At 44.2% G+C, this 288,358-nt stretch overlaps 3 protein-coding genes, 2 long non-coding RNA genes and 2 pseudogenes across 12 annotated transcripts; 1 reads left to right on the forward strand and 6 right to left on the reverse strand.

Moving 5' to 3' along the window:
• Positions 1 to 480: 480 nt before the first annotated feature.
• Positions 481 to 90,505, reverse strand: TACC1 (transforming acidic coiled-coil containing protein 1). 7 transcript variants are annotated; one of them, XM_045879872.2, is made up of 13 exons: positions 90,355 to 90,505; positions 57,406 to 57,521; positions 31,308 to 32,406; positions 27,683 to 27,743; positions 25,497 to 25,617; positions 22,705 to 22,757; positions 14,823 to 14,951; positions 13,148 to 13,224; positions 11,728 to 11,771; positions 10,076 to 10,236; positions 9,061 to 9,167; positions 6,325 to 6,445; positions 481 to 5,241 (listed from the first exon to the last, which is right to left on the reverse strand). In XM_045879872.2, the coding sequence occupies exons 1-13, from the start codon at positions 90,429 to 90,431 to the stop codon at positions 5,173 to 5,175; spliced, it is 2,235 nt and encodes a 744-aa protein (XP_045735828.1). In that variant the 5' UTR covers positions 90,432 to 90,505; the 3' UTR covers positions 481 to 5,172. The 7 variants fall into 7 exon arrangements, with proteins under 7 accessions (XP_045735828.1, XP_045735826.1, XP_045735825.1 ...); XM_045879870.2 differs by having other exon boundaries at positions 25,410 to 25,617; XM_045879869.2 differs by lacking the exon at positions 90,355 to 90,505 and adding an exon at positions 58,482 to 59,111 and having other exon boundaries at positions 25,410 to 25,617.
• A 4,501-nt stretch (positions 90,506 to 95,006) lies between these two features.
• Positions 95,007 to 98,074, reverse strand: LOC123847957 (large ribosomal subunit protein eL42-like). The gene has a single exon (XM_054508618.2). It carries the CDS (start codon positions 97,537 to 97,539, stop codon positions 97,219 to 97,221), a length of 321 nt encoding a protein of 106 aa, XP_054364593.1. The 5' UTR covers positions 97,540 to 98,074; the 3' UTR covers positions 95,007 to 97,218.
• A 1,425-nt stretch (positions 98,075 to 99,499) lies between these two features.
• LOC135363693 (uncharacterized) lies at positions 99,500 to 120,728 on the reverse strand. Of its 2 annotated transcripts, XR_010409681.1 has the most exons (3): positions 119,530 to 119,758; positions 102,686 to 113,392; positions 99,500 to 102,347 (listed from the first exon to the last, which is right to left on the reverse strand). It is a non-coding gene; the product is annotated as an uncharacterized LOC135363693 (long non-coding RNA). The 2 variants fall into 2 exon arrangements; XR_010409682.1 differs by having other exon boundaries at positions 99,500 to 102,785; positions 119,530 to 120,728.
• Positions 120,729 to 186,802: 66,074 nt separating this feature from the next.
• LOC123840558 (large ribosomal subunit protein uL30-like) lies at positions 186,803 to 187,744 on the forward strand (annotated as a pseudogene).
• Positions 187,745 to 220,906: 33,162 nt separating this feature from the next.
• LOC135363553 (large ribosomal subunit protein uL11-like) lies at positions 220,907 to 221,407 on the reverse strand (annotated as a pseudogene).
• Positions 221,408 to 222,268: 861 nt separating this feature from the next.
• On the reverse strand, positions 222,269 to 223,515 carry RPS28 (ribosomal protein S28). The gene is given in 4 exon segments (XM_064584045.1): positions 222,269 to 222,305; positions 223,319 to 223,364; positions 223,367 to 223,425; positions 223,427 to 223,515. Coding segments are annotated over 4 exon segments (231 nt in total).
• A 52,536-nt stretch (positions 223,516 to 276,051) lies between these two features.
• On the reverse strand, positions 276,052 to 284,963 carry LOC135363173 (uncharacterized). The gene is made up of 4 exons (XR_010408845.1): positions 284,816 to 284,963; positions 281,754 to 281,899; positions 278,513 to 278,607; positions 276,052 to 277,075 (listed from the first exon to the last, which is right to left on the reverse strand). It is a non-coding gene; the product is annotated as an uncharacterized LOC135363173 (long non-coding RNA).
• Positions 284,964 to 288,358: the final 3,395 nt, after the last annotated feature.

A 288,358-nucleotide genomic window follows, 5' to 3' on the forward strand; every position in this document is an offset into this window, starting at 1 on the left:
GCACAGAGGTGGCCGGGCCAGTACTGAAAAGGCTTTTCCTGGTGTTAACCTAGAAGAAGCACAAACACGTGAACTCTTTGCTGTGGGCTGCTTTGCAGTGTTTGCACAGTCCGGGCTTATCTTGTGTTTGTCAATGAGTCCGAGAGCTTGAGGGGACTTAGGTTCTCAGGGCTTGCAAAATGCCAGAGCGGACATGCAGTCTCTAAGCAAAACCAAGAAGCACGCAATTAAAAACTTTGTTTGCACAGATGCGAATGCATGGAAATTTATATGGCAAGGTCTGAATTCCAAAGTTTGTTTGTTTTAATTACACACCCAACCAAATGCATAAAATTTCACAAAATGAGTGTCGTGAAAATGTCATCTGTTCTATTTTTAGCCTGAAATATGGAGCTCTGAAAAGCAGGGCTGTCATAAATTTTCACACTTGGGGATAAGAAGACTTCTAACCAGGGGGAAAAACACTCCCACGCCCAGATCTAACAGTGGTAAACAGTTTTTATTCAGGCAATGAAACATGGAAAAAATATATTAGTAATCATTATAATAATTTCATTTGTGTGAGTATAACTTTTACAAATATTTACCTGACATATAAAAGGGAAAGTACTGTGCATATAAAATTTATGTAGATGATTATTCCACACAACACAATCCTGATAACAGTAGTCGGCGCGGCGTTCGCTCCTCTGGATGGGAGGCTCCTCACACGCGCCTGGGCGCCCGCGGGGACACAGAGGAAGCAGATGTGCGGCTGATGTCTACTTGCTGGCACGTGAGTACAAATGGGCATCTACTGGCAAACACACACTTGCTAACAGCAACACTGAAAGGTTTACTGCTACCTCTGAGGTTTAAAAGGAATGCCCGGATCCCATCCCCCTGGGTGACAAGGATGGCTCGGAAGCCGCGCGTGTGGCCAGTAGTCCGCAGGCGGCCCCGTATCTGGACTGGCCGCGGTTTCCGAGTTCTAATCCGCACATGTCCATGTGGAAATCATTCACAGAGCATCCGTTAGCAATGTGACTAGGACGTACTTTGTATATATTTCAGATACCACTGAAAGGCAGAGGGGGAACAAAGTGACACCTTCACAGCTCTACGGTGAAGAAGGGACACAGGGAAGGTTCGAGCCACACCTCAGCTCTGGGCCTGGCCTCCTCCAAATGAGTTGGGAGTGTTATTCAGACTGCCACAGGCTGGTGTCACACAACATCTCCATATTAGAACTATAACCAGAATATATATATGTATGTAATAGCTGTAACCATATTATAGTTAATAAAGTCATTCCTTAGGAATCTTGTTTGTCCAAATCTAACTGCATGCTAAGAGGCACAGAAATGGGATCGCATTTGGACAAAGAACTACGAAAAGTGCAATCTTTAGTCTCCAGAATGCTGGCTCTGGGCACGAGGGCGTGGGTCTTCCCTGGAAATGCTGCCGTCGACATCATCTTCCAGAGGAGACCGTTAGAGAGAAGTGTCTCGTGTGTCAGTTCCTTTACCTTTACTATGCGGGAGACTCAAGGTTTGAGTGATACATTGCTTTCCTAAAGCCACCAGAATCTGGAGGCCAGTCAAACCTTTTTGGACAGAGGTCTCCTCAAAATGCTACTTCTTTAAAATCTTTGAAGAAGATGACTTCTTAGACCTTTGGCTTGGCATTCTGGGATTCCCAGACTATATTTTATTCTTTAATAAGCAAATAATAATCTGTTATCTTTTAAATGCTTTAGAATATATACATCTTTACTTTAAAATCCTTTGCCTAAATCATTTAATCTTTCAGCACCTCGTTTCTCTCTCCCCGACAAGAGGATAAAGAAACCCACGTCGTCCGAGAGCAAGCTCGCACAGTCACAGACTACAGAGGGACGACAATCACGTACGACTTGGGAGACGGCTACTGGTTGTAGTGAAGAACCAAAGGAAATAAACAGGGAGCGTTAGAGCTTCTGCCCCACCAAAAAAGGGTGTGCTGAACCATCTCCGACCACAGCACACCAGACTTACCAATGCCCCCTCTTTAAAACTCTATTCTGAGCTGTAGAGCCACCACCGGGCCCTGTTACCTGCCTTGCTTGAAAATCAGTGTTTTGTTCTGGCTGCTTAGTCAGCCCAGGAACGTTCGGGGCACTTGATGTGTATAACAGTGCTAATTCAGGGCTGTCTAACAAACATCTAAGTATTTGTGGGAGGGTTGCACAAAGTGTGGGACAGGAAGGAAGGGTAAAATTCAGCTTGAGCTAGCCTCCAAAATGAAACATAAATCTCCCCTTAGATTCCATATCATTCTGGAAGGCTGCCAGATCGTCAGAGTTCTTCACCATCATGTGCTTCTGCACTTCCTAATTTGGGCTGGGTCTGAAGAAGCTAGAAACCACGTGAGAAAACTGGGCTTCTCAATATTTCCAGAACAGTTTTACAGAACAAAAGGTTTGGGCAGGTCACTGGCTTCCAGGAGCTTCTCCAAATAAAGTAAATCTCAGGAGGTCTGACTATAACTGACCAGCCAACCAAGTGACAAACTCTTCGGTCTGTCTTAGCTAAATCTTCCCATTAAAATACTTTTAGACAGAGACTATCTATTTACACTTTGGTGAAGTCAAAAACTTAAGAAATAGCTCTGGGTTCGGAGTCTCAACAAGACTGATCACCTAATGCCCCCAAACCTGCCTGGGACAACAGCTTCCTTTCTCCTCTCTTCCCACTCTTGTTGACGGGGTTTATTATTGCCGACCTAACAAGTCATGGCCCTCACGTGCTTTGAAGCAAAACTCTAGGCTGTGTTCTCACTCTTAGAATTTGGAAGGTTTTTTTTCCCTTTTGCTTATTTTTAAAGAAAAACAAACATACTTCTTTCTGCCCAGGATATTCTCTTGATTTACCAGCTGAACAAGCTACATTTTTACTCTTGTTGGAGAATATCCATCTATGAAGTGAGGAGGAAGAACATTCCCTTGCAACAGCCATGGCTGAGAAGCCAGCGGCGGACGTTGCATAACCACGGCACTTTCGTGGCCCTTGTTCAGCAACCTCATTCACTGGGGTCTTTTGGGGGGTCTCTTCCACCAGCGTAATAGGGAAGGATTGTCGTCACCTTGGTTTTAACACACAGCTACTTTTTTTTATATACATAAGAAGCCTAAATGGAGGACTACGAATTTAGAATGGAGACCACTATAAGCCTTTCATGCTTAAAACAGATCAATATAAAACAAATAAACATGGATATCTCACCAAAACACAGCGGCAGAAAGGTTTAGCAATGTTTCTTTCTGCAAAATGCAAAGTTAATTTCCCTAGTAGTGGAGGACCGAGAGAAATCCGTTCCGCCAACTGGAGACACTTGTCCATTGCGGACACTCTGACTACAGTATTGTACTCACACTGAACCACAGTGACTGCTCTCAAAGCCCAAATGATTGTCAAGTCACTTCTCCAGCCACAGATCATTTCTGTTGTTCTTTTTTGTACAAAATATTAAGACAGTAGGCTTTAAAATACAGCCTAAGCACCAATTACGATAAATGCATATTGGTAAGACGTGACTTCTAGCTTTAAAGACATTATGGACCTCCCTGGGGCTAAAGATCGCACCCATGTGAATAGAACAGCGCTAAAGAAAAATGCATTTTTAAAGATCTATAGAGGTTCTCCACTAGGCACAATTCATTGCTGAAGTTGGATCATGCAAGGGTTTTTACAAGAAAGGTACGAAAACTTACATGTACTGAACATAGTGCATATCACCATGAAGACTTCCAGGGTGTAAGATTAAGACAAAAGAGCGTTTTCAAACACTGCATGGATTTGGTTCTGCCCACCAAATGGAAGGGAGTTCACTGGCGTTACATGGAAAAATTGCCATCTTGGGGTTAATGGCCCCATCGCTCTGACCCACGTCCAGGAAGAGCTTCAGGAATTTGGTTTTGGGAGTGTTGTTCTGCTCCTTGCACTCACCAAATGCTCTTTGTTTAACAATATTCAAAATGTGCTGATTTTTGGAGTGGCTCACATGATTTTTATAGCCCGTTTTGTTAAACATTCTAAGTTTGAAAGGGTTTTTTGCCTTAAAAAAAAAAAAAAATCCAAAGAACAACGCATTACACTTGTAAAAAACCCAACTGTTTCTTCTCCTTATAATTGCTAGCAGGGTTACAGTTACCTTTTAACTCAATGAGACTGCCTAAGCCTTTTACAAGTAGATTTTCTTTGCATATTTCAAATAGATGATGAAGGGTCAATGCTGATTTTGTAGCAACAAATAGAAGCAGAGGAGACGGACCGGCTCTGGGACAGACGTGCCAAACCTCAGCTTGGAGGGAGTCCAGCTAGCGGCTGCCCTTTGTGCTCTGGGGACTGGGGTCAGTCCCTTTGGGGCCGCACTTCTCAGGGCTGAGGAGTATCCAAATACCAGGGCAACGAAACATTGTGGCAAAAAGTCTTCCCCAGATGTAAAACCTGAGTCTGGGGTCTTTGCACCTTCAATTCCCCAAAGTCTGAGGTTGGCATGCTAGGCCACGACTCTATTTCAAAACAGGGTTTTACATTTATGGAAATATGCTCTTGTGTGGAGAAGCTCTTATTTGACTCTGCTTCAGAGAAAAAAAACCAGCAGCATATATCTATAAGCATATATGTGCGTGTGTATGTGTGTAGAAACAGGTACTCAAAGTCCCTTCTTGTTTACAAACTAGAAGTAACAATAGGCCAAATTATTTCCTCCCTCAAATAAGACTACCAATGTTGAACGCTAAATTTAAAAGACAAACTAAATAGGTCACCAAAAAATTCAGACAGGTGGTGGACAGAAGATGATCCCAAAGAGGAGCCACAAAATCCCATATTTAACGTGCTTGGAAAAGAAAAGATGACTTTTAAAAACGGACTAAAGACAGAGAAATCACGCCCCCAAACTTAGCAGCCTGACCAAACCTATCGGCGGACAGCACTCGGACGCCACTCTTCCCAGGACCGTGCGATGCTCTAGGGTTCCTTCCAGGGGTGTTGTGTCGGCAGCAAAGCGGGACAGGCAGCAGTGGGCATGTGCTTTTTTAAAGGTTTTTTTTTTCTCTGCAAAGGGACAATTATTCCTGGATAAGGCAAGATAACTGTGGTTAAGAGAAAAGCAGCCAAATGCAGATCTGCTGAGCTAATGGGGGGAAACTCAGTCAGTCTTCCCCAGCTTCGCAATCAGCTCATCGCAGATTTTTGTTAGTTCCTCAATTTCTTGGTTCTGAAAGACAAATGACATGGTTATATAGGCCACTTTGCATCCTGAGATCAAGGCAATGACAACTAAATAGTCCCAAGGCTGGCTACGCTCTGCCTTGACATCTTAGCTCAGTGGTTCCTAACTTTTCTACATCAGAGACCCTTTAAAGAAAGGGACGCTTCTCCCCTGAAAAATGTTCATGTGTTCACCAAGTCGTGCTTCAGTTGAGTAGGGGATGAGGGTAACCACTGGCCCTCTGCAGCTTGTCCATGAGCCTTAGTTCTCAAATTTTCTTATTATCACAGGAATTACCTACGATACTTGTTACAAACACAGGTATCTGGGACCTCACTCAGCCCATCAGCACCTCCAGGGACCTGGGATCCTGGAGTCTGAGTATGCCAGGGAACACTGTCTATGGCTTAGCAGACCCCATGATAGAACCCCTTGCTCTAGCTGAAGGGATGCCACAGGCATGAGTACGTAATTGGAGATACAGTGAGAAAAACATAAGAGGCACACACAAAAATGAAGTCCAAGGATCACTGAACAGTGAGAAATGGGGACCTGATAATTTTATCTCCCTACAGCAGAATTTCTCAACCATGGTACCACTGACATTTTGGGCTGGGTCAATCTTTGTTGTAGGGACCGACTTGTGCATTGTTAGATGTTTAGTAGCATTTCTGGCCTCTACCAATGAGATGCCAGTCGTGACAAGTAAATATATCTCCAGACGTTGCCAATGTCCCCAGGAAGGTGAAGTTGCAATGAAGGGGCAAGATGGTGTCACGTATTACATAAAAAAACAAAAAGAAAGAAGAAAAGGTAGCCTCAGAGCTAAGAAGTGTCTGGTCCCCTAAACTTTAGTTAATGCAATTTCCTCTCTGCATCCTGCCCGGGGATATTTCCTACTCATATGCTTGGGAATTAATGGTCTCCCTTGTTTGTGTCCACCTGCATCAGTTCCCAGAGGAGCTGGATCAAAGTGTCTGGGCAAAGAAGACAAGGCTTCTCTTTCATCCAAATCCACCACAAGTTAGCCACTGCCAAGGAGGAAAACCAAGTGTCCCTCCGGTCGTCACACCACACCCCTCTGTGTACCTTCTGCTGAAGGGCTCTTTCCAGGGACTCCACCTTCATCTGTTCCTTCCGGAGTCCGGCATGGAGAGCTGCACTCTCGGCCTTCGCTTTTGTTCGAACCTGAGCGATCTCTTCATTGGCTCTGTTTGTGGTGTTTTGTTTGCAGAATAAAGGGACAAGAAACACCCGGTTAGTCATCAGCCATAGCTAAGGAGTCAAGATACTAACCGCTGACATCTGTGGGACACAGGCTAAAAGCAATGACAGCACAATAAGGGAGACATCAGTGACCTAAAACATTCAATTTAAATTTATAAATATTCAATTGACACCCAACTGCTAAGGAAATTTCCAAGGTGAAAACCAGTGGCAGAATTAATCTCATAGGCCACAGCGAGTTCAAAATTTATATGTCACTAGAAAATGGAATCATGTGACAGTTTCTACAGCAATCTTAGATTTTTTTTTTTTAACCTAGGACAATAGCAGGCAGGGTCTGTGGGATTGTTACAGGACACTAACCACTGACCTCTATGACACTAGAACTTAAAGTGACTTTATTAAAGAGATACAAAAGAAATTTTAAAAACTATAAATGTCAATTGACAAATAGCCAATTAATTGATGAAAGGAAGCTAAGAACTCATTAGTAGTCAGAGGCATGCAAATTTAAACGATAAACTTTTAAAATTTATCAGACTGGCAAATATTAACCAGGATGCTCTTATTCTATGATGGCCGAGATGCAAGGAAACAGGCTCACCAGCTGATGGGGGAAATGAAAACTGGTGCTGTCTTTGTGGAGGGTGATATGGTTGCAACTATTATGATTTAAAATGAATACATCTTCTGACCCAGCGATTCCCTTAAAGTAACGTATTCGCAGCAATACTCCCACTTTGCACAATTGTGTGCACAAGTATGTTCACTGCAGCGCTGTTTACAACAGAAAAAAGCGTGAAACTATCTAAATGCCCGTCGATAAAGGCATGGAATAATCCTACAACCTAATAAAAATAACTAGATGGAACTATATGTTCTGACATGGAAAATGGCCATGATACACTATTAAGTGAAAAAGGAAATTTGTATTTTGTAACTCTGATATTATGAAAAAAAAAAAAAAAAAAAGTCCAAAGCCATTTTGGGTAGTATTTGTAAAGGCACAAAGAAAAAACTGGAAGGACACACAATAAACCTTTGATAGCAGTACCTCTGGGAGTGAAAATGAGAGAGGGGAACTTGAAATGTTTTACAAATATGATGATAGAAAGCACAATGTACAAGTAGGTATCACTTTTTAGTTAAAAGATAAAGTTGGGAGCATTCTTCAGACTGTTCCTCAGGATAAATTCCAAATGTGCTGGATTTAAGGGTTAAAAAAAATAAAGCCATAAAAGTATTAGAAGGAAAACATGGCAGAATATTTTATATTCAGCCCAGAGAAGATCTTTGTCACCACGACAGAAAATCCTGCGTAAAAGAAATGACTGACAAATTTCACTACATAAAAATAAAATTCCTGCATGTCAAAAAACACTAGAAGGCAAAAGACAAATTAGAAAAATCATTAGCAACTCATATCACAAAGGGCTGGCATCCTTAGTGCATAAATATAATAATATATTTATATATATAATATATAAACTGACAATAGAAAACTGGGCAAAGAATAGAATCATTCATGGTAAAGCGAATATGTGTATAGACAGTTGCTAAAATATGTTCAATTTTACTCGTAAGATAAACAAAATCAAAACTACACTGAATAAAATAAATGCTCTATTTGTTTATCAAAAAAAGAAAACCCCAACTAAACTGGAATACCACCTTTATCTATTGGATTTGGAGAAAACCGGAAATTTGGTCTGTTGGTCAAGCCGTGGGGAGAAGAGAAGCTCTCATACTTCATGTAGGGATGAAAGTCGAATGAGGGCAATTTGACAACATTTATCATGGTTACAAATTCACATATTTTTTGGCCCAGCAATTCCTTTTCCAGCATACAGATACCTCACCAAAATGCACGCCAAATGATAATAATCCAAGGTTCCTTATTGCAGCCCTGTTTGTAGTGGGTGGCAAATAACCTGAGTGTCCCACAGGAGGGGGGTTTGGTTAAATAAATGACACATTTCAACGCTGGAACACCATATGGCTGCTAAGGAAAATAGTGGAAGCTCTTCATGGATTGCTATGGAAAGATTTCCAAAATACACCACTAAATGAAAAAAACGAAGTACGCTGTCATCTGTATAACAAAGGGAGAGTCTCACCACAGTGAAAAAAACGGTGATCACATGGTGTGCTGGAGGTGTTAGTTAAGGCCATTGTTGTGTGATATATAACTGGAGCAAATCAACAGGTCATACACCTTAAACTGCACACTGATTTATGGTAATTTTATCTCCATAAAGCTGGGGGAGAGGGAGAAGGGGAAAAAGTAGATCTGCAAGGACTGAAGGAACTAATGACCAAATTACCCGTGGTGATGAGGAGGGCGGGGAGAAGGAAGGGTATTGGGATGGGAGAGAGATACTGTGTATCTTTTTATTCTTTTTAATGTTTGAACCATGTGAAGATTTTACCTATTCAAAAAATTAAATAATAAAATGTATGCGCGCGCACACACACACAGGTACACACACACCCCAGTGCAACATGGAATTGCCAAACAACGTTGAGGGTTTTTTCTGGCCTTTTTCAATCTTCCCACCACACCATGAACCGTGAAACAGATTTATTGCAAGTTCTCACTTGTCTAGTTTTTCTTCTGCGTGGATCTTCAGAGCCTGGTATCGCTGTTCCTCTTGTTTAACTCTGGCTAAGTAATCCTGGGCACATTTTTTCAAGGCTTCTTCATTCTGTTCCAAAGTGACAATTTAAAATAAAAGAAGCTGGTCATTTTATTTTTCTTCTACTAGTGACAAGCCATGTACCAGTTTTTTTGAGAAAACAGGTACAAATAATTCTTACTGAAGAAATTCTACATAATTTCTTCATGTATAAATTTTCAAAACACAGTAAGTTTCAGTTATATCAACACACCCAGTTTAGGGAGGCCGTCATTCAAATGTGAGTGGCAGGGGCACCTGGCTGGTCAGTGAGGACAGCACATGACTCTTGATCTTGGGGTTGTGACTTCAAGCCCCATGCTGGGTGTAGAGATTACTTAAAAAATAAATCTTAAAAAAAAAAAAAGAGTTCAAAAGTGAATGGCAATCTGAGTCTCCTTTTAGGTAAACTGGCCACTCTCATTTTTATTTTACAATAAAAAACAAAAAGAATGTTCACTACTATAAATGTATCTTATTGATGGTATGCAACTAAGGTGAATCAATATGCCCACTTACACGTAAATTTGAAAGATTATTACTTATTTTCTTCTAGAATATGTAGCCTGAATTTTTTAGTGCTAAATTTTCCCTTTACTAATATTAAATTGGTGAATTATCAAAACGATTTCTAGAATTCTCCTAAGGTCTGAGGGTTCCACACTTACTATACTCCATGCCACACTCTGGCTGTAGCCTGACCTAGGAGGGGAATGACCAAGACACGCCACCTGGTGGGCCAGATGCCCGAACCACCACAGAAAGAGAAAACAGAAAAGAAAACCTCTACCTTCACTGGAACAGAAGATACAAGGCCAATGATATATGGGCCCCGAGCCCCTATTTAGAAGGCTATCCACACCTCTGGCATATATGTTTAAAGATCCATTACCAAGAAAATACACTACTAAGGAGACAAAAGGAAAAGGACATGCTACCTTCTTGAACCCTTCCAGAACGCCTTTCAGGTTCTCGTATCTCCTGAAGAGATCAGAAAGGGACCTTTCCACAGAATTAAGGTCAGCCAGGGCCTGCTCCTTCTCCATGGTCAGTTGCTGGAAGCTTTTCTGAGAGGTCATACTTGTCCTCTGTTCATCTTCTGAGAACCACAACAAAAGTAAAGGCAGAGTCATACAACAGATGGTTATCAGCTGCCCTCTGTGAGCTAAGCCGTATTCTTGGTGGGGGGGACCCAGCAGTGGACATAACAAAGTTCCTCTCAAGGACTTACGTTAGTGGGAGATTCAGATGGTGACAAGTGATGGGGGAAAACCAAAGCAGAACAAGAGGCGTGGGGTTCCTTTTTCAAATAGGTGGCCCCTCTCAGAGGGGTGCAAAGTAGGTGATGCAGCTACCCAGGAGGAGAATATTCCAGCAGAGGAACAGCTATGGCAAAGGCCCTATGCTGGGAAGGCATGGGTGATGTGGACCGTAGAAAATATCATTGCAGTGCTTAGGTAGAGAAAGACTTAGGCAGTCAGTCCTGACAATATTGGCTGCAGAGTTATTTCTAAATTCAACGCATGAGCACCAACCACTGTTGGTTTGTAAAAGGTACCAGTGCGTCGGACACAGGGAAAAAGTACAGCTTGCAGCAGAGTAAGGACACTGCACCCAAAGGAAGACCCCACCCAGGGGTACTGATGATGTGAGTAGGCCATCAACCCTCTGGGTGCCAGGTGGAGAGTTTTTCACAGAATTCAAGCATTTGCTAGCCTCTAAAATGAACCTAACTATGGCTGATGCTCATTATTTGTGGACTGTGTACTTGTGAATTTATCTACTTGCTAAAATGTACTTGTAAACTGAAAGTCAGTACTTGGGGTGTATTCCCTGTCACGCACAGAGGGGCAAAAAAATGTCAAGTCACTTGACGTGCACATTCTCAGCTAAGGCTGAACTGGACGACACACTTGTTTCATACTGTAAACAAGTATCCTTTTCAGTCTATTTAGTATCATGATTTTGCATTTTTGTGCTTTCTGGGTGAGCAAGAAGGCTGTGATGTGCCTTATGGAGAAAATACCTTCGTGAGATCATCTTCATTCAGGCACGAACTACAGCACTGAGGGCCATGAGTTCAATGTTAATGAACTGACATTAAACCAGATGTCTTTAAACAGAAATACACATAAGACAACGTTATGTATTGACAAAGATGTTGTGACCAGAGGCCCGCAGGAACCTCCCTCTGTACTTCCCCTAAAGCAATGGCTCAGTATTTGCTAATTCAGTGTTTGTGGCAACGTTGTGGAATGGAACCACTGCAAACAGTGAGAATCAACTGAATCTAAATGAGGGACAAGTGGAAGCTCATATTCTGATTTGAAAATCATCTATGGAACCTATGGCTCACACCACAGAAGAAAAAGGCCAGGGGCGCCTGGGTGACTCAGTCGGCTAAATGTCCGCCTCTTGGTCATGTCCGGCTCAGGTCATGAACTCAGGGTCGTGAGATTGAGCCCCAAGTCCAGCTCCCCGCTCAGTGGGAGTCTGCTTGAGAATCTTTCTCCTCCCTCTGCCCCTCCCCCGCTCTCTCGCTCCCAAATAAACAAGTAAAATCTTAAAAAAAAAAAAAAAAAGTCCTTACCAATCATTTGGGCAATGGTCTTTTCATATTCAGCCACAATTTTCCTTAAAAAAAAATTATCAGAAGAGAATTTTTAATGGAAGTTGGAGAAATGCTGCCCTAAACAAACACATTAACAAATGAACATTTGAACATTGTATATGATGTTCAATGAATATTTAAATGATGTTCAAATGAACAAATTTACATAACCCAGTTATCTGCTTTGGGGCTTTTTTAATATTAAGGTAAGATTTGTTAACGTTCAAAAAAGATTTTTCTGAAGATTTTATGTTTAACAAGCCTTTCATTCTATTTATTTTATCTATAGAAACTGCCTTCACTTTCTCTTTGAACCTCATGTAAATGACCTCAAGGCAATACATTAACTCTGCCTGGACAAATCAATCTTTTACAAAATAAGTGAATGACATTCTTGGGGTTCTTCCTAAGAAGGCTGATCTGAGTTCAGGCTTTCCTGGCCCTCATCCACCCTTTTGGGCAGTCCGTGCCCTCTGATTCAGTCACAAATTTTATTTTACTGTCCTAGTTCCAAAAGCATTTCAGTTATCCAAAGACTTTAAAGATCACCCTGTCATGTTAACCTTTCTTTTTGGTGAAGTGCAGTGAAGTATCCCTGACCCTTTCCAGTAAGATGAGTGCTCTTCCCTGTGACCCCTCAGTGAGGAATTACGGTTCCCCTGCCCCTCGCTGGTGGTGCCCATCACTTGGTCCGAGTTTCTTCCGACGGCTACTGTAAGCTAAGGGCAGGGGCCTCCTGTTCGCACACCCAGCATGGGACCTCACACCCAGGAAATGCTCACGAAGCAAGTAATACAAGAGCTACAAATTCAAGTGGGCATAATTAAAATGTTTCTTCATCATTCAAGCGCTGACTGTATGAGTGTATAAATTATGCGTTTTTCTTCTTCTTTGATGCCATCTTTAGTTATTTCACAGCTTCTAACTCTCCTTTCTAGGGAATGAAGAGCAAAAATAAAAAGATCTCAATTTAAGGTCAATCGATTTTGTTTCCTGTTAACATGCTTTGGTGGTTATGAAATGCCTTCATGTGTAACCAATTTTAGAAAAGTGTTACAAATTATAATGCCTCCATAACTGAGTATGTCAATGAATCTTATTATTCTGGAGTTTAAGTGGATTTTTTTCGCACAAATTGATGTCTCTTCAAAAGGTAAGAACTATGTGGGTTCTGCTTATTTGTAATGTTCTCAAAAACCCACAAGAAGCTACAGTATTTGAATAACTGGTCAGAAACACTCATGAAAAGACACTGTCAATCACAAATTAAGGTGCAAATATCAATGCCGTCTAGTTTTCAGCAGTTGGTTCTGTGGTAAGCAAATACTTTCATTACTACATTTATATTAAATCTAATAATGCATAAAGGTATCCAACCCCTCCCCCAAACCTCTCTAACCTCATCTCCAAGACTTCTTGTCGGGTTTCTTCGTATTTTTTCTTCCATTCATTTGCTTCAATTTCCTTAGTGATTATCTAAATTATAATAGAGATAAAGCTTGGTTTTACCTACTGAAATCTATTACAGTTTGAATTTAAGATTGGAAACTGAAAACACACAACCAGGTGCATCCCAAGACATTCAAGCTACATTGGGAATATAAAGCCTCAACCTCTGTGTATAATGCTCACAAGCATTTGGAAAAATGTACTCTCTGCCACATAGGATGGTGGAAATGTAGCCACCAAAGTAGAGGGGAAGAGAACATCTCCCAGGAAAGTTCCAAGTGATAATCACAATCTCTGTGAATTTTACCCAGGTCCAGGGTCTGGCTCTTAGCTCTGTAGGCCCAGAACCGTGATTGATTGGGACAGGACACCAAAAGAAGAGCCATCAGCCTGGCAGAGACTCACCTTAATCAAAGTACTAATTTTACTCATGATAAGAAACAACTATGACAGCATCAGGGCATTAGCATGACCAGCATATTCTCGTTCTACAGAGATTTCTGATGGCTTGATAAGAACGGAGTCATAACTAGGGGCTCAGAAGTTCAAAACCTCCAGCCAGATGCACCTGTATCTCACTAAAGGCGGGATCTTGCTCCTCAGACCAGCACCCGTATCCCTGTTTGGGATGCCCTTAGAAATCATTACCTCAAACTCCGTGTGCCTGGACAGAGCTTAGAAGGGCATCACTGTTCTCCTTTTATTATACTTCTCTATGCTTCTCTCTTTCTCATTGATAACAACATTCTTTATTTTGGTGCCTTTAATCAGAATCTCAAGAACCTAGCAGCCAGCCCGTCTGCTTCAGGTGACGAGGCACATTCTTGCTCTGCTCCAATAGGCAGTCTTCTCATAGTATCACTCTCGGAAGGAAGATGAGGTCATTTTTCTCACTGACAAGATTTTGGTAGGGCCTCCTCACCACTGCTCCCAAGTTCTGACAACAGGATCAGCTGACATCCCTCATTATCAACCTAATGCTATTTTGTAAAGCTTTAAAAGACCTATATATCAGGTTCTTCACTACTCTCACTGTATTATGAAAATAACATCGCTACAATAAGGGAATTCCCTTCTTTAAAAAAAAGAAAAAGGGTGGGATCATCAAGAAACACACAAGCCAAACACATAAAATACAGCATAGAAATATAATAATAATAATATTAAGAGCACATGACTGCGTCTTTCATATTTTTCTGATCACCCAGGAAAGGCCTAGCAGGAATCTGTTTTGAACAGAGGCTGTTCAAGAGACACAGGAAAGGAATTTAAGAGTTGATCTGTTTAATTAAAGAATGGATCAAAGTGGGAAGCAATTTTATATTACTGCAAGTCTGTTAAACGAAGGCACTGATTTAGTTACATATGTGGGAAGAGTTGGCAGAATTCAATATTCAAAAAACTTCAAGGCTGAAAGATAATGAAGCACTGTCAGCTTTTTCCCCAGGACTCCAGCACCAATGAGAGTTTTACAGGGAGGCCTTTCTATGAACTACACAAGCTGCAGGAAGTAAGAACTTCCAGCCAGGAATAACTCAAGCCAAACAGAGATGGGATCTCCCTGCTGGCGCATGGGCTTCACAAAGTCAGGGAGTGATAAGTGGACAGAACACGAGGGTCTTTACCTCTTCTCTTATGAGAGTAAGCACGGCTGTCTTATCTGATTCACTGAGGCAGATGCCATCCAGGGGGCTCTCCCCTCCACAGGCCACAGACACGGGGGCCTTCTCCACAGAGGACTCCAACAACAGTCCCTGAGGGGGCAAGAAGTTACACTTAATACCTTCAGGCTTCAGCTTCCCAACCCCAAGCATCCTTCAATAACTTCCTTATTACTCAATGGACCACAATGTTTAAAAACATGTTTGAAGACAAAAACACAGCAGGGGAAGCTTTCAAAAAATAAAATCAAATCTAGTTATAGTACAATCTGAAGGAAAAAGTTCTCTAATGAATATGGGGGTGGGGGGGAGCAAGTTAACTTCCATTTAACAGACAGCCTAGTGAAGTTCTCTCCTTATCCAAAAAGGAGAAAGTGTGATTATCACAGTGACCGGTCACCAAAGAATCACATGCTTGAAAAGGAAAAATGTCTCATTTTTCAGGGGATTTCTGGGGATAATGCATTCCATGTAACTTTTCCCAAAAAAAGTATCAACTTTCAAACATATTGATACTTTTGTGTACCTCTTTAGTCACCTTGGATAGAAATGTTTCTAAAATGGACTAGTAACTCTCAGGCTTCAGGAAGCAGAAATGGCACACACATCTGAATGCTGACTCCCCTGCCCCACCCCTGGAACGATTCGGGGCCACCAGGAACTTCAGCTGCTCTGCAGTGACGTCCAGCCCTGACCCAGTGATGCTGTCAGGTGGACACCATGAATGGTCCCTGTACAAAGTGGCCAGATCTATGCCTGCGCTTTCACTTTTCACTTTTTTTATTCTTTTTGATTCTTCCTTGCTGTTAAGTTTTCAGTTCCCTTCTGGTGCGGCAGCTTGCTTTTATAGTAAACTCAGGTTCCAGAAAGCCACAGTAGTGGTTTTTTCACATGAACATGGACTTCATTCTCTGCTCTTTCCTAAAAGGCATTTTTGGGGCTATTTCCTCCCACCTGTGTAAGTAAACTTTTTGTGTAAATAGGAAAAAAGCTGGGGTGCCTGAGTGGCTCAGTTGGTTAAGCGACTGCCTTCGGCTCAGGTCATGATCCCGGAGTCCTGGGATCGAGTCCCGCATCGGGCTCCCTGCTCAGCGGAGAGTCTGCTTCTCCCTCTGACCCTCCCCCCTCTCATGCTCTCTCTATCTCATTCTCTCTTTCAAATAAATAAATAAATAAAATCTTAAAAAAAAAAAAAAAAGGAAAAAAGCTGATCTAATAACATCCAAAATGCCAGCCCAAGGACTGGCAATAATCTTAACACTCTTAAGAATCTGTATAACCAATCTCTCTGGTATCTTGTTTGAACCAAGACTGAACAGAAAGTCCAGAGTCAGCTTAGACCAGTAGTTTTTAAACTTTTCACGGTCATTGCAACTCACTGTTTCTCTAGAAAATGCTCAAAAATTCACGCATAATTTTGCCTTTAGCTTCACGTAGAAGGGCCTGATACAGAAAACCCTGGCTTAGGCCAGGGAAATGGGGAATGCGAAAGCCACAAGCTGGCAGCGCCCGTTTCAAGCAGCATCTGGAGGAAGGCAGCCCACCCTGCTGACAGGAGTCCACGGTCCCCCCAGAAACACTCTCTGTCATGGGGCAGATCTATCACTAGAGCCAGAGGCCACTTGTGGGCAGGCCCCCGATGACCCCCACCGTCCTGGTACTCATCCTCTCATGTAATCTCCTCCCCTTGAGTCTAGGCTGGACCTGGGGACTCACTTCTGAAGAGACTGGTAAAAGCCATGGGATGTCACTTTTGAGATTAGTTTACAAAAAGACTCCAGCTTCCACATTGTGAAGAGCTCCCTATGGAGAGGCCCACGCGGCAAGGAATTGATGTCTCTGCCAACAGCTAGTGAGGACCTGAGACATGGCGACAGCCGCGTGAGTGAGCTTGGAAGTGTCTCTACCCCAAGGGGAGCCTGGAGGTGACCGCAGCTCTGGTCAATACCTTGACTGCAGCCTGTGTAAGGTCAGAGGCACCCAGCAGAACCGCCCCAGGATTCCAGAGCCAGAAAGGAGGACATCAGAAATGTTTCTTGTGGATAATGAATAAACCTCTGGACATTTGAGTCGTCAGCCCATTAACTTCCTGTGCCATGCTTCTCCCTCAAGAAACTTTCTCATACTCTTGTTCCCATGTAACTTGCCTACAGGGAGGTAACACCCTAGGTCAAGTTGACACGTTTGGTTCACTTTGTTAAATTTGTGATTCTAAGTTAATACATTTTAAAATCAGTCTTTTGTGTTTTTATTAGTTGAAGCCAGAATCACCAAGTCAAATCAATTCTAAGAAACAGCCCTTCTGTGCCTCCCATGACCCTCAAGTTAGCAAGATTTTGGGAAATAAGCCAAAAAGAGTTTTTTTAGTAAGGAAAACATCAACGTCTATTCTAGAAGTCGGCATCTCATTCATTTGTTGAGAGGATACATGAGTTGTCTGCCCACTTGCTCAACAACTTAATGTATCTGGAAGAGGCAACATTCCAAGTGGAAGCAGGTGATCAGACCTTAGATGGGGGCAGATTTATCCAGATGAGTGGGCTCTGCGGCCTGCGGCCCTCCCCTGATCACTCCCTTCCACCTGGCCCCGTGCTTCTCCCCTCACGGCTTAAATGCAAAATGCAACAGCTTTTATGAGGAATTTACGGCCAGGGCCTAGTTTAGCCACCTTTTTCAAGAATCCTAGGATTTAGCTTTTCACCTTCTTTAGTCCTTTATATTGCTTATCAACAGCACAGAAAGCCTACGGAATCTACCATCATAAAGAATTGACCTGACAATCTCATCCTGGGCTGGGTAATCTATTATGTTTAATAAAGATGCTAACCTAATCAGTCAGTTCCAGCCTTCCAAAGGATCCTGTTTCACGTCCCCTAATCCTTTCCCCTATTCCCAAAGCATTCACAACTGAGGGCCAAGAAAGACCTGTCTCTAGACAGTGGAACTCAATGCAGTCTGTTGCAGACTGGCAGTGAGCACGGATGCCACCAAGGAAACCTCTCTGCTCATGTCCTTGCAGTGGGAAAATGAGCACCGTTAGTCTCTCACAGCAAGCGGAGTTCATCCCATCTTCTGTCCTTGAACCCACTGGAGTACTAGCACCCCAGCCACTGAGCTCTAATAGCGATATCCTTGGAAAAACCAAATGAACTCAATTTTTAGAAGTTTAAGCCTTCCTAAAAAAATAAATTGACTCCTAACTGAAAAACGCTGCAGATCAATAGATGATAAGCAAGATGAGACTCACTGCCCACCAGTGAGTGCACTCTGGCCTTAGTCACTTCGCCCCGGCTACCACCAACTGCTGCAACAGGAATGCACTTCCAAGAAACACAGAGAGGCTTAAACAAGTCAATGCTAGATGAACCAGATTTCTTTATTCAATGTTTTGAATATTGCAATTTCCTTATGTGACGCCTATTCCACATTCTAGGAAGTAGAAATTCATTGATTTCAGGAAGTTCCACTGGGGTTACTTTTAAAAGATCACAACATAGGGTATGTTCTTCGGCAGCTAGCTCCAAAGACAAGTATTCCCCACTTTTCTTTCTCGCTCACTCTCCCACCCTCTTCCTGGCAGCATCACCCCACCTGACAGTGGCCTACCACTCTGCAGCTCCCATTTTTGACGTTATCACTGCCTTTCATCCTCATGACCACCGGACGAGGCCAATAGGTGCTCTCATTTTATGGATGAAGAAGTTGGGAATCCGGAAGTTGAACCAGTCTGTTCCCAACGCTGGGGAAGCCACCTAAACCTGCAGCTGCGCAGACCAAGGCTTGGTCCACTCGACACAACCTGCCCCGATCATCTGTTTGCTCTTTTTAAAGACTGAAAATACAAGAAAGTGCTCCCTTAGTACTTAGAAAACTTCCAAAGGAACTGGTTTCCCCAAGTGCATGAGCAGGCTCTTTGGGTAGCGGCGTGTGTAATGTCAGCCTATTGTGGGTGGGGGTGGCAGGCATCCCTCCCTCCCACAGATGAGGAGAGACAGGCCCATGAGTGGCTGTCCTGGGATTAGGTGACCTGGCTCCCAAAAAAGGATTTTGTCCAGAAACAAATTCACTAATGTGTGAGGCCCTTGTGGGGGGACAACGCTCCTGAGACCCTATGTGCTTTGTGTATGTCTTCCTTCTGCCCACGTTTCCACAGGCTACTCCTTCACCCATCTACCTTCACGTTTGCTCATTCTGTGTCCTCTAGGGAATCACTGTGTGTCTTGGCCTAACAGTGAGTCCTGAAAACAATTTACTGGGACATGCAATCGGCATTAAAAAATGAAATGGAATTTAAAAAATGAAAGAGAGGAGGTGCCTGGGTGGCTCAGTCAGTTAAGCGTCTGCTTTTGGCTCAGGTCTTGATCCCAGGGTTCTGGGATTGAGCCCTTAATCAAGGTTCCCGGCTCAGTGGGGAGTCTGTTTCTCACTCTGCCCCTTCCTCTTCCCCTGCTCGTGCTCTCTCATGCTTGCTCTCTCTCTCTCAAATAAATAAAATCTTTTAAAAAATGAAATAGAATAGAAAAATATCAGAGCGAATCACATGAAGAAAGGTAGATACTGTTTTGTGCAATTTGTTTTATAAAAATACAAATGCATACGTTGTGATGTGTCATTCATATATACATATATATATTAGTCAAGATGCAAAACATTTTTACTGTGGATTAAGGTAAAGGATGTTTCAATCACAGCTTCATCTAATCCTATAGCTTCAACTATCCTGTGTCCTAAAGACCCTCAGATTTTTTAAAGATTTTATTTATTTTAGAGAGAGAGAGAGAAGGGCAGAGGGAAAGGGAGAGAGAGTCTAAAGCAGACTCTATGCTGAACGCGGAGTCCGATGCAGAGCTTGATCTCACAACCCTGAGATCACCTGAACTGAAACCAAGAGTCAGGGGCTTAACCACTGCGTCACCCAGGCACACCCTGGGTTGGCTTTAATAGATTTAAGGGCTGGGGTGCCTGGGTGGCTTAGTGAGTTAAGCCTTCAACTCTTGGTTTTGGCTCTGGTGGTGACCTTAGGTCTGGGGATTTAGGCCCGCATTGGGTTCTGCATTCAGCGGGGAGTCTGAGGATTCTCTCCCTCTCCCCACCTTGCACACACTCACTCTCTAAAATAAGTAAATAAATTTTGGGGCACCTGGGTGGCTCAGTCGGTTAAGCATCTGACTTTGGCTCAGGGCATGATTTTAGGGTCCTGGGATTGAGCCCTACCTGGGGCTCCCTGCTCAGCAGGGAGTCTGCTTGTCCCTCTGCCCCTCCCTCTGCTTATGCTCTCTCTCAAATAAATAAATAAAATATTTTAAAAAATAAAAATCAGGGCGCCTGGGTGGCTCAGTTGGTTAAGTGACTGCCTTCGGCTCAGGTCATGATCCGGGAGTCCCGGGATCGAGTCCCACATCGGGCTCCCTGCTCGGCAGGGAGTCTGCTTCTCCCTCTGACCCTCTCATGCTCTATCTCATTCTCTCTCTCAAATAAATAAATAAAATCTTAAAAATAAATAAATAAATAAATAAATAAATAAATAAATAAATATCAATCAATCTTTTAAAAAATTGTAAATAAAGCCAACCCAGGCTTTTACTGAACTCATGCTATGTACTTATCAGAACTGCCTCCTGGAAATATGGACTTAGAAACTGGTCCCACAGATGTCTCAAAGCCACAGATCTAAAAATTAACTTCTACAATTCTGCTCCTCTTTCTGTATTCTTACTTTACTGATTCCTGTGTTCAGCAGAATTTATTGTGGTAGGTGCTGAAGTAGCAGCAAACGGACAGTCGTGGTCCCTACCTTCACCAAGCTTAGTGTTGGGAGGAAGGAAGGGAGAACAAGAAGTGACTCCAAGGGGTAGGTTCACAGAACTGAAAGAACTTCCATGTGGTTCAGTCAGATGTGTGAGGGAGAGAGGAGACAGTGGAAGCTGGAGAGAAAGGCAGAGTCCCAGTGCAGAAAGCCACATCCGCCGCCGGAAGAGTCTGAACTTATTCTAAAGACAAGGGAAGCCAACCAAGAGGGGTAAGCAAAGAGTAACAAGATCAGTTTGGTGTTTAAAACATTACCTTGGCTTATGTAAAAGGATGAGAGAACAGCCTAGAAACAGGGAGACTGGTTAGGAAACTACCACCATATTTAAAAAGACTGGTGGTGGCCACGGGCTGGAGAAACATTGGTGGGTTTACAATATATGGTTTCCGGACTTTTAAACAGCAGATTTTGCTTGTGGGAATAAGGGGGAGGGAGAAGCCCCTGGGCACCCCAGATTTGCCGGGCAGGTTATCAGTAACACTGACCACTTGGACATTCAAGGAAGAAACCTTGGGTGGCTTTCACCAACTTTCTCTCACCACCACTCCACCCCAGCCACCATGCACATCTCCCAAGTCACCAAACGGTGATGGTTCTACCTGATAAATCTCTCTCAGCCTCCACCCCATCCTTTGAACTCTTACCCATCACAATGCTCCTTACTTAAAACCCCATGATAGTTCCTTACTGCTTCTACTACAAATTTCAAACCTCCTGGCACCATGTCACTAGCCCCTGATGATCTGGCCCTCAGCTACTATATGTGGGCTACCCTCTCACACGAGATGACTAACACTTCCACTTCCTCATAGAGCCCATGCTTCTCACTCCCAGCCTTTGTGCAGGCCAACTCTGCTGCCCAGAACACCCTTCACTGCTTTATCTTTCAAACTAAGTTCAAATGGCGGAAGCTAAGACAACACCACCTTAACCAAGTGATCAAAGTTAACTCCACCAATAATGGGACAACCTGGGATCCACAAGGTCACTTCTGATGGCTTTGTGCCCAAAATGCATAAACTGAATTTAATTAGCAGAAACACTGGACGAACCCAAAATGAAAGATATTCTACAAAACACTGACCTGTATTCTTCAAAAGTGTCAAGGTCAGGAAAGACAAAGACTGAAAAACTATCATAGATTACAGGAGACTGAGAACCCGAGAACTAAATGCAACATGGAATCCTGAGCTGGATCCTGCACCAGAAAGAGGATGTTACCGGGACAACTGACACAATTCAAATACGGCTTATAGCTTAGTATTATAATAATACTGTACCAGTGTTCACTGATTTTGATAACTGTACTGTGATTATATAAAATGTTAACATTCAAGGAATATGGGTGAAAGATTTATAGGAATTCTTTGTACTATTTTTCTAAGTCTAAAAAGTGTAACATAATTTTGCTTTTAATGAGCTCAAATTCAGCCTCCCCAACACCTGCCGCGCAGGCGGTCAGCCCTGGCTCCCACAGCCCCCGGAACACATTGGATTACAACATTCACACCGTCTCATTAGTTTCCATTTTGTATCCACTACCAGTGCTGTTCAAAAGAATTACAATGCAAGCCACTGGTAATTTAAAATGTTTCGGTAGCCATTTAAAAAGTAAAAAGACACACAAAATTAATTTTAATAATATAGTTCAGTTAACCTAATACATCTAAAATAGGATCATCTCGACATGTAATGAATATAAAAAGTTCGAGACATTTTCTTTTTCTTTTTTTTCTTTTTTGTCCTAAGTCTTTAAAGACTAGTTATATTTTACATTTACAAGACATCTCAATTCAGACTAACTACAGAGCAGGTGCTCAGTGGCCACATGAGGCTGATGGCTACTGGATAGATATCAGGATAGACTACGAGCTCCTCAAGTGAAGAAACTTTTATTTATATTTCAGCCCGTCACCAAACACTGACTACAATTTAGTTAATGAATTAATGTGGGCTTTAAAATAAATACTGAAAAAAAAAAAAAAAAAAACCCTGAGCCCCACACTTCCCCTGCCCCCCACAAGTGTAGGAACTTACAGTCATGGCAGATCCATCTTTTTCCATCTTTTGGCACGTCTCTTTCTCTATACCTACAACACAGAGAGTCATTTTTATAGTTATCCCAAGAAGTCAGTTCCTGTCTTTCCTGATGAAGACTCTGGAGACCCCAGTACAGGCCCAGAGTGACATCTATGAACCCAAGAACAGCATTTCCAGATTTTCAAAGGAGCACCGGCACTTTGTTGATGGATGTGTTGTCTGTGTTAAAAGTCCGAAATACTCAGAAGAAAGGGGAGTGTTGCCCTTAGACAGCCATACACACAATCACCATCTTCAGGTGGAAAGAACAGCAAGGCTGCCCCCTTGTGTCCGTAAAAAGTTTTGTAAATAAGTTGTTACTACAACCATGGGACTATGTCAGAAAGAGGAAACCACAATATGAATGTTATTTTTATTAGCAGGTCTGAGTGAATTTACATTCCAGCCCAGAAGGGTACCCTCAGACTATTTAACGTAGCAGATAAAACAATAAGCTCTAAATTTCAATGCCCGAAAGACTAAATTCATTCTCCTCCCCATACGCTTTCACACTTGTCTACCACCACCAAAGGCAACATTAAAAAAAAAAAAAAAAAAAATTATGCTTTTTCTAATTAAAGGAATATGCACTCATTGAAGAAAATTTTACAATATGAAAAAAACCACAATTCTAAAGCTACAATCCTCCATGTAGCAACAGCGAATTGTTATTTTAGTGTACTGTCAACAGTGAATTATTTAAAACACAAATGTGACCATCACCACTCTGCGTACAAACCTTCAATGGCTCCCCTTTACCAACAGGATCAAGTCCAGATTCCTCAGTACAACCTTGTTTTCCCACTTGTCCTGAATTCACAGAGAACTGCTGAGCATTTACCAACACGGCAGGTTCCTTCCTGCCCCTGGGAGAGATTCTCGTTCCCTGGGGCACATCTGTGTCTATCTATCAAGACCTGGTGCAAAGGTGACTCTCCCCAGAGAGTCTGACTCCCCTGACAGAGCCAGAACTCCTTTCCCACCTCCACAACGCTTACCACCCCTGCATGACCGTAGCCTTTGCTTGCTCCCAGGACACGGCTATCAGTCCTTGGAGCTGGAGCATTAGCTTTTCACTAACTCTGAGGACAGCACCGTGGCTAACAGAACCCCAGCTCTAGAAATTTCCATTGGAGGAATTTCCTCTAGTGAGGAAGAATATAATCCATCAAATATCTACATGCCCCTCAAGAAATTTATCAGAGACACCTGTTATAATAAATACATGGAATAGGAGTAGTAAGAAGAAATGCAGTGGGAACACAGTGTGGAAGCCAAGTCTCACTTTTGACAGAAACCTGAAAGAACAGACAGAATTTTTATAGAAGATGGCAAAGAAAGGCATTTTATTTAATTTTTTTTTTTTTTTAAGATTTTTATTTATTTATTTGACAGAGAGAGACACAGCGAGAGAGGGAACACAAGCAGGGGGAGTGGGAGAGGGAGAAGCAGGCTTCCTGCTGAGCAGGGAGCCCAATGCAGGGCTTGATCCCAGGACCCTGGGATCATGACCTGAGCAGAAGGCAGACGCTTAACGACTGAGCCACCCAGGCACCCCAAGAAAGGCATTTTAAATGTAAGAAATAATGTAGGTACAAGAGTACTCAGGATCATCCCTGGGATGATGTCAGAGCAGAAAGCGGCCTGGGAAGAAATGTGGAATAGTGCCTGGCATCTTTACTCTACAGATGGGAGATGGAGATGTGGGCAGTGGGGAGAGGCTGAGGAGAGAACTCTTGCAAAGTCTGGACTTCCACCTGCTTCCCTGGTTTGATGACATGTTGTGATTTTTAAAATTCTGAGTATAAAAGTCCCCAAATCAACTTACATTGCTGAAAATCTGAGTTTTTAATAATGTTTACGGTAGTCAGGAACATGGTTTCTAAACATCTCACAAGTCAAGTTTAAGGCCACAGATACAACTTGGGACCTGGACAAGGGCCTCAGCTCTAGAATGTTCTTACAAGTTCAACAGTGAGAAGCTTCAGCATAGGTTAGTCTAGTTAGTTCTTTTACTAGAGCATTAAGGATTTTTCAGGATATTAGTCAATTTCAATCTACCACATCAGTGAGCAGGAAAATGTATAATATTCTAGTCATGAAAGCAATCTCTTCCCACATTAGCACTGCGGTTAAAAGACTGTGAAACCAGACTGTTGTTGAATCCTAGCTCTACCATTTGCTAGTCAAGTGACCTTGGCTGACTGACTTAACTTCTATGTCTCACCTTCCTTCTCTGAAAAATGGGGGAAAAAAACAATACCAATCAAGGAGTAATCAATTAATAGATGTCAAGCACTTACAACTGTGCCTGCACACGGTAAGGCACTCTCCGTGTTACTGTTATTTCTCTAAGTTGAACAACAATCACAACATGGCTATAGGCCACTGTATTTTGAGATGTGGTCCCATGTAATAAATTATTCAAAATTCAAGCAGTCTCATACGTCAGCGTCTCCTGTGCATTCTGCCACACTCATCCCTATGTCTCTGGTACTTCAACAAGACACCCTCCTGTGCCTCTTTTCTAGGTAAAGAAGCAAAGCACAGATCTCTCCTCCAAGTGACCCAATTCTCTAATCTCTTTAAAGCGTCTCCTGCATTAGGCTTTCAGGCATTTCTAGGCTTAAGTACATTAGAAAGATGAACATATACTTCCATACCTGCTTCTGAGGATGAAAACGCATGATTTATGGTAGACACGGGAACATTGGAACATTCAAAGTACTCCAGGTCTTCCTCTGGCTCACCTTTCACCTCGGCCCCAGATGATTTCTGACCAGATGAAGTGGACGCCAGTTTCTCCTCATCAGTAGCGTGGCCATCCCTATTAGAAACGTCTGAAATCTGGGCGATCACTGCTCCTTCATCCTGGGAAATGCAACAGATCAGAGGCTACCGTTTAGGAGGACCAACAGTGGGGAAGGCGACATCTCAGACACCATTCCACACGGGTGTCCGAGAACACTTAACCACAGATTTTGGCACCAGTCAAGGAGGAAGCTGGGGTCTCTCAATCATGAATATTATGCTTTCTAGAACCTAAGTTCTGTTATTCACACATGACCTCTGAAAAATTAACCTTTTCTAGCCTAGATTTATAAGCCAGAATTTTAAGTGGTCCACAGTGGTTTTCAAATATTTTGCTCATATACTCCCTGAACTGTTTTGGAATAACAATGTACCCCTTTGTATTTTCAGGTGACTTCCAAAAACTTTTCAGCATAAATATAAAAAAAAATCTGGTATACTTTAAAAACTGGCCTTGCTTACTTCAATCTAGTTACTCTAGTGATTTGATGATGCTCTATCATCTCTTTAAAATCAAACATGAACACACACTCTTTAATAATTTTAAGTCAGAAATTTGCATCATTGCTTTTCCCCTCTGAATTTGTATTTCCCTTCTACTTCCACCAAGAAATTATTCTTAAATAAAGCATTTGTATACTTGAAAGTCTTTTAAAGTTCTCCCTATCATTTTTCTCAGTTAAAAAAGTTAAAATTAAAAAAAATTTCTATGACCGTAAGTCTCTAAGTATTAACAGTTTTTCTTCTGGAGAGTTAATCATTGTACATAACTAATGCACAGTGTATCCTAAAATTATTACAACTTTTGATAAGTACTATAAAATTCAAAAATTGATACTAAAAACAAGTAGCAATTACATTTTGTTGTACCAATTACTTAAAACTTTTGCAGTGTCATATGTGCTATTTTTCTGAATCAAAGGTAAATTTCTCATGGTTCTTGTTGCCTGCTTTAGCAGCATTTGAAAGTGGATACTTTACACATTTGTAATAGATGAAAAAATAAGTGAGAGGGCAAATTTTTTTTTTTTAATCTTCAGCCATATACCAAGTTGTTGGTCCAAACTGTGTAAAATAAGTTAAATTTAAAATGCATTTTATTAACCAATGAATGTATTTCTATAATCAGTTATGCTGAAATAAAGTTTTAAAAAGGGTCTCAATCAAATAGGTCTGGATTTTTGTTTCTTTTATGTTTCCCAATTCATAGTCATGGACAAATATTTATTGCTAGAAGGAAACAAGGGTCCATATGAATTTTAATCCTGTTTTTCATTTTTATAATTATAAATCAATAAGAAGCCTTAGATATTTAAGCTTACTTATACAAATAGATGAAAGAGAAAAAAGTTTTGTAATAGAAATATGTCTCTCGATTCTTGGAACCCCCTTCCAAGTTATGTACCAAAAAATTCTATTATCAAAAATCATTTTGGGGGGGCTCCTGGGTGGCTCAACCAGTTAGGCATCTGACTTTGGCTCAGGTCAAGGTCTCATGGTCCTGGGATAGAGCCCTGCTTTGGGGATTCCTGCTCAGCGGGGAGTCTGTTTGTCCCTCTGTCCCTACCCTGGCTCATGCTCTCTCTCTCAAATACATAGAATCTTTAAAAAAAATAATTTTTTTACTGAGATATAATTGACATTTAACAGCGTGTCAAGGATAATTTTTAATGATCGATCAGGTGGTAACTCAGGTTCTCCTACTTTGCTAAAAGCAATGAATTGGAAAACCATCTGACTTAAAAAAATTGTTATCCAGTTATTAGAATTAATCACTTTCTTAAACATGCATCAGTATTTCAAATCAGCCCTTTGTCTGATGTCCCAGACATTTCATACCCAGTAAAAATGCATCTTAGTAAGATTTAGAATGGGAGGAAACTACCCAACAGAAGTGGAAAAAGGGTTAATGTGAGGGGGCTTCCCTGTTCTCAGGAGCCTTCTCAGGTCACTTTAGGAAATTAAGGGTCTGAAAATTGGTTTCCTCAAAGCTAGATACTCAAGACACCTGTTGGAAACTCTTCATTAATCCCCCCTGGCTCCCCCTTGCCCCCCAGGAGGATACAAACTCCAGTTTGGGGTACCCCTGGTCTAAGAGACATTCTGGTGATGGGCAGAGACTCACCTGAGAACAGCCATCCAAAGCAAGAGACTGTGTTTCATATTTCTTCACCTTACAGCCACTCCTGGAAAGGAAAAAACAAAAAACAAAAAACAAAAACAGGCCATTTTGGAATCACATTGACAATTTCCAAGCTATGAGATGGAGCAGAGAAAGCAATGTGTGCAGAGAAAAGCCAAAGCATACAGCACCACACACGTTCTACATCTACACACTAGAGAGGGGAACACCTTTCACATCTCTGAATCTTCTCCCAGGAGACAGGGCAAGCAAGGAACTAGAGCTCAGCTCATTCTCTGAAAAGACCTCCTCACGTGCTTCTGTGGGACGTTTAACACCAGTACCCTGACCCCTGCGGTTTCTGCTTACACACCACCAAGCCTTTCAGAGGTACCCTTAGCACCTAGAGACATTCAGTTCATCTGATCCTTACTCACTTGGCTGTGACAATTCATTAGAAAAATTACCACACTGGACCAGATTCTTTAAAAAAGTTCTTTATTGCACTAAAAACCACATAAGTCTGATAAGACAGTTCCAGACCTGTGTGCTAACAGAGAAGAACTATGGTCAACGGAAAGTACAAAAATAAAAATATTTGTGTAAATGGTTACCATTTCTATTAAGCAGTAAGATGGAAAACGAATGTCATGTATTTGTGCAAAGATTGGAACTGGCACATAATTTATGACCTGAAGACTAGTTCAGATTCTGTTCTGTTTTAATGAACTTAAAATTCCCAGTAAAAAAGCCACTCTGCCAAAATAAATAAATTTACAACTTTTTCTTCTTCTTCTGGGGGGAGGGGGAAGGAAGGAGCATATAAAGTTACCAGAATGTGCATGCTCACTATCTAGTTTCTGGATTTTTCTTTTACTAATGCTCTTACTAAATGCCACCCCCTGCTACCAAACCACCAAACTGGAGTTGCCTCTAAAATGTATCCCCTGCTCCAAGCCAGCAACCTTATCCTATCAAAAAAGTCAATTATTTCCAACAACAGCAGAGCAGTCCCTCAGACCACTGTCAGGATGATCTCGGGGCCAAGCCAGCGCTCATTATCAAAGTGCCACGTGAGGCATGCCAAGCCAGGGAGCGCAAGCTCTTGCACCTAAGGTGGAAGGCTGATGTCCACTCCTTTAGGTACAAATTGCCAGGCTAAGCTGACTCATGAAGTGGCAAATGAAATGCAAAAAATCATCAGAAGGTCAAACTCAGAAACAAGCCAACATGCTATGGAGAGATGGTCTGGGGAGAGGAACTGCCAACAGTCCCAGGGACAAACAGAAACAGCAGAAGTACTTACAACAGAAAACAGAGAAATTTCACTTGTTCAGTAGTCCTGATGCACCAACAAAATTAGAGACAGAAAAGAGACAGACAGATGGAGAAAAAAATCATGTAAAGCCTGGAATATTTATCTGTAGTCTGGCAGATGTAAAGGCTGCAAAATTCTTTCTATGAGGTGGGATACAAATAAAAATGTCATACTCATGAATGTTATCATTGGTGAGCGAATGATTATCAGGAACCTCTAACAGAGTAAGAGGAGTAGAAACACTCAGAAATGCCTCATATTCAAATTTATAGATGAAAAGTGAACTTCCAAATATTTGTCAATATATAAAACCAACATTTCACTACTGAGAACATTTATTCATAAATGTCTCGTCATCCAGATTAAAGGCAGTGTGTGAATACAACAATAGTTGACAATGGATCAGATTATAACTACTGTATGTGTGTATCACTAAGAAGCTTACCGTGATTTTACATAATTTATCTTATTTGAGCCATAAAATACCAATCATAGATGGTACAATGTTTCCACTTTACAGAAGAATCTGAGATGCCAATTGCATGCATCTTTTAAAAAGCCCCACAAGTAACCTGCTAACAGAACTTCAAACTTTCCACTCGAACCTCCTTCACAGGTACACCTCCAGCCCTTCCTACCGATGAAGGGATTTTCTAAACAAAACCCCAGAGTTACACAAGAGGTGGAGCACCCTCTCTTACAGAAAGAACAAGGAGACAAGAGTTTTGATTGCGTAAGAGTTAGAAAAAAAAATCTGTAAGGCATATTAAATCAAGAAGTTCACTCACCAAGAACAGAACAGGAGGAAAATGCCAGCGGGTGAGAGTGGCAGGATCTGAGAGGGTACTTCTTGCTACTGCAAATTAAGTGTAGGATAAACTCCCCTCCCTTTGGTCCAGAATTTAATCTGATCTAACATGAATTCACTGGCTACATGGCTTCGACATACAACTGTAGGGAGGCCCCCGATGACTCCTTATAAACCTTGCTAGCCAGAAGCACCCCGTATTTTGGACATCCCACATTATAAAGCACCAAGGCAATGACGGGGCCAACACATACCCAAAGTACCATCGTGAGAGGTAACCAGCCTCAGTCACAGAAGAGCACTCTGAGGATGCCCAATCAATATTTTCCAGCAACCATTTAACTGCTCATATATAATCAAAGAACAGATCAAGAACTACTGCTGACATTTCATTCACCTTGGACATTCTGGGGTTGCCGAGGAACTGATTTCTCATGGCTCAAGCTTCTTGGTTCTGATGCTTTCTGCTCTTTAAACTTTTCTAATATAATACATCATGCCATCTAGCATGCTCTGTCGGGTCACAGTACTGCAGACCATTACTTTCCTGACTCATCTATGGTGACAGCTAGAAATAATGGTACTTCTCATCCTCCCTTTTCACGTTTCATCCTCCATGTCATTGGTCCTTCTCTATTATCTCATTTTTAGTAAAATGTCACAGGGTCACAAAGGGATATACTGTCATCAACCCAAGTTCTGGGAAAAGGTAACCCTGTAACAAATTTAAACTGAAACTTTACACGGAATCCAGCTTGATCACTCTGAGAACACCAAGGACCTTGCAGAGGTGGTTATGGAGGTCCCAGAAAGCAGGGGAGGAGGAGGGAGACAACACACAACAAAAGACTAATTCAGTCAGATTTACATGAATGTTCAAAATGTTCTTAATTCTCACTGGACATTTACTGCCTTACTGATGGAGCCAGAAGCTAAACACGGAGACGTAAGAATTCTTACCAACTTTTAGCGGTAGGTTTGTTTCCAACAAAAATCACAGCTTCCTGTTTTAAGTGAAAGACTTCTAGAAGACCTTTTGGGACCATTCTGCACATGTTACCGATACTAGACAGGTAATCTGGAGGCTTGGAATTTTTGTTTTATCCATAGAGAATCTGAAGGTGGTGGCTAGCACTGACACTTGAATTCTGTAGATAAAGTTAATTCCTGACAGCCCAGATAGGATTTCTGAAAACCATCAAATCTCTAACCTATTGTATGCTATTCTTTTTTTTTTTTTTAAATAGGAGAAAAGTACCCAAGGTGTGGAGCTTGAATAAGCTGAGGACTCAGAAACAAGGCAGACGCCCGAAAAGGAAGCCTCTGGTGTTTCCGACCCTACACCAGAGTTAAGCAAGATAGTGAGGACTGCTGCACAAAGCTATGAGCTGTGTGTCTGCCCTGTGGCACCTCAAAGGTAACTTCAGTTGGCCAAAACCAGAGCAGTCAGCTGCCAAACTCAGAGTACAAAGAACACAACACCCGCGCCCCTCGTCACTCACGTTATTAAACGCGACTTTGCCTTCTTGGGTGACGCTAAGATTTCATTAATATGATTACCGGCGGGAGAACAAAAGTCACTGCTTGCTAACGTTGTAGTTGGTTTAAAGGGATCCATGGATTCGTCAAAGTGGTAGGAGCCCTTAGAGGACAGAGGGGGGGAGTTCTGCAGAGTTGAGTGGCCCCCAAAGGGATTGAAGTTGTGGTGATCCCACTGGCTGGGATCCAGCTTGGCAGATGCCTGGGAGGGAGGAGCACTATGTGCAGCGGGGTCTGCAGGCTGGTCCGTACCTTTGGCGCCTACTGGCTTACTAATGCTATCTTTCTGTACCTTGGGAGGCAGTTTGCTACCCAGTTTCCTGCCAACCTTCCTTGGAAGGCCTTTCCTGGGCTCTATATTTTCCAGATCTTCTGTGAAATCAAACTCTAGTTTCAGAGGTGAGTTCCTTGACTCCTCCAGCAGCTCAACTCCTGAGTCGTTGGTGTCACTGCTGGGAGTGCGCGATGTTTCCTTCATATCAGGGGGAGATTTCTGGATCCTGGCACCTCCTAGCAAAGCATTTGTGTTCCCATCCATCTCATCGGGACAGAACTGATAGGATGCCTGGGGGAGAGGTGTGCTCTCCAGGGCAGTATCAGTTTCTAAGAATTCACCAATTGTCTTCTTCCTCAGAGAGACGGGTTTGGGTTTCCTTAGCTTGCTTCTGCTGGGAACAGGCTCTGGACAGGAGCTGCCAGCCTTTAGGTCAGCTTCTGTGGAAGCCTCCAGTGCAACCCCCATGGTGCCTTCGGTCATTGCCTTGTCCAGGATGGCTTCTGGTGTGCTGGAGGGCAAAGCCTCACCCGAGACCACAGTTACACAGCCATAAGCGGCCTTTGTTCCTAGAGCCGCTGGGATATCCGTGGCATTCTTGGTTTCTATTGAAAATGGCCTCACTACTGAAATTTTGCTACTCTCGTGTTCAGGTTCTTTGAAATCCTTGGCCGTGTAAGAATCAACAGCCTGCTGTGCTACCTCATTTTCTGAGGTTCTAGAACAAGTCTCAGATGAACATTTTTCAACCACTTCTGCTACCAGCTGTTCATCAGCTTCTTGTGATTCTAAAACAAAACACAAAAGCCATCTATTAAAGACTTATCTTTTTGGCATGGATAAATAATCTCTACTAGCTGAATCCACAGAGATAAGCACCAAGTTCCTCCCTCCTTGCTTTTATTAAGCATCTCTAAGATTCAGCAAGGCCAGCAGAGCAGACTGAAAGGGAACAGCCGGTGCTACCTCTAAAATCAATTTTCCTAGCCCAAACTGTATACGTGTTTCATCCCAGTTATATAAACAATAATTATACCAAACAGAGCTATTGAAGAAAAAGCTAAATAGATCGAGAGACTGTTCTATAGGCTAAAATAACTGGATTGGAAAGAACATTAGATGATGCCAGCTAAGGGAGAGGGGTCAGATCTGGCCGCTGACAGCTTCAGGGTCTGAATGTTAGGCAGAAAGCAGATTTTCATCTTTGGATGGCAAAAACAAGTATCCCCTCTTCCCCAGAATATTGTTTAAATTACTGAACTGTGTTTAAGTTACTGAACTGTTTCAAAATTAAATGAAAAACCCACCATGGCCTACCCACCATGGCAACTTCTCTGTAGACTTAAAAAACTAAAAGAATCAGGGGTGCTTGGGTGGCTCTGTCAGTTGGGCGTCTGCCTTCAGATCAGGTCGTGATCCCACAGTCCTGAGATCAAGCCCCGCCTGCATCGGGTTCTCTGCTCAGCGGGGAGTCTGCTTCTCCCTCTCCCTCTTTCCCCGCTCATGCTCTCTCTCTCTCAAATAAATAAAAATGTGTGTGTGTTTAAAACAAAAACAAAAAAAACCTTGAAATTAAAAAAAACTAATTTGAAAAATCAGATACAGAAATGGCTTTAAAAACAAATAGTCCTAGGGCACCTAGCTGGCTTAGTCGATAGAGCATGCACGTGACTCTTGATCCCAGGGTTGTGAGTTCAAGCCCCACACTGGGCAGAGGGCTTACTCAAAACAGAAAAATCAACTGGATTTAATAAAACTTAAAAAAATACTGATGTCATTTAAAAACAATAACAAATAATCCTTATTTTACTAAGACACAAATCATACAATAATAAAGTTATTTTTTCTTTCAAAGCTCTGTCACTAAGCGGGGCCAGGTAGTCTCTCAAAGCACCTGTGAAAAATAAAGATCCTCTCTAACTTGGGTTTTATTAGAAGAAATGCTGCAATTAGGAAGGTGTACACGAGGGTATTTCTTTCAAGCACAAACTAAGATCGTGCTTTCCTAACTTCGATACCTGAAATAACAATAGAATAGTAGCAGCAAAAACCAAATAAACTGGTATGATCTTGGTATCTCATGATTTTAAGGGGAACTCCAAAATGACCCTCTAATCCTACTTCCTAACCCTAATCCTAATACAGGATCAAAAAAATTGAGGACCACAGGAAGAGTTTTTTAAAGCACTCAGATCTATTTTCACATGGCTCCTTTATGACTAGAATTAGGTAGGCAGTGGCTTACAAACTGTTCTGCACAGTTGCTTCAGATATTCTACCAATATCCAACGTCAGTTTTGTTTTCAAATATCCATTTAACTATTATTAATACTGTACTTTTTAAGATGCTCTTAACATATTGTATCTGGGATTTGCTTTAACATACTTCAAAAGAATTTCTTTTTTTTAAAGATTTTGTTTATTTGACAGAGAGAGACACAGCGAGAGAGGGAACACAAGCAGGGGGAGTGGGAGAGGGAGAAGCAGGCTCCTGGCTGAGCAGGGAGCCCGATGCGGGGCTTGATCCTAGGACCCTGGGATCATGACCTGAGCTGAAGGCAGACACTAAACGACTGAGCCACCCAGGCGCCCCCAAAAGAATTTCTTTTTAAAAACAGAAAGTAAAGGGGTGCCTGGGTGGCTCAGTCAGTGCCCGACTCTTGATTTTGGCTCAGGTCAAGATCTCAGGGTTGTGAGATCGAGCCCCATGTTGGGCTCTGCGTTGGGCGTGGAAGCCTGCTTAGGATTTTCTCTCTCCCTCTCCCTCTGCCCCTAGGGAGCTTCAGGATGAGGGCTGGTCACCTGAACGGCCAAGCCAGAATGATGGGGTTGGAACTGTCAGCCCCACCTCACCCTCACCCTCACCCTCAGGGGAGAAGAGAAGCAGGAAGCGAAGTCTAATCATCAACAGGCAACGATTTAATCAAACATGCCCAAATAATAAAACCTACATAAAAACCCCTAAACAACAGGGTCTGGGGAGCTTACAGGTTGATGACTTCCTCAAAGTGCTGGAAAGGTGGGGCACTAGAGAGGAGAGGGCATGGACTCTCTGCACCTTCACTTCACTTTGTCTTTTGCACCCTGAGTTCTGTGAGTCATCTAAGCAAATTGCCAAACCTGAGGAGGGGGGCTGTGGGAACCCCCCAATTTAAAGCCAGTTGGTCGGAAGTACTGAAATTGTATTTGCAACTGGCATCTGAATGAAGTGAGGGAGGGGAGGCGCACAGTCTTGTGGGAATGAACACTTGCTTTGTGGGGCCTGCGGAAACTATGGATAGTTAGCGTCAGAAGTCACTGAGCTACCGATGCCAAGTTGGTGTCAGAGAATCTGAGAACATACAAAACAAGAAATTTGTCTTGAAACTGAATATTCAAAGGCACCTGCGAGTTTTTAAAATGATGCTGTTAAACACTGCAATATTATATTTTCCCCCAAAAAAGACTGAAACTCGTGAGGAACCACTTCACATACTTTTTCTAAATTTTACACCTGCAAAATTAAGAAATTAGCCAAATTGTGAGATACTCTCAGTAACTCAACTTTGAAACAATTTCCTTATGCTCCTCTTTCAGGCTTCCAGGACAGTTGAGCTAAAGTATATTTTCAGGTACTAAGTGTTTCGAATCCTCATTGGTCACTACTGACTTGTACAAATCAAGGTTTTCTCAATAACATATAACAAACGCAACTGAAATACGCTGATTTAGACCAATTTAGTTATTTTGTATTTTTCAATTTCATAAATCCTATTGTTTTAAAAACTGGTGTTTTGAACCTTTACAACTATAATATATACCACTTCCCACGATCTATCCAGTCTTTTAATAAATAGCTCTATTTGTATTATCCAAGTGATACACATAATAAGATGATCTCATCCCAGTATAAAGTGGCATAACTGAGCACAGAGCAAATGCAATATGGAGAAGAGCTGCAAGAGTATCAAAATTCTGGTGGCTTCGGCAAGAGTAATGAATAGAAGAGAAATATAGAATATTTGAGAAAGAAAATGAGGTAAAATTGATAAGGCTCCGTCTTTGGCTGGCCTGGCCAATAGGACTGAAGTCGATGGAGGTATCAAAGATGATTCGTAAGTTTTTAACTTATGGAAAGACAAGATGTATTACCATCCAGTGATATTCAGGAAATACTAGCAAAAGAGTTTGGGGGCTGTCGGAGTGGGGCCAGGAGTTTGGCTTGGAGATGCTGAGAGCTGTTTGGGCCTTTGAAGTAGAGATGTTGAGTAGGCAGTAAGCTCAGAGAGATCGGGGATGCAAATAATACTTGACATAACTGAAGCCAAGGAGGTAGATATGATTCCCTTAAAAGTCACATGGAATACTACATAATTATAAGTTATTTCCATTTTACACTTTCATCGTTGAGCCTCAGCATATTTTAAATCTGAATTTTTAATTTTTTAAAATTTATTTTTATTTTTTTAAGATTTTTAATCATTTATTTGAAAGAGAGAGAGGGAGAGACAGAGCATAGGGTGGAAGGCAGAGGGAGAAGCAGGCTCCCAGTTGAGCAGGGAGCTGATGTGGGGCTCAGTCCCAGGACCCTGGAACCATGACCTGAGCCAAAGGCAGATGCTTAACTGACTGAGCCACCCAGGTGCCTCAAATCTGAATTTTTTAATAGTTGGTATCTTTTATTAAAAAAAAAAACAAAACCAAAGCGTATCTAAAAGTGATTAATCCAATTTAAAATAAAACTTCAAGGAAAAAAACCAAGCTCATAGATACAGAGAGCAGATTGGTGGTTGCCAGAGGTGGAAGGTGAGTAAAATGGGTCAAAGGTACAAACTTCCAGGTATAAAATATATGTCATGGTGTTGTAATGTATGGTGTGGTAACTACAGTTAATAACATGGTACTGCATATTTGAAAGTTGCTAAGACAGATCTTAAAAGTTCTCATTATAAGAAAATAAACTTGAGGGGTGCCTGGGTGGCTCAGATGGTTAAGCGTCTGCCTTCAGCTCAGGTCATGATCTCAGGGTCCTGGGATCGAGTCCCACATCGGGCTCCCTGCTCCTTGGGAGCCTGCTTCTCTCTCTCTCTCTCTCTCTGCCTCTCATGAATAAATAAATAAAATCTTTAAAAAAAAAAAAAAGAAACTTGAAGCTATGTATGGTGACAGATGTTAACTGGACTTATTGTGGTGATCACTTTGCAAAATATACAAATATTGAATCATTATGTTATACACCTGAAATTAATGTCAATTATATCTCAATTAAAAAACCTGAATTTTGGGGCACCTGGGTGGCTCAGCTGGTTAAGCGTCTGCCTTCGGCTCAGGTCATGATCCCAGGGTGCTGGGATCGAGCCCCGCATCAGGCTCCCTGCTCAGCGGGGATCCTGCTTCTCCCTCTCCCTCTGCATGCCACTCTGCCTACTTGTGCTCTCTCTCTATCTCTCTGTCAAATAAATAAATAAAATCTTAAAAAAAAAACACCTGAATTTAACCATCTTTGTAAATTAAGAGTAATATTATTAATACTGGCATAATAGTTTTATATAATAAAAGTGCCCAAATATTTTAGGGATGCATATTGAAACATATATGACATGATACCTGGAATTTGCTTTAAAAATATTTAAGCAACAAAACAAAAGACAAAGGAAAAATGCTGGAAGCAAGTCCGAGAAAAATCTTGATAATTGTTTCATCTCGGCGCTGGGAATATGGAAGTTCTACTTTTCTGTGTGATGTTGGGAGCTGATCACAATAAAAATTTGTTTCTTTTCTCTCCCAGTGTCTTCTCCTTGCCATTAACTTGTAAACATTCACCATCAGTCTCCCTCATGGGATCCCTGGGTCCTCACACCCCCAGTCTTCTGTCCCTTCCTACAGGCTTGAGAGAAAGTGAGGGGAGGGTGAGGGTACAGACAGGAGAAGAGTGTGACCCACTTCTTGGAACCTCACCATCAACCCCACGCTTCCCAAAGACCAAGGGGAAACCTCTAAGAGCCACCTCTCACTTCCCTCTTTCCTAGCTTTTGGTTTCGGCCCTAATCTTCTCTATTAGAAAAGGGCAGGGCGTTCCCACCTTCCCTCAGATCTGTGCACTCCTTTTAGATCCTCCCCCCTTGTCCCCATCTCCACCAGCTGCTTTTGCCAAGCTGAGAACCTGAAACTCGAGAGGGAGAGTACGTCACAGCATGAGGGGACAGGGCAGGCAGCCTGAAAGCTGGACAAGGAGGGATGACAAAGGAGCAGGATCTCAGTGTTAAGACAGAAGTTCTAATGCTGCCTGGCCCAGTCCCATCCCTGCAGCTCTAGGGATTAAGGAGCTTTGTGGGCTGCATGATAAAGCTTGCCACCCACCCTTGCCACCCACTGGTGGAACAGGGAAGGAAAGCAAATGCCCCTCATCTGAATTCAGCCTGAGCAGACAGGTGGAGGAGCTCTGCCAAGAAGACACCACCCAGGTACAGGCAGAGTAACCTGCCCAGTCATGCACCCAAGTCACTGAGGACCCCTCCTTGGTCCAGTATCTTCAGTCCCCACTAGAAAGTACTTCCGGTGGGACAGAGCAGGTGGGAGAGGATTGCTCACTGACAAGCCAGTTGGGGGAGTTGTGAGAATGTAAAACAAGAAAAGAGACCACAAAATTCAAAAAGATATGTCTGAGTAAGATTTGAATGTTACTGAATCTGAATCTGCCAAGTATCCCAGTACCAGCAGGGCCTATATACCTAGTGCCGCCCTAAAACAGAACGTAAACTTCAGGTACCACAGAGCAGAGGTACAATGAATGCCTTTCTTAGCAGGCTCCGGTTCTCGGTCTTCCATCCGTCAGAGCTGCGGCCACAGCCGCCAGCGCTTCCTTTTCATCTGGAAAATTATGTAACTGCCCTACCTCTATTCATCCTTCTATTTTTACAAAAATCCTGTATTCCTTAAAAATCTTCCTCCAGGGTGCTTGAAATGCTCTCTCCCTGAAATGAGTTTGATGAGTTTGGACGATTCTGACAAGCACAGCATTGCCTGGCGGCATCCTGAACACAGACGGTTAGAGATTAGATCAGTAGATGAATTCAAAGCAAACACAGAGGAAATCCAAAAATAGACCAACATTTCCACTTCTGCCACATTTGTTGCTGTTAACACAACCCTTCCTTTCAATTATCAGCCTTCTCTAAATCTAAAAGGCTGTGTGAATCATCCAGGGGTGCTTTAAAACATAGATGCTTTTTATGCTTATTCAGGATATAGACTATGCTCATGTGAAAGATTTTCCCTCCATTTTAAAGTATTTTCAAAAGAAAAGGCACAGAATACCAAAATTTTGAAGACGAGGTAACAGTCTTCAGACATTGTGGTTTGCACTCCAGTATGCTGAAGATATACTGAGTTAGAAGACAAGTTTATGAAAAAGCTTGAAAGCCTCAGAAGGGGGGAAATGCTATTAACATGAAGTATTTTTGAAGCTGAGAAGCGTAGTCACTAACATACCCAGGGAACCTACTGGGCTAGCTCCTTTCATATGTACAATTTAAGAGGAGACAGAACAGACCCATCTGGAAAACAATGTTATATTAACACTTCCGGTTTGGCATTATTCTCAAATATGCTTGCCTTTTTCCCCTCAGATTTTAATTTTTTGGTGAAACATTGTCTGGAAGCTCCTTTTAGATCTGTCCATCAGTTCCTCTCCTTTAGCTACAGAAAGTCCCTTTCATGCGTTCCTAAATACCTGACGTGTAAAGTGAGAAAGCTGCCAAAATTTGAACAGGCCTCCTGTATCATACAGACATACATACTGGCCTCTTTTTAACCTCAAAATCCAGCTCCCCCATCTAAGCTGAAGATACAGGTCTGGCTCTAAGGCCTTAAAACAAAATCTGAGAACCAATACATGAAAATGAACGACCTTTATAGAAATTCAGGAAGGGTTTGCAGATAAATTTTCAGAGGGCCCACAAAGGCCCTGAAACTCAAAGACAAATGATGTCAGAGCATTCTCCAGTGGAGAAAATCCAAGTCTTCTTCATTGCGTGGCATTTAGGAATCACTGCTCTTGAACACTGTTATATCTGGACCACTTTTAGGGTCCTCAAAAGGGCTCCTCTCATTACTTTATAGTTATAACTTTAATTCCCCTTCAATCACTACACTGAGGTTTAAAAAGTCTTCAGCTACCGCAGGGAAAAAATCTTAACATCTAAGAATAAAGCTTGTCACCTCTGAGAATGTTCAAAAGGGATGTGTTGCAAGCGCTGTTTTAAGCACTTTTAAGTGTGGACTAAATCTTTGAGAGGGAACATTCACTAAAACATAAATTCAAATAGGTTTCGTTTAAACCCAATTCAGTCCCCTTACTTTGTTCATGTTGACATCAAGACTGGACTGAAGGGACACTAAGCATCAAGTGGGAGTGGGTAGGGGTAAATGGTCTCGCCAGTACCCCGGTGTGGCAGGAACGGAGACTGGACAGACTACCCCGGGGAAGAGAATCAAACCCCAGGAACAAACTGGAGTAAATATTTTCCTTCTCTGGACGGCGGTCAAGGTTTTGTTGTGTAGAGCGCAGGATAAGGTCAAGAGACGCCCAAAATTTGGCCTTAAGTCTGCAGACTTCGGGGGAGCTCTTCTCTAATAACTGCAGGATATTTAGAGAACATCAATTTGAAGAGGGATACACACTGCTGGCCTGCCCCGCGACCCTGGCCACTTGGAGGTCAGGTGTTGTGAAGCCCTGGTAGACAGCAGAGAGGCAGCCACCCATGAGGCCTGGTGTCGAGCGGGAGAACAATGAGAGGGAAGAAAAAGGAGGAAGCTGCACTGATTACAGTGTCAGGCACAGTGACTGAGCATTTTACACACAAGAACTCATACAATCAAAGGGAGGATTAAAGAGAACACACAGACAGAATCTCCTGTCTTAAGGAATCTCAGAATGGGAGGCAGCAAGCAGTTTTAGTGAGCAACCAGACCATAAATCCTCCTCCCCACTTCCCACTTAAAAAAAAAAAAGTACCATCCCTGGTGCTTTCCACTGAACCACTGAAATTAAGAGTAAGTTCTATATGATAAAGGCTACAAGCACGCAAGCAAGCATTTTTTTTTAAGTGGCCAAAACATTTTTGAAAAATATGCTCACTTTCACACAATTAATAAGCAGGATACCATTTTTAACCCATCCGATTTGTAAAAATTAAAATATTGATACCCAGTAACAGCTGCTAGATAAGAGGGCCAGTAGGCACTCTCCATACATTTCGTGGGTAAATCTGTTGGGGGTCTTTCAGAGTATTTAGCAATACCTATCAGAATCCAAAATGAATAGATTCTTTATTTCATCAATGCCACTGCTAGGAATTTATTTTAGTTATGCCCACAAAGAGGGCCCTACACAGATATGTATAAGGATGAAAATGTTCACTGAAGTGTTGGTTCCTACACACTGATTTTGGGCAATTATAAAGTATCACAGAGGACTGAAAGATCACTAAATATGCAACATTACACCAGAATACTATTGGGTGTTAAACCAAAAAGTAGATCTGTATGTGCTAATGGGATAGGATCTCCAAGACATGTTTATATGGAAAAAGAAAGGGGAAGAACAGTGTTTAAAAAAACAGTTATATGGTTATTCAATTAAAACATATAAAGACATAAAACTTATATTCTGAGGCCCAGAATCCTTAGTAAGCACAAAAATCTCTTCTTACCCAAACTTAACCCCCTTTTACCCATTTCTCTTTTGTCTCCATTTCACCATAGGATTCCTATTTCCAACCCCAACCAGCTCCCCATCTCCTTCTCCTCCCAAGACAGAGGGGTAGAATTCATTGTAAAAAGCTATTTTTGAAGTGTCTCCCTCCTGAAAATTTTTTCTTAATTACAATATTGTTGTAACTGCTTGACACTCTAGATATATTACTTTATTCAATTCTCACAACAACCCTGTGACCTGTTTTTTTAATCCCATCTCACAGATGAAGAAATCAGGGCTTAGAACGGTTAACACACACACACACACACACACACCCTCGCACAAAGGGAGGTGGAGGGAGAGGGGAAGGCAGTTGGATTCTAGTTTGAGGCACAGGCAGGCCATGGTTCAACCATGCAGACAGTCCCCCAATTAATTTCAGAGCTATCTTCATTATCTAATTTCTCTTCATTCATGGGAAACCCCAAGTGGGATCACAAGCCAAGAAAGAAAGGGTCCAGAGTGGGGGTTCAACACAATGGCGGGACACAAATATATTGATTATGTTGTCAAATCCACTGAGGGGTGGGCATCTGAGAGTCGGAAAGCAGAGGGACAGTCTCTAGTAACAAAGTACAAGTGCTATACTTCTGAGTGCTCAGAAGTGAGATAAAGAATTAATATGACCATGTTGGAATACACATCTCAAATACATGGGACTACTCCTACCTACTGCTCTAGTCTATCCTCATTGGTGGAGACAATCCCACAGTTGTACAATCTCCCATCTCATAACTGGGAAGCCTCAGTCTATACAACTATAGAGTAGGACCCCTGGTTACAAAGGCCCTGGCCTGGATTTCTGAACTCAAGCCCAAAATGCAGGTCTTTGCTACTCAGGGCTACATAAATGATATGCAGAGAATAACACAAACTTGGAAGGCCCAGCAATGACAGTGAAGTTTTATAAATGCACAACAGCAACTGACTACGAGCCGCAGTACTAAGATATTCTACATAAAGATCCAAACCAGATGTTCAATGCCACCACTCCCTAATTAATTTAAACCATTTGCTTCATCAGGACTTGAAGCCCTAAAATCAAATCACAAAATATTTTCTAAGATAAGCATCTAACCAACTAAGCACAGGCCCTTACGACCTGCAGCATACACTGTACTAGGCGTAAAGAGACCACAAGATAAGTGCATGGGGCTTACAATCCAGTTAAGGAAAACATGATCCACACTCAGAGCCCCTTCAGAGAACAACCACGTGCTGAACAGTGAGGGAAAAACTACCACCTTCTCATACGATGGCCACCCCACATGTTTTACACAGAAAACACCAGTGCTGCTGGACTTCTGATTTTAGAGTGTCAGTTTCTTATATCACCAACTTCTCTTCCCTTTCTAAAGGAGTGATTCCTTCTTTGAATTTGCCTTCATATTCAGAAAAGAGAACTTTCTAGAGCATTATATGAAATAATTCTTTATTTTTAAAAGCTAAGCTGCATTTTAAGAGAACCCTGGCGGGGGGCGCTGTAGAGGGAGAGGGGAGAGAGAGACTCTTAAGCAGGCATGGGCCCAGCACATGAGCCCGACAGAGGGCCCAATCTCACTACCCTGAGATCATGACCTGAGCCAAAATCAAGAGGTGAACACCTAACCGACTGAGCCACCGAGGCGCCCCAAGAGAACCTTCATACTGACTTAGACACAAGCTGGGAGGAGGTGGGATGAACGAATACAGTGCATCTAAGGTATGGATTACAGGAGAGCTTAGGAAATCAGTGACTGGACCAAGCTTCAGCACTTCCTCGGGAAAGTAAACAGCTGTTCTCAGTGCTGGCTGAGAGGAGAATGGGTCAGAGCCCACAACTGATTTCCTAATGGGGCAGTGATGTCCTCTGACCCTGACAGTGTAGGATCTATTTGTTCTACTACTCCTCAGGAAGCAGGCAGAAATAGGCCCCCAAATCACTTCAAGTCCCCCTCGAACCCAAACTTAGTTCATATTCCTTTGGTAACAAGGGCAGCAATCATTCCCCCTGAAATGCAACTGACAAAGGAGGAACACAGTACAAACTCTAAATTGTAAACAGTGGTAAAACATGGTTATGTTTTCCTAGAACTAAGAATTTAGAACAAATAAAATACTTCTCACTTATTTGATCCTCAAAATATTACCTAACTTGATCCTCAAATCTACCCTGTAAAAAAGGCACAGCAGGGCTTATTAATTCCATTTAAAAATGAGACACTGTATGTTAACAAGTTAGATAACTTAGATAAAGTAGACAAATTCCTAGAAAGACACAAACTACTGAATCTGACTCAAGAGGAAATGGAAAATCTGAATAGATCTAAAGCAGGGACAGAGAATGAATCAGTTAATTAAAAACTCCCTCCACACACACACACACACACAGACTTGGATCAGATTGGTAAATTCTACCAAATATTTAAAGAAGAATTAATATCGGGCGCGTGGGTGGCTCAGTCAGTTAAGCGTCTGCCTTCGGCTCAGGTTGTGATCCCAGAGTCCTGGGATTGAGCCCCACATTGGGCTCCCTGCTCAGCAGGGAGTCTGCTTCTCCCTCTGCCCCTCTCCTGGCTCATGCTCTCGCTCTCAAATAAATAAATAAATAAAATCTTTAAAAAAATAAAGAAGAATTAATATCAATTCCTCACAAACTCTTAACGAAAAATATGAGGGGGAAAAACGTCACAATTCATTCTATCAGGCCAGTATTACCCTGATACCAAACCCAAAGCTATCACAAGAGAGATAGAAACTACAGACCAATATCTCCTATTGAAAATAGAAGCAAAAATCCTCAACAAAATACTATCAAACTGATTCCACCAACACATAAGGCTTATGCATCATGAACAGTGGGATTTATCTGACGAATGCAAGGTTGGTTTAACATCTGAAAATCATTTAGGGTAATATATCATAGCAACAGAATGGAAGACAAAACACACATTATCATCTCAACATAGACAGAAAAAGAATTTGACAAAACCCAACATCCTTTCATGACCAAAAACACCCAACAAACTATGCACAGAAGGGAACTTCCTCAACTTGATAAAGAACAACCATGAAAACCTACAACTAATGTCATACTTAATGGTAAAAGATTGATGCTTTCCCCTTAAGATCAAGAACAAGACATGAATATCAGCTTTTGCTATTTCTATTCAAAATTACATGAGAAGGCCTAGCCAGATCAATTAGGCAAGGAAAAGAAATAAAAGGCATCTAGATTGGAAAGGAAAAAGTAAAAACTATCTCTATTTGCAGATGAAATGTGCAACTATTATAACTAATGAATTGAGCAAATTTGCAGAATACAAGATCAATGTGCAAAAATGAATTGTATTTCTACACACATGAAATGAAAAATCCAAAAAAGAAATTAAGAAAACAATTCTATTTATCATAGTATCAAAAAGAATAAAATACTTAAAAATAACAAAAGAAGGGTGAGACTTGTCCTCTAAAAATTATAAAACATCATTTGAAGAAATTAAAAATCTTAATAATGGAAAGACATCCTATATTCAGGATTGGAAAATCTGATATTGTTAACATGACAGTACTCCCCAAATTTATGTACAGATTGAATACAATCTGTATGAAAACCCCAGCTGGCTTCTTTGCAAAAATCAGTAAGATGATCCTAAAATTCAACATGTGAAGAACCCAGAGTAACTAAACAATCAAAAAAATAAAGTTGGAGAACTCATATTTCTTGATTTCAAAACTTACTACAGAGCTACCATAATCAAGACAGTGTAGGATAAACATAAGGAAAGGTATATAGATCAATAAAACAATTAAAAGTTCAGAAACCAACCCTTACATCTATGATCAATTGACTTTTGACAAGGTTTGTACAAGGGTACAAAATTAATTCAAACAGTCTTCAACAAATAGTGCTGGGACAACTAACTGGACATCTACATGCAAAAGAAAGAAGATGCATCATTTCCTCACAACATATATAAAGATTAACTCAAAATCAATCATAGACCTAAATGTAAGAGCTTAAACTGTAAAATTCTTAGAAGAAAACATAGGAGTAAATCTTTGTGACTGTGCGTTAAAAGGCAAAGCCTTCTTGGATATGACACAAGGGACAAAAGAAAAAGTAGAAAACTGAATATCAAAATTAAAAACTTTTACACATCAAATGATGTCATCAAAAAAGTGAAAAGAGGGGCTCCTGGGTGGCTCAGTCAGTTAGGCATCCAATTCTGATTTTGGCTCGGGTCATGAGATCAATCGGCATTGGGCATGGAGCCTGCTTAAGATTCTCTCTCTCCCTCTCCCTCTGCCCCTTTGCCCCCCCCCCAAAAAGAAAGTGAAAAGACAACCCCCAGAATGGGAGGAACTATTTACAATCACATATCAAATAAGGGAGTCATATCTAGAATAAAGTACTCTTACAACTCAATATAAAAAGATAAATAACCCAGTTAAAAAGTAGGCAAAGAATCTGTATAAACATTTTGCTACAGAAGATATACAAACAGCCAACAAGTATATGAAAAGATGCTTAATACTGTTGGATATTAGGGAAATGCAAATCAAAACCAGGAGAGGCCAGGTATCATACCTAGTAAGATGGCTAAAATCAGACAGATAATAAGTATTGGTGAGGATGTGGAGAAATTGAAACCCTCACACACACTTGGTAGGAATGTAAAATGGTGCAGCCACTTTGGAAAAGAGTTTGACAGTTCCTCAAAGTGTTAGAAACAGAGTTACCGTATGACCCAGCAATTCCACTAGCTATATACCCAAGAGAAATGAAAACATATGTCCACACAAAAACCTGAACAGGAAGTGTTCGTAGCAGCATGAATCACAATAGCCCCAAATTGGAAATAACCCTAATGTCCATCAACTGAACAAAATATGGCATATCGATGTAGGAGTTATTAACTGACAATGAAAACGAATGAAGTACTGATACATGCTACAACATGGATGTGAACAGAGGAAGTCACAAAAGACTATAGACTGTATAGTTCTATTTATATAAAATGTCCAGAATAAGCAAATCTATTGAGACACAAAGTAGATTATCAGTTACCTAGGACTAGGGGGTGGAATGGCAAAGGAATGCTAATGGGTTCAGAGTTTCTTTGGGGGTGATAAACTGTTCTAAAAATTGGAGGGAGGCAATAGCTGTACAACTCTGTTAATATATATTTATGTTTAGTATATATTAATATACTAAACATCACTGAATCCTAGACCGTTAAAATGGGTGAACTGTATGGCATGTGAATTAGATCTCAATAAAACTGTTAAAAAAGAAAAAAGGATAGGGCGCCTGGGTGGCTCAGTTGGTTAAGCGACTGCCTTCGGCTCAGGTCATGATCCTGGAGTCCCGGGATCGAGTCCCACATCAGGCTCCCTGCTCGGCAGGGAGTCTGCTTCTCCCTCTGACCCTCCTCCCTCTCATGCTCTCTGTCTCTCATTCTCTCTCTCTCAAATAAATAAATAAAAATCTTTAAAAAAAAAAAAAAGAAAAAGAAAAAAGGATATAGCTCAAAGGCTCAGAGCAGGAGCACTGTCCTGCAATTCCTAATAAAATGTTCTACCATACCACAGACTTACATTTCAGAAAATGCTTTAAACAGTCTCTTATACATATCACTTGTAGGGACACATATTTCAGAGAGGTGGTAGGTCTCACCATCACATCAACTTGGGATTTTAAATTTCTCTTGAGGAAACCTACAATGTGCTAGATAGATTCTATTTACAGAAAAAGGTGAAAAATGACATCACTCCTCTCGCCTACAACAGATACAGCGCATATAGGAACCATCCCAGAGACAGGACAATTAGCAAGCTCAAAAAAAAAAAAAATCGCTTTTGGCTTTGTTCTTGTTTGGGGAAGGGAAGTTGTTTTTTTCAATGCTAATTTTTAACATTTGCCTTCTTCCCAAGACCTCCCTCACATATTCCCTTGTTAAAACTATCTCTTTGCTGCTCAAACTTCTGGAGAAGCCAAGGAGGCCAAGAAGCCTGGGAACCAGAAACCAGCTAGCTTCCTCCAGACTGAGCTCTGTGGGAGCCCTACGCCCTAGTCCCCAGAGCAGAACCCGAGCACCCAAAGCAGAGCTGATATTCAATCAGTGCCCACCCACTGCTGGGCCAATGTCTGACACATAAAGGACTTCTTTCTCAACTGATTATCTGTTATATACAGAAAAAGTACATATAAGTAGTGGTAAAGCTGTGCAGCTCTAAACCAGCAGCTGTAAAAGATTAACATTTGTTCTTCATTCGACCCTTTCCCCTTGAAGAGCTCTCGTCCCTCAAAGGTATGGCTTGGTCTTACCCTCCCACCCCCTACTCTCGTTTTTGAATCAGGGCTTCAGGAGGGAAACAAGTGTGATTGTGGCACTTGGGCCACCCCTTCCTGCTAAAGTGATCTGACCTGAGGAGACTGTTAATAAGGTACATATTAGCATTTAGGCAAGTGTCCAAAATTTGAGGGTTTTTTTTTTTTTTCAGTTTCACGTCTGAATTCCCAGTCCTTCTGATTACCCCGAAGCTGAAATATATTTTATATATGTACATTCTCAGCCACTTAGTCAAGGGCACAAGCCTTAAAAATGGAGTAGAAGTGGACATGATGTATTGCCCAGGGGAGGGACAACAATACAAGCAGGCCTTTTCCAGGAACGCTGGGTAGAACCTCAGGATACTGGCTGCAAAGCTCACATTCTCCTGACAACCACTGGGGCCCCAGGTCACCCAGAAGCATGAGAATAAGGAGGGGATTCCAAGTGGGTGAGTCAAGGCAGGAAAATGCAGAACATCCTCTTAGGTATGCCATAATTTTAAGATGTCACTACTTAAAGCAGAAAAATATCAACACCCAACACCCCCCCACACACACACACCCCTGACCAAACCCAGACAGCAACAAACTGTCCAAACTTCCTCCTCCCTGCCCTCCAAAAAAAAAAAAAAAAAAATTTTTTTTTTTTTTTTTTTTAACCAAATAAAGCACTACTCAGGAGCTGGGAGGGACAGGGAAGGGGGCAGGGGCAAGTTTAGTTGTTTTTGTTAAGAGCCAAGACGCCAGATGCCATTTCTCCTGAGATAAGCTTTTAACTCCTTACAGAGGCTCACTGCAAAATATAAGACTCCATAGGTAAAGAATAATCTGGAAAGCCACTTGATAAGCTGAAAAAGCTTATACTAAGGATGAAGAAAATATTTCAAATCTCCAAACCAGCATGTTATGCTATTTTACTTAAAGAGACCCAAACCCTGTCCTCTGAAGACCAAGACGGTAAGAGGGAGGGCTCCCCCAATCATGAGGGTCTGCCCACCAAGCAGCCAGACCTTCTCCACAGAAACCCATCCAACAATGAATACATCTTCTCTTCTCACTCCTGAGATGCCCCGGAGTTTCAGAACCATCTGGATTTGTTTGAGGTTACATTTCAAATACATCAGAAATCCCCCACCACAGAAATTGTAGAAGCTACCCCCCCACCCCCGCCACCGTAGGACTTTTCCTCCATCCCCAAAGCCTGCAGCAGGAGGAGCAGAGAGAACAAGCACGTGCTCACAGATGGGACTCCTCTGCAGAGATGTGCAATTGTGTAACTTCACCCCATTGCTGCCAAACAACCATAATGTGCATCTCTTCAGAAATAATTACTGGAGAATTCAAAATACCAACTGCCTCTCTCACAAAGTAGCAACCGCCCACACAGGACCTGGGGGCTTGATGCAGGATAAAGGGGAAGAGAGAGGAGCTCCAGACAGGAACAGCAGCCGATTCACCAGGCACAACAGATGCCCCCACAACATGACAGGGACCCTGACTGAAGGCCACATGATTTCTCTTGTCTCTTCTGCTCCTGCACTCTAAGAAAAGGGGCAAAAGGAAGGCAGCGAAGAGGTCCCGGAGGAAGAGAGCAATAAAAAAGTTGGAAGTCTTTGGGCACCTGGGTGGCTCAGTTGGTTAAGCGACTGCCTTCGGCTCAGGTCATGATCCTGGAGTCCCGGGATCGAGTCCCGCATCGGGCTCCCTGCTCAGCGGGGGGTCTGCTTCTCCCTCTCCCGCTCCCCCGTCTTGTGCTCTTTCTCTCTCTCACTCTCTCTCTCTCAAATAAATAAATAAAGTCTTAAAAAAAAAAAAAGTTGGAAGTCTTTGAAATTATACCCTTTGGTATAAGTTTTTAAAAAGTATAAAACAGTCTTATGCTAGTCAGCCTCCAAGATGGCCTCCAATGAGGGTGCCATTTATCAGATGAGATGAATCCCATCTCCTGGCAATAATGCTGTTGGACTGACCCATGTAACCTTTTTGGTATCTTTTTGATACTGTGGAAATAACAGCGTGACTTCTGAGGCTAAGTCATAAAAGACATTACAATTCCCATCTTTCTCTTGGATCACCCACTCTGTGGCCAGTCAGCTGCCATGCTGGAAGAACACTCAAGCAACCTGATAGACAGAGAGGTCCGTCCACCTGGTAAAGAACTTGCCAGGCAGGAGTGAGCTACCTGAGGATAAGTTCTTCCAGCCCCAGTCAAGCTCTCAGATGACTACAGTCCTGGCCAACACTGTGACTCATTCTCCCAAGTAACCCTAAGCCAGACCACCCAGCTAAGCTGCTCCCCAAATTCCAGGCCTCTGAAAACTGTGTGAAATAATATTTATTGTTCTAACTTCTAAGCTGCTAATAAGTTTTGGAGTAATCTGTTATGCAGCAATAGATAACTAATACAGGTCTCTTAGAAACTCCTCTTTCTATCCCAAAATAGGTGCAGAGTCCCAGGAGGCTGCATACATTTCCGTGCACATGCCTCTTCTCACCCACATGTGACTCACAGGTGGAGAGAGAAAGCAAAAGCTACTACTGACTAAGTTCCCTCCCTCTTAATTTCTCCCTGATGAGCTGAAGTTAAGCATTAAGGGTGCAAAATGTTTTTAACAGAGCTGCTTACCTGGTAATGCTTTTTTTCTTTCCTGCTTCTGACTCTGTGTCTAAATTTTGCTGCAAACTTCTGATATTCAAAATTCCTGAAGTACATTTTATACTTTACATATTATACATGCCAAGTTAATAAATGTGGAATATATATCCCCAATTGAACTTTCGTTTTAAATTACTATCACTTAACAGGATACTTTAAAGGAGGTTCTCCCTCCATCATACTCTGTCCCCTTTATTTCCTCTGGTAAGTTTTCTCTTCAATCAGTGAAGAGAGAGAATCACGGATTCCCTGGGGAGAGAAGCTGTATAATATGTCCCATAAAGCTCTGGATGTGCTATCTTAAAAGCTGAATTTAAGACCCCGCTCTACTACTAGCAGTAAAGATGCTGGCCTTGATTTCCCAATCTTTGGAATGGAGATCACATGTGTCCTATCTCATAGCATCACTGTTCTAAAAATCAAGTAAGATGCTGAAAAGGAAAAAAAAAGGCTACTTGAGTCCAATACATTCAATAAACTCAGCTGACACAGAAAGCCAGGCGGTCGGCTAGAGGGGAGTCTTATGGTAGGGAAAGCTGGAGATCAGCAACTATCAGATTATGTTTTTTCATTTGTGAAATAATGAAATATCCATTCATCCATTAGCAATCTAACCCCTGGAGATCCGATCATGTTTGTGGAAACTCATAAAATTAGGTTCTCGCACAAGCAAAGGTGAGGGTGAGATCCTGAACTTAACAAGCAGCAATCCCTTTCTAGGCCCAATGCAAACAGTTTTCAGGCAGTTCAGCAACCCTCATTTATCACATCCCCACCCAAGACGGCTGTTTTGTTTTGGGGAGATATGCCAGGATCTCCCTGTCACTGACCTGAGGTTAGGAGATTGTGACGAAATGGCTTATGCTGCCAGGACTTCCTATGAAGAGTGTTACTGTCCCATGGAAAAAGACACTACAAGTCCTCTTTAACCTAAATGTTTAAGTGGCTTTAGACCACATCTATTTTTTTTAAAATAGAACATTAAATGGCAGCAATATCATTTTGGATGGGTTGCCCCCAGCCCGACACACACACACACATACACACACACACACACACCCCTATGCCTTCAACCACCAGAAATTGTCAAAGTAAGCTAACTCGCTTTGTTTGATGCTCAGGTAAGCCCCAAACTGGGGAGTACAAGCCTGAAATGAGTTTAGTCCTTACAACATTTCTCAAGAAGATCTTGAATTTACTATTCATTTTGAAAGAAAAATACTGCTTTATAGTTATTAAAATGTTTACTTTCAGCAGGCATACTTTTTCCCTGCCCCTAAGTTTTTTATTCAGATAGTGTGGTTCTGCACTTTCTGAAGTGTCTGCTGGAAAAATTACACTTTTTCCCCAAGGAAACATTCTCTTTGGGCAGAACACCATATAGAAGCTCCACATGGCTCATTTACACTGGTATAAACAAAGCAATAAAGAAACATGGCTCTGATCGCACTTACTAACTAGTAGGAATCTCCAAGGTTGAGAGCTAAAAACGTTATGGGGGAGAGGGGGAGAACTGTACCATGCTGCTGAAGTTTTCAAGCCTTAAATATCTTACAATAATATAATATAAAAAATTTTTTTAAAAGATTTTATTTATTTATTTGACAGAGAGAGACACAGCAAGAGAGGGAACACAAGCAGGGGGAGTGGGAAAGGGGGAAGCAGGCCTCCCGCCGAGCAGGGAGCCCAATGCGGGGCTTGATCCCAGGACCCTGGGATCATGACCTGAGCCGAAAGCAGATGCCTAACGACTGAGCCACCCAAGCACCCCTAAAAATTTTAATTCAACTGTGAAAGAGCCAATTACATCAAAAAATAAAAAATAAAAATAAAAAAGAATAGGATGGCTTCAGATTTGTTGAAGGAGCCACAGAGGTTGAACTATCAGACTAGGTAACATTAAGGGTCCTTATTAGTCCCATTATTTCTAGGAAATTTTAATAAAGCAATCCCTGTGGTAGGGGCAAGGAGAGGATGTTAAACTAAATTCTTAGGAGAGCCATACATGGATTCTACTGGAACACTTCAATAAATACTTAATGAAAAATGTCTATATATTATTTTCTTATACACATAACCGAAAGCCTTAGGATCAAAAACCTAAGGCTTACATTTTAACAAGATTTGCATTCTAGGTCTTAACATACGTACAGTCTGAAACAATCCAATAAATATACCATTTCAACCCTACAACATACGCCAACAATATACCACATCAACCGGCAAATAAATTCTGAAACACCCAATTAAAACCATTAAATGAAATTAAAACCATTACATTAAAACCATTAAAAAACAGTTAATAGGCAAAAGTTTAAGGTCTATATATTTGTACTTACATTAAATGATTCCCAAACTCTCTTCATTCTTCCCTAATTTCCTTTTTTCATAACTCCTTGGATCTTTTAGTTAATTGAAAATCAGGTACACTGACAGCCCAATGACATTTGTGTTTTCCAAGGGAGACAAATAGCCAGCCCAAACCAGTCTTATCCCAAAGCTTTACCTGACCATACAGGCCTACACTAATGCTACCTGGCCTCACGCTTCATTGTTAATTAATCATGGCTAGCCTTGCCGCTTTCTTTAAAGTTATCCCAAATTACTTAAGCTTTAGATTTTTATCAAAATTGTCTTAAGTGTATCTACATCAGCAAACATTTTTGTCAAGAGCCAAAGAGTAGGTATTTTAGGCTTTTGCTGGCCAGTCTCCGTTCCAAGTACTCAGCCTTGCTATTTCAGGGGCGTCTGGCTGGCTCAGTAGATAGAGCATATGACTCTGAATCTCAGGGTTGTGAGTTCAAGCCCCACAGGGGGTGTGGAGCCCACTTAAAAACAAACAGAAAAACCTTGCTAATTTAGTGTGAAAGCAGCCATATTAGATATCACCCCTAAGTGAACAAGTGGGGCTGCATTCCCACAACACTTTATTTATGGGCCCTAAAATTTGAATTTCATATAATTTTCACACAGCACAATTTTTTTCAACCATTTAAAAATGTAAAAATAATTCTTAGCTCCCAGGCAGAACAATCGGCCATAGCAGGCAGCACGCCACATCTGGTCTCTGAGCCACAGCCTGATTCCGGATCTAGACTACCAAAAGGGTGTCAACAAACAACTCTGCATTCCCCCCAGGCCTCCAGCAGTAAATATATGCAGATTGATCCTGTTTATCTTTCCTTCTATTCAGAAGGACTATCCTATGTCTTTGAAATACTGAAGCATCTAATTAACACATCAAACAGCGTAGGTTTAACGAGTTGCTCCAAGGGCGTATGAGAGCTTCAGCAAGAATTAAATGAAGATACGTGTGCAGTAAGGAGGCTTCTAGTAGCAGAGGACATTCACTTTTAAAGTCTAAAACAATGCACAGGCCACCAAAAAAGAAAAAAAAAAAAAAAAGATGAACTTGAGATTGAACCTTCTTCAAAAGTCCTCTCATTGGTGATGTCTCCTCATTGATCATCCCCCAGGAAAGAGAAAGAACAGTAACAGCAGGAGCTTAAACACTCTTTGTTGAGGGAGGCAGACAGAAAACACAGAATTACCAGCCCAAATATTACAGCCACTACTCTGGTATTTTCAAGGAACCTCTGTGGCTCAAGTTTTATTTTAGCAGTTAGTCTGAAACCTGTGGCTTAAAAAATCCCCACAACCTCATCTACCGTTTAATTCCTAGAATGGCATATAACTGTCTCAAAGAAGCATTACAGGGTTCAGATACTGTAAGTTCCCCAAAAAAACTTCCAATAAAAAGAAAATTAACTTCAAATAGACATGGAAAATTAACTTCAAATGTTTCCCTGTGTTCTAAGAATTAGATGGAGTTTGGGGTGGGGGCCATGGGTATGGGATATGGGATACAGCCCATACATTGGAGGGCCATTATATACCAGGAAGCCAGGATCTTTTACATATGTTAAATCCAACCCCTGACTAACAACTCATAAATCATCCCTCCAGAAGATATAGTCTTATATAATCTCTACCTGCTGCCCCACCACGTCCTAAAACCACAGAAATATGAAAGACTAACTTTATCAGGAGCCAAATGATCAACAATTCCAGGAGAAAGAGGACCATCCAAGCCCAGAAATTAAGACTTCAACATGAAATGAGTCTCTAGGAATTTTTGTCCACTGATACCTTTCCTGGTCAGACCTGTGCTTTCGTACTAAATACATACTGTGTATGTGTAACAAGGCCATCAACAAGACTCTGGACTAACAGTCTCCTTCTGCATGTTGGGCAGGAGTTCTCAAAGGCAGGATACTACCAGGCTGATATGCAATCATCCTATTATTTAAAGACCCTAAATTGAAAGATTTCTTAATACAGAGTGGTAATTTCCCAGATTGTACACCCACCCCCTCCCCTGCCAAAGACACGGCCTTCAACCATGATCTACTCCACAGAGCTTTCCTGGTCCGCGACCCTAAGAAGAAACCTTTTAGGGAGAGTGAGAAAAAGAGTGTGAGCTAGAAGTTACCAAAACATGTAAAAAAGAGTCAGTGGCACAGGAAGGACCAAACGATTGGGTCTCTATGGCTCTGGGGGTCTGAGCCATACAGGCCTCTATGCAATGAATCAGACTACCAACTGCTGGAATGGTGAGGAAGGGGCTGCCCAAGCTGAGGGCAATTCAAAGAGACTTTCAAGTAGCTACTTAACATGTCTGGTGAGCATTATTTAAATTTGATGGGAAAGCATCAAAATAATTCTTTGCAGGTTTCAAATCTCCTTTCTAATCTGCCAATCTTAGGAGAGGAAAAGGGAAGTTATGAAGAACAAGTGCATCTTCTCTTCTGTGCTGTAAAGCTAAGTGACACACCGAGCGCTCCGATACATAACATGCCTGCTCCCATGCGGGTCTCTTCCAAAAACAATGGTGAAAAGCAATCCAGGGTGGGTTGAGAATATGGCCGAATTCTCAGCAGGGGAAGTGCAGTATGAACCTCCTGATTCAAAGCAAAATCAAATCTCAAAAAGCTGGAATCATTTGAACAATAATTCCAGCTCCTTCATGAAGTCTATCACAGAGCACCTGACTTCCCCAAGCAACCTGTGAGGAAGTTATGAAGCCAAAAAATACGATAACTATTAGTAGAAAAAAGTTATCATCAGGTCAAAAACTAGTTAACAGGATAACTGAAAGCTGGCTCTATCTGCCATCATAGGGTGACAGTGACAGACATTGGAAAAGAAAAAGCACTCAAAAAGGACATCCATGCTAGAGAGTCCCTTCTCCAGACAGCAGCCAGGTAGCCTTTGAGAAAAGATGTCAAAGCATGATGGCTCTGCTCAAAGCCCTCTGTTGTGGGTTAAACTGTGTCCCTCAAAAAGATATGCTGAGGGGCGCCTAGGTGGCTCAGTTGGTTAAGTGTCCAACTCTTGATTTCAGCTCAGGTCATAATCTCAGGGTGGCAAGACAGAGCCCTGTGTGTGGGGCTCTGTGCTGGGCGTGGAGCCTGCTTAAGATTCTCTCTCTCCCTCTCTCTCTGCCCCTTCCCCCCTCTAGCACTCTCTCTCTTAAAAAAAAAAAAAAAAAAAGGTATGTTGAATTCCTAACTTCCCATACCTGTGAATGTGACCTTATTTGGAAATAATACCTTTGCAGATGTAATCAGGTTAAGATGAGGTCATACCGGATTAGAAGGATCCCTATATCCACTGACTGGTGTCCTTAAAAGAATGTCATGTGAAGGCACAAAGACACACAGGGAGCAGCCTGTCATGTAATGAAGGAGGCAGAGACTGAAGTTATGCTGCCACAAGCCAAGGAACACCAAGAATTACTAGCAACCACCAGAAGCTAGAGAAGACAAGAAAGGATTGGTCCCTAGAACCTCTGGCTCTGTGGCTCTGCTGACACCTTGATTTCGGACTTCTAGCCTCCAAATCTGTGAGAGAATACATTTCTGTCATTTTAAACCATTAACAAAATGTTCCAGACTTCCCTTTATCTGGCTAACTTCAGCTCCTACTGTTCCCTCCCTAGTCACTCCACTCAAGTCACACTGGCCTCTTCACTGGTCCTCAAAACCCTCCCACCGCAGGGCCTCACTCCATCCCAGGCTGGTCCTGCTTCAGGCCTTTGCAGATAACCATTCACTCTGCTGAAAGGGTTCCCTCCCCAAGAATCTGCAAGACTGTTCCCTCAATCTTCCTTCAGGGCTCTGCTCAAGTTCCCTTATAGGCAAGGCTCCGCCTAATTACCCTTCAGCATCTCTTATCCCCACCCCACACACCCTATTCCTCCTTCCACGGCTTTATTTTTCTCCATAATACGTAAGACAAGCTGACGTATGTATCCTGCTTAACCTTTAAAAGATCCCTCTCCCTCCATAATGTTAGCTCAGTGAGAGCAAGACTTATTCACTGCTGAATCAGAGCGCACTCTATTGCGTGGATAAACAGATTCTACCAGGACAGGTGAAATTTTACTCAAAACTGGCTGTGTGACAAAAAAGGTTCCTACTAATTAAATGAAACAACAGAAGCTTTTGTAGATGAAGGGCAGGCTCAAGGTTGAGCTCTGAGGGGGGCTAGGAGACAATCTCTGTGCCAGGTTTTCTTAGGTAGACTGTGAAGCTCACCACCATTCCTATGTAGATGAGGGGAGAGGTAAACAATTTTAAAACAGCTTCTTAAGATTCCTTCCTATCTAAATAATCAACTCTTACCTGTAATTTTTGTCTCCAGCTACACACACCCCTGGAGAAAGTGACTTAGCCTGAGAACTATCCAGGGCCAAATTTAAACATTCCTCCCCCACCTCTGCATTACCACATACATTTTTGTTTTTGGGGGGCTGAGGGGAACGGCCCAGCAGGAATGTTTGATAATCTCATCCTGCAAATGTACAAACTACTTAGGAAGAAAGCCTCTGACCACCACATTCCTAAAAAACAAACAAAAACAGTTCAAATAAGCCAGGAGCTTTAAAACAGCTCCTTTCTTGGTAAGTACTCAATCCAAAGCTTTTTAAATGGCCCTAAGTTAACACTCTTCCTTCCCTCATTTACATTTTCAAAACTTTAAAACAAAAGAGGCAGAAAATGAAAGTCTTTCTTTACCTTGGGTTTTGGCCCCCCGTCCTGCCAATCCTAGGGATGAATCACAGGATTCCTTGAGAGGCGATCTGATTGGTGTTTCAGCTTCAGGGGTCTCAAAATTACCTTCAGAATCCGAGCTGCCAAGGGGGAAAAATGAGGAATTACCACTTTCAACGGTACTTCCGACACCTTTTACAGTCTATATATCGACAAGGCTAAAGTCCAGCATTTTTGCCTAACTTTACAACCCACTAGTCCTCAGCAGGACTGGCCTGTGGGAGCTCACCATGGGGTTTTCTCGCTGGGCCCTCCTCGGCCTTCTGCCTGGCATCCTGTCTCCCTGATATTCCTCCATCCTCCAGAGCTTTTCTCCAGCACCATTTATTTTTGAGGTCATCCTTTCTTCTGATATCCCCCCCAAAGCGCTTTTCAACAGACTCCTTTTCTAACAAGAACCCTTTTTCATAGGCTTAAAAATTAAGATTGCCCCCTCCTCCTAAAAATTAAGTCAGCTCTCGCCATGATGCCTTTTTCTTAGGCAGGCCTCTACCTGTTTGGAACTCACTCGGCCCCAAGCTGAGAATACTGTCACCTGCCTTCCTCAATCACTCGGTGACAGCTCAGCAAAGACCACCATTTCTCACCAGCTTGCCAGGGGCCTGTCATCACGCGACCTTCTGTACCAAGGTTGCATTTTCGGTACACAGAGGGACACCAGGAGGGCCTGGGAGCGACTTCTTCCCCCACAGGGAGGGCCCCAAGTTCTACCGGCTGTGATCAATGACACTGTGTGTGTGTAGGGGCGGGGGCTAGGGACTCGAAGCTTAAGGGAAAGTGACTGAAGCAGACCGGGATGCGGAAAGACTGCAGATTCTGGGTTAGGTTCTGAAAGCTCATACTGAAACGGGGGAAAGGTAATACCAGACGTTACATCCTGAACTTTCGAATGCACAGCGGGGACCCGGTTTCGGGTAGGGACGGAGGCATTGCGATGATAATGGTTACGCGGGTGAGCGACCACACACACGCACACAGAATGAGCCGCAGATGGATGGATGGCAGCACGTCTGCATCTCGGCAGGGATGCGTGTACTTGCCTGAAACTCAAGGATTTGGTCTCGGCTTGCGAGTCCTCCTCCTCGGGGTCGCCCTCTGGCCCTCCGGCCTCGTCCTCTCCGGCGCCCCCGCCGCGCACCGCGGACCAGGTCCATTTCGCCCACTGCACTGGGGACAGGATCTGCCAAGGGCTGAACGCCATGAGCGCGGCTCCTCCGGCTCCAGGTCCTAAGAGTAGGGGAAGGGGGAGAGCCTTTTTTCCCTTTCAAAATGGAGGGAACGGGTGACAGGCGCCTGTAAGCGTTTCCAGCGGAGGCACGGATGTGGTTAAACGAGCGCCGTCGGGGGCCCGGGTGGAGCGCTTCCTCTCCGCCGGCAAGCAGCGCAGCTTCCTCTTCGTCCTCCTTTCCGAACGGTGCGGCCGCGGCCACCTCCGCGCCGGCGACTCCCGCCGGGAAGATGCCTCTCCTGGGGCCTCCTCAGGGCCCCGGCCCGCGGCGCCGGGCGGCTCGGGTCTCGGGGGTCTCTGGCTCCCGCCTCCCGGCCGGCGGGGCGCGCATCAGCTGCCGCGGGAGCCGCGCCCCAGGAGCCGCCCCCTTGGACCGTACTATTCGCGCGCGCGCGCGGGGGCGGCGGCAGCGCCGGGCCTTTGAAGTCCTCGGCGCGCCCGCCCGATCCCCCCGCCGCGGCGCCGCTCTGGTCGCGCCCGGACTGCGGGAAGGGGGCTGCCCCGCTGCGACTCCGGCGGGCAGAGCACCCAGGCGCCCCCAACAGCTCCGTCAGCGGCAGGAGCAGGGAAGATCCTTTTTCCGGGTCCGTGCACGCTGGACTTTTCCTCCTTCCCTTCTTATTTTCTCATCTTGCTACTGTGACTTAATGGCGTTGTGACATTGGGCCGCACAGAAGTGAAGCCCCTTATTGAAAAAAAAAAAAACTTTGAGGTCGCTGTTGCCTGGTGTTTCTCCCCCTCCCCGACACTGACAGCGTGGAAGATTTCAGCCTGCTCACCTCCGACCCTGTCGCTCCCAGGATTTGGAAATTCCTCAGCAACGCTACAAGAGTAGCCAAGCACTGGAACTGTAGATGTTTTGTCCCTCCCCAAACCGCACTCGTGGACGCTCTGGGGCCAGGTCTCTGGTCAAGGGTGCCAAATTACCCCGTGAAATTATAGCCTGATCGGTTTCCCATTCTCCTTTTTTGAGGCTTTCTCTTCATAACTTCTAAGTCTCCGCTTTCCGACTTCGTTTGCTGCTTCAGAAGTATGCCAACAGGCCTGGTGAAGGCAGCCTTCACAATAAAAACCCTCTTTATGTTGGAAGGCAGAGGAAAATAGCAGAGCTCTCCTCGGATTTTCTTCATTTTCCATATAGGGATTGCTCGCCTCAGAATTTCCAGTGCACCAAGGAAGCCAGCTGCCACAAACCGCAAACACCAGGCTTCACGATCTCCTGGCCTGGATAGGGCGTTTCTTGTCCTATTGTAATTTCCCAGAGTTGCGGTGAATCTGTGAGGTGACGTCAGGTTCTCACAGAAAGGGCAGCTCCAGAATTTAGGAACAAAGTCATGCTGAAACTGCACCAGGCCGACCATCTGCCTTGATCGGGGGTTGGTACTGTTGAGGAGTCATGACTGTCTCACACATTCCATAACAAAAACAGAAGCAAAAATAAGGCAAGTAGTCTTACCCTAACAGAAGGGCAGAGGTTTGCCTGAAGTCTAGATAAAAGGGTTGGGTGTGTCAGGATGCTTTAGAGCTCATCCAGCTCCTTTCCAGAGATAAACACAACTGTCATGACTGTTCTGGAGATCACAACAATGGGAAGTAAGCAGGAGTCATTTTTTTTTTTAACGTCCACATGAAATACATCACAACGTTATCCAGTTCTTTGTCTTTTTAGGTTTATGGCTCACCATTTAAACCTTCAGGTTGTAAGGTCCCCTAGGTTTCTGGATTTCACACAAGTGTTTTATTGCCTGGAAATCAGTAACCGGCATATCCTAGGTCCTGTTCATTCTTCCTCCCGAGTAGTTCTCTAATCTTTTCATTCCTCTGCATCCCCATTGTAGCTGACATATAGTTCCCACACTGTCCATTTTTCATAGGTCTACTGGAAATGTCTTCCAACTAGTTCTACCTCTGAGGGTTTTCCCACCTGGGGTCCCCCCACCTGACTAATAGGTGACTTGTGCTCTAGTCTTGCTGTTCCTGCTCCTCTTTACTCCCAGCCCTTTGTATTCCTTGCCATAATCAGTAGAGAATTGGTTCTGAACTTTCAGTATGTCCCAGAATTATCTGGGGTGCTTCTTTAAAAATACCAATCCAGATTACCAGCAGGACCTGGCAATCTGTATTTTTACCAAGTATCTTGGGGAATTTTTTTCACAGGATAAATTTGGCAAACAATGACTAGCTTGGACTGACTGCTGCTTCCGGAACAATTTCCCTTTTGCCTGCAGTTTTGCACGTGCCCCTCCCCCTTGCCCACACATTGAGCTCCCTGACCTTGACTGCCCAAACTTCCTTCATCACCCAGCTCAAGAGTCTACTCTGGAAAAACGGCTGATTTCTCCCCCATCTACCATCTCTATACCCCAAACGTTAACAGAAACCTTTACTGTGGCCCTTAGATGGTTTGAAAGGCGGCACTATTAGTAGTTATACCAGACAGCAGGCATACACTAGGATGTCCCCAAGATATAAGGTCACCCTACTCTTAGCACATGATATATAATGTATTTGCTTACATATCTGTCCTACTTCTATACCATAAGCTTCTAAATGGTAGGGACCACATCATATTTGTGATTTATTTTTGTTTCTCCAGACATTAGGACAGGGCCACACACTTAGTAGGTGTTCAGTAAATGAAAAGAAAAGGAATATTCTAGTTTAGTAATAGATCTTATGAGTTTGGCTAGGATAACATAAATTCCTAAAGCCTGACTCCTCCTGGGGAAATCAAGTTTGGGTACCAGCACAGAGTGCAACCTGGAGCAAGTAATGGCCCCAGTAAGATAAAACCCAACCTATGCATCAGTATCTTGAAACTGGAGAAGCAAGTGCCCAGGTTTCTGAACATCACTCCTCGGCAAGCTCCTGGACTTAATGTGAACAACAATAAAGGAAGTAATTACTCAATAGCTTGAATTTATTTTATTGTCTAGAAGTTCAAGTAACGAGGCTGATATATCAATTTTCCTGTAATTCTGGGAAAGAATGGGCAATGTTTGAAAACAGATATCCTAACCAAGGTAAACCATTTTGCTATGTCCTCAGCATCACAGAGCAGAATGTCTGCAAACACATGACCACGTAGCCAAATGAAATGTATTTGTTTTGGAAATGACCGAAAGCACAGAAAGGGCCCCATCTGCTCTCTTCCCTCCTCTGCTTCTTGCCCTTCACAGACGCTTTGGATCAATACGCCATGAAAATCTGAAATGTAACTTCCTTGAAACACCCCATAATTGTGGTGTGGCCAAGCCAGGCACACCCTTGCCTGTAATGGATGCTCCAGAGGGATCTGCAAGATGGGTCTCTTCAGTTAAAAAAAATAACAAAATAAAATAAAATGAAAGGGTAAGCAAACTCAAACAGGCAAACAACTAACCATTTCATAGCAAAGCTATTCTAGAAAAGCCTGTAGGGATGGGGCAGGAGTTGGGGGCAGATGTAGTTGGGGCCTAACTGGTATGGATCCCATATACCTGGTAAAAAGTTGATTTTAACTCAAGTTGAACTTGATGCTGTAATGGGGGGAGCAAACCCCAGAACCTCCCCAGGTAACGTAAGGGAGTGACGAGGCTGTAGCAGGAGGTGTGCCATCTGGAGAAGCCTGCTGTGGCTAAGAGGCAGCCCTGCCCAGTTCCTGGTGCCCAGCATTGCCATCTAACAACCTTCCAAGAGAAACTCAAACTGTGGATTTTATAAGACATCTTCCAATCTTTAATGTTCTTACTAATTTAAATTGTTTTAAACCTTGTGGAGGCCAACATGGTGCTGGGCCAAAACAAAGCCATCAGTGTGTCCAGGGGCCCAGGGAACCTGGATGGGCAGAGGGGAGTCATCAGGCTTTGAGCAAGTAAGTAACATTTCCATTTAGAAAGATCATTCTGGTAGCAACCTGGGGGATGGGAGAGAAGGAGTCAAGATTGGGAGACCCAGAGAACTGCATTTCCCTGCCCCAAACAACCTAGAGAAAGCAGACAGCCTCTGCCCCAGAGGGTAAAGAAGCAGAACTGGAATTTGTGTCCTTAGCTTTCACTCCACTTGTTCGGAAAGCATCAGCGCTGTAAGAAATCCAAGTGTGATGGGAACACTTTTACAGGGGAACGACAGGAAAACCGACTGCTAAGGAAACCAAGTTTCTGACAGCCAGTAAGATGAGAAAGCTTCTGCTCTGAGATGGTGGGAGTGGAGGAGGCAAGGGGTGGGGGCAGGATGGCACGAGGGGATAGGGGCTGAAGCAGCCACAGAGAAAACCGAAAGGTCAGGCGGGCAGGCAGACAAGCCCGTCAATGTATCCGTATTCTCACAATTTAGGAATCTGGTGAGCAAGAGATACATGGAATTCAACTAAGATTACATGCCAGATGGATGATGTCACCGAAGTGGCTGGGCAGCTCTGAAGCGTGTAGGAAAAGCACTGGCCCGGAGAACAGCAACTCGGTTGACGTGCCTCAGTGGAACCTCCGCAGAATGTCTCCCAGTCCCCCAACCCTGCTTTTTTGAGAGCCATCTGTTCACGGGATGAGGTTTCCAAGACACGATGGGGCATTCCCCGCGCTGGGAACTCCATCACCCTGATCCCTGAATGTTCTCTTCTCACTTACCAAGCTAAACGGCCTTGGGAGGTCCCTAAGACATAATGACTTAACAGTACCTTATTATCAATAAAGATTCATCCAATCCTTATAATCATTCTCTTCAGTAGTGGGGCAGGTCTTCTCATTCTCAGTTTGCAGGTGAGGTAGCTGAAGCAGAAAGGGCAACCACCTGTCTGAAGTCATACAGCTATTTGGCGCCGGGACTGAATCTAGAACGCTAGTCTGTTGGTACCTTTGGTGCTATATCAGACTGGAAGAAAGCAGAATGTCCTCGAGGCCACTGGGTAACTTGCCATTCCGTCAGCTAGACACTCCTCTCAACAGAGTGCTGCTGCAGTCCCCACTTCCTGCTTAGCTGGCATGAAAGCCACAGCTAAGAATACCTAGCTCCCCGCCCGCCCCCCGCCCCCCGCCCCCCTCCCCCACCACCCCCTGCCCCGCACCAGCAGAAGGTCTGCTTTCCTGGCCAACCTCAGTCTAACCAGGCAACAACAGGCCGATGTCTGCACAAGACAACATGGCCAATAAGGGCATCTGACCTATTCAAATATGTTAACATTACAGTCTTAACTTTGTGAGATCAGATGTGATTCTTACCTATAGGCTACAATCACCTGTAGAATTACAGTCTTCCCTCCACTACCCAAACACACCCAAATCAGAATTTGTACAATGCATTTGTGCTGAAAATTGTATCATAAAGAGAGCCTCCTTTCTAATTTTTTAAGAGAAGAGCCAGATTTATGTCCATGGTTAATACTCTTTCAGAGCTCCAGAAAGATTAAAAGGGATCTAGATTGCATCCTTTAAAGACTTGGCCAAGCTCCCCACCGAGGGCCTCTCAGAGACCCTTGTCCAGGCTTTGCTCTGGTGAACAATTCTTGTCAAGTCGACCCTCTGATTTATTTTGTTCTATATCACAAAAGTAAAGTTTGACTTACCCAGAAAGTATGCCATTCAGCCTGGGTTAAGATCAGACTTACAGCAGAACTGCCACATAGTGGAGTTATACTGTGTCAGCTTTCAGTGGGAGGTGGGAAAAAAAATAAATCTATTTTATGATGTTTACACTGAACTAGTGTCATTTAAGAGCCAGTTCTGTGAAGTTCTCTCCCGTCCCCATCAGACACCATGACTGTATGTTTATTGACATTATGAGAAAGTTCACTTTAACTCTACCCTGGGATGTAGGAGTATTAGAGAAATAGCTGTTGAGTACGAAGGACAGAAATAGAAATAGGTCAGTCTGTTCATGCTAAGTGAGGAAAATAACCCCAATATTATCCCTAATTCTTCCCACCAACGACCACAAATCCAAAGTTGAAAACAAGCCAAAAATAAACACAAAAGATCCAATTAAAGCAGTGAACTATCTTTAAATTTAGAAATATTTTCCATTCCAGGAGACATAAGTGGTTTTTCCAGCTAAACAGCATTATTGCAATTACAGAGCCTGTTAAGCAGGTAGACGATCTTGTAAAATTATTGTTATTGATTTAGCACATTTTGTGTTCTTCTATTTTTTATTTTAAGATTTTGTTTATTTGAGAGAGAGAGAGAGAACGCACAAGCAGGCAGAGGGGCGGTAGGGAGAAACAGACTCACTGCTGGGCAGGGAGCACGATTCGGGCTCCATCCCAGGACCCTGGGACCATGACCTGAGCTGAAGGCAGACGCTTAACTGACTGAGCCACCCAGGTGCCCTTGTATTTTTCTGTTGAACTTATATTCCTTTTCAGGAGATTAGGCATTAAGAAAAGTGGGCCCTCTGAATCAGGCAGCATTACATGTTAAGCCTCAGACAAGAAAACCATCTGAAACCCTTTCTCAGTTGTTTATGAATTTAAGTTTCTCAGTTGTTTATGAATTTAAGTTTATGAATTACTTAATTTAAGTAATAAGACTATTACTCCAAATCTGAGAGATCGACATTCACCATGGTTAGACAGTGGGTAGAATCTAAGGCTTGAGTTAAAGAGGATGAAAGAATTTAGGAAATTGAAATAGAATAATACTCCTTCTCCTGCAGCCATTTTATTCCCTCTCCTCTATTCTACCTCCAGAATAAATTTCCCTAATAATACACCTGGAACACTAAAGCAACATTGATCACATGACCCAGGTTTTCTGAGATCATCCTGAGAGCAAATATTCTACCCATTCTATTTATAAATACATGACCCCATTTTCAATTTATGAAATATTGTCACTAAGAACTTGGAATATAACAGATTGGGATGGCATTTGGAAAGGACAGCAGAGATGGGGGGAGCAGTTAGGAGGGAGGTTTGGGGGGTGGGGAATGTCCACCCAGAGAAAGAATAAAACCACAAAAAGATTTCCAAAATAACTGGGACACCCACTCTACTTAAATCCTCAGTTGGGGGGGATTTCATGACAGTAATTCTTCGTGACTGTTAAATCTTCCTGTGTTTGGGTTCTGAAACCACATGTGTGTGAAAATTGAAGGAAAATATGTCCTTTTACTGCTCTGTTATAGTACAAAGTGGGGAGAAGGGAAACCTGTCTTTTTAAGTATGTTAACATTGTTTTAAAACTACAAATGTTAAGGGGCGCCTGGGTGGCTCAGTTGGTTAAGCGACTGCCTTCGGCTCAGGTCATGATCCTGGAGTCGCGGGATCGAGTCCCGCATCGAGTCCCGCATCGGGCTCCCTGCTCGGCAGGGAGTCTGCTTCTCCCTCTGACCCTCCTCCCTCTCATGCTGTCTCTCATTCTCTCTCTCTCAAATAAAAAAACAAAACAAAACAAAAACTACAAATGTTAACACATTGCTCATTTTCATCACTAATAAATATCAGCTAACCAACTAGCTGAATAAGCGAAAAGACATCACAATGTTTCAAGTTGGTAAAACTAAATATTTAAAGATGGCAATACTACCCAACTAATTAATAAATCTAATGCAATCTCAATCAAATTCCTAGGATTTTTTTCTTGGGATTTGTCAATATTTTCCAAAAGTTTATTTAGAAAAATAAACAAGTGAGCATATTTTAGATTCTTTAAAAAAGAGAGAGTCGAGAAGGGGATTAGGTCTACAAGATATTAAGACACATTAATGCCAAAATAGGCATATCCTTGTTCTGTGAAACAGAATGGAAAGCCAAGAAAAAGACACTTACAAAACATAGGAATGTATTATATGATAAAGAAGATGTTATAATACAGTGGGGAGGGGAAGGTTATTTAATAAGTGGTTGCGGAATAAGTGGTTGGCAATGGAGAAAAAGATTAAGTTAAACCTCTACCCCAGAGCATATACCAAGATAAATCCAGATGGATTAGAATGCTAAATAATAAGAATCAAGCCAGGGGGAGAAAACAATCCAGAAGCAACAGAATCTGTCAAAGCTCTGTCAGAAGGATGACTGTCCAATCTTTCCAGTAATTAATGAAATCACACACAAAATAAAGATTGCAGATTTGGCTACATAAGAAGAATAAAGCTAATAAATGTTTGCCTTCATATTAAAAGGCAAACGACAGGCTGGGGAAAATAATAGCAACCAAAAGCTAATATTGTTATTACCTAAGAACTCATGAAAATCGTCAAGATCATCAAAACCCCAGGGGCGCCTGGGTGGCTCAGATGGTTGAGCGTCTGCCTTCGGCTCGGGTCATGATTCCAGGGTCCTGGGATCGAGCCACACGTGGGGCTCCTGGCTTAGCGGGGAGCCTGCTTCTCCCTCTCCCTCTGCCTCCCCCCCTGCTCATGCTCGCTCTCTCTCTGTATCTCTGTGTCTCAAATGAATAAATAAAATCTTTAAAAATTAAATAAAAAAAAAAGATCATCAAAACTCCAGCAGAAATGAGCAATTATAACTACATACTATGTGTCAGACACTGTGCTAAGCGCTCTTGACGTGAATTATCTCCTCTAATCCGCACCCTTTGGCCCCACAGTATTGGAGGGTATTATTATGAGGAAGGTATTAGTATGGCCTTTTCTAAACAAAACAGGTCAAGTTGACTACATTTTCAACTTGTAGAGTAGGGGCTTAGCAAGAGGGGTTTCAAAGATTGTGACCACTCTGAAATTATATGCAAAATTATGTGTTGTGTATTTGCACCCATCTCTCCCCACTTTGTCCCCATATACCATCAAGTTCCACCCCAGAAACAATGCTTTAGGCTGATTAAAAATTAATTTCTGAATCTGAAAGTGGAACCAACAGGTTCTCTTCCTCCAACAGTTATAGGGAAGTTCTAACCGAAAGGGCCCTTACACGGAGAACCCAAACCTGCCAGAGATCAACACAAGAAGCGGCAAGCTTGGATGACATGCAGCATGGTGGGGCCATGGGTACTAGTGGGTAGCCTGTGGTCTAATCTAAGTGACACCCTCATTCCAAGGAGGCATTTGCCTGGGGAGCCAAGGTGCCATCAAAAAGATTTTCCCAGGGACTTCCTACTGATACACATGAGCAAGGACATACAAAATTGGGCCAGGATATCAAAGGTGAGCTTTATGTGGAAGGGGCAAAAAAAATCAGTTCTAATGTCTCTTTGGGATGCTCTCCTTTTGGGGTACCTCCCTTTTAGAGTGGTTTCTTCCAAGAAACCATGTTGATGAGGTACCCCGGACTCCAGGAGTCCTCCCTTAGTCGCCATGTCCCTTTTTGTAATTTCAGTTCCCTGCAATCAACCAGGGTCTGGATGCTGATGATTCTCCTCACACACTGTCAGAAGGTCAAGAGCAGCCTAAAGCGGGGGTCCCAATGTGGACCTCATTCACCTTGCTTCTTCTCATCAAGTAGGCATTTTACCATCTCACATCATCACAAGAAGAAGGATGAGTGCAGTACAATAAGACATTTTGAAAGAAAGACCACATTCAATAACTTTCATTACAGTATGGTGTTATAATAGTTCTATTTTATGGTTAATTATTGTTGTTAATCTCTTACTGTACCTAATAGATAAATTAAACCAAATCATAGGTATGTATAGGAAAAAACATAGTGTATATAGGATTTGGTACTATCTGTGGTTTAGGCATCCACTGGGGGTTTATCTCTGGTGGGTAAAGGAGAACTACTATACTAGGTGGGAGCCTCTTCCCATCTGGGAAAAAGTGGGAACAGTGGTGGGGCTCAGTGGTGGATGGAGGCATGGCACACGTTGCCGAGGCCTGGTTCTGTACGGCAGGAAGCTTAAGAATCTGGGGAGCTCTCTAAGAAAACTACAAAAGGATCTTGTGAATACAATGCTAGGGCCCTTCTGGAGACCCTGGAGGGGGCCTATCCAAGTGAGGGGTCCTGAAGTTTAAGCTGCATTTGCTTCATGGTAAATTCAACTCTGCCCAGAGGGCAAAAGAGATCCTTGTGGCTCTGGAGTGTCCAGCAAAGCCTCAACTTGGTGAGTGAAAATATGGATATATTGAAGGAAGGCGTCGCATTGCCCTCCTCTATCTTCCAAAAGGCAATGAAAAATTTTAACTGTTGGAAGCTTGAAAAAATGTCAAAAGTTGGGGCTCCTGGGTGGTTCAGTCGTTAAGTGTCTGCCTTCGGCTCAGGTCATGATCCCAGGGTCCTGGGATTGAGCCCCACGTCTGGTTCCATGCTCCGCGGGGAGCCTGCTTCTCCCTCTCCCACTCCCCCTGCTTGTGTTCCCTCTCTCGCTGTCTCTCTCTCTGTCAAATAAATAAAATCTTAAAAAAAAAATGTCAAAAGTTATCTCCTATACAAAGTGTGAAGCATAACTCATGGTTCTTTTGCTTCTGTACAAGTGTAAACACACACACACATACTATTTTAATGATGATAAATAAAAAAAAACCTGTAACACTTCTCTAGCATCATGTGCCTTCTGCACCCTTATTCTTTGGACTTCCACAACCACCACAGCAGAGTCTAACTTCCTCCCCTGGCCATTATTTCCTTATCTCTTCTGGTAAAAGAGCCCCCTGAGTTTCCACGGGGCACATGGCCACCCAGTAGAGGCCACATTTCCCTGCCCTTTCTGCAGGCAGGCGTGGTCTTGTGACTTAGTTCTGGCCTGGGGGAAGTGAGCCAGGTGGCAGGTATGACTTTGGGGTGACATTTTTTTTCTTGTTTTTGTTTTAAAGATTTTATTTTTATTTATGACAGAGACACAGCGAGAGAGGTGGGAGAGGGATAAGCAGGCTTCCCGCTGAGCGGGGAGCCCGATGTGGGGCTAGATCCCAGGACCCTGGGACCATGACCTGAGCCGAAGGCAGATGCTTAACGACTGAGCCACCCAGGCGCCCCTAGGGGGTGATGTTTTTAAAAAGAAAACTGCTGTGCTTGCCCCATGTTGTGGGCTGGTGCTGGGCCAGCTTCTACGGTGTGGACGAGGACCACACTTGGGAGATGGCAGAACAGATGGATGGAGTCACACCCGGCTGACCTCAGGAGCAGAGCGGCCTGCTGCCCTAGACCAACATACCCGAGGACTGTTACGTAAGAGAGAACTAAAAGTCTACCTTTATGCTGCGGCACCGCCGAGTCCCTTGGTGATAAGCAGCCTCATGCTTCCTTCACAATACAACTTCTTTTGGGGTGTTTTAGCATCTTCAATTCCCCTAGATGGCAATATGGGAAGAGCCTGCCTTAAATGTCATTCCACATCATTGTGAGAAAGACGACATTTTGGTTCTTTCAAAAATGCATCTTAGGGCGCCTGGGTGGCTCAGTCGTTAAGCATCTGCCTTCGGCTCAGGTCATGATCTCAGGGTCCTGGGATCGAGTCCCGCATCGGGCTCCCTGCTCCCTGGGAGCCTGCTTCTCCCTCTGCCTCTCTCTCTCTCTCTCTGTCTCTCATGAATAAATAAATAAAATCTTAAAAAAAAAATGCATCTTATATCACAGTGGTGTCTTTTTCTTAAAGCCAGAAAATTGCCCAGCCGTGAGACTCAAGCCTGCCACGTGGATGACGTGGTCTAACTATCCTGAAAGCAGGACTGAGCCCACCCTTCCCCCAACTGCAATGACCTGAGCTGTAATACCGCCTTTCTGGAAATTAGGCAGTGGTGTCTTTAAAGATGACACGTGTGGACGACAAAGCTGAAGGGAAGAGGGAGTCAATACTCAGTCTTCCAGGCAGAATGGATTTGGATATTGTATGAAGGATATAATCTTTGAGAGAATATTCTCTTCTTGAATTCTTCTCGAATATTTCTTGAAAATAATATGATAAATCCAGAAATACTATATAATAAATATGAGTATTTTGCCAATTCATAGGCTAAAGTCATAATTGACCCACATCCTATAAAGAAATTAATCACTATTGTTCTTTGCCTTTAACACCACCTGGTGTTATTTCCGATTCTCACCCATAAGATATTTTTTTAGAAACTGTTTTCATACGGACTCATAGTCAGTTATTTTGTTGTATTATCTTATAGAAGTGCCATAAGTAAGGTTATCCTTACTGTCCTTCTCAGTACCTCATCATATAAGATGTGGTAATACTATATGGATTTTCCACTTCCTTTTGCCAAGGCATAGACAACTACGGAGTAGCATGTGTTTGCTTCAAATCATTTTCTGAACAAATGATAAGTCAGTGACTCCAAACCTAAGCATCCACCCGAGATCTCACAGAACCACAGGAATTTTTAAATGGAAAGGACCAAAGATCACTGGGCTGAATATCCTTGTTTTCAGATGATCACATGAGTCCCTGAGACATTAGGGATTGCCCAAGGTGCAGTCAGGCACCAAAGTTTGTATGTCTAGGACTTACACCTTTCTGGCAGGAAGTATAAATTCTAGGCTTTCTCCCCAACCCTAATGGATATACACACCTGGTATGTATAATAGAGATAAAACTCCACCCCTCCCCAACATTTGCCTCATTTTATTTTTATTTTTTTCAGTAGGCTCCATGCCCAACCTGGAGCCCACCACCTCATCCTAAAAAGCAACTTGAACTGTTTTATAAAGCAAAGAATTTCTTTACAAAAAAAACATTGTGCTTTGTCTTAAAAGTATTTTAAATACCTTTAAGGGAAAAATAATACACATGTTCATTCTTTCATTCAGTCGTTCCACAGATTTTACAACTGACAAACCAAATCCAGTTCTTGTCCACAGGGAGCTTGCACATTAGTGAGTTTAGGAAGCAAAGAAATAAATATGTAACTTACAAACTGTGGAGTATGCTTTATCAGAAAAGCGCAGGGGCAAGGCAAAGGCCAAGGGAGGCGGTGGTCAGTGGAGATAAATAAGGAAGGGGACAGGCTGAGGCCTGAGGGATGGATGTGGGAAGTGTTGGGGTGACAGGATCCTGGTAGAGAGAACAGGAGCCTCTGCTTCAGAGCAAGTGTAGCTAAAGCGAAGCAAGTCGGGGGCAGAACTGTCCAGGTAATGTTGGTGGAGTAGAAAAGACACAAGTTGTCTGGGGGCCCTGCTGGATCATGATCTTTGAAAAGGTGAGTTTTTTTTTTTTTAAAGATTTTATTCATTTATTTGAGAGAGAATGAGATAGAGAGAGCATGAGAGGGGGGAGGGTCAGAGGGAGAAGCAGACTCCCTGCTGAGCAGGAAGCCCGATGCGGGACTCGATCCTGGGACTCCAGGATCATGACCTGAGCCGAAGGCAGTCGCTTAACCAACTGAGCCACCCAGGTGCCCGAAAAGGTGAGTTTTTGATGACACAGAAAAGAACAAAGACGAAGGGAAGACTCACCCATAGTTGTGCTTTTGATAAACAGCCACTGTTAAAATGTTGGTGAACAATATACCCTGTTTTTATCTTTGTCAAAGCACTTTTTACATCTGGCATCAAATTATTTCTATTTTTTCTAATTATTATCTGTCCTTCCCGACTAGAAGTGGCTCCATGAACACAAAGCACCTTGCCTACCTTGCTCTGTCTGCTGATAGTATTTGATGACTGAATAGACAAAAACTTCCAAATACTCCTCTTAAAAATATACAAGCATGTAATTATGAGCATGGATAGATAGGCAGACAGACAGATAGTTTTTACACAAATGGGATTTAAAGAGCATACCACCCTCTGCTAGAGGTGAGGACTTAATCCCTACTTCTGTTTTCAGCAGGAGCTCTGCTCCCCAGGGGAGGAAGTGGGGACCAGGATATGAAACCAGTGCCCTTCCTGACCCCGTAGAGCCCAAGTGTTCTGCTCTGTCGCTTACTTGCAGTTATAAGCCTTTCGGTGTCTACCAACATTTACATCATTTGTTCTCCATGGAGGGACATTTAGGGGGTTCACTGTTCCTCATTATAAGTGAAACTGTGATGAATAACCCTACGCATGGATCTTTTCACACACAATGATTTCTTAAGGGTCTAGAAATGGGATTGTAGTGTCAAAACAAACACATTTTAGGGGCGCCTGGGTGGTTCAGTCGTTGGGCGTCTGCCTTCGGCTCGGGTCATGGTCCCGGAGTACTGGGATCAAGTCCCACGTCGGGCTCCCTACTCGGTGGGGAGCCTGCTTCTCCCTCTCCCACTCCCCCTGCCTGTGTTCCCACTCTCACTGTGTCTCTCTCTGTCAAATAAATAAATAAAAACTTAAAAAAAAAAAAAGTGTCAATAGTAGCAAGTCATTAAGGAAGTTCTATCAACCACTATGGTTTTCTCTAAAGCAGCTCTCAAAGTGTTGCCCTGGACCAACAGCATCAACATCACCAGGGAACTTACTAGAAAAATAAATTCTGGGGGCACCTGGGTGGCTCAGTCGTTAAGCGTCTGCCTTCGGCTCAGATCATGATCCCAGAGTCCTGGGATCGAGCCCCGCATCGGGCTCCCTGCTCTGCGGGAAGCCTGCTTCTCCCTCTCCCACACCCCTGCTTGTGTTCCCTCTCTCGCTGTGTCTCTCTCAGTCAAATAAATAAATAAAATCTTGAAAACAAAAAACAAAAAAACAAAACAAAACAAAAAACCACATTTTAATATTTGCATACATATAGCAAAACTGCCCTCCAGAAAGGCTGTACTAATTTACCTTTTTAAATGACGGTGTACGAGACAGCTTCTCCCTCAACCTTAATCAACACTGAGTTCAGTGCGTCTAAAACTACGGCAAGTAGGTGGAAATGACACACCATTGTTGGTTTCATTTGAACACATTTGATTGCTAAAGGAAGTCTGAACATCCTTTAATGTATTTATTGAGCCATTGGCTGACTCCCTTCCTTTCCTTCTTTCTTTGGGAAATGGAGCGTTTAAGTCCTTTGCCTTAAAGTGAACCTACGAATTAGAAACTCTGGGGGTGGGGGCAGCCTCTGTGTGTCCTCCAGCCACACTGCAGACCCTCACTCTCTACACAGGAAATGTGTCTCTAATCTCCAAACTAGAGACAAAAAAGCTTTTTGATCAACAGCAAATTCCACATTTCCTCCACAAAATGGTATTTGTGGACTGAATTTCACTGTTTCCTTTCATTCAAAATATTCTGAATTACCTCGATAGGACCCGGGACCCCACTGCATCACCAGTTCCTACCTCACAATGGTACCACTTGATACCTGTAAGAGGTATTCCCTGTTCTTGTCGGCCGAGCCCCGTTAACCCGTTCTCTGAGCAAAAGTCACATTTTCTTTGAGGAGCCACCCCCTCCCACTCTCAGGGCTTGTGGTTTGCGTATCCGGCTCCCAATGCAGGGGTGGGAGAGTGAGTCAGGCCTGACTCAACACTACATTCCACACCCACCTCCCTGACTACCCCCCCCCCACACACACACTTGGTTCTGCAAAGGCCACATGACCCAAACCCATCCAACTTGCATCTCCTGACAACCTCTCTAAACTTTGTCACCACTACCTCTCCTATTTCCTGTATCAAACCTGGGCCCTCTGACAGGATTCTGAAGAAAATCCAGCATCTTGAGGGAGGGAGACAGGCTAAAAGCTGCCCACAGGAGCTCCCTGTAGGAGAAGTGGCCTTTACCATGATATCTGCAGTGTATTCAGCAGGCATCCAGGGTGATATCAGCGGACAGTATGTGCACAAATGTGTCTCTGCACTGGGATAAGCCAAATGATGGGCATTTTCATTAGTCACTGGCCTCTTGGTTCAACAATCCCTTTATTTAAGAAGCTCTGTAAGCCTCAAGTAATGACAGCTGGTAGACACATTTCCCAGGCTGGTGGGTGCCAGGAATGGATATGCGGAGTTTGTGCGGTAACATTCTTCAGCCTCATTCCAGGGCTCCTGATACATCTGTTGGGTAAAAAGTGGCCTCAGATGTTCCCAGAATTCACTCTCCCTCGCCGGCACCACCGAGGGCCACATTTAAAGAAACTCCCTAACACTCAGATATTATTAAACTGTCTCATGCTGGAATCTGTCTTTTCTCCCTGTGGCTGTTGATTTTTTTCCCCTCAAATAAGAGATCCAGTATTGTTTTATCTTTAGTACCTACACTTTAATTAAATCCGTTCATTCAAAAACATCTATTGAGCGCCTCTCAGCATGGGCAAGGCAGGCCAAAGGAACTGCTTATTCTCTCTGAGATCGACATACAAAACAGGCACATTACAGACAGCATAATGCAAGGAAAGGATTTGTTTCACGCATCCCGAGCCTCCGCCTGATGAAAGTAGAGGAAAGCTCAAGTACGACCAAAAAAGGAAACAACATGATTCAGCTTCCACAGAGGGTTTTCAAATGCGTTAAGAGGAAAAGTGCGGGGGAGAGGAAGAAAAGAGGGAGGGAGGGAGGGAGGGAAACCCGGAGCGTGGTGATGTTACTGATTGCAAAAGAGGAATGTGAGCCCAAGTCTGTGCTCCTCTCAAGATTATTCTGCTCCTGGGGAGCTATTTTCATGCTGATAAATAATGGAGCATCAAAAAAACTCTCTGCTTTGTACAGAACACGAGCTAGAGTATTCATACATACTCTATTCAAGACACACAGACAGCCCTGAATACAGCTCTTCAGCTCAGCAGGGGGAACCACAGGCATCTGACTTCTCTATGTCTGCGACTGCCGCAGCTCTGGGAGGAAGGATGTGTGGGAAAATCAGGGCCGGCTGCACAGGCCCTTGTTCGGCACACACACACACACCTCACACACAGAGACCCACATACACCCCCCACACCCCTACACACAGTCATGAGCACCATGTGCCACAGAATCACACATACCATACATTTTCCCACTCATCGTCCCACACATACCATATCCCCCCCCACACCTCACACACATATGGTGCACACACAGAGACACACATGGACACACACACACATCCCTACACACAGTCATACACACACATGTTCACGCACATACATGGGCATACACACCCCGCAAACACCTCAGTCCCGACACAAGCCCCAACCCCACTGACCACTCATTCATGACAGGGGTATGGAATCAATCAAACAAGACAGACAATCATCAGGGGTATAAAAACAACTTCCACTTGGGGCGCCTGGGTGGCTCAGTCGGTTAAGCGTCTGCCTTCGACTCAGGTCGTGATCCCGGGGTCCTGGGATCGAGCCCCGCATCGGGCTCCCTGCTCAGCGGGGAGCCTGCTTCTCCCTCTCCCTCTGCCTGCCTCTCTGTGTACTTGTTCTATCTCTCTGTCAAATAAGTAAATAAAATCTTAACAACAACAACAACAACAAAAGTGTAGGCCTAGGGAAACAAAGCCTGAGAAAAAGAGACCAAAGCGCCAGTCAAGTTTGGATTTGGTTTTGTTTGGGTTTTGGTCTCTGAAGAACATGTCTCAAAAGCTGGGCTAACCCACTCTTGTTAGAAGAACTGGTATCCTGCTGGGTGGGGGAAGCACGGGGTTTCCCTTCTCTCTGCGAATAAAACCCTCTACTGTACAGATTTGCCAGCCAGGAGCTACAGCAGCCACCAGGGGGCGCCAGAAGTTCTATCACACATTCAATCAACAAGTATTTTTTAAAGAGAATTTCTGGGGTGCCTGGGTGGCTCAGTCGTTAAGTGTCTGCCTTCGGCTCAGGTCATGATCCCAGGGTCCTGGGATCGAGCCCCGCATCGGGCTCCCTGCTCCGCGGGAGGCCTGCTTCTCCCTCTCCCACTCCCCCTGCTTGTGTTCCCTCTCTCACTATCTCTCTCTCTGTCAAATAAATAAATAAAATCTTTAAAAAAAAAAAAAAGAATTTCTTCAAGGTTTGTATTTCCATAAATACAAAAAGTCACCATGAGTCCCCTCCGCGTCCAACACAGGGTGTTTATCCTGCAATTCAACCCTTGCACACCAATGAACAACACATGAAGAAGGGAGAAGACTTCCAATTCTCAGAAGCCACAAAAAGTAGGCTCAAAACCTACCTATGTGATTTGGGGTGAAGAAAACACACCCATGAGAGGTAGGATCCCAGCCAGCAGAAGGAAAGAGAAGTATCAAAAAATTCAATTTCGATCTCCTTGGTTCCCTGTTTTCCTTTCTCTGACATGTACTGTGAGTTGGTATCAGATGACTCTCATTTTATCCCACCCAGCAAAGGAGTTGCCCGAAGAAATGGTCCACCTCAGACCAACCTCCACCAAGAACTAAGCGGATGGCGGATGGCGCCCCCTAGTGGGAGGACTGGAGAACAGCGCCTTCTACCCGTCGAGAAGCCTGTGAAAGATGCCAGCTCCACACCGTCCTACTCTCTCTCTCTTCGTCCCCGCTATTGTCAGTTACTTTTGGAAATTTGGACCCATCTATTAGTTCTAATCTTACTCTCAAGGGAACCTGTTAACAACCACTTCAGGTACCAACTGTAAAGGTGGCCCAAGTTCTTCAGAACTTGACTTGTGTTCCCAAATGCCATCACTACGGGCCACTGGACTTGAACTAGGAATCGTGGCTTCACACACATGGAACCAGTGGATGCACAGGTTTGCGAAAGCAAAGGAAGGGATGGGGGAAGGGCCAGGACTCAGAGAAATGCTTAAAAAGTGATGTCTGGCAGGTAAAATATCAGTCATCTTCCCACCATTACTTCATGTCCAAGCCTTTCTAGTTTTTTCCCCTTAAACCCTATTTAAAACAATTTTGATGTAGCCATAGAAACATAACATTTTGCAGTTGTTAGGAAAGCAAGACTCACAGACAAAAATAATTCTGCAAAGAAACCCAGGAAAAGCATTCTATCTGCTCTATGTAAATGCAATAGACTATATGGGTATTTATCACCAGAATGGGCTGGACAATGTTTCTCAAACATTTACTTTGCTGAAACCATGTTATCACTAGGGAACAAGCCATAAAAATTTATTTTCTAGCAGATAAACAGAAGCCTCTGCTGGTTAATGAGTTGCCTATGTGGCCGATCGACTCTGGAAATGACTGGTACTTTTGTTTCTTCTGCTTCAGCCAGATGCATTAGACCTGAATCCCAGCTCTACTATTTACTAGCTCTTAACTTTGTCCAGGCGTCAGTTTATTTATCTGTAAAATTGAGATAATAATATCTACTTCACAGGGTCTAGGAAAGGATTTTTTAAAAAATATTTATTTATTCTAAAGAGGGAGTACACGAAAGCAGGGGGAAGGGCAGAGGGAGAGAGAGAATCTCAAGCAGACTCCCCCTGAGTGTGGAGCCCAACATGGAGCTTGATCCCACGACCCTGAGATCATGATCCCACGACCCTGAAATCATGACCTGAGCTGAAACCAAGAGTCGGACACTCAACTGACTGAGCCACCCAAGTGCCCCAGGTCTAGGAAAAGGTTAAACAAGATAACGCATTGGCTTCAGGATCCCTGACACTCCTAACTTTTATATATATATTGTGTGTGTGTGTGTGTATTTTCATTTGGAAAGAGTCTACATTTTTCATAGACTTACGTTATGTTTTATCATAATTATCAAGGGATCTGTGATCCAAAGGAGTTTTAAGAGCTGGTGCTCTACAGCACAGCATCTTTGTAAGATTCCTAGGGGCTCTCATCCTTACCAGTGACATACCACGCTGTCAGGCTTTCATGGGGAAATGCGGTAGGAGACAAAAGTATGGGTTATATTAGAAACAGAACTAGCCTGCTTTCAGAAAATAGACATGACTCCAAAGTTTCTATGTAATAGCCCTAAATTTAAGCAAGTCAAATATAATTTCTTTTGCCTACAATTGTTATTAATAGCATTTGCAGCAGGCATACCATAAGATTAGTCAAGGCAAAACTGTAGTATGTACAGGCAAAAAAACTTATATCCACAGTATCCTTAACAGTGAGAATTCTGAAAATGAAGAAATGTCAGCATGAGGAACTCTCTTACTCTCCAGAGTTACCAAGTCTCTACAGGTAGAAGAGCTGGCAGATAAAGGATGAGCAGAGAATAGTGGTTAATCATTGGCCATCCCTTATATAAATCTGCAAGGATTTTATATCATATTATCATGAAATATAAAGTCTAGACTGTCCAAGGAAAGTGTAAGCATGGCAGAGCATGCAGATGACCTGACACTATTTGAAGGCACCACTGTTTCCATACAGGAAGCTAAACTGTTTGTTTGTTTGTTTATTTATTTATATTTATATTTATTTTTTTATTTTAAAGACTTTATTTATTTATTTGACAGAGAAAGAGACAGCGAGAGCAGGAACACAAGCAGGGGGAGTGAGAGAGGGAGCACGGAGCAGGGAGCCCGACGCGGGGCTCGATCCCAGGACCTGGAATCATGACCTGAGCCGAAGGCAGACGCTTAACGACTGAGCCACCCAGGCGCCCCCAGGAAGCTAAACTGTTTAAAATGAAACCTTCAAATGAACCGCAGATTGACCTACGTCAGTGTAAAATCTATGAAAAAAGCTTAATTATGAGTATTCTTTTTTCCCAAGCTCCTCCATTCCCCCTCCATTCCCGAAGTCACCTCCACTCATCTGATTCTCCGGCAAATGTCTTGCCCCCCAAATTATAAATGAATACTCAGATTTTAAACATTTAAAAATGCTTTTCTCTGCTCATGTAAATTCCTACATAAATAATACATAATGTTCACAGGGCCTGAACACAAGAAGGCAGTCAGTTGATATTCATCGAATGGATAAGAATGGAAAGAGAAAAACCAACAAGTGTTAAACAGAAGGAAAGAGAGGTTATAATACTCAATTTTTAAAATGCTATTACAATCTGCAGGAAGAGAGGGATTATTTAATGCAGTTTTTCCTTGATTTACAATGGGGTTATGTCCTGATAAACCCATTATAAGCTGAAAATATCAGAAGTCAGAAATGCACTTAATACACCTAACCTACTGGACATCAGGGCTTAGCCTAGCCAACCTTAAACATGCTCCGAACACTTACATTCGCCTACAGTTGGGCAAAATCACCTAACACAAAGCCTGCTTCATAATAAAGCGCTGAACGTCTCCTGTGACTGACTGAACACTGTACTGACAGAAACAGAACGGTGGTCAGTGTGTGGGTGTCCACCTCGAGATCGCGGGGCTGACCGAAGCCTGTGGCGACCTGCCACTCCCCACCAACCCCCGAGAGGAGCATCCTGCCTACGGCTAGCCCGGGAAAGGACCAAAACTCAAAACTCCAAATCTGGTTTCTACTGGATGCGTGTGGCTTTCACACCATCCTCAAGTTGAAAAACTGTAAGTCAAACCATAGTAAATCAAGGACTGTCTGTACTTAAGACTAGTACTGGATAGGGGCGCCTGGGTGGCTCAGTTGTTAAGCGTCTGCCTTTGGCTCAGGTCATGATCCCAGGGTCCTGGGATCCAGCCCCGCATCGAGCCCCGCATCGGGCTCCCTGCTCTGTAGGAAGCCTGCTTCTCCTTCTCCCACTCCCCCTGCTTGTGTTCCCTCTCTGGCTGTGTCTCTCTGTCAGATAAATAAATAAAATCTTAAAAAAAAAAAAAAAAAAAGACTAGTACTGGAGTAACTGGCTAGCTTTTTTGGGGAAAAAAAAAGAGCCTCACCTTACACTACTGTTTCTAGAAATTTCAGATAGAGTAAATGGCTTATTATAAAGAAAAGGAAGTCATAAAACAACTAGAAGAAAAAAGTTATCTTATCCTGGGATAGGGAAGAACTTAACTAAGCATAAAAGCAGAGGAAGAAACCCTAGAGGAAAACATGATAGGTTTATTTATATTAAAAAGTAACAGAACTACTAAATGTAATGTGGTATTCTGGATGGGACTCTGTAACAGAAAAAGGCTATAAGTCCAGATTGCATGCATTCATTCATTCATTTTAAAGATTTTATTTATTTGTAAGAAAGCAAGCGCACAAGCAGGGGGAGCAGCAGACTTCCTGGTGAGCAAGGGACTCGATCCCAGGATCCTGGGATCATGACCTAAGAGGAAGCCAGACACTTAACTGAATAAGCCACCCAAGCGTCCCCCAGGTTGCTTTTAATAAGTAGACGCCTATTTTGTTACATGCTACATTTTTATTCTTAATCAGCATGAATTACGACATTTTCACACAATAAAAATAATTTATATAAAAAGGAAAAAGGATATCAGATAAAAACTAAGTAAATCTGGATAAAGTATAGACTTCAGTTAATATATCAGTGACAGTTTCGTGAATTGTAACAAATACTATATAATATGAGATGGTGATAATAGGGAGACTGTGTGTGGCATCGACAGGAACTCTCAGTAAGTCTGAATTTTTCTGTAAATCTAAAATTGTTCTAAAATAAAAAGTTAATTTAGAAAATACCTCCCCCTTGGGGCACCTGGGTAGCTCAGCTGGTTAAGCATCAGACTCTTGGTTTTGGCTCAGGTCATGATCTCCGGGTCATGAGACCCACAGAGTTGGGCTCTGTGCTCAGCAGGGAGTCTGCTTGAGATTCTCTCTCTCTCTCTCAAATAAACAAATCTTTAAAAAATACCTCCCCTTCAAAACAACAAAAAAATGGTGGACCAGGGTTATTAGATCTGTATGACACAACAGCTAGGCACATAGGTCTCCAGATTCAGACTGTCTAGGTTTAAATCTCAGTTTTGTCACTCATTAGCTGTGAGCCCTTGGGCAAGTTGTTTAATCTCTCTGTGCCCATTTCCTCATGTATAAAATAGGAATTTAAAATCGTACCTACTTTATAGGGCTATTTTGAGAATCATATAAGTTAATGTATGTTAAGACATTAACATTTTCCTAGCACGTAGCAAGTGCTCAATAGATGTTAGCTGACCTCATCATATAAAGAGCCCAAATAAATATGAAAAAATTAATATTTCAGTACAAATTGGCCGACAGAAATAAATTAAAAATTACACTTGGCTAATAATATATGGAAAAAAGTTCACTCTGATAATGGGCACAAAAATTAAACCAAGATTATTATTTTTTTTCTTACCAAACTGGCAAAGATTCAAAATGATAGTGCCTAGCATTGGAAAGGATGCTATACTGCTGGGGGGTGGGGGAGGAGTGTAACTGGTACTAGTTTGGGGGGGATAATTTGACAATATGTAGTAATATATATATATAAAATATATATAACAAAACATTCAGAATGTTCACATTCTTTGATCCTGTAATTAAACTTCTAGGAAAGTATCCTAAGTTATTAACCAGAGATGTACAAAGAATTATAAGGATATTTATTAACTGTGTTATTTACATGCGCAAGAACAGTTACCAACCTAAATGTAAAACATTTAGGAAAAAATTGAATAAACTATGGTACATGTAGATAATGTACCATCTCAGTATAATGATACAGAGAAATGTTAAAAACATTAAGTCAGGGCGCCTGGGTGGCTCAGTCGTTAAGCGTCTGCCTTCGGCTCAGGTCATGATCCCAGGATCCTGGGATCAAGTCCCACATCGGGCTCCCTGCTCAGCGGGAAGCCTGCTTCTCCCTCTCCCACTCCCCCTGCTTGTGTTCCTGCTCTCGCTCTCTCTCTGTCAAATAAATAAATAAAATCTTTAAAAACAAAAAACAAAACAAAAAACATTAAGTCAAAAAATCAGAATGTACAACATAGTATAACCCCACTTTTGAAAAATATATTTCCTGGAAAAAAAGAGACAGCAATAAAATGTACCAAGATATTAACAGTCATCACTGGGTAATGAGATTATGAATGATTTATTTTCTTCATAGTCTGGGTTTTCTAAATTTTCAAATGTTTATATACTTCATGATTATAAAAGGAATATATGCCTCTCATAGAAAATTTGGAAAATCATGGGTGGGGGGGATGGGGTAACTGGGTGATGGGCATTAAGGAGGATACCTGATATGATGAGCACTGGGTGTTATACACAACTTGATTGAACATTATATCAAAAACTAATGAATTACTATACATTGGCTAATTGAATTTAGATTAAAAAAATTTTTGGAAAATCAGAAAAATGGAAAATGTTTATATATGCTACTGAATAGCTAATAAATAGAAATGAAGACAAGGTAAGGGGTTGAAAAGGGAAACTCTAGTCCCCTGGATGCGTTGCCTGGGGTAGGCAGTGAGGTGCTGGGGAGAATCATAGGAAGTTGTGGTTTACTGGACCCCCCACCATTTGGTTGAGTTACTCTGCAAGAATACTTCTCTCTAGTTTTGTCCAGGGCTGCCATGGTGTTTTGGCCAACCCCTCAGCTGAAAACTTCCATCTGTGGTTCCTAAAATTAAGTCCAAACTCACACATAGCCACAAAGACCTCATCACCCAGCCTTTATCCAGTTCTCCAGACTCACCGCTTCCCAATCCCCCCCAGTCCATTCCACATCCACCTTACCCCCAAATCCTCACCACTCCCCAGAAATGGCAAGCCCCTGACACCACAGGACATGCCTCATACAGGCTTTTCTTTCACCTGGACTGCCCCTTCCCTGACCCCCTCACCTGGCAACTCACTCCTCCTTCAAGACTCCTTCCAGACTCAGTTTCTTCTCGGGGAACAGGTGGGCTCTCTGATGCTCCTCTCTCAGGACCTTTAAACTTCACAGTGATTCTACTTTTCTGCCTGCCTCTTGGGGGCTCCTGTCCATATCAAGGTGCTCTTTGGATACTTGGTGCCTAAGTGTCTGGCTCAGGGCAGGTTCTCAGCGGATATCTTGGGGTGAAAAGTCTGGTTGCTGGTGGGGAAGCAGGGAGGGCAGAGAAGGAGCATTTTGGGGACACATTGCCACTTGAAGGCAGTCTAGCATTCTCTCATGCAAGGCTGGCTGACTGTCACCAGCCAAGAAGAAAAAGCCACAGAGAGAGAGAGACAGAGAGAGATTAACACACACACACACACACACAAACACATACATACACCCCACCTCAAGAAACCCCAAACAGCCAAAACAGTCTTGAAAAAAAAAATCTGAAGGACTCATACTTTCTGATTTCAAACTTACTACAAAGTTACAGTAATCTAAACAGTGTGGCACTACCATAAAGATAGACATATAGGTGACTCGAACACAATAGAGAGCCCAGAAATAAAACCTCACATATATGGTCAGTTGGTTTTCAACAAGGGTACCAAAACCATTCAGTGCGGAAAGTATAGTCTTTTCAACAAATGGTGCCAGAAAAACTGGACCCACGTGCAAAAGAATGAAGGAGGCCTGACCTTACACCAGATGCAAAACTTACTATCAAAATGGATACAAGACCTAAACTTAAGAGCTAAAACTATAAAACTCCTAGAATAAGACACAGGGCAAAATCTTCATGACATTGGGTCTTGCAATAATTTCTTGGATATGACACCAAAGCAGAGGCAGCACAATAAAGAGTAGACAAATTGGACTTCATCAAAACTAAGAGCCTTTGTGCATCAAAGGATGCTATCAACAGAGTAAAAAGGCAACCCACAGAATGGGAGAAAAAATTTAAAACCACAAATCTGATGAGGGATTAATATCCAGGATATCTAAAGAACACCTATAACTCAACAACAAAACAAACACCCTAATCTAAAGCTGGGCAAAGGACTTGAACAGACATTCCTCCAAAGGAGACATACAAATGGTGGATGAGCACATGAAAGGACCATCAACATCACTGATCACTGGGGAAGTGCAAATCAAAACGGAATGAGATGCCACTTCACACCCATTAGGCTAGATATTAGTTAAAAAAGAAGCAAAAAAAAAAAAGTGTTGGACGGATAGGCAGAAACTGGAATCCTCATGCATTGCTGGTGGGAATGTAAAATGATGAAGTCCTGGGGAAAACCGTTTGATGGTTCCTCAAAAAGTTAAACATAGAGTTACCATATGACCCAGCAATTCTGCTCCTGGGCATATACCCCAAAGAACTGAAAGTAGAGCCTCAAACAGATACTTGTACACCAACCTGCAGAGCAGAATTATTCACAATAGCCAAAAGGTGGAGGCAACCCAAGTGCCCATCAACAGACGAATGGATAAATAGAATGGGGTGGATACATACACTGGAGTAATACCCAGCCATAAAAAGGAATGAATTCCGATACATGCTACAACAGGGATGAACCTTGAGGACGTGATGCTGAGTTAAGTGAGCCAGACACCAAAGAACAAATATTGTATGCTTCCAGTTACCAGAGGGACCCAGAATAGGCAGATAGAGACAGAAACCAGAATAAAGGTTACTAGTGGTTAGGGGAGGGGAAGATGAGGAGTTATTGCTTAATGGGTGCAGAGTTTCTGTTTGGGATGCCAAAAAAGTCCTGGAAATGGATATTGTGATGGTCATACAACATTGTGAATGTACGTAATGACACTTCATTTTAAGTGTACACTTAAAGATGATTTATTTATTTATTTATTTATTTATTTTTTAAAGATTTTATTTATTTATTTGAGAGAGAGAAAGGGCACAAGAGGGGGGAGTGGGAGAGGGAGAAGCAGACTCCCCGCTGAGCAGGGAGCCCGATGCGGGACTCGATCCAGGGACTCCAGGATCATGACCTGAGCCGAAGGCAGTCGCTTAACCAACTGAGCCACCCAGGCGCCCCACTTAAAGATGATTTAAATGGTGAATTTTATGTTACGTGTATTTCACCACAAGAAAAAAAGAAAAAACATCCCACGAGAGTCTGCCTGAGCTTCCTCAGAAGATGGGCCTCCACGTTCTGTGGCCATTTGGATGCAACCAGTTAATCTCCTGACCTTGGGTTAACAAATTCATGCACCCGGCAGCCCACTCTGCCTACAAACCAACTCAGACATTAGATAATCTACTTTGGTAGCTCAGGACACCAGCAGCCATGCTCTGCCTTTTTTCCTTTTCTCTTCTTGATTTTTTAAAGATTTCTTTATTTTATTTTAGAGAGACAGAGACAGCATGGGCACAGGAAGAGGGGCAGAGGGAGAGACTCTTCAAGCAAACTCCTAGCTGAGCTCAGAGCCCAACTTGGGGCTGGATCCCCAAGATCACGAGCTAAGCCAAAATCAAAAGTTGGACGCTTAACCAACTGAGCCACCCAGGTGCCCCTTCTTTTCTTATACTGAAACATGTACCAGCTGGGAGAAGCTGTGGGGTGGAAGTGGGGGCGAGGCACAGTTGGTCACTGAATCGAAAAGAGGGAAGAAATTATGGAACAAAACTATACCTGAACCTTCTTAGAGTTTCAATCCTTGAGAGAGCAACTACTTTACCTTCTAATGATTTTCAGAGAGGTATTTTTCTTCCCTTATTAACCTTTTTACTATCTGAACTACCCTCATGGTCTAGAAGTTGTGACAGCTAAACTCAACATATATACACAAATAAGCCCCCTGGTCTTGCAATTCAAACCATTTCCTTTTGTGCTGGCTTCACTGGAGACGGAGCCATTTAAACATGGGCATTTAAAAAATTTCTATAGCAACTAGGAACTTAAGTGTTTTTAATGACAATAAAAATTGCAATGGGTTTCAGAAATATTATTCCCCAAATTTACTAATTTTGAGTCATGTTTCCCTGTGTCTAAAACCTCAAAGTCAGTGCTTCCTTTTCAGGTCAGGGACATCTGTCCCACAGTGGCTTGCCCATCAAGAGGCACTTGAGTTTAATTGTTGCTGATTTTGCAGTTCACTAGAACCTTGTAGAACCTGCATCTAATTCACATGATAAGAAAAGTACATGCCAAAACCACTCCAGACCTCAGAAACTCCTCCTGACATTGCTACTGTCCTATTCCATTATGATATATTCCAAATGCGAACAAAGATTGGTCTAGAAATTTAATAAGAATTGACAGCAGGTGCATATCTTGCATTCCAGGCAGACAAGCTCAACAAGCTGTAGATGAATTAGTTGCACACCTTATTCCCTAATGAATAATAGGCTCCGTTTATGTCATTCTTCAAATCTCTCCACAAATTATTTTTTGCTCTTAGAAAACCCACCCTGGGCACACTGCCAAAACTAACCACCTAAGGAATCAGTGATTTCAAACATCTCACCAAACTGCCATATTCCCAAACACACGTCCGTCCTCTGGATAGTGCATCTTTCTGGAAAATGTAAATTAACTGAGGAAAAAACAATTAACTCAAAGAAGTTATTGCCTTGCTTCTTCTCTAAGAGGCCTTGCTGAATTAGGACACAAGTCAACCTTCCCTTCAGAAAAGACCCTGCCTTCTTCAAAAATATATATCCCTTGGGGCGCCTGGGTGGCTCAGTCATTAAGCGTCTGCCTTCGGCTCAGGTCATGATCCCAGCGTCCTGGGATCGAGCCCCACATCAGGCTCCCTGCTCTGAGGGAAGCCTGCTTCTCCCTCTCCTACTCCCCCTGCTTGTATTCCCTCTCTCTCTGTGTCTCTCTCTGTCAAATAAATGAAATATTAAAAAATATATATATACATATATATTCCAAAGAGCCCAGCATAGCATCTGGTTTATAGGTGCATTTACATATAAACATTATAATAACTCAGGTATTGAGCCGTCAGCAAGTATCACGCCCTGCACTAATATACACCACTTCAAAAAGTAGTTATGACTACTGTTATTTTAGGTATTTAATTATTTATTTTTTAAAGATTTGTTTGCAAGCCCATGCATGCACACAAGCAGGGCTGGCGGTGGGGGGTGGGGGGAGGTGTTGCAGAGGGAGAGAATCTCAAGCCGACTCTGGGCTTGATCTCACAACCCTGAGATCACCACCTGAGCCAAAATCAAGAGTGGCCACTCAACCGACTGAGTCACCCAGGTACCACACGATTATTGCCATTTTAAAGATGTAGAAATTCTGCCCAACCGAAGAATTAAGTGATTATTTTCCGAGGCTTCCCGAACTAAGCCAGCAAGCTATCCAGCTGGAATGCCAACCCAAGTCTGCCTCACTTTGCAGCTTCTGCTCCTAATCACCATATTGTACAGCCTCTCTAAAGAAATGAAGTGAAATTTCCCCTACTTCTTACCAAAGCCAGCAATTTTGTTTCCTTGGGTTTGGGGAAGATAGACAGCTACAATTTTTAATAATAGTGAGCATTATCTTAAAATCGGACATTTCTTCACCCAGACTGTGCACAGGAACTGGGTAAAAAAAAAAAAATCAGACATTTCTTTTCATGTACATCCATACCTCTTTATATTTCACAACAGAGCTCTGCTACGAGAGATTTATCTGGTTAATTTTAGTACTTGATTAAATTATTCTGAAATATAAATTGTGACCATCCTGAAACATAATTTCTCCCTCAAAAGACAAATGTCCGTAGTAATGCTTTCCTTGTGAGATTTTCATGTATTTATTTTTTTAAGGAACAATAGATTTTGAAAACGCAACTAAAAAGGCTTGAGTAGGAGAACTTCCTTGAGGTCAGTGTTATCCACGACAGCCGTATGTCCGGCAGGAAATCTGCAGTCGGGTGACATTAACAATGAATTCCCACTTTCTCAGACCCTGGAGAGACTTGTAGCTTCTACATCCAAGTAAGGCAGGGCTTGGATAAAGGGCATACTTTTAGCTTTTCATATTACGGGCGCGGAATCTCATATTTCTAGTCCTTGACCTGGTGCACGCCAAGTGGTTTGTAGGGTTGACTCCGTAAGCAGAGTCTGCACACTCTGAGACCAAATAATCCTATCACTGCCTACAGGAGTTTCTGTGCTCCTTAATGTATTCAATTGAGTAGGGAAGGGCGTCTCTGGGCTGTATTCCCAGGTGAAGATCAAAGATGGGCTTTTATGTTGATCATATTTAGGCCAGCTTTGTTAAATGTCTAAGGTCCGTGTAAGAACCTCATTGAGAGAGAGATCCTCTATCTACAGCTAAGCCATTGGTTAATCTAACAACTGGGAATCAAATTCCTCACCCTAACCACTGAACCTTACACAGAAAGCACTGAGTTCAGCATGCTATCAGTGAATGACTCCATATTTACTTTCAAATTACACAGTAAACCCTGCCACATGTTCACAAAGATTAAGTAGTCAACTTTTACCCTTGGCTAAAACAATATATTGCTCAGAGATAAAACTGTAACTTGTCTTTCATATATACCCCATCTTATGTCATCTTCAGAACAGCCTGTGAAGTGGACATTGTTTTCACTCCCATTTTACAAATAAGAAAACAGACACAGAGAGGTTAAGGAACAGATAAAAGATCTCCAGCTGTTAAGGAGCAGAGCCTAGAATTAAACCCAGGGCTCTGTGCTTCCAAAACTTTTTTTTTTTTAAAGATTTTATTTATTTATTCATGACAGACAGAGAGAGAGAGAGAGAGAGGCAGAGGGAGAAGCAGGCTCCCCGCAGAGCGGGGAGCCCGATGCGGGACTCGATCCCTAGACCCTGGGATCATGACCTGTGCCAAAGGCAGACGCTTAACCATCTGAGCCACCCAGGCGCCCTGTGTTTCCAAAACTCTTAACTTCATCTCAATGTTACACTGCTGCTTGTGTTTGCTTTTTAAAAGGTTAAATTGACTTTGGCAATTTCCTCTTAGTAGGTACTAAGCATTGCTAATTCAGATTCCTCCTTTATTCAGGAAGAATTTAAAAAAGTGAGATGTATTCTGCCAGCCGAGACAGAAGTTGGCTTCCTAAGATAGCCCCCAACTCTCCGGTGGGAGGTAGCTGCTGCAAGAGCTCTGGAGTCAGACAACCTGAGTCCACCACTTTCTAGCTGTGTGACCTTGGACAAGTCACTTAATCTCTCTGTCCTTCAGTTTTCTCATCAGTAAAATGAGGGCAATGATAGAAACTACCTCGATATTCTTGGTGATTAAATAAGAGTATTAAAGTGTTTTGCACATTTTACATGCTGGATAATTCTCAGCCTTCCATATGATCAATAAGCTTCCTGAACTAAGTTTAGTGATCATAAACATCAGGAGGCATTACTAACATTCCTATCATTTGGAAATTCAGAAAGCTACTTTGCCTCAAAAAGACGACCAAAAAGCCCTCCCAGGGCCCAGGCTGTTATATGTGAAGCCTAAATGTATCTTTCTCAAATGAAATAACTTTGTCATTGGCTGAATTAAAATACAGTATGGATCCTCAACATGACCTCACCTCCAAGATACACACACGCTCGAAAATTATTTTAAATTAAAAGCTTAACGATTGTTTGGGTTCTCAAGTAGTTACCAACGCATCCTCTCTGGCGAGAAGCATGGCCACTTCTCAAACCGTGCGGCTAACTTGCTCTAAATCACGTTCTCTAAAAATGTTCCTTCGCAGCTTGCATTTCAGTTACTTGGTGTCCCCAACTGTTGTCGTCCCAGAACAAAAGCCTAATTGCTGCTGCTACAATACAGCCCTTTTTCTGAGATTATCATGAAACCCTCGGAGCAAACAAGAGAGGGAGTTCTTATGAGCAGCAAGCACTGCATCCAAATTCCTGCACTCCGAAAGCCAACACGGGCCAAATACCGGAGACGCGAGCTCCTTTCTAATATCTACACCTCCCTGCAAATAGCTGTCTCGCGAATACTTCAGAGCCCTTTAGGACACGTGTGTTTTCCTGCTTGGACGAGTTCCGGAAAACTCGGGGTCCCCTTCTCCCACCCGCGCAGCGTGAACGGGCGCAGGGCAGCGGCCCCGCCTGGGCGCGACTCTGTCGCGGTGGGGTCGTGGCCGGGCGCCCCGGAGCCCCGCAGGGCCAGGCTCGGAGCGGGACGCCCCACCAGGCCCTCCCCGGAGCCCCCGGCCCCCGCGGGCGCGGGCGCGGGCGGGAGCCCCGGCTTCCCAGCCCCCGCGGGACAGGCGCCGTGCGCTCGCAGCCGGGCTGGCACGCAAAACCCCGAACGGCGGCCCCGGGGAGGGCTCGGGACTCACGCGCTCTCTCGGGCTGTCGGGGGCCTGTCCCCGGCCGGTTCCCGGCCCCGCGGGCTCTGAGAGTGCGAGCCTCCCATGGCTCGGAGCTCGGCGCCCCGGCTGCGCCCGCCCGTGCTCTGCGGCGCGCCGGCTCGACCCGGACCCTGGGCGGGGAGGAGGCGGCGGGGCGGGGGAGGAAGGGAGGGGCGGAGGCGCGGAGGGGCGGGCGGGTGGTGGGGAGCCCTGCCTCGGGTCCCGGCCGCCGGGAAAGCCGGCTAAAGGGCGTTGCTCGAGACGCCGCCAACTTCGCCGCCAACTGCAGGGCTCGGCCTGCGCCGCGGCCGGGGGGACTCCCGCCCCGGGCGATGCTGAGCGCGCGGCTCCCACCGGGGCCCCGCGGTACTGCCGGGGGGCCCGGACCGCGGGCAGCGCACTCCCAGCCGCGAAGTCCCTTGGCGGCGAACGAAAACAGGTGGAGTGGGCGGGAGGCCTGGGCGCACCCCGGGGGCCCCGCGGACGGGGAGCCGTCGCCGTCTGCCCGCACGGCCCGGGGCGGTCGGCAGCGCCTGGGGAGTCCCTGCTCCAGGCTAGAAGGGGAGCGGCTCTGCAGGGAAGCACCGGTAGGGGGCGGGTGTGTGTGTGTGGGGGGGGGGAATGTGTGTGTGTCGGTGTGTGTCGGGATGTGTGTGGTGTGTCGGGATGTGTGTGTGTCGGTGTGTGTGTGTGTCGGGATGTGTCAGTGTGTGTGTATCGGGATGTGTGTGTGTCGGGATGTGTGTGTGTTGGTGTGTGTGTCGTGTATGTGTGTCGGTGTGTGTGTGTGTGTCGGGGTGTGTGTGTGTGTGTGTCGGGATGTGTGTGTGTCGGTGTGTGTGTGTGTGTGTCGGGATGTGTGTGTCGGTGTGTGTGTGTCGGGATATGTGTGTGTGTCGGCATGTGTGTGTGTCGGCGTGTGTGTGTCGGGATGTGTGTGTCGGTGTGTGTGTCGGGATGTGTCAGCGTGTGTGTATCGGGATGTGTGTGTGTGTGTCGGGATGTGTGTGTGTTGGTGTGTGTGTGTCATGTATGTGTGTCGGTGTGTATGTGTGTCGGTGTGTGTGTGTGTCGGTGTGTGTGTTGGGATGTGTGTGTCAGGATATGTGTATCGGTGTGTGTGTCGGGTTGTGTGTGTGTCAGGATGTGTGTGTGTCGGGGTGTGTGTGTGTCGGGGTGTGTGTGTGTGTGTCGGGGTGTGTGTGTCGGGATGTTGTGTCAGGATGTGTGTGTTGGGGTGTGTGTGTCGGGGTGTGTGTGTGTGTGTGTGTGTGTCGGGATCCCGAGACCGCGGCTGCCTTTCCAGGCGGCCTCCCCACCGCAGCTTCTCCTGAGAGTGAGGCCAGGGCTGAGCTGTGGAGAAAAATGGATTTATCCCGGTTCTGCCCCCGACTAGCTGAGTGACTTGGGACTAATTACTTCACCCTCCGCGAGTCTTGTTTTCTTCATCTGTAAAACGAGGGAGTATGTTCATTTTTACCTCTAATGACCCTTCTGGTTCTGACATTCAGTTTGGAATGAATTCTCTTCCAAACTCTGTCTTAGGGAAAAATGTACCCTATCCCTCCCATTGCACCTGTGATCCACCTAATGCTACGCCTAATAAATCCCTTTGCAGAATATTCATGCCCTTTCTCACCCATTCCCATCTCCTGCATCCCTCCTCTTCAGCCATCTCTCCTCCATCCCACTGTTTGTTTTGGTTTGGTTTTAAACAAAGATTGGAATGCCCTTTTCTGCTAATACCTATTTATCCTTCCAGACCAACTCAGACCTCCCTTCTGGAACACTATCCTGTATCCCGATAGTATATATTTTTTGTTATAGCCTGTCTCTTTCATTAGAATATAAACTCTGCAAAGACAGGGAATTGTTTGGTATTCCCTGCTCCCCCAATATTGCCTGGTGCGTAGTAGATACTAATAATTGTCGATAAATGCATGTTATCGTTTTCCTCCCCAAAGTTCCTACACCATATGTTAATTCCTCTAACATGGCACTTACCAATCTTATTTTGTAATTATTTCTTTACTTGTCTATCTTTCCACTAGAATATGAGTTCTATAATGACAAGAATACCTTCTTATCTCTATGCAAGCTTAGTGCCTGGCACAGTGCCTGTATCCTACCTTACATACAATAAATATTTGCTGAATGAATGAATGAATGAATGAATGAATGAATGAATGAATGAGCCTATGGCAAAGCACACAGAATGGCGCTCAACCTTAACTTCGTTCTTGACTGGAAGCTTTAGGCAATAAAGACGTATGTGCCTACATTTTAATGTTTCCAGAAAGGGTGGGAAAACTCACAATGGAAACTTCTATTTACAACGGATCCTTTTTTATGTGGAATTTTGACTTCCTGTTTATACATTATCTTTACTCTCCCCTAGCCAGAGAGTTCCTAGAGTTCAGGATGCTGCCACATTGTAGGCATATACAGGCAGAGTATTTGGGGATGGGAAAATAAACATTAATTAGTAAAAGTGTAGTGAGGCTGGGAACTGAGATTGTGTGGGAAGGATTTCAAAAAGCTGAAGAAAAGTTGACTCTTGGCAGATGATTTTTAAAAAATGCTCACATTCTTCACACATTCTGTCTGGAATACTTTGGTAATGTGATTGAAGTGCCATTGATAATGCAGACATAACCCTGTCAGAGCCATGCTCCCTTTCAGAGGAACACTCAGCCTCTCCTAGTGAGAAAGGTCTTTATTCCCAGCGGATCATTCCAAGGGAAAAATGGGAGGGGAAGCAACAGGAGAGGAGGGGAAGAAGGGGAAAGTTTTCTTCCTACTGGGTAGACAAGATGGGTTATCGGGGAAAGTTTTATTATTATTAGTGGAGAAAGGCACAGGGTAATATCACTAAAATTGTTGAAAAGAAGGAAAAAAGTGAAGCCCACACCCCATTGTGATGCAGAGAAACCAAGACAATGAGGAGAAAAAAAGTCTGCAAAATAATGAGGAAGTTTGGCTATAGGGGGCCAAAGAGTATCTCTGCATAGATACCTGTGTTTACTGGTTTGCCTGCCTTGGCCGGTACAGAGACATGGGCAGCTGGGGCTCCAGACCCAGAGGAGTGAAGACAGTGAAGGAGAAGTCTTATCTTTGGGAAGTAAACTTATGAGGGCTTTTCAGGGAAAATGCCCAGGATAGACCTGAAAGACCCAAATAACCCTCTTCCCCCCAATGTATAATGATTGGCCCTTCACATGGAAGCAGAGCCAAGTTCTGTTTCCCCATCTCAGAGACTGGCTGCAGATCTCCAACAAAGGAATAGGCTCTGGGATATCTACAAATCCTCTGCTTAATGTTTCTTGGTTTAAAATCCTTCTGGCTTTTTATATTTCAACTAGAACGCAGCATTTAAAAGCTCAGCATTGCTAATGAAGATACAGAATTATTACCATGCAATCACAAGTCCTTCTCTGAGGAAAATTATTAAAGAAATGGAACCACCTCCTCTCCCTCAGTGTGGTTCTGCAGTTGTGCGCTCAAAGGCCAGCTATAAGTTGTGGATGATGCTGCTGTCATCTGACCCATTGTCTTACCCAAGTAAGGCCAGTTCTGGGGCTCAGAACTCTTCACGCAGCTGAGGAGTTGTCCTTCAAGAGGAAGGCAGGAGGATGACAGCTGGACACCACTTGTGATTGCATTTGATACGGAATAAAGGGAGAACAGAACCTTCTGACTGTTTTAGGGTGTCCTGTAGTTTCTGCCTAAAGCGACCAAACAAGGAGAAGAAAGGAAAGCGAGGAGGGAGGCAGCCCGCATTTTGCTGTCCCTGGGCAGCGGGCTGCTGAACATGATGGCCAGCAGGGATCAAAGGAGATATATGGCCTGTGATGGAATCTTGGAGGGGTAGTATTTGATATCCAGTGTTAAGGTTTCCATTTTGCATTATAATTCTGTCAGTAGGCATTTTTTAAACATTGAACAAATAGTAAAGAAAGAAAATTTAAGGAATGGAAATTGATGATTGCCCCCTATATTGCAAAATACACTCATCAGTGTCAAACCCTACCCCTAGAATGCTCCTTAGGCTCCCTAGAAGGATGAGAGCTAGCATTTAGTAGATACTGGGGGCTTTGCTTGGTGGTTGATGAAAGTAACCACATTTCGTCCTTATAACACAAGGAAATGATAACAACAGTAGCTAACAGTTTTTTGAGTACTTTTTATATGCCAGATTGTCCTAAGTGCTTTAGATTTATTAATTCATTTAATGTCCATTACAGTGTTTATAGGCACTTTAATATCCTCAATTTACAAATGAGTAAAGTGAAGCATGGAAAGGTTCAACATGCCCAAGGCCACACAGCTACAAAATAGCAGAGCTGGGAATAGAATCCAGGCAGGTTAGCTCCAGAGTTATAACAGAGTTTGGTCTCTGTGCTGTATTTCCTTAATTTTTACACTGTGCACTATTTTAAGAGGAAGAAACTGAGGTTTAGAGAGGTAAGTGGTATATCCAGTATTTAAACCCAGTTCTGTTTTGATCACAAAGCTTATGTTCAACATGGATTTTTTCCCCCCCAGCAATCGTGCCAAATGAGTATTACCCTTCATAGTAGCCATCCTGGGAAATTACATGCTTATTATCTCAGAGCTGCACCACCTTTCCTTTTGGGAAGTTATTGAAATGCTAATTCATAAGCCAAAAGGATAAAATTAGGTTTACTACACATTGTTAGTAAAGGCCACATATTGTTACTGCAAGAGCCACATATTTTTCTTGAAATTAGGTAGCATAAGTGCTCCAATATTGTTCTTTTTCTAAATAGTTTTAGCTATTCTCGGTTCTTTGTCTTCTCATATAAGGTTTAAAATAAATTTGTAAATTTCTTTTTTTTTTTTTTAAGATTTTTTATTTATTTTTTGACAGAGAGAGACAGAGTGAGAGAGGGAACACAAGCAGGGAGAGTGGGAGAGGAGAAGCAGGCTTCCTGCAGAGCAGGGAACCCAATGCAGGGATCGATTCCAGGACCCTGGGATCATGACCTGAGCCGAAGGCAGATGTTTAATGACTGAGCCACCCAGGCACCCCAATTTGTAAATTTCTTTAAAAAAAAAACCTTGTCTGAATTTATTGAATCTATTGACTTACTGAATCTATTGACTAATTTGAGGAGGACTGCTAGTTTAACAACATTGAGACTTCTGATCCATGAACATGGCATAGCTCTATTTATGGAGATCTTGAATTTCCCATAATGTTTTGTCATTTTCAGCCTATAGGTCTTGCACATCTTTTGCTAAATTTATTCCTAAATGTTTATGCTATGTTTAAATATTTTTTACAGATTCTATTTATCCATTTGAGAGAGAGAGCACGAATGGTGAGGAGGGGCAAAGGGAGAAGGAGAAGCAGACTCCCCGCTCAGCAGGGAGCCCCATGTGGGGCTTGATCCTAGGACCCTGGGATCATGACCAGAGCCAAAGGCAGATGCTTAACTGACTGAGCCACCCAGGTGCCCCTTTATGCTATTTTAAATGGAGAAATAAAATTGATTATTGTATATTTTATCCTGCAACCTTGCTAAGTTCATTATTACTTCTAATAGTTTTTTGTGTGTGGATTCCTTAGGGTTTTCTGTATGTCACTTGCAAATAAAGACAGTTTTACTTCTTCCTTTATACTCTGTATACTCTGTATACCAGGGCCTAGCACTGGCTTGGTACTTCCATACAATATTAAAGAAAAGTGGTTAGAGCTAACATCTTAGCCTTTTCCCTGGTCTTAGGTGGCAAGCACTGAATCCTTCACATCGTAGCATGACATTAGCTGTCATCTCTTGTAGAATGCCTTAACCATGTTGGGAAGTTTGCTTTTATTCATAATTTGCTGAGTTTTTTTTTAATGATAAAAAGGTATTGAATTTCAAAAAATGCTATTTCTGTACTTACTAAAATGTTCATATTATTTTCCTCCTATATTCTATTAATTTGTTGAATTACACTGATTGATTTTTAGATGTCAAGCCAAACTTGCATTGCCCCTTGAGTAGCATATAATCTTTTTATATGCTGCTAGATTTGATTTGATAATAGGTTGTTGAGGACTTTTACATTTATATTCATGAGGGCTATTGATCTGTAGTTTTTTTTCTTTAGATGTTTTCAACTGGTTTTGGAATCAGGATAATACTGACATCATAAAATGAGTTGGAAAGTGTTTCTTCCTCCTTTATTTTCTGGAAGAGTTTTCGTAGGATTGGTATTATTTCTTCTTTAAATGTTTGATAGAATTCACCAGTGAAGCCATCTGAGCCAGAAGTTTTCTTTGTCAGAATGTTTTTAAATGCCAAATTTCATTTCTTTGTCAGAAGGCTGTTCAAGCATTCTGTTTCTTCTTGAGTCAGCTTTGTAATTTGTCTTTCCCAGAATGTGTCCATTGCACCTAAATGTTCACATTTAATGGCATAAAGATGCTCATACTAATAATAATGGAGTATTTGGGGTGCCTGGGTGGCACCTCAGTTGGTTGGGCATCTGATTCTTGGTTTTAGCTCAGGTCATGATCTCATGGGTAGTGAGATTGAGCCCAGAGTCAGACTCTGTGCTCAGCAGAAAGTCTGCATGAAGACTCTCTCCCTTTGCCCCTCCCCCACTCTCTCTCGCAAATAAATATTAAATAAGTCTTTTAAAAACTTTAAAAATAATAATGGAGTGTTCTCCTTTTAATGTCTGAAGGATCTGTAATGGAGTGCTCTCTTTCATTACTGATATGGCAATTTCTTATTTTTTTTCTTGGTCAGGTGGGATTGAGATTTATCAATTTTTTTTTTTGAAGTGAACATAACCTCAAGATTTTATTGTCTTCATAATATTAAAAAAATATGAGGCTTAGAACTGGATCACTTGGCCCTTTCTCTTCTTATCTCCTCCCAGTTCAAAATGCTTGCATCTCTTAGTAGCCAGCATTCTCTTAGATCTGCAATTGGGCTCAACACATTCAAGCCTCAGCACAATCTTCTTTGTAGTTTTAGCCTTTTTCTGGAAAATTGGCTTAGTCTGCCCACCATAGCCACTCTGCTTCCTGTCATAACGCCGCTTTCCCTGGGCATAAAGAGAATCTTTGCCCTTCTTGTACTGTGTCACTTTGTGGGGCTGGTGCTTGCCACACTTCTTGCAGAAAGTCCGGCGGGTTTTAGGAACGTTCACCATGTTTGCGGGAGCGCTATCGGCATGGAAAGGAGATTTATCAATTTTATTAGTTTTTTCAAATGACCAGCTTTTGGTTTTATTAATTTTCCCTTTTTTTTTTTCCTGTTCTCTATTTCATTGATTTCTGTCTTATCTTTATTATTTCCTTCCTTCTGATTGCTTTGGGTTTAATTTGCTTCTTTTTCTAGTTTTTAAAGGTGGAAACTTAGGTGGAAAAGTGGAAAATTGATTTGAGAGCTTTCTTCTTTTATCTTATAGGCATTCAAAGCTATAACTTATTTCCCTCTAGCATATCCCACAAATTTGATACGTTATATTTTTATTATCATTCAGTACAAAATATTTGCTAATCTCTTGTAATTTCTTCTTCAACCTATTAAATATTTAAAGTGTTTAGTTTCCAAATATTTATCATTTTCCTAGTTATCTCACTGTTCTTAGTTTCTAATTTAATTTAATTGTGGTCAGAGAACAAATTTAAAATTTACTGAGACTTATTTATGGTCTAGAATATGGTCTAAAGGCGCGTGGGTGGCTCAGTTGGTTGGGCGTCTGCCTTCGGTTCAGGTCATGATCCCAGGATCCTGGGATCGAGCCCTGCATCGGGCTCCCTGCTCGGCGGGGAGCCTGCTTCTCCCTCTCCCTTTGGCCCTCTCCCTGCTTGTGTGCGCTCTCTCTCTCTGTCAAATAAATAAATAAAATCTTAAAAAAAAAATATGGTCTATCCTGGTAAACATATTATATGCACTTGAAAAGAATGTGCATTTTACTGTTCTTGGGTGAAGTGTTCTATAAATATCAATTAGGTCAAGGTGGTTGATAATATTGTTAACATTTTCTATCTTTGCTGATTTTTGTTTGTTTACTCTATCAATTTTTGGGAGACATTATAATCTCCAGTTTTGATTACATATTTCTTCCTTTAATTCTGTCAATTTTTGCTTCATATATTTTGAAGCTGTTATTGAGCGCTGGCAAATTTGCGATTTTCATGCCGCCTTGACTAACTAAAATTTTCATTATTCTGAAGTGCCCTTCTTTATCTTTGGTAACACATTTTGTTTAGAAATCTATTTTGTTTGTTACTAATATAGCCACTCCAGCCTTCTTGTGCTTACTCTTTACATGATATATCATTTTCTATCCATCTATTTTTGATCTATCTCTGTCTTTATATTTAAAGTATGTCTATGTGTTCTTTTAAGTAGACATTAATTTTTAGAGCAGTTTTCAGTCCACGGTTAAACTGAGCAGAAAGTATAGAGAGTTCCCATGTACCCCTGCCCCCAAACGCACACACCGTCCCCATTGCCAACACCGCACACTGGAGTGGTACATATGTTACAATCAACGCTGACATCATCGCCACCTGAAGTCCATAGTTTACATTAGGATTCACACTTGGGATTGTACATTCTATGAGTTTTAACAAACATATAATAACATGTATCCACCACTGTAGTATCATGCAGAATAGTTTCAATCCTCTAAAAACCTGCTGTGTTCTGCCTATTCATCCTCCCCCACCCCATTCCCTGGCAATCAGATATTTTTACTGTTTTTGTAGTGTTGCCTTCTCCAGAATGTCATAATAGAATCAAACAGTATGTAGCCTTTCAGACTGGCTTGTCTCATTTAGTAATATGCATTTAAGTTTCCTCCATGTCTTTTTGGTGGCTTGATAACTCAATTCTTTTCAACCCTAATATTCCTTGTCTGGATGTACCACAGTTTATCCATTCCCCTACTAAAGGACATCTTGGTTATTTTGGGAATTTTTGGCAATTATGAATAAAGCTGCTTTAAACATCATGTGAAGATTTTTGTTTGTACAAAAGTTTTTAACTAATTTGGGCAAATACCAAGGAATGTAATTGCTGGATCATATGGTTTATTTGTAAGAAACCACCAAACTATCTTCCAAAGGGGCTGTACCATTTTGCACTCCTACCAGCACTGGATGAGAGTTCCTGTTATCCACATCCTCACCAGTATTTAGTGTCACTAGTGTCTGAATCTTTGCCATTGTAATAGGTGAGCAGTCGTATCCCTTTGTTTTAATTTGTAGACTCCTGATGACACATGATGTGGCACATCTTTCATATGTTTATTTGCCATATATATATATATATGATTTTATTTATTTATTTGACACAGAGAGAGAGGGAGAGGGAGAAGCAGACTCCCCACTGAGCAGGGAGCCCAATGCGGGGCTCAATCCCAGGACCCTGGGATCATGACCTGAGCCAAGGGCAGATGCTCAACCGACTGAGCCACCTAGGTACCCCTATATATATCTTTTTCACTGAGGTGTTACATTTGGCTTTTTAATCCATTTAAAAATAATCATCAATTTTAGTCTTTTGATTGGAGTGTTTAGGTTATAAACATTTAATGTAATTACTGATATGGTTGGGTTGGGTTCTATCATTTTATTTTAAAGATTTTATTTATTTGACAGAGAGAGAGAAAGAGAGAGAGAGAGTGTACAAGCAGGAGAGTGGCAGGCAGAGGGAGAAGCAGACTCTTGGCTGAGCAGGGAGCCCAACTCGGGGCTTGACCCCAGGACCCTGGGATCGTGACTTGAGCCAAAGGCAGGTGCTTAACTCACTGAGCCACCCAGGTGCCGTGGTTCTATCATTTTATATTTTTGTTTTCTACTTTTCTCTCCTGACATTTACTTCTCCATTTCCCATTTCCTGCCTTTTAAAAAATATTACTTTAATATTTTATAAATTATTCCATTTTTGTTTTATTGATGGCTTTTTAGCTACAGTGTTTACATTTTTATTTCAGCGGTTGACCTATAAATTATAAAATACATCCTTAACTTTCCATAGCCCATTTAAAGTTAATAATGTACTTCTTCATCTAGAGATGAAAAGTGCAATTTCTGAAAAAAATTCAACAGATTGACTTAACTACCAAATGGATGTGTTAAATGAAAGAATAATAAACCTTAAGGTAGAGCAACCAAAATTACTCAAGCTCATACCACACCAGAATCTACTTCCATTTCCTCTTCAGTACCTTCCGGTAGTCACTTTACATATGATGTCCAGGTTTTAGAGTTATTTTCTGCAAGAATTGTCACAATACCCAGAATGGTCCATAATATCCAGAGGTAGAAGCCTGTATATTATTTTTATGCTTTATCACCCACCTTACTCATCACAGTTGTCCTGAGTGACCCCAGTTTCAAAAATCAAATCCACCTCCACAGGATAAAGACTCATCTAGAATACTGAGAATAATTTGGTATGTGCCCTGAAGACAATTTTAAGGGCATTGAGCAATGGAAGCATAATTGCACTAAGTCTGTAATATCTTAAGGTGACAGAGACTAATATTCCATAATATCTGTTTTTCTCTTCTCTCTTAGTAAAACAAACAAAAAAAATCCTGACTTTTAGCTATTATGGATAATAGCTACATTTCCCAGACTGGCCATGTAACTAAGTTTTGGTCAATGGGATAAAAATAAAAGTGCCAAGTTCAACTTATATGAAGTATCATTAATGGGAGGTACTATGGGCTGAATGTTTGTGTCTCCCTCAAATTCATGTGTTGAATAATCCCCAAGAGTGATGGTATTAGGAGATGGAACATTTGGGGAGGGCTTAAATCATGAGGGTGGAGCCCTCATGAATGAGATTGGTGCCCTTATAAAAGAGGCTCCAGAGAGATTCCTTGCCCCTTCCCCCATTTGAGGACAATAGCTAGAAAGCACTGGCTATGAACCTGGAAGAGAGCCCTCATCTTTGCTGGCACACTGATCTTGGACTTTCAGCCTCCAAAACTGTGAGAAATACATGTATAAGCTACACATTCTGTGGTATTTTGTTATAGCAGCCCAAAAAGACTAAGATAGATGGTGAGCCCTTTTTGGCTCTTTCTTTCCCCTGCCGGCTGGAATGTAGATGGGATAGCTCAGTTCATGCAGCCATACTTCTTGAGGTTGAAGGAGCCTGGATCCATGACACCATGGAGCCCCTAAGTCTGCCCTACAGACCTTTTATGTGAAAGAAAAAATAAACTTACATATTGCTTAACCACTATTATTTTGGATTTCTGAAAAACTCAGCCAAAGCAAATCCTGATTATATTATGGTCATTAAATTACGGAGAAAAAACGTCCTATTATCTTGTAGTTGAACCATCTGTACTGGAAGAATGGTATTACTGAGTGACCCTGCCAGCAATCATCCCACCTACTCTTTAGATAAAGAGTGTGTATAAATTAGGGGCACCTGGGTGGCTTAGTCGCTTAAGCGTCCAATTCTTGGTGTCATCTCAAGTCATGATCTCAGGGTTGTGAGATCGAGCTCCGAGAAGGGCTCCACGCTCAGCGCAGTTTCTGCTTGTACTCCTCCCTCGCTCCTCCCCTGATCTCTTTCTCTCTCTCAAATAAATTAATAAAATCTTAAAAAAAAAAAACAAACCCTAACCCTAATACATCCCAGGGCTGAAGTATAGTTCCTGCTGAATGTGTCCATAAAATCTACCCCCAGCCATCATTCCACCCATGCAAATCTATGCTCTATTCCAAATAAACTTTCTCCAATTGAATGTTTCCATTCTCTTCTCCCTCAGTCCTGCCCTGAGTGATTCATTCATTTATGCATTCATTCATTCATTCACTCATTCATTCAGCAGATACACCCAGACACCTACCTTGATGTCTATCTTACTCTGAATTCATCTTGGCAAAAGTGTTGCAGAACTTGAGAGTTGCCTGAGACCAGCCGTCAGCCTCACAATGACCCTGTTGACCCTAATTCCGCCTCACATTATTGTCATGGCGCTGCCTAAATTCAACAAAAAGTCAAAACTAAGAGACTGATTTCTAGAAAAGAGCTGGAAGGGACCTAAGAGGTCATCTAGTTCCAACTTTTTTTATTAATATGAGTGAACCGAGGCCCTGACACACTTGAGACTTGCCCAGGGTTACAGAGTGCCAAAGCTGCAACCAGGACTCAGATTTCCCCACCCGGCCCAGCCCTCTGTTCTTTCCTCCCTTCTTACTTCCTTCATTCACACTTAATCCAAATACAAAGATTACATATCTATTACTTTGATTAGAAAATACGAACATTTTACTTTAAAAACCATCCCAGTTATACTCAGTGTCAAAGAAAGAAATTACCTTTGGTGATTTGTCTTTGAATTTATTCTCAGTTTACCCTGAAGAGTGAACATGCCAGCAACCCAGACCAGGACCTTTGCTCTGACTGGAGCCCTTAGGACTGAAAAAAATTAAGTCAGGTGAAAGTCACATGCTTATTTACAAGGTAGCTTTTCAGTGCAAGTTTCCAGCCAAACGCCTCCTGCCTAAGGCTAATTCTCAGAAATTCCTCTACGGTTCCACCACTCTGTGTATGACTGTTGTGTTACACTTTGTGCTAGTGAAGCTGACTTCTGGCGCGCGCACACACACACCCACACACACAGTCTTTGTTCCCCTCATTTAAGGTGATACAACCGTCATCCATAATAAGTGGGCAGTTTCCAGAAGAAATCCTGTGCTTCAGACCTGTGATTCTGCCCTCCTACTGTGGGAACGGCTGCCAAGTCCACAATTTCAGTCTGTATTCTCCAGGAGAGCAATGAAAGCATTTAAAACAACAACAACAAAACTTCTTTGGTTTTTTATTTCATTTACTTGTCATTTCTATTCCTACATAATGGTTCCGGGACGATATCTTTTGTGTGCTTTCTATTGATTGATCGATTGATTGATTTCTATTGATTTTGTTTTTAAAGCAGGATATTTTTTGTGCCCTGGCCTTGTCTTCAGAGACAGAACCTGCCTATAATTCAAACATCCTCAGTAACCTCAAGTGTCTTCTTGGAACATTAACTCTTGGTACTTTTTTGGGTCTCATCTAACTCAGGGGTAGAGACCTAGAGCAGCCTTTGGGTATTTATTTTTAAGTAATCTCTACATCTAACATGGGGCTCAAGCTCACAACCCTGAGGTCAAGAGTTGCATGCTCTACCAACAGAACCAGCCAGGCGCCCCAACCTTTGGTGCTTAAACATGGATTCCAACCCACTGCCTGGTGCTGAGGGTTGGAGAATAGGGAGAGTATATTGTATTTCTACTCTCTGACCCAGCAGGCTCCAACGTTAGTCATTGCACCAAGAAATGAAAAAGCAGGTAGAAAAAACAGAAAGTTGGCAAGAGTCCTGAGGGCTAGGTTCAAGGAAGTGCTCAAACTTGAGAGCATTAAATTTGGAATTAAAAAATCAATATGATGGTTCATTGAATCAAAATAACAGCATAAATATAAAAACAAAACAAAACACTATCGTTTTCTGGCTGGGCAAATCAGCAGGCTGTGTGGAGCCTAAGAATGTTGCAAAGCAGAAGCAGACATTCAAAGGAAATCTCTAAAGACAGACAAAGTAAATGTAAAATGTTTTTTGGCTTAAAAGATAAGACTGTCCTTAGAGGGCATGTCAGGACCTTAATTATTTACCTTAGGACATTTGTGAGCCAGCCAGAGCTGCCAAGTTACAAGAATAAAACAGGCTTTTCACCATAAGCAAGATAAATACAAAGATTAAGTGCAGGTGGAACCAAACCTCAGAGTCACCCTTTCCTCAAGCAGTCTCAAAGTCTTCCACATTCCAACAGAGAAAGACCAGAATTGCACTGCAATGATTCTGAACCTGCAGGTGAAAATCCAGGGCTACCCATGGGAGTTAGGATGGAAGAAAATAAAAATATGACACCTTACCAGATGTAGTATGTGCACTGATCAGCAGGGAGTGCTCTTGTTGACCTTTTTCCGTGCTCCAGGGAGGGGTGGTATCAGACCAGGATTTGCTTTGGGTAGCCTTAGTTTTGAATTTTTCAACTTTCTTGCCTGGGCTCACAAGTTATTTTTTATCTGTATTCAACTCCGTGATCCACATGGCTATTGATACTATAACCATTTTTTGAGCATCTGGGATCCAAAAGGTGTGGGCGGCATAAGTGGAAGCTATAGACTCCATCATTTGGGTCCTCTGCCCCTCCATGAATAGTCCCTGGGAGGAAGGGACTGATCCTACCACAAGGACTGAACAGGGCATGAGACGGTCATTGCAAGAAGGGAAACAGAGGCTTGAGCAAAGTGGAATGAATGTGAGAAACATAATACCTGGATTGCCTGGTCAAAGCATACTGAGGACAGTCATAGGGCCGAAGAGCTAAAAGGGGCCAACGGGATCATCTGATTCCAAATCCCACCTGATTCAGAATTCCTCTGATTGAGAATTGTGACCAATGGTCAGCCAACCTCTGCTTGCAATATTCAGAGATATTTTTGGCAGGCGAAGAATTGCAGCACTCAGATCCCTTTCCAAGAAAGGACTTAGCAACCCAGCTTCAAGGAATGTGGTTAACTGATAACCTCCAGCTGTTAGTGCCTTCAGGGTCCGCCTCAGCTTTTCAATCTTCTCTGGGAGTCCCCAGCCAAAGGCTGAGCAAAGTGGTGGCATAAAGACCTGACCATTTCTGCCCAACAGGGCACTCCTCTTAGTGGATAATGTTTGCTTTGGAGCTCTTCATTGGCCTGGCAGAGACTTAGTCAGAACTACAGTCTGAAGGCTCTCCTGCCCAATCTTGCTTTCTCTCCTGTCCAAGTGTTACACCTCAGTAAGCCTTAATACATGAAGCACAGGGAATTTTTTTTAGAGCATGAGCTATTCCTTTTATATATATATATATATATATATATATATTTTTTTTTTTTTTTTTTTTAAATTAAGTAAACTCTACCCACAACGTGGGGCTTAAACTCATGACCCTGAAACTAAGAGTTGCATGCTCTACTGACTGAGCCAGCCTGGGCATAAACTATTCTTTACGATACTGTAATGGTGGAAACATGACACTACACGTTTGTCAAACCCATAGAATTTTACAGCACAAAAAGTGAACCTTAATGTAATGCATTAAAAAAGAATCACTTAGGAGGTGAGGGGATTCCAGGATGGAATGCAGACTAACAAAACAATCTAACTGTATTACAAATATACGAAACACCTGTACTTGAAGGGGTTGGGGGGAAGGTGCTGACCTAAGTAACTCTGGGAACAGGTGGAGTCTGTAAGACTAATGGCCATTAAACTACACATAAGCACTGTATTCTGGCTGATAAAGTTGTTTCCCACAGGAGCACACGTTCACAATTCTAATAACACTATACATGTATATTGCAATTGAACGATGAAGTAAATGGATGGCAGATGGTGGGAGCCAGCTTTCTTGGCTGAAGTGAGAAGTTACAGGTAAGCAAAGGGAGGTCTAGAAAGAGCCATGTGGTAATAAATCAGAGTTGGAGACATCAATATGAATCCATGTTTTGTTCCATAAAGATTCAGATGGTTACATATAGAAATATTTATAAATATGTGTATATACCCAGGTTAGTATACACACATATATCTTGCTCTATCAGCTGACAGGGCATAAAATCAACAGCTCCTCAGTAGCAATAAGCATATATAGCACCCAGAGCTTGGTTTTCAATTCCTTTCTCCAATAAAAGGAACTAGGACTACTTGGAGAAATGGGTGATTCTAGGACTGGGGCAAGAAATATACAAGGTGATCCTGGAGCTTCATACAGTGCCAGAAAGTAAAAAAGTGCTCAAGAAAGAAACAAACACAACATCAAAACCCACACTGATAGAGGTATAACATAGGGACACAGAAGCCAACTGAAAGAGTTCCCGATGGCCAAAGTTGGAACAAGTTGAGAAATGAAATAACAAATTAGTGTTGGATTATAACCTGAAGTATGAAATAATTACACATAAGTTTCTACAATATAAGTAAATGATTTAACAAATAAATGAATGAAGAGACAAATGTTCCATGAAGAAAAATTCCAAATAACTTGTGTAGATACTCCAATCTCAATGAGGGAATGCTTAACTCTCCACTCCTTAAGCATGGGTGGTGCATAGTGGCTTCCTTCCAAAGAGTACCGTATGGAAAGAGGAAAAAAGAGTCACTTTACAGTGGAGAAATCCGACAAACACTGCTTCAGCCATGTGATCAAGGTAAACACCAGTCGTGATAAGTCATGTTGACAGTATGTGTCCTTTTTTTTTTTTTAAAGATTTTATTTATTTATTTATTTGCCAGAGAGAGAGAGGGAGCACACAAGCAGGGGGAGCGGCAGGCAGAGGGAGAAGCAGGCTTCCCGCTGAGCAAGGAGCTGATGCAGGACTCAATCCCAGGACCCTGGGATTATGACCTGAGCTGAAGGCAGACGCTTAACCAACTGAGCCACCCAGGCATCCCAGACAGTATGTATCCTTGATATGATGCAAGGAAACAGTACTTTACTTCTGTGGTTTTCCTTCTAAGAACCCATAACCACAGTATAATTGTGAGAACAACATAAAACAAATTCCAATTGAGACATTTTACAAAATACAGGATCAACGGTCCTCAAAACTTTCCAGGTTGTCAAAAACAAGGAAATCTGAGAAACTGTCAAACTAAAAGTAACCAGAGGAGTTATAACTACTAAATGCAATAAGGCACCCAGGGTGGGATCTGGAACAGAAAGAGGACATTAGGTAAAAACTAAAGAAATTAAATAAAGTATGGACTTCAGTTAATAATAATGTATCAATATTGGTTCATTAATTGTGATATATGTACCACACAAATATTAAATGTTAATTACAGGGGATTCTGTATGTGGGTTATGTTGGAACACTCTATACTATCTTCATAATTTTTCTGTAAATCTAAAACTGTTGTAAAATGAAAAGGTTGTTTGGTTTTTTTAAAAGATTTTATTTATTTCTTTGACAGAGAGAGACACAGACAGAGAGGGAACACCAGCATAGGGAGTGGGAGAGGGAGAAGCAGGCTTCCTGCCGAGCAGGGAGCCTGATGCGGGGCTCGATCCCAGGACCCCGGGATCATGACCTGAGCTGAAGGCAGACACTTAATGACTGAGCCACCCAGGCGCCCTGAAAAGGTTGTTTTTAAAAACACTCCCTTATATTGTTAAAACTAACTTTCTTATATTTAGCTAACATCTGCCTGCCAAGAGTCTTTACCACCTTGAGTGATGTTTGATGATCCTCTGCCTGGAATCCCTCCTACCCTAGATCTTCATGTGGCTGCCTTTATTGTCATTCAGGACTCAACTCAAACATCACCGCCTCAGTGAGGGTGCTTCCAACTACTCAGTCTGAAGAGGCATCTCCTAATCCCCAACCCTATTGTCTTATCTTGTCTTGGTTTCTTCTGAAATTATTTTTATTTTTATGTATCGTCTTATAACCACCCCCACATGAGGCCCAGAACCTCATGATTCTTGCCCACAGCAATCTTCGCAAGTACCTAGAAAACAGTCTGGAAATACAGAGAACACTCAAGGAGATTTATTAGTTGAATGAACAAATGAAAAAATTGGTCTGCTTTCTTCGACATGATCGTTCTTTGAACATATGGACTTGCATGCCTCCAAGTTTTCTTTACTTCGAGCTGGAAACCTCTAGATTCTTCACATGTTTCTCACTTAACATAGGCCTCTGGTACCGGATGATGATACGGTAGTAATAAAGTTATGTATGTATTTATTTATTTATTTAGTGCTTTATCATATACTGTGCGCTGTGGTAAGTAAGCACTTTTAAAACAGCTTCTCTTTTATCCGCACAAAATTTATGCTCTATAAGTCAGGCATTGTTGGATGATGTCTGGAATGTCATTATCCTCCTTAAAAATGGCCCCAGATCTGGACTCTACCGATGAAATACATTCTGGACAAAAGAACTATTGCCTTCTCTGATGTCTTTGTCCATCAACATGACCTATTTGGGGGATAGGTTGGCTTAAGCAGCAGTGAAGCCATGCTTTTACTGCTGTCCTCTGCCAGTGGTCATCACACTGGTCTGTGATGAGATAAGGAGCTTGTGGCAGACTGTAAACCGTCCACATCACTAAGGACACTGTTCAGTTCAGCTGGTTTGTTTTTCACAGCAAGACCTTCTCAATGAAGGAAGCTGTGTGTTGGTTTCTAGTCTGACACCAGCTCTTCATCTTGTTGTGGACTGCCTCTCTGAATAGCACTGATCTCAGCCACAATTCTTAGCATTGTTTTCTTATTCTGTGTCATAACAGACTCAATATTTAGTTCATTCCTGCTGCCAACCAACTTTGAGCAAACGACTCGGTAGAAATCCTACAAAGAATACTCAAAGATTGCCCAGAAGGAGGGCAGTTGGTGAGAAAATGTGAGAAGAAGGTGAGAAGGTGGCATAGTGGAGAAGTCCTTAGACTGAGTCCTATGACCTCTAGTTTAGTCCTGGATCTGTCATTCGCCAGCTGTGGGTAGGGAAATTCTCTCCAGGTCTCATTTCCCTCATCTGTGAAAGAAGGTGATGGAGGTAGGTAAATTCTTTCAGTTTTTGTGCTCTAGGTTTTAACTCCTTGAGTCAAATGACTTCCACATACTAAATGTCCCTAGGCTGAGCCTTTCCACAACTTGTGTGTCCCCATCACATCTGCCACCATTTTGTTTCCCACAAAGTTTTGCCTGCTGATGACACAACCGGCTTCAGAACAGGAACGTCACAGTGCTATCCAGCAGCCAGGCCCAAAGATAAGGGAATTAGAGTCTAGGGGCTGAAAGGCATCTTCAGCAATATGTGTCTCCCAATGATTGAGCAATGCTTTTGTCAAACATAGAGGTATCAATAAATGCATGCCATCAGATTTTTTCTGGAGGTTTCTGGTACTGCATAAAAAGGGCTTGAAAGTTACTACTCTGTCCTAACAGCAAGTAAAAAGCTGAACAGACTGAAAAATCAACAACTCTTCTTGGATCTGTAGGAGAGGGATTGACATCAGACAAACCACTCCACCCAAGACTGGAGAGACCGACAGGTGAGTACAGAAAGTCATTGCTTACCAGAACAGAGATTCATAAGCAGAACCACCATGGAAATAATTTGGATATTGAGAAATTGATTCTAAAGTTTAAATGGAGAGGAAAAAGACCCAGAATGGTCAACACAATTTTGAAGGACAGGAACTAAATTGTAGGACTGACACTACCCAACTTCAAGACTTACTATAAAGCTACAGTACTCAAGACAGTGTGGTACTGGTGAAAGAATGGACAAATAAATCAATGGAACAGAACAGAGAGCACAGAAATAGACCCATCTACAAATAGACCCATATACGTTCAGTCAAAGGAGCAAAGGCAAGACAATGGAGCAAAGATAGTCTTTTCCAACAAAAAGAAATAAAAGGCATCCAAATTGGCAAAGAAGAAGTCAAACTCTCACTCTTTGCAGATGATATGATACTTTATGTGGAAAACCCAAAAGACTCCACCCCAAAACTGCTAGAACTCATATAGGAATTCAGTAAAGTGGCAGGATATAAAATCAATGCACAGAAATCAGTGGCATTTCTATACACCAACAACAAGACAGAAGAAAGAGAAATTAAGGAGTCGATCCTATTTACAACTGCACCCCAAACCACAAGATACCTAGGAATACATCTAACCAAAGAGGCAAAGAATCTGTACTCAGAAAACTATAGAATACTCATGAAAGAAATTGAGGAAGACACAAAGAAATGGAAAAATGTTCCATGCTCATGGATTGGAAGAACAAATATTGTGAAGATGTCCATGCTACCTTGAGCAATCTACACATTTAATGCAATCCCTATCAAAATACCATCAACTTTTTCAAAGAAATGGAACAAATAATCCTAAAATTTGTATGGGACCAGAAAAGACCCCACATAGCCAGAGGAATGTTGAAAAAGAAAAGCAAAGCTGGCAGCATCACAATTCCGGACTTCCAGCTCTATTACAAAGCTGTCATCATCAAGACAGTATCGTACTGGCACAAAAACAGACACATAGATCAATGGAACAGAATAGAGAGCCCAGAAATGGACCCTCAACTCTATGGTCAACTAATCTTTGACAAAGCAGGAAAGAATGTCCAATGGAAAAAAGACAGTCTCTTCAACAAATGGTGTTGGGAAAATTGGACAGCCACATGCAGAAGAATGAAACTGAACCATTTCCTTACACCATGCACAAAAATACACTCAAAATGGATGAAAGAGGGCGCCTGGGTGGCTCAGTTGGTTAAGCGACTGCCTTCGGCTCAGGTCATGATCCTGGAGTCCCGGGATCGAGTCCCGCATCAGGCTCCCTGCTTGGCAGGGAGTCTGCTTCTCCCTCTGACCCTCCTCCTCTCATGCTGTCTGTCTCTCATTCTCTCTCTCTCTCAAATAAATAAATAAAATCTTAAAAAAAAAATGGATGAAAGACCTCAATGTGAGACAGGAATCCATCAAAATCCTTGAGGAGAACACAGGCAGCAACCTCTTCGACCTCAGCTGCAGCAACTTCTTCCTAGATACATCGTCCAAGGCAAGGGAAGCAAGGGCAAAAATGAACTATTGGGACTTCATCAAGATAAAAAGCTTTTGCACAGCAAAGGAAACAATCAACAAAACCAAAAGACAACTGACAGAATGGGAGAAGATATTTGCAAATGACAGATCAGATAAAGGGCTAGTATCCAAAATCTATAAAGGACTTATCAAACTCAACACCCAAAGAACAACTAATCCAATCAAGAAATGGGCAGAAGATGTGAACAGACATTTCTGCAAAGAAGACATCCAAATGGCCAACAGACACATGAAAAAGTGTTCAACATCACTAGCCATTAGGGAAATACAAATCAAAACCACAATGAGATACGACCTCACACCAGTCATGATGACTAAAATTAACAAGTCAGGAAACGACAGATGTTGGCAAGGATGCAGAGAAAAGGGAACCCTCCTACACTGTTGGTGGGAATGCAAGCTGGTGCAGCCACTCTAGAAAACAGTATGGAGTTTCCTCAAAAAGTTGAAAATAGAGCTACCCTATGACCCAGCAATTGCTCTACTGGGTGTTTACCCCAAAGATACAAATGTAGTGATCTGGAGGGGCACGTGCACCCCAATGTTTGTAGCAGCAATGTCCACAATAGCCAAACTATGTAAAGAGCCAAGATGTCCATCAACAGATGAATGCATAAAGAAGATGTTGTATATATATATACAATGGAATATTATGCAGCCTCAAAAAAATGAAATCTTGCCATTTGCAATGATGTGGATGGAACTAGAGGGTATTATGCTAAGCGAAATAAGTCAATCAGATGAAGATAAGTATCATATAATCTCACTGATACGAGGATTTTGAGAAACAAGACAGAGGATCATAGGGGAAAGGAGGGAAAAATGAAACAAGACGAAACCAGAGAGGGAGGCAAGCCATTAAGAGACTCTAAATCTCAGGAAACAAACTGAGGGTTGCTGGAGTGGAGGGGGTGGGAGGGATGGGGTGGCTGGGTGATGGACATTGGGGAGGGTATGTACTATGGTGAGCGCTGTGAATTGTGTAAGACTGATGAATCACAGACCTGTACCTCTGAAACAAATAATACATTATATGTTAATAAAAAATTAAAAAATAAAATAAAATACATTAACCCAATAAAATAGTTAAAATCTAAAAAAAAATAGACACACACACAAAACAAACAAGCAAACAAAAAAGATAGTGTTTTCGACATATGGTGCTGGAACAACTGGACCTTATACCCTTCAGAGAATTAATTCAAATTCAATCACAGACCTAAATGTGAAATGCAAAAATAGGGGCTCCTGGATGGCTCAGTGGGTTAAGCATCTGACTTCAGCTCAGGTCATGATCCCAGGGTCCTGGGATCGAGCCCCACGTCGGGCTCCCTGCTCAGTGGGGAGTCTGCTTCTCCCTCTGCCCCTCCCCCCTGCTTGTTCTCTCTCTGTCTCTCTTGCTTGCTCACTCTCTCTCAAATAAGTAAGTAAATAAATAAATAAAATCTTAAAATAAAATTGTTCTGAAGGGATCCATCAGTGCCTCTGTCACTCTCTGTAGTAAGCTGAACAATGACCCCAAAGATATCAGGTCCCACTCCCTGGAACCTATAAATGTGACCTTACTTAGAAAAATGTTATTTTATTGGCAAATGGAATTAAGGATCTTGAAACGGACAGATTATCTTGGATTATCTGGGTGGGCCCTGAATGCAATCACAAGAGTCCTTATCAAAGGGACGAAGAGGAAGATTTCACACACAGAAGAGGAACAGGCAATGCGACCACAGAGGCAGATACTGAAGTGATGTGCCCACAAGCTGTGGAATAGTGGCAGCCACCAGAAGCTGAAGAAGTCGAAGCGCAGATTCTCTCCTACAGCCTTTGGAGGAGCATGGCCCCGTTGAGACCTCGATTTCTGCCCAGTGACACTGATTCTGGACTTCTGATCTCCAGACCGGTGAAAGAATACATTTCTGCTGTTTGAAGCGACTGAATATGTGGTCATTTCTTGTAGCAACCACAAGAAACTCATACACCATCTTCCTAAATTTCACCTTCCTTTCATATAGATTTTTCATTCTGTAATGAATAAAGCCACCCACGTGTATCAGTCAGGACCCTCTCCAATTTGAGTGTTTGATCAAGGGACTGTAGACGAAGGTCTGAGTAGAGTTTGAGAGACCTCAGAGTGTCCGTTTCACAGAGCTGACCGGTGGGGGAGACTCCGGCACCACCCCAGGCCTCAAGGGTTAGGGGGACAGAAGCTGTGTGGAGACAGACGGCCGTCTGACAGGAGCTGTGGCCTGCAGTCAGGGGACACATTTGGCCCGCCGCAGAGGAGCAGGGAGAATAAGCACCTCATATCACTCTCTTCCGTGGCTCTGATTTCCTGCTAGTGGCCTCTGGTCACAAATGCAAGGGAGCCATCCAGGTCAGCCTCCTGGACACAGAGAAGAGTGGCGAAGAGTGGAGAGTGGATTTATAAGGGCAAATGGAAATATCTGGCACCCATTTAACTTCACTCCCTTCTCAAGACCGTCCACATAACAGATGGGCTTTGTGAGACAGAGGGCCCCCTGGATCCTAGCTCTGTGGCCTTGGGCAAGTCCCTACTTCCCTAGGCTTCCTTCTCCTCATCTGTAAAATGAAGGCATTAGCCTAGAAAGTCTTTAAGATCCCTTTCAGCTCGAATGCTCAGGATTTGAGAAGCAGACTAAATGCCTTCCCAGGCTGAGGCTGACCCGTGTCGAGAGTCCTGACAGCTGTTTACTTACGAAAACATAAACAGACCTCTTTTTTCCATGACGTATCTCTGCACCCATGGGAGGGTGTGCAGCGCACGCTGGTTATGGAGCTACTCCGAGGAAAGGAGCAGGCTGTGCTCCCTCAACGCGGACATGTCACAGGCATGCTGGAAAAGGGAACGGGGGCCTAGAAAACCAGACCGGGCCCTGGACAGCCAGCGGCGTGATGTGAGGAGCAAGCCACTCACCCAACGGCCAGGACGCTGGTCAGTGGGCACGTCTGCTCGTTCCTCAAGAAAACTGGGGGGCCTCAGCAGCTGGGCAGCAGCTGGTGCAGCCCTCGGCCCTCGGGCTGGCCCGGCAACTCCACTGGCAGGCCCAGCAGAGGGGTGGCTGCCAGCAACCACACAGATGGTAATAATTAGCCAGAGAGTCAAACTATGGAAAGTTCCAAGGGTCCAGGAGAGCCCCACACTGAACAATGAACATACACCGAGCCTTCCCCTGCTGCCTTGAGACATTTTGTTCTGTATTATGCCTGCCTTTTCAACTTCTCCTGTCTGCTTCTGTCTCTTTGGAACCTCTTTTTCAAAATGGAGGATGAAGCAAAGGAAGAGAATATCTTTATGAGCCCTCCAGGCCTCCAGAAGATGTGAACTACCTGCCCCTCCCCCTCAACCCCCATATACCTTGGGTGGCCTGGGATAAACAACAGATTTCCTCCCTGCCCCTAGCCCCACCCGTCATCATTAACTAGGACCTTCCATAACTCCTGACGGGCCCCACATGAGCACTCGTTTATAAGTATATGACTTGGCGGTGGGGGGCCTAACAAGGACCTCTATCCCTAAATCCTTAGAAACCCTCCCCAAACTGCTGATTCCTAAATTCCATTTTGTTCTCAACAAAACAATTTGACCCTCTTTGTACACACAACCACACTTGGGAAATGTGTGCTTTAAGGTTGCTCAGTGAGTTAAGGGCCCCAAGGTCCTATTGGAGATGAGGAAAGAAGAGGAGTCTGCGTGTGAGAAACCGAGAAGGTGGGTGGAAGCGGGGGGGGGGGGGGGGGGCGGCGGGGGGAGGGTGGGCCAGGAAGGACAAAAGGACAGAGAGAGAGGGCCCTGGGCACTGAGGGATGGCATCACCCACTTCACACCACTGCCTACAGCTGTCCCTGTTGAGTCGGTGCTATAAATGTTTTCTGAAAATTCAGATAAGCAGCTTCTCTATCAAGAAAACAAGAGATAAGAAACAGCACAGAGGACCATAGGGGAAGGGAGGAAAAACGGAATGGGAAGTCATCAGAGAGGGAGACAAACCATGGGAGACTCTTAACTCTAGGAAAACTGAGGGTTGCTGGAGGGGAGGTGGGTGGGGGATGGGGTAACTGGGTGAAGGGCATAAAGGAGGGCACGTGATATGATGAGCACCGGGTATTATATGCAACTGATAAATTATTGAACGCTACATCTGAAACCAATGATGTACTTATATGTTGGCTAATTGAATTAAAAAAAACACACACAAGGGAAGCTTGCACTGTGGACCTCAGACCCTCAGAAAGGAGCTTGCCTTTCCAGCGATGGGGTAGAGTACAACCGTGGAATGCGGTTAGGGGGTGCCTGGGGGGGTCTCCCTCTTCCAAAATGCTTCCCCTATCCATTGCCACCGCGAAATCTAAGTCTCCCACTAGAGCCAAACCTGCATATCAATTCATTTATTAATCACTTACCAGTGGTTTGCTAACAGTCAAGCACTGGCCAAAGGGAATTCTGATGAACAAGAACTAGGATTAATTTTAGATACAGGGTACTGACGGTGTTAGGTGCAGAGCAGGGCTCAGTGGGAGGCTGCAGCTGGGACCTTCTCTGTCTTGTCAGAAAGTGACAGAGATCCTTGCAGAAGAGGAGGGAAGAATCCCTGGACACCAGGACTCTGGGAGAGCCTGGAGACAGGTTAAGATGGCAATCCGCGCCACAGGTTTACCCACACAGGGCCCTGCCTGACAATATGCTTGCTTAGATGCAGGTGCACCGGACCCTCCCACCCCCCACCCCCCCATATCAGGCACCCTTTGTATCATCTGCCCCCTGTTCTCCAAAATGCCTGAGTGCTGCACTCAGACCTCATACTGTGGGTGTTCTGCTCCCTCCATCCTCTTCTAAACATGGCACATTTCAAACAGACAGAAATGGACTAAGTCAGGGAGGATTAGATCTACTATAACCATACTGTAAGCTTTAAGCACCCACAGGCAAACCAGACAGTCCTGAGTTAGCGCCGACCCTAGCGCTTACCAGCCATATGTGTTTGTGCATATTGTTTCCTCCTCTAGACCTCGGGTTCCTCATTTGTAAACTCGGGATAATAAGAGTTGTCACTCGATGTGCAGTTTTGAGGATTAAACAAATGAGAAAATGCATATGAAGCACTTAGCACAAGGCCTGGCTCCAAGTAAGTGCTCAATAAATGTCAATTATTAATGTATTTCTTGCCTACTTTTACTTCCAGTAAAGTCTAGCAAACTGATGGGCATAACTTTCAGAATCATTGCAAATTTAATCTAGACTTAAGCTAGGCTCACAGATTTGTTCTTTGAAAAAGCCACAAAATTCTTTTGTAATTCATGATCTCCTTACTGGTTTTTTTATCTGCTATATTTAGCTCTTAAATTTTATATCTCAGAAGTCATCCTTCCAAAAATACAAGTGGTTCAGCCAATGGCATTTACTCGCTGAAAAAACAAACAAATTTGTTTTTGAAATAACAATAGGTCGGAGGTGGGACTAATTTCCATAACTTCAAAGGTAAATAGATTATACCTCATTTCATCCAAGGGTCCAATTTGACAAAGCGACCCTAAAGACTAGTTGTTTCAGTTCTACCTCTTTAATCTCTGGGAGAACATCTCAGCTCTTTCTCATAGGTCCCTAAGCCATCTCTCAGGGACCCTGGTCCTTTCTCGCTGGGGTCCAGGAACAACCCTCTCCCCCGAGCTCACAGGTGAAATCGCTAGTGTCCATTTTATAGTCTCGAACAGCAGTTACTTATTTCCAGACGGCTGCCGAACTACCTAAGGTTAATCCAACAACCTCTTTTACACATAAAAACATAATTCACTGAGTGTTTACTATGTGCCAGACACAGTTCTAAATGCTTTCTGTGGACTAATTCATTTTATCGTAATAATATCTCCGTGAGAGAGATACTGTCATTATGGTCCCTCTCCATGGGATAGCATAACTTGGATAATTTGCCTACGATGACGTAGCTAATACGTGACAGAACTGGGATTGGAACCCAAGGGGTCGGCTACAGAGCTGCTTTCCCACTAAACCATACCACCTCTGAGAGAAGAGGCGACGTTTATCGGGGATACTGCTTGAACAAAACTCCTGACTCCACTCTTTCACAGAAGCACCCTTCCTTCCATGGAACATTCTGTCCTGACCCTGTCACCCTGTTCCTTCCAGCCTTTTCTCTGGGGCATCCTTTGCCGAAACTATGAACAAAACACACTCACCACCATATCCCTCTTATCTCTGTCAAGCAGGGCTGCAAAAATATTCGAGGCACTGGGGCTCAGACTCAGAGGATGGGCCTCCAAACCCACGATCAGTAGTAACTGGCTGGGTGCCCTTGAGCAAGTCAACTCATGTCTCTATCTTTAGATGCCCTATCCGCAGAGTGGGCAACATGCCTTTGTGAGGATTACATGAGCTAATCCTTGTAACGTGCTCAGCAGAGTGCCTGGCTCAATCAGTAAGCTGTTATCATTACAGAAGATCAATAACAGCTATTATGATTATTGATCATGCAGTCCATAACTGTGAGCAGAGTTGAGAAGGGCACATTCAGAAAAGACTCAGAGAGCGGCCAGCTTGTAAGCCAGGCTCTCCGGGGCTCTGCCCCTTGCCTGTCCCTGCACGTGAGGACAGGCTGCCTGAGATGGAAGGGCTCATTCCCACACCTGGCTGGCACACAGCTCCACTGGGTGTCCCGGGGCAGGAGATGACCACGAAGTAGGAGGGAATAGGGGGGCCAAGTGAGTGCTTAGACAGGGGAGCTAGAAATCCCGCTGTGAATCAACTCCATTCCAGAAGCAGTCACCTTCAGCCCAGACACGTTACTCTTTCCAGCTTAGCAGTTCTGAGACTGTTTTCAAAACTTTCTTTCAACTGGGCACCCCAACATATAAGTCAGTAAAGAGCTGCTTTGTTGGGAGTGGGAAGAGGAGGCTCCTGGAGCACTTGCAGGCTCCTGGTTAAACTCCTCCCCCAAAAGGACCCTGTGTCCCTTCTAAACAGCAATGATGTCCTCAGACCACAGTTTGAGAAGCGTTTCTTAAGAGAAACAAATACATATACTACATGAACCCTGCCCTTAGGGAGCTTGGAGTCCAGTGAGCTGGCAGCTGCAGTCCTGCACTGGCTGGCAAGTAAACTCTGACGTCCCTCATGGAAGGTCAAATCCCAACAGGGCGTTCTTGCTAGCTCCTACAGAACCTTCAGGCTTTGCAGTTGCACAAGATCCTTCTACATTTATACCACACACCAAAGGGACGGGGAAGAGCTTCCTCGCCTTGTTCACTTGCTTCAGTAAAATAACCTTTTAAAACTAACTTACCTCTCACAACACCTCGGTGGGGTGGGGTTATAACTATCCCATTTTACAGATGAGGAGACTGAGGCGGAGGACATTTAACTTGTCCAGAGCCACCCAGCCAGGCAATGCTGGAACCATTGCTGCCTGTTTTCAGAGTAGGGCAGCCGGGACTTGAGACTGAGGCTACCTCAGTGCAGGCCCCATCTCTGCCATGGACCAGTTGTTTCTCCGGCATCAGCGTCCTCATCTGTAAATAAGGATGATGGCGATGACACCTACCACCCTTAGAATGGTGGCTGGCACACAGCCAGTGCCCAACAAGAGTTTGTTGCTGTCTTGGGATCACTAATAGGTTATGACGAGTTTGTTCAATTCACCGTCTCATTGATCTGGCCCGTGAAGAGAACAGCGCAAGGCTAAGGAGCTGTGTGTGTGGTAGAGGTAAGTAAAAGCCATAGGAGCTCAAACGAAGGGCATCTGAAATGCCTCATTTAGGACTGCTTCCTAAATTTTTGAGTACTCCTTGTGCAGAAGCCATGCTGAGTTGTCGGTGTCGGTCCAATGTCAGCACGTGTGGTGCCAAGGCTAGCCTTCCAGCCACTGACTGCCGGGAGCGCGTCCCTGACAAAGCCAAGGGCCCCACGCAGCCTCCCGGCTGGACGGGTTACCTCTGCCACGGTCACCTGGGTCTCGAACTGCACCTGGGCTCTGCTCGGAATCGCCCAGCACCGGTGCTCCAGGGCCCTCGTGCCACATCCCCACGCCTGGAGGGGCAACTCCAGAGTGTGCCCATGGGTGGGAGGGGGAGGGAAGGAGAGAGCCCCGGGAGCCGGCAGGACACATGGGCCCGGTCCTGGCACTTCACTCATTTCTTCGTCAGTCTCCCCAGAGCTGAAGGTATTTAGGAGAGCTCCTTGACATTCCAGAGACTCAAAAACAAAAAACAAAAAACCACCCCAGAATTGGGGGAACGCTCAGAATTCTGCCACAACACTTTCCATACCAGAACTCAAACAAAATGTGTGCTTCCAGGAGCCCAAGAGTTAAAGTGCCATTTGGAAAGAGAGGGAAAAGAAATGTCTGACCTTATACCTGACAGTCCGCCCACCCATCACGCACACCCGTGGGCAAGAGAATGCCCCCAGCCCAAGGCTTAAAGGACAAGTCCTCCTTTTGCGCAATAAATGTCAAACGATCGCAAGAATGTCCAGTCCCCTGTGCCTACCTCTCGGACTGGGGTCCCCAGGGTCGTTTCTCGCCGCCGTTTGCACCACCTGCTACCACGGATCCATCATCTCTCCTTGGGAAGCCAGTGCTTGCCGCTGCTCAGGGAGGGGTTCCGCGGAAGGAAGGGGAGGGCAGGCACTGAGATCACCGACGTGGGAAGGGGATGGTCTCCGAACCAAGCACTTGGTCAGAGGGAAAAGGATGTTTTGTAATTTTTGGCTTGAATTTCCAGAAGCAGAACAGGAAATGTCCACTGGGGCTGGGAGCTCCAGGGAGAAATGGGCTGCAGTCTCCCTTCGGAGGGGAACTTCCCGGGGCTCTCAATGGTGCCCTGTCTGGAATTTAAAGCTCTGTCTAAATTCTGGTGCCCCTTTCCCCCTTACTCTTTCCCTTAGCACATTTTTTTTTCTTAATGGAACATCAGCTTTGTTCCTGACATGCTGGAAAAATTTTCCTCTGCCTAAACTTGGCTCAGGAACACTCTCTCCTTGTGAGAGAATTTCTCCTGTTACAAAGTTCAGTTTAAAAAACAAAACAGGGCGCCTGGGTGGCTCAGTTGGTTAAGCGACTGCCTTCGGCTCAGGTCATGATCCCAGGGTCCTGGGATCGAGTCCCACATCGGGCTCCTGGCTCAGCTGGAAGCCTGCTTCTCCCTCTCCCACTCCCCCTGCTTGTGTTCCTGCTCTCTCTGTCTCTGTCAAATAAATAAATAAAAAAAATCTTAAAAAAAACAAAAAAACAAAAAAACAAAAAAAGAAGGCTATTTGTTTAGCCAACTTTTGTACTAGGGACATTTTTGATGGACTGTTTTTTTTTTTTCATCTGAACCTCTGGGTTTCAAGAAATATACACACCATATTCCTCTTGACTGTGTTTTCTCCTCCCTTCGAATGGAAAAACAACAACAATAATAACTGGTAAAAGATTATAGTGAAAATGTCCTTAAACTGTGGGTCTAGGTCAGCCTCATCTCTGCTCACATCTCTGCGCACAGTGCAGGGTGTGAGGAGTATGGTAAGAGGGGCAATGCTAGTCTCCAAGACCCTCTCTTAGTTCTAGGTCTTTCTTTCTTTTTTTTTTTTAAAGATTTTATTTATTTGACAGAGAGAGACACAGAGAGAGAGGGAACACAAGCAGGGACAGTGGAAGAGGGAGAAGCAGGCTCCCCACGGAGCAGGGAGCCTGATGTGGGACTCGATCCCAGGACCCTGGGATCATGACCTGAGCCGAAGGCAGATGCTTAACGACTGAGCCACCCAGGCACCCCTCTAGGTCTTTCTATGATGGGGACACAGGAACTGGCTACCTTTCCCAAAGGGGACTGGGGTCCAGTTCCACGTAACAAACCACGTCCTCAGCCCCTCAGGGATGGGGCCTGCAACATTGCTGGTTGGGATTCTTGGAGGCGGTGGGTGGGGGTGCATGGGGTGAAAAGCCATCGTAAGATTTAGCTGTTGGTAATCGCCCGGAGGGTGGCATGTCTGTGCATTGTCAAATGCCACCACAAATTGGGAAACTTTAGGGTACTTGTTGACCCTTGCAATAAAACTCAGTAGTTCTCAGGGTGCTAATTGGGGATTAGTTCACAAACAGGAAATGAGGACATCCCCTCTGCTCTGCTTATTAAAAGAAGGTGAGTAATAAACAAATTAATAGTGTAAGCAAGATAAGAACAAATTTTTTTGCCAATTCATGAGGTCAGAAAATTTTAAATGTTTTAGAAGTCTCCTTCGTTTACAAAAATTATACTGCATACATAATAGGCTGAGGCTAGCAATTTTTAGATTTTTTATTTAATGTATCGGTAACATTTTTTTAAAGGATAGTTTACTTTTTATTTTTTATTTTATTTTTATTTTTTTAAATATGTGGGGTTTTTTAAAAGATTTTATTTATTTATTTGACAGAGAGAGAGCACAAGCAGGGGGAGCGGCAGGCAGAGGCAGAGGGAGAAGCAGGCCCACCGAGCAGGGAGCCCGATGCGGGGCTCGATTCCAGGACCCCGGGACCATGACCTGAGCCGAAGGCAGATGCCCAACGACTGAGCTACCCAGGTGCCCTGATAACATTTTTATCTAGTCAGTAAAGCAAGACTGACTTAGGTGAAATTTTTTTTTTTTCTAGCTTGAGTTTTGTACCTAAAGTTGAAAGTACTTGAAATGCATTCATATTCTGAAACTTAGAGATTCTGTCATTTCAATTTTGGTTTAGTGTGGAAATAATCCTAATCAACAAAATTTAACCCATCATTAAAGTATTTAACTAGATGCCCATTTTGGTGTGTTTTTTTTTTTTTTTTTAATTTATTTGACAGAGAGAGACGCAGCGAGAGAGGGAACACAAGCAGGGGGAGTGGGAGAGGGAGAAGCAGGCTTCCAGCTGAGCAGGGAGCCCGATGCGGGGCTCGATCCCAGGACCCTGGGATCATGACCTGAGCCGAAGGCAGACGCTTAACGACTGAGCCACCCAGGTGCCCCCATTTTGTTTTTTTTTTAAACATATCTTAACATAATAGTATATGTAATATACTATACTCCCTCACTTGGTTTTTGTCCCCAAAGGATCTCAAGAATCACACTCTGAAAAGACGTAGACAAATTGAGTCTATTTTATATCTAAACAACAGACAAACTGTGTTCTAAAAAGATTGATCATGTCCCCAAATGAAGGCAAAAGTCTAATTCCCAGATATAGTGTGTGCAGCTTGGTGGGCACAACTTGCCACAGGGATGGGGGGATGTTGCCAAGCAGAATTGGTGGGGTGTTTTTTTTTTAATAAAATATTTATTTATTTATTTGAGAGAGAAAGAGAGAGAGAGTGCAGGACCCAGGGGCAGAGGGAAGGAGAAACTCAAGCAGATTCCGCATTGACCCTGGACCCACGGGTGGGGCTCGATCTCATGACCCTGAGATCAGACCCAAGCCTAAACCAAGAGTTGGATATTTAACCCACTGTACCCCCAAAGGCACCTTAGTGGGGTGGTGTTTCTAACTCTTCTCCTGAGAGCAAGAGTCACTAGCTTAGTCAGTCATCTTTTTCCACTTGCTAAACTAACTGATTTGGTATGAATGTAGACAGAGGCATAACAATTTTATGGGCAGCAAAAGACAGAGCTAAAGGCGAAACGAAAACCCAGTCTTTTTAAGGTTAAAAGGTTTCAAAGCTAGACAAGGTTTCACAAAAGGCCAAAGTTTGGATTGGTTTGTAGGTGAGGGACCATACTGAATTGAAACAGTTACATTGTGTTGGTTGAGTGCCTAGTGTGTGTGCCGCTCTAGTTGAGGCCTCCTCAGAAGGAAAATGATTTTAACATAACAATTCCGTAAGGTATTGTTGCTCTCATCTTACAGAAGGGATGCTGGGGTTCTGCGCAGTATCTTTTGCAATTTTACTTGGCAGCGTCAAGATTGTTCATGATTTTAAAAAAAAGATTGTTCATGATTTGAGTTTTTGAAAAGATTCATTTTATTCATGTTGCCTGTCTAGTCCCCCAGCTCCCTACCATGTTCCATCTTAGAATTGCAAATATCATCCACTTCTTCATTCCAGTCAATGAACATTTTTTTAAAAATATTTTTTATTTATTTATTTTTAAGATTTTATTTATTTATTTATTTGAGAGAGGGAGAGAGAGCACATGAGGGGGGCGGGGGTCAGAGGGAGAAGCATACTCCCTGCCGAGCAGGGAGCCCGATGCGGGACTTGATCCTGGGACTGCAGGATCATGACCTGAGCTGAAGGCAGCCGCTCAACCAATTGAGCCACCCAGGAGCCCCAGATTTTATTTATTTATTTGACAGAGAGAGAGACAGCAAGAGAGGGAACACAAGCAGGGGGAGTGGGAGAGGGAGAAGCAGGCTTCCCGCAGAGCATGTAGCCCGATGCAGGGCTCGATCCCACCTGGGATCATGCCCTGAGCTGAAGGCAGACGCTTAACGACTGAGCCATCCAGGCGCCCAGCAGTCAATGAACATTTAGTGAACATCTGTGTACATAGGACTGGGCCAGGAGATGAAGTCCTCAAACTCTGCCCTGGGGATGTTTGTAATCTGGTAGGGAGAGGAAAGAAACATCTCTGTATCACAGCACTTAACAATTCTACTCCTAGGTATATACCGAGAGAACTGAAAACGTATGTCCGCACAAAGACCTATACATGAATATTTATAGTAGTCCTATGCATTATAGCCGCTGATGGAAACAACCCAAATGTTCATTAACTGATGAGTCAGTAAACAAAATTGATACAGCCCTAACAATACAATATTACTCAGTCATACAAAGAAATAAGTACCAACACATGCTACAACATGGATGAACTTTGAATATGCCATGCTAAGGGAAAGCAACCGGACATAAAACACTGCCTATTATATGATTTCATTTATGTGAAATATCCAGAATGAGCAAATCTGTAGAGACAGAGAGTAAGTAACTGGTTGCCGAGGGCTGGTGTGGTGGTGAAGCTGGGGTTGATAGTTAAAACCATAGGGTTTCTTTGGGGACTGATGAAAATGTTCTAAAACTGATGGTGGCAACGTATGCACAACTTTGTGAATATACTAAAAACCACTGAATCGTACATTCTAAACAAGTGAATTTACAGTACGTGAATGATATCTAAATAAAGCTATTGCAAAAACAATACACGTGCATGAAAAAAAGTAACTACATCTGTTTAGTGTGTAGCCCACTCCAACTTGCAAAATGCCGCATTCCTTGTTTCCTTGGCTAATTCATTTTGAGGTTTAAGAGACTCAAGGAAAGAATAATTTCTTACAGGAGCAAATTATTCTGCATAGTGTGATTCTTTGATGATCTGCTTTCTTAGGGAGACCGATATCCCCAGGCTCTTTCCATTCTGTCCTCTACCAGAACTCATATTCAGGCAAGGATTTTAAAAGTGTAATTACCCTGAGATTTAGGAACCAATTACTGTATGATTACTGTGTGTGCATTTAATTAATAAGCAAATTTTTGATTGTCTTTAGTTACTGAAATAAATTCACTCTGATTTTTCATCTCTCAAAAACTCCTGCTTATTCTGGGTTCCCTGAAAGGTGCAAGAACTGAAAGTCTGGCAGAGGAAGCAAGCAAACCAATGTAGTTGGCAGTTCTAGGCACTATAATGGGAAATACAGGTACGATAAGGACCCCATGGGGGCAACGAGTGTATGGTGTGGGGAATGGCTGGAGTGGTAGGTGTGGTAACAAGGAGGCCTGCGGAATCACTTCTGTAACCGATGGGAGCCACCAAAAAGTCTGAAGCAAGAGAATGTCATATTTTAGAAGAGGTCTTCTGGAGGTACTGAGAATGGACACTGGTACTTTCACTCTAGAATTCCTGGCAAATGGGTGAAAACGGTCTCATTATTTTTGTTGTCCTTTTGTTTTACTTTTAGAATTTTTTTCTTAAGTAGGCTCCAGGCCCAGCATTGAGCCCAAGGCAGGGCTTGAACTCACGACCCTGAGATCAACACCTGAGCTCAGATCAAGAGTCGGATGCTTCACTGACTGAGCCACCCAGGCGCCCCTGTTGTTGTTTCATTTTGTTTTATTTGTAAAGATTTTATTTATTTATTTGACACAGAGAGAGAGAGAGAGCACAAACAGGGGGAGTGGCAGGCAAAGGCAGAGGGAGAAGCAGGCTCCCCACAGAGCAGGGGGAGCCTGATGTGGGACCCATCCCAGAACCCCGGCTCATGACCTGAGCTGAAGGCAGTCCTTAACGAACTGAGCCACCCAGGCGCCCTGTTGTTCTATTTTAAAGGCTGGATTACGTAGGGGTAATGTAGTGGTGGTTTTCTGGTCCCTGAAAAATGATTTACACCGACACAGAAGAGAAAAACAATTCAGCAGCTCTTCTGTAGAATCCCCGACCAGCACAACAAACTTCATGTGGGTCAGATGTCATTCTTACATCTGTCCAGTAGAGGGAGGCATTGCTGTTCCAGAAAGAAAACTCTTTCCAAACTCGGTATTGGAGCTAAGCCCCAGAAGTGGCTGCCATTTACTGCTTTCCATTGGGCGGCAGACAAGACAAACAGCCCAGAACTATGCCGTAGAAAGAGCAGCCGTATCCTAATCTGGACTTCTTGCCTTAGTACAGTGACCTTGGGCATGCTGCTTTGTCTCTCTGGACCTCAGTTGCCTCATCCAAAAAGTGAGGGTTTCCCAGATCCAGAATCTCTTGTCCACATTTCCAAACTCCCACACTCAGAAAACCAAAAGCGTTTCATAACTCACTTGGCAGCAAGACCTGACCTAAACTGACCTGAGGTTATGTATTTTCCTATTTAGTGTGAATGTTCTTACATTTCACTGCAAAAGGGTTTATATGTTTGATTACAAGTTGCCTCCCCCCCTCCCCCACGCCGCCCACCGGGAGTTTGCTATAATAAAAGGTATAATATGCAGAATTAGCTTCCTCAAATCTGAAAACAATCAGAATACTGCAGCACACCTGGCTTTTGGGTAAGAGCTCATAGACCTGTGATGCTGATTGCAAGGGTGGGGATGAAAGGAGGTGTCTAAAGCAGTAAAGCACAACATTGCAAAGAGTCCTCCGGGGCTCTCCTCCCTCGCGCCCAAGCCAATCAGATTTGGGGTCTGGCAAATAAGAGAAAACTCGGAGAAAAACAAGGCAAAGAATCCCTATTGATGCATTCATATCACTCACTCATCTGACAAAGTTACATTTCAGCACCTCCTACGTGCTCGTTCTGAAAACAGGACACAGATTTATATGTGCCCCCGAGTACGTACGGAGACATGGAAGGTGGGTAAGGATGGCAGCAAAGTGGGGTGGTGGCACCGAGATCTCGGCCATGCAAACATTTCTACCATTACAGATTGATTTCTCTTCTATCTTTAAAAAGTCTTCCTTTAAAATTCAAAGACTTCTGGGTCCCACCTTAAAACAGAGAATTTCTCGAGGCCATAAAGCGAATGAGTGGTAACACCTCAGCTATCTCGTCAAACCCTTGCATGGGGCGGGGGGAGGTGATGGGCAACTAGAATGGGACAGCTCTGATGGCAGTAAGCCACAATGAGACCTGCTGGCATGGTGTAAGAAGAGATGCTAATAAATTTCTCCTACCTGGTTAATTTCTCCTCTAGCTTTTATCAGTAATGCAAGCACTTCAACAAAAGCAGAACTTCTGTTCCAAATACAAGGTATTCTCCACCTCCTCACGTCTCTCTCTAGGCGTCCTGCCACCATGCATCAGTTGCTCACACCAAAAACCTGGAGATCATTCTCTCCTTCCCCCGTCTCTAAAACTCAATCCATTCGTAAACCTTGTCATCCCTGGTCTGACCACTTCTCACTGGGAGAACTCAGGTCAAAATCATTGTTGTCTTGCTGGAACTAAAGCTTCAGCTTTCTAATTGGGTGCTGGCCTCTATTCCTGTGCCCCTGACATCATTCTCTTTTATGGCAGCCAGAACCAGCTTCTCCAGCTTAAACACTCCAATGACTTCCCATGGCCACTAGAGGAGGATCTGAACTCCTTACCACATTGCAAGGCCCTGCCCACCTCTCCAATTTTACCTTCCAGGCTGCATCCACGCTGGCCTTTCTGTCCCTCCAACATGCCAAACATTCTGCCGTTTCAGGGCCTTTGAACGTGCTCCTGCCTCTTCCCCCAGATCTTCATACACATGCCCAGCCCTAGCATTAGTGGGGCCCAGGGCAAGGGTACAAATAAATGGGGACCCACCCACCACTAAGAACGGTTATATAAGATATGTTCTCTCCTCTTACAATGACAAATGCCTTCAGCACGACAAAATTGAAAAATATGTGTAAGCGTATGGTTTTCATGACTGTAAATTAGCAAACTATAAAAGACTATTGAATTTAATTATTATACTCATATTTGAGTGTTCTGTTGGCTGGTTGGTGATATTTAAATGAGTAACAAAATAGAGACATACATTATTCTTTCTTGTTATATATTTATTTCACAGAATTCACTCTTTGCTTTCATTTAAGTGAAATCACTAATGTAATCATTTCCAAATAATTTGTGTTCTATTGAGATGAATGATATAAAAGATTTTTAAAATGTTATCGTTCTCAAAGTATACAAAAATTGAATATATTATGATTGAAAACACAGCTAAGGGTCACCTGGGATCCAGCCCTGTGTAGAGCTCCCTGCTCAGGGAGGAGTCTGCTTCTCCCTTTCCCTCCGCCCCCTCCCCCCCCTTATGTTTTCTCTCTTTCCCTCACTTTCTCTCAAATAAATTAATTAAATCTTTTTAATAATGATAAAAAAACACAGCTGAAGGTATATATAAAAAATTAAAAATTAAAATGGTTCACACATGCTTTCAAAAAGTTCCCTTTTTCAAAGATTCAAAATTACTTAAAAGTAAACAAATGCCATATTATAATTAGTGAGTATGAAATTTTAAAATTAGAATTATTTAAATAGAACTGAAGAAGTTTTTTTGAAAATTTAGCCAAATTACATTAAATATTCTTATTAAAAATATGATTCTCGGGGCGCCTGGGTGGCTCAGTCGGTTAAGCGACTGCCTTCGGCTCAGGTCATGATCCTGGAGTCCCGGGATCGAGTCCCGCATCGGGCTCCCTGCTCGGCAGGGAGTCTGCTTCTCCCTTTCCCACTCCCCGTTTGTGTTCCCTCTCTCGCTGTGTCTTTCTCTGTCAAATAAATAAATAAAATCTTTAAAAAAAAAATATGATTCTCATTATTAGTGTTCAATGTCCATGTGGTTGTTAGGTTAAGGAACTGGTATGCTTCAAGCATCTTGCATCCAGACAAACATATATAGGAATTTAAGAGAAATATGAATTACTTAAAATTGTAAAATGTTCTTCCCAAACCACGTGCAAATGTTGCAAATACTGCTGTAATCCATGAGCATCTCCCAAACACAAAGAGAGAAAAAAAAAGAAAGATGCTCAGAAACTCTGGGAAACAATTCTTTTTTTTTTTTTAAGAGTTTTAAAATTTATTTGAGATAGAGAGACCGCATGAGCAGGAGGGGCAGAGGGAGAGGGAGAAAGAGAATCTCAAGCAGACTCTATGCTGAGTGCAGAGCCCCATGTGGGGCTCAATCCCAGGACCCCGAGATCATGAGCTGAAGCCAAGAGTCAGTCGTTCAACTGACTGTGCCACCCAGGAGCCCCTCGGATTCTTTATGCAACAATCTATTGCACTGATGCTATCTGAGAAGCAGGGCTTAACAAATTAATTAATTTGTCCTCTCTCTCACCTAAGTATTTCTGCATGCTTATTCTCTCTGTACTAGTTTGCATGTGGGGGCAGACCTGGAAAAGCATGTCCCTAGGGTCCCCTGTTAAGTAAGGAGAGTGATCAGCGTCCTGGCAGCAGGAGGCCCAGGGCAGGGGCTCCCACTGCCTTACCCCAAAGATAGTACTGTTCATAAGGTCACTTCCTTCTAGATCTCAGCCATAGAAAGGCCTTCCCTGACCACCCTGGCTGACTGCAGTGGTGCCGACTTCCCCACCCCAGCCATCCTCTAACCCGTTGTCTTGGATGCTTTTCTTCATAGCAACGAGCACTGAGATTACATCCTATCTTATTTACTGATTGTTTATTATCTTTCTCCCCCCACCTTGGATTTTGTGATGTCTACCTTATATACTCAGCAATTACAAGAGAGCATAAGGGAAGAAGGCCTTGAGGGCTCGACACACCGCCTGGAAACAGAAACCCACGCTGAGCACCCCTGCACATTTCTTCCCTTAGGGGGCAGTGGCTGCACACGCGTGGACGCCTGACCCAGCTGGTCCGACACTGGAAGGTGGTGATGAGTGCCCACATCTTCATCTTCACATAGATTTCAGAGGCCCCACAAGACATTCTGATCGCACGGAGGCTGCAATACCGGCTCTGTAGATGTCAGCTTTGCGTGTTTCCAGAGAGGATGGATTCCCTGCCTGTACCCATCTTTGTCCAAGTCGAAAGTTAGAATTGAAAGCCAACGCGTCTCTGTTCCTTTTTGCTTTTCAGATGCCAGGGGTTCTCAATCTCCACCATATTCACATGTTGGACTGGAAATGTTTTGTTGGGGAGGGATGTCCAGGATGTTTAACAGCATCCTGGACGTCTGCACACTGGTCGCCCGCAGTACTCACAACCGCCTCCCCGCACCCCCCCCCTCCACGGTTGTGACAACCGAAAAGGTCTACGGACCTCACCAAATGTCCCCAGAGAAGAGAGGGGTGAAATCACCCCATCGCCCTGGTTTGAGAACCACTGGGTCATTGTAAAACCCAAACCCCAAACTGCCCTCGGAATAGATACCACGGGGTCCCGTTGTGAGTCGTGCTTCGGGGACTGCTGAGCCGGAATTCACAAACGTTCTCAACACAGGATCTCGCGATTTCCGTGGAGACTTTTCTTCCAGTGACATTTAATTTTTTTACCATCTCCAAATGGCAATCATTTGCAAATTAAGTGGTGTTTATCCTCCTGGCTCTGAACTCTCAAGGGAGTGCCGGGGATTTGGGTGGTGGTGGTGGTTGCTGTTTTGTCTGCACGGTTCTTAGTCCCTGGGAATCGTTTATCTCCCTGTTACTGTTGCTGCTCCTCGCTTGGCCTCCCCTCCACCAGACAGGCTTAATCACTGGCAATCATCACGTCGCAGGGCAAAGCGCCTGGCAGCCACCCCCGCACCGGGGGAATCAGACGCTCCGCCAAGCTTGTGCTCTCCTGAGCCATTGCTTTTGTTTTGTCAGGCCGACCGACCGCAGTTTTGTCTCTTGGCTCTCCCTGAATGGAGAGAATCTTAAAACATCGTGCGGCTGCAAATGGCTTAGTCTAAGCTGGAAGGAGCAGTAAACAGGAAGTCAACAGCAAAGGAGAAATAAAAGCCATCAGTCAATGAGGCGGTTAGAACGACTTAAATCCCCCCTCCCCACCCCCGTCCCCACCCCGCGCATCTTTGGGCAAAGCCGGGCTGCACAGATCAGGCTCGGGTACACAGGCCCCCAGAGCAGACCGGCAGGGAGGCCTGCAGGGAGCCCGCGAGGGCTGCGGGTGCCAAACCACTCTGAGAGTCCAAGATCCGCCGGGAGAGGCAGCACAATGCGGCCCACGTGCGTGCATGGAAATCGTCACAGCCAAGTTGCAGAACTTACATGACAATTTTTTTTTATCCTTTCCTGGCCTCGGATGGAAGGCGGCTCTGTGAGTGGGGAGCACCACTGCCCTGGCATCCCGTCCCACATCTGGCCGCTCTTGTTGCACTCCAGACTTGCCCGTTCAGAAAGAGGCGCCCCACCGTGTTCTTGAGACACGAGGACACTGAGGCTCCGACTGTGCCTCGGAGTCTGCTTCTGGGGACCCTGGCTGCCCTTCTCAGCCGCCACCCAGCCCTTTTGGCTTCCGTGCCGGGTATCCCGACCCAGTGGTGCCCTTGTGGAACTGAATTGCTGCCACACGGGTGTAGACCCTGATCCGCCCTCCCCAGGACTCTTCCCTGAAAGCAGCATCCCAGAGAATTTGGGGGATGATACAGAGACTTCTTTGACGTCAGTCTTAAAGGGAAGGGATGCCTCCCAAAACTGAGAGAGAAAAAACAGTGATGGAGAGATACCACGGGGTTGGTGTCTTATTTCACAAGGAAGGTCAGATTGTGCAGACAGGGAGTTTAAGGGGCGGGGGGGGGGGGGGGGAGAATATAGGAGGTGGCAAACTAGTTTGAAGTCAAAGGTTAAGAAACATTTTAAAGCCAGTTTCTAAGGCTTCCTGCGGGAAGCAGGGTATGCAACATGTAGACCACTGTGATTAAAAAGTAACCCACTCTTCAATCGCTATCCCTCTAGGTCCCCTTACTCTGTCACAGGCTGTCCTGCAAATGCAAGCATGGAAGTGGCGGGGGTTGTCTTCCTACCAGCGGTTGCACTGTGGAGAGTGGGAACATTTTCAAGGAGGCCCCCGAGAAAACTCGAGTTCTGCATGAGGTAAAACAACAGGATGATGGCGGAGCTCTGCCCTCAGTGCCCCTGAACTAGAGTCGAAATAAGCGAGTTGTTTTCCAAAGGTGACACCCTTGTGACCCGGAGAATAGAGATCCCAACCAGGCGTGGGAAGGTGGTTGATCTCCAGCTTCTGGTTCAGCAAAGGCCCCCTTCCTGAAGATGCCCCTGCCTTCTAGACTCCAGGCTGCTGTACAACACCACTTTCGGGAAGCACCCACTGCTGCTCTCCCTGCTCACTGCCCATGGACAGGCCCCGAGGAGGAGCTCATAAAACTCCCCGCCGAGCCTCACCCCTCTCAGTTTGATCAGCCTCTGCATCAATGTCTATCTTCTTACGCAGACCCAACAGGAATCAAGCAACCACAAATACATAACTTTGCCATGACTTGGACTTTCGGTAGCAGAACACACATTCTGCTGGGGTGGGGAAGGGCTCTCAGTAAAGCCTTCATTTCCCAGATAAACTAGGTGCCACGACTCGATCCAGCCAGTCATCATGGACGACAGATGAATCAGTGGACAAGAGCCTCCGCCATGTGTCCAAGCTGTGTCGGGTCCTGTGGGTCATATTAAGAGGCCAAAACGGTCCTGGGTTCTGTGAGGCTGTGTTCTAGTTCAACACACAAGACTAACGTGCAAGGCCGAGACCCTGATAGAAGACCACATGGTCATTCTGGCCCTCAGTGAGCTCAAGCCTGAACATTTAGGTAGAGCTTGGGACTTCATTAAAGAATATCTCACATTGGCACTGTGAATTGTACAAGACTGTTGAATCACAGATCTGTACCTCTGAAACAAATAATGCAATATAGGTTAAGGAAAAAAAAAGAAGAAGAAGAAGAAGATAGCAGGAGGGGAAGAATGAAGGGGGGGAAATCGGAGGGGGAGACGAACCATGAGAGACGATAGACTCTGAAAAACAAACTGAGGGTTCTAGAGGGGAGGGGGGTGCGGGGATGGGTTAGCCTGGTGATGGGTATTAAAGAGGGCACGTTCTGCATGGAGCACTGGGTGTTAGGCACAAACAATGAATCATGGAACACTACATCTAAAACTAATGATGTAATGTATGGTGATTAACATAACAATAATTTTTTTTTTAAAAAAAGAATATCTCACATTGTTATTTGTCTTGTATCACCCTGGGACTTATAAACCCCTCCAGGGTAGGAACACAACTTACTTAGTGCCTCATCACATACACACGCACATACACACACACACAGCTTCTAGAATAGTGCTGTATACACAGCTCCTCATTACACTATTACCAGATGCTCCAGTAAGTATGATTGTGTAGAACAGAATATGATTGCAGCAGGGGTTTGTGTAAGGGAGCAATCTGGGTGGGCAAGAGGAGCTGGAGGAGGGAGACTTCACTGGAGAGGCAAGAGGCAGCTGACAGTAAACCTGCTCTGGTTCGTTTTTGTTTTTGTTTTTGTTTTTTTCCTTTTGAAAGTAGTGATTAAAGATAGCATTTAAAAATTATAAAAGTGTACATATTCATTATAGAAAATTTGTAAAAATAAAAATATAAAGAAGAAAATTTAAACCACAGATAATTTGACTCCCAGACATGTGTAAACATACAGAATATGTAATTATAAACTGCAAAAAGCGCTAGGAAGGCATGGATGCATAAGAGAATAATCAAAGACCCGATCTAGAGTAGGGAGGCCTCTCTGCGGCTGTGACATTTACACAGGGACTGAAGGGTGGGCAGGGGTTGGACAGGTGAAGAAACGAGAGAGAGCATAAGAAGCAGGTGTGTGTTAGGGAATATAGTTTTTAAAAAGGTAAATCAGGGGCGCCTGGGTGGCTCAGTCTGTTAAGTGTCTGCCTTTGGCTTAGATCATGATCTCGGGGTCCTGGGATGGAGCCCCGAGTTGGGCTCCCTACAGGGAGCCTGCTTCTCCCTCTCCCTCTGGCCCTTCCCCCAACTCATGCATGCACACACTCTCTCTCTCAAATAAATAAATAAAATCTTTTTAAAAAATAAAATAGAAAACACATTAAAAGATAAATCACACAAATATAAAATGAACATGTGCCGAAGAGTTTTTTTAACTCATTAATTAATGAAGGAACCATTAAGATGTTACAACTGTTTCACAGAAGAATTCCAAGTATATATACATAGACGGGCCAAATTGGGTGGAGGAAAATCAGCTGCCCTTCCCCCGGACGGAATTTACTGGCACATGGGAATAATCATTCACACTGCCCTCAGTTATCTACAGCTTTCAGACTTGTAAACTAGCTCACAGAAAATGAAAGAGCGAGATAGCCAGGACGAATGAGGTAATCAGGACACCCATGAAATTTTTTCTCTCCTTTCAAAGTTTTTCACAGTTTTTCCTGACATGTGCAAATGCCCTGGGGAAGGAAAGAGCTTACTAGAACTAAAAAAGAAGAGGAATGTTGCTGGGATGTAATGAGCAAGGAGGAGAGTGGGTTGAGATGGGGGTCATGGCATGCGTTCCAGTTTGTAGCCTGCTTTTTTCATTTAACAATATAGGGTGAACGTTTCTCCATATCATCCAATATCCATTTGAAGCATGATTCTTTTTTCTTTTAGGTTTATCTATTTATTTAAGTAATCTTTACAACCCAGCATGGGGCTTGAACTCATGACCCTGAGATCAAGAGTAGCATGGTTCTCTCGTTGAGTCAGCCAGATGCCCTCAAAGCATGATTCTTAATGGCAGCACCATGTTCCCTTGCAGTGGACTCATGATGTATTTACCAACCATTCGCCTCCCCCTCCCTTGGCCACTTAAGTGGTTCTCACTTAATATTCCTGTGTGTGAATCTTTGTTCTCACATATCTCTGATTACTTTGTTAGGACAGATTTTTTTTTTTTTAAGATCATGTTGCTTTAAGATTTATTTCTTTATTTTAGAGAGAGACAGAGACAGAGAGAGAGACTGCGAGCAAGTGCAGTGTGTGGGGCAGAGGGAGAGGGAGAACAAGAGAAGCATACTCCCCGCTAAGCGGGGAGCCCACCCTGGGGCTTGATCCCAGGGTCTGAGCTGAAATCAAGAGTCGGATGCTTAACTGACTGAGCCACCCAGGTGCCCCCCCCTTTTAAAAAGATTTATTTATTTGAGAGAGAGAAAGAATGGGGGAGGGGCAGAGAGGGAATCTCCAGCTGACTCTCCCATGACCCCAGCTAAAATCAAGAGTTGGACGCCCAACCAACTGAGCCACCCAGGCGCCCCATCCTTAGCATAGATTTCTGTAAGTAGAATCTCTAGATCAAAGATTATTTTAAAGGTGTTGATTAACAAAAACGACTTTTTAAAAATATAATCTCTACACCTAACGTGGGAGATGGAGTTGCATGCTCTACTGACTGAGCCAAGGGCCACAACAAAAACTGCTTTTAAATGAAATGTTTTTTTTAAAAGATTTTATTGATTTATAAAAGAGAGAGAGAAGGAGTGGAGGGAGGGGCAGAGGGAGAGGGAGAGGGAGAAGCAGACTCCCTGCTGAGGGGGGAGCCCAATACAGGGCTGATCCCAGCACCCTGGGATCATGACCTGAGCCTAAGAAGATGCTTAACCTTAACTGACTGAGCCATCCAGGTGCCCCTCAATGAAATGTTTTAGGAAAATAATGGGGGAGGAGAGGTAGAAGCTCTGAGATGAGCTAGAAGGCCCAGGTAACAAGGGGGCGTGGGGTGGGAGGAGTCTGACCTAGGGCAAGAGGAATGAAGGGGAGACAGGGTCGGAGTGAGAGGTGTTCAGAGTGAGAGCTGGTCTGGGGGTGCAGAATGGAAATGGGGGAGGAGTAGTCTTTGGACTTGCATTTGCCCTAGACACCCTTTGGAAATGGGCATGTTTGCAAGAGAAACTGATTTGAGGGATGTGGAGGGTGGGGGATAACCCTAGGAGCATTCGGGAGCACAGGGGCAGGGTTTGGGCTGGGAAGGTAAATTTTGGAGTCACACAGAGATCTGCTAGTTGGAAGCAGGAGCTGGGGGATGCCCCAGTGAAAGGAGCCCTGGCAGAACCCCCACAATCAGGAGTGTGCTTGGGGACCCAGCAAGTAAGCAAGCAGGAAAGAAGAAGGTAGGGAAGACTGTGCAGGAGGCGGGTAACTAACAACATTAAATTTTGCCAGGAGGTCACAAAGGATGAGGGGTAAGGAGGAAAACCATTGTGTTTGGCCAGAAGAAAGTCATCGTGACCTTGACAAGAGAAGTTTCAATAGAATTGTGGGGGCGGAAGTCAGCGGTTAAGGGAATAGGAGATGGAGGCATTGAGTGCCGCCTCAATGTGGAAGATTTTGGCAGCAAAAGGGATCCGAAAGTCTGGAAATTAGCTAGAAAGGGGGAGAGTCCAGCATTATTGTGTGTGAGTATGTATCTTGTTCGTATGCCAACCCAGCAGCTTCCGTCTGCCTTCCCACACCCCCCACCACAGTTTCCTCTGCTTATTTTTCTTTTTTTTTTTTTTTTTTTTTTAAAGATTTTATTTATTTATTTGACAGAGAGAGACACAGCGAGAGAGGGAACACAAGCAGGGGGAGTGGGAGAGGGAGAAGCAGGCTCCCCGCAGAGCAGGGAGCCCGATGTGGGACTCGATCCCAGGACCCTGGGATCATGACCTGAGCCGAAGGCAGTCGCTCAACCGACTGAGCCACCCAGGCGCCCTCTCTGCTTATTTTTCAATCCTAAGTATTTTTTCAACCTCAGAGGATATTATGTGGCTTCATGTGACAAGCACTTAACACAGAGCCGGCGCATAGTAAGTGCTCAATATGGGTTAGCTATTGTTATTATTTTTATTAAGATCCTTAGGAACAAAATACGCAAACAGGAAGGACAGTATGCCAGGGAGAGACAGAGTGAGTGCAGATGAGGTTAAGGAAGGGCCACTGTCCTTCGCAGCGCATCCTTAGAAACATAATAGGCCCTTTTTCTTTTTGGGGCCTTAATTCTAGATCTCTTGTTGGCTTAATTCTAGACACTGCTTCTATATAGGATGTCCTAAAGGAGCCTGCCTTTTGTCAGTCTGCGACTCTTTCCAAAGGATTTCTTTCTGCATTCGCATTCATTGCTGTGGGGTCAGTCTGAGCCATAGGTCTGGCCCTGCCCCTTGGAACAGTGGAAGAGAACACAGGAGAACTCCCCAAGGGACAAGATTTGGGAAGAGGACGTGCAGAGGGGAACTAAGCAAACACCAAATGTGTGAGCAAGTCGCAGGGAGTGCGAGTGAGGGATAGATGAGCCCAAGAGCCCGCGTCTTCAGCAGTGGACTGAGCCATATCACAGCCAGTCATCCACAGGGAGGACCTGGGCCAGAGCAGAAGCCCAGAGGATTCTGTTTCCAGATGAAGGGGTAGGAACAGGGTGGGCTGAGGGAGAGAGCGGCCAGTCCCGCTTTTCCTTGTCGTAGGCTGACAGAATCAATCCACACTGCCTCAGGGCTGTGGGGAGAGCTACTTTATTTTGTTTGTAACTTTGCTGGCCTTCCTCCTGGTTAGAAGGCAGAAAAAGTAACTAACTGTCCAACTTAGTTTAAAGCTTCCATAATAAACAGTCGCCTTTGAGTAGAGTCCAGTCCTTCAGGGATAAAAATACTCCTCCTCCTCCATCTTACCCTAAGATAGCATCTGAGTCACAGAGGAAGAGCCCTGTGTGGCTTACAAGGAGGGCCTCAGAGGCGCCCTCAGCATCCTGGGAGGTCCCGCGAACTTTCCTGTGTCTTCCTGGTCGCTACTTGCTCCGATGGCCTTCTCAGGTGAAGTGGGGGCTGTTTAACGTGTGGCCTGGCCTCTCTTGGCTTGACCAGAGCGCAGTACACTCCCAGATACGTTGCCTTGGCTTTCCTGGTGCCACAAGCCCCTCAGAGGACCGTCTGACTGCCCTTAGTTCCCAGTGCCAAGATTCAACTCTGCTGGCCTGGCTCCTGGGACACCCGCGCCAGTGATAATTCTAGTCTTTCTCTCAGCAACTTTGCTGGTCGCATTCCTTTTCGCTAGCAGACGCCCTACTGTTACAAAAGCTGACCGTCGCACTGCTTGATTTTAGAACCGGGCTAAATGTCAGCCTGGGGGTGGGGGCGGGGGCATCTGCTCTTAAGGCTGCCCACGGGGTGAGACACGAGCTCCCAGAATTCCCCTGCACGGAACGATGCTTCGGACCCAATCGTTTGAACGGGCCGCTTACACTAGCATTTGGTGGACACGGCTGTTTGGGGCCAGGCCTGCAAACCTGAGAGTCTTTTATTTCAAACCCTCTAAACTCGGTGCTCAATGAGTATGGAAAGTGTTGCTTGTGGAAATTGCTTGGGCAACTGGGGAAACGTCGCCAAAAGAGAAACTTTCCAGGTCTTAGCTTTCGAAGTGTGCACTGTGCCACGTATCATGAGGTAATACGGATTCTCTGAATGGGGGCGCCACAGCCAAGGAAAGCCGTGAGGGGACAGTCAGCAAATGCAGTTCTAGTCACTAATCAGAGGCAAAGGAATTGCCAAGAAAGCGCAAAAGAACAGGCCACGAAGAATCGAAGGAGCACAAGATGGAGGGAAGCTGCCCTTGGGCCCCAAACTTCATTTTGTTTAGGAGGAGAAAATAAGCTCGAAAATGTTCCTGAGGCAGCCGTGTTAACGTTAACAGATACCATCTGGAAAGCAACAAAACTCAGATTTTGTTTTTACAGATTTGCACCAAAAACCAGTTCCAGCCAGGGACTCTCAAACCTCAGAAGTCTCCAACGGGGCACTAAGATATAAACAACCATTTAGCAAAATCCGCCATCACAATGACAGAGGAAGGCTGCTGTCTTGTCCTCTTTACTGAAATCAAGACATGAGGTCAGACGTGACCAAGTGTGTGGAGATGTGATAGTCTGCGGTGGTGTATTTTAAATAAATAATTTTTAATACATAGAGCCCAGCCTCAGAGACAGGCAAAATTTATCTTCGAGACTTCATCCCCCCCCCCAAATATCTAGTGCCCTCGTTCTGGCCCCCACAGATCTCTGTTCTTGAAAGATAATGACTTAATGGATTCACTGATCTTTTTCCTCAACTACCCTACTGTCTCCCTATATTGACATTTAATGGGACTTTTTGAAGATATAGGTATACCCTGCTTTTAGAAAGTTCGCCTTATGCCACTTCGCTTTTACGAAAAAGACCTGTTTTCACTAAGTGAAAGAAATTCAGAGTATCTTTGCTTTTATGAATGAAGGTGGAAAGTGAAATAAAAAATAGCATTCAGCACCTGTTTCGCGCGCCCTGAACAAGGAGAGCCGCCCCGCAGAGCTCCCTCCCCAGGAGCCACACCGAACATCTCAGCATCAAACTGCCAGACCTTAAACCATGTCTATGAACATCTGTGCTTATCTTGATTTATTTTGTGCATTCATTAGTTAGATGTGTCCTAAGGTATCAGAAAAGCCTAAGATAGGTTATTTTCGGGGTCTGGGAATGTTTAAAATTACCAATGGTAATTGGATTTGGGGTTTTTTTTTTTGTTTTTTATTTTTTTTGGTTTTTGCTTTGCACCCTTTCAGCTTACAAAAGGTTTCATAGGAACACTCTACTTTCAGATAGTGGGGGGAATACCTGTAATACCTCTAAAAGAATTGTCTGAATTGTGGGAATTTCAGATAGCAACCTGGTGGGCTAGAAGGGGCGAGAGTTGCATTTTGGGAGTTGGTACATCTCTCAGTCACCATTCTGCACAGTTGCCTGCGCGTGCGCATTCCCTGGTTGAGGCTCCTATAACTTCCTTTGTCTGGGCCTCTCGTGTCCTTCCATCCTGGCTGGTGTGAGCAGGGATATCTGTGACAGTCTTGCACGAATTACTCTATGTTGTTGGTGGAGAACAATGAGTGCAGTTTTCCCTGGGTAACTGGGCCAAAAACAGGCTTCATGTATAATTCCCTGCCTGCGTGTGGCTACTTCCAAACAAATGTTCCGAGCAGAAGACCTCAGCTTCTCAGAGAGCCTCCATGCCTCAGTTCTCTCTCTGGTCCTGCCCTGAACCGGGATTCAGCAGGACTGCAATTCCGTGGCTGCCCAGATGCACTTTGGTGCTTCCTGCTGCTTCACATTGGGCTGTAGGTCATTCCTGTGCTAGGGAAGGTCACAGGCTTGTTAATTAGAAGGAAAGCAAAGACAGACAGGATACAAATTTTCCTAGAAGGACACCAGCATGTGTGATGTTAGTACCATTTTCAACTTTTAGCGGTGATTATGGCCACCACCCTTTCCTGCTTCCTGAGGACAGCAGTTCAATAGGGCTTCCAGCACAATTAGAGTGGACAGCTTAGACCGAGCCACGGTTGAGCGGGGTGGAGGCCTTAGACCCACAACACTGATTTTTTTCATTTGACGACTCAAGGGGGTGCTCAGGCAAAACCACAACTGGGAACACACACGATTTCCTAGTTTTATTTTTATTTGTATGCGAGGTGTATTTGCATGACATTTTATTTTTGGCAAGCACTTCTACATTCACAATCTCATTTGAGCCTTACCAGAATCATGTGAAATAGGTAAGGTGGGGATTAATCTTCCCCTTTGATAAATAAGGTATCTGAAGCTCAGAGAGCTTCCACAGGTAGTCATGAAAAGGTAGGACTAATTCCAGGTTTTCTGGCTCCTTGACCCTATTTCTATCATATCAAATCACCATGCATTACAACCCAGAGAGAGCTGTAGGTTGGCCAAATCCCATCAAATCTGCTCAAATGGACCTGGGCTTTTTTTTTTTTTTTTTTTTCCTGCCTGGCTTCTCTTCTTTTGGGAATCCCCCAGCCCCCAATTCTGTAGTATCCACCCACTTCGGCTGTGGTAGAACCCACCATATTCCTAACTGCAGACAGGGAGCTATAAAGCCTGGCCACTCAGAGAATCTATTATCCTGGCCACATGATTGGCTCAGGCATGAGCACATGATCTAAGCTGGCCAATCACAGTCTTTTCTGAGCCTTCTGTTAAAGCTCTTGGGAAAGACATACTCTTTTTCTCGGGGTTCTTGCTGATACGAGGCAAGAGTGTGACTGGGAATGAAGGGAAGCAGAGGCTACTAGAGCTGAGAGATGAAGAGGGTCCTGATGTTATTATTGGAAACGTTGAGTCCAGCTGTGCCTGAAACTCTCCAATTAGCCAATAGATTCCTTTTTTTACTTAAGCCAATTGGAGTTGTATTTATGACACTTGCAAATACAAAGAAGTTATTGACTAATAAAACTGTCATTTCTGTCTCTCTCAGATTTAGGAAATTACCTCTTTAAAATTGTTTATTTGCCTGGGTGGCTCAGTCGGTTGAGTGACAGACTCTTGATTTTGGCTCAGTTCATGATCTCGGGGTCATGGGATTGATCCCCCCTCCCCATTTCCTGTTGAGCCCTGCTTCAGGCTCTGCACGCAGCAGGGTGTCTGCTCTAGATTCTCTCTCACCCTCTGCCCCGCCCCCTACTCACACAGGCTCTCTCTCTCTAAAATAAATAAATCTTTTTTCAAAGAAACCTGTTTAGGGGCACCTACGTGGCTGAGTTGGTTAAGCGGCTGCCTTCGGCTCAGGTCATGATCCCAGATTCCTGGGATCAAGCCCCACTTTGGGCTCCTTGCTCCACGGGGAGGCTGCTTCTCCTCTCCTTCTACCTGCTACTCCACTTGCTTGTGCTCTTTCTCTCTCTCTGTCAAATGAATAAATAACATCTTTAAAAAAAAAACAAAAACAAAAACCTGTTTATTTGTAGTATGCTTTATTCCTTTCAACAAAAAAATTCTGAGGCATCTTATAAAAATAAATAAGCAAAATAGGCAAAAAGCCAAAATCAAAAGGTAAGTTTAAATTAAAAAAAAATTTTTTTTTTTAGAGACAGAGAGAGAGCCCACCTGAGCACAGGGTGCGGGGAAGGGGCAGAGGGAGAGAGAATCTTAAGCAGGCTCCACCCCAAGTGCAGAGCCCAACCCGGGCTTGATCTCAGGACTCTGAGATCCTGACCTGAACCAAAATCAACAGTCCAACGCTTAACTGAGCCACGCAGCCACCCCTCAAAGGTAAGTTTAATATATAAAATACATATCATACATGGGGCGCCTGGGTGGCTCAGTCGGTTTAGTATCTGCCTTCGGCTCAGGTCATGATCCCAGGGTCCTGGGATCGAGCCCCGCATCGGGCTCCCTGATCGGCGGGAAGCCTGTTTCTCCCTGTCCCTCTGCCTGCCACTCTGCCTACTTGTCTTCTCTATCTCTGTTAAATAAATAAATAAATAAAATTAAAAAAAATATATATCATACGTATATGTATAGCACAATCTTTATATTCAATTGACAAAACTATTTTTAAAATTATAATTAATTATAATTATGTTGAAGATGCTAGGAAATGGACACTGTTGGAGAAATTATAAATTGGTGCAAACTTTTTGGAGAGAAATTTGACAACAACAATTCTACTTTTAGGAATGCATCTGAAGGAAATAATTAAATAAAAAAGGATTATACAAAGATTTAGCTATAGGAATGACTGTTACAATCACCGAAAATTGGAAAATAGCTTGGATATCCAATGACAAGTTATGGGTCAAAAATAGTACGTCTACTCATTGGAATACCATGTATTTATTAAAATAATGATGTGGATTTTTATTTACTGACCTGGAATAATATTCACATGTTGTGGAATGGCTTTGGACTAGCACATCTAAATTCTCCCTAGGCCACAGCAGATCCATATAAATCGTTCCCTCTTAATCCCATGCTTTTTAAGAAAACAAAAAAACCTATTCATTGGTTGTGGTAATTAAAATAGGAAAAATATAGAAGTGGCAAAAATTGCCCTTCTATTTTCACAGTTTGGGTATTCTTGTTTGGGTCAAATTTGGTTCTCCATAGATGTGTGGTTAATTATGGGTGCTTGGACCCATGTGCTATCAATACACTCTCCATTTTCAAACACTTCAGTAGTATTGGAGGATTGTTTATTGGCAGTGAGTTGAGTCTCAAGCATCATCTATTCTAGGCCACTGATCACCAAAATGTGTATATGCTCAAAACAAACCCCTGGGTTATAAGAAAAAATTTTAGTATTTCTATTTATGGATAACTCTTTTTCTTTTTTTCTTTTTGTTATGTTTTATAATGTATATAATACAACTGGATAAAATATAACAAATTAGTATACAAAGGTTGCTAAATGGTTTTGATGATAAAGTTGTGTTCTGGTTATCTATTGCTGTGTAACAAACAAACTGGAAACTGAGGGGCTTAAAACTCCATTTTATTTTGTTCACAATCTTGTGGATTAGTAATTTGTGAAGGACTCACCTGGGCAGTCTATCTTTGCAAGAAGCAGCATTAGTTGGAAAAGCTCAATTGGATCCATAAGATCCACTTCCAAGATGCCTTCCAAGATGCCTGGCAAGTTGGTGCTAGCTATCACTTGGGAGCTCAGCCAGGGTGATTGGTTAGGGGAGGGGGTGTTTCTCAGTTATTTTCCATATGGCATCTGAATTGGGCTGCTTGTGCTTCCTCACAGAATGGTAGCTGGGTTCTGAGAGGGAATATTTTATTTTATTTTATTTTATTTTATTATGTATTTATTTATTTTTATTTATTTATTTGAAAGGGTGAGAGCAAGAGAGAGAGAGAGAGAGAGAGTGAGCACGAGTGGGGAGCAGAGGGGCAGAGGGAGAAGCAGACGCCCCACTGAGCAGGGAGCCCAACACAAAGCTTGATCCCAGGACCGTGGAACCATGGCCTGAGCGTAGACACTTAACTGACTGAGCCACCCAGACTCCCCCTGAGAGGGAATATTTTAAAAAACAGGAGGTAGAAGGTAGAAGTTGCCAGTTTCTTAAGGCCTGGAGCAAGAAAATACCAGAGTGTCATTTCCATCATATTCTACTAGTAAAAGCTATTCAGGAGTCCATTCAGGATTCAAGGGGAAGAGGCATAGAAACTACCTCTCAGTGAATGGTCTGTCAAGGAGTTTGTGGCCATCTTAATTTACATTTCTCTCTCTCTTTTGTGATTGGCTTTATAAGTAAGCATTTTGTCACCCAAGAATGGAAAACTTAACATGTTCAATTTCACAGCAAGAAAATACGGTTTTTATTTTTTTATTTTTATTTTTTAAGATTATTTATTTATTTATTTATTTGAGAGAGAGGATGAGAGGAGAGAGAGAGCACATGAGAGGGGGGAGGGTCAGAGGGAGAAGCAGACTCCCTGCCGAGCAGGGAGCCCGATGCGGGACTCGATCCCGGGACTCCAGGATCATGACCTGAGCCGAAGGCAGTCGCTTAACCAACTGAGCCACCCAGGCGCCCGAAAATACGGTTTTTAAAATTAGATGCCGGGGCGCCTGGGTGGCTCAGTCGTTAATCATCTGCCTTCAGCTCAGATCATGATCCCAGGGTCCTGGGATCGAGCCCTGCACCGGGCTCTCTGCTCTGTGGGGAGCCTGCTTCTCCCTCTCCAGCTCCCCCTTCTTGTGTTCCCTCTCTTGCTATCTCTCTGTCGAAAAATAAATAAAATCTTTAAAATAAAATAAAATAAAATTAGATGCCATTTTAAAATGAAGTATCAGTTTAGCCTACTTTTTAAAACTTCTTATTGAAGTATTATTGACATGGAATATTACATTAGTTTCAGGCATGCAACATAATGATTTCATAATTACACACATACATTATGAATTGCTTTTAAGTTTAGTTACCATCTGTTACCTTATAAAATTATTACAATAGTGTTGGCTATATTTCCTATGCAGCATTTTTCATCCCCATGACTTATTTATTTTATAATTGGCTATTTAGTATCTTTTGTGGTTCCATACAAATTTTAGGATTATTTGTTCTAGTTCTGGGAAAAATACTATTAATATTTTCATAGAGATTTCACTGAATCTGTAGTTTGCTTTGGGTAGAATGGACATTTTGACAGTGTTAATTCTTCCAATCCAAGCACAGTGGATCTTTCTATTTATTTGTGCTGTCTTCAATTTCTTTCACTAATGGCTTATAGTTTTCAGAGTACAAGTCTTTCATCTCCTTGGTTAAATTTATCCTTCAGTATTTGTGTGGCCATCTTTAATTCACCATATGGTATGTGATCAAAAATGTCTGAAGACCACTAATTTAGATAAAAAGAATGTGTCCCAGCAGCTCTGCCCCCAGACTGGGACTCAGCTCTCTTACATAAGGAATTCCTGGCCATCAGAACCTGGTCTGCTCCCACTGGTGCACGCCCTCAAAGCTGGTTCATCAGGAATGAGGCTCAGGCTTCCCTCTTAATGGCTTTTTTGATCCAAAAGCACAGACAGAAGAATATATGCAGGACAATGTGGGGAAAAATAGAGTTTAACTCTCATTGGCACCACTGGTGTTTCTTGTTCAATAAAATGGTTTGACTAGGGATGCCTGGGTGACTCAGTGGGTTAAGCGTCTGCCTTCGGCTCAGGTTGTGATCCCAGGGTCCTGGGATCGAGTCCCGCATGGGACTCCTTGCTCAGCGGGGAGCCTGCTTCTCCCTCTGCCTGCCGCTTTCCCTGCTTGTGCTCTCTGTCTCTGATAGATAAATAAATAAATAAATAAAATATTTTAAAAAATGAAATGGTTTGACTAATAGAGAAATAAAATGTCTATCTGGTCTGGTTTTGATGACCTTTTAAAAAATGTCTCCTTTACAACAGTATGCTCTAAACCAAAATATATTGAAAATTAACCTAAATATAGGCAGAATGACTTTTATGACTCAAAGGATATGATTGTAACAGTATTCTGCCAGAAATTTCCCAGGTGCACAGGCTGACACCTGTTTTGCCTTTCACATCAATCAAGTAAAATAATCACAAACAGAACTTTAAGATTCCTTCCATAATACATACTCTTAAAGAAAACAAAGTGGGTTACTAAACAATATAAACCCATTTTTGTAAGAAAATATGTGTGAGAGAGACAAGAGTAAAATTTTTCACTATTGATGATCTTAACCTTTACTGTTATAAAGAAAAGATCCTGAGAAGAACATGTTGTTTTCCTGAGCAGGGTGATGGGTGAGGGAGCAAATTAGAAAAAGTGAGATAATGAAAATTTGTTTCTCGGGAGAGAAGGAGGAGCTGTTTGAAAGTGGCAGAAGCAGAGAGGAAGAGTAGTTTAAAAGTGTGAGTCGGGGATAATTTTGCTGTGTGGGCTGAGGGGACTTGCCTCCAGGTTATCACAAACCCTCCAGTAAAATCGCACTGATTGACAATTCTTTTTTGGTGTCAAATTGTGTTCTTTGGGGGATGATTCCAGGTAATGTTGGTATAAATCTGTCGAAGGGAGATGCAGGCCAAGAACAAGGGTATAGCCTAAGCAAGTTCAAGTCATTTGTAAGTTACAGCTGAATAAGAAAAGTCCAAGATATACATTCATACCCCACATTGTGACAGTGAATACCTTTGGGTAGTGGATTACAAAGGATATTTCTTTCATTCCCTCTTCATTTTTGCATTTTTTAAAAGATTTTATTTATTTATTTGACAGAGAGAGAAAGAGCACAAGCAGGGGGCGTGGCAGGCAGAGGGAGAAGCAGGCTCCCCGATGAGCAGGGAGCCCAAAGCGGGACTCGATCCCAGGACTCCATCATGACCTGAGTCGAAGGCAGATGCTTAACTGACTGAGCCACCCAGGTGCCCCATCATTTTTGTATTTTTAAATTTTGCTATCAGTTGTGTTAAAAGGAAATTATTTTGAAACATACATGGACTTTGTGATCTGACAGATCTATGTTAGACCCCAGCTCCACTTCTTAAATTTGTGATTTTGGACAAGTTCCTTGATTTTTTAAACCTCAGTCTCCTCATTTGTATGAAAAAGATAATAATAAATTGCATCTTACACGTGAGTAGTTGAGATCATGTATGAAATTATGTGTGTAAAGTTCTTCAGACAGTGCCTTAGAACTGAGCAGGCATACAATGGATGGTATAAATTATTATTGTTTTGCTGATAACTAACATCCGATGGTGGTTCTCAGCTCCTGAAAATGACCAGCTTTTCCTGCTCACAGCCAAGAAATTGAGGCAGCACCTTATGGCACTATGTGTCTACATCCTTGAGAGAAGCAGCAGAGTAAATTCAACCCAGTTTTATCCCTACTACACAATATATTACCATCACGAAGAAAAGCCCCTCTGAGTACCTATTGTCTGCAGGTCATTTAAGTTCTCTAGAAGACACATGAAGTGTAGCCCTCATCCCAGAGCCAGGTCAGTTTTGGCCACTCACGCCCAAGTGTCTCAATTCCTAATTAAAAACACTTCAAGGATAGGGCGCCTGGGTGGCTCAGTTGGTTAAGCGACTGCCTTCGGCTCGGGTCATGATCCTGGAGTCCCGGGATCGAGTCCCGCATTGGGCTCCTTGCTCAGCGAGGAGTCTGCTTCTCCCTCGGACCCTCCCCCCCCCATGCTCTCTCATTCTCTCTCTCTCAAATAAATAAATAAATAAAATCTTTAAAAAAAAAAAAAAAACCACTTCAAGGATAGGGCGCCTGGGTGGCTCAGTTGGTTAAGCGACTGCCTTCGGCTCAGGTCATGATCCTGGAGTCCGGGGATCGAGTCCCATATTGGGCTCCTTGCTCAGCGGGGGGTCTGCTTCTCCCTCTGACCCTCCCCCCTCTCATGTGCTCTCTCTTTCTCATTCTCTCTCTCAAATAAATAAAATCTTAAAAAAAAAAACAAAAAAAAAACAACACTTCAAGGATAGGCTATGCTTAGGACCGGGCCCACATGTTCTTAATTCCCAGTGAAGAACACACATCACATTTCAGGACTTCTACACTCACCAAAGCGTTCGGATGTGGGCTTTGAGTTCCTTGGTGCTGTCATGTGACTGGCTTTTTGATGTGGTTTCTGTTCCAGTAAGTTAAACTCTGGCATCTCCGAACTGGTACAGCCTGCCACACTCAAGATGAATTCTGAGCACAGACGAAAGCTGAATCTGCAAGCCGGCAGCTCCGTGGGACCACAAACCGCCACGGCATTAATTAGCCGGAGGCTTTTCGGGGCGGTGTGGCCCCACTCTTCAGAGTTTTCTCGTTGCTGCCCTGGAGCCTGGTGATCTAAAACGGCGCTCCTCGACATATTTTTGGTCTCTGACCTCATCAATGGGAAAAAAACCCGTCTGAACTTGGCATATTCCTGCTTGAAGCTACAGAAGCCAACTGATGGGGATTTATGAAACATCTCCCTGTTCTGGGTGAGATCTCCCCTGGGGTGCCTGGCGTTTGTTTAGTCATTACATCAATCAATCAATCAATCAATCAATCATGGCTGAACAAAGTATAAACATTGTGGTAAATATTACTAGTGTACTCTCCAGTATCAGGTTGGCTCTCCCCTCTCGGCGCATAGAAGGCTGGACTGCCCAGCCCTCTGTTGTGAGACAGTTACGCGACGGGTTTAGGTCAAGAGGACATTAGCTGCAATGACATCTCTCACTTCTCGGCCGAAGCGTGGAAGCATTGGGAGCGGCTGAGAAGTCCAGTCTCTTTCTCCCTGCTGAGGAGACCAAAGGAGTCGTGTGTGCTGGATGTTCCAGTTACAGATGGTAGAGCCTCCATCAGCCTGGATCCTTGGGTGACTGCTGGAGCTCCATTTTCCCAGCACACATACCCCCACCCTTGACTTGCGAGGGACATATGCAAGAAATGAATCTTGTTTGTCTCCAACATTGGGGTCTGGAGGTTAATTTGTTTACAGCACAATCTAGCCTATTCTGACTAATGCAATTATCTAGTGAACATTAGTAATACAGAGAGTGGTGTGCCATTCACCTGTCAGACCTGTCACTGGGAGTAGGCCAAGGCTGTCTAGAGTGCAAGATAGAGGACGAAAGGAATGCAGCAGTTCAAATGGCCAAGTTCCAGGGGCCTGGACTACACTGCAGTCTACTGTGGGATGTCTGGAGGCAGGGCAGAACTTCCAGGAGATGCTCAGTCTCTGAAGGTGCTTATCCCACGCACACCAGACTCCAGACCCAGGTCATGGAGCATGGCTGCCCAAGCATTCCCAGTTGACCGTGTACAGAGCCTCTGTCACTTGGTGGCGTGTCCGTAGTTTCCTAGAAGGTGAAAGATGCTTCATGGGTCACTCCAGAGTCACAGGATGTTAGACTATGATGAGAACTGATCACCTGGTCTGTATGGTTTTTTTGTTTTTTGTTTTTAGGGTGTTTTTGTTTGTGTTTGTTTGTTTTTTGCATAGACCCTGAGTGTTTCTGGGTTCTACGCAAAACTACCAGATGGGAGTTAGGACATGCATAGCCACCATGTGAGGCTCACCGAAATGCACCATAAACAGTAAGTTAACAACCCTGGTGTGAGGGGAGTCAGTGCTGCACTCTCTATTCCTCAACCTGAAATTGTAGCTGCCCCATCCAAAGCCATGCACGGTTGAGTAAACTGGACAGAGAAGAACCTGGAAAGGGAATGAGGAGAAGTTTTCTTTCTTGTCATCACTGATCACATGGCTTATAGTGACCAGAAGTCAAAGTTACCATTTCTCCTCTGCCCGACCAGCCTGAAGCGAGCTGGCTTTCAGTTGATAGCAAGCAGCAGGATGATGCGCGTTACCTAATTCCTCATGGTGCCCAACTGCCTTCTTAATAGAACCGGAAGAAAGAAGGAACGCCGTTGGATTTATCTTCTCATGACTCCCTGGGCTGGAATTGCTAAGTGTTTATACATCTGTGTAAAGCTGTCTTTGTAGAAACCTACCTCTGAATTCACTGGGAATGCAAAGCCAGGAGTCTGGCAACAATGAGATCAAAGTGTTGCCTGGAACCCAATTTTTTTTTTTTTTTTTTTTTTTTTTTTGCTACTTTGCTACTTAGCAGAACTTTTATGCTAAAGTCTCTCAGGGTTTCTAATTTTTATAAGGTGATTATTTTCAAAGTCAAAAAGGTGCAGTTTCCCTTACTGAAAACCTCCTGATGCAAGAGAAATGGGCTCTTGTTACAAATTACTTAAGTCACTCTGCTTCCTCTGTCTAAATCCACTCTGCTGGGAAGGCTAGCTGGAAGACTGAAAACCACAGCTTCATTCCCAGGTACACTGCAGTAAAATAATTACATCAGATGTTATTGTGGTGAATCCATTTAATATAAATTCCAAATGCAAATACATTTTTACTTTGAATATAATGCACTTAAAAAAGGAAAATGCCTGGACAGCTACATGCAGAAGAATGAAACTGGGCCATTTTCTCACACCACACACAAAAATAAACTCAAAATGGGTGAAGGACCTAAATGTGAGACCTAAAACCATAAAATTCTAGAAGAGAGCACAGGCAGTACTTTCTCTGACATTGGTCATAGCAACATTTTTCTAGATATGTCTCTTGAGGCAAGGGAAACAAAAGCAAAAATAAAACACTGGGATTAGATCAAAATGAAAAGCTTCTGACAGCAAAGGAAACAATCAACAAAACTAAAGACAACCTATGGAATGGGAGGAAATATTTGCAAATGACATATCTGATAAAGGGTTAGTATCCAAAACATATAAAGAAGTTATACAGCTCAACACCAAAATACCTAAATAATTCAACTTAAAAATGGGAAGAAGACATGAACAGATACTTCTTCAAAGAAGACATCCAGATGGCCAACAGGCACATGAAAAATGCCCTCCATCACTGATCATCAGGAAAATGCAAATCAAAACCACAATGAAATATCACCTCGTACCTGTCAGAATGGCTAAAATCAAAAACACAAGAAATAACAAATGTTGGTGAGGATGTGAAGAAAAAGGAACCTTCGTGCACTGTTGGTGGGAATGCAAACTGATGCAGCCACTGTGGAAAACAGTATGGAGGTTCCTCAAAAACTTAAAAATAGAACTACCATATGATCTGGTAATTCTACTACTGGGTACTTACCCAAAGAATCTGAAAACACTGACTTGAGAAGATATAATCACCCCTATGTTTATCACAGCATTATTTACAATAACCAAACTATGGAAGTGGCCCAGGTCTGTCGATAGATGAATGGATAAAGAAGAGGTGGTCTACACACACACACACACACACACACACACACACACAGGAATATTACTCAGCCATGAAATGGGATGAAATCTTGCCATTTGCAACGACGTGGATGGAGCTAGAGCGTATAATGCTAAGCAAAATATGTCAGAAAGACAAATACCATATGATTTCAGTCATGTGTGGAATTTAAGAAACAAGACACATGAACAAAGAAAAAGAGATAAACCAAGATAACAGACTCTGAACTCTAAAGAACACACTGCTTATTACCAGAGGGGCGGTGGGTGGGGGATGGGTGGGGGATGGGTGAAATAGGTGATGGGGATTAAGAGCACACTTATCATGATGGGCACTGGCAATATATATTGTTGAATCACTGTATTGTACTCCTGAAACTAATATAACACTGTGTTAACTATACTGGATTTTTTTTAAAAAGCTGGATAAGAAACTTACATATGATTATATGTGAACCACAAGAATGAACAGATTGTTTGCTTATAATTATATACAGATAATATACATAAAATTCACTTTGGAAAAAAAAAAAAAGAAAGTGCCTATGTTTTTAAAATAGAAGCCAGGTTTTTGACCCCCTGCCCTGACTAAATAAAGGATTTGGAGAGTGTGAATAGTGTCAGTTGAAAAATATTGGCAAGAACCTATGCAGTGGTTTCCTACCTTTTAAAATCCATATCCAAAGTGTACTTCAATTATGATTTCCAAATCTCACCTAGATACTCTGTGAAGTGAAAGAAAAAGTCCCAGATCTTGGGATGTATCACACTTATTTTTCAGGCGCACTGAGAGTGCTTTATTCCCAGAGGCTGCTTCTACAAAGATTCCCGGGAGCTGGGGGGCAGGCAAAGCCCCTTGCTCAGAACCCCAAGGCCTGAGCCAGACCTGGAGCCAGTTCCGTCTACTATTATTGCCACATGCCAGGAGGAACGAGGCCTTGGATGGGCCTCTGTTGATGCAAAAAAAAAAAAAAAGAAAAGAAAACATACCTTTCTTTCACATTGGTCCGTGACTGAGGTAGAGCACCATGACTCTACCAAATGGAGATTCACCCGGAAGTTAGGAGGCGTGTGCCATTTTTGCAATCAACAATTAGAATTTTGCATGCCTAAATAGGACTTATAAGTAAATGAATGATCTCCAAACAACTAAAACTGCACAAACAATGAAAGGAAAGGAGAGAGGAGGTTGCGTTTCTCATATGCCACAGGAAGGTGATGTCGACTCAAGTCTCTGCTTCGCTCTGGGCCAAGGCCATTAGAACTAAGTTCTGGGAAGGAACACAAAGAGACTCTTAACGAGCTCCTATAATGAATGGCTGTTCTTGCTGCCTGAAGCATCACATCTGATTGAAGGGCCCTCGAACTCTGCTCCCACTCCGCCAGCCGGGGGAGCTGAGATTGATGTGCAGAGAACACGAACCCTGGGCTTCACAAGCAGTTTGAGGTCAAGTCAGAATTTGTTTCTGTCCTGCCTTTCAAAGCTTTGTTTTTATATGAACCATCCATATTAATGACGCAGCATTGCTGGGCTGGGGAAGTGGGGGGCGGGAACCTTTGCGGAGATGCAATTCAGAATGGACATTCATTAGAAACGAGGGAGGCTGGGGCTTTTCCTAAAAGGACTGATTAGAACTGGAATTCTGTTTAACTGGCTACTCCACCCCATCAAATCCCACCCCCAGGCTGTTGGTTGCCTTAACCAGAATAAATAATAAATGCGTAAAGCTCAACAGGGATTCTATTCAGAGTTACGGCCACCCATTTCCAAAGCCCAGGCCAATGTAAAGTAACCCAAGACTTCACTCCTCTCCGGGAGGCTACCAAACATCCTCTGAGGCAATTGAATCATGGAACCTGTGCAAATAAGATTTGAATGGAATGCTATTTCCAGACATGGTGAAAGCACTTGCAATGAATTGAGTATTTATTCTGTACGTGTACGTGAAGCATAGTTCTTGGACATACTAATGATGGTAACAGCTAATTAATGGCTTTCCTTTGTAAAACTTTTAAGTTCACACAATAGTTTCACAGGAAGCATCTCTTTTATCTTCAGAATAGTATGGCAGGTAGGATGTGCATCACTATTTACATTAAGTGAATAAGGAAGCTGAGAGTTGGAGGTTAAGAGGCTTATCTGGAGTAACAGAGCTAATTGATGTTTTGGATGTAGGATTAGAACAAAGATTCCAGGTCCAATGCTTCTTCCAATCCATCCCACTGTCTCTACTAAACAAACAAACAAACAAATAAAATCTTCCTCTTTCTTGAAAGCTTAGAAACTTACAAATTTAGTATTTATTATTTTGTTTGGTGGAAATGAAAAAATAGCTAATATTTGTTGACTCATTACTCAGTTGAGTCATTGTGTTGACTATCAAGTGCTCAACATAATTTTTCTCATTTATGAGGTAGGTATTAATGTCCCTATTGCTATAGATGAGGAAACTGAGCACAGAGAGGTTTCTGTAATTTGTTCAAATCACACAGCTAGTAAGTAGTGGAGCAAGGATTTGGAAACAGTCAGCATGACTCCCGTGCCTTAAGTACAGTGCTGTGCAGGCTCCTATCCTCACATCCATCCGGTGAGGGAGGCAGGTTTGTGACTTCTTTAACTGATGATTGAAGAACCATAGGTCCAGTTGCTAGGACACAGAACTACCCACTTTGCCAAGATGTTTGGCATCGTTTGAGTCCTTGTTGATTGTTACAGCTGAGGGACCAAGCTGGAACCAATAGACATAACTAAAAACCAATAGATATGAAACAAATAACCAATTGAAACCAATCGTTCTACTCTTAGATTCGGTTCTTCACCTGCCACCCTCCCACCCCATGAGAGCCCTCCTTTCCCATCGGCTATTTTTTTTTCACAATGGCACCACTTCTCCTCTTATTTCTGATCCTAAAAACCATAAAGTCCCTTCTCCCTCCATTCCCATATCCAGTCAATTATCAGGGATTCCTCTTTCCTGGCTGTGTATGCATCTGGACCTTGTTTTTCCCTCTTCTGTCCTACTGCCACTACCATAGTCCAGTTGAATGACCAGACGATGACCTCTCCAGTTTCAGGCACTTTTCACAGTAGAGTCCAACCTGTCCCCAACTGTCCTAAAAGCACAGCTGTCCTTATCACGTTGCATGCTATGAAACCACAATGGCACCCTGTTGTCTATACAGCCTGGTCTACTTTTCCAACCAACCCATTCTCTCCCCTTTTTTCTATTGTCAAGAAGTTCTCCTCAAAGTCCCCAACACGTGTATATCTCCTCATTGCTGTGCCTTTGTTGTTATTTTCCCTGTTGTGTTATTTCTCTTCTCTCATGCTTATTCCAATCCAGGTGTCCCTCCAGTCTTCTAGGAAATGTTTTCAGAGTACTCTTCTTCTTGGACTCCTATTGTTCCTATAGAAGGTGCCCCTGAGTTTAGTGTTTGATAATGTTTTCTAATTGTCTCGGTACTAATTTCATCTTTTACAGTAGACTGTCAGTTTAGTTTCCAAGGTCAAGGAACTCCTCAGCTTTTTTCATGATCCTTGTTGGGGGTAACAGAGATGGAACTTCTTAGGTTGACTGATTTCATTTGGTGAAGGTCATTGGCATCAGACCAGAAGGCAAACTAACACAGGTTGATTCAGTAGTTCTGATGAACAATCCAGCGGCCTCACTCTAAGATGGTTACTTCTCCAACACTTCATGCCAACATCAAATTCATTTGAAGGTCAGGAAATTATGAGAAGGCCAATTCACTTTCTGTAGTGGAGTTGTCTGTTTGCCCACCTTCTTGAACAGCTGAGGAACCCACCTTCTCTGATTCCTTTCCCAGGTCCCAGTAACTGTTGTTCTCTAAGGCGGAATGATAATGGAGGGGTGGAGGTGAGGGGAAAATGAGTTATCTGAGTGAAAGACCACAGCAAGTGGAAGCTGATTTATAATCTCCAAAGTAATACATTAGAGAGTGGAAAGTAGCTCAAGGCAGATGTTTTAAAATAATTCAGGAAACAGTTTTTACCAGAAGAGAAGTTGCTGGATACAGCTAAGCACTGTTCAGAATCAGCATGTTAAATGGCCATTCATCAAAGTTAAAGTTGCCCCAGGCAGATTTCTGAGAGACTCGTACTTTGGAAATATAATAATGATAATAATAACGTTAGTATATATGTACACATTTGAAAAGTGTGTCATACTTTCCGAACTATGTTCTCCAGCACCATTAGGAATTAAATCCTTGTGAGCTGGAAGGAGTTCTGAAGGTTATCTGGTTGAAATAGGCTAACATTTTTTTGAATACGATTTATATACTTTTCTCTTATTTTGTCAGAGACATAAATCTATCTTTAGATTTCTAGAGCATGAATGCAAAAAAAAAAAAAGTGAATTTTCAGGTTCTCACAACCCAAAGTGGGACTTTTGTAGGAATAATAGTTGTAAAAACCAGGCTTTGTTGAGAGTGTAATGGGATTCTCTAAATTTCTTTAGCTCCCATTTAGCATAGCAAGAACCAAGTCTAGACATGGGACTCAGATCACAGAACTGTTTCCATGTATACAAATACTGATTCTGTCTATGATGGGTAAGTGGGGAGGCTAGGTGGTTTAGGGTAAGAGGAGAATGATGAATTGTAGAGGTAGGAAGCTTGTCCATGTCTCTCTCAAAGGACCATGAGAAGGAAAAGGGAGACAGACGCTGGAAAGACACATTGGTCTTGACTTTCTGTCTCTGGGCTGCCCAGAGGGAAGGTGTGTTAGTTAAAATCAACACAAGGCCTTTCCCCCATTTAAGACGGCATGGAAACACAGGCTCCCCACACCATCTGGGAGTGGCTACCTCAGAGTAAACTCAGCTTGGTTAGACAGTGCAAGGGCTAGAATTTAGCTTTCCCAAGCCACCGTCAGTTCCTGTGTGGTGTGGAAGGAACTCAGAATCTCCTGTGTGCCCCCTGGGGGGTGGTGAGGCCCAGATGTTGCTTGGAATCTGGCTAGAAAACATACCAAAGAGAGATGACTGCGGCGTGGGCAAGATGGCACTGTGGCCAAGGGATGTGAAATAAACTGCCTAGGCCCTGACCTCACAACCAAACCCAGGGGCCCAAAGCCCGAGGGAGTGCCAAAGGGGGCTACAGTCAGAAAAAAGGAGGCTGGGCTCTGACTCAGCTAAGAGAGAAGAGGAACAACAAGCTACCTGGCCCATAGCCTTCCACAGCAAACACTGGCCAAATGCCAAGAATTAGGACAAGCTGGACATCAGTGGTCAGCAGTCCAGGGAGCAGCCCAGACAAGCCACCCTACAGCAGACATGGGAGGATCCAGAGAACACCCTGGCCCCAGGCCTGTCCCCCTTCCACCCATGAAACTACAGCAACCCCCTTATGCACCCAGGCACCTTCTCGGTGAGAGAAGGGAGAGGAGAGAGACATGTGAGACTCTGAGCATTTTGCCAAAACCAACACAAAATAAAAACTGTGTTATCTAAAGAGGACTACTCCAGAGCCTGGGATTGGACTGAGACTGGAGGGTTGGAGTAACTTTGTTTCCCACACCGCAGTGGGATGGGGGCTCAGTGAACAAATGAGAGCATTTCTACAGTCTTCTGCACTCGACTCTGAGAGTAGGGTGAGTGCTTTAGTTACTCTGCTCCCTCACGTGAACTTCTCTTTTCTGAGCAGGAAAAGGCTCATGTGGACCAGCGGACCAGGAGAGGCAGACGTTACTATATTCATTTTGCACATGTAGAAACCAAGGTCCAGCGATGACATGTCTTATCCATGGTCAAAAGGCAACTGGGCGGCAAATCCACAGCAGGAGTCAGGACCTCCTGATCCCAGCCCCAGGCTCCTCGTGCCAAGCTCACGACACTGCAGGAGACACCCAAGTAAAGGGGCCAGTAGAACACTGATGAAAGGGGTTTATGCTCAGAAGCACGCCTTCAGTTCCTGTGTTCAGGCCCCGGTCCTACCTTCTCGTCCTTGTTCAGGAGAATCCTAAGGCTGCCAATGTTTCTGGGGCGTATTTACATGTGGGGGCGGCATGATTCTATGTCCCATTCATTATGCCAGAATGGAAGAGAGCTGAGAGGACATTGATTGAACAGAGTGTTTCTTTTTCTTTCTCTCTTGTTTTTTCTCCCAAGTATCACCTAAAATTGAAACCTTTATTGGCTGCAGTTTTTATCCATCTGCAAAAACATATTAGAAAGAGAAAGAGGTTGGCAACTGACTTCAGGCTTTTTCCCCCAGAGTGTTACTTACCTGACTTTAACCAGATGCTGTGTATCAGCCTGTCTCTCTCCTCCATGCTCAGCAGGTAAAAGACAAAAATGCGAGGAATAGCTTGTTATGCTATGGACTCTCTCCCCTCTTTCTCTTTCTTTCTTTCCTTTTTTTTTTTTTTTTTTTATCCCAGGACCGGATATACAAGTTCCAGAAGAGGAATATACATCCCCAGAGTCTGAAATCAAATCTGGAATTCATATCCTCTGTAAATGTACTTTATTAAAAGCAGGAATCAAGAAAGGTTTTGGAATTATTATATTGGAGGGGTTGATTGTGTAGAGGACTTGGAATTAGGGATAATTTTAGACATGTTTTGCAGGCAGCCAACTCCACGGGCGAATGGAAAAACTGGGCACTTTGGCATTGGTCCCATCCCCAAGGCTTTAAAACCAGCCCTCGGACTGCATTACCAAGGTCAGAACAGAAAGCAGGAGATTGCGCTAGAGCCCAGTCATCTACCTTTATTGCAATCAGGTGAACTGAAATTTCTGCAGGAGCGTCAGGCATCATGCTGTCAGCTTGGGGTTAATCTGCATAAAATCTGTTTGCTGCCACGTAAGAGTGTTTCCTGCAACCCCAGACAGGCTGCCAGGGCTGGAAGGCATGAGAGTGTGCGTGTGCGTGGTTGTGCCTGCGTGTACAAGTGTGTGAAGCAGCTGGAAGTATTGGTTGAGCTCCAGAACGAGAACCGGTTGAGGCTGCACGGGGACCAAGTGGGGCGAGTTGTTGGAGCTGCACGGGAACCCGCCTGCAGCCTCTACTGTGGGAGAGAGAACCACGACCTTGTCCGTTGTTCCCATAAGGCCCAGATGGTTTTCCATCAGTGAACTGTCTCTGAACGACTTTCTCCCCTTGGTTTTGGCAGCTCATCCTTCTGAATACCAAGGCAGCTCACGGTATTTCTCTGATGCAAACCACCGCATCACAGGGGTCAGCCAACTCAACAGCGAGAGCAAAGTGATTATGGGATTCACATTCCAGTAATAAAGGAGGAGCTAAGCCCCCTAACCGGTCACAGAAAGGCGGGAGCCCCTTGTGAACCAGAAGAGGCCCCTAGAGTCCGAGAGGTCCCGGACAGACACTCGCGAATCCACCCCATCCCCCACCCCGACCCCCCACCCCGCCCTCGGCTCTGCATTCGCATCCAGTATCTCTCCGATTGCTTTATTTGAAAAGTTCCCTTTTTCAGAACACATGGGGAGGTGCTGTGAACGTTCAGATGGCTAAGGTCCTTGACTTTTCATGTTGGCTGCCTTTCTACAACTTTTGAGTTATTGTCTTAATTATAGCAGCGATAAAGGAGAATTTGAAATTACCCCTACAGTGACTTCCAGGAGAAACAGCAGTGGGATCATTCTCCCTGTGTTCCTGTCTTCTGGAGAGAGCTGGATTCCTCCCTGAACCGCCCCCGCCCCTTTCTTTCTCCCTGCGCAGGGTTCTGGCCTCTGGAGATGAGCGTGGGCCTGGAGTCTCTGTCCCCAGGGTTCTCTGCAGGAAGGGTGGCTGCTCAGATTCCAAGCTTCCTGCCTGGACCAGTGACGATTCCAACACCCCCTCAGGGAGGCGGTTGTAATGTTTGTCCTGTAAACTCTTAGGTAACTGTTCTGTTCCACCAGAGGAGGTCATGTGGCTTCGAGAGAAAAGATGTGTTTTTCTGTGGGTAGCTAAGGACACTGAGACATGGCCTGGAAACCTCGCCGACAGAAGCCCCTCTCTGAACAGAGAGCACTGTTCGGGGAGCCAATGGGAAATGACGTTCGTGCAAATCAGGGTGCTATAAACAGCCCCGGGGAATGGCCTGGTGGCACTTACACATCCATCTTCAGAAACCTCACTGTAGAAACATCTTTCAGAAGGCACAAATCAGTGAACCGATACACGTTTCATGAGCGACTTTCCAGAATTCTAGGCCCCTCTGCCAGAATGTTCCAGGGCATTTGTTCTTCCACTAGTTAACTTTGTGGCTGTGTTTTTCATTATTACTTCAGCTGTAGTTCTGAGTCTCCCCCTCCTTTCAGTTCAGGTCATCCTGCTTGTCTCTAAAAGCCAAAAACTTTCCCAAAATGCATTGAGAGCAGCAGGTTCTAAGTGACTAGAAATGACTGAAGGAGGGGAGAAGGGGGCTCTGGCCCCGACCTTCAGTGGGCCTCAGGCTTTTCCCTGTGGCCTCACCTGCTGCCTCGCCTCAGGTGCAAACAGAGCCAACCACTCTCAGCTGGGATGTTTTTATCTTCTTGGTTGTTTTTTTTGTTTTGTTTTTTAATGGAGGTATAATTTACATACGATGAAATGTGCAAATCCTAAGCATTTGTTTATATTTATATTTATCAAACTACTACCACCCAAATCAAGAATATAGACCTTTTCCAAGACCCTAGGGAATCTCCTTGTGCCCATCCTGTTACTGCATGTGTAAAGTCCCTCCATGAATATCTTGTGTTATCGGGCTCTCTCCTTACTTGGGAGTGTCTTGACTCATTGCCTCCCTGGCTCCCCACCAGCTCGTTCTCCAATCTTTCCCTCCCTGAGACACCCTCTCGACAACAGGACAGCCAACAGCCAAGACAGCTGGGTGAGGGAGCTGGGGCAGATTCCATTGTCTTCTTTTGAAAAGTTATCAGCTGGAAGCTCAGAGAAGTCAAGCAATTGGCTTCTGGCCACACAGCAGTTAAGGAATGGTTCGATGGCTGGAACCCAGCTCCTGCAGGTTTGCTCTTGGCTCTCTTTCCTCTGCCTGGGCTTTACTCACTGCACAAATATGGCCATTTTCAGAAGAGCACAAAGCTATGCCCCGCTGCAGTGAGAACTCATCACGATGCAGACCACACACGGGGCACAGGAGCGGGTGCGTGGAGCCCAGCTTCGTCCAGGTTAGATGAAGTCCCGGCTGCCCCTCGCCTGACCGTCAGCCCCGCCTGGCAAGCTGGTGATGTGTGTTCTCTCCTCCCACCCTCTCCCTCCTCTTCAGAGCCCCAACACCAACGAGGAACGGAACACACGGGTCCTCAAGCTTTAGTATGCCTAAGAATCATCTGCGAAGTGGGCTGCACATGCCAATTCTCTGGCCTGGGGCAGGGCTCAAGGGTCTGCATTTTTACCAGGCTTGCTCTCCCCATCCCCCACTCACCCCAGGGCATCTGTGGGACCGAATAAACACCGTGTGAGAGCTGCTCTCTCTATCTCTTCCGCCTCTGTAGCATTCAGCAGTTCCCACGTTCTACCCCTCTCCCACTTGTCCCTCCCTTCCTGGAAGATTTCCCTCATCCTTAACTTCTTCTTCCCGATCTTTGCCATCTGCCCAGTCCCTAGATTATCGGGTTCCTTTTGATCATGAGTCTAGTATTCAGCCTGTTCACCTAATTTCTAGTTCTTCCCCGAATTGTCCCTTAAACTCCAGAGAGCCTTAATGTTTATGGTGATTTAACCCAGTCCACACACACCACATACACATGCAAACACATCCTCTGCCGAAAACCCTCTTGCAGCTCCACTGAGTCAAGCCCAGACTCCTTCAAGTAGCGCATCAGACCTCTAGGTTCATCATCTGTCCTGCTTCCCTGAGAAATACCCTCTCCATGATTTTCCTGCATGCCTAGGCAAGCTCTCCTCCCTTTGCCTGGAAAAACCCTCCCTTGGGCCCATCTGCTGCACAAACACCTACTTTCCTTTCAGGACTGAGATTGAAGGAGGGTTTCTTCCTTCAGGAAACATCTCAGGCTCTCCCAATACCACCCCCTCACCCCCAGAATGGATTGTTCCTTCTTTTCAGGCAATGTCTTCTCTAACCAAATCAGGAGCCATGTATCCTCAGAACCGGCATGGGGTCTGAGGGCAGAGCCACAATCCAACATGTTCCTGGACAAAGGACTGTGGCCAGTTTTGTGTCAGGGTCGTGTGCTAAAATAATATGCCAGTGATAATGTTGATTGAGTGTTTCCTATAAGCTAGGCACGGTTTTAAGTGCCTTCCCCCCCCGCCCCCATTAGGCTTGTTTGTATAAGCTGTTTTTCTCAGATGTTGATTATTTAAAATGATCTCATGTCTGTAGAGTATAATGTCTCAGGTTTCAGAGGATGCAATGTAACTTTTAATTGTAGCATCTAGGAGTCAATAAATGCAATCGTGTCCGGTTGATCTGAGGGTTCCACCCCTATGGGAGGCAAGCTATAAGCTGGGTATCTATGATTCATTCATCTGAGTGGGATTTTTTTCTTTCTTTTTTTCTTGTAGGTTTTAAAAATGCTAATTGAATAATTTGAAGGGTGATTTTCTTATGTCAGCCCCATCCCCAATATATCTGAAAATCTGAATAGAAGTCAATTAAGGGGGAAATGATTCAAAATACACAAATGATTCAAAACAAAGAAATTTATTTTAAAACCCACCTCTCTGGACTATCTCTGTTGCTCTCTAGACATTTAAAATGCCACAAGGAAGAGTAGCATTTCTCTAGACAAGGCTTCGCACTCCCCTAGATTTATGATGCAGGATATTGTTGAGGTGTCTCAGTGCAGAAGGGGGAGAGCTGCGACCGAAGCCTAGTGATCACTAGAATGTGCTGACATTTCCCAGCAGACCGGTAGTTTAAAGCCACCAGAAGGTACTTCTTGATTCATTAATCTCTTCGTTAAGGTGGGAGTGGAGACAGGGAAATCTGTTCAAGATAAGCATGACGTACAATACGACTTTGCCTTCTTATAAAGAGCGATCATTCACATAAATTGCATCCTTCAAACTTTCAAGGGATTAAATGCTACAAGACAGACAGCATCTGGTTCAAACAGCCTCAAATCAAAGTGGGTAACAATACACTGCATGGTGAATAACAGGCAGGCTCCTGTGTCCATACGAAGCCAAGAGCAGAGGGAAAAAGAAACCTGTGAGGGGCACCCTCAGAAAGTGTACACCTGTAGATGTGTTGGGGAAGATAGTGATGACTGTGGGGATAATAAGGCCATTCTTCTAAGGTGACCCTCAGCGGCAGGCGGCCACCCTCCTCCAGGGGGTGGAACACAGCTCTCCTTGACCCAGGGACCAGAAAAGAGAATAGAGGACAGAGATCCTCCGGTCTGAAAGCCACCAGGCAGGGCCATTAATTAATGTGCAGGCTCAAATTGGCTTCTTAAAGGGTTTCTTAAGAGAGCAGAAGGAGAGGCTGCTGGAATTAGAGAAAAAGTTGTGCAAGTTTGACTGCTTTGTCTCGGTCTCCTCTTTCTTCCCCTTCCCCCCTCAAGTCTCCCCCCCTTCATCTCCATCTCAGGCTCTCATTACTCTCATGACCTCTGCCCTTTGACCCTTCTGAGGAAGGATCAGATGCATGCCATTCACACCTCCATGTAAAGTTAATCCTCCCGGCATCTCCCAGGTATTCTGCTTTAGCCATACCCCCCAATGAAAGGCTCTCCTCTGCTGAAGAATTTCAGATTGACAATGCCATGTGCTTTTCTGACTGGTAAGAAATTCAAATGCTGAAGGTTTTGAGCAAGGCCTGCCGTGAGCATTTCAGGCCACCATTTTCTGGAACTTTTCCTGAGTCCTATTGGGAGTATTAATATTTAAGGATAGCATGCCCAGAACTATCCTAGGTTTATTTATATATTAATCTCTTTTATAGTTAGTTTTAATTTCTATCAAAGTTGTACCTGTACCTTCTTAAACATGCCTGAAATTTAGACTCATCTGGAAAAAAAAATGTTTTAAAATCTTCAAGCCTAGACTTCACTCCAGACCAGCTAAGTAAAAATGTGTTGGAGGTATGGCCTAAGGAGGGGGCTTCTGAAGAAGCCAGGTGACCCAGTGTGAGCCCACTGACAGAGGTCTGAGGGGGATCATCCTACAAGGCATATTTAAAACCACCCCAAACCAAACAGCAGCCCTCTCCCCAAGCCTCACCTGTCTTATTTCTCACTTCCCAGAAATAATAAATTCAACTATCTGAGCTGACTCATCTGATATTTACCCTCGTATTTCTAAATTACATGATTATGTTGCTGCTACTTCATTTTCCAACGCTGATCATTTCTTGACTTCCCACCATGGAAAATGGGATTTAGCTGTTTCATACTACCACGGCCCACACCTCAAAAGCTCACACTGCCCAGCCCCCAACATCATCCCCATGCGGTTATAATTTGGTTATATCAATATTCACATTCTGATTATCTTCTCTGTTTGCTTAGTTTTTATATGTACTTATCTATATAATTCAACCCCACACTCTCCCCAAATTGTTCTCGTCCCAGTTGGTGAAATGTTTTGAGGAGATAAATCACTCCCGCTGCCTTGGGACCTTCAATCTAGACTGCCACTTGGTCAGGCTGCTTCAGGGTGATCCCCCTCACCATCAGCCTAGGGATTCCCACCTTCTCTTGTGTTGGATCCGTTGTCTTCATTGTCTTCTTTTTTGGTTTTCTTCCTTATTTTTGTGGAGTCTATCCACCAGGAGCTTCTGGGGAAAGAGTACATAGGAGCAAAGCTTTTGAGACCTTGACTGTCTGAAAATTCATTATTCTCTCCTGGAGTTTGGCTGGAGATAGACTCTTAGGCTGGAAATAATTTTCCCTCAGAATTTGGAAGGCATTGCTCCATTGTCTTCTAACTTCTGGTTGCTATTGAGAAATCCAATGGCATTTTGATACTTGATAATTTGCATGAAATTTTTTCTCTCTCTCTCTTAGAAAGCTTATTGGGTCTTCTCCTTGATCCCAACATTCTGAAATTTCATGACAATGTACTTGGTGTAGCTTTATTTTCATCCATTCTGCCAGGTACTCAGTGAGCCCTTTTAATCAAGAAGGCAAGCCCTAGAGTCTGAGAAATGGAATTATTTCATTAACAATTTCCTCTTTCCACTATTCTGTTCACTCTTTTAAAATTTTTTGTTATGGTCACCATGTTATACATTACATCCCCAGGACTTGTTTATCTTATAACTGGAAGTCTCTACCTTTTGACTACCTTCAGCCATTTTGCCCATCCCTCACTCCCACCTCTGGTAACCATCTATCTCTTTAGATTCCACACATAAGTGAGATCATACAGTATTTGTCTTTTCCTGACTGACTTATCTCATTTAGCATAATGCCCTCAGGGTCCATCCATGTTGTCACAAATGGTGGGATTTCCTTCTTTCCCATGCTGAAAAATATTCCATTGTATGTGTATACCACATCTTTATCCATTTGCCCATCTATGGACACTTAGTTGTTTCCATGTCTTGGCTGTTGTACAGAATGTTGCAATGAACACAGGAGTACAGATATCTTTTTGAGATAGTGATTTCATTTCTTTTAGATAAATACCCAGAAGTGGAATTGCTGGATCCTATGGTATTTCTATGTTTAATTTTTCACAGTGGCTGCCTCAGTTGACATTCCCAGTGGTGGCACACACAGGTTCCCTTGCCACACTTGTCATTTCTTGTCTTTTTTTTTTTTAAGTAGGCTCCATGCCCAGCTTGGAGCCTAATGCAGTGCTTGAACTCACAACCATGAGATCGAGAGCTGAGCTGAGATGGAGACCTGAGCTGAGATCAAGATTTGGGCGCTTAACCAACTGAGCCACCCAGGCATCCCCATTTCTTGTCTTTCTGATACTAGCCATTCTGACATGGGTGAGGTGATGTCTCATCGTGGTTTTGATTTGCATTTCCTGTTCTCTCTTTTTGGACCCCTTGTTTAGACATTGAATCCCAAGGATTTGTCCTATAACTTTCTTATTTTTTTTTTTCTCTTCTATTTTCCAATTCTTTGTCCTTCGGTTTTACTTTCTGGATGAAAGAGCACTCTCCTCATTTGTGAAATTTCCAACTCTTTCATTAAATCTTTCATCTCTGTTATCTTACTTTTAATTTCTAAGGTCTTCTCCTGTTTTCAGGACATCCTGTGTGTAGAGCCTTCTCTTGTTTCAAGAGTGCAATATCTTATGTCGTCAAGGATTTTGGAAATCCACAGTCAGCAGGGCAATGTGTGGCTCTGCTTCCTATGTGTAAAACCATCTTTGGGACTCAACAGTTACACACCTGGGCAAAGTGAATAGTGGACCATCTTTAAGAGATGGACGAGAGGTCTTACCAGCATAGTATATGTACAAAAATAGTGCACAAACCCAGAAAGGCACTGTCTCCTAACTATGCAGGAAGTTTCTCATCCATGACTTATTATTGTCCTTGAGGATTAGAGAATAAAGGATAAGTTCTCTTTTGATTGCTTTCGAATGCTATGGAAGCATTTGTTCTAATTTATAATCCATTTGTTAAAGATGAAATCTGTAGTGAACTAAATGTTTAGAATAATCCCTTTTTTCTATAAGCAACTTCTCATTTTACCAAGAGTGTTCACAAACATTGCCCCATTCGGTCCTCATAAAGACTGAGCAGACAAGCAGGTAATTCTTCCATTTCACAAATGAGGAGAGTGCTCTTTCCTCCACATGACACCATGTGGCCGTGTGATCACACTTTGCCACGGACAATGATATAGCAAAATGGGAAAAACAGTGGAGTGGAAATCTAGAGACCTAGATTTTAATCCAGACTTTATCACTAATCAATTAAGTGAACTTGGGTAATTTATTTCTTTTTCACTAACATTTTGGGGGCCCTTCCTATGTACTAGGTATTATGCTAGATGCTGGAGGTACTAAGTTAGATAAGACATGATTCCGGTCTTTAAATTGCTTAATTTAAAGTTTGAGAAGATGGATATAAACAATAATAAAAAAGCAGTTTTCTAGAATCATTTATGAAAGTAATATACAAATATATGTCTTGAAAGGCAATCAGAGGGCATAATTAATTCTATCCAGAGGGGAAAGACAGTGAAGTTTTCAAAGAGAAGGTGAAAAAAATCATCTTTAAAAAAATTGTTTCAAGAAAATTCAAACAAAACATGTGACATAAAAGGTGAAAAAGCACTATAACTTCCTCCCACCGAAAGATGAATGATACCAGCTTGATGTTGATTAGGAGATGACATTTGATTGATTTTTTTAAAATTATTTTTTTAAAAGATTATTTATTTATTTATTTGACAGCGAGAGAGAGAGAGAGAGAGAGAGAGAGAGAGAGTGAGAGAGCACAAGCAGGGGGAGTGGCAGAGGGAGAGGGAGAAGCAGGCTCCCCACTGAGCCCAGAACTCTGAGATCGTGACCTGAGATGAAGGCAGACGCTTAACCAACTGAACAACCCAGGCACCACTTGATTGATATTTTAAATGAGGAATGGAAGTTTTCCTGACACAAAAGGTGGCTGAGGATGGAAAGAGAATTCAAAGCAAAGGAAATATGCAAAAAGAGAAGGTAAACATGAGTGGCAGGTTTGGGGCACAAGCTGTAGTAAGTTGTGTGTGCTCAGGAGGAAATGGTAATAAATAAGTCAGGAGAACAAAGCAGCTATCAAAACATGAATGATCTTCTCTACCATGCTAAGGATTTTGGAGTGTCTGCAGTGATCAGGGAGTATTTTAAGTTGGGAAGTAGACAGGGTCAAGTCTGATCTTTATATACCATCTGGTGGCATTGTGGAAGGTGCATTAGGATGGGATGAGCAAGACTGAAGTCAAGAGACCAGTAAGGAAGTGTAGGTAAAAGTGATGAGTCTGAACTAAGGCAGGAGAGTGAAGAGAGAAAGGGAGGGATAGATTTGAGAGACTTTTGGGAAGGAGTGTTAATAAGAAACTGGAAGTGAGGATAAATGAAAAGAGGGGTCTAGGATGGCTCTCTGATTTCTGGCTTAAATAACTGAGTCATTAATGGCATAATTAACAAAGAGAAAGAATATAGGTTGGAGAGCAGGTTTTTTTTGGGGGGGGGAGAATGCCTAGAAGACATCTTGGGGAAGCTATCCAGGAGGCACTGGTTACAGAAGGTTGGCAATGTCCAGATCCCATGGGTCAATAATAGGTGACTCCTGGCAGGGGTACTGGCTAAGGTAGGGTTAGCTGGACCAGGAAAAAATGATTACTTGGTACAGAAGAAAACTCTGAGTATTAATATTAGTACTAGAGGAATAGTATTAAGCTTCTGATCCAAGCAGTGAATATGAAATCATAAAAAGAAAGAAGTCAAGGAATCGGGAAGTTAGGGAATGAGAAATAGCATGGGAGACAGAGTATACATGTATTAAGGCAGAGTATAGGGTGTGGGCTGCAAGAGAGACAAATATGACCGTTCTTTTCTTTATTATTGGTTATGACTGAGGATCTGGGAGCCCACCTTCTGGCTTAAAGTGCCCTCCCTGGGTCCAGGTGTGGCAGGCCAGATGTCTCTCGGGTTTGTCCAGTGGAAAGCCCAAGCCCATCTGAGAGAGGAGGGTCATCCTCTCTGTGGTTCTTTCCCTTCCTCTGCACCAAGTGCTAGAGCTGGCTTCAGCTCCAGCTTGCAAGATGAAAAGAATAGGGAAGCTGGCAGGAAAAGGGATACAGTTTTTGAGTCAATGAAAAGACCTAAGAATTGAACTGGGCTTTGTGTCAGGGTTGTACATCATGATCACAGGATGCTGGGCCCTCCTCAAGACGGTGTCTCTAAGCTTCAAAAGCAATCATTCCTAATTTGAACCCAAGTGGATGGCCTCCATACGTACATGCCTTACCAGTCTTCTTTGGCCAAAGAAATGGTCGTACTTACTGTATGGATACCTGGTGGGGGTGGATCAGGAACAGAGGCAGATACAAAAAGGGATTTGAGCCATTAAAAGAAAGCTGGAAAAGGCAAGATTTCTCCCCTACAGCCTCCAGAGGGAGGGAAATGTGGCCTTGCCAACACAAAGTGACACTGATTTTGGACTTCTGGCCTCTAGAACTTTGAGAAGATAAATTTCTGTTGTTTCAAACCACCAGGTTGGTGCTAATTTGTTATAGCAGCCACAGGAAACCTATACAACTGGTTATGAAGATGGGGTCACAGGGTTCCACAGCATAAGAGGAAAGTTGTTTTGGGTGAGAATAAACATCAACTGGTAGCTAAGTGGTTGCTAAAGGTAGAGTGGAAGTGAAGTGAAATTGAAATAAACTCCATAAGCGCTCACATGAGCTAGGAACTGGCAAGGCATCTGAAGTGCACTATCTCATTTAATTCTTACGGCCACCTCTTAAGGTTGGCTTCTTACCCCATCTTTTTTTGTTGGTGAGAAGATTAAAGCGCAGAGTGATTAGGAACCATGGTGATCAGGGAAATGGAATTTTGAAGTCCCATATCTCCATCTCCAAAGTTGGGTTTCTATCCACACCTGGAGGCTGAGGCTCCTATGGTTACTGGGTGCTTAGTGGACACTGAAGGGGGTACAAAAGTTGGAGTGGGGAGAAAGACTAAATATCTTTATTTATTTTAAAGATTTTGTTTATTTGAGAAAGAGAGAGAGAGCGCATGAGCAGGTAGAGGGGCAGAAGGACAAGCAGACTCCCTGCTGAATGCAGAGCCCAATGCAGGGCTCGATTCCAGGACCCTGAGATCATGACCTGAGTGGAAGTCAGGCACGTAACTGACTGAGCCACCCAGGCACCCCAAGACTAAATGTCTTCAATAAATGCTCAACTCTACCCCTGAGTCCAAGAAGCCTGTGTGCTTTGAAAGGGAGGGAGGGGAGTGTTGGGTCCTTCACTTGAGGGGTTTCAGGGACAGTGGTATCATTAGGGCAAAGTCAGGCCAATTAGGACAAGGAAGCAGAGAAGGCACATTCTAGAAAATGGAGATTTCTTGGCTGTGGAACTGGAAATTGCAGCGGGCACAGTGAAAGTCTTCAGAAAGGGAATCTTAGAGACTCCCTGATCCAGCAAAATAGCCATAGGACAGCATAGAAATCTTCCCATATAAACACTTAGAAATGTCTTATAAAATAAAACTCTTTAAATGTATAATGACAACACAACAACCTGATTTAAAAATGGACAGAAGGCTTCAATAGACATTTCTCCAAAGAAGATATGCAAATGGTCAATAAGCCCATGAAAAGATGCTTAACTAATCATTAGAGAAATGCAAACCAAAACCACAATGAGATACCACACCCATTAGGATGTCTGTATAGGAAGACCACATAGGATGGCTGCTATAAAAACAAAAACAAAAACTAAACAACAGAAAATAACAAGTGTTAGCAGGGGTGTGGAAAAATTGGTACAGCCACTGTGGGAAACATATGACAGCTCCTTAAAAAATAGAATTACCATATGATCAGCAATTCCACTTCTGTGTATACACCCAAAAGAATTAAAAGCAGGGTCTTGAAGAGATATTTGCACACCCATGTTCCTAGCAGCATTATTCACAATAATCAAAAGGTGGAGGCAACCCAGCTGTCCATTGATGGATGAATGGATAAACAAAATATGCTATATGCATACAATGGAATATTATATCAGTGTTAAAAATGAAAGAAATTCTTGGGGCGCCTGGATGGCTTGTTGGTTAAGCATCTGACTCTTGATTTTGGCTCAGGTCATGATCCTGGGGTTGTGAGATAGAGCCTCGCATCAGCACATTCAATGTGGAGCCTGTTTAGATTCTCTCCCTTTCCCTCTGCCCCACCCCACCCCACTCGAGAGCACACTCTCTCACTCTCAAAAAAGAAAGAAAGAAAGAAAGAAATGAAGGAAATTCTAACACATGCTACCAGATGGATAAACTTTGAAGATACACTAAACAAAATAGGCCAGCCACAAGAGGACAAATATTGTATGATTTCACTGATGTGAGGCAAATTCATAGAGGCAGAAGGTAGGATGGTTGTTGCCAGGGATTGGTGGGCGAGGAATAAAGAGCTGTCTTGTCTAATGGGTACAGAGTTTCAGTTCTGCAAGATGAAAAGAGTTCTGTGGATGGATGGTGGTGACGGTTGAGTGATGTGAATGTACTTAATGCCACTAAACTGTGGTACACTTAAAAATGGTTAAGATGGGGACGCCTGGGTGGCTCAGTCGGTTAAGCGTCTGCCTTCAGCTCAGGTCATGATCCCAGGGTCCTGGGATCGAGTCCCGCATCGGGCTCCCTGCTCCGCGGGGAGTCTGCTTCTCCCTCTGCCTCTGCCTCTCTCTTTCTATCTCTCATGAATAAATAAATAAAATCTTAAAAAAAAAATGGTTAAGATGGTAAATTTTATGTTATGTGTATTTTACCACAATTTTTAAAAAAGAAAATGAAAATAAACAGATAAAGCACGAATGAGCTTGACAGGTAGAAAAGGAAATCTCCAGGTGCTGAAGGGAAAAGAAATAGCTCAAACAGCAGACTCTGGAACTTATGCTGCCATGGCCAAGGGCAGATGATTTGATCTAACAAAGGCTAAGGGCTTGGCTGTTCACACCCATACAGGACAGGATGATGCCTCAAGCCTGGGTTGAAATGAGGGTTATACAGTCCTCTATGTAAATCTCAGATGCTCTCAGAAAAGCCATCAACCTAGAAGGACATCAAGGAAGCTCATCTCTGCTCTGACTCTAAATGGGAAAAAACAGCCCCCTATGAAAAATCAAAACCCCAGTCATGTGCCTGGCACAAATTTAGAGCCCAACTATCTACTACCTGCATCAGAAGGAAACCCCAAGCCAAGAAATTAACATAAAATTGGTCTTTAGCCAGTGATACCCCTAGGATACCTAGAAGAAGCAAATATAAAACCACTGGAGCTGAACTTCAACACTCCACAACACAGAGAATTCCCACAGGAAAAATAAAGCCCTGCCTACAGTAAAAAATTATAAAAGCAGAGAGAAATAATCTACCATGTACAAAAGTCAGCAGTCAAAATAAACAATAGGGGTTAAACTCCTCAAGACTTTACATTAGTTAAACTATTGGATAGAGACTAAAAAACTAGTATTTTTAAATGGTCTTAAAATCAAAGGATATGTCGGGGCTCCTGGGTGGCTCAGTCGTTAAGCGTCTGCCTTCGGCTCAGGTCATGATCCCAGGGTCCTGGGATCGAGCCCTGCATCGGGCTCCCTGCTTGGTGGGAAAGCCTGCTTCTCCCTTTCCCACTGCCACTACTTGTGTTTCCTCTCTCGCCGTCTCAATCTGTCAAATAAATAAATAAATAAATAAATAAGATCTTTAAAAAAAAAATCAAAGGATATGCCTACAAACAGTACAAGACACTATTTTAAAAATAAAAGAAAGATCTCAAATGAGCTGGTGGAAACTTCTAGAAATGAAAAATATGGTTACCGAAACTAAAAGGGCAAGGGGTACAATAAATAGCAGATTAGACACACAGGAGAGAGAATTAGTTAAATGGAGAAGGGATCTGAGGAAATAGTCCAGAATGCTCCAAAGAGAGACAAAGAGATTAGATATATAAAAGACAGGTTAAAAGAAAGGATAAAAGAAAAGAGCCAACCTATGTCTCATAGGAGTACCAGAAGAAGACAAAAGGAAGAAGAAGAAATAATACTCAAACTCTAATATCAGGGCTCCAAATATGGTCTTGCCAATTACTGTCTTAGCATGCACAAAAAATTTAACCACTTTCTGACCCAGTTTCCCTGATTGTACAACGGCTGGTTATAGGGACCCTGCTGTGAGAATTAAATGAGATGACATGTAGAGCACAGCACAGAAGAAACATGTAAGATATGTGGCTATTACTGTTAATAATGGGAATTATCCCATGTTGATAGAAGATTCAAACAACTGTTGAAAGAATCACATGGAAGATCAATAAAAATAAATCCATACCTAGATGCGCACACCAAACTGCAGAACATCAGAGATTAAAATCTTAAAGCAAGAGAAAGGAGAGACAAACGGCCTACAAGGGGACAAAATTAGACTTACAGCAAGGACCCTTCTCAATAGCAACAAAAGAGGCCAGAAGAGAAAAGAAAATGCCTTCAAGGTGCTGAGGGAAAATCACTGTCAACTTAAAATTCAATACCCAGATAAATTGCCATTTACTCTTGAAGGTGAAATAAAGGTATTTTTCAAGGTAAAAAAAAAAGAAGAAGAAGAAGAAGGAAAGTGATTCCAGAAGGAAGACATGGTATACAAGGAGCGGCAGTGAGAAAAGGGGTGGGCCTTGTTGGGGTGGGTGGGGGTGGGGAGAAGAGTCTGGGAATCCGTCTGTGGGAGAGGAAAGACAGCCTAGGAGTTTCTGTGGTGGGCGACCATGGTGAACAGCAGAGGAGCTGAGGTAAAGATTATAGAATTATGGAGGAGAGATGTGAATGGAAAGCTAATTAGAATTTTGGTGAGGGGAGAGGCACCTGGCTGGCTCAGTAGGCTAAGCCTGGGACTCTTGATTTTGGCTCAGGTCATGATCTAAGGGTCGTGAGATCGAGCCTGGGATGGAGTCTGCTTAAGACTCTCTCTCTCGGGGAAATTGGAGGGGTAGACGAACCATGAGAGATGATGGACTCTGAAAAACAAACTGAGAATAATAAAAAATAATAATAAAAAAAAATGAAAAACAAACTGAGGGTTCTAGAGGGGAGGGGGGTGGGAGGATGGGTTAGCCTGGTGGTGGGTACTGAGGAGGGCACATTCTGCGTGGAGCACTGGGTGTTATGCACAAACAATGAATCATGGAACACTACATCTAAAACTAATGATGTAATGTATGGGGATTAACATAAGAATAAAAAAAAATTTAAAAAAAAAAGACTCTCTCCCTCTGCCCCTCCCTGCACTCACGTGTGTGTGTGTATACGCGTGTGTGCATGCGCACTCGTGTGCACATTCTCTCAAATAAATAAATAATCTTTTAAAAAAAAGAATTTTGGTGAGGGGACATGGGGGCCATCCCAGGGGTTTTGAAGGAACTGAGTCACTTTCTGGGCCTCAGTTTCCTCTTCTGCAGCACAGAGTGGGAGCTAATGGTCTCTGATGCTCCTTCTCCTCGGACATTCTACAGTGTTGGATAAAGTGGGGGAGACATGAGGCCAGGGCTCCTGAGAATGGAAGGGCTAAGTGTCTGGAGACTTCTGAAACTCTGAGGGCGGCCTCAATCTGGCTCTGAAAACAATTCAGCAGCCGATATTGGACATCGAAAGTTCCTCCCAGAAGGAGGGGAGAGAATGGGCCCAGTAGATGACAGGCGAAGTCCTAAAAAGCCACATCCTGCCTTCCATGCTGCTATTCCATTCTAAGGGCTCTGAGTTTGACAGAAATCCAAACATGTCTTGTCGTAGGCACTTGCCCCTTTAATTTTCAAATTGATGTATATTTTAAGGGAAATTTAATCCATGTAGCTCTGAATTATGTACAACAATCTCCTTTAAGAGACACGATGCTGGGAGGGTTTTTTTGTGTGTGTGAATTTAGAACAACTTGTCACAAGATGCTCTTTTTTAACTGACTCTGTTTCCATCTCTCTCTCGACCCAAAGCCCAAGATTTTGGTCAGATGCTAGGAGCCTGCTAAGGTCTCTGTGCTTTCCTTCCTCCTCTTCCTTGGCAGTCAAAAACGTATCCAGGCCAGGGGGCGTCGGGCTTAGCTCTGTCAATGAAACTGTTGTCCTTGACGCCAGCACGAACAGGCCCTGACATCGGTTCTCAGGCACAAAGCCTGCATTTGAGGCAAGGTTGGCAAAAAGGACTCGGGTTTCCAAACCATGTTTCCTTAGGTGGCAAGAAGCACCCCGCCCAACCTCGTTACACAGTGGCAAACCTCACAGTGGCCTGTTGGTGGTTCAGACTCTTCTGCTAAGCAGAGCCTGGTCCCACAGGCTCCAGGAGAGGAAGGGATTCAGCCAGGATGGGCAGCAGGGTATTTTCCTTCAAACGTTCTCAAGTTCTGCTGGCTGAGAGCACATGGTCCCAGCTGACTCCGTGGATTGAGCAGTTCTGTGGTGTAACTCACTTCCAGGAATCTCAGCCAGCCCGGGGTGGGGAGCCTCGTTGCGTATTTACCCACAGACTGGTTCCAAGATGCAGAATCATGCCACTGGAAAGAATTTCCAGTCTGGCTCCCTGCTCAGCGGGGAGCCTGCTTCTCCCTCTCCCACTCCCCCGGCTTATGTTCTCTCTCACGCTGTGTCTCTCTCTGTCAAATAAACAAATAAAATCTTAAAAAAAAAAAAAAAAAGAATTTCCAGTCTCTGACTTCGGGCCCCACCGTTTCTACATTTCCTTAACAACTGGTCATGATATAGGGGTTTAAAGCACATCTTTTCTCATACTTTCACATTCTTACTCATTTCACTTAGCTAACTTTGAGCAGGGGCTGCAAAGATCAATCAAAGGGAAGAGTCAGATCTTGCCACTTAAAAAGCATCATCAGAGCTGAAAACTACCTGAGGGCCGCTTTTCTACATTATCCCCCCCTCCTTTAAGGTTGGAATTACTCAAAGGAACTGCCTATGTGGCATAATTTTAGGGGTGACCTTCCCTCAATAATATCCCTCAATGACATCTGCTATTCCATTCCTAACTGTTATTGGCCATCGCGTCTGTGTTAGGATTGCTGGAGAAAGAAAAGAGAGGAATTTGGAACATACTTGTAAAATGCATATACTCTTAGAAATCAAAGCACACCAAGTCCAAAACACTTGATGTAAATGAGTTAATTAGAGCAGGAAGCCCAGTGAAACAATGTGGTTTAGCAGAAAGAACGCTGTGCTTGGAGTCCAAAACAGAGAGATTGAATTCTCTCTCTACTGCCTTTCTCTGCCTTAATTCCCTCATCTGTAAATCGGTGATAACCATCCCTATCTCACTGTAGGGCAGTGATTAAGATTTAAGTGTGTGTGTATCTATGAACATATTCTGTAATGACTCTATGAACGTCAGCACATTTTGAGATTTTGAGGGCAGGGGCCATGAGAAAGGAGGAAGGAAAGAAGATGGTGCCCTAGGATTTGCCACAGGCTGATGCAGTGCTGCGTCCTGATGAACTCCCCAACAGGGAGCCTCTGAGTCCACCGGGCAGCTTATTGCTGACCAGCCTTCCTCAGGATGATGCTTAAGAATTGAAAAAGGTCTGGGGCTCCTGAGTGGCTCAGTTGGTTAAGCATCTGCCTTCTGCTCAGGTCATGATCCCGGGGTCCTGGGATCGAGTCCTGCATCAGGCTCTCTGGTCAGTGGGACAGAGAGCCTGCTTCTCCCTCTACCCCGCCCCCCCACTCATGCTCTTTCTCTCTCTCTCTCTCTCTCATGCTCTCTTTCAAATAAATTAAATCTTTTAAAAAAACAAGAATTGGGCGCCTGGGTGGCTAGTTGGTTAAGCGACTGCCTTCAGCTCGGGTCATGATCCTGGAGCCCCGGGATCCAGTCCCGCATCGGGCTCCCTGCTCAGCGGGGAGTCTGCTTCTCCCTCTGACCCTCCTCCCTCTCGTGCTCTCTGTCTCTCATTCTCTCTCGCAAATAAATAAATAAAATCTTAAAAAAAAAAAAAAACAAGAATTGAAAAAGGTCTGAGAGATTGTTGTTTGTTGGGGTTCCACTCCAGTCCCCCTGGGGCCTGTGTGATGCAGCTGGTCGTTCTGGGGCCCCTCCACCAGCGTGTGCCGGTCTGTTCCCCCATCTTGGCTCTTCAGTGGAAGGCTTAGAGAGCCGGTTGGACAGTTCGAAGCTCCCTGGTGGCATTTTAATGAAGACTGTTATCTCAAGTGTAACTTTTTTTTTTTTTAAGATTTTATTTATTTGACAGAGAGAGATACAGCGAGAGAGGGAACACAGCAGTGGGAGTGGGAGAAGGAGAAGCAGGCTTCCCGCAGAGCGGGGAGCCCAATGCGGGGCTCGATCCCAGGACCTGGAATCATGACCTGAGCCGAAGGCAGACGCTTAACGACTGAGCCACCCAGGCGCCCCCTCAGGTGTAACTTTTACTGACTCCTAGGGAAGCCTGCTCACCTCTGCTTGGGGCACCTTTACTCTGGCTTCATAAAATATTGTTTATAAGGCCAGGCTCAAATAAAGTTAGAACAGTACAGCAGGGTGGTGGGGATGGGTTATAGGACTCGAGCCCGTTACACAGGCAGATGCCCTGTCGCCCCTGGATCTGCAAACTGGTGGGTTGCCCCCAAGAGTTATTTTTCTATTCATTTGGGCAGATTTCTCCCCAAGGCAGGCTCTGGCGCTGCCAAACCGTGGCCATAGGGAGAAACGTGGGGCTGACATGTGAGCCCCAAGCCTCAGCGGGGAAGGGGGGGCGGTGTTGTTTCGCCGCCGGGCTTGGAAAAGCAGCCTGACTTTTGGGAGGGAGCCTAATTGATTCTACTGGTGGCAGCACTGTGCTGGAGACCCCTGGAAAGAATGATGTTTGGGGCCAGGGTACCAGCGCCGAAGGCGCACACTTCCTTTAATTAACAGGAGCCCGAAGCCAACAAACACTCCGGCATATGGGAAGTGAGGGCGGCGAACAGGCAAGCCTCCTGACTTCCTCAGGCAGCACCCTGCCAGCCAGGATTATTCTCTGTTCTTGTTTCCTCACAACACCCCCCCCGACCCCCGTGCTTGGTGGAGAGGCCCCCCGCAGGTGCTGGCAGACCCTCAGCCTGGAGGCACCGCCTGAGCTTGTCTCCCGGCCTCTCTGGTGGGGATGTTTTTCCTGAGTGGCTCCTTTGAAGCCTTCAGAAAAGCCAGGGGACCTTCTGCCTCCTTACCTTAAATGGTCATCATCTTCTTCTTTTTTTTAAATGTTTATTTTTATTTATTTATTTATTTTAAGATTTTATTTATTTATTTGACAGAGAGAGAAGAGAGCACAAGCAGGGGGAGCAGCAGAGGGAGAGGGAGAAGCAGACTCCCCGATGAGCAGGGAGCCCGACGCGGGGCTCCATTCCAGGACCCTGGGATCATGACCTGAGCGGAAGGCAGACGCTTACCCTACTGAGCCACCCAGGTGCCCCTTAAATGGTCATCTTCTGCCTCCCTTTTTCGCTGGTTTGGTATCTCAGGGCTGTGGTTATTTCTGCTGATAAACTTCATCCTCTTCTCTCTCCAGATCTCCCGCAATCACCACCTAACCCACCCTGCAGGGTCTGAAATGGTCTCCAGCACCCGTGAAGCCCACCCATGAGAGGAGTGGGGCTGCCCTGTCTGAGGCTTTTCCCACGCACTAGGTGAGTGCCTCTCTTTTCTAGAGCAGTCTTTCCCAGGATATTATGCTCTATGAGTCTCTTTTGATGATTAGCAATTGCAATCATGGCTTGAGAGACAGGGATTCCTTCAGGAAGTGGAATACACCAAGTTATGTGCCAGGGATTGTGCTGGGTGCTGAGGAGTCCAGGTACCTGAGGTCGGACTGCTCTCCAGGTGAGGAGCCAGAGGTAAGGGCTCTGGGCGTCTGTCCAACGAGCTATTGGTACACAGTGCAAAGACCATCCTGACTGTGCACAGACCATCGGAATCAAAGCAGACTTGTTATAAATGCAGATTCCCAGGTCTCATCCCAGGACTTTCCAAATCAGAGTCTCAGGGAGGGGGGGCCCAGGAAGATATACTTTTTTAAAGATTTATTTATTTATTTTAAAGAGAGAAAGAAAGAGAGAGAGAGAGGTGGGGAGGGGCAAAGGAAGAGAGAGAGAGTCTTTTTTTTTTTTTTTAAAGATTTTATTTATTTGACAGAGAGAGAGATCACAAGTAGGCAGATAGGCAGGCAGAGGGAGAGGGAGAAGCAGACTCCCTGCTGAGCACAGAGCCCGATGTGGGGCTCCATCCCAGGATCCTGGGATCATGACCTGAGCCGAAGGCAGATGCTTAACCATCTCAGCCACCCAGGCGTCCCGAGAGAGAGAGAGTCTTAAGCAGACTCCACGATGAGTGTGGAGCCTGACTGCGGGGCTCAGTCTCACAACCCTGTGATAACCACCTGAACCGAAAACCACAGTCGGAAGCTCAACCGACTGTGCCACCCAAGCACCCCAGGAAGATGTATTTTTAAGGACTTTCTTAGATAATTCTTATTCACCCTAAATTTTGAGAACCATTGTCCAACTTGAGAGCCACTGTTCTAGAAGTAGTTAGGAAGTAACGGCATTTGAGGTTTTAGAAGGTCTTTTTTTTTAACTTTTAAGTTTTTTTAAGTCTTTAAGTTTTGATTTTCCTTGAAAGACATTATCAAAGGATACCTTATTTTATATATATGTATGTATCCTAGTTTTGTAAAGTAGTAGCTTATAAAATTTGGGTGACCCTTTTTAAAAATTAAAAACAGTTTTTAAAAAATGTTTTAATATAGTCACCATGCTGCATATTACATCCCCAGACTTATTTACCTGATAACTGGGAGTCTGTGCCTTTTGACAATTTTCACCCCTTTTTCCTGCTCTCCTCCCCCTTCCTTTGGCAACCTTCTCTGTATCTGTGAGTTCAGTTTTGTTTTTTCAGATTCTACATATAAGTGAGATCATATAGTATTTGTCTTTTTCTGTGTGATTTATTTCATTTAACATAATGCCTTCAAGGTCCATCCATGTTGTTGCAAACAGCAAGATTTCCTTCTTTTTTTTTTTTTTTAAAGATTTTATTTATTTATTTGACAGAGACAACAGTGAGAGAAGGAACACAAGCAGGGGGAGTGGGACAGGGAGAAGCAGGCTTCCCGCTGATCAGAGAGCCCAATGCAGGGCTCGATCCCAGGACCCTGGGATTATGACCTGAGCCGAAGGCAGACGCTTAACGACTGAGCCACCCAGGCGCCCCAAGATTTCCTTCTCTTTATGGTTGAACAATATTCCATTGTGTATATACACTTCATCTTCTTTATCCATTCATCTGTTGGTGGACCACTGAGGTTTTTTCCATGTCTTGCCTCTTATAAATAATGCTGCAATGAACATGAGGGTACAGATATCTTTTTGAGATGGTAATTTTGTTTTCTTTGGATAAATACCCAGAAGTGGAATTGCTGGATCATATGGTAGTTCTATTTTTAATTTTTTGAGGAAACGCCATCCTGTTTTCCATCCATTGGCTGCACCAATTTATATTCCCACCAACAGGGCACAAGTGTTCTCTTTTCTCCACGTCCTCACCAACATTTGTTATTTCTTGTCTTTTTGTCATCTTGGGATTTGGTTTTGTTTTGTTTTTTGACATTTGTGGGGTTTTTTTCTTTTCTTTATTTATTTGTCAGAGAGAGAGAGAGCACAAGCAGAGGGAGTGTCAGGAAGAGGGAGAAGCAGCTCAGCAGGGAGCCCAATGCAGGATTCGATGCCAGGATCCTGGGATCACGACCTGAGCCGAAGGCAAATGCTCAACTGATTGAGCCACCCAGGGGCCCAACATTTGTGTTTTGAAGGATGAATAGGATGTCTAAAGTGAGGGATGGGGAAGGAGATACCAAGCAGAAGGAATAAAGTAACAAAAGCCCTATAGGGTACAAAGGAGTGAGTGAGAAGAGATCAGAGCACATGTGGGCAGGAGGGCAGATGTAGGTCAGGCTGGGAAGGCTCTTACATGTCATTTTAGCACATGTATGTTGACCTCCTGACCATCCAGCATCCATTCGCCACTCCTAATAACACCCAAGGTTGGGCACTTGTCATAAGCTAGACCATGCTAGAAATACCAAAATTCTTTCTCCTGGAACTTTGAAGATAGAACGGAGAAAACCAGGAGGAAAAAAGAAAGTTTAGAGAGCATTCATTCCCGCATAGTGCCTGGGCAAAATCTCTTTAATTCATTCCCATTTCCTTGAGTTAGCTACAGTTGGTCTTATTGTTTGCAACCCAAAAACATTGTCTGACATAAATATGAAAGGAATAAAGTGGGAAGTGGAGTCCTTAATACTTCTTCTGTGCCAGGAACTTACTTACATACATTAGTTTGTTTTCTTCTGCTTTCTGTGATTTTGCAGACATGAAATTTATCTTAGGTGGGGCTGTCGTCACATAATTCTTTCTGCTCTTGGTCTTGGGATTTCTAGACTCAGAGGAGAGGTTCTATTCACCCGAGGCTTTGCAAGTGGCTTTTGTTTGGCTCATGACCAGCAAAAGATGTGGAAAACTTCCTTGCTGAGAGAGAAAGTTCTAAAAAATGACCTGTAGGGATGGATCCAGGATATTTCTATCAAATCACGAGGGCACAAAGAGTGTGTTTACTAATGTTGTAAAAAGAAGAGAAGGGTAGAGAGGCCTGAACAATACCCAGGAGGATAGGCTTCCTTTTCACAAGGATTTCAGTAAATATCTAGGGAAAAAAAAAACCAAAGAGACCAAAAAAAGCTCACAAGGAGCAGGAAGAAAATACTACCTTATGAAGAGAAAGCAAATCAATCAAGGACAAGATGGAAGAATGAGTGCCGTGCTTGAATATGGATGGAAAGATGGAGGTCAGAGTCTGTAAGAAGTTGTTCAGTAACTGGTAGGGACACACACATGTGCACACGCACTGACAGGCAGATGGTTACAGTTAAGAAAGAGGGCAATCTGGGGAGCCGGGGTGGTTCAGTTGGTTGGGCATCTGCCTTTGGCTCAGGTCATGACCCCAGGGTCCTGGGATCGAGCCCCGCGTCGGGCTCCCTGCTCCGCGGGGAGTCGGCTTCTCCCTCTTCCTCTGCTCCTCCACCTGCTTGTGCTCTCTCTCTCTTGCTTGCTCTCAAATAAATAAAATCTTTAAAAAAAAAAGAAAGAGGGCAAATTAATACATCAATTCACTCTCTCCAACACCACTACCCACACAAGAGATAATTTTCCTGCTCTCCTCCCCCTTCCTTTGGCAGACAAGAGATAAGAGATCACACACACACACAAGAGATAATTACAAGTTTATAGAGAATACACGCTCTCATTCAGCAATTATTTGTGGCATGCCTACTGTGTGCCAGACTCTGCAGCAGGCAAGTCTTATTATCTCATTCTACAAAAGAGGTAATTGAGCCTTAGAAACCTTGATAAGTGGTGGAAGTGAATTCAAGCCAAGCTCCTTATACTATGTGTGCCTATTTTGAGCTATTTCGATTTTTCAGTAATGGAACTAGAACTCTGCCCTCTTCTCATGCTCTGGAGTTTAGATTACATCCTGTAGACGACAGATGCTGAATGTTTTTGAGCAGAGGTATTACACCGCAGGTCTTTGGATAGAAAACTCTTGGAAAGTTATCTTGGAGAGAGAACTCTGATCATCAGGTATAAGGCGACTATGATATTCCAGACAAGAAATGACAAAGGCCCAAACTGAGGCAAGTGCACTGGGAATGGAGACTAGGAGAAGAGCTGGGACAATTAGGAGGTCCTCTGCGAGACAGGATGGCTGGACAAGGGGATGGAGATGTGTGGGTGCTTCAAAACAATTCTTTCCCATGGCTTTAGAAAACTGAGTAAGTACTCCTGCCACTGGCCGAGACAGAGAATGCTAGAAGACAGTAACTGCCATCAAGCAAAGTGTCTATGATACTGAACCATTGCTCTTCTCCCTCCCCCGCTGTGGTCTACTGGGCTTTCCCAACTTGGTTTTTGCTATCCTCCCAACAGTATGACAAGGCCTGACATAGTCCAGCCACCCAGAGACATCATCAGCTCTCAGCTTTGGCCAAGAGAAAACAGTGGCTTCATTAAGTGCTTTGCCTACAACAGGATTTCACCATAATGTCTGGGCAGCTTCATGATTCCTGATTCAGACTATTCTCTGAACTGCGGAATCCACTGAAATGTCTCTGGATGAGCATCTCATGCTCTCATGTCCACTACCGTGGAGACTGGGGGTGGGGTGGGGGATGCTGTTCCTTTGCAGATTTTTTCCCAGCTGTGGCTTTCACAGCAAGTCATGTCTGATTTGCAGACTGAAGACTCGAGCTTGTATAGTACTTACTCAGTGGCACTGTTTGGTGTAACCGCAGCCAGGGGACTCTTTGGCTGCTCCTGGAAACCCAGAGCAGTGGCAGAGACTGATTCAATAATTGGGATAAATTTTGACAGCCTTGAATTTGAAAGAGCTGGTACAAATTTGGTCCCAGGAAGAAGAGCGTTGCAATTAGATGTCCTGGTTCTACTGAGTCTGAACAAAGCACCACCTGAGCTGAAGACAAGTACAGAGTTGGGGTTGGCCCAGAAGGTGATAGTGCTCAATGATAGTGGCTTAAAACAATAAATATATGGGGTTTTTTTTCCACGTAGTTTCTGTGGGTCAGGAATGCTGGAACAGCTTAGCTGGGTGGTTCTGGCTCAACGTCTCTTGTGAGGTTGCAGTCAAACCATTGGCGGGGGCTACAGTCATCTGAAGACTCAAATGAGGCTGGAGGATCCACTTCCAAGCTCATTCATATGGCTCTTTGTAGAAAGTGTCAGTTCCATGTCAGAGTACTCCTCTTATTAAAAATGTTTTTATTTGCTAATTTGGATTGGTAGTACATTTCCATAAAGAACAAAACGGGTACAAAGTAAAAAAAAGAAAAATTCTCTCTCCCACCTATCCCCCAGACACCCAATTTCTCACCACCAAGGGACTGTATATTAACAATTTCTTACGTATCCTCCTGGACATGTATATATGACACACACACAAGCAAATACATACATATCTAGTTAAGCGTTCTTTCTCTCCTCTGTTGTTACTCAGTTTGCTGTACCTTAATTTTTGTCACTTAACAAAATATCTTGGAGATCTTTCAAAGTATGTACATAAAGAGTATCTTCATTTTTTTATGGCTGTATCATATTCCACTATACAGATATGCTATAATTTACTTAAATAATCCCTTATTGATAGATGTCTGGATTGTTTTCAATCTTTTGATATTAAAGCAATGCTACAATGTATAACCTTATGAACTTGTTATTACCTCCATGCAGGAATAAATCTGTAGGATAAAAAAAAAGTGTCAATTCCTTGCCATGTGGACCTCTCCATAGGGCTGCTCACGACATGGAAGCTGGCTTTGCCCAGTACACATGACAGAGACAGAGAGAGAGATCACTAGTACAAAAGGAAGCCACAGTGTCTTTTAAACTCGAATCTCAGAAGTGGCATATCATTATGGCTGCCATATTCTATTGGTCACACAGACCAACCCTGGTACAATGGACAGAACCACCCAAGAGTGAATGTCAGAAGCCAGGGGTCACTAGGGTGGCCTCAGAGGATGGCTACCACACTGAAAATTCTGGTGAACACTCCATCCCATAGTGCACCTGTTAAACAGCCAGAAGGAAACACAGCTGCACCCATGATACCTCCTCTTCATTTGGTTTTTGCCACCTTATTACAGTGTAGGAAAGCGTGTGAATGTTGTTGCCTGCATTTTGACCTCCAGCATTTCCACCCCATTCCGCCTTAACAACAGCAGTCCTCTAGACTTCTAGACTCAGACTTGCATCTAGATTTAACACTGTACAGCTCAGCACAGTTCATCAATGTCCGGATTGTTTCATGTGTACTTAGATGGTTTCCTCAACTCGATCGTAGGCTCCTTATGAGAAGGGAACATAGGTCTTCTTTTTATTTGTAAACAGCCGTGGCAGCAAGCCCGATGCAGGACACATGGGAGCTGTTTAATCAAGAGTTATTCACTGTACTGATTGATTCGGATGCCCTTCTCAAAGCCTCCTTTTTATAGTCTGGGAAGTTGAGTCAGCAAGGAAAACACTCGGTCAGATGAGTCATCAGTCAAGTCCAGAGCAGAACTCCACAGGCAGCTGCTCATCCCAGCCGGAGGAGGAAGCCTGGCTCTTAGTCCGAGGCTCAGAGGCTGCCGGCTGCCTCAAGCTGGGGCTAATGATCACGTCTCTCCTGCATTGATCTCTCCAATAACTCATGAGGCTGTTGGAAGCCTCATTTCTGCACAGCCTGGGCTGCTTGTGTGCAGTTTGCCAGGCAGGCACTAACACTCGCAGAGGAAATGGCCACTAACCAGCAGAACTTCCTTTTAAATCTCTCCCTGATTTGTGACATGGCTCTGAAATGGGAGGCCGAGCGGAAGGGCCACTTGCCTCACACGATGTCATCAGCACACACCAGTGAGTCCTATGGATCGGATTCTAGTCGGCTCCTTAGCACTAGATCATTACGACAGTTGGCGATTTGGAAAGGAAGCTGTATTCTGCCCTGTGCTAGCGGGATATATGCGGTGGTGCCAACTGAATGTGCTCTGCGGTTGACATCGCTAAGTGGCAACACCAATGTCTCAGATTAGAATCACAGCGAGGAGAACTCCCCACCACCTGCTTTTCACTTGCCTTGGGTTTACCTGGGGTTAATGGGTCCCTACGAAATGTGTCATTATTCAAAATGGCCTTTGGAAACCACTGCCTTTTGTTCTTTCAGCGAATTCACCTTAGTTCCTGTGTTGTCTGCACCTCAGCTTCTCCTCTCAGTGGTTTTGCATTTGTGGTAACGCTGGGAGAAAGCCTGTGAAAAATGCTTTGTTCTATGACATTGCCCCCTGGCTCCAATGAATTGCTCCGTAAATCACGATATTGTTAAAGTGTCCTAGCAAAACTAAACCACTTTCGGGGGCTCAGAGAGCACAAGGATATTAATCAGAGCCAAACATTGCAGAAGGGACATTTAAAAAAAGAAAAAGCAAGAAAGGAAAAAAACACAGTTTTTAATGTGTGAGGTCTGGAAAAGAGCATACATTGGGACTGGGGCCAAACCAGAATATCTTTACTCCTTCATAAATACTCTGATATGGGAATGCATTATCTCTGAACGCTTCAAGCCCATTTAGTTTTATAGCAAAACAATATTGAACACCTGCTGCATCTTAATGAAGTAGTTCAAGCAGCACGGGTGAGAATGGGAGTGGTGGGGGTGGGGATGGGGGCTCCATACATCAGGATGAACTGTTAATCAGCTTCAGCTGGGACCCACAGCTTTTGCAGGGAGGATGACAGGCACAGGCATCTCGCAAATATCCCGAGTGCACCTGTCCTTGACTATAGCACAACAAAGGCAGTAAACCTAGCTCCTTGAGCCCTAGGCAGTAGGTGCACACCTCAGGGAGGGGCAGCAATAGGTTTCTCAGATTACTGCCTGGTACAACTAGTCAGCCGACCAACAGCCTTTATTGAGAGCCTGTAAACCACTCGGCACTAGGGATGATGGAAAAACACAAGCAAAAAAAAAAAAAGTTGGGGGGGGCAAGTTCTATTCTGGAACGTAAGTCAACAGAATGTTGCTCAAAATAAATGGCACTTGCTTGTCTTTTTGCTGCTTGGATTTCTTGTGACAGCATTTGGTTTCTTCTTTCTCTTTTTCCAATTTTATTGAGATATAATTGACATACCACATCATGTAAGTTGAAGGTGTACAGCGTGATGACTTGAAACACAATACAATGTGAAATGTTTACCACAATAAGGTTAGTTACCACAGCCTTCACATTCCATCATGGCCACTTTGGTGGTGTTGTTATGGTGAGAACATTAAAATCCTCTACTGTCAGAACAACTTTCAATAAACAGCACAGTACTATGAACCATAGTCACCACGCAGTAACTTAGATCCCCAGAATTTATTTATCTTGTAACTGAAAATTTCCCTTTGACCAGCATCTCCTCGCTTCCCTCACCCTTCAGCCTCGGACAACCACCATTCTACTCTCTGCTTCTGTGAGTTTGGCTTTTTTAGACTCTGCATGTAAGTGAGATTATGCTGTCTGTATCTTTCTCTGTCTGATTCCTTTCATTTGGCATCATGTCCTCAAGGTCCATCCATGATGTCACAAATACCAGGCTCTCCTATTTTTTAGGACTGAATAATATTCCATTATCACATATTCACAATATCACACATTCTTTATCCATTCATCATGGATTCTTAGGTTGCTTCCAACATAGGTTGGCTATTGTGCATAATGCTGCAGTGAATATGGGGGTACAGAAATTTCTTCAAGATAGTGATTTCATTTCCTTTGGACTTATACCCAGAAGTGGGATTACTGGATCATAGGGTAGTCCTATTTTTAATTTTTTGAGGAACCTCTGTACTATTTTCCACAGTGGCTGTACCAATTTACATTCCCACCACCAGTGCAAGAGGGTTTCCCTTTACCCCACATCCTTATCATCACTTATCTCTTGTCTTCTTGATGATGGCCATTCTAACAGGTGTGAGATGACATTTCTTTCACATTTCTTTGTGGTTTCAATTTGCACTTTAGGGTTTGGTTTCTAATGGCATCTGACTTCAAGTAGGTGGCTTGTGCCCTGAAGCGATTTATCATCTAATGATAAGTGACAAGCACCAACAAATTACTATCCCTAAACATGTATTAGAGACAAACTTTTTAAATCTCAGACCTCCAAAACAGAATCTAATACATGGGGAAAGGGACAGTTTTCCACTGATGAATTGCAAAGAAAACATTGCAACAAAGGTCAACCTCTTCAAATCCCTTCTTAACTCTTCACCCTCTTCTTCAATCCCCAGGCACACAAAGAAAATAAAGGTCATTTGAATGCCACCGACCTTTTAATATTTTGGCATATAATGATTTTGATTAAGCAGACAGACTCTGAGGTCAGCAGGCCTGGCCTGAGTGTGAATCATGGCTCTCTGTGCCTCTGGTCAATTACATTAACTACTGCGGTCTCAGTTTCTTCACCTGTAAAATGAAAATAATAATAGCACTAACCTTATATAATTGTTGTGAGAATGAATTAAGGCAATCCACATAAGGGGCTCAGAATATTACCAAGTAGTAAATGCTCAATAATGCTATTAATATAAGCATTAGCATATATACATATATCATTACCATACTATTTATGTATACATACAGTCACACACACTCCACTCTTCATGCGCGTGTGTATGTGTATGGAGTTTCAAACATTTATTTCTTAGACCCTCCATTTTTCAATGTGTTTAGGTATAGCCATAAAATGTAATACACAATCAAATTATTTATAGATTTCAGTAACTTTCAAGTCTATCTGCTTACTGATGTCCTTTGACTCTATAAATCATTTTTCACAATGTACGTAAGAAAAACAAGATTCACCAGCTATGACACACTCTTTTTTAAAAAGGGACATACTTCCCATACTATTTTGGTAATTTTTTAACTTACAATGCATTCTGAACATTTTAACACATCATTAGCCTCCCAAAACAACATTTTTAATGGCTGCTACTTTTCTTAAAAAAAAAAAGATTTTATTGCTCTTTTCCAGCTGGAACCATGGAGGGTACAGAAGAGAAGAAAATGAAGGTTCCTGCTGTGCCAGAAACCCTTAAGAAGAAGCGAAGGAATTTCGCAGAGTTGAAGATCAAGCGTCTGAGGAAGAAGTTTGCTCAAAAGATGCTTCGAAAGGCAAGAAGGAAGCTTATCTACGAAAAAGCTAAGCATTACCACAAGGAATATAGGCAGATGTACAGAACTGAGATTTGAATGGCGAGGATGGCAAGAAAAGCTGGCAATTTCTACATACCTGCGGAACCCACATTGGCATTTGTCATCAGGATCAGAGGTATCTATGGTGTGAGCCCAAAGGTTCGAAAGGTGTTGCAGCTTCTTCGCCTTTGCCAGATCTTCAATGGCACCTTTGTTAAGCTCAACGAGGCTTCAGTTAACATGCTAAGGATTGTGGAACCGTATATAGCATGGGGGTACCCAAACCTGAAGTCAGTGAATGAATTGATCTACAAGCGTGGTTATGGCAAAATCAACAAGAAGCGAATTGCCCTGACAGATAACAGATTGATTGCCCTATCTCTTAGTAAATATGGCATCATCTGCATGGAGGATCTGATTCACGAGATCTATACTGTTGGAAAACGTTTCAAAGAAGCAAACAACTTTTTATGGCCCTTCAAATTATCTTCTCCACGAGGGGGAATGAAGAAAAAGACCACCCACTTTGTATAAGGTAGAGATGCTGGTCCTTTACTAGTCTTCTCTCTTGGATCTATAAATTGCTTGTAGAAGAATTCTCCAATCCCCTTTCTGGGGTTGGGGAGAGGGATAGAGTGTGTGAGCTTGGCTGCCAGCGCTCTGGGAAAGGAAATTGAAAGGGGTCTGAGAGTCTTACCATTCAGTTGCTATGTCAACTAGGGAAGACCAGATCAATAGGCTTATTAGAAGGATGAACTAAGGTATCTACCATGATTATTTTTGTAATCTCATCAGTTAATAAATGACTACTCTCAAATGGAAAAAAAAAGATTTTATTTATTTTTTTGTCAGAAAGAGAGAGCACAAGCAGGGGGAGTGGCAGGCAGAGAGAGAAGCAGGCTCCCCGCTGAGCAAGGAGCCCAATGTGGAACTTGATCTCAGGACCCTGGGATCATGACCTGAGCCGAAGGCAGATGCTTAACCAACTGAGCCACCCAGGTGTCTCCAGTATTTGACATTATAAATATCCAGTGAGGAACCACCCTGTAGAGCTTTCTTATACACATTTTTGGTTATTGCCTTAGGATGAATTCCCAGAACTAGAACCACTGAATCAAAAGAAATGCAATTAAAACATTCTAAAAAGAATATAAACACATTACAGAAAATAGGGCAAGGAAAAAAAATACAATTCTACCACATTAATACAATTGCTAATATAATTTGGGTGATTAAGATATTGTGATGTTTTCCTTTTTACTTAGAAGAATAGAAGCTTCAAGTAAAAGATGGGCAGATGTTTATTATTTCTGCTCTCTTCTGAAACCCACTAAAGTGCCAATAAATAACTAAAAGAAAAGCATAAACCCATAATGAAAAAGAGAATGGAAGAGGAGATGACAACAGCCAAAAGATGTAGTAAAAATTTTGAGAACTGAAAAGCAGACCAGATGAGTGATAACTGACTTAGTAGATCATAGGAAATGAAAATCCATGCCATGACTTAAATCTATGACTGGCTTTACAAGAAGCAGCCAGACCCTCCAGATCCTGCCTTGACCCTGAAAGGAGACAGAAGATTTACCCTCTAAAGAGGCTGAGCCAGGTAGGTCTGGATCAGGCACATCAGACACTGTGTGTGTGTGTGTGTGGGGGGTAACGGTGAGGCATTTCAGTGAAAGTTGACATAGCAACTGAATGGTAAGACTCTCAGACCCCTTTCAATTTCCTTTCCCAGAGTGCTGGCAGCCAAGCTCACACACTCTATCCCTCTCCCCAACCCCAGAGAGGGGATTGGAGAATTCTTCTACAAGCAATTTATAGATCCAAGAGAGAAAACTAGGAAAGGACCCCAAAGAGGTCAGTTCTCTGAATAAACTATGGTGAAGTTCAACAACTGACAAGGGCCCCCCTCTGCCCCTGCCCCATGCAGAAAAGGATCACTAGACATCTGACAAAAGCCACTAACATGAAACACACCAAAACAAAACTACCCAAAATGAGGAACTCCGAAAACACAGGGCAGGAAGCAGAAGAAAATCTCTGAAAAAGAGATAACATTACACACATGAAATAAGAACAAGAGGCTATAAAAAAATTAGAAAGCAGGAAAATGCTCTGAATCGTTAAATATGAGAAAAAATATCAAATTTTCTTTTGAAAGATAAAGTTGAAGATATCTCCCAGGAAGTGGAACAACAACAACAAGTTATAGAAGGTGTAAAGTTTAGGAAATTTTGAGACAGAGTTTCTAGAAAGAGAGAACCAAGAAAACAGATGGGAGGAAATCGCTCAGGAATTAATAATACTGGGTCGGACCTAAAGGAGAGTGACACATAGTACAGTGAATAAGAAAAGGCATACCTAGCATACATCATTCTGAAATTTCATTTCATCACAAATAAAAAGAACATAAAAGTTTCTAAAAAGAAATCTAAAAAGAAAAACAAGTCACTTAAAAAGACTGAGACTCAGAAGAACAATTGAAAACAATGGAGAAATTCTGAGGGAATGATTTTAAACCATAATTCTATACCCAGCCAAACTATACATAAAGTGTACTTTTAAAAACACAGTTTCAGACATGTGAAGTCTCAAAAAATGTATCTTCTTTGCTCAGAAAGCTACTGGTGGATGTGCTTTGCTAAAACTAGGAGAGTAAAGAAAAGGAGAAGAAATGGCAATGAAAAAGCTGACTGCTGGGGCACCTGGGTGGCTCAGTCGGTTAAGCCTCTGACTCGATTTCGGCTCAGGTCATGATCTCAGGGTCGAGATATCAAGCCCTGTGTTAGGCTCTGTGCTGGGTGTGGAGCCTCCTTAAGAATGTAAAAATAAAAAATTAAATAAATAAATAAATAAATGCAATTTGAAAAAAAAAAGGTTCTCTCTCCCTCTCCCTCTGCCCCTCCCCTCTCTCTCTTAAGAAAAAAAAAAAGCTGACTGCTGTAATGTGGAAATCTGAAAATAATTCAGTGGCTAATGAAGACATAAGCTTATTTTTTCCTCTCACATAAGAGTCTGAGGTAAACATTCCAGGTCTGCAGGGCAACTCTGCTCCATTTAGTCATTTGAATCTGTAACCAGATTCCTTCTGTCTTGTTTCTCTGCCACCCCTCAGAACAATGGTTCTTGAAGTGTAATCTCCTGACTAGCATCATTTGAGAGCTCATTAGAAATGCCAATTCTCAGTCCCAACACCAGGTCTAATGGATCAGAAACTCTAGGGGTAGAGCCCGGAAATCTTTTTTAACAGGCCTTCCAGGTAATTCTGATAAGGTTCGAAAACTATTTTAGGGCATTATCCTTTTCTGTATCATCAAAGTTTGACTGCAGCTACTTCCATGTTCCAGGTCACCTAAGGGAAAAGGTGTGAAGGTTTTTATGGGAAGACCAGGAAATGGCATATATTGCTTCCACTTGCATTCACTTGGCAAAACCTGATTATGTGGTAACACTTAGCTTCAAAGGTGAGTTGGGAAATGTAGTCTTCAGCTGGGTAGTCACATATTAGCTACAATTCTATTACTATGGAAGAAGGAAAGAATGAATTTGAGAAGATTACCAGCAGTTTCTACCATATATATAATCCAGGCAACATGAACTGGAATGAGGAAACTGAGGCACATAGCAGTTAAGCAACTTGCATAAGATCACACAACAAGAATTGGACTTGGTATTTAAATTCAGGTAATTTCTGTCCAGAGTCCATGTTCTCAGTTATTATTACGCTACATAGTCTCGCTTTCTGTGGTAGGAAGTCAAAAGACAATACGTAAAATCAATAAACAGAGAAATACAGGATAAGCATGTTATTAATAATTAAGGACATATGGGGTGCCTGGGTGGCTCAGTCATTAAACCTCTGCCTTCGGCTCAGGTCATGATCCCAGGGTCCTGGAATCGAGCTCCACGTCGAGCCCCACATCAGGCTCCCTGCTCTGCGGGAAGCCTACTTCTCCCCCTCCTAGTCCCCTGTTTGTGTTCCCTCTCTCACTGTCTCTTTCTCTCTGTCAAATAAATAAATAAATAATCTTTAAAAAATAAATAAATAAAAATAAATAAGGACATAAATACCAAGACAAAACAGATAAGCATTTATAGTGATTGCTTCCAGTCAGGGAGTAACTGGGAGTGGTCAAGGAATCGCTCAGCGGTAGGGTCTGCTTGAAGATTTTCTCCTTCTGCCCCTCCCCCCCCACTCTCTCTCTCAAATAAATAAATAAATCTTTAAAATAAAATAAACATCACTTTGACCAAAATAAATTTTTAAAAAAGAGAGATGACAGAAAGAATGTGCCTGGCTAAGTAAACTTAGAGAATGGAGTGAGACCCAGAAGAGAAGGTCAAGAGAACCTGAGTGGGTAATTATGCAAGGGAAGCAACTGGGGAAATTATACAAAAAGAGAGAGAGAAAAATTTCCACAAGAAGTGGAAAGAAAAGGGTAGTATTCTTGGAGAAATTACAAGCCAAAAGTAAGAGAGCCAGAGAGAATGAGTAGGGAAGAGATCGAATGAGACTGGGCAGAGACATCACTCCTGAACGTTTGTCCATGGAAGTTCTGTGGATTGAATCCAGGGAAGCTACTGAGTTAGCACTCCAGTGGCTTTATGCAGAGCTGTTTTGACCTGGGCTAACTCGAGACTCCTTCATCAGCTAAAATAAACAGCTCTGGCCTTAAAACTGAAGGTAGAAGGAATGATGAACTGCAAAGCCATACTGAGATGACTGACTAAAACCTAATTATGTGTCGGGAGCGCCTGGGTGGCTCAGTCGTTAGGCGTCTGCCTTCGGCTCAGGTCATGATCCCGGGGTCCTGGGATCGAGCCCCACGTCGGGCTCCCTGCTCCGCGGGGAGCCTGCTTCTTCCTCTCCCACTTTCCCTGCTTGTGTTCCTGCTCTCGTTGTCTCTCTCTGTCAAATAAATAAATAAAATCTTTAAAAAAAAAAAAAAAACCTAATTATGTGTCAACCTAAGCCAAACAAAAATCAGTAATAAAACTTCACTTGTTTATCTAATTTGTGGCTTTGGGGCAAGTCACTTAATTTCTCTGAGCCTCAGTTTTTTCTGTTGTGAAAAATTAACATATAACAAATCCTGCATATGTATAGTACATCATACCTTTCAGAGCTACTTTTCATTTTCCATTTCCCCAAGCTAGTTTTTTTAGGAGATAAAATTGAGGTTCAGGGAAATGAAGCGAGTTAACATATAATTACACAACTGGTTAATAGTGGGACACATAGTTCACTATTGCTTGTAAACACTGCCTCAGTTAAGAGTCACAGAAACTCTGTGGGAAAAAAAAAACAACACCACCCAATTTATAGAGAAGAAAATCAGGATATATCTCACATCACCTGGCTGGCTGGCATCGGAACCAGGAACGAAACCCAAAAGCATGGGTAGAGAGAAGCAGCTCAGAAGCATACCAGGGATAGCTCCTCCCCGACTGCGTAGGGACACAGGTACCCTCCTTCCCAGGAAGTCCAGATTCCGAACTGTCTCCTGTTTTCAGAAACATCCATTTGTCCAGTTTTTTTCATTCAGAAAATGTGATCATAGAAATAATAACCCTGAGGCTTACTACTGCACTATCACTGTGGTGAGCCCAGTTCACCGATTCAGGAGGAGAGACAGAGGCTAGGAGGGGAGAAAGCGGAGTCAAGCTGTTGTGGGAGGGCCCGTGGTTGCCCAGATCTCAGGTCACAGCTTCCCTCCCAGAGCAGCCCTGGGCTCCACTCCCATCCCTGCTGATGGAGTTTAGGGTTCTAAGCCCACAGGCAAGAAAGAATTTTTGAGACATCTTTGGTGAAAAAGTGGTTTTATGAAAGCCCGGGGACAGGACCCGCGGGCAGGAAGAGCGGCATCAAGGTCACGAGGAGTGGCCCATTGTATACTTCCAAGTTGGGAGCAGGTAGGGGTAGGGTAAGTCTCAAAGGAATTTTGGAAGCAAGGATTCCAGGACCTTGAGGGGCTAGCTGTTGTTAGGAAAAGGTCACTTATTACTGCCTAATAAAACCGTCTTCGCGAGAACCCTTCAGATGTATATCAGTGGGTCACATGCTTGGGGGATGATTGCCAACATGTATCTTGGGGGTGTGGGGGGTAGAGATAAAGGAAGTTTCCAAAGGAATTTTTATATGCTAAAGTAGACTTACAGGATCCTGCGGGTTGGGCTAATGCTCTTAGCAAAGTGTCAACACCGAGGCAGTTGAGTCCCTAGAGGAATGTCACTCTGCCTGTTTCAAGGACTTGTCAGTGGGATATAAGTAGTAAGGAAATTTAATAATTTTTCTTCTGCCTTTGTTTCCCACATCACCCGCCTGCGATGCTCAGGGTGTGGGCCCTGGGCCCATCCAGCCGGCAGAGACACTGAGGCTCCACAGCCTCCTCCGCTAGGGCCCTGGGGAGACCAGAGCCAGGCCTGGCCTTGGCCTCAGGCCCAGTTGGGCTCACTTTCACCTCCCTCCAGGTCGGCACTCTGGCCCCCCACCCCAGCCCACAGCAACTGCAAGAGGAAGGAGCCCAGCTCCAGCCCCCCCAGGAGGCCGGTCAAGCCTGGGAGGACCCCAGGAGGCCCGGGAGGCCTGGTCGGGGTCCCCGAGCGAGCCAGCCGGGGCAGGACAGCTCCTTGCAGGGGCGCGCTCTGCGGAGGTCTGCCCTCCTGGAGGCTGCCCGCCCCCCCAACCCGGGACCCTCTGCAAGGGTAGGAAAAGCTAGGCCGCCATGGCCGCTGCCTTCCCGTGGCGACCGAGGCTCCACGTCCAAAGCCAGCAAAGCAAATATTTACCCTGGCTGCTCAGAGGCCGCGGCCGGGGCTGGGACCCGCACCCCCTTCCGGGCCTAGCCTTGCCACGGCGCTCCCCAAAGCCCGCCCGTCCCCGCCCCCACCGCCTTTTAACGGGGAATGCTGACAAGCTGAATACAGCGGGAATAACAGCCATTTGTTCTGGTTATCGCTGCCGGTATTGAAGCCAGATGCGTGTGTTGCTGACATTGACATGGTACATCTGGCTGGGTTTTTGGTTTCCATCGTGGAGTTTACCACATCCACCCTAGTCCGCTGGAAGAGAGGAGGCGAACATCTGGAAGTCATTGCAGCTGTCACGCTTCAAGGGGATCCTGTACCACAGAGAGGAGAATTCAATACGTAACTGAGCAAAATTATCCAGCTCGTCTTGTCATCCAGATTTCAAACACATGCGGGAAAATGGTAACCGCGTTAGGGCGCCCTCCCTCTCCCTCTGTGATGCCCGCGGGCACTGAGAGCCCAAGGATCCTTCACCCACCACCCCAGGCGCTGGGGTTGTCGCTATTGTAAGACTTGGGCTCACGTTCATTGCTGCGTGCCTGCATCTTTTGTTCATCCTGGGTAGGCTGGCCTAAGTCGGCTCTTTCTTTTTTCTTTTGATCTCAGTTTGCTGGAAGTTTTAAATTAAATATTGCTTAGTCCTTCCACTTCTGCTCACAACCCCCCTTCTCATGGCATTCAATGCTCTAGCCCTACCCTACCTATTCAATTTCATCTCCATTCCTTTAAGGCAAATACTACTTCCCATCAGAGCTGAAATAAGTTATGCTTATTCTGACCCCAACCTTGCCTTTTGCCTTGAACCTTCTTTCTTTCCCTGTTCTCTTCATACCAGCCCCAAACTTCTTAACCCTTCAAGGTCTACCTCAAGTTTATTTTCATCAATGAAACCCTTTCTGACCACTCAAGGCTCCAGTGATCTTTCCTTCTGTGTGTTTTAATTAAGGGTAAGACTATGGAGAGGAAATATTGGTTTGCATTTTTCTTAGATCTCCTTCAGCAGCCAGCACTGGATGCTGAAGAATAGTAAGCCCTCCATAAATACCTGTCGAATAAAAGCATGAATCAGTGTTTTCTTATCACCCGTTCTTTCCACTTAACTTCCTTGCCTTCAATTATCCTTTCAATGGCAAGAGTCAATGTCTATATATAATGTGTCTTGAACTTTTTGGAAAGATGGCTGCAAAAATCTAGTAAATGAGAGTTAATAATACCTGAAGAAATCTATCAAGTGGAGACTCCATTAATGTGGAATTCTGCCTGCTAGTGTGCATTGATAATTGATTTTTAAAAGTGAAGTGCATTGGAAAGAGAGAACAAAGAGCACAAGTCGGGAGATGTGGATCTTATTCCCAAGTTTGCCTCTGACTTGCTTAGTGAGCTTAGGTAGTCGCTTACCTTCTTTATGCCTCCAGTTTCTCTCTGTAAAAAGGGTGGGTTGTGGCCAATGTCCTCTTCCTGGTAATGGACAGAGCGGGGGCCACCTTCCTGAGAAGAGATAGAGTCCTATCAAAGCAGCTTCTTTCTACCACTTTTGGATCTGTTCTGGAGTTAGAAGGCAATGAACTCCATCATTCAATGTTTCACCTGCCCAGCGCCAACATGAATGCATAAATGACATGGAGGAAGAGCAGAGTAAGGAAGGGAGGCAAGAACGAGTAGGAGCAAGATTTAGCCCTTGTGAGTGTCCAGCATTTTCTAACTCAAGATAAGCTGTTGCAGCAAGCGTTGGGAAAGACTAGGCATCCCAGCCATAGATGGGTCTTGTCCTTCTTTGTGCACTGCTAAGGATGCAAAATACCCTACTCAAGCCTTGCTATCTGGCATGGATGATAGTTTAGGAGAATAAGTAGGATCTAGAAATAAAGGGGATGGATGGAAGGAGGGGACTACCAAAGAAGAAAGAAACTGTGCCTCCCTGGTAGGGCCACCCAGCCCAGGAGTATGGCTTTTCTTAACATGGAAGTTCCAAGATAAGAAGGGAATGGGAATCAGCAGACCCAGGGTTTCAGTGGATATCGGCAGCTCTGTTCTGCGGGTGGGCAGGTGCATTTTCCTCTCTGACTCTCATCTGTAGAATGAAGCACTTAGGTTAATTGATCTCTAAGGTCTGTTAGCTCTTACATTATATAATTCATTTAGAAACCACCAGCCCAAAGCAGCATATCACTTCTGACTAAACTCTAAATCCCAGCCCTACTCTAACCTGAAGTCATGGGGCTTCTAAGATACCCTCATAGAAGGGAAATCTGGGCATTAAATTCCTGAAATCCTTTCCTCCATTCCTTCAAAAGGAAGAAGAAATTTTCTCCCCTTCTCCCAGCGAGGAAACTGTTGCAAAAGGAAGATTGCAGATTAATGACCAGAAAATCTTCCTCAAATGGAAATGATACTTAATTAAGTTTCATTAAATCGTAACTCCTGGCTTTTGCGTTTGGCTTCTTGCTACTGAGTCCAGAATTGAATAATTCTTCCATCCCTGGGGCTGTTGAATTAAAAAGTGCGTAAGCTCTAGGGGATAATCTTCTCACCTCCACTATATCTTCAGCCACCCTCCTTCCTGTCTGAGCACTCAGAAAAAATCATCACTAGGCATGTTTGACTCCTTCAGGAGAGAGGATGCTCACTTCTAATCTGTCTTAGTTTATGGGCAACTTGACAATTTGACTAACTACTAAAGATCCAGGACTCTATCATCCTCTCATAAAAAGCTAATAAAAAAAGCTATTAATGCAGCCCATTAGTTGGCTGAAAATGAAAGGTTATGCAATCATTGTCTTAGCTGAGAGGAACTAAGCTTTCCAGAAAGAGTTCACTCTACACCCAGAGAGGCATCAAGAGGAAAGTTCATGTCCCTCTGCTCCCATTTACTAGCCTTGGATATTTAAGCATCTTGCCCCTTTCTTCCCTCCCTGAACTATTCTTCTGTCTCAAGTGGACCTCTTGCTTTCTGTATAAAATGCCTCTCTCCAAATTCACTCCTTCTCCACCGACACTTCCTCTCACATTGCTCTGCTCTGCTCTCCTACGGGTGAAGCCCCAGAAACCTTCATTCTCATGGAAAACAAAGCACTGGGCACTGCAGCCTAACCACTCAGGTGGCCTTACATCATCAAGCAACTTGACGGGTTCCAGGAAGACCTTCCCTTCTCAAAAAAAAAAAAAAAAAAAAAATGCTCTCCTCGATTCTGCTGTTAGATTCCTTGGGAGCCTTGAAAGAACCTCGACTGGAATTGTGGGTGCCATATTCTCTTCTGTGCAAAGGGCTCTCTCCCTTGTCTAAAATCCTAGCAATCGCATGGGTTCTCTGGTCCTTTTTATATACAGTGACTTCCTCTGTGACCTTGGGCAGATCACCTTTCCTCTCTGGAGTGCAGCTTCCCCCTTTGTCAGACAACTAAGAGAAGAGAAACCCTAACTTGCAGCAGGAAAATCTGGCTAGGCCCAAGGATAAGTTCTGACTGGAAGGATTGGTAGAAGAACAAAGTCTGAACTATCTTTCATTTGATTCCAACTCTGACCACATAGGGTCAAACCACCTTGAGATACATCATCTTTGTGCATCTTGTCTTCCGACATGTGTGTATTGAAGGGATGTTGCAGGGAGCATGTTCTTTGTTGGCCCCACCCACTGGCAGAGCATTGTCCAGAGCATGAAAATTAATATGTAATTGATTTAATCTTGTACTCAACCTACTTTTGATATGACTCAAGGTACCTCTAAAGAAGGATACAGTTTATCATCAGTTTAAATGGTCTTCATCTGAAGGAATCAGAAGGAATTGATGGTTTCCAGAACAGAATGTTCTGCTTCTGATATTTTAGCAACAAATTTGGCCTTTGTTTTTCTGGCAGTCAAGGCATAAGGGGTCATATGAATGGATTGTTCATGCTTGCTGGACAAACGGTGGGTTCAATAAATGTTTTTTTCATTGATTCAACCACCCCTTAGTTAGGAAGGCAAAATACTGATAGAGAAGTCCTAGAAGAAAGGAGAACAAAGTAGGTGGCTAGAGGGGTTTTCCACAAAGGAGAACCCTAAAAACAAGTTTCAACCTTGTTGCCAAGAGGGGGCCTTCCCCAGAAATTCCCAGGCTACACGCAGGCCAGCAGTATGGCTTCAGGATGTGAGGCATGCCCGTAACTCCAAAGGTTACTGGGTGCATGCCCAGTTGCTTCCTTGTAGTAGTTTCATTTCAGGAGGGAAGCTCCATGTTGATCTGTAAGCCGGACATTTCTTTGAGGAAAATGTAGTATTTTCTCTTTTATCCAAACACACACCTTTGGAAGAGGAAAACAAAACAAAACAAAACAAAAAAACCTCTCTACCTGTAGATTCTTAAGCCTGAGTGCTCACTGGCCACAGCTATCCCAGAGAACCCCTCATTATATAAAGCTTCTGCACCTGATTCGGGGATGAATCTGTCCACCGTTGCCCCTCAGAGTCCCAAAGCATGCCCTTGGAATTCATTGTCAAGCCCAAGTTCAGCCCCAGTTGCACTTGCATGAAAGGTTCCTCAGTTTGATTTCTGAAATTCTCTGGGTTTCCCAACAGATGGGGAAGTTCTCTTTATCCTTACTCCTCCTCAGCTGCTACACGCCTGCCCACCTATTCCTTCTCTGCTATTCCTTTCCTTTCTCAGATTCAGGCTTTTTTCCACTACAGGATCCTCGTAGTTATCTCTGCTTGCTCCAGTGGGGGAGTGAAGCAGGTAAGTACCCCCAGCCCTGCAGCCTGGCATCCTTACTCCACTCCACCAGTCCTGTCTTATTTGGAAACCTAATTGCCTTGCTCCTGAGACGAACAAAACTTTCTGAGGTCATTGGGTCCCACCTCTTGCTCCTGGACGGGTAACTCTCTGAATCTTACAAAGACAGGTATTCTACCCTATCTTCTGACAATCTTGCTGCTGTTTAATCCCTCTTGTAGGTGAGGAGTTCTTCCTTAACAACCGGAGAGTCGCCTGCCCTCATTGAGGCCCCACTTCTTATCTCCTCCATTGTGTCCGGGACAAATGACGGATGAGCGCTTTCTTTCTGTCCTTCACCTCCTCTTCAGCAGAGAAAGTTTCCCCAGAAATAAAACTCTGATTGTTCTACTCCTTCCTTCCCGCCTGCCTCCTCTAAGCACCCTCTAAATCAGACCCAAGGCTCCGGAGGGAGTAATATCCTTTCTCTCGCAGCTGGTCTGAGTTTGGCCGTCTGGGAGACTGGGCTTAGAACAGCTTGAAGTTAGCACAGAGGCGAATGAAGCTTTAAATCTCCAGCACTTAACAGCTTCTCTGCAGCCTCAGAGGTAACCGCATTTGCTTGCTTCCTCTCGTCTCTCTCTATATCTATGTAATCTCTGTTCACTGGAGTCTGACTCTAGCTCTCTGTCTGCACGGCTCTGGTTGTGCTGAAAGAGGAAAGGTTGGGGAAGAAAAATTAATGGACACAGACCCATAAAAATAACAGGCTCTCTAGAGCACACATGAAGAAATAATTAAACGGATTAAACTTGGTGAGTGGGAAGAGAGGGGCAGAGGGCTTAGCAAGCCGATACTGATGCCTCTGACTTCTACCTTTCAAAGAGGCTGTGGTTCAGTGGAGAGGGATCTGGGTGCCTTTTTCTTCATTCTGGTGGGTTGGATTCAAGCTGAATGTTGTTACATCACTAAGCTCTTTCAAGGCTGGGTCGGTGCCTTGTATTTCTTTGTATTCCCTCCATGGGAGCCTCAAACAGAGCCGCACCCTTGTGAGAAAAGGAAATTTGATATTTATTGAGGGTTCTTTGTATGCCAGGTACCATGTCATATAGTTTACATCCTGGCTGACGATCGATTGAGTGTATTTCAAAATTGAGAAACGAGTGCAATCTCCTTCCTATGAGCAGGGATCAATCCCAAATAATCACCACCTCAAAAGGTGTGATTCTGGGGCCAAAAATTAGCTTGTACCTACCCCTTACCCTGACTGCCTCCTTCCTTTCCTCCCTTCAAACGGTAGACACTTTTGCTATGATGGCAAGGGAAGGAGGGAGGCTGGTATGTAGAGATCATTTAAATATCTGAAAAGGTGTAGGTCAGTGAGCAGTAATGGCCGAGGACAGTAGGAGGGCTGGGGGATGGAGGGAGCTCCCTCCCTGTTTCAGGGTATGTCCTGTTCCTTCCGCCTCATTCTTTTGGGCTCAAATGAACATCCCCTGAAGGGGCACAATCTCCAACTGTTATTTCTTTGCATCGATACTCTATTATCCTTACTTTCTAACTTTTCAACATTTTGAGGATAAATATGTATGATGTTGTGACTTACCATAGGAATTATATATTTGATGTCTTCTCTGTCCCTGGCACAGAGTTCTTAAACCCCACGGAATTGTGATGAGTGATGAGAGGTGGAAAATGTCTTTTGTTATATTAATGAAGTCATTTTTGGAAAGCCCCACGTCACCTAAGAATGGCGCTGGTAGCCAAAGGAGCCACTCATGTGATGAGAGGGTTGGAACCTTCAGTCTCATTCCCGCCCACGTACACCTGTAGGTCGAGTTCAAACACCAATGGCCAATGATTGAATCAATCAGCCTAGTGATGAAGCCTCTATAAAAACTCAAAAGAACAGTGTTCAGAGAATTTCTGAGCTGTGAACAGCTGGACATGGGAGAGTGGCCAGCCCAGGGAAGGCACAGAAGTTGCATGACTCTTTCCCCATACCTTGCTCTTCTGTCTTTTCCATCTGGTTATTCCTGAGTTATATCCTTTTATAATAAGGGTAAAACCCTTTCTCTGAGTTCTGGACCTGCCATTGGCATCTGAAGGGGAATGCAGGAGGAGAAGGGCAGTCTTGTAGGACTGTGGGATGGGATGCTACCCCTGATAGACAGTCAGAATTAAGTTAAATTGTAGGACCCCCCAGCTGGTGTCTGAGAATTTCTTTTCCCCACACACTGGAATTGGGTGCAGAATCATAATATTAAAAGAGAAATTCAGAATACAGATACCTTCCCTAGGGAAAGCAGAGCTGAGTGAGCACCCAGAATAGTGACTGGCAGCAAGAACACAGAGCATAGAAATGAGGCAGATTGGATTCACCTCCAAATTCCACCATTTCCTATGAGCGGAAACTGGAGCATTACTTTACTTCTCTGGGCTCCTCACTCTTTTTTTTTTTTTTTTTTAAATAGGCTATATTTTGCCCAGTTTGGGGTTAACAGAAAAGTTGAGCAGACAGTACAGAGTTCCCTGATACACTTTCATCTACCACACCCGATTTTCCCTATGATGATTATCACTCTTGGTATTCTAGATCCTTGGGTTTTAACAAATGTATAATGACATGTATCCACCATTGCTCTGTGACACACAATGTCTCACTGCCCTCAAAATCCTCTGTGCTCCCTCTCTTCATCCCTCCTCCCACCCCAACCTCTGGCAACCACCCATCTATTTACCGTCTCCAGTTTTGCCTCTTCCAGAATGTCATAGAGTTGGAATCCTACAGTGCATAGCCTTTTCAGATTGGCTTCTTTCCTTTAGCAGTATATATTTAAGTTTCTTTTGTGTCTTTCTGTGGCTTGGTAGCTAATTTCTCTTTATCACTCAATCTCTCAATTTTTTTCTATCAAATCGTAACACATATACATTGAAACCCAGTGAATTTTTACAAGGTGAGTCTCCAAATCAATTATGAAAATTACCAGCAGCCCAGCACCCTAGTTTCGCCTCCCAGTTATTATCACACCCCCTAAAAATTACCACTATGCTGACCTCTAACATCATAAATTAATTCAGCCAGTCTTTGAAGCTCAAATAAATGGAACCATCCAGCACATACTCTTTTGTGTCTGTTTGGCTTTTTTCTTTGATATCTAGGTTCATCTGATATCATAGTAATTTGTTCTTTTTAAATTGCATTGCATAAATATACCACAGTTCATTTGTCCATTTTATTGTTGGTGAGCATTTGTGTTATTTCTAGTTTGGGACTATTACAAATATTGCTGCTATAAATATTCTTATACAGGTCTTTTTGGTGAACATATGCTCACATTTCATTTGGGTATATACCCGAGTGGAATTTATGGGCCACAGGGTATCTGTATTTTTAACTCTAGTAATAATGCCAGTTTGCCAAAGTACTTGTATCAATTTACACTGCTACAGCTTCTCACCTTCACCAATACCAATATTGTCAATATCTTAATTTTAGCCATTTTAGCCACCTGGTGGTTTGAATTTGCATTTCCCTGACTACTAATGAAGCTGAGTACTGTCTCAGGTCAGGTTCCTTGAGAAAGACCAAGATGGAGATTTATACACAGGAAGTTTATTAGAGAACACCTTGATGAGAATGAAGGCGGCAGGATTGACATCCCGTTGCAGTAAGCGTCAGCTGATCCTGTGGGCAGCTCTGGAGCTGGCCTGACCCTTCCAAGCTGTCCCGCCTTGAGGCAAGGGGCCAGGTGTTTATACCCAGTACTGACCAATCACTGGATGTGGGCTCTCCCTGGGAAGGAGTATGACTGTGGGTAAAAGTTCTCTTTTGCCAAAGGCAATGCCCAGAGAAGGACAAAGCCGAGAGCAATACTGCCAGGAGCTGGGGAATGAGTGCTCTAGTCCTAAAAGGGATCTGGGCTGGGGCGCCTGGGTGGTGCAGTCAGATGAGCGTCTGACTCTTGGTTTCAGCTCAGGTCCTGATCTTGGGTTGTGGGATGGAATCCCACATCCGGCTCCATGCTGAGCTTGAGTTGCCCACTCTCTCTGTTACTCCCCCCACCACTCTCTAAAATAAATAAATCTTTTTTTAAAAAGGGAGGTGCTCTGGGCTGCACACTTTAGCCTCTCCTGTAAGTACCTTTTCATATGCTTATTGGCTACTTAGATATCCTCTCCTGTGAATTAGCCATACTGGTCATTCACCAAATTCTTTTTTTCTTGGGTCATCTTTTTTTTTTTTCTTTTCTTTCTTACTGAATTGTCGGAATTCTTTGTATATTTTGAAGATAAATCCCTTGTCAGATGTATGTAACACAAAACACAAAAACATTAACTTGTCACTCTTTTAATGGTGTTTTTTGAAGAATGGAAATTCTTAATTTTAACAAAGTTTCCTCCTTTTTGACAAGGGTTTCTTGTGTTCTGTTTATAAAACCTTTCCATACCCTAAGGTCACAAAAATATTCATATATATTCTTCTAGAAGCTTTATTGTTCTGCTCTTCACATTTGTCTATGGTCTGCCCAGAATTGATTCTTGTGTATAACGTGTGGTAGGAATCAAATTTATTTTTTCCAGTTGGACATGTAATGAATCTAGTATCATTTATCATCATCATCATTATCACTCTCCCACCACGTTTCAGGGGTACCTTCACCATAAGCCAGATGACTGCATATATTTGGGTCTATTTCTGAATTCTCACCTGTTCTATTGGTCTGTGTGTCTATCTTTTAATAATTTAATTATTGTAGATCTATAATGAGTTTTTATATCTAATAATACAACTCATCCAAACGTGTTCCTTTTCTTCAAGATTGTTTTTGCTGTGCATAGGCCCATTTCCATGTAGATTATGAATAAGCTTCTCAGTTTCCACCAACAGTACAACTCTGCCTGGATTTCTATAGGAATTGCATTGAGTCTATTGATAATTTTGGGAGAATTGACTCTGTACAGGACAGAGTTTTCCAGTCCCTGAACATGGTATGTTCTATGGTATGTTTAATGATCTTTTCTTGAATATCTCTCAGTAATGTTTTATAATTTTTAGTGAACAGTTCTTGCATATCTTTTGTTAGATTTTATTCCTAAACATTTTAGTTTTTATGTTATTATAAATGGTATCATTTAGAAATGTCATTTACTAAGTGGTTTACAATTGATTTTTGCACATTGCTCTTATATCTAGTGACATTGCTGAACTCGCTTACTAATTCCAAGTTTATTTGAGGGTTCTTTCAGTGTTTCTAAGTACATGGAATCTGTGAGCAATGAGTTCCATTTTTTCCTCGCTAATCTTTTTACTTTTGTTTCTCTTTATTTCCTTTAAAAGTGAGAATTGAAGCATCTATAAAACATTTAATATGGATATATAGCTCCAGGTTGAGTGAATAAATGAATGAATATACATATGAATGGTCTATGCCTAGGCAAAACCCCATTATTTATCAGTATATAATTCATTTATCCATATGGATTCCTAAGCTGGAGTAGGGATGGTCAGAATAAAATAAAAAGAACAGGACATGGGGGAAGAGATTAAAAAGCAAGATGAGGGGCGCCTGGCTGGTTCAGTTGGTGGAGCATATGACTCTTGATCTCGGGATCGTGAGTTCAAGCCCCACATTGGGTGTAGAGATTACTTTAAAAAATTTTTTTAAATAATAAAAATAAAAAGCAAGATGAAAGGCCATACCATTCATTCATTTAAACAAATATTTATTAAGTAACTACCTAGTGCCAAACTCCTTCTAAGGCAGAATTTGCCTCTCATGGAATTTACATGTGACCAACTAAAAAATGAAAAATGAGATAATTTAATTTTATGATTTGTCTTTGAAGGAAAGGGGTAGCCCTAGATCTTGAGCACATCTATGCACTTTAACAGGGTTTGACTACCTCAGGAGTCAGCGGGGCACTGGCCCCCAGGCTTTCAGGAGCATCTGGCCTTGAGACTGACTTGGCCTTATATGCGTTTTTGAAACTCTACCTCTTTGGAATCTGCTGGAATGTCAGTGAGGGTTGCTCCAACCTCCAGATGGGAGTTCTTTCTTTTCTGCCTCCAGTGGCTCTGGAGGCTGGAGCTCAGAGTTGACCCATCCAGAGCAGACCTCAGATGCTCTGATCAGTGTTATGCAGGAAAAGAGGAGGCCCCTGGAATGGAAGGAGTTAATGAACAAACCCTGGATGATCTCCTCTTCCTGTGTTGAGACGTCTTCTAACTCTCAGTGAGCTCTCTGGGGTCTTAGGTCCTACCAGTCCTACTGGGAGACAGCCCTACTCTCCAAGACAGACCTAAACACTAGCCCCAGAGATGTCTTTTCCATTTCTCACTTATAAAATATTCCTGGTAGCCAGACCTGATTAATCAGATTTTATGAGGCCCCCACTATGACATTAACTTTGAACTCTACCCACATTTATGAATTCCTTATTTATTGATTCCTTATTTACAAAGCACTTTCATTCACCTGGTCTTGTAAAATCACAATCCCAATATACAGATGAGGAAACAAGGTCTGGAAAGGCCCACTGGCCTTCCTACGGTCCCACCTCTGGTGACCAGGCAGAATGGGCCTTCTGACTCTACATGCAGAGTTCTTTAAAGTGGGAAGGTGGGATGACAAGAAGATAAACTTGGCAGGCATGTTTACAAATGGCAAGACTTCCTGGCACCCCATGGAGATCTCCTCCAGCTATGAATAAAGCCACTTTCTAAGGCTCTAGTTCTTCTCTTAGGGGACAGGATCTCAACCTCCAGCCAGGCTCTTAGCCTTTCTATTTATTCTGCTTTTCCACCAGATAGTTGGAAGCCAAGAGTGAAATCTGGAGGCGTTTCAGCGCTGAGGTGCTCATCATGGTGATGAATGGCTGTCTACTTCATCTCCTAGGCTGGATAAGGAGCCAGCTGCCAAGGCAAGCCCAGCGGTAGGCACCCCTTCCCAGCTAGCAGCAGAAATCAGAGCACCCTTTGCCCAGGGTGCAAGGCAGTCTGTCTGCAATGAAGCATCTGGCTTGAACTAATGAGCTGTTGGCGTGGATGGCCAATTATTTTAGCTTTTTAAAAAACCTGCCAAACTCTCTTTTTTCACCATGGCATTCCCTTAATGGTCCAGGCCTGAAATCAAATCCTCTGTGTAGAGGGCAGGGCCCTGCCCTAGGACACTCCCTATCCGTTTCATTGCCTTGGGCCATGGGCCCAGGGGTAGAGTGGAGCCAGGATGTTTTCCCCTGGAGCCTAACTCAGACAGACCTTGGCCACCTCAACTCCCCACATGACAGAGGCCAGAGTCCTCAGGAGGGGCTTGGATGGCTTGCTCCATTCCAGGAGGCCCCAGAGTATTCCTGGACCAGAACAAAGGCCAAAGTCTGCCACCCGAGTCCCAGTGTACTCAGAGCTCCTGGCTCCAGGGCAGCCCGAGCTGTCTAGGGGGCCCAGAGGCCTTCAGGATGGGTGTGTTCCTGGCACAACTCCAGCTCCTTCTGGATTTACACTCTGTTCTGTTCTCCCACTCCCCACCAACGGGTGTTCTAGTGGCTCTTTCCCCAGCCATAAGCCGCTCTCAAGAGAGAGCCCGAGAAGCCCGCGAATCCCACCTAAAGTACTCCTATCAAAAGGGACATCACTCTGAGAGGGATGCCAGGGAGAAACAATTGTTCCATAACGGCGCACTCTCCAAAATGGCACCATTTTACAGTTCTTGTAGTTAACTGCTAGACGTGACGGCTGTTGGGACAAGGCCGAGCACATGCGGGAGGAAGCCGTGTGAGGCCGGACTGTGTGAGGCCGAGGAGCGTTGGTCCAAGGCTAGCCCCTTATGACGGAGCGCGCTCTCCACAGGCCGGACATCCTCCCCACTTGCTGGCCTGCGCACACCACGAGCGACCTCGAGGGATGGAGAGGGCCCCCCCTCTGCTTCCCGGGAATAGCCTCCCGTGCCCCTTTCCTTCAGAATGAGGCAAGGGGATAGTGAGAGCGACCCCGCCCGGAGCTCGGGGCCAAAGGGCCCAAGGAATGGCGGTTCCTCTCTCCCACTCTGCTTTCTTCTTCCCTTTCTCCACCCCAGCTCACACCCCGGTTTTCCTCGGCTGCTTTCCCCCCTTGTCGTCCCCTTTTCTGCTCTCCCTTCTTTCCTCTTTCTCTTCCCGTCCCACCCCCGCCCCCCTTCTGCCGCCGTTGTCTTCAGCCTGGGGGAGCTCTCAGAGCTGAGCCAGGCGGGGGCCGTCCCAGAGCCCCCCGGCTTCTCGCTGCTCCTCGCTGCTGCCGACCGCCCCCAGCTTGCGCTCGGCAGGGCCCCGGGGCGCGCGGCTGCCACAGCAGGCCAGCCTGGGATGCCCCGACGAGTCACTCTCTGTCTCGGTGACTCAGACAAGCTCTTCCAAGCCTCTGTTGGCTCCTTCGTCAAGTTACGTTTCAGTCTTGTTGGGATGGCGCGCTCAGCGCAGTGGGGCGCGCAGCGAGCTCGCCTTACGTGTCCGCAGCCCTGAGGGTGCGGATGAAGACTCAGGTGTGGCTGCTTCCCGCAGGGAGCTCTCCGTCTAGAAAGGGAGGGAACACAGCAATTCGGAGTAGAAACGGAAATCAGGAAGGCATGATTAAGAACTCTGCGGGGTGAGGGAGAAACTCCCTCTCCTGGGGCGATGAGGACAGGAGTTAGAGGGGCCACAGTGAAGGACAACATTCCCTGTGGAGGAAGCAAAAGGTCCAGAAACAGGAAAGTTGGTGGCTCATTCAGGGAGATTTGTGCACTAGATCGCATCCCCCTTGCCTCCTCAAGGACATCCTTGCAGCAGTTCCCCCTTCCTGTCCTGCTTCATTCATGCGTTTCCTTTACTGTGTCATTCCTGTCCACATACCAACATACTATTATTTCATCTGTCTTAAAACAGATAAACCTCCTTGACCCCACTGCTCTGCTCCCCTTTGGAGCAAAGTTCCTGGAAGGCTAGGTATGCTCATTGTCCCCAGTTCTTCTCCTCTCAACCTATTCATTCAGGCTTCCATCCCTACCAATGAGACTATTCTTGCCAAGGTCACCAATGGCCCCGACATTGTTCAATCCAGTGTTTATCTTTCTCGACCCTCAAGGGCATTTGACATAATCATCCCCTTCACCTGGAGGTACTCACTTTACTTAGCTTCCAGATACCACCCTCTCTTGCTTTTCCTCCTACCTCATTAGATGCTCCTTGTCATCAGCCTTTTCTACTTCCTCCCCAGCTCCCTGACGTCCCTCCATTCAAGTACCCCAGGGCTCTGACTTGGACTGCCTTGCCCCCCCTCCTTTTTTTTGAAGCTAGTGTTTGTTTATTGTAACATTGAAAATATTTTAACTGTGGTAAAATATATATAGCATAAAATTTGCAATCTTAGTCATTTTTAAGGGTACAGTTAAGTACATTCACACTCACATTATCATGTAAGCAATCTCTAGAACTCTAGAGAATCTCTAGAACTATTTTTTTCGTCTTGCAAATCTGAAACTCTATACCCCTTAAACAACAACCCTCCATTCCCCTCCCTACCTAGCCACTGGCAACCCACCATTCCACTTTCTGTCTCTAGGGATTGGACTAATTTAGGTACTTCATATAAGTGGAATTGTGCAGTATTTGTCTTTTTGGGACTGGCTTATTTTACTTATTTTTACTTACTTTATTTTATTTATTTCGCATAATGTCCTATAGGTTCATCCATGTTGTAACATGTAACAGGATCTCCTTCCCTTTTTAGGCTGAATAATATTCCACTGTATGTATATTCCACATTTTATTTATCCATTCATTCGTCGATGGACACTTGGGTTGTTTCCCCCTCCTGACTATTAGAAATAATGCTACTATGAACACGGGTGTGCAAATATCTCTTCCAGACCCTGCTTTCAATTCTTTTGGGTGTATATCCAGAAGTGGGGTGGCTGATCAAATGGTGCACCTCTTCCCTTTTCTCTTCACACCACTGTGATCTCATCCAGTCTCATGACTTAAAATGTGTTTGCTGATGGCTTCCAAATTTACCTCTCCAGCTCAGACCTCTCCCCTGAACCCTTGACTTAAATACCCAACAGTGTACTTCTGTCCCCATCTGGATATCCAATAGGCATCGAGAACTTATTTCCCCAAACCTAATCCTCTACCAGTCTTCTCCATCTCATTTAATGACAACTCCAGCCTTCTATCTGTTCCATCAAAAAACTTAGAGTCTTCTTGACTCACGCTCCCCATCACATATCACATCCTGTTGGCTCCCCTTCAAAATAAATTCAGATTCTGACCACTTCCCATACCTTCACTGCTACCATCATGGTCTAAGCCATCATCTCTCACCTGGATTATTAGCAGGCAATGACCTGCTAACAGGTCTCCCTACTCCCATACTTGCCCCTCTTCTAAGTCTATTCCCCAGGCAACAACCAAAATGATCTTCTTTAAAGATTTGTAAGTCAGATTACATCCCTCCTATCCTTTAAACCCTCCAAAGGCTTCCCACCTCCCTCAGGGAAATGCCAAAGGGCTTTAACGACCAAGAACTCAAAATGGTCTGGCTCCCATTAGCCCTGTGTAAGCTTACTAGCCTCCCCTTGGGTATTAGTTATCTATGAATGCATAATAAATTACCCCCAAACTTAGTGGCTTAAGAGAAGAATCATGTATTATCTCAGTTTCCAGTCAGGAGGCAGGATGTGGCGTAGGTGCATCTGAGGGCTCTGGGTCTCTCACAGGACTGCAATCAAAGTGTTGTCTGGAACTGTGGCCATCTCAAAGCTCACCTAGGGGCGAATCCACTTCCAAGCTCACTCACCCTGTTGTCGGCAGGACTCCGTTCCTTGCGGGCCACGTGACTGAGGGCCTCAGCTGCTCAGACTGTTGGCCTCCGGCCTCCCCCTCTTCTGTGTCAGGCAGGCCTCTCCATAAGGCAACTCACAACATGGCAGGTGCAAGCAAATGAGACAGTAGGAGGAGGCACGCAAGGCAGAAGCCAGAGTCTTGGTAACCTATTCCCAGAAATGACGGCCCACCTGTTTTGCTGTATTATGTTTGTTGGAAGCAAATCACTAGGTCCAGCCCACACTCAAGGGCAGTGGATTATACAAAAGCATGGATCCCAGGAGGCAGAGATCACTGGGAGCCACCATGAAAGCTTGCCCACCACATGCTGCTTCTTCATCCACACCGGCCTCCTTGTTTTTCAACCCACGAGACAGGCCTTTGTCCCAGCTGGTCCTCAGCCCGGAAGGCACTTCCCACAGGGCTCACTCACCCCCCTCAAGTCTTCGCTCGGATGTCACCTCTTCCGTGAGGCTTTGTCTGACTGCCCAATTTAAAATTGCAGTTCTCCACAGCCCCTCTTCCCTCTCTCTACTTTATTTTTCTCCACAGCACTTAGCACCTTCTGACACCCTCTGCTTTGCTGTTTGTTTGTCTGCCTCCATTAGAATACAAGCTCCTGAGGCCAGGCAGTTTTGTCCACGCATTTCACTGTTGTCTTCCCAGTACCTAGAACAATGTCTGGTACATAGTAGGTGCTCAATAAGTGCATGAATCCTGTAGACCTATAATTTTCCAACTTCTCAGCATGTAGCCCTGTCTTAAAAAACATTATAGGGGACTCCAGTATATCAGACACAGAAAAGCACAGCGGGTCTGTTGGACCGAGGCAGGAGGGACGCACGTCTGCCCACCCCCACCCATGCCGTTCCTCCCCTTTGGTCTTGTTGAGCGGGCTCGCAGGCCCCCAGGCTTCTCTCGGAGCACTGTGAGGAGTTATGTTCAAAGCTGAGAAGGAAAGAGCTTGCTGCTCCAGCCCCTTGTGTGGTTCCTGGGTCCTGCTAGAAACCAGCCCGGTGTTTGAGGCCGCAGGAAAGGAGGCCTGCAGCCTCACTCCTGTTCCTGCCACAGCCTCCAGTGAGCTCCGTGTGTGCACCTAGTTCTCTCAGATTCCAAACTTTGTTCTATTTCTGGCCTCTGACAAGCGAGAAAACATTCAGACTCCCAGAGAGTCATTGTTGGAAAAGACTCTAGGTACTGCTTAACACAACTTTCTGCCCTTTGGTTTACAGTCATCAACCCACTCAACAAACATTGAGTACCTGCTGTGTACATGCCAGGCACTTTCTTCCAGTAGCGTCTGCCCGGCTCAAAATTCCCTCTGTTTGAACACCTCCAGATCTGGGGGCACCCCTGCCTCCCAGGCCACACGTTACCCCACCCAATGACACCAGCAGCAACACTGAGCTGCTTTTTACTGAGCCCTGCCTCTGTTTTCTTATAACTCCCACTGTTGGCCTTAATTTTCCCCTCTGGCTCCACACCAAATAAATCTCTCTCTCTTCCAAATGATAGCTTTTAAGTACTTGAAAACAGTAATCAAGTCCCACAGAGAGCTCTCCAAGACTTGTGGCCACTTTGGGGGGACTGTGTTTTGTGGCTGCCCCTAACGAGTAGGGATTTTGGACCCAGGCTGCACTGGGTGGCTCCGGATCACGTAGCAGGGCCGCAGTGCTGGGAACTCCCTCTCCGAGTCTGCCAGCCCGGCCGCCCCACCCCAGCGGGAGGGAATTCCAAGTGCTTTTGCTGGAGGGGTGAAGGGTGCAAACCAGAGTCAAGCCCTGGGCTTGGGTTTCCTGCTCCTACCAAACTCCCCTTCCTAGAGGGGCGTCTCATCCTCCAGATGCAGCGCTTAGTTTTTATTTTATTTTTATTTTTACTTTTTAAAATTTAAATTCAATTAGCCAACATACAGTACATCATTAGTTTCTGATGTAGTGTTCAATGATTCATCCGTTGCGTATAACACCCAGGGCTCATCACAGCACGTGCCCTCCTTAATGCCCATCACCCAGTTACCCCATCTACCCCCCCATCTCCCCTCCAGCAGCCCTCAGTTTCTTTCGCAGTACTTTGGCCTGCTCATCTGATTTCAAAGCAGCCAAACCCAGGTTCTCTGTGAGCCGTGGGACGCTATGAGGAAGGAGCCAGTGACTTGGGAAAGCAAAACTGCTGTGGGGGGAGGCAGCAACAAGGAATTAAATGATTTTTTTGAGTGTCCTTTGTTTCAACAAAATGTAGTTTTCCGAGTAATTGTTTGCCTGACGCAATAGGGCCTGCTGGGCCTCAGGGTGTAAATCTTCCCGACAAGGGGTCACTTTTCTGTTTTTTCCTGCAAGGCCGAGGCCTAGCAATTTCTATGGGCCAGCCCAGCGGGTCTTGAATTCATTAGTTTGGGCCACTTGGCTGAGTTGTCTCCAGCAGCGCTGCCGGAGCTGTGGGCTGCTTGGCATAATCCTGTCTGCCCTTTCTCGCAGGACGCCAGGCCTGCCCAGGAGAGGAGGAGAGGAAGGGCAGGGGGGTGGAGGAGGAAAAGGAGAGGGAGCAGGCAGTATGGAAGGGCAGCCGGGATGGGAGGGAAAGGAAAGGAATAGAAGAGAGGAGAGGAAAAGTGAGAGAACCTTAACTATTTGCTGGCTAGCCGCAAAGCCTCAGAAAAAAAGAGAAGACGCTTCAGAAAATCATCTCCGTCTCAGAAAAGGAGCCAGGATATGGGAGTGACATGTGGGGTCTACCTGCACGGCTGGACAAGGAAGCATGTTCTTGAAAAACATCTTGGGGCACCTGGGGTGGCTCAGTTGTTGAGCGTCTGCCTTTGGCTCAGGTCATGATCCCAGGATCCTGGGATCGAGCCCCGCGTCGGGCTCCCTGCTCCACAGGAAGCCTGCTTCTCCCTCTCCCACTCCCCCTGTTTGTGTTCCCTCTCTCACTGTGTCTCTCTCTGTCAAATAAATAAATTAAATCTTTAAAAAAAAATCTTGATTCCTGGCTGCAGAGAGAGGAGGGGAAATAAAAGGTCCATTTTCGAGGATCTGAAAAGTCTCTATGACATTGCCCCTGCCTCTCTCCCCTTTCTCTTTTTCCCCCCTGCACTTATTCCCATTTAAAATATAAAGACATTTTTAAAAAGCATTCTTGTGCTTCCTTTTCCCTCTTTCTACTTCCTTCATCTTTCACTCCCCACCAATTCCCCTGCCCAGCTCAAATTCCATCCCAACCCCACTTCTTTACATTCACAAGTACCTGAGTAAATGTGACTCTTCACGTGCCTCAAACACTGTCCTTTCTCAGGACCACCTTAATCTCTTTCCCCATAAATCTCCTGATTAAATGAGATAGAGTGTTGGCATCCTTAGGGACATCCAGGCATCTTAAGTGAACAGAGAAGACCAAAGGTCTGTCCTTCCAAGTTCACCAGAATGTCACCTTGTTGCCGACAGGAATACATTGGGTGTCTGGATTAAGCACCCACCACACGGCATCACCCAGACTTTGCCAATCAATCCACATCTACCCTCTATTGACTTCCAATAAAGAAGGGTCATTGTGGTCCACAAAGGCCCTTAATCCACCACCCCAAGTAAAAACTTTGGGCGGAACTATCCAGTGGGTCCTGGTTCCTTCCTGCCAGGTTTGTAAAACCTAGTACCTTAACCATCTCTTGCCTGCCTAGTAAAACATGCCCTGGGGAACTATCTTTAAACGCCACCATTTGTACTTATGTGTGGATTTAAAACCCTGTGTTAGGTTAACCTACAAATATTTGCCTTTCAGGCTTCCCTAATTGCGGGATTAAAGGCTTTAAAATTACTGCAGGCAGCACCCACCCAGGGAAAGGTGTTTAAGGGGGCAAAGTGCTCTTTTCCCTGGTCCTGATGTAGACTGTAGACTTCTTTCCCTCTGAGGCCAGCCTAGAGCCCAATCCCTGGAAGCCAAGTTAAGAGGGCCACAGCCCTGGGGTAGAGAAAGCTATGAGATACCACCAGTGGTGAGTGGGGGCACTTGTGAAATCTCCCTCCTCCCCCGCCCCCTCCCCCGCCCCCCCCAAAGGTCTGGAGAGACCGAACTCAGTGTGCTCATTACAATTAGGTTAACTTAGACACATTCCTGCCCGGACACAGAATCCTGGGCTGGAGTTCGTGGGAGCCCCATGATTGTGGGGTTCTCTGTCCTGGAAACAGCAAGAAGCCCCACCCCTTTATTCTAGGGCTCCGATCAGGACGGCAGCACGGCCTGGTGTGGATATTTGTCTTGGTCTCTGATGTATATCTTGCCTGAGTTCTTCGGGGAATGATGTTATCGCACCAACATCATCATCGCATTTTTTTTCTTCGAATTGTCCAGATGTGCATGACACTGTGCTAGGCCGATGAAGCTGGATCATTCTGCAGGGTCTGAAGCTTTCTCTGCAACATGGAGAGCCCCGGCCCATGATGCGCTCATACCCTCATACCGTTGTGCTCTACAGCCCGCCTTTCCTCGTGGAGCCAGTCTAGGGGAAGCAAAGGTCTCTTCTCTAAAAAGCTGCAGAGGTCTTTGGGGGGATCTTGTGCAGGCTAAACCAGAACCCTTATTTGCTTTGGTTGGTGGTCTCTGCCACAGAGCTAATGAGCTGCAAATACTCCCCTTCAAAAGGAAGGGCTGAGCCTTTGAAGCCTGCAGGGACCCGCCCAGAATACCACAGCCTCCAGCTGCAGGCAGCCTTTCCCGGCACAGCCCTGGAGAGCAACTCGACGGGAATCCGGGAGTGCGTCCCACCAGCCTCCCCTCCCGGGCACACCCAGCCTGGGCCTCCCTGGTGGAAAAGGGGAACGGTTTTGCTTTGCACCCTGCATTTTGGGCACAACACAAAGAGCATAACGAGGACCATTTGTTGAGTAATTAAATATATGCCAGCCCCTGTGCGAAGCACTGTACATGTGTCATTTTCTCTGTTTTTCTCAGACCTTAAACATACAGAAACAAGGGCACAGAGATGTTCTGTCATTAGACCAAAGTCACACAGTTGGTAGGTGGCAGATCCAGGACTTGACCCTAGGTCTAGTTGACTTCCAAGACCATACATCTCAACATATGGTAAATTGGTTTTATTTCAGTTGGTTTTATTTCTATAAAACCCTGGAAATGAGCCTTGATCTACATGTGTCTGGGGCCCATGTGCTTAAGACCAAATAGAAATTGGTCTACACCCAAAAGAAATCACACTATCGGGCCAGTGATCATCTCTGAGAGAACATGAAAAAAAGTCTTCTCATTTAGATCTCTTCTTCCCCCACCTTCATGGAAAAAAGAGAGAACATGGAAAAAAGTCTTCTCATTTAGATCTCTTCTTCCCCCACCTTCAGCCAAGGCATCTGTTTGGTGGGAAGATTTCTGAGTATACATACTGTCAACTTCTAGCGAAATTCGGAACAGTAAGGACTGTGGGTGGCATTTGGACAGCTAGAGAGGATTTCTACTTCCTAATGATTTCTGAGAACTAGCTATAGGTCACCGACTTGGTCCCCACACAAGAGCAGCTGGTGTTAGTCCAGAAGGCAGACAGTTCAGCAGAAGTGAAGAAAAGCAAGTTCTAGAAGCAGACTGAGAGCAACAGTAACCTAACAAAATGGTATTGAGGATGTACCAAATGCTCAAAGCTCACAGCAATGGGTGAGCATTAAGTGTGTGTGTGTGCGCGCATGCGTGTGTTTGTGTGTGTGTTGGGCAGGGGTGTTGGGGAAGGGGAAAACCTGAGAAATATAAGACCCTCAAGGCTTTTGCAAACTGACTGAGGAGAAAAAACCAATATCATATATAAAATCACAGCCAAAAGGGTTTGTGTTACAGTGCACATACATACTAAATTATTCAGAACAGACCATAACTGCAAGAGAAGGCCCGATCAGCAGGACTTAGATGAGTAAGAAGGGTCTTCATGGGGTTTGAAGAAAACTTTAGCTGGCTCTTGCAGGCTGAGGAAGATGCAATCAGGTGCTGAGCAGGGCATTCCTGCTGAGGAGCATCCATATGAAGACTATAAATAAAAACTCAAATCAAGTCTGCATTGTACTTTAAATCACAAGCTGTTAGGGCTCACGGGGTCTTTGGAGGCCATGTAGTTAAGCCCTTCCCTTTGCAGACAAAAAAACAGAGGCTGAGAGAAATCAAGTTGCAGTGGATGAACCCTGTAACCTTCTTGGGCTTTAGTGGATATTGGTCTCCATGGAAGTGGGATTGCTTTGTAGACAAGATCTCAGTTAACCCAATAACATCCTTGGGAACCAGCCAGAGATGGAGATAGTGGCCAGAGCCGTGGTGGTGATTTGATCCTTCATATCATAGCGAGCTGGAAAATAACCAGGTCCCCCACGTCTGCTCTGTCAGACTCTCCAGCTGCAAAGCAATTGGAAAGGGGCACTGTTTGAAAGGTGGGGGATGAGGAGACACCTCAGCCTCCCAACTGGCCTCCCGGCACCCACTCTTGCTCCTTTCAATGTTTTCAACACACTGCAACCAAGCATAATTGTATACAATGAAATTCACCCATTTTAAGTGTAAAGTTTGATGAAAATTGAGTAACCGGACATAGTCCTGTAAACACGACCACTCTCAAGACATAGATTTTTCCAGCACCATAAAAACTCTCCTGCAACCACCACCGTTGATACCCTCCCCCCCCCCCCGACACTCACCCCAGGAAACCACAATCTGTTTTCTGTCACTACAGTTTCACCTTTTCTAAAATTCCATATAAATGGAACGAGGCAGCACATAGTCTTTTGTTTTGACTTATTTCACTTACCGTCATGTTTCTGAGATCTGTCCATGTTGCATGGATTCATGTTTCATCCTTTCTGGTGCTGAGTAGCACATGGGTATTCCACAATCTGCTTACCCACTCACCAGTAGATGGACATTTGATTTCTTCCCCAGTTTTAATTATTTTTGAATAGAGCTTCTGTGAGCCTTCAGGTACAAGTCTTTGTGTGGACATATGTGTTCTCTTCTCTTGGGTAAGTATCTGGGAGTGGGATTGCCAGTTCATATGGTGAGTGTTTAATTTCATAAGACACTGCCAAAATGTCTTCTGAAGTGGCTGTACGATTTTGCATTCCCTCTGACAATGTGGAAGAGTTCTGGTTGCTCCACATCCCCACCACCACTTCATTTTATTGGTGTTTTTAACCTGACCTATTTTAGTTGGTGTGCAGGAGTATCTTGTTGGAGCTTACTATGAAGTTACATCATAACTAGTGACACATCTTTTCATATATTTGCTGGACGTTCTTATATCTTCTTTTGAAAAGGATGTGTTCAAATTGCCCATTTTTTACTGGTTGCTTGTCTTCTGATTGAGTTATAAGAGTTCTCTGTATATTCTGAGTACAAATATATTCTGTATATTCGGAATACAAATCCTATTCATAAGTATGCTTTGGAAGTATTTTTTCTCAGTCAGTGACCTGCTTTTTGTTTTCTTACTTGTGTCTTTTGAAAGGCCAAAGGTTTTAATTTCATTTTTTAAAAGATTTTATTTTTAAGTAATCTCTACACCCAATGTGGGTGCTCGAACTCACAACCCCAAGATCAAGATGCTCTACCAACTGAGCCAGCCAGGTGCCCCAAAATGTTTTAATTTTAGTGAAGCGAATTTTATCAACTGATGCATGCTTTCTGGATCTTTGTGAAATATTTATTTAACCTAATGCAACGAAGATCTTCTTTTATATTTTCTTCTAGTTGTCATTTCATGTTTAGCCCTGTGATTCATTTTGAGTTAATATTTCTGCATGGTTAAAGGTAAGGAACAAGGCTTAATTTTTTAAATACAGATATTTGGTGATCCCAGCACCATATATTGAAAGGACTATTTTTTCCAAGTGTCTTGCCTTGCCACCTTTGTCAAAAGTCAGTTGATGATCCTTAAGCAGTGGAACTATTCTTCATGATACTTAGTGTTGGATATCGGCCACACATTTGTCAAAACCTATAGAATGTACAACACCAAGAGTGAAACCTAATGTAAACTAAGGGCTTTGGATGACAATGATGAGATCAATATAGGTTCATCAGTTATAACAAATGTACCTCTCTCGTGTGGGATGTTGATAGTAGGTCAGGTTGTGTATGTGTCAGAGTAGGATGTGTATGGGAACTTTTTTTTTCTATCCACTCACTTTTGCTGTGAACCTAAAACTGCTCTAAAAAATAGTCAATTAAAAAGAAAAAATAGTCTATTTTTATTTTTATTTTTTTTAAGATTTATTTTTCAGAGAGAGAGAGAGCCTGAGCAGGAGGGGCAGAGGGAAAGGGAGAGAGAATCCCAAGCAGACCCTGTGCTGAGTGCAGGGAGTGCACCATGGGGCTGATCCCAGGACCCCAAGATCATGACCTGAGCCAAAGCCAAGAGTTGGACACTTAACCAACTGCGCCACCCAGGCGCCCTTAGTCTATATTTTTTTTTAAATCAGTTGACTATATAAGTGTGGGTCTATTTCTGACTCTCTAGTCTGTTCCATTGATCTGTCTATATTTATTTCAATACCATACATCTTGATCACTATAAGTTATGACAAGTTTTAAAATCAGGTAATGTAGGTGATCCAACTTTATCCTTCTTTTTCAAAATTATTTTGGCTATTCTATGGATTTTGTCTTTATATAAATTTTAGATCAGCATGTCAATTTCTTCAAAAATACCTTCTAGGATTTTCATTAAGATTGCATTGAATCTATAGGTCAGTTTGGGGAGAATTACAATCTTAATTATACTGACTATTCCAATGCATTAACATGTAATCCATTAACATGGAATTCATTTAATTAAGTCTTCCTTTGCAATGTTTTCTAGTTTTCGGCATACAGATCTTACACATCTTTTATTAAATCTATTCCTAAGTATGGAGACTTAAAAAAATTATTTTCTAAATGTTCATTGCTAATATATAAAAATAAGATTAGGGGCACCTGGGTGGCTCAGTCGGTTAATCATTCGACTCTTGATTTCAGCTCGGGTCTTGATCTCAGGGTCATGAGTTTGGGCCACTGCACTGGGTTCCACGCTGGGTGTGGAGCCTTCTTAAAAAAAAAAAAAAAAAAGATTAATTTCTCTATATTGACCTTATATCCTGAGATATTTTTAAGTTTATTAATTCTAGCAGCTCTTTTTAGAATCTTTGGGATTTTCCTCATATGCAATTATGTTATCTGCAAATAAGGACAGTTTTACTTCTTCCTGTCCAATATATACGCATTTATTTTTTTCCTTGACGTTTTACACTGGCTAAAACCTCCGGTACAATGCTGAATACAAGTGGTGGGAGAAGGTATCTTTGCCTTGTTCCTAATCTAAGGGAGAAATCACTGGGCCTTTCACCTTAGAGTAAAATGTAGGTTTTAGAAGATCCCCTTATGAGAAAGTTCCCTCCTATTCCGAATTTGCTGAGTGTTTTGTTTGTTTGTTTTTGGTTTTTTTTTGTTTTTATGGAAGGGTGTCTAATTTGACAAAAGCTTTTCTGCATCTGTTGAAATGATCATATTGTTTTCCTCCTTTATTCTGTTAATTTGTTGAATTACATTGATTGATTTTGAAATGTTAAGCCAGTCTTACATTCCTGGAATAAATCCCACTTGGTCATGATGTATTACCTTTTTTATATGTCACTGGTTTCTATTTGCTAATATTTTATGAAGGATTTTTATGTCTCTATTCATGAGGGATATTGGTCTATAGTTCTTTTTTTTGTAATGTCTTTATCTGGTTTTGGAATCAGGGTTATACCAGCCTCATAAAATAAGTTGGGAAGTGTTACCTCCTCCTCTATTTTCTTAAAGAATTTTTGTGAGGTTAGTGTGATTTTTTTTTCCTTAAATGTTTAATAGAATTCACCAGTGAAGCCATCTGGACCTGAAGTTATCTTTGTGGATAACGTTTTAACTATGAATTCAATTTCTGTATTTTATATAGGTCTATTAAAGTTTTCTACTTCTTTCTAAATCACTTTTGGCAATTTTGGTCCTTCAAGGAATGTGTCCATTTCATATAGGTAGTCACATTTACCAGCTCAAAGTTGGCCACAATATACCTTTATTATTCTTTTCATGACTGTAGGATCTACAGTAATGTTTTCTCTTTCATTCCTCATATTGTTAATTTTTGCCTTGTCTCTTTTTGTCTTGATCTGTCTGATGAGAGCCCTACAAATTTTATTGACCATTTCAAAGAACCAGCTTTTTAATTTTTATTTTCTTCATTGTTTGTTCATTTTCTATTTCACTGAGTTCTGGTCTTTATTATTTCCTTCTTTCTATTTACAGTGGGTTTAATTTCTCATTTTCTAACATCTAAAGTGATAAACTTAGGTAATTGATTTTAGAGTTTTTTTTTTCTGATATAAGCATTAAACCTATACATTTCCCTCTATGCACTGCTCTAGGTCCATCCCATAATTTTTTAAATAAATTTTTAATTTTAGAATATTTTTAGATTTACAGAAAAGTGGTGAATATAGGACAGAGTTTCCATATACCCTTCACCCTGTTTCCCCTATTGTTGACATTTCACATTGCTATGGTACATGTCACAACTAAGATATCAACATTAATATATTACTATTAACTGAATCAATACCTTTTTTGGATTTCATAAGTTTTTCCCTAATGTCCTTTTCATTTTCCAGAATCCTATCCAGATATTCCATTATATTTAGTCATCAGGTCTCTTTAGTGCCCTCTTGACTGTGACCGTTTCTCAGATTCTTTGTTATTGATGACCTTGACTGTTTGAGGAATACCAGTAAGGTATCTTGTAGACTGTCTCTCAGTTTGTCTCTCTCAGGTTAGACTGGTGTTATGGGTTTTGAGGAGAAAGACCGTGAAGGTGAAGTGCCATTCTCATCATATCATATAAAGAGTATGTATCAGCATGGCTTATCAATGACAATGTTAATCTTGATCAGTTGTCTGGAGTTGTGTTTGTCACATTTTTCCACTGTAAAGTTACTTCCCATCCTCCTCTCCCCCAATCCCTTTCCATACTTTATTCCACAGCTCATACTCAAGAAGCATTCACATAATTTATCTGGAATTCTTCTGTCCTGAAGACTTGTCTCTTCTCTCACATTTTGTTTATTCAGTCATTGATTGATATCAATATAGATTCATGGATATTTATTTCATATTTTGGACTACAATCCAATACTGCATTATTGGTTTTGTAACTCAAATTGTCCCAACTGTGGTCATGGAGCTTTTTTAGGTTGCTCCTGTATCCCTTCAACATGCCCCTATCCTTTTGATTTTTGAGCATTTCCTTACTCTCTTTCACAAGATGTTCTAGGTTCATCTTGTATATCCCCTGTTGCAGTCCTACAATCAGCACTGCTTTAGCAGCATCCCACAAATTTTGATGTGTTATATTTTCATTATCATTTAATTCAAAATATCTTCTAATCTCCGCTATGACTTCTTCTTTAATTGATGGATTATTTAGAGGTGTGGTACCCAATTGCCAAATATATGGAGTTTTCCTAAGTATCTTACTGATTTCTAATTTAATTCCACCATAATCAGAGAAATATTCTCTATGATGTCAATTTTTTTTTTTTTTTGGTTGTTAAATGATCCTTTATTGAAAGATTCTCCTTTGTAGTTCTGAACTAGCTGGGCATGCCACTGCACCACTATTGATGTCATCTGTGAGGTCATGAGGGCAGCACCCATTAACATTGCAGCCCATAGACGGGGCAGTCCTCAGAATGTCTTTAAAGCTTCCAGAGAGTTCTCTGGCTAAAGATCAGCGCCACATCTGACAATGTTGACAATCTCATCAAAAGTGACATTTCCACTGTGCTTAATGTTTTTCTGCTTCCTTCTGTCTCTTGATGGTTCCTTGAGGGCTTTGTTAATCAGGGCAGAGGCAGAAGGTACCACTTCAGTCTGGGCTCTCTGTTCTGAATGGTCAGTTTCACTGTAAACCTCAGACCCTTCCAATGTCATCACCAACCTTTTTTGGAGATAGACCCAGGGGGCTGATGTTGGGGGCCAGGGTAGACATGGCACTCACTTCCCTATGAGTGCACCTCAGGTATATGATTTTGATCTGGTTGGGGTTGAACTTAGGTGGCATGGTGGAGGCGGCTGGTGTTAGATGAACCCAGATTTGGGAGAACCGAAGACAGTTGCACCCTCACCTCCTCCCAGCCAAAAGCCAAAAAGCTATGATGTCAATCTTTTTAAATTTAAGACTTGCTTTATGGCCCAGCTTATGATCTATCCTGGTAAACACACCATGTGCCCTTGAAAAAAAAAATGTGTGTTTTGTCATCATTCAGGTATCATAGTCTATAAATAACAATTCAGCCAAAGTGATTGACACTGTTGTTCAAAATCAGTTTTTTGTTGATTTTTTTTTTTGGTCTCATTTTATCAATTGCTGGGGAGAGATGATAAAATCACGAATGATTGTGGAATTGTCTCTTTAATTCCATCAATTTGTTTCATATATTTTGAAGCTTTGTTATTAGGCATATACATATTTGCAAGTAAAGTCATGGTGAAATGACCCTTTTTATCATTGTGAAATGTTTCCCTTTGGCTCTAGTAATACTCTTTGTCTTGAAGTCTCCTTTTTCTGATATTAATATAGCCACTTCAGCTTTCCTATACTTAGTGTTCACATTGTATTTTTTTCATCTATTTACTTTCAATATGTCTGTGTCTTTATATTGTGTCTCTTGTAGACAACATATAGTTGGATCTTGCTTTCTTCAATAAGACAATCTCTATCTTTTAAATGAAGTATTTTAATCCATTAGTATTTAATGTAATTATTGGTATGGTTGGATTTGGAGCTGCCATTTAGATTTGTTTTTTATATTTTTCCTCTGGTTTTTGTTATGTTTTCTTTTGTTCTACTGTTCCTCCATTCCTATTTTTTTATTGTTTCAACTTTTTCTTAAGATTTAGGTTTAATTTTCCCGTTGGCTTTTTAGCTTTTCTTCTTTGCATTATTTTTACTGGTTGCCCTAAGAATTACAATACACATCCCTAATTTTTTACAAAATGCTTGAAGTAAACATGGCTCTATTTCACACAAATTATAAAAACCTTGCAAGGGGCACTTAGGTGGCTCAATCAGTTAGGCGACCAATTCACGGTTTCAGCTCAGGTCATGATCTTGGGGTCGTAGGGTTGGGCTCCAGACTTGGTGCAGAGTCTGCTTGGGATTATCTCCCTCTCCCTCTCCCTTTGCCCCTCCCCCTGCTCACGTGCTCTCTTTCTCTCTCTCTCTCAAATAAATAAATAAAATCTTAAAAAAAATAAAAATCTCATTACTGTCTTGATCCATATTCCTTCACCCTATCTTATCCTTTATGTTGTAGTTGATATGTAGAAAGAGATTTCCTTTAATATTTCTTTTTTTTTAAGATTTATTTATTTATTTGAGAGAGAGAGTACACTCACGTGTGTGACCTGGGGTGAGGGGCAGAGGGAGGGAGAGAGAATCCACAAGCAGACTGACTCCCTGCTGAGTGTGGAGCCCAGACCTGGTGTTTGATCCCAGGACTCTGAGATCATGACCTGAGCTGAAACAAAAAGCCAGCTGTTCAACCGGCTGAGACACCCAGGCGCCCCAGTATTTTTTTTTTTTTAAGATTTATTTATTTGAGAGAGGGAGTGTGTGTGCAGGGGGGAGAGGCAGAGGGGGAGAGAATCTCAAGCAGACTCCATGCTGATTGTGGAGCCTGACACAGGGCTCCATCTCACAACCCCAAAATCACAACCCTGAGATTACAACCTGAGCCGAAACCAAGAGCCAGTAGCTTAACCTACTGAGCTACCCAGGTGCTCCTTCCTTTAGTATTTCTTGTAGTACATGTTTGCTTATGGTGAATTCTCTTTCATTTGAAAATATCTTTATTTAACCTTGACCCTTTTTTAAAAAATAATATAAGTGCTTTATCAATAATCACAGATCATCCTTGTGGGCCAAGTGGTCAACCAGGCATGCAGAACCCAGCCACAAGTTCAGCTCAGCCTCTAAGCCTCTTGCTCTTACTCCAATAGGGTGAGCATGTGGCCTTACACATAGTGCATTTCACGTTGCAGATGATGGAGCATTTCACGTCATCCATGAACTCCAAACACATGTGTGCATTGTCCCTGCAAGCTGGTCCTACCCATCACCTTGGTAACCCTGGCCAGCTTGATGGGCTGCACACAGCTTGTGTCCATGATGGCTGCTCAGCAGCAGTCACGTGGAAAGCTAACCTTGATTCTTGTAGGATATTTTCACTGTAGTGAATTCTGGGTTGACAGTTTTTTTCTTTCTCTACTTTAAAGATATTCTACTCTTCCAACTTCCATGGTTTTTAATGGGAAATGTAACCTAAATTGAATTGTTGTTCCCTTTATGTAATGTACTGTTTTTCTTTTGCTGCCTTCAAGATTTACTCTTTATTTTTGACTTTCCACAGTTTGACTATGATGCATTTTTTTTAATTTTTTTATTTTTTAAAAGATTTTATTTATTTATTTGACAGAGAGAGAGACAGCAAGAGAGGGAACACAAGCAGGGGGAGTGGGAGAGGGAGAAGCAGGCTTCCCGCTGAGCAGGGAGCCCGATGAGGGGCTCGATCCCAGGACCCTGGGATCATGACCTGAGCCGAAGGCAGATGCCCAATGACTGAGCCACCCAGGCGCCCCTTTTTTTTTTTTTTTTTGCTCTCTGTTCTTCACCTTGGATAATTTCTATTGCTCCATTTTCAAGTCCACTTACTATTTCCTTTGTCATCTTCACTGGATATTAAGTCCATTGATTTCTGATATTGTACTTTTCAATACTAAAGTTTCAACTTAGATTTTTTTTCCTTTTTCTAACCACTTAGGTTTTTTAAAAAATCATTTTTCTCTTTCTGCTGAGATTTCCTATGTTTTCATTCATCATGGGCATATTTTCTTTTACTTCATTGAGGATAGTTATAGTTGCCATTTTTATGAGACTGACGCACTGCCCACTGCGCTAAGAAGGCACCTATAGTTGCCATTTTTAAATCCTTGTGTGCTAGTTCTAATATCTGGGTCATCTCAGGGTCATTTTCAGATTTTCTTTTCTCTCAAGAATGTGTTCCAAATTCATGGCTTTATGTATGTCAGATAAATTTGGGTTGTATCCTGGTCATTGTAAATGTTTATGGAAATTCTTGATTGTGGTTTTTTGTTTTTTGTTTTTTTCCCTCTGATAAGAACAACTAACTGTTTCTTGGGTAGCAGTACCTGTGTTCCTGTGTCTGTTCAAATATTTTTTCTTTAACTGAATTGCTATCAGTCTGTTCTGTGAATGTATGGTACGAGGGGCCACTGAGAGATATGGGTAGTCAGAATTTGGGATCCTCTTCGGCTCTTTCCCTTCTGCGATTCCTCCACTCTCTTCAGCAGCCACAATTTCTCTGGCTTCAATTTCCTGGTTTCCCAACCCAGAGAGATTCCAGTTTTTCCACAAACGCCCTGCCACCTCACTGCACTTGTCCACAGGGGAAAAGCCACAAAAATGAGAACTTACTTTGGAAAAAAACTTCCTTCCTCTGAGAGTATACTTCCATGAAGAGTCTGTCTGCTTCTGTTGATTCTCTGCTGCCTCACGTAGCTACAGTTTTTGCTACTTGTCCAGATTTTTAGTTGATTTTTATAGGAGAGACAGTCTGGTAAGATCTTACTCTGTCATTACTAGAAGCAGAAACCCCAAGATACTTTAAAGAGCAAATATCATGTCACTCCTTTGCTGAAATCTCAGAAACATCTTCTCATTGCCCGTAGAACTAAGTCCAAAGTACTTACAGTGAGTCTCCTGAGCAGAAAACAGAAGGCACCCTCAACTGGAATTTAAAGACAGTTTAATAAAGAGACTGTTTACAGAAGTTAAAGGAACAAAAAGGGAGATTAAGGCACTTGGGACTAGCAAAAGTGGGAAGTCATTGTGACTGCTAGGCTTTAATGGGCAGAGTGAACAAAGGGTGTTACCAAAACTAATAAAATTGGGGCCATAGAAGTGGGGCCACCCAACAGGAACTGTTGTTATAAGATATAGCAATTGCCAGAACCCAGCACCCAAGCAGGGTGAGAGTAGAATAAATATCATGCCTTCTCTCCCCTATGTTCTCTGATCTCCTACTCATGCTTCTGTTGCCCAGACCCAGCTGGAAGTCAGGGGGCTATGAAGCCCAGGTGATGCAGTTTTTAGTGTTCAGCCTCTGGGCACTGCAGAGCACAGCAGAAAAGGACCTACTCTAGCCCATTCTTACCCCTATTATTTCCTCCAACACAGCCATACTAGACATCTTTCAGTTCCTCAAATAACTCTCTTCCACCCTTTGTCACACAGTGTTCCCTCTATGAATGTTCTTCCCCCCTCCCCCCTCTTTGCCAACTTCACTGCTGTTCAGCCTCCTGTTGTCAGCTTACACCTAAATTCCTCAGGGAGATCTTTTATGACTTCCTAGACTACATAATGACTCCTTTTTGTATATTCCTAAAGCTCCCTGTACTTCTCTCTTGCAACACCATGTTCATTAGTGACTAATTAGTCATGTGTTATAATTTAATTATTTCTCTAACATCTGCCTTCTTTAAGAAACTGTGGGCTCAAGGAGAGCAGGAGTGATTTCTGTTTTGCTCACCAATCTATCTACTGTACTAGCACAGGATCTGGCCCACGTAGTGCTCAATCAGCATATGTGGATTGAGTAATCAACATGTCTCTCTCTGCTGGAATATGAGTGAGCTGACTGTGTACTATTCATTTCTGAATCCCCATCTCCTAGCACAGTGCCTACCATATAATATGTTCTCAATAAATGTGATTGTATATATTAATAAGTAAATAAGACCATTTACATTTTAAACCTATACCACACTTGAAAGTAACGAGTCCTATTAACTGAATGCTCACTGTGAAAAGAAGCCTTATCCTTCATTTGTCCTAAAATTGCCTCTTTCAAGCTTTGGAGGCTGTCCTCCTTCTCCCCAGTTTTCAGATTTTCAGATTAGTCTTTGTCTACCTCTCTACCATGTTTTTGCAGACTTTACTTCTCCTATCTCACACATGTTTGACTTTCTAGACAAAAAGAGCCTCATCTCTGTAGTCTCTTTATATTGGTCAGACTTCAGCCCCTAGAATACTTTATTCCTTTCTTCTAGAATTTCTCAAACTCTGTCATGTATTACTGATCAGCGAAGATCAGAAATGCCCATAGCACTGTGTTCAACTGCTAAGTTCTTGCATCAAAGAAGGATGGGGCTTTCTCTTTCTTTCCAGTCTTTGTCATGATGAGCAATTCAATCAAATCCTTGGAGAGTCAGTTTCTTCATCTATAAAATAGAAGCAATATCTTCTGTGTCAATTACACATCATTGAGTAACAAACCACACAGAAGCTTAGTGGCTTAAAACAACCATTTTATTTGCTCATGATTCTGTGAGTCAGCCATCAGTTTGGATTCAGTTGGTGGTTCTTCTCCTATTCTCCCTGGGGTCACTCATGTAGCTGCAATCAGCTGGCAGATCAGCTGGAGGCTGGTTGGTGTAGGACCTCAACTGAGACAACCTGTCTCTGTGATATGAAGTCCCATCCTCCATAGACAGGTCCTGGCTTCTTCACATCATGGTAGAAGAGTTCCCAGCAACAAGAGTAGGCAAAACCCCAATATATAAGTACTTAAGAAGCCTATGTTTGCATCACATTTACTAATATTCCATTGGCTGAAGCAAGTCATAAGGCCAAGCCCAGAATCATTGTCAAAGGGGCTACACAAAGACATAGATACAGGAAGAATGACTCATTGGGGACCATTACCATAAGAATCTACCACACTTGGTTACTTCAGAGAGCTAAGTAAGGATCAAACAAAGGAGATTATACTGGCACACCACAATGTCCAGTGCAAGTTATTATTTTATCAATGTATGTAATTCCATCATTTTAATTTTATTTGTGTATCTGGGGGTCTTTCTTTTTTTTACTTTAAAAAAAATATTTTATTTATTTATTTGAGAGGGAGAGAGAGAGAGCGGGCAATCGAGAGCACAAGAGCAGGGGGAGGGAGAAGCAGACTCCCTTAATGCAGGGCTTAATCCCAGGACACTGGGATTATGACCTGAGCCGAAGGCAGCCACTTAACTAACTGAGCCACCCAGGCATCCCTCTGGGGGTCTTTCAATGCCCCCAATGAAATTCAAGTCCCTTTGGAATGGGGTTAAGGGTTAAATTGTATTGTCCCCAGAAGATATGTTGAAGTTCTAATCCCCCAGTACCTCAGAATGGGAACTTATTTGGAATAGGGTCATTGCAGATGTAATTAGTTAAGGTGAGATCATACTAGAGTAGAGTAGGCCCTTATACTTATGTCAAGATGGACACGTAAAGACACGGAAATAAATACACAAGGAGAGTACCAGGTAAAGACAAAGGTAGAGATTAGAATTATGGTGCCACAAGCCAAAGAACATCTAGGGCTACCAGACACTTGAAAGAGGCAGGAAGAATCCTCCCTGTGGAGGGTTCGGAAGGAACATGGCCCCCTCAGCACCTTGATTTTGGAATTCTGGCCTCCAGAACCTGTGAGATCAAAAAATTCCTATTGTTTTAAGACACCCAGTTTGTGGTACTTTGTTACCACTGTCCTGGGAAACTAATACAGATGGTAAATATCTTTAACCCCCATCAGCTTCATCCAAAGAAGCATGAGATAGAATGAACCAAGAGTCTCTGAGAGTCAAAAGTGCAGGCCACTCATCACCTGCTGAACTTGAACAAGTGCCTAAACCTCTCTGGGCCTTAGTTTCCATATGAATGTTCACAATGAATGTTCAGAGAGAGGTTTGCAGTAGATCCGTGTTTGTAAAAGTATGATATGGGTATACCATGGTAAGGTACTTGGGATAATTTTACACGGGTACAAGGGGAAACATTTTTTTTAAAGAAACCTGGTTTTTTAAAGTTATTTATTTGAGAGAGAGAGGAAGGGAGGGAGGGGGGAAGGGCAGAGGGAGAGAGAGAATCCCAAGCAGACTCCTGACTGAGTGTGGAACCTGATGCAAGGCTCAATCTCATGACCCTGAGATCATGACCTGAGCTGAAATCAAGAGTCTGACACAACAGACTGAGCCACCCAGGTGCCCCAAGGGGAAACATTTTTTCATTTTAATGGTTAATACTAATTATGGTTATCTTGAATGCATGCAAGTAAGGCTGGTTTTCCATTTATGTTGGTAATATAAAAACGTGTAGGTTTTTAAAGTCCCAATTTAAATAAAGCTATGAGTAAATAATAGAACAGTTGGCATATGTATTTGTCAGAAACTGTGAAAGTGGTGTGTGAAAGACTGACATTTGGGGAAACACTGAATTACATATTCTCAAAGGATCCTTCCAGATGGAAAATGCTAGGATTTTGTAGATCCATAAAGATGCCCATTAGAGTACAGCACAGATGAGACTCTAGAGGAAGACAGGTGGGCAGTTAATGGAGAGATGAAAAAGGCTTAGGCACTTCTGAAAGAACCCAAGAGGGGCAGGGGACCCCTTGGTGCTCTTGAGAAGCATCTGATTCAGGACCTGTTTGCTCCATATCCATCATATATCCTTACCCCAAAGCCACCATCTCACTAGGTGTCTTTGCCAGGATATCTGACCCTTTTTAAGTTTATGTGACTGGAAGTCCCAGGCCCTGAGACACAAACCACCTCCTCACTCAAGAGGCAAATGGTAACAACTATCAGGTTGAGAATCTGGAGAACCTCACAGTTGGACTTGGCTCTGTGCTGTGTTCTGTTTTTCTACTCAGACATAATATGGGGTCACATTTGACTACAAGTGGCTGCTGGCAGCTGAAGAAAGGGCAAGGAGCATAAAGAGGCATGAGTCATAGCCTTGTAGGAGACCCTTAGTCCTGGAAGGGACCTTGGAAGTCATCTAGCCTCTAGTGTATCCCCATGGGATGTCACCCAGCTTCTACTGAACACAACCATTGACACGATACCCTTTCCATTGTTAAATGGCACTTAGGGTTAGAAGTGTTCTTCTCTGTGATAGGCTACAGTCTCCCTCCTTATAACTTAGATTAATGGATCTTTGAGTAAGAAGGACCCTCAAACAATCATCTGGTTAGTCCCTGCCTTTTATCAGAACGGGTGTTAGTATCCATACTTTTCACAGGAGACAATGGAGACCTAGAGAGGTTAATGGCAGAGAGGAGGCTCCCCTTTTCCAGTTCAGTAATGTCCCATTATGCCACAGTGTTTCGTGTACCTCCCAAAAACCCTATCTCCAAAGAGTCACATTGGGGTTGGGGTTTCAACATGAATTTTGGGCAGACACAATTTAGTTCACAGCAGTAGGACGTTGGAGATAACCTACTCAAACCATTTATCCAGATAAGGAAACTGTGGCCCTAAAATGCTGAGGCAACATCTTGCCCACTCACCTCCTGACAAGCCCTCACATAAGGGCTGCCAATGCCACCCTGGAATGGAGCTGGGCTCCAACCAAAAAGTATACATACATCTAGTAGCTCAGTTCTTCCTGCTGGAGACTCATCTCCAAATTTCAAGACCAAAGACCCTCCTTCCAATTTACCCTGTGGTCTGGTAGACCCTGGAAAATGGCCACAGTGGCCATATGTTGGAAGAACTTGCCATCTTTCCAAGAACCCGTCCATCAATTCTGTACTTACTGAGCCCATCCCAGGATGCAACTGGGTTGTGCTCTCTAAGTGATGACAACAAGCTGGTAAGACAGAGCTAATTTTCGTGCAACTATTAGAGAAAAATTAAGTGCTAACAGCATGTGTGGGACTAACTCCAGGATGTCAAGGGTTCCAAGAAGTGAGGAATCAAGGAGTGGGAGAAGGCTTCATGGAAGTCATGGGACTCCAGTCAGGTCTAGAAGGGTTCATGGGACCTAGACAAGCAGAGAGGAGGAAGGAGGTGGTGGCAGCAAGGGTGGTGGTGGTGGAGGGGGGTGACGGTGCATTATGAATGAAGGACTGAATCCAGGTCAATGCCAGGAATGGGGTTGGGAGGGTGATGAGGGGTCCAACTTTGGTGCTGAGGATGGGTGAGAAAAGTACTGGGAGAGACAATCTCTTTTGCCAAATTAAATTCTTTCATTCTTTCCTCCCTCTCCCCCAGCCCCCCAACAGCCAGGGCAGAAAGGCCCAGAGATTCCCCAACAGGAGCCTTCCCAAGCACATTTACCAGCAGCAGACCTTTTATTTTTCCATTAGACCAGGCAGCTCCTCACATTTTCTTACTGTCCTCCTCACCCAGGTTTTTCCTCCAGTTTTGTAGGGGGGAGCCAGTTTTGTGGGGTGGGGGGAAGCTCCAGCTTACTAACTTGAGCAGAGCCCAAGTTCTTGGGGTCTGAGGTGCAGTGGGGTAAAGGGTTTGGCCAGTAGGTCTTTCCCTCTTGGATTTGACAAGAAATGGGCAGGTCATAGGCAGCTGTGCTGAGTATTTATGTTACACAAAAGGCCGAGTCAGCCCTCCTTCCTGCCAAGGTCAGCAAGCCACATTCCCCGCGGTTTGGGTGTGTGGGTGTCTTCTGGACCAGCAGGAAAGTCAGCCAAGAGCCCAGGCCTTAGCTTGTGCAGACCCACAGAGGCTGGGGAGTTTCTATTCCCCAAATGCAGCACCAGCTAGCCTTTAGATCTCTTCTTTCATCCCTTGACCTACCACCCTCTTTCACCAGCATTTTGTTCACCAGGGAATGGGACTTGGGGGGAGGGCATGGAAAAGGGGACCCAGGCCTGGGCTCAGTTAGGGTGAGGGGCGTTGTGAAGAGGACAGGAGGTCCCAGGGGACAAACTGACCACAGTGATATATTTGCTGACAAAACTTCAGTCAAAGTTCCAGGGGGATGTTGCCTCCCCACCCCCCACCACAGCCATCATCAGCCACACGCACACACATTCTCACTTTATGCTGCTGAAGCCAGACTAAAATGGACATCACTGAAAGGCAGAAACAGGTAGGGACAGGACAATCTGATTGCTGAATATGGGAAGGGAGCAGGGTTGCTCTGACTGTTCCCTTTAGGGATTAGCGGTACTAGATAAGTTTGGGAACCAAGGATTTCTAATGTGCAGATAAACCTCCCATTTTATTTAAAATGTGCAAGGCAGCTATTTCCTTGTGCCCTGGGCTTCCTTTCTGCCTCCACAAATCCTTACCAATCCCTCAGGATGCAGCTCCGGGTCCAGCTTCTCTGGCATCCATCCCTCATGAGCCTGGACCTAATGTTAATTCATGGTCTGCCTGGTACTCAGCTGGGTCTCTCTAAATGAGTCCCCACCCATGGGTTCCTTGGAGAAGCCCAAATGGGGGGATTCTACCACTCTGAATTTCCCTGGATCCCTGAATACCTCAACCAACCCAATTTATTGTGAAGACAAGAGATGCACATAACAGATACAAAAGAGTGGTACAAATAGCAAGGAGAGTGGCAAGAGAAGGACCTGAATGATCCAAGAGGCCATCAGATGTTTTTCTTTAAAGCTCTGTTAGAATCAAAGCTCAGGGCCCGCCACAAGGATCAACCTGGCTCACATCCTCTGCAGCCCATTGTGAAGGCAAGCCAGGAATCCCTGAGCTGGGTGTCCCTGCAGGTGGCATTCAAGAGTGTGACCAGCGGGTGGGGCCTGAAAGGCAGAATCTGGTGCTGAGCTCTTTGTAAGTGAGACCCAGGAGTCCCAGTTTAATTAGAATTCCTGCCTGGGATGAAGGCTGACGGCTGCCAGCCCAGGCCTTGAGCCATTGGTCACGGCCCATAAAGGCCACACACGAGTCATGGAGCCAGGGCAGGGCCTGCTTCCCTTGTAGGGGGAGCTTTAGAAGTTTCTGTGATCCCCGCCTGCAACTCTGGGCTCCCCAGGACTCCATCAAAAGGCTCTTCTCTTTCTCTTCACAGACCACATGTGTAATGACACCTAATGAGGACCTGGACCTCTCTTGTCCACTCAGTGGGGTCTCTGTTCTCTCCCCACATCTTCCAAGAGGCCATTCCTGTTGCTAGCACACCCCCACCCCTGCCTTTGATCCCAGCTGCAGGGACTGCCATTCCAAGTCCCATGTGTCCAGGACGGCTGCACGGTTGGCACGAGGACCAAGCCAACATGCTCCATGACGGTGAGTAGTTTGAGAAGATTGACATCAGACACACACTTTTAAAACTGTGAAATAGGCTATAAGCTTTATACCAGGTTTTCTAACGATGAAGTTGGTGGTGGCTGGCAGCTCCTCTGCTCTGCAGCGCTCCCAGGGGCTCCCGCGGAGACCATGAATACGAACCTGCAGCCAGGGCGGGGGCGAGGCTGAGGCTCTGTGCAGCTCCAGCCTCTGGGCAGCTGTGCCCCCAAATGAGGAAGCATGTGCCTGCCCTCCAGTCTGCAGAGTGAGACCCGGAAGCAATCAAATACCCACAACAAATGTTCCAGAAGTTGCTTCGGATTCCACCATTAAAGCTTCATCCTTTCAGTTCAACATTCTGGATCCTGCTAAGAAGTTTCCCGGAGAGGGGTAGTCCTTTAACAGATTCTCAGTCATTTACACTTTAGTGTGAATGAGGGATCTGGAACCAGATTAATTTAGAAAATTAGGAAGCAGGAGCCTAGGGTATCAGGGTTCCGAGGGGGAGGAAAGTCGTGAACTGAGCCCAAAACAAACTAAGTCATTTTAAGTCAGGGGAAGTTCTACTCCCTCATCGATGGCACTGTGGTTGAGGGCAAGTCACTGAGGTCAGATTGCTGAGGTTTGACTTCTAGAGCTGCCACTTACCAGCCACTAACAAGCTTCCCTAACCCTAACGAGCTTGGGCAAGTTACTTCACCACTGTGTGCCTCAGTTGCCTCAACTTTAAAAGAAGGAAACTCTTGGCACCATCCTCCTATGTTGTTGCAAGGATTAAGTAAGTCAACACATGTGTAAAGCATTTTGAGAACAGAGTCTAACACAGAAACTGTAAGTAAGCAACATATACGTGTTGCAATTATTATCTACAAAACGAGGGAGGAAGAAGGGTGGTCTTGGCATTCTGTTGGTAAAGTGTGTGGCACTCCTGAAGGCAGGGTTTGAGAATGGTCTCGGCGCCCTCTTGGCGCCCCCCTAACAAAGTCTCTTGGAGTGGGTGAGCAGGTTAAAGTCCAAAGAAATCCTCAGAGAGGCCATCCCAGTAGCCCTGAACTCTCCATCCCTCTGCCTACAAAACCCCACTCTGGGTTACTACCAACTTTCTGACTTGCATGCAAATGTGCTGCCACGCTAATAAATCAATTCCCAACCATTAAGAGCCTGTAATAATCCTTTTCACTCGGTCCTTCAAGCCTGTTTTACTCGGCACCTAATTAACTAATAGCTGAGATTTGGGGTTTCTTTCTCCCGGGAGACTCCTCACTGAATCCTTTCCCCCAGAGTAGCTTCCCTGTTGCCCTTGGTTGTCTTGCTGATAGAGCCTGTCTCACAAGGTGGATTGACCCAGCCAGGAGATGCTCACACAACTAGAATGCGGGAATATGGGGCCACTATACTAGGAGATGAGGGATAAATAAATACATTTAATTTAATTAACTAAACAATCAATCATTACTCAAACATAAAGTCCTCCCGTAAGGTCTGATTTTAATGTTTCTGTTAAGAAAGCTCAATAAATCATAATGTTAATCTATGAGGGAGGCTCTCAGCTCACTCCCTCTTCTCACTTACAGATTTTCAAATATTCATATTCTTCAAGATCTAGCCCTAACTCATCCATTGGCTATTCATCTTTTTCACAAAATTATTTATTGAACACCTACTGCATGCTAGGCCCTGAGCTAGGCACGGAGGTACAAATATGAACCGAGAGCAGAGGTCTCCGAAAAGGGTACACACACCTGGAGAGGGGCCCTGGGTGAATTAGGGGTCAGTAAGAAAATATTACAAGTTCTGTTGGTATTTAATTTTAAGTTTTTTTTTTTAAAAGATTTTATTTATTTATTTGAGAGAAAGAATGAGAGACAGAGAGCACGAGAGGGAAGAGAGTCAGAGGGAGAAGCAGACCCCCCACTGAGCAGGGAGCCCGATATGGGACTCGATCCCGGGACTCCAGGATCATAACCTGAGCTGAAGGCAGTCGCTTAACCAACTGAGCCACCCAGGCGCCCTTAATTTTAAGTTTGCTTTCTGTTGATGAAAGTCTTTATGATGACTATTTAATAACAGGAGTATATGTGTATGATTTTAAAATAAATATCCAAACATCAAGGATACTACTTGAAATTTTTTAGCCATGGGATGCCTGATCGAAAAAGTTTAGAGATGACAGGTATAGCACAGTGGTTCTCAAAAAGATCCATGGGAAGCGGGGAAGAGAATCAGAATGCCCTGGAGAGAAGTTTTTCAAAATACATTCATCTATCCTCCTGCCCGGAACCATCACACGTTCAAGAGAAGACGAGATGGAAACCTGTTACAATTTTTTAAACCTCCAGGGATTTCTGGTACTGCTCCTATCCCCACTCCGAGTCCCAGATGAGAAGGGCCCATCTCTGACTCCTTCCAGCAAGCTCTCCTTAACCCCCTTCCCCAGCCTACACTGCCATGTCCTGGGGTCTCCATGTCTACGCATAGGCTTGGTATCACACTTAGCACTGCTGGGTTTTTCCTCCTGCTGCCTCTTTTCAGAAGGTGGAATGAGGGGCTGGGGGCACCAGAGCCGGGGCAAGGAGAAAATGGGAGTGATGGCCTCCACACAGAACTTCTGGGAGACCGCCTTAAGTTATTCATCCCACAGGCATGGTGGAAGGGAGATTCCTGGGATTTTGTTACCTTGAAAGAGCCTGTGGTCTCACCCTTCTGTGCAGGACAAAAAGAGCTAGGTTGGTCACCACCTGGGCCTCACCACCCTTTCTGTAGACCTCTCTCACCCCGTTCAGCAACCCCTTCTCCCACCAGCACCCACTGTTCTGTTGCCTCTCCTGTCCCCCGAGGAACTTAACACTGAGAGAAATTACAGCCTTAGCCTAATCAGAGGGCTGACTTCAGACGGGGAAGAGAAGTTAGGGAGGGACAGATAGATGGTTGTGAAATAAACACTTAAGCTAAATGTGTCAGCTACGAACTGCCAAGCCCACTCTGGCCTGTCAGCTCAGTCTGCCTGCCTCTCGGGGGGTGGGAGGGGGGCCGCGAAGCTAAGCTGCTCTTTGTCCAGGCCTGGCCTATAATGGGACCAGAGTTGGACACCTGACCCCAGGGCATCCCACCCACAGGCCAGCTGGCAACCCTTGAGGCAGCCTGAAGTAAAGAATTCAGCCTATTGGACCAGCTTCCTTCACACGCGATGTAGACAAAAAGGGAAGGTTGGGAAGCTAGTCAGAAATGAGACCCACAGAGAGAAGGGAGCGCACCACCACAGGGAGACCACATGCCTGAGGGAGCACTGTGGGGAGCCACTTCCTAGAGCCTCCAGGCAACTACAGCTGTCTGGTTCTAGTTCTGAGGCAGCATGAGCCAGGTGGTTCTCCAGGTGGTTCCTTGCAAACCATAGAGCCAAGCAAAACCAGACCTTAGCTTAACCGACTTCTTTCCAGATGGTTCCTCAGACATGGAATGGGGGGCAGATATGTGGACAAGGCCACCCCACATCCATTGCCTCAGAGTAGCCAACTTGGCCTGCTCTGGCCCCCCACAGGACATCAGTATCTGTCTCCATGGTCTTCAGGGTAACCCAGACAAGAGAGAGATCTGGGGTTCAGCAAACCATTAGCCCCACTCTGTGAAAAGCAGGCAGCCCCTCAGAGACGAATGTGGGGAAGGCACGGGTGGAAAACTGATTCCACTAGTGACATTTCCTTTCCTCATCTACTAGAACCAAGGCAAGGCTTGAGGCTTGGCTCTCCCCATCTCCACACCCATCTTGGGCTTCACCCTGGATTGTGATCCTTTCTACTTTCAGTTCTGCCCTGGATAGTCACAGTAGTGGGATTTCCTCACTAAAAAAATATTGATTGAGAGATTCCAATTTCCCCTCAGAGATGGTCTAAGACCCAGCCCTCCCTGGAGGTTGCCGAGGCGAGCATCATTCTGAGGCAACATAGATCTTGGGAACTTATCTCTGTCTTCATACGCTTTCTTCTTAGAAAGGCATCTGCTCTCTCACCCTAGAGAACCAGAAGCAGTCAGTCTCATGTCTTAGCCCACTTGGACTCCTTTGGTAAAGCAAAGGGTCTGCGCTAAATGAGGGAACAAGATGTTGAATGGGGCTCTTCCGAGTTTTCAAGGATTACAGCCACGACCTAACATGAGGGCAAGAAAGGCAAACTACAGTTAGGACCTCACATTCTATGTTCAAGGTTACCAATCAGGTCACATAGGACAGGCTGAGAGGAGCCAAAACCAGCTCCTAGTCCATATAAGAAGGGTCCAAGGACAAGAAGCAGGGTCACTGGACTTCAGAATCCTGTAGTAATCATGAAGGGGCTGCCTGTGCCCAAAAAAGGAGTGAGGAGGACTCCAAGAGAAGCACTCATAAAAGTTAGAGATGTCTGAAAGAAGGAAAGACTGTCATCTCATCCCCCCTACTAGATAATGGCTGAGCTATAGAACCCTTTGGATTGCAAGGAGATGAGAAACTGCAGAGAACATTCTGGGAGCCTAGCAGCAGAGTGCAATGGCATTTTGGTTCCCCTCCACCTACAGAGACCAAAAGAGGGTGCTTGGTATTCCTTTATATTTGGAAACCCTTGTGAGCAGACACTCTATTAATTTCCAAGGGCTGCCATAACAAAGAACCACAGAGTGGCTTAAAACAGCAGATATTTGTTGTCTCACAGTTCTGGAGATTAGAAGCCCCAAATCAAGGTGTTGGCAGGGCCATGCTGTCTCTGAAACCTATAGGGGACAATCATTCCTTGGCTCTGCCTAGCTTCTGGTGGTCTGTCAGCATTCCTCAGTCTTCCTTGGCTTGTAGCTATAGCACTTCAGTCTCTTCCTCTGTCACTGAATGGCACTCTCCCTGTGTGTGTGTCTTCACATGGTCATCTTCTTGTAAGGACATCAGTCAGATTAGATTAGGGGTCCACGCTACTCCTGTATGACTTCATCTTAACTAATTACATCTGCAATGACCCTATTTCCAAATATGGTGGCATTCTGAGATGCTAGAGGTTAGGATTCAACATATCTTTGGGGAGGGGCACAATTCAACCCATAACAGATACTGTTGGTATACTGTTTTTGGACCAGATATTTCTGAAAGTGGGAGAGTGGGAGGCTCACTGGGTTGGGCAGTGTCAGCTGGACTTGAAGGGACTGTAGCCTAGAGTGTCTAAAAGGACAGTGGGTAACTCCCATCTATCTATTCTAGTGCTATATGGCTTCCGGAGGATATGAAGGAAACCCAGGGATTCCTGTGGTTGTGCATGAAGGAACGTGTGGTTAGCGGAGAGGCAGGAACCAGGGGCTCCAGGGTAGCCACAGAGCTGAATAATAGGACATCGAAACCAGAAGTGGGGTATGCTCCACTGGACAGCCCAAAGGGAAACTGCTGCCCTCCTGAAAATTATTACTCACCTTGAAGGGGGCCACAGGCTTGGAATACCTCCCCACATTGACACCGGGCTGCTAAGGTAAGGAAATCCCCACTTCCTTTACCCCTCCTTCCAGGCCCCCAATCCCTTCAGGGAGAAAGAAAAGAAGGAAGGGTCTCAGAAACAGACTACACCCCCTCCCCCTGCTCTCTAAGCAGCTGGGAGCCAAAAGTCTTGCCAGCCCAGCAGCAGGGAGGAGATAAGTACTGCATTGTGCTTAAGATTGAAGTTTTGAAAAGTAAACAGGATTGAGTCTTAAATGCTGGGACGGGAAAGTGCAAATGACTCAAAGTGCCAGAAAAGACAGCACCCACCGAAGGAGTCATTAAGGGATGTGCTAACCAGCAGGCCATAAGGTCTACACTGTATAAATAAGAGCAGTGATGGGGAAAAAGTCGTGCCATTTCAAGATGACACTTCAACAGAGATTCCTCCATCTACCAGCTACAGTGAGTTTCTCTGAACCTGATTTGTAAAAGTATAGCATACAGTCTGCCGCCGCCACCAGATAGACCATGCCCTTCATCATGTGCTTGGGACCTGAGTTCAGACAGCCGTCTTCCTGCAACAGCGATGTGCCAAAATGAGACAGGTCCCAGCCCTCATCACTCCAAAGCCAGACACCAACTGACACTGGGGCAGCACCCAAGAGGTCTTTGTTGGCCTCCATCCTCAGAGGATCTCAATACTCCTTTCCTCAGATTGCAAGTGTCAGAAATCAAGAAATTTATCCAAAGAGGCACGGCTAAATAAGGGCTGCTGGGCTACCAAGAAGCCAGCTCCACCATGTATTTCACAGAACCAGGTGTTATTTTTTCTCTTTTGTTTTAGAGTAGGCTCCATGCCCATTGTGGGGCTCAAACTCAGGACCCTGAGATCAAGAGTCACATGTTCCACTGACTGAGCTAGCCAGGCACCCCCAGAATCAAGCTTTTTAGAATGACATAGACCAGGGAGGAAAAATTGCTATGGGCAAATGACTTCTTCTTGAGCTTATTACTCCTCCAGGGCAGGTATGAAAAAGGCATTCTGAAAGATGTTGCAATAAGGAAATGTGGTGGGAGAAGGAGTAAGAGGAGCTTGCTTACTGCTGGCAGTCAGCAACAGCAAAATAAAAACTGCAGGAGTATGTGGTCAAATGATTCAATTAGAATCAATTCATCAAATATTTATCAAGAACCCAATGTGTAAGGCATAATGTTTGGCACAGTTGAGAATACAAAGATGAGTAAGGTCTCTGCTTTCAAGCTTGAAATCCAGAAAAAGATGCTAGAAAAAGTCTGTAAGTAACTAAAAAAACAGGGCAGGCTATAACATATGTCTAAAAGATAAAAATTAACGGCATGAGATTTTCAAGGGAAGGAGAAATCTGCTTGGGAGAGTCAGGAAATGCTTAAGGGAGCAGATAGTATTTGGACAATGGATAACAAGATTTTTTTTTTCATTCAAGACACATTTATTGAGTCCTACTGTTAGTAGATGCTGAGCTAGGCATTGGGCATTCAGAAATAAAGCATGATCCTTGCTCTTGTAAAGAGCATTCTATTTTGAGATGTTTAAAACCATGATCCTTCCATTCCCATAAATCATGTTGCCTCTGGCTTCTCATTTAATGGCTTTTCATTTTTTAAAAGTGTTTTATTTATTTATTCATGAAAGTCAGAGAGAGAGAGAGAGAGAGAGGCAGAGGCAGAGGGAGAAGCAGGCTCCCAGCCTAGCAGGGAGCCCAATGCAGGACTCGATCCCAGGACCCTAGGATCATGACCTGAGCCGCAGGCAGACGCTTAACCATCTGAACCACCCAGGCGCCCTGGCTTTTCATTTTTGAAAGAAGTCAAAGATCTACCTTTTAATTGATGATACATGTACGCATTTTTTTTAATTCCAAAAAAATAATCCTTAATGGGGAGAAATTCTAAATTTTCCCTCTAAGATCAGGTACAAGGCATGGATGTCCCCTGTCCCCACTCCTTTTCAACATTGTAATGGAAGTTCTAGCTAATGCAATGCAATAAAATAAGGAAACAAAAGGTGTATACATGGGAAAGAAGAAATAAAAAGGCCTTTGTTCACAGATTACATGATTGTCTATTAAAAATCTGAAAGAGGGTCATTTGGCTGGTTCAGTAGGAAGAGCATGTGACTTTTGATCTTGGGGTCATGAGTTCAAACCCCACGTTGGGTGTAGAGATGACTTAAATAAATAAATAAAAACTCTAAAGGAAAAAACAGAAAATCTGAAAGAACAAACAAAACAACTCTTGAAACTAATAAGTGATTGATTACAGCAAGATTGTAGAATACAAAGCTAATGTACAAAAATCAATTGCTTTCCTATATACCAGCAATGAACAAGTGGAATTTGAAACTGAAAGCAAAATACCATTTATTTACATTGTCACCTCCCAAAATTTAAATACTTAATTATAAATCTAACAGAATACATACAAGATCTATATGAAGAAAACTACAAAACTCTATTGAATAAAATCAAAGAAGAGCTAAATAAATGGAGAGATACTCCGTATTCATGGACAGGAAGACTCAATATTGTCAAGATATCAGTTCTTCTGAACTTGACCTACAGATTCAATGCAATCCCAATCAAAATCCCAGCAAGTTAGGGCCACCTGGCTGGCTCAGTCAGTAAAGCATGTGATTCTTGATCTCAGGGTTGTGAGTACTCCATGTTGAGGGTAGAGTTTACTTAAAAATCCCAACGAATTATTTTATGAATACTGACAAACTAATTCTAAAGTTGATATGGATAAGCAAAAGACTCAGAATGGCCAACACAATATTGAAGGAGAAGAACAAAATTGGAGGACAGACTCTACCCAACTTCAAGACTTACGATTAAATTACAATATCAAGACAGTGTAGTGTCAGTGGGAGAATAGATATATAGATCAATGGAATAGAATGGAAAGCTAAAAATAGACCCACATAGATATAGTCAACTGATCTTTTTTTTTTTTAAGATTTTCTTTATTTATTTGACAGAGAGAGACACAGCGAGAGAAAGAGAGCACAAGCAGGTGGAGGAGCAGAGGGAGAGGGAGAAGCAGGCTTCCCACTGAGCAGGGAGCCCGATGTGGGGCTTGATCCCAGGACCCTGGAATCATGACCTGAGCAGAAGGCAGATGCTTAAGGACTGAGCCACCCAGGCGCCCCGAATCAACTGATCTTTGACAAAGGAGCAAAAGCAATACAATAGAGCAAAGATAGTCTTCAACAAATGGTGCTGAACAACTAGACATCTGCATGTGAAGGAAAAAAAAGAGAGAGAGGATCCAGACACAGAGCTTCTACCCCTCACAAAATTAACTCAAAATAGATTGAAGACCTAAACATGAAACACAAAACTATAAAACAGCTAGAAAACAATATCAGAGTTAATAAACTGGACTCATTAAAATTAAAATTTTCTGCTATGCAAAAGACACTGTCAAGAGCATGAGAAGACAAGACACAGACTGGCAGAAAACATTTGCAAAAGACACATCTGATAAGGGACCATTATCTAAAATTTCCAAAGAATGCTTACAACTCAACAATAAAAAAAAACACAAACAGCCCAATTAAAAATTGAGCCAACCTCAATATCATAAAAGCCATCTATGAAAAACCTACAGCAAATATCATTCTCAATGGGGAAAAACTGAGAGCTTTCACCCTAAGGTCAGGAACGTGGCAGGGATGTCCACTATCATCACTGCTGTTCAACATAGTATTAGAAGTCCTAGCCACAGCAATCAGACAACAAAAAGAAATAAAAGGCATCCAAATCGGCAAAGAAGAAGTCAAACTCTCACTCTTTGCAGATGATATGATACTTTATGTGGAAAACCCAAAAGACTCCACCCCAAAACTGCTAGAACTCATACAGGAATTCAGTAAAGTGGCAGGATAGAAAATCAATGCACAGAAATCAGTGGCATTCCTATACACCAACAACAAGACAGAAGAAAGAGAAATTAAGGAGTCAATACCATTTACAATTGCACCCAAAACCATAAGATACCTAGGAATAAATCTAACCAAAGAGGCAAAGGATCTGTACTCAGAAAACTATAAAATACTCATGAAGGAAATTGAGGAAGACACAAAGAAATGGAAAAACGTTCCATGCTCATGGATTGGAAGAACAAATATTGTGAAGATGTCAATGCTACCTAGAGCAATCTACACATTCAGTGCAATTCCCATCAAAATACCATCCACTTTTTTCAAAGAAATGGAACAAATAATCCTAAAATTTGTATGGGACCAGAAAAGACCCCGAATAGCCAGAGGAATGTTGAAAAAGAAAAGCAAAGCTGGCGGCATCACAATTCCGGACTTCCAGCTCTATTATAAAGCTGTCATCATCAAGACAGTATGGTACTGGCACAAAAACAGACACATAGATCAATGGAACAGAATAGAGAGCCCAGAAATGGACCCTCAACTATATGGTCAACTAATCTTTGACAAAGCAGGAAAGAATGTCCAATGGGAAAAAGACAGTCTCTTCAACAAATGGTGTTGGGAAATTGGACAGCCACATGCAGAAGAATGAAACTGGACCATTTTCTTACACCACACGCAAAAATAGACTCAAAATGGATGAAAGACCTAAATGTGAGACAGGAGCCCATCAAAATCCTAAAGGAGAACACAGGTAGCAACCTCTTCGACCTCAGCCGCAGCAACTTCTTCCTAGAAACATCGCCACAGGCAAGGGAAGCAAGGGCAAAAATGAACTATTGGGACTTCGTCAAGATAAAAAGCTTTTGCACAGCAAAAGAAACAGTCAACAAAACCAAAAGACAACCAACAGAATGGGAGAAGATATTTGCAAATGACATATCAGATAAAGGGCTAGCATCCAAAATCTATAAAGAACTTATCAAACTCAACACCCAAAGAACAAAGAATCCAATCAAGAAATGGGCAGAAGACATGAACAGACATTTTTCCAAAGAAGACATCCAAATGGCCAACAGACACATGAAGAAGTGCTCAACATCACTCGGCATCAGGGAAATCCAAATCAAAACCTCAATGAGATACCACCTCACACCAGTCAGAATGCCTAAAATTAACAGTCAGGAAAGGACAGATGTTGGCGGGGATGTGGAGAAAGGGGAACTCTCCTACACTGCTGGTGGGAATGCAAGCTGGTGCAACCACTCTGGAAAACAGTATGGAGGTTCCTCAAAAAGTTGAAGATAGAGCTACCATATGATCCAGCAATTGCACTACTGGGTATTTACCCCAAAGATACAAATGTAGGGATCCGAAAGGGTACGTGCACCCCGATGTTTATAGCAGCAATGTCCACAATAGCCAAACTGTGGAAAGAGCCAAGATGTCCATTGACAGATGAATGGATAAAGAAGAGGTGGTATATATATACAATGGAATATTATGCAGCCATCAAAAGGAATGAGATCTTGCCATTTGCAACGACGTGGATGGAACTGGAGGGTGTTATGCTGAGCGAAATAAGTCAATCAGAGAAAGACATGTATCGTGTCACCTCACTGATATGAGGAATTCTTAATCTCAGGAAACAAACTGAGGGTTGCTGGAGTGGGGGTTGGGGTGGGAGGGATGGGATGGCTGGGTGATAGACACTGGGAAGGGTATGTGCTATGGTGAGTGCTGTGAATTGTGCAAGACTGTTGAATCACAGATCTGTACCTCTGAAACAAATAATACACTATATGTTAAGAAAAAAAAAGAAGAAGATAGCAGGAGGGGAAGAATGAAGAGGGGGAAATCGGAGGGGTAGACGAACCATGAGAGACGATGGACTCTGAAAAACAAACTGAGGGTTCTGGGGGGCGTGGAGAATGGGTTAGCCTGGTGATGGGTATTAAAGAGGGCACGTTCTGCATGGAGCACTGGGTGTTATGCACAAACAATGAATCATGGAACACTACATCAAAAACTAATGATGTAATGTATGGTGATTAACATAACAATAAAAAATTTTTAAAAAAATTTTGAGCCAAAGACCTTAAGAGACACCACACCAAAGAAGACATACAGATGGCAAATAAGCATTTGGAAAGATGTTCCACATTGTATGTCATCGAGGAAATGCAAATTAAAAAGCAATGAGATAAATGACAACAATCCGATACCACTACACATCGATTAGAAAGGCCAAAATCTGGAACGCTGACAAAGATGTGGAGCAACAGGAACTCTCATACATCTTTGTTGGTGGGAATGCAAAATGGTACAACCACTTTGGAAGACAATTTGGCAGTTTCTTACAAAACTAAACATACTCTTACCATACAATCTAGCAATCACACTCCTTGGTATTTACCCAAAGGAATTGAAAATTTATGTCCACACAAAAACTCTCATACGGATGTTTATAGCATCCTTATTCATAATTGAAAGAACTTGGAAGCAACCAAGATGTCCCTTAGTAGGTAAGTGGATAAACTGTGGTACATTCAGACAATGGAATAATATTCAGCACAAAAAAGAAATAAGGTGGAACCTTATTACTAAGTGGAAGGAGCCAATCTGGAAAGGCTACATACCATATCAGTCCAGCTATATGGAACATTCTGACATTCTGGGAAAGGTAAAAACTATGGAAACAATAAAAAAATCAGTGGTTGTCAGGGATTGGGAGCAGGGGGATGAATAGGCAGAGCACAAGAGGATTTTGGGGGCAGTGAAAATACTCTGTATGATACTATAAGGATGGATACAGGGCAGCTGGGTGGCTCAGTTGGTTAAGCATCTGCCTTCAGCTCAGGTCATGATCCCAGGGTCCTGGGATTGAGTCCTGCATCGAGCTCCCTTCCCCCTACTCACGATCTCTCTCTCTCTCTCTCAAATAAATAAATAAAATCTTTAAAAAATAAAATAAATAAAAATAAAGATGGATACACATCATTATACATTTGTCTAAACTCAAAGAACATACAACATAAAGAATGAACCATAAGGTAAACCATGGACATGATGCATCCATGTGGTTTCATCAATAGTAACAAAATGTTCTACTCTGGTGGGGGTGTTGATAATGGGGAGGCTATGAATGTGTGGAGACAGGAGGTATATAGAAATCTCTGGAAAAAAAAAAAAAGAAATCTCTGTAACTTCCCTCGATTTTGCTGTGAACCTAAAACTGCTCTTAAAAAAACTAAATCTTTTTAAAAATTCAGAAGAACAAAGGTCAAAGTGGAAAAGACAAAAATGTAGTGACTGATGGGACGTCTGGGTGGCTCAGCCGGTTAAGTGTCTGCCTTCAGCTCAGGTCATGATCCCAGGGTCCTGGGATTGAGTCCCGCATCGGGCTCCTTGCTCAGCGGGGAGTCTGCTTCTCCTGTTGCCTGCCGCTCCCCTTTCCTGTGCTCTCTCGCTCTAACAAATAAATAAATAAATAAAATCTTAAAAAAAAAAAAGTGTAGTGACCAAGAACAAATTAGTGGGTTAGGGATTAGGGGTTGGGAGTAGGATGGGAATGTAGGGTTGGAGTAGGATGAGAATGTGAATGAATAGCACAAAGGAGTTTTTGGGGGGTGCTGCAACTGTTCTATATCTTAATTACAGTGGTGGTTATACACAGTTTACATGTGCTTACAGTGTACCCCAAAAAGAAAAAAGTAAGTATATTTTATAGGATAATAACTTTGAAAATTAAAGAAAAAAAATGTAATACGAAGGAACACAGGGTGAAATGTTAACTTCCTCCCACCCATGACCCCAACCTCCAAATGACCATTGCCAGAGGGCACCACTTGTGTATCCTGCCACAGATCTATGCATATTACAAACAAAACTGTGTATGTCCATTTTGAAATACCTACAAAAAGTAGAGTACTATCAAGGCACTTCTCCTTTTTTCATTTAACAGTAAATCTTGAAGAACTTTTTATCTCAATACATACAGAGTAGCCTTATCCTTTTAAAAGATTGCATAGATTCCACTGTATGGCTGTTTCCTTGTTTTAACTAGACTCTATTTGATGGATGTTTGTGTTTGTTTTTGATGCAAAAATGGCCATAATTCTTCACTCCTCCCTACATCCAGGCCCCTTGGCAACATGATTTGAGTTCCTCAATTTCAGAGGTATCAACTTTACCCCATGTCTTGATTCTGGGATGGCCCTGTGGCTTATTTTGGCCAGTTGGCCACAGTAAAAATGCCACTGTGCTAGTTTTAAGATTAGGGCTCAAGAGGCTGTCCACATTTGAACTTATTCTTTTGGAACCCTGCTATCACCATGTGAACAAAACTGGACCAGCCTGTTAGGTGGTGAGAGATAGATGCCCAGTCATCCTTGGCACCCCAGCAAGCAGCCAGCCAATGCCCAGAAGCAGAGGTTCCTGACCGGCAGCTGACCATAGTTGTTCAAGAGAACCCAGGTGACACAAAAGAATTACCCAGCTGATCCTTTGGCCAAAGAGCAACAATTAATGATTATTGAAAGGCACTGAGTTTGGAATGGTTTGTTACATTTGTTGTTTCATGTTTTGTCATTACAAACAATGCTGCAATTAATATTCTTGCACATACACCTTTGCATGTGTGAGCTAGTATCTCTATAGGATATGTTCCAAAGAAAAAATATTGCTGGGTCAAAAGGTATGTGTTATTTTGATAGATATGTGTTCCATAGAACACAATTCATACCAGTTTATACTCTCACTGACATACCAACATTAGATTAGAGTGCCTACTTCTTTATACCTGTTCTAAAACCAAAAGTCAAACTTTTGGATCTTCGCCAGTCTCACATGTGAGAAATAATATCTCAATGGACTTTACATTTCTTTTACAAGTGCCATTGAGTATCTTCTCATATGATTTAAAAAGCTATTTAAATGTCCTTTTCTGTGATTTTTCTGTGCATTTCCTTTACCTTGTGTCGTGGTCTCCTGATTTGTAGAAGCTTCATATATATTGAGGAAACTAGCTTTTTGTCTGTTGTTTATGATATAAATATCTTTCCCTGTTTGCTGTTTGTATTTTGACTTGGTGGGTGGTAGTTTGGGCTGCTAGAAAGTGTTAGCCTGCATGTAACTGCATTTTTCAATCTTTTCTGTCTTCCAGACTTTGTATCATGCTTAGAATGGTCTTTCCCAGTAAATGACTATTATAATTGACAGGTGAAGAAGGGGTAGGGAGAGTGGTCCAGGAAAAAACACACAAAAAAATGAAGACGTGGAAGTAGGCAAGAATGAGGCACTATCAAGAATGAGATGTAAACATAAAGCAGGTGAGGAAGTACAGCAGTGGAAGGTGAGACTGGAAAAGTAAATTGAATCACACGATCAGAAGAAATAGGCTAATTAAAGGCCTGAGATGCCCACATGTCTGTGGATGGAATATAATCCATCAGAAGGGAATCAGCAGTTTAAGTCAAGAAGACAATGAGGTAGGACCCAGATTTGCAGCATGGCAAAAGAAGAACATACACCTGTTCAAAAGAAATAGATCTTTTTCTAAATCAAAGAGCAGTTCACTATTTTTGTGTCAAGAAAGGCTATACCTATTTTGGAAGTCCGTGATTCTGAGATAAAAGCAAAGTGATAGAAGTGATAGTAACTAAAGAAACAAATGATATGATTATAACAGCCCAGGGAGAAAATAGACTCCAGGACTCTCTGTCAGACAGCTAGTTAGCAGTGGAAAACATAGTATGGAATCTGGAGGAATGTATCTCAGAAACTGGAGTTTCTCCTTGATAAGTTCCAACATGCATTCTGTCACTTGGTTTCCATGGGTGAGACAATGACTTCTCAGCCCTCCTGGAAGATGTTCGTGACTCCCTTTGGAACATCCTGATTTAGCTGGTCTCTTTAGGCTGGAAGGAACGGAAACTTAATTCTGACTACATCGAGTAATGAAGGGTTATTTTAAGTTTAGAGGAGTCACATAAGGGAGATAAGATCTTTTAAAAAAATCCAGCAAGGGTTCCTGGATCTCCCCTGAAGATTTGTGTTAATAATGAAACTCAGTTACTCTTCACATGCCTATTTCTCCCTGAGTATACATGATCTTCCTCCTGATACTGGCTGATTACCTTGCCTTCTATGCAAGTCCATGTCAATTTTTGTAAGGATTTTATGTGTGCCCAAAAAGAAAATGTCCATGAGATCAAGCTTTAAAATTGTATTATCCAAATCTTCTATACTGTTACTAATTTCTTGGTCTGATTAATCTATTATCAAAAGAGAAATGTAAAAAGCTACCACTATTATTACAAAATTACCATTTTCTTGAGTCAGTCCATTTTTCTTTATATATTTTGAGGCTAGATTATTGATGCATACATGTTCAGAATTGCTGTTTTCCCAAGGATTTGTACCTTATTGTGATGTATCTTTACCCTGATCATTTTTCTTTTTGCCTTGAATCCCATTTTGTTAGTCATCAATATAGCTTCACCAGCTCTCCTTAGATGGTATTGTCCTTTACATTCAACTTTTCCTGCAGATTAGTATTTTAGGTGTGCTCATTATGAGCATATCAGTGGATTTTGCTTTTTTCCCCTTAAAACAATCTGTTTTTTAACTGGCAAGTGATCCAATTATAGTTAATATGATTACTGCTGTATTTAGATTTGTCTCTACCATGTTAATTATGTTTCTAGTTCACTGATTTTTTTTACTCCCTATCAATTTAATGTTCTTCCTCTCCACTGTTTTAGAAGTTATATTGTATATTTCTACTTTTTGAGTGGTTCTCTAAAATTTGTAGTGTGTCACAAGCTTGGGTTCTCCAGGAAATGCTGAGATGGAATTAGATATGCAACAGGATGTGGGGGATGTAGCACAGCAAAAGAGAAGAGCAAGAAGCAGAATGGGCAAGGAGGAGCCTTTGGACTGTGAAGCAGTTTCAACAAAGTCTCTACCAGTCCCACGTGGAGCTGGGGAGTCCCAGAATGGGCAGAAATAGAAGTGCTCTCGTTCCACCCACCTTAGCTCCTATCACTTTGCTCAGTCATTGGCCAGAGGCTGCTCTGAGAGTAGCGGGAGTCTGTATTGACAGCTAAGGTAGATCCTAAGGGAGCTAGGATGAAGGCTGTCAGGTATCCTAGCAGCTGGGCAGCAAGTCTTTTCTAGAAGGAGGTGTTAGGCTGTACATTTCCATGTCTGCCATGGCAGGCATATTTGCCTTCCTCAATATCTCTATCCCCTTCCTAAATAATATTAGGATTTTAGCATTCTAACACCAGTAATTTCCACCCACCTTTTATGTAAGTGTCCAGTAATTACCCTTTATTACACCCCCCCAAATGAATCACTGTGATTGTTTTATATTGTCAATGCTTGTTTAGATTTTTTGTACACATTTAATAATGTCATTGTCCATCACTTTTTCTTCTTGAACGTTAATTCTTCCTTCCTTCCTTTTCAATTTTACTCTTCTTGAGGTACATCTAAGTCTTTCAATGAGAGTGTGTTAGTGTCTCTCGGTCTTTGTTCTGAAAATGTTATTTTGCCCTCATTCCTGAATGATAGTTTAGGCAGGTATAAAAATTTTTTACCAGCATTCTGAAATTTCACTGCATGATTTGCAGGCTTTTGTCATTACTGTTGTGAAATCAGGTGACAGTCTAATTGTTCTTCCTTTGTGGATTGCTCTGGTCGCTTTTAATACTTCCTTTTAGTCTCCAAAGTTCTGCATTTTTACCATAATGTGTCCAGTTGTGAAGTTAGTTTATTTTATTCTGCCTGGAGCTCATGTGGTTTAAGAATCTATGATTCATGTCTCTCATCAACTCTGGAAAATTATCAGTCATTGCCCCCCTTAAACATTGAGTCTCTTTCATTCTTTTATTTATTTTTTTCCTAGAACTTCTGTTCAATATATATTGAAATTTTTTAGCCTACCCTCCATGTCTCTTAACATCTTTTTAATATTTTATATCTCTTTCACACTTTGCAATGAATTCTGGACAATTTTTTCATCTCTAGCTTTTAATGTATTTATTCTTTTGTATAAATTTGTTGTTTTGTATAATTATCGGGTTTTAATTTCAGTGCCTATATTTTTCATTTCATATGCCTATATTTTTGTCATATCTTTTTCTCTTCTTGCATTTTTTATTATTTTACTTATGTCTTTAATCATTTTAAGCACACATTTTTAAGGATTTCTATCTAATAGTTATATTTTCCAAAATTCTTAGTCATGTCCACTGACACATTGATGATGGATTGTTTCCTTGTGAGTTTTTAATTTTGAGCCCATATTCAGCAGAACTCCATCTGTGGAAGTCCTGTAAAGCTTGGGATTGGGGTGTGTCCTTCCAGTGGGATTTTGTGTTTACTTTTACCAGTCTCCCCAGAGGTATCATCAGCTTTGGGCCACTTGAGTGTTAATGTCATAACTTGAGGATTCCTGGACCACCCAGATAGTATAAATTAGAACCAAATTCAGGCAAGGTACAGGCTGTGACTACAAATTCTCAAGGGGTATTTTTCCCATCCAGACCCAAGCCAGAGCAGACAAGTATCTTTACTGGCTCCTTCTGATAATGGGTGGACATCTCTTAATCCGTTATTTCACTAAACATTTAGCCTATAAATGATTTAGCCAGCTTTGGGCACCAGCCCCAGTTGCAAGCCCTCTGTGTGATGCAGCCTCCAGGCTTTGTCTCCTTGAAGGTTCAGATCCAACCTGGAGCCATTTCCAGGTCTGCCAATAGGCCATCCTCCTCCCGAGGCTGCCACAGTCCTCGAACATATACTTACCAGTCTGGTTTTCAGTTTGCTCTTCGAATTTTGCTCTATGGGTTTCTTTCACTTTTTTATAAGCTCAGTTTTGTGTTTAAAAGGGTGTTTTGTAGCAAAAGCTTTCCCAAATCATACTAGTTCTAATCCTCCCCATTGTTTGCTTATTCAGATACTTTATAACTTCCATTTCAATACTTTTATTGTCTCTCTGGGCAATATGTCAACCTCAGCTCCTCCTCCTAAATACCTGACCTCTCTACTGTTCTTTATTCAAACCCTGGGAATTGGTCTTTGATTGAACCAACTCAACCGGTGTAGGCAGCTCTCTTCACTCCAAGACTCACACAGACTATGGGCAGCCCATGACTTGGTTGCTTCCGAGCCAGGTCCAATTGGATACCACTGGAGGAGGAGTGGGGTCTCATGGTATAAAATACTATTGCTTTCTGCTGCCTCAAGGAGGATAAGTTCCTTAGAAGGGCCTGTGGATACAGCGGGCCACAGATGTTTCTAACACACCTCCTTCCAGTACATCCAGAACAAGATACCATCATCACTGAATAGCATTTTACCCAGGAACAAATGAATAAATAGACAAATAGCTAGTTGCAGACCTCATGGCCGACTGTGATGGTTAATATAAGTTCAATTTGCAAGGCTGTCTCTAATGGGCTGCTGGTCAACATTTTTGTCAGCATTTTAGAAATAGAGATCAAAGTCAGCTTATAAATTCGATGCATGACACAAAGTTGAAAGAGACAGATAACACATTCCAGAAATGAGGTTCAAATGGTTTCAACTGATTAGAATAAACAAGATTAAATTTAATAAGGATTAGGTAAAGCCCTGAAGTTAGGTCCAAAATACCAATTGTGAAGCAGAGGATCACTGTGCCCAGGCTTGGCAGCAATCCATGGACAAAGAACCTGGGGGTTTTAGTGACCGTAATTTCAACCTAACCCCAGCTGGTCCTGCTCAATTCCTACCCACACCCTCCTGGCTTTGAGGAGACACACAGGGCCCAGAGAAAAAGAACTCCCCAGTGGTCTCGCACCCATGGGCTCCATCCTAAATAACTTTGCCTCATCAGCCCCACATTTACTCTGACCTCTGCCCATTCTCTTCTAGACCCCAACCTAACCCCTCTCATTTTATGCACAACTTGGTTGCCTGGACCATCCCTTCACAGCTCTGCTCCTTAGTCATTTCACTTGTAATCTTTTGGGTCTCCGAAAACCACTTCATGCCAGGAACTTCGGGAGGAACAAAGGAAACATTTCCTCCTAGAGAAGAGCCTATGGAAGCGTAATGGGCATCTCCAAATGAAAGAGGGAGCCCCCATGTCCTGTGTTGCTCCAGGCAGCTGTATTAGAACTGAGCAGAGAGTCACAAGGATCAGATGTCTGTTCAATACAAGGCATCAGTGTTTCAGTTCATGTGTATAAGCACTTACCAACAAAGGGAGGGTTGCCTTGGGCCATCCCAAGGAAAGACTTTCCAACAAATACAAATAATTCCATCGAGTTGTAGTGTTGGAGGGGGATCCCTGACCTCTTATCTGGAATACAACAGAGTTGATTCCTGCACTGAGGAAGGGTACAGACTCTGACCTGTAAGGCCCTATCTGAAAATTCTGGTTCTATAATACTATTTTCAAGACAGGCCAATTCTCTCAGAAAAGCACTGACAAGACCTAATCCTTTTGAATGCAGGAAAGGTGACAGACCATAACCTGTCACTCCAAAGCCATCAGAATGACCCACAAAAACACCTGCAAAGCCTTCTCTACCTCCCCACTTCTCATCTGGCCCTTTAAGTTAGCCCAACCCACCCCCAGGCTGCACCTGCAGGAGATAAAGGCCAGCTGGAAATAGCCACGGGTGTTCCCAGTCAGTCCTCAGAATCTCCATTCTCTGACTTGGCTCAGATTCCATCCCACCCTCCTCCAATCTCTTGGCTCTGACTTCACCTCAGTTATTTGAACCTTGGCTTTACTTTTTCCAAAGACCAGAGAGGTTTGCAAACCTTAGCAAGCATCAGAATCACCAAGAGGACTCGTTAAAACAGATTGCTGGTCTCCATCCCCAGAATTTCGAATTAAATAGGTCTGGGGTGGGGTCCAAGGATTTGCATTGCTATCAAATTCCCAGGTGACATTGCTGCGGCTGGCCCAGGAACCACATTGTTCTAGGTGTATCACAGCTCTCCCCTCTGCAAGAACTCCAGTCTAACTCAGGAAATCCTAGTTCTGTCTCCTAAGCTACTGGGGCCCCAGCCATCCCTCCAGTACCAGTGGTGACAACAGAGGGAGGCCTAAAATTCCCTAGCATTGCATTCCAGAACTTCAGGCTTTCTTGATCTATTATAATGCAAATGCTTCAGAAGGTATTTTGCCACAGTTTTGTAGAGATAATTAATTAATAAATACTGGAAACACTAGAGTGGCTCAGTTGGTTAAGCGTCTGCCTTTGGCTCAGGTCATGATCCCAGGGTCCTGGGATCCAGGCCGCCTCCGGCTCCGTGCTCAGCTGGGAGCCTGCTTCTCCCTCTCCCTCTGCCCCGCCCCCCTGCTCATGCTCTCTCACTCTCTCTCTCTCTCAAATAAATAAATAAAATCTTTAAATCAATCAATCAATTCTGTGGGAATGGTGTTGGTTACTTGAAAGTGAGCATGTTAAAGAAAACTAACTCCCCCAAATCTTCCTAAATTGGGTGAGAATCAGCTGGTGGCCTTATACAGGAGTACCTGAGCAAACAGCTGAAGGTAAACAGTAGAGGCCAAATATTAATAACTAACATAACACTTATCTTCTGCCAGGCTGTGTCATAAGCATTTTGCATATATTTATTATTTCATCCCTTATAACAAACCTATAAGGAAGATATTATTATCCTCATTTCACTGATGAGAAAACCGAGGCACAGAAAGGTCAGGTAACTTACTTTAGGTCACACAGCTAGAATGTGACAGAGCCTGGATCGACCCCTAGGGTGGGGCCCCAAAGTTTGCACTCCCTACTGCACTGCATGCCGTGGGGTGACTTGCACAGACTCTGAATCAGTGTTCTGGGTTCAACCTCCTTTTTTTCCTGAAACTTTTTCTCCCAGTTGGGTGCCAATTTTCAGGTCTTCTGCTTCCTCCTCATCACCCCCATTCACCTTGAGACGTGTTGCCTTGCCTAGAAACATAATTTCAGCCTTCAGAAGCACAGAGATTTGGGGCAGTCAGTGTGGAGGGCCTATGACCATTCCAGGCAGATCCAGCTGACCATGAACATATACCCGACTTGAATTGAGGTCTTGACTTCTTGACTGTTTTTCAATAGCTGAGGTGGGAAAGCTAGGAACACAGGGTTCTCAAGGGCTGTCTCCTAGATGGTAGGCCTTTCTGGAAGTCGGGGTAGGTCTGGGCAGCTTTGAGGTTTTGAAGATATCTCCAAAAGAGGAGCTTATCATAAATGTTGGCATTAAGCAAGCAGACACATTTAATGCCCAAATAAACATACAGTTCAATATCATTGTGAAATTCACAGGATGATAGATTACAGGATTTATTGAAACGCGCCTGGGTGGCTCAGTCGGTTAAGCATCTGACTTCGGCTCAGGTCATGATCCCACGGTCCTGGGATCGAGCCCCGTGTCAGGCTCCCTGCTCAGCAGGGAGTCTGCTTCTCCCCCTCCTTCCCGTTCATGCTCTCTCTCACTATCTCTGTCTCTCTCAAATAAATAAAATATTTTTTAAAATATTAAAAAAGAAAAAGAAAAGGAACTCCAGTGAATTCGGTGCTCCCGCTGAGTGCGTGGCTAACAGTCTGCCACGTGAGGGTTGAGTGCCACGCCTGTCTGGTGGCTCGGTGCCTGTGTGTGAAACCTCATCGGCAGAGAACATCCATCAATCCAATGCTGGGGCCCTGCCTCTGGTTCAGACGACCGTCCCTCCCATCTGTGACAGGCCTTGCTGGAGGTCCCAGCTCCCTTGAGACGCTGCCCGAGGCCCCAGCTGCAGAAGGGCTTCATCCCCACTTTCTCCCGCAGCCCTGAGCAGCGCGCCCCAGAACCTTTGGTCTGGCACCTGTCTTCTCCAGACCTTCTCCCTTCCAATCCCCACTGTACTTCCCCCAACCCCATGCACGACTGCCCTAAAACTGAAAAGTCATGATGTTCTGGCCCAGTATTTTCACTGGCATCTAATGGTTCTTTTGTTTCTAAAGATCCCTTGCCTCGAATCCAGGAACACATCCCTAAGCCTCTACATTATTTCCACCTCTGGTTGTGAAACTTGACCAAATAAACAGAGTCCTTGGCCTGCCTCTTCTTTACTAACAGAAGGGGCACTATTTTGTATGAATTTGCTGTCTGGACTTTGAAAGGGGCTGCATTTCCACACAGACCCTGTTCTTACCTAGTATCTGCTTACAAGAAAACTGTAATAGCAACATTTGGTTGCTTGGGCTGCATTTGACTGCTGGCCCAACAGCTAAATGTTTTCAGGAGAGGGTGTCCCTCAGCATACTGAGAGGGTTGGCAGATTCAAATACAGGATGAATTTCACAGAAACAATGAACACATTTTTAGTATAAGTCAATCCCATGCAATACTGAAAACCTACTTATACTTTTAAAGTACTGGTTGTTTACTGGAAATTCACATTTTATTTTTTTTAAGAATTTATTTATTTGAGAGAGAAAGAGTGAGGGGGGAGAGAGAGAGAGTGCTTGCGTGCACGAGCGGGGGGAGGGGCAGAGGGAGAAATAGACTCCTTGGCTGAGCAAGGAGCCTGACTACAATGCCAGGCAAGGAGCTCGATGCGGGGCTCGATCTCAGGACCCTGGGATCATGACCTGAGCCGAAGGCAGATGCTTAACTGACTGAGCCACCCAGGCACCCCTGAAATTCACATGTTATTGAGTGTACTGTGCTTTATTTACTAAACTTGGCAAAACTAAGAAGATATCAAATAGTCCGGTTAAATAAGAGTTCTATGAGAATATTAAAATATTACCCAGAAGTACAAGCATCCAGCTGGCCCAGCAAAGCTCGTGCACCTGCCCCTTGGTCAGGAGCAGGAAGGCATCTGATTAACCATCGCAAGGGATCCAGTGCAGGAGAGTTAATTTTCCAAAAGGACATTGCGGTGTTACTCAAATTTTCAGAAAGAAAAAGATAAAATGGAAACTACCCCTAAATGGACAGCTAACAAGGTCTACCAATTCCCAAACGTCTGAAGGACGGCATAGGGTGGGTGAGAAGAAGGGTTTAGAACAAGGACAAAGATGAATCTCTCTTGCAACATCATTTCCCCAAAGGCACTTTCCTAAGAAAAGCCAGGGGAGATTCTGGAGGCGTGGGTCCTTTCCCCTGCTCCAGGACTGACCGCTGCACGATGTGAGGCAAAGCCCTTTCCAGCAACCTCCTCACAGCCTGGATTTCATCCCAGATGCAAAACTCAAAGTTTCTCCTGGATACAGAAATCATCTTAGGAAGGTCCTCAGTAGAAAAAGTGTAGGATATGGTCAGTGAAGCCTTCTGCCATTTAAATAAGTGGCAGCAGTGAGGTAATTGCCCAGCGGATGAAAAGGGTAGAAAATTGCCTCATTAGGAAACATTTTTGGGGGGCGCCTGGGTGGATCAGACGGTTAAGCGTCTGCCTTCAGCTCAGGTCACGATCCCAGGGTCCTGGGATTGAGCCCCGCATTGAGCCCCGCATTGGGCTCCCTGCTCAGCGGGAAGCCTGCTTCTCCCTCTCCCTCTGCCTGCTGCTTCCCCTGCTTGTACACTCTCTCTCTCTCTCAGTCAAAAATAAATAAAATCTTTAAAAAAAAATTTTTTTTTCAATTAAAAAAAAATGTTATCAGAAACATTCACAAAAGGATCTTAGTCAAATGATGCAATAGTTTTAAGGCAATAATAACCATGCTTTTGAAAGCCAGTGCTGATTACCAGGTGTATTAAAAATGGCCTTGGGGGAAATCTCTGTGCAAATATTTCTCTTTTAATTTAATTTCAAAGATAACAGGAAAAAGGGAGGATGTCTGAAGTAGTAAAGTAGCAGTCATTTGCACCTGGGCAGCCTATGTTTCATCCCAGAATCTGGAGCATTTTGTGCCCAGATGAGAGAGTCCGTGTGTGCACTGGGAGCTCTGGGGGCCAGGAAGGGCACGGTAGAGAGAAAAGGTGCCTCCGCCAAGGTCACATGGAAACACAGGTGGATTTGAGAGAGCCGCTCCCACCTGATTACAATCACGCAGCCTCTCTGCTCTAAGAGAGTCGTGCTGTGGGAGGTCCCTCAGAGCTTCAAGATCACAGACTCTGTGGCTAAAGATAAGCCAATGAGGCTACGGTTGAGTTTACGGAGCTCCTGCTGTATGCACAGCACCGTAAGGCATCGGCTGGGAGGAAGAGGGTGGATAAGACCCAGGTCTACCAACAAGCATGAGACTAACTCACAAGACTCTGTAGAGACGACATCTGTCAGCGAGGGTGTGAGGTCGTCTATAGATCTTCCCCTGGGTCTCCAAGGGTAAGAGGGATTTAGATAACACGGAGCATTGCACAATGTGTCAGGACACCCCATATTCTGGGGGTCCCCAAGGGTAAGAGGGACTTAGATAAAAACACGGAGCATTGCACAATGTGTCAGGACACCCCATATTCTAACCAATTTCTTTCTCGATCTGAGAACTAGAGAATTCCTGCCCCCCCCCCCCCCCCCCGGCCCCATGAAAAGCAAAGTAAGCTTCCGGCTGGCCTCCAAGCTGTTTGCTAAAAACCAGACACTTGCGGCCTCCTCCAAGAAGTTCAGAGAGATTCTGGTTAAATGTGTCCCCATTCTGTTTGTGTTTTGCTGGTTTCTCATCCCACCCAGCACTTTTTCCAACCCCTCTTTTCTTTTTTTTCCTTCCCGCAGAAGGGAAACTTATGATTAGACGTCAAGACGAGAGCAGAGAAGCTCCTGGATTCTCACGCATTTCACTGAACTCTTGGGGCAACAAGGGCTCATGTTAGGGCTGAGCCAGAGCCTGTGCAGGGAGGAGGGTCCGACCTACCAGGACAGGACCCCAGGCAGACACGTCCGCCCCTGACCCTCTAAAGGCTTACTAAACAAAGGCTTAGACAAAGGTTGGACCAGGGGGACCTGTCATTCCTCACTACCACCATCACGGCCACCAGGCAGGCTGGGTGTTCTAGGACAGTTCCAGTTCAAACGTCATGTTAAGCCCATAAAAAATCCAAACAGCCTGGAAATGGTAATATTTCAATGTCCAAACCTCAGTTTCCAAACTGCCTCCTCACACTTGGAATTGGTACAAAAGTGTTTATCAGCCCAAATGTCCCGGCTGGGTTTCAGAAGCTCTGATCATTGGAGCTAGAGGCTGACTGGAAAGAAGGCGTGTTCGGTCTTCATAATGTCCCCCTGCCCATTTGCAGCAATTTGCTGCCGCTCGCTGCCCACCCCCTTCCATCCTCTCTCTGCCTCCCCTTTGATGAAAATCCCCAGTTAGGACCTGGCGAGCACACCCAGAAGCTAAATGGCTGAAGACCATGTCAGGCTATTTGCATTTTCACATTAGGGTCAAATCCTAATAAGGAACTGGTGGGTTTAGCAAACCGTAAGAGAATATGGGGAAAGGAGAATGAAGCTGAGTGGCCCCTATCTGCCTTCTGCTGGAGGCCTTCCGCCTCTGAATTGGGGGTGGGGTGGGGGGAGAAAACTGCAGTTGCCACAGTCGAAGGGGATAATTGGGATCAAGCAGGTATGAGCATCTTTCAATAATGGCCAAAGTGGGACACCCCGCCTGGCAGCTGCACGCCACCCTGATGCCCTGGCCCAAAGACCACTGGGCACTGGCTGCAAGTCCAAAGGTGAACCTGAAAACTGCACAGTGGCTGGTATCAGAAGTACTCAGTAATGGTCTACCCACTGGTAATGGTCTCCAGGTCACAGGAGTCACAGCTTCTGGGGCCTTGGGTCACATCTCAGCCCAAGACCATGGAAGCAGAGGTCTGCTATGGCCCATCTGTAGAACGTGCCTCCTGAACCCTGCCCAGACCACAGTCTCACCCAGCAGGTGAGTCTCGCCAGGACCCACTGACTTAAAGGCATACCACACGCTGCCCAAGGTTGGCGGTCTAGAGCATGAGCAGCCCACCTCCCCTGTGCTCACTTCTTCTCACTCTGCTTGCTCCCTGATGATAGTTGTCTCGCTTCTACACCTCCAGCACCCAGAGAGGGCCCAACTGGTGGCTTCTTGTTCTAATGTTGTGATTCCATCCTCTTGGCTTTCGTGTTCCTTGCCTATTACTGTGCTAATTCTGTGGAAAGATTTAATGCCATGACCTGCATCTTTTACAAGCCCTAGGACATGTTGTCCCTGTGTAGAGTCCCCACAGGGAGGTGTGTGGGGTGAGCCAGAAGAGCAACCAAGGAAAATATCTCCTTTCTTTGTGCTTCTTTCCACCAGAGTGGAATTCAACCTTTTCCAATCCATACCCTGGTATGACAGAATGCATGACGGTCTTTGGAGAAAAGCACCACAGAAAGCTGTCTTACCTTCAATTCTTTCTCTGGTTTCTCCTCCTATGGCCAGATAGTTCCATTATTAGAAATTAACTTGCAGGCGCCTGGGTGGCTCAGTCGGTTAAGCATCTGCCTTCAGCTCAGGTCATGATCCTGGGGTCCTGGGATCGAGTCCCACATCAGGCTCCTTACTCTGTAGGGAGCCTGCTTCTCTCTCTCCCTCTGCCTGTTCCCCTTGCTTGTACTCTCTCTCTCTGTGTCAGATAAATAAACAAAATATTAATAAAAAAAAAAAGAAAAGAAATTAGCTTGTTGGCCCTTTTTTCTATTAAAATGCTAATAGGCAGGGAGAAGGTAACAGCAGGAATTTGTATTTCAGGACAAACGTGCTTACTCTGAGAATACACTTTGAGAAAGAATTGAAGAGAAATAATCTGAGAGCAAGGGAGTTGGGAGTAGTTAAGAGAATCCTCAAAGAAGGAGAGACAACTGCAGAATAGAAAGAGGAACCAGAGCTCAAGCCACATTTCCCCTGTCCCAGAGTTTTACACAGGCCGAGTGAATCTGAGCCAGGTCTCAAATTAGCAAGAGGGGAAAGGGGAGAGATCTACTAGAGCAAGTTCAGGCCTTGAACTCAAGGGCCTCCTTGAGTCCACAGACAATGTAGGCACCAAGCAAAGACCCAGCCCCCTGCCCTCAAGGAGCTCACAGTCTAGTTGGCAAAAATGCAAGTATATCAGTGTTCATGATACAGTGCTTCACACAGAAGAGGGGCACAGTGAACGGTGGGGACCTGATGCAGCCTGGGGGACGGGAAGGATTGGTCACACAGGCTAATTAATTAAGAGACAAGTAAGGACTCTAGCAGGCCAGGGAAAGGGACCAGCCTATGCTAAGGCTCATGAGAAAGCAAAGTTCTCCGTAGCTGGAGTATAGGGTCCTTAAGGTGATATGTTGGGAGATGAGGCTGGAATCTGGCAATCGGATGCTGAAGGTCATGCCCCGACATTTAAGCTTTCTTAGGAGAGCAATGAGGAGCTACTGATGGGTTTTAAGCAGGGGACTACGCAGCAGTGTGTATCTGGATCCTTTGCTCTGAAGGCAGCAGATGATGGAGCAGAGGCAATGAGATCAGACATGGGGAGGCCAGTGAGGAGGTGACAGTAATAGATGAGAGAGGAAGGACTGGCCCAAAGCAGGGGCAGAGGGCACAGAGAAAGACTGGGAAGCGGCATCCATGAGACCTGAGGACCGATGACCACGATGAGGTAGGGGCTGAGTGAATGTAAGGGGATGAAGACAATGCCTGGATTTCCCACAGGGCCACTGGTGAATGGTTAACTATCTACTGATAAAGGGAATGCCGGGGAGCCCTGCAGGGCTTAGGCTTCAAAGACTGCAGGTAAGTAAAATCTCCTTTGGTCAACGTTCTATTTGAAAATCCTTTGGATTGCCCATAAAGTCCAGTTGCTCTGGTTGAATTAGAGGAAGTTCCAGGGCCATGTTATACATGATCTTTCAACCCCAGAACCACCTGATGAGAATTCTGTTTTTTAAAGGCAATACTTGGCCTGCTGGCTTCCTGCTAGTCCCATTGAGCCATAACTGGCTGCCCCTGTCCATGCGGGCGGCCCGCGGTGACCTCCCTGGAGCCGGCTCACCCAGCTCCCTCCAGCACCACGCCCCCGGGGGCTGCAGTTCTGGCTGGGGCCTGGGCTGGGATGGAGGGGCGGGGCACAGCAGTGAGGAATGTACTGACGAGCCCCCCACCATGCTCCTCAAGCCCCCTAACCCCACACCCCTTCCCATGCAATAAACAACAGCCTTGGCGGTCAGCCAGAACACACACACACACACACACACACAACCAGAATCACACTCAGCACGGACATCTGCTCCCTGCCTGAGAAACACAAGGAACCAGGCCCCTTGCAGGAGTCAAAGAGTCCTGCCCTCCGTCTCGTCCAGGGCGTCTCGTCCAGGGCGAAATTTCAGCTGGAAGTAGAATGGAGGGCAGAAACGCCAAGCACCATTTAAGTCAGAGGTTCTCAACCTAACAGAATCACCTGGGGGAGAGACAACAGACACCTGCGCCGTCCCCCCAGCTCCCCCAGGTTCTGATTTAACCCTCTGCAGTGCAGCCTGGGTAAGGTGCCAAGGTGCAGACAAGGTCTTGAATCTCTGGTTTAAATTGTTCTCTTTCCTTCCCAATGCATCACTTGAACTCCTATGAGTTAAAGGGCAACAATCGAGTTCAGTTTGGGGCTCTGGGTGACTGTTAGAGGTTCAAACAGAGACATCCTCTGCCCCCTGCTAATGATCCCTCCGGATCTTATAAATGTTTATCCCGGCAGCCCCGGGTCCAACAGTGGCTCCTGGTTGCTGGGTTAACTTGCTGGGACGGGGAAGAGAATCTTCCAGACAGTAGTTCCAGACAGCTTGACTCTGAAACACAAACAAACAGAAAATAGTCCCTCTGCCTCCCAACCTGTTCAGCACTGGGGAGGTGGCAGGGCGGGGATCAGGGGAGGATTTCAAACAAGGGCAACATTTACTAGGCTTTTCCAACCTGCACAAGAATAGTTATTACCGCAAACAGCCGTTTTGGCTGCTACGAGTCTGTAATTTCAACTTCTGAAGTAACATGTTCCCAGAGCTTCTGGTATCTCTTTTTGTTGATGCAATGAGGAAAATCCAGGGACAGGACTTAAGGCAAGTTCTCACCCCGCAGATGTTGGTGCCCTAGTGATTACCAAGCTCTTCAAAATCAAGCTCCAAGATTTTATAAGGAAGATACTTTGGAGCCCAAGTTAGGGCTTAATTATTCTTTTTTTTGGCATATTTGTAATCTGCACACCCTCCCCTTAAAGTGCTCATTGTTTCTCTGGGCACCCTCCTCGGAGCATCCTTGAAACTCAAACCCAGTGAATCATGACCCCTCAGAGGCAATGAAAACTCAGTTTATCCATGAGTCTAGCTCCAGCAACCAGAGCAAAAGTGCCACACTTGTCCAGAGTGGGGGCCTGCAAGCATAGCAGGGACCCCATCAGCCACTCCATTCTAGATATGGGCAGGGTCTCCCCACGACAGCCCTGGGGGAAGTTGAAGTGTACACCAGTCTCAGCCTTTTTGGGGGGAAAAAGGGTATATACCTGTCCCAGCCATTTGTACATTCAAATCCAACCAGTGTTCATCAAGCCCAAGTTGGGAAGCCCAACACACCAAACAAAAACCCAAACCCCAAGGGGAGACCCCAGGTTGGCCCTGAATCCTAGGGGTGAAGCTTTTCCCATTATGATGGCAGCTCTTTTGTGGAAGCCCGCCCAGCCAGCCCACCAGTGACCCAGGGCAGGAGCTTCTGCTGGGAGCAGCTCAGGCCCAGGCACACAGCCACCTGGGTCTGTGTTCCTTTGCCATGGTACTTGCCTTACTCCACCCTATGGACAGCAGGTAACACTGAGAAGCATCTTCTAGGGATGCCTGGGTGGCTCAGTTGGTTAAGTGTCTGCCTTTGGCTCAGGTCATGATCCCACGGTCTTATATCAAGTCCCACATCAGGCTCCCTGCTCCGCGGGGAGCCTGCTTCTCCCTCTGTCTGCTGCTCCCCCTGCTTGTGCTCTCTCTCTCTCTTACTGACAAATAAATAAATAAAATCTTTTAAAAAGAGAGAGAGAGAAGCATCTTCTAACTCAAGGATGAGGAACAAGGATTCTCATCTTCATATTTTGGATTCTCCAGATCTCCAATGGCTTCTGTGGGTGGCTGTGGAACTCTCACAACAAAAGCAATTTTTTAAAAGATTTTATTTTTTTATTTGAGAGAGAGTGAGCAAGAGGAAGAGAGGGAGAGAGATTGAGAGCAAGAGTGGGGAGAGGGAGAGGGAGAAGCAGACTCCCCTCTGAGCAGGGAGCCCGATGCGGGGCTCAATCCCAGGACCCTGGGATCATGACCTGAGCCGAAGGCAGACGCTTAATGACTGAGCCACCCAGGCGCCCAAAACAAAAACAATTTGAATTCATTTTCATTAAAAGAATTAATGCAAATTTATAGAATATTTTGGGGAACGAAGAAAAAGGGAAAATGTCACAAAATTGACAAATTCATATCATTCATTCATTCAGCAAACACCCACCAAGTGCCAAGTGCTGTCCTATGTCTGGGAGGTATAAGTAAGAATCAGGCAGGGCCCTGGCCCCGGCAAGGTCTCTGTTTGGTTTAAGAGGCAGAGGATTGTCCCAGTGTGTGACTATAGTGTATGTGTGTGAGGGGCCGTAACAGAGCGGCTATGGCTGTCCTCCGGGGGAAAGCTGTGGGAAGATCGGTAGGAATTCACCAGGACCTAAGAACAAGAAGTGTAGGAATTGATGGTGTGTGCAAAGCTGCAGAGCCATGTAAAAAGGTGGCACCTTCAAGAATGAACTCCCACACTGGGGCGCCTGGGTGGCTCAGACGGTTAAGCGTCTGCCTTCGGCTCAGGTTGTAACCCCAGGGTCCTGGGATCGAGCCCCACGTCGTTGGGCTCCCTGCTCAGCGGGGAGCCTGCTTCTGCCTCTGCCCCTTCTTCCCCACCCGTGCTCGTGCTCGCTCTCTGTCCGAAAGAAATAAATAAAATCTTGAAAAAACAAGTAAATAAAATTAAAAATTTTTAAAAAAGAAGAAACTCCACAGGCTGGGACCTCCACCTGCACGTCCAGCTGGGCAAAGCAGAGAAGGCTTGTGCTGTGCCTGGTCCAGAAGGAGACCCCTTTCCCGGCAGGATGCTCCCAGAGGCTCCTGACTGCACATGGCCTCTGTGCGCCTATGTCTGGTAAGCGCCGAGCAGCTCGGGTGGCCTTGAATGTCCCATACGTCATCCTATGCAGAATGCTAAAAATAACCTACCCATCTGCTGCCAGCCGTCTCACCTGCCCAGACCGAAGTTAGCCAGGTAGGCCGGGTCAGAAAGCAGGAACTGGCGGAGGAGGCCTTTGGCAGCTTTGCGGTTTGCATAACTATCCCCTGGTTTCCAAGCGTATCAGCAGGCACGAGAGTTTTGCCACATAAAGACACTGGTCTCAGAGAATCCTCAAAAGGGGAGGGAAGCAAGTGTGTCCAGAGTATCAGAGACCATGGGTCCGTTGCTTCGAGAATGTTCCATTTACAGAGGAAACTGAGGCTCACAGGTCCGAAGCCGACAGCAACCCCGTGCCCACACCTGCCTGCACACACCCGCCCTCCCGGCAGCTTCCTGGAGGCAGCCCACCCTCCTCCAGCCAAAACAAGGGCTCGCGCTGCTCCTCGCCGGCCACCCCGCCCTCACCCCGGCCCGCGGGGTGTGGCCCGGCCCAGATCTTTCCCTTCCGCACAACCGCTCCAGCAGGGAGTCGTCAGCACCAGTGGGGGCAGGCCTGCCTCGGAGCAGGCGTCCGTGCACTTCCCGAAAACTCTTCCTTCAGTGAAGAAAATATATGGATCCCAGAACAGGCAGCGCTTTTGTGTGTTGTTTTCCTAGAGAGGTCCTTGCCCGTGAGACATCAGAGAAAAGGAATATGTGACAGAAGACACAGAAGAAAAGAAAAAAAAATCAGGTTTGGACATTAAATCCTCGCAAGTTTAAGAAGTGAAAATAATACATTCCTGAGGCCTCATTCCACACACAAATTTCGCATGTAACCCTAGGGTGTGGGGTCCCCCAGTGATAGGGACATGACGTCATGGCACTCCGGCCTTGTCCCCACTTCAGAGCCTCTAACTGTCCGTTGGTCTGTTGAGTAGGCCCCTTCTCTGTGCCTGGTTCCCCCGGCCCAGGGTTTGATAAGGCGCCTGCTTTTCCTTCTCTAATTCTGGCCCACCCAGTCTCTCCCAAGCCGAGGCAACAGGGAGCTCTTCAGACTGTCCTCCAGACTCCTGCCCCATTTCTCCCGAACCTTCCATCCCAGAGACGCCATTGTTCCTCTGCTTTTCAGACGCTGCCCCTGCTGAGTCCCCTCTCCCTTCCCACTTCTCCTGCCTGACTCCTCCTGACCCTTCTCTCTGGGCTTGTATATGCCGGTTCAAGGACGTTAGAGTTCAGTCTTGTCTCTCACACAAAACGTGAAGGAGGGGGAATGAGCCAAGACCGTGTGTGGTTACACGCAGAGGTCAGTGGGGTAGACCGAACAGTCAGGAGGATCTGGACGAATCGGGGTAGGTGTAACAAGGAGGCTGGGAGGGAGGCTGATAGGGAGGGAAGAGCTTAAGCTTTGGAGTTAGACCTCACTTTTCCCCCTTAGCTTCAGTTTCCCTTTCTGTAAAATGGGTATGATCATACCTAACCAGAAAAGCTATTAAAAAACTAACTTTATGTGTAGTGTTTTACTTACATGTTCCCACATTATTATTCCTTTTTTTTTTCTCAACAAGTGAAAAATTTGAGTTTAAAAATTAAGTCACTTGCCCAAAGTCACACGGTTAGTAAACAGCAGACCCAGGATCCAAACCCAAGTTAGCCCTCCTTTTGATGAGCCACCACACCGTGCTCTCACTCTCAGGGGACCATGCCTCACCTCAGAAATCACAGCAACTGCCTCTCAGGCAGGGAGTCTACACCTCCCAATCTTCATTGCCTCCAGCATAGACATCCTTATTCACTTGACCATTCCCTCTCCTTGATCCCTTAATGTACCAGTTAGTCAAAAACCTGCCAGGTGAATCCCTACTCTAATACTGCCCACTCTTGCTGATGCCCTAGAAGGGGGTAGTTACAGGCTCCTTGAGAGCAAGAACTCTTTTTTCTCTTCAGATCTAACTCCTCAGCTCAGTGGGACATGAACTAAGGTCCCAACTAAATACATATGATATATGGCCAAGACAAGGACTGGCAAAGGACCGGAAGTAATCACATTTCTCATGAACCTCCTTAGTTCCCTGTAAAGTCCTGTCCTCTTGAAATGTGTCACCAGCAGAAAGGGCCACTGAGCACCACCCAAGTCCCAGATCCCATTCAACCCGTCTCTCTGCCAAATAAATAAATAAAATCTTAAAATATATATATATAATTGATATTGATTTGAATTATGCCAACCCTTGAGACATCTCTTCTACTATAACTCTTTGTCACATTGTTTACTCTCAAATCAACTACTTCAAGGCATTTACTAATTTCCTCCCCTTTCAAGCCCACAAAAAAAGGCACAAAGATTTTTTTCTTCAAATCTGAAAAAAGGTTTTTCTTATGATAAAAGTGAATCATGGTTAAAAATTCATAAAATGCAGAAATATTACAGCAAATACCGAACATCTATCTACTCATAATCCCTTTCCCAAAGATTACCGCTATAATAGGTTGGTTTATAACTTTCTCAGTTTTAATGCATATATAAATATAGATATAATTTGTACCAATGCGATCATCCAAATATGTTCTACTGAAACCTGCTTTTTTCTTTAACATTCTATCATAGATAGCTTTCAGTGACCAAACATATAGATGTACAACATAACTTTTAATAACTGCCTAATATTCTACTGAATAGATAACTCCCCAGTTTTATTAGCCAACAGCATCTTAATGGATATTTAAGCTGTTTTCATGCTTTTGCTATTTGAAACAAGACTACAATGGACATTCCTTGAGATAAATTCCCAGGAGGAGAAGAAATGCCGGACCAGCAGAGTTGAGCATTTTATATTTTGATGTATATTCCTAGATCACTTCTAGAAAGGAAGCTAATTATGAAGATCCTAGGTGAGGAAGCATTTTCCCTGTTTGAGTATCAAGAGCCAGGGGGATGGCAAAGGGCTCCATTCGGCTGGCCAGTCACTTCCCACCAGGAGGCAGATGGGAACGTCACATCTTCGCACACCTTCTTGTGTCTTCGCACAGGTGGAAACCAGGCAAATCCCCAAAGGACTATGTTTTAAATTCCAAGATTCCAAGGGCTTCCCCTTTCAATTTCTAATAACCTCTTTGCTGATACAGTCCAAAGACTTCGTGGTTCTTTTCATATTTAGACAAAATGCAAAAGTCTGAAAACAATATTTCTGCATTATGTGAATGTGTACGGTGCTCACAGAGAGCACAGCACGTGAGTACCAGCGTGACAATGACTTGGTAGAGCCAGCGAGAGTGAAAGGGATAACCCTCCAGGATTTCAAAAGGTCACTTATTTTTTTGTTTTCTTTGACTCCAGGAAAAGCTCATTTTCTGAACCTGGCATTGAAGACCTCACATAGTCTAGCCCCATCATAAAATGTAAAGCCTTATATCCCCCTAAGTAAACCCCATTTTTCTCTAGTGAAACAGAAGTAGTTGCCTCGCCCTCAAACATGTTGTGTTTTCCTGCTTTGTGTCTTCGTAGTGAATATAAAAAGTTGTCAGGGCACCTGGGTGGCTCAGGCAGCTGCCTTTGTCTCAGGTCCTGATCCCAGGGTCCTGCTCAGCCAGGAGTCTACTCATCCCTCTCCCTCTGCCCCTCGCCCGCCTCTGTCCCTCCCCACCCCTCACCTCGCTCCCCCCTCACGCTCCCTCCAGCTCACAGTTCATGCTCTCTCCAGCGCTTTTGCTCTCTCTCTCTCACATGCAAATTTGAACAAGAAAAAGAGAGAGAGAGAAAGAGAGCATGAGCTGAGCCTTGGGGAGTGGGAGAGGGAGAAGCAGACTCCCCTTTGAACAAGGAGCCCGATGTGGGACTCAATCCCAGGACTCTGGGATCATGACCTGAGCTGAAGGCAGACGCTTAACCGACTGAGCCACCCAGGGGCCCAAATAAATAAAATCTTAAAAAAAAAAAAAAAAGTTGTCACCATTTCTTAAGCATCTATTATATGCCAAGCATCCAGCTAAGGGCTTTTGGGGGATATTGTGGGCAATCCTTAAACAGCAAATGTGTGAGGTAGATGCTATTTCTCCCCATCGTACATATGGAAGAAGGAAGCTCAGAAAGTTGAAATCAAGGGCAGAGCTCTAGGGAGGACTTGGTAGCCCCAGGACAGAGGCTGGAGCCCGCGGCATCATGGACAAATCTAGAGAACTGCATTTCAGTCAGGGCCCGGTAAGACGACAACTGCCACTTGGTGATGGTCCAAAATGTGTTCCGGTGACTCAGCAAATTTTTTAAAAAGAAAGGTTAAGTGATTTACCCAAAGCCTCACAGCTGGTCAAAGGTGAGCCAGGATTGGAAACCATGTCATTCCAGCGCTCCTGCTCTCAATCCCTACCCTGCGCCTGACACCCACCCCCATTCTCTCCAGCCCCCAACATTCTGAATCCATCCAGGTACAGCCCCAATCCCATCTCTTCTGGCAGCTCCCCACCTTCAACCAAACGAGTCATCTGACATCATTCTGAATCCTTACTGTCAGAACTCTGGAGAGCTTATTGTCCTTGCCGTAGTTCGCAGCTACTTTTCAATATCATTCATTCATTCATTCATTCAGCCAACCAGCCTTTTTCCAGCACCTTCTATGGGCCAGGACCTGCCAGACGCCCAATCCTCAGCCCCAGTCCTCAAGGTGGGGATGCCTTGGTGTGTCTCCAACTAGATTGTGAACTCATTGGAGGCAGGAACCTAAAGGACACATTTCCATAGCTCCCCCAGCCCCCGACCCCTCACCGGCAACCCGGGAGCCCTACAGCAAATATCTCTGGATTACCTTCCGAGTTGCATGGTTGGCAGGGAGGGATGCTTTTCTCCCCCACAATCAGTGCCACTGACTCTTTGCCTGTACCCTATGCCCCGGGCGGGCTGTAAATTCATCTTCCTGCTCTGAGGCATTTCTCCTCCCACCGGGAAGGCCGCTCTGCCAGGTGATTTATCTTGATGTCCTGTCTTCTTGGGAGAGGGACGTGCAGCACAGCAGGTGCCTGGTAACAAGCCCATTAAACCTCCATCTCTGCTCTCAGCGCCAGCTCCTGGGCACTTGGCAGTATTTGTCTTCCCTACCTAGCAGCTGCGCGCGTGACGAGGCTCCCCCTCAGCCCTCGGAAAGCAGGAGACTCCACCTGGAGCCAGGACAACAGGAACTTCACCCCTAGAGCCTCACCTCCCCACCCCAGGGAACAGAGTTGGGCCGAGATTCATAGAAACCCAGACCCCAATTATATACAGCCAGTCCTTGTTGAAATCGCTCCCCTGCCTCCAACAGCTCCCCAATACACACACACCCCCTACAGATATAGTCACGCCCTCCTTCCTGGGCCCCCTGACATGAAAACTCAGAACACAGGTGAAAGGAAAAGCCAAGGAAAGTACCTTTCATGAGGGAGTTGGGGTGGGTGGTCCCGGGTCCCCACGATGCCACTTGGGAGTATCGGCAGGACTAACTCCTTTGCCACCTGTCACCAGGGCCTGAAACTTCTCATTTAGAGTTGTTTTCTGAGATGGCCCAAAAGTCTCCCTTTGAGAAGCAACTGTTGGACAGCCGGAGCTGGCTTTCTGGCACTTAGGAGGGCCCCGCGCCTGGTTTAATGCTCTGCCATTGAGATTCTTCGTAATTTTTGAGTGAGAGACCCTGCGTTTTCATTGTGTGCTGGGCCCTGCAATCAGGTTGTCCTGGGGATCCGAGGCGAGCAAGATTCTTCAGGAACAAGATACAGGACAGGACAGGCTCTCGATGGGGTAGAGGTAGCAGGGGGCTGTCAGGGCTGACAGGGCTGTCCCTGAGAAAAGACTAGCTTCACTGGCCTCCGCTCGGACTATGAAACACAAGATGCCACAGCCCACAGCAGCTCGGGGAAACTGCTGGAGGCCTTTTTCAAGTCACCAAAGCCAGAGAGCACTGAGCTGAGAGCTTCTGAGTCTCCCTGTGCCCCTGGGAGGACGTCAGAAAGTGTCCCTCCCCCCAGCTCTGGGTGTGCACCCAGAGAGCCGGGGTGGCTCACACCCGGGCTAACACGCTTCTGTCCATCCACCCGGCCTGCGCTAGGCCGGCAGCCCGAGCCATCACAAAGCCAACTCTCAGGAAAGTGCTGCTGCTGGCTGGGTGCCTTCAGCCACAGCAAGCCGGGACTGGGACCCCCGTTTGCCAGCGCTGAGGCCACCCCGGAGGGAGCCCATGTAAGGCTCTGTGTGATCCCGAGAAATCCCTGCCAACCTCATTCCCAGCAGAAGCGCTGCTCCTCCTCTGGGAAAACCAGCCCTTTATTAAAGCAGGGAGTCTGGCATGGAGGGAGAGGGAGGGCTTCTTTAAGGCAAGAACCAGGTCTTAGACCGCTTTGCATCCCAATGTTAAGCCAGGGGCCTAGCCCAAAGTAAGCCCTAGAAGGAAGCAGGAAGGGAGGGAAGAAGGAAAGAAGGAACAGAGGGAGGGAGGGAGGAGAGAGACCCTCTTCTCTTTTAATCTCCTTCAAAACAACCAGTCAGATTCCATCAATATTATTTCATTTCTTCAAGAGCTCTAATGAAATTCAAGCATCCCTGGAAATGGTAATTCTGGGAGCTTTCTTCCAGGGAGCTAAAGGGTGGTGCTTGGAGCCTGGTAAAGGCAGAAGGAAAGCAGGGAGGAGGGAGGCAGGGTGCGGAGCAGTGCGGCCGAGGGGGGCCCTGAGCGGGAACACAGCAGCAGCCACGGTGGGGAGGGCCCCGTGGGTCCTGTGGCTACAGAGCCCTCGGACTGCTCTGCGCGGCTTCTGAAGGGCCGCTTGCTGAGCTCTGCTTGTCCTAAACGGCTTCTCGGCCCGCATCCCCGTCTCACCGCCAGTGCCGGCAAAGAGCAGGCCCCCCCACCCCCCACCAAAGGAGGGTCCGAACCAAAATTCACAGTGGGTGAGAGGGGACGACGGGGTGCTGAAGCTGCAAGATGTCGGAGGCCAGGGCGCCCTGTGGCCTCTCCTCCCAGCACCCTGCCGGGCTGCGCTGTCTCCCGCCGAATCCCTACTGCAGAAGGGGGACCCAGGGGCGGGCCTGGAGGGAGGGAGGGAGGGGCTCGTCAACTCTCGCTGGAAGTCCCGTCCCACTCCACAGAACGCGACCTCATTAAGACGGCCTGCTGGAAAGACGATGAGGCATCATAGTGAGTTCCCATCCTGTGGTTGTTCACCATCATTCAGAACTCGCAGTCCAGAACAGGTGCCCTCTCGCCCGCCGCAGCTGCCCTGGGATCCGCTACCTTCCCACTTGGAATCTGCAAGCTTGCAGGTTCAAGTGCTCAGGCCTCAGGACCTGCCTGAAAGAGGAACAGAGAGTCCCCACCCCCAGAAGTGTGGCTCATGTGCTGGTGGTCCAGGAAGGCCTCAGGAGAGAGGTGGCCAGAGCTGGGTCTGGCAGAATGAGGGCAGGGCACATGAATGGGGTGGGGGGGGGGGGGAGCAGCCAAAGCAGCCAGAGACTCTCTGTCCCCCTTAAGCCCATGCCTCTGCTCCCCCACCTGGTACTCCCCAGCAGCCTGGAAGATTCTCTGGGTCTGCCCCAAAAGTGGGAAAAAGGACTTTCCTGGAAATTCTGGGTATCAAAGTGGTCTTAACCGTCCCTAGAATTCCCTCCTAGGCCCCGGGGCGGGGTGGGGGGGTGAGGCTAAAACATCTCCATTCCCCTTCACACCTGCTGCCACCTGTCAGATGGCTGACCTCCAGGGTGCTCCACCCTCCCCCTCCTGCTCCAGCATGGGATGGTCTCCTGTGATGACCTAAGGATGGGGGACAATTCAGCCTCAGGGAGCACCTTAGGAGGAGAAGCCACGGGAGAAACTCATCTCAGGGCTGAATGGGGTTGCTGTCCTCACAAACAAGGACAGCGCGGCAGGTGGTGGGCTCCTGGGGCAGAGCTCCAAGGCGCAAGCTCCTGGCCCACTCAATCATTCATTTGTTCAGTTATTGGCTTTCTGGACAGCTACTGAGCACTCACTAAAGGCCAAGTGCTTTATCTTCACTTTGCTCACGGCCAGAGGTGGGAGCTAAGGAGCAGGTATTGGGATATAGGTCATGGGTTGTATATGAGGCACTGTAGGAAGGGCTGGGAGTTCATGTTCTAGCCCTCAAGGAGCTTACAGTCTCAAAGCTGGGCAACGTGACAAGGCTGAGGGGTCAGCATGGAAGGCTCCTAGACACAGCAGTTAACAGCTAGCCTGGGGGCTGCAAACCGGGGGGTGAGGGGGGTAGACCCCCTGAAGAACAGTAAAAGTTTAGGGAAAGGAGAGCGGGGAGGGTGAGAGCTAAAGACAAGGGAAGAGCCATAGGCAAAGGGCCAGAAGACCCAGAATCTTCCAGAAGATAGGAAGGCCTAGAACAGTGATGGTTCTGGGAGCTGGAGCTTAGATGGGAAAGGAGAACACCTCTGCTTTGGGCAGAGTGCAGGCATGGTCAGGTTAACATTTTAGACAGTGGCCAGAGGTGCAGGACCCTGCCTGTGTCTGGTGAGAGGTGATGGACAGCTGAAGTACAGCAATGCAGGTGAGGACAGGACAGAAGGGGCAGATCGGGTGGACCTCAGGGGGGAGAATGGACAGGACACGGTGACTAAGCAGATGTGAGGATATGCAAGAAGGGAGATGACACCCAGCTTCCAGCTTGGTCAGCAGGGAGGTGGTCGAGCTATTAACAAAGGTAAGAAACACAGACAAGGAACAGAGTTGTGGAGAATGATGAAAAGCTCAGTTGTGAACTTATTGAGTTTGAAGTATTTGTGGGACAAGTAAGAGATTCTGGAAAGCTGTTAGATAGTCCTACCTGGACCTCTGGTGTTACAGGTTTAGAAGACAATGGCAAATGCAGTCATACACATAACTGAGGTCATCCAGTTTGTAAAGAACAAGGAGGATAACCCCACCACCACCACCCAGGAACATCCTCATATAATAGAAAGTGGAAGGAAGAGAAGCCTAGGAAAAGTTGAAAGGAGTGAACAAAGAGATAGAAGAAAAACCAGGGGGGGCGCCTGGGTGGCTCAGTTGGTTAAGCGACTGCCTTCGGCTCAGGTCATGATCCTGCAGTCCCGGGATGGAGTCCCGCATCGGGCTCCCTGCTCGGCAGGGAGTCTGCTTCTCCCTCTGACCTTCCTCCCTCTCATGCTCTCTGTCTCTCATTCTCTCTCTCAAATAAATAAATAAAATCTTTAAAAAAAAAAAAGAAGAAGAAAAATCAGGGGAGAAAGAGGGTGAATGCATTAGGACTTTCCTGCATGTAACCCAAAAAGCCAATTCAAACTGGCCTAGATAATAAAAGCGATTTAAAGATACACGTAGGGGCAGCTGAGTTGCACAGTCGATTAAGTGTCAGACTCTTGGTTTCGGCTCAGGTCATGATCTCAGGGTCATGAGATTGAGCCCCGCGATGGGCTCTGCACTCAGCACAGAGTCTGCTTGAGATTCCCTCTCCCTCTGCCCCTCCTGCTTGTGCTCTCTCTCTAAAATAAACAAATAAATCTTAAAAAAAAAAAAAAAAGTACATGTATAGAGACTTCAGGTTCAGTTTGATTCAGCTGCTCAACGGACTTCAAGGACCCAGCTTCTTTCAGGCTGTTGGCTCTGCCTTCTGCAGGATTGGCTTTCTTCTAATGCCAACTGCCCAGGCTCCTAGGTTTCATACCACCCCCTCCAAGCCCAGGGCAAAGAGACCAACACACCAATTTTTCCCAAGCTCATTGACTCGAATTTGGTCACATTCCCGCCCCTGAACCAATTTCTGTGTCTCTGACCAGTTTATGCCAAAACCATTTTCCCCAGACTCAGAGCATGGGACAGAGCTGATTTTCCACAAAACACATAGACAGAGGAGTAGATTTCTTAAATAAAAAACAGGGTAGGGGCACCTGGCTGGCTCAGTAAGTAGAGCATGTGACTCTTTTTTTTTTTTTTTGATTTTTTTGATTTATTTATTTGACAGAGAGAGACACAGCGAGAGAGGCAACACAAGCAGGGGGAGTGGGAGAGGGAGAAGCAGGCCTCCCGCGGAGCAGGGAGCCCGATGCGGGGCTTGATCCCAGGACCCTGGGATCATGACCTGAGCCGAAGGCAGACGCTTAACGACTGAGCCACCCAGGCGCCCCAGAGCATGTGACTCTTGATCTCGAGATTGTAAATTCGAGCCCCATGTTGGGTGTAGAGATTACTTAAAAAAATAATAATAATAATAATTTTAAAAAACAAGGTAATTACCATATTACCAAAAATAGAAAGAATAGATGTTAGGGGGGCAATCACAATGGAAAGCATTACAGATGAGAGTTTTCGAGAAGGAGGAAGTGGCCAATAGCAGCAAAAAACAGAGAGATCAAGGGACACCTAAACTGAATGGGTGTGTTTTGAATGAGGTGGGATGGTAGTGGCTGGGGGGATGGGGGTCCATCTGGAAGTTCTTCCTGGAAATTGTAGTCCCATAAGGGAGGCAAACAACGCAGAGGTGTTGGATAGCATGTGTGTGCACGAACGTGCGTGTATGCATAGGGGCCGCCACACACGGACAAGACACAGCAGGACTGGCAGTGGGTGGAGGTGGAGGGTGAGGAGGGGAAGCATCCTGGATGTGAGGGCAGAGTTGGACAGCCCCAGCCACCGTTCGGATAAGCGCCCTGCCAGAACCCTCCTCCTGCCCCCAGCCCGGTCAGCGTCGGTGGAGATGCTGGTGATGGCAGCACGCTGCCACGGTCAGGGTGACGAACGCTTCTTGGCCCAAAGGAAATTGAACATGCACGTGTGGGAAATGCTTCCAGCTCCAGCTGGCCCCACGGGTGGGGCGGGGCGGACGGAGAGGGTGAGCTCCAGGAGGAAGGAACTAAAGAAGAGAGATGCTCCCCATGAGATGGAGATTTTATTTTATTATTTTTTTAAAGATTTTATTTTATTTGACACAGAGAGAGACAGACACAGCGAGAGAGGGAACACAAGCAGGGGGAGTGGGAGAGGGAGAAGCAGGCTTCCCGTGGAGCAGGGAGCCCGATGCGGGGCTCGATCCCAGGACCCCGGGATCATGACCTGAGCTGAAGGCAGACGCTCAACAACTGAGCCACCCAGGCACCCCAGATATTTTATATATATATAAATGCAAGTGGAAGAGAATTTTGCCCCAAGGAGCAGCTGGTGCAGAACAGCATCCTGAGTCTTCATTTGGAGGCAACTCCCTGCGTGGCCGGTCATTTTTCTTCCTGAAGGTGAAGCGTTTGCAGTCCCTGCTCCAAGAGCTTGAACCCCACGTTCTATATCTTGTCGACTCTGGCTGTTGTCAGATGAGAGATGCTAGAATCCTTTCCGCAGGGGACCACAGCAAGCTGCACTCTTGGCCACGTTCCTTGGTCCTGGCTTCAATTTGAGGCGGGGAGAGGACAGGGCTTGGGGGCTGGCGGGGTGAAGAGCACACAGGAGGGACGGACAGCTCTTCCCAACAGCCCCTGCAAGCAGAGACAGGAAGGGGAGCCCTGGCAAAACATCTAACCTTGTGCCTCTGCTTTCTCGCTCAGCATCCTCAGGCCCGGAGTCCCCACCCTCGTCTGACTGCAGGGGAAGAGGAGGAGGTGCAGGAGGGGCTGCTGATGGAGCATGTTTCCAAGACCATGGCCAACACACAGGCCCCTGATCTGGAAAACACAAGCCCCTGGCTGACCCACAGTCACACCTGCCTCCACCTACACAAGAGTGGTGACAACATTTGTGTCTCCAGGGTATTGTCCCCACTCAACCCTGATGTCCAAGGGAAGAGGAGTGGGGAGCTGGGCTTAGCTAGAGAATGCCAATGTCCCATGCTCTGGCCTTGCCTCTGCCTCAAAGTAGCAGTAGAGTCTGGCAAGAGGCAAGCTCAAGGTCTTGGTCACTATTTCCAGAAAATGCTCTAGGAAATCTCTTCTTCAATCTAAAAACCTCTCCACCCCATCACCAGGAAGGCCACAAGGTCAAAAGCGACCTTTTTGCTCACACTCCGCCCCTTCTTCCCCCTCACTGAGCACCAAGAATAACTTCCTGCTGGGGGTGAGGGTGGGTAAAAAAAGATTTAATTACAGTTTCTGTTTCTGACCTCACTCCCCCCTCCCCATCCCCCCCCCTCCAGGGCCACCACGTTGCCCGGCCTGGCTGTGGTGTCAGTAAAAGGACACTGGCCTGGCTGACACTACCACAGGCCAAGGTGCCACCTAGGGGAGCTTGGCACCTGGGGGCTCCTCTGCACTGCCAAGCCTTCCCCTTTCTCAGCACTCCCCAGGCAATCCCTGGCACATCCAGAATATTCGGTTTGAGGGTACCTTCTTACGAATTCTAAGGCCAAGATAGAAGAGGATTCTAAGTCTTTAGAAGAGAAGGGAATCACCTCCCCTGAAATCTCCAGACCAGCACTGTCCCCTCCTCCAAACCCCAAATCTCACCCTCCATCCCCAGCCACACCCCATTCTTTCTGCTTCATGCTCAGTGCTATATGGTTCTCCTCAGCATCAAATGGGCCTGCCCTCCAGGGTTGAGAAGCCTGGGGCTCTCCCCCGCTCTGGCCCGGCCACCCTCACAGCCAGCTTCCAGAAGAGGATTTTTAAAAATCTAGTCTTCACCAAGCAAACCTTCTGCAAGTCCATCTCTGCCCTCAGCCAGCCCTCACCTATCCTCTTAAACTCTGATAAACAGGTGACGGGGCCCTTCTCCCCACAAAGCCCTCCAGACTCCTCAGAGGCCCCTCTTAATCCGGTCATCAGATGTTTCTGAAGCCAGTGCTGAGGCAGGAGGGTCATCTGTGGAGTTACATGGAAGCGGTTTTTCTGCTTTGGGACCTCACCTACCGGGATTCTGGGATTCCGTTAGCTGCCTTTGTTGTCCAAGGATTTGAGTTAGGAATTCCCCCCCCCCAGGAGGTAGGAGGGGTGAAGAAGAGAAGAAGAGAATAAAAGCTTTCAGACATGGTCCATCCATGCCAAGAACAGCTTCGGAGGCTTACAGGTGCTCACAGGACCATCAAAGGGAAGCCGGCGCCGATAACTCTGTTGATTCGGTGAAATACTTCATCTCAGGGTTATTGCCATTGAAAACATCTCCTCTATCTGGAATCTTTTCTACACCAAGTGCACAATTGCTTCATTCATGTCTTCAGAAGAATCTGTCACCAAATCCATAAGTTGCCTCCGCCAGCAGGCGGGGCAGGATACCCACACGTCCAGCCTCCGCCCACTGGGATGAGCCAGGGATGCGGTTCCCGTGTTAATAAAGCCCCAGATTCTCTCCTCCCCCGTGAGCAGCACCGTCCTCCCTCGCCCCAGCCTCATCCCAGCCCCCCTCACCCTTATAAAGAATCAAGGGAAGGGGAGAGAGATGGAAGCAGGGACTTCCATCTCAATCAACGTTCAGGGAGATTCACCTAAATATAAAATGTGCCCCTGTGCCCAAGAATGGAACATGAACCTTACGGTGTATGCCTTCTACGCACCAGACAAATGTTCTGTCCCACGTTTGATCTTTACAACAACCTGGTGAGGTTGGTCTTTTATGGAAAACGACCCAAGATCACAGTAGCAAGAGTAGGACTTGAAAGCCAGTCCCCCCAGCTGATGGCAAGATGTGGGCAAAACACCAAGAACCTCAGCTTTGTATCACCTGTCTCCGTCTTGGGAGTAGCAGCAACCGCACCTTCCCAAGCCACCTCCCAGCCCTGTGAGGGAAGCCAAATGCAGCCCGTGAGTCTAAGTGCTTTCTAATGGGGAGAGCAACATCCAAATGTTAATGGGCTGTAACTTCCTCCAGGCCAGGGAGATCTTCTCCTTTATCTTTGTGGCCCCAGCACCCAGGTCAGCCCGGATGTGACCTGGGCTCTATTACTGACGTTGGTGTGGGATAAAGCAGCACCCATACCACATCCCGTGGAGAGCACAGGGGAGGCTTCCCCTTGAGGCGTGGGAGGAGTGGGGGCAGAGAAGCTAGCACTGAGTGGCAGACCACCCTGGCCAGAGAACCAGCACCCAGTTCCGGGAATGGGAAGGAGATAAGGAGACACCCTCCCCCACAACCAAAGCTAGTCAGTTAGATCAGCCAAATCCACTGAAGTCTTGCAGGAAGACCCTCTCACAAGAGGTAAGAGTTGAACGGGTGCCCAAAGCACTCCTTACTTTACAGGGAGAGCTGAGCGCCCGGGTGCTGCGAGCGGGGCAGGCAGAGGGCTGATGGCTGCCTGGTGTCAGCCTTGAAGAAACCCCATGGCTCCTGACAGAAGGGCAGACCCTGACACCTGGGTTTCACTAATCTAAGAGTAAAAAGGAGCAGGCACTCTGAGCAGGTTTTAGTTGGGAGTGGGGTGGAGAGAGAAAATAGGGAAGTTCTAGATCTGGCCTTCCTCAGGAAATCCCCATAGACCCACGTCAGCCTTGTAGCGAGGGCATCTCCTGCCCCAGGCACAAACATTGCTGTCACCTCCCAGGGAAGCCTCCTCTGCCCCCAGCTGGGGAGGGAGATCTTTGAATCCCCAGGGCCCTTGTCTGGAACCTGCTTTGTGGCCCTAACTGCATTCTGCCTTTTGTTGCAGGCACATGCGTTCCTGTCTCACCTTCCTTATGGCACTAAGAGCGGGCATTATTGTTGTTGTTGTTGCTGCTCCTGCTGTTATTCTGTGTCCTCAGCAGCTACCACGGTGCTCAGCGCCTGGCAAAGAAATGAAGTCAGGTCCAAGCGAGGAAGAGGTCAAGGGGACAGAGGGAGGTCAGAATGGCCTGCTTAACCACCTGCCTCCTGCCTGGCCATCGACTGCCAACCCCAGGACGCAACACGGTCCACTGGGGTGCCAGGCACATGTGGGAGCCGGCGGTGGACAGGGTTTCAGGTGGGGCCGAGGCTCCCACGCCTCAGGGGATGAGGCCAGTGTGAGGCTGAGCGCGGCCCTCCCCACCCAGGCAGGAAGCGCCTGCCGGCACTGCATCTGCACAACCAGAATTGAGCCTCCCGCTCCGGAGTGATTTGTGTGTCAAAAAGACGCCAAGGCTGTAAATCAGGTGGTAGGAAGCTCTGTCTCCTGTTTTCCTGCTCAAGCAGAGGGAGACGGAATGTACCGCCCCGGGCTCCCAAATCTGGAAAACGGCCTCTGATTTAAAAGATTTTCGCCAGGCATTCCCATGGGCCAGTGCTGGGGGAGCAGGGCCCCTGACTCTCCCTCCGGCCCAGCCACCTTCTCCCTGGCTGGGGGGCTCGGCCTACGTAGGGGACCTGAAAGCCAGGTGCCTCACCGGCCCTGGTCAATAGCAGCTGCTGCAGCTCTTCCCGGGAGGCTCCAGAGGGGAATTTTCCACTGCCCAGTCTGATTTAGCTCTTGCCTGCTGTGTGGCTGTCTTGGCCGCTCACAGTGAGGAGAGCAGGAGGGGGGGGGGGGGGGCCCTGCACAGAGGCCCTCCATTCCCTGAACCTGGAATGCTGGGATGCCCCGAGGTGCCGCGGGTGGGGACCAGGCTTCTGTTTAGGTAAGGAGAAAAGGATCAGGGCCCTGGTTGCAGGGAGCAGGCCAGAAGCCAATGAGTCGCCTCCCTCGCTCTGTCCCTCTCCTTCTCAGGATGTCTGAGAGATGCCCAGTGTGGGTGAGTGCTCCCTCCCTCTCTCCCTCCCTCTGCTCCTCCTCCCCCTCCCCGGAACCCCCACCCCTACCCTCCCAGCCCTGAGTTGCTGATGCCCTCTGGGTTCTGTTTTTATTCCAGGCTGTGGATCCGGTTGTGGGAAGCAGGTAGGAAACCATGATTCTGGGGGTTAAATGAAGAATTATATTTAGTGCTCATAGAAAGCCAAATATTGGGTTAGCAGCCAGGAATGGAGAGGGAAAAAACCCAAAGCAAACAGCAGAGGAAAGAAATTCCTACCAAACAAGGTCCCTATTCATTCCTCCAATCCCAGGTGCAGGGGCCTGCAGGGGTGAGACCCACTGAATATAAGCAGCCTGTCCTGTGTTCATGGCTGCAGAGAAATGCAAGGACCCCAGATTTTGATGAGACCTCAAATTCAGATCCTACACTGCCCTTCCCCATGGGACCAAGTTGCTCCCAGCCCTCCCCACAAAGGTTGTCAGCATCTCTCCGGGCAAGAGTAAAGCCACCACAGAGCTCACTATGTTGGCCCTAAAGCCCTCTGGGAGCCAAGGATGGGGTGGGGAGGGGGAGAGCAAAGTGAAATGTTCCTGGTTTGACCTTGAACAAGTGATTTCACCTTCCTGAGCCTCATGTACGGAATGCAGGGGTTGGATTATAATTTCACAGTTCCTAACATCCTATTATTCTGTTTCTGTCTAAAATAAATAATGAGAATAAGAGTGTGAGCAAGACTATGACAGCAGGGCCCATCTGTTTCCATAGGAGCTTAGCGTGAGGCCTAGAGAGATAAGGGGATGTGTTCCAGCTTATTCCGCACTCAGCCTTCTGTGCGTTGACCCTCCACAGAATAAACTTCCAGGGTCTCAGCTGACTCTGGAAGCTCCAGACTCCAGTGACGTGTTTCTGGAACCCACTCAGACTGCTAGGGATTCAGATAACAGTCTGTGCAGGCGGGGAGGATGGCCACACCCAGCCTGGCTAATGGAAAAGCTGAGGAGGACTGAAGTTCAGAGAGAGGTTGAGGGTGAAGAGAGACAGAGAAGGGGCAGGAGGGGGAGACATTGTAGACCTCCCAAACATCTTCTGCAGGGTCACAGAGAAGGCAAAATTTACCCTCCTAACTCCAAGACTCCTTTGTATCCAGCCACTGAATTATCCAATTATCCACCCCTCCTGTGGATCTCTCTTTGGTGGGGGGATCTACAGTAGGAGGCTGAATTCTAGGTAATAAAGAACCTTTAAGAGCAGAAGTTTCTATTCAGGCGGTAAAGGACTGAATTCTGACTAACCAAAAGAAAGGAAAGTGGAATTCCTTGCCCCCGGGTCTGTCTTTCTCTGTGTCTCTATTTATTTCTCATACACTTGACTCTCTCTGCTTCCCACCCCCTAGTTTTCTCAAAGGGTCCCAAGCTTTGGTGGAATCTGGGCACCCACACAGATTCCTGTGGATGGGCATTTCCTGAACTCCAAGGAATGCCTACTCTAGTGAGCCCCAGCCTGAGGGTAGCACTGTCTTCTAACTCATCCCTCTCTCCCCAGGTTTCAGCCCTCCAAGCCAGGGACTCAAAAACATGTGTCTGTCAGGTGAGCCATGGGACCAAAACCTTGAGAGAGGACATGCAGAGCCAACCACTAACAAAACTGTGAAATAAAGGGAATTCTTACAAACCGCTCCTTCCCTTGCATTCCATGAGCTCAACAAGCTGCAAGACCTCCCGCCAGTTTTCCAGAACCTGAAAATCACCTTTGACTTCCATCTGATTCACCCTCTCGTATTGCTCTCCCACATGTGTCTCTGGAATCCCACCACATTTGCCACCACTGCTTTCACGGAGCCTTGGCCATGTCTCGCCCAGATTACTGGCATTACCCTCTTATCTGGTCACCTTGACTTTGTGTGGCTCTTCTTCACCCCATCCTCTCTAGGTTAGCCAGAGAAGTATTTCTACGTGGCATAGGTGTAAAATCACTTCACTTGCCTGCATGCTGTTGTCCATCATCCATCTGCTACTTAGAGGACAGAGTCTGACTTTATGAGTGAGCATGCCAAGCTCTCTATGCGCTCAACCCAGCCTGTCTACTACCATTTCCCTGGTCCTCAGCCAGTAGTGAGTTCCCTCAGTGGGTCCTACTGGACCTCCAGTCAAAATGGAATGGTGAAATTGGCCAGAGTGGAAAACAGTACAGAGTTTCCTCAAAAAAATTCGAAGTAGAACTTACCATTCAGTCGATCCAGCAGCTCCACCTCTGGGCACTTCTCTGAAGGAAACGAAAACGCTAACTTGAAAAGATATCTGCACCCCCAAGTTCATTGCAGCATTGTTCACAGTAGCCAAGACATGCAAGCGACTAAGTCCCATCAATGGCTGAATGGATAAAGAAGTTGTGGTATATGCTCAATGGAATAGATTCAGCTATAAAAAAGAAGGAACTCCTGCCATTTGTGACAACATGGGATGGACCATGAGGGCAGTATGTTACGTGAAGTAAGTCACACAGAGAAATACAAACGCTGTATGATCTCACTTACATGTGGATGCTGACAAAAACCAATCTCATCGATACCGACAACAGATTCTGGTGGCTGCCAGGGCAGGGGTGAGAGAAATGGATGAAGGAAGTCCAAAGGTACAAAATGCCAGTTATAAGACAAATAAGTCCCGGGGGTGTAATGTACAGCATGGTGACAATATTTACTAACACTGTACTGTGTATGTGAAAGTTGCTAAGGGAGTAAATCTTACAAGTTCTCATCATAAGAAAAAATATTTGTAACTATGGGTGGCGATGAATGTTAACTAAGCTCATCATGGCCATTTCACAATCTATACAAATATTGAATCATTATGTTGGATGCCTGAAACTAATGGAATGTTTGTCAACTATATCTCCATTTTTTAAAAATGGAGTGTTGAGTTCTCTACCCCAACCACAAAGCCATGATGAATAAAACATTTTTAAAAATCACCCAACACACAAAGCTGGGTTCAAAAACAAGACAACTGTGACCAAGAAGCAGAACAGAGACAGAAGTCACTGGGTGGTGCGATGACTGAGGGTGTTGCTGGGCTCTGCGTCCCAGTGGTCGCCACAAGCTAGGCTCCTGTGGCATCCTGGAGACTCAAAGTTCTCTTTGGTTGTTATGAAAGTCCAGAGTGTGGTTACCTTGGAAAGGGTAGTGACTGGCAAGAGCACCAGGGCACTAATGTTCTCTTTCTTGATCTGGGTCCTTGTTATACAGGGGCCTTCGTCTGTGAAAACGTATCCAGCTGCTCACTTGTGATTAGTGTGCTTTTCTATATGTATGTTATACTTCAATTAAAAAGTTTACTTTTAAAAATGTGTTCCTGGGGCACCTGGGTGGCTCAGTTGGTTAAGCACCTGACTCTTGCTGTCTGCTCAGGTCTTGATCTCAGGGTTGTGAGTTCAAGGCCTGCATTGTGCTCCACATTGGCTGGGGGCGGGAGATTTTAAAAATGTTTTTCTGGGACACAGGGGACCAGATCCAGATCCATGGCTTGAAACCCAGAGCCTGATTATGGCTTTCCTGTGTATGAAGAGAGGCTGAATAGAGACTGGGGCTGCCAGTCAGCTATTGGGGTCCCTGTTTCCAGATACTCTGGGACAGGTAGGGAGGTACGGGGGTGGGAATAGAGGATGGTCTTGCAATGAGGAACTGCCCACTAGCTCTGCATCTGCATTAGCTTTGTTCTAGCACTGAGCAGGAACCGAGAAAACAACATATAAGATTTCGCTCTGGGGGTGCCTGGGTAGCTCAGTCGGTTAAGCATCTGCCTTCGGCTCAGGTCATGATCCTGGAGTCCCGGGATCGAGTCCCACGTCTGGCTCCCCGCTCAGTGGGGAGTCTGCTTCTCCCCCTACCTCTGCCCCTCCCCCACTCATGCTCACTCTCTCTCTCTCTCTCTCTCTCTCTCTCTCAAATAAATAAATAGAATCTTTAAAAAAAATAAGATTTTGCTCTGGAAGTGGGGCTTAGGAGATTTGGTGGAGGCAACTACAAAACTATAAACTGCACATTCAGGAAGAGGAGGGAAGAAAAGACAAAAAACAAATCAGAAGGGGAAAAACTGGCATTCAAAATGGATCTGCAAACCAAAATCCCAAAACACATTTTAAAAAATGAAGAAAGATGGTAAAATCAGTCAATAACACGAGTCCATTCCAATTGTTATCAATTTATAGAGTAACATGGAAAGGACTATCAGGTATTTTTACATTGCTCAAAGAAATCATGAAGGCATAATGTCTATTAAAAATAAGCAAGAAGTATTAGATGAAAACAGATAACAAGAACAAGTGGGCATAGAAAAGAACCAACTTGGGGCGCCAGGGTGGCTCAGTCGGTTGAGTGACCAACTCTTGAGTTCGGCTCAGGTCATGATCTCAGAGTCATGAGATAGAGCCTCATGTAGGCTGAGTCTGCTTGAGATCCTATCCCTCTGCCCCTCTACCCCCCCCAAAAAATAAATAAAACAGATCTTGAAAGAAGAAAGAAAGAAAGAAAGAAAGAAAGAAAGAAAGAAAGAAAGAAAGAAAGAAAGAAAGAGAAAGAAAAGAAAAGAAAAGAAAGAAAGAAAGAAAAGAACCAATTAGGGGCGAAAAGAGAACCAATTAGAAATCTTAGATATAAAAAAATAGGCACTGAATTTTTTTAAGCCTCAATATTCAGGTTAACTCAAGATTGAGTATGGTCAAAGAGAAAAAATGATGAGTTAGAGGATAAAAAAGAAAATCATCCAAAGTGCAGTATAGAGAGGCAAAGAGGGAAAAATAATAAAAGACATTAAGACATGAAGTAGACTGAAAGACTCTATCTAAGGGAGAGCTACAAGAAATAGAACGGGAAAAATGGTCATATGGTTGTTTTTGTTTTGTTTTTCTTAAGTAGGCTCCATGCCCAGCATGGAGCCAACATGGGGCTTGAACTTACAATCCTGAGATCAAGATGTGAGCTGAGATCCAGAATCAGTTGCTTAACTGACTGAGCCAGCCCCAGGGCTATTTTGTTTGTTTCTTTTCTTTTCTTTTTTTAAAGATTTTATTTATTTATTTATTTATTTATTTGAGAGAGAGCACATACTTGCACGGGGGAGGGCAGAAGGAGAGGGAGAAGGAGACTCCCCACTGAGCAGGGAGGCCAATGCGCGGGGCTCCATCCCAGGACCGTGGGATCATGACCTGAACTGAAAGCCGACGCTTAACTGACTGAGCCACCCAGGTGCTCTAGGGCTGTTTTTGTCCATTTCTATCAGTATTCTTACCAATCTTTGTACCGAAGATTCAGAAGGCAGATTAAAGCCTGAAGTCATTTTCTTCCTCCAGCTGAGGCAGCAGGTACCCAGGCACAGTCAGACATAATTTTTGCAGGGTCTGGCTAGACTCCACTGCCCTGCCAGTCATCACACTTGTTCCAGGGCTGCAGGACAAGAGAGATAGCAGAGATTTCTCTAGTTCCCGGATATCTGGACGGTAACAGCAATTTCCTTACTCTCAGGGCCACAGCTATGGTGGTGAATCTGAAAATTAGGCACACTCCCTGATTTTCCTGCCAAAGTTTGTTGGCACCCAATTCCCTATGTGAAATCCCTTTCTATCTGTAGTACCCAGAGGGGGGTTTCTGTGTTCCTGACTGATAAAGGTATATTGGCTGTGCTTGGAGATACACTACTTTTTCCCCATAAAGTAGACCCCCCCCAAAAAAGTTATAAAATAGTAGAGAAGGATTAGAGAATTAGAGAACAAGTCCAGAAAGTCCAACATTCAAATAATAGGAGTTCTAGAAATAGAACTCAGGGGAAACTGAGGGAAGGAACTCAACAAAGACATCATTCAAGCAATGATTCCTAGAGCTGAAGGATACAAGTTTGGAAACTGAAAGAGCCTACCTAATGCACAGCACAAACGATGAAAATAGACCCGTAGCAAGGCACATCATAATAAAATTTTAAAACATTAGGGATACAGAAAAACTCCTACAGGGGCACCTAGGTGTCTACGTTTGGTTTCGGTTCAGGTCATGATCTTGGGATCCTGGGATTGAGCCCTGCATCAGGCTCTCTGATCAGCAGGGAGTCTGCTTCCCCTCTCTCTCTCCTTCTGCCCCTCCCCCTGTTCGTGCACTCTAAAATAGATAAATAAAATCTTAAAAAAAAAAAAAAAAAACCTCCTACAAGCTTCCAGAGAGAGGGGAAACCAATCGCACACACAGCATCAAGAATCAGAATGAATAAACTTCTCAAAAGCAAAAATGGAATCTAGAAGATAATGAGGCAATGCCCTCAAAATCCTAAAGAAAAATGATTTCTACCATAAAACTCCACCCTCAACCAAAGTAATAATCAAATGTAAGGATAGATAAAAACTATTTTTAGATGTACAAAGAAATATTTTTAAAGTATCTCCTAAGTACCCTTTCCCAGGAAGGTACTGGACATGTGTTCTACCAAAAGTAAGGAAGCAAACCAAGAAAGAGGAAAGCATGGACTACAAGAAATCAGACACTACCCCCGCCCTCCCAAAGATGAAAATTCCTAGGTTGGTGTGAAAGGAGATAACAGGATAATAGAATGTGTAATAAATGTAGAAGTCAGCCGGTCTGGATTGGAGCAGATCAGAATGCTCCAGGAAAGAGTTCCTCAGGAAACTAAATGTGATAGACAGCTTAATGTTTGAACATTAAGAGAGAGGATTTACATAACTGGGGTTGAATGAATAATATGAATATAGAACACTAAGCAAATGAAAAAGAAAGACAATCATGAGTTCCTGAGAAAATAAAAATCTGTGCAGAAAAGGAAAATTAATCATAGTGTACTGCCTGGCTCAGCTCAGTGCTAACATAGTCATGATAATATGGCTTGCTGTTAATATAGTTATAATATAAATATGTTGTACCATAACTATGGTATTGATAGGATTAAGGGACAAAAGAAAATCTGTATGTGGTTGGGGGAAGGCAGTGAAAGAGAGCTAAAGCCTTATTGTCCATAGAGGGAAACCTGAAAATAATACCTATAGCTGAAATATAAAGAGGCAGGAATATAAGCATATTATTAGTAATACAGAGGTAAACACCAAAAGAATCAGTTCAAAGAATTGAAAAACGTTGCTTCTGAAGAAGGGGAAATGAGAGGCAGGGAGTAGGGGACTGCTGTTTTTCATAACAAGTCTTAGAGACTAACTTTTTAATTTATATGTATGTATGATTTCAAATAAAGATAAAATTTTTAAAAAGAGAAGAGTAGAAATTAATGGAACAAAAACCAAAGAAACAAATAGAAAGGATCATTGTAAAATGCTGCTCCTTGGAGAGAAAATTAGTAAACCAGACAAATCTCTAGCAAGCCTGACCATTAGAAGAGGAAAGACCCACTAACAAACAATAATAAGAATAAAAAAGACGCAGTCTCTACTTACACAGAAAATTTTCAAAATACTGCCAACAGCTTTATGTATTTGAAAACTCAGGGGCACCTGGGTGGCTCAGTCAGTTAAGCTTCTGCCTTTGCCACAGGTCATGATCCCAGGGTCCTGGGATCAGGCCCTGAATCACGCTTCCTGCTCAGTGGGGAGTCTGCTTCTCCCCTCTCCCTCTGCCTACCACTCCCCCTGCTCGTTCTCTCTCTCTCTCTCTCAGATAAATAAATAAAATCTTTTAAAAAAAAGAAAAGAAAACTCAGTTAAAATGGACACTTTTCTAGATATAAATAAATTATCAAAATTGGTGTAAAAACAACTAGAGTCTAAATAAACTATTAAAATTTTTTGAATTGATAATCAAAGGTTCTCACCCTAAAAGATATCTGGTCCAGATGATATTAGAGACTCATTTTCTTGAACATTTAAGGCACAAATAAGCTCTCTTTTTTTAAAGTAATCTCTAGGGACACCTGGGTGGCACAGTCGGTTAAGTGTCTGATTCTTGGTTTCAGCTCAGGGTCGTGATCTCAGGGTCATGAGACCAAGCCCTGCCTCAAGCCGCCAACAAGCTCCATGCTTAGCATGGAGTCTGCTTGGGATTGTCCCTCCTTCTCCCTCTGCTCCACCCCTCTTTCTCTCTCTAAAGTAAATAAATAAATCTTAAAAAAAAAAATCTCTATAACCAAAGTGGGGCTCAAACTCACAACCCCAAGATCAAGAGTCACGTGCTCTACTAACTGAGCCAGCCAGACACTCCACAAATAAACTCTCTTAAACAAATGTTTTCAGTCCCTGTGGCAGTTGTCTCCTAAATCCTTCTTCTGATAAGATTTTTTGCAAGGCATAACATTGCCCACCTATAGGCTACATTTCTCAGCCTCTCTTGCAAGTAGGTGTGGCTGTGTAACTAAATGCTCACCTTTAGTTTTGAGCACAAGTGGTGTGCTACTTCTCCTTCACTCACTATCTTACTTCCCTGGGGCTGCTGTAACAAAGTACCACAAACTGTGTGGCTTGAAGAACAGAAATGTTTTTTCTTACAGTAGAAGGAGAATAGAAGTCCAAGATCAAGGTGTCATCAGGGGTGGTTCTTTCTGAGAGTTACATGAGAAAATACCTGTTTTATCACTCCCTCCTAGCTTCCTATACTTTGCTGGAAATCTGTGGTATTCCATGGCTAATCTTTGTCTTCATGCTCACCTGGCATTCTCCCTTTGGTGTGTTGATGTCTAAATTTCCCCTTTTTATAAGGATACTTGTCATATTAGATTAGAGGCCCACCCTACTCCAGTATTACTTCATCTTAACTAATCTATTTCCAAATGAAGGTCACATTCTGAAATATAAGGGTTAGGACTTCAACATTTGAATTTGGGGGAACATAA

The sequence above is a fragment of the Mirounga angustirostris genome, unplaced genomic scaffold, assembly GCF_029215605.1.
Source record: "Mirounga angustirostris isolate CCGP_5_RB_7025 unplaced genomic scaffold, mMirAng1.0.hap1 SCAF_2, whole genome shotgun sequence".
In the NCBI taxonomy this organism is placed as follows: Eukaryota; Metazoa; Chordata; class Mammalia; order Carnivora; family Phocidae; genus Mirounga; species Mirounga angustirostris.

What these genes read in the sequence shown, in the direction of transcription:
- TACC1 (XM_045879869.2), bottom strand. Translation starts at nt 58,642, where the DNA reads ATGGCGTTCAGCCCTTGGCAGATCCTGTCCCCAGTGCAGTGGGCGAAA. An exon ending in AAGATGGATCTGCCATGACT is followed by an intron (nt 14,952 to 22,704) that starts GTAAGTTCCTAC and finishes TTGCCCCCTCAG; the next exon opens with GGACTGTTGTTGGAGTCCTC. An exon ending in AAAGAGCCCTTCAGCAGAAG is followed by an intron (nt 5,242 to 6,324) that starts GTACACAGAGGG and finishes TTTGTCTTTCAG; the next exon opens with AACCAAGAAATTGAGGAACT.
- LOC123847957 (XM_054508618.2), bottom strand. Translation starts at nt 97,539, where the DNA reads ATGGTGAACGTTCCTAAAACCCGCCGGACTTTCTGCAAGAAGTGTGGC.